Source organism: Hemitrygon akajei, chromosome 22, assembly GCF_048418815.1.
Source record: "Hemitrygon akajei chromosome 22, sHemAka1.3, whole genome shotgun sequence".
NCBI lineage: Eukaryota > Metazoa > Chordata > Chondrichthyes > Myliobatiformes > Dasyatidae > Hemitrygon > Hemitrygon akajei.
Genome location: NC_133145.1, coordinates 8,919,802 through 9,167,467, shown reverse-complemented (window position 1 = coordinate 9,167,467; position 247,666 = coordinate 8,919,802). Strand labels below are relative to the sequence as shown.

Genomic DNA, 247,666 nt, shown 5'->3' with positions numbered 1-247,666 from the left:
AACCTCACTCCCTTTCTTCCATGCTTCACCTTCTTGTCCCATCATCATCATACAATCTTCTTGTCATCCATTTGCCAGTCATCCCATCTCAACTGGATCCAGCACTTAACGCCATCTCTATTCTGGCCAACTCCCCTCTATCAGTCCTGATGGATGGTCTTGAAATGTGAATCAGGACTAGAAGGATTCACTCCATTTTTCGGCTAGAACCTACATGAAAAAGGGGTGCAAATGCTTCAACAGAATGCTTAGTGTGTTTTAAGTGTAGGGAATGGCTCACAGATGACTTGCTACCAACAACTATATTTGTTGTCCTTCACTAACATGTAGCAAGAAGGCCTTGGATTCTTATTTTACTATCAGTCAACCTACGTAACCTTTAACCCCTTCCCAGTCCTATCCGGGGCGGGGGGGAGGTAGTTGCAGTTCGAAACATTTGTCACTATTTCACAGAACTCCCTCCATTAATTAGAAATGTATGTACCTGATCACCACAGCTACTCCGTGTCATAAAATCTCTTACTTTGAGGTTTAATGTTTGATTTCCAGTGGAGGTTGTAATGTATTTTCCTGTAGGGGTGGCGTGCTGGAAGACTGCCATGGAATGCATTGCAGGGCAACAATGACAGCAGATAGAATTGTTCCCTCTCAGCTCCAGTGACCCAGGTCCAATCCTAACCTCCAATTCTGTCTATGTAGAGATTGCATATTCTCTCCACGGGATTTCTCTTGGTGATCTACTTTACTGCCCAAATCATGGGGACTGGCTGGCGTAAATTGAATAGCATGGGGTGAGTGGTCAAATCTGGGAGAATTGATGGGAATGTGGAATGAATAAAAATGGGACCAGTGTAACTTGGTAGATGATGACTGGTGCAGACTGATGCGCCATTTTTCATATTGCGACCATCTACCAAACCAGTGGTTGCATGCTGTTAACTGCAGATAGCACATGATCTTCAATAAGTCGGTAACCACTGCATCATGTGGAGGAAAGCTTTGGGAAGAATAATCCATGCTTACTTGACCTCCCTAATGTTCTGCACTTACCACACATTGTGGCCTAAATTGCTCTAAGATACATTTTTCATTCCTAACTTGGGCATTCCTAATTCTATACCAGATGTCCACTGGTTCCACAGGTGCTGGGGCATACAGCAACCACTGTGCCAACACTCTACAGCCAACTTGAGTGGGGCATAGGCTACCTGACAGCACAGTGAAGAATTCCTATTTCATCCTAAATTAGCAGCAGCAATAAATAGAATTTAATTGATAAAATGTATTATTTGCACTGGTTCATTAGATCTGACCTAAAAATGAGCTAATTATGGTAAAGAGATGGTCACTTTGAAGATCAAACTTGAAGGCAGAGTATGGGGTGAAAGAAAAATGGAGAACTGTGGGAGGAAAGCATTACATTGACCATGGAGAAGGTTAAAAGGTCAGTACAATCTTGTGGGCTGAAGGGCCTGTACTGTGCTTGTGATTGTATGGTGTTGCACACAGGATGTGGGTAATAGCTAAATTGAGTCATCACTAGTTGGAAGTGTTATTTTGAAACAACACTGTATACATTCCTGAGAAATCACAAGTTACTGCATTATATTCCTTAGTGTGATAACAGGGATTCTGTATTGTCCTCACCCTTCAAAATAAAGTAAGTTAACTAAAAATAAATTTGCATTTGTATAAATCCTCTGTTTATAGGAAATGATTCTTTTTATTTTGAAGTTCAGTTCCTGTAGAGAGGGGGAAGTACGAACCATTTGCAGAGGCAGCAATAAGATTGGAAAATGCAGTGAGGTTCAATCCAACAGCTCACCCGAAGGGGTGTAGAGTTTAAAGTAAATATGGGATGAACTTCCCTTTCACAACTTACCACCCTCCCACATTCTTGCACATCAGCCTGGGAGGACAGGCAGCGTGGCCTTGCCCAGCCCAGCCGTAGAATCTAAAGCCTGGAATCCAGTCTCTGAAGTGGTACCTACACCAGAACCCTCAAATGTAAAGGTAAGTGTCCCCTCCTAAACTATGGCAGACACCTCTAGTATAGGGGATATAATGAGTTTATTAAACCGCATGTGCACAGTGAGGAGGAACCCTGGAACCAAACCTACTGATTACTGATGACTCAAGTCACCCACATCCTGTGTTGTACCATGCAATCACAAGCTCTCCCCAACCCAATTTCCCCTGCTTTTTCTCCCCTTTCTTCTCCCTCTTCCTCCCCCTTTTCTTGTGCTCTCTCTCATATGATGTGTATGTATGTGTATATATATAATCTTAATAAGCCTATCTCTTCTCTCCCCCCCCCCCCACTTTTGCTGTGCTGTCACTTTATGTCTTCCTTGTAAAGTCACCTTTTCCACCCTGAGTGTGCACTTCCAACCTCATCCTGAGGCAATTACACACCAATCCCTCCTGTTCAACATATGGCCTTCACCTTCCACGTGATGGCATCAGCTGCAACTTTCCATCCTTGCAGGAGACAGGACAGAGCACTGGGGGAGGTGGAGGTGAAGGGATGTCTTTCGCCCTTCACTCGTCTCTGACCCATGGAGTTTCAGTCACAGTGGTGTGCAGGGAGTGAAGTTATTTATTTATTTATTGAGATAGTGTGGACAAGGCCCCTCTAGCCCTTTGAGCCATGCCGCACAGCAAACCACCGATTTAACCCTAGGGCCTAATTATTTACAATGACCAATTAACCTATCAATTGGTATGTCTGGATTGTGGGAGGAAACCCACGTGGGCAAGGGGAAAAGGTACATACTCCTTACAGGCAGTGTCAGGAATTGAACCCAGGTCACTTATATTGTAAAGTGTTGTGCTAACCACTATGCTACCATGCCACCCTGTGACGTGTTGAGGAAGCCAATGACACTGACTAGTTATAGTTGGCAACAGATCTCATACCAGTGGATTGCAAATGCTTGTTGTCCTGTTACACATCTCCTGGTGTGGTTCCTCAGTCTGGGAAGGAGTTTACTTTCCTTCTCAGGTGAGGTGCACCTTCTATCTGGCGGAGCTAATAGTCCATTGCTCATGTTACTGGTGACCATTTCCATACTTTGAGGCACAAGGTGAAGCAGCTCTTGTGCTGATTCGATAGAACAGATCTGAGAGATACCAAGTGTGTGGTGATCCCTTTCAGCACCAACACTAACAAAACCCTCTCAATGAAGCAGCTGGGAGCAATGAGTATTCCTCTCACATGTCACGTCAATCCCTAAATTACCATCATGGTCACACCTTGGAGACCATAAAACTTAGGAGCAGAATTAGAGTACTCAGTCTATCGAGTCCACTCCACCTGTCCATCAATGCTTTCAACCCCATTCTCCTGCCTTCACCCCTATCCCTGATGAACCAAGAACTATGAACCTCTGCTTTAAGTATACCCAATGACTTGGCCTCCGCAGCCACCCATGTCAATGAATTCCACAGATTCACCACCCTCTAGCTAAAGAAATTCATTCGTGTAGACATCCCTCTACTCTGAGGCTGTGCCCCCCAGTCCCAGACTCTCTCATGATAGGAAACATCTTCTCCACATTCACTCTGTCTAGGCCTTTCAATATTCAATAGGTTTCAATGAGATAACACCCCCCCACCCCATTCTTCTAAGCTCCAGTAAGTACAGACCCTGAGCCAACAAAAACTCCTCATAGATTAAGCCTTTCATTCCCAGAATTATTCTCGTGAATCTCCTCCAGATCTTCTCCAATGCCAGCACATCTTTTCTTAGATAAGGCTCCCCAAACTGTTCTCAATACTCTTAAGTTCAGTCTGGCAATGCCTTATAAAGCTTTGGCATTAGATCCTTGCTCTTATATTCTAGTCTTCACAAATTAATGGCAACATTGCATTTGTTGTCCTTATCACTAACTCAACCTGCAATTAGAGAATCCTGCACATGGATTCCAAGTCACTTTGCACCTCTGATTTTTGAATGTTCTCCCTGTTACAAATAGTTTATCCTTCTACCAAAGTGCATGATCATACACTGTATTCCATTTGCCACTTCTTTGCCCTTTCTCCTAATCTGTCTAGGTCTTTCTGCAGATTCCTTGCTTCCTCAACACTACCTGTCCTTCCACCTATCTTTGTGTCATCCGCAAACTTGGCCACAAAGCCAACAATTCCGCCAACCAAATTGTTAACATTTAATGTGAAAAAAAGTGGTCCCAATACTGACCACTGTGGAACACCACTTGTCATCAGCAGCCAACCAGAGCAGGCCCCCTTTATTCAGAAAGTTGTCGGAAGTGTGTGGACTACAGGAAATACTGGAAACATTCAGCAGTTGCAAGGTGATATTAACTTGTTTTGTCCTTTGCCCAAGACTGATATAATATCTCCAACCTGAAACATTAGCTCTATTGCTGTCTCCACAGATGCTGACTGATCTGTTGGCTCTTTCCTCTTATAACAGATTTCCAGGACTTGTAGTTTAAAAAAAAAATCATTGGAGGCAATCAGGATGTTAATCAGCCCAGAAGGCAATTAATATTCACTTTAAATTATAAAATGACCCTCCTAAATGGTGATTGGATCTAGTTTATTAACCTGCCTGTGAATTTTTCTAGCTATAAACCCACCCCAACTTCTCAGCTTTTTGCAGGTTTATTTTCCCAAGGCAACAAGAGGAACTGCTGCTGACTCCGCCAAATTCTGCCCTAACTCTAATCACACATTTGTAGATGATGCCACCATAGAGGGCTGGATCTCAGCAACAACAAGGTAAGTGTAGGAAAAAGGCAAAAATATAAGTTGTGTCAAGATACCAAGCTTTCCCTCAATGGAGAAGCTGGTCATTGGTGTCAGGAGGTAGGATTAGTACCAGTGGTGCTGAGCTTCAAATTCCCAGGTATAAAAATCACTCACAATCTATCCTGGTACAATGTGGACACTATTGCCAAATAAAAGCACATCAGTTCCTCTACTTCTTTATAAGTTTAAGAGAACTTTGTTATGTCCCCAATAACCCTCACTAATTTTTACAGATGCACTATCAAAACCATCTCTATCTGGATGCATCACAGCTTGGAATGGCAATTGCTGTGCTCCTGGCCGCAAGTTGTGGATACAGCTAAATCTGTCACGCAAACTAACCTCCAGTCCATGGGCTCTGTCTTCACTTCCCGATGACTCAGGAAAGTGTCCAACATAATTAAAGACCCCTCCATCCTTCCTCGCCCCTCTCCTGTCCAACAGAAGGTGCAAAAGCTTGAGAACATGAACCACCTAGCTCAGGGATGGCTTCTCACTGTAATCTCCTCTCTCACACTAATAGATGAACTATTTAATCTCCCAATCTACCTTGTTGTGGTCTTTGCAGCTTACAGCCTACTCTGCCCATTCTCTGTACCAGTAACACTATATTCTGCAATGCTTCCTTTTTAATACTGTGATGTACTTGCAAATGGCATTATCTGTCTGGATGGCTTTCAGACAAAGTTTTTTGCTGTATCTTGGTACATGTGACAGTAATAAACCAATACCAATATCACCAGAATGCAGCTCAGGATATGTTGGTGGAGAAGTTGTTGTGTCCCGCCTTGAGAATCACTGTGGTTTCTTTCGCTTCCTGAGCCCTGCTACAGTACTTCCTCTGTGTCTCTGCTTCTAGATGCTAATCACCGAGTCAGCACGTAGAGTTTGAATGCCGTCCAGCCATGTGTAAAGGTTGGGAGAACCATGCCTAGGCTCAGTTCAGCTGAGTGCCAGCGTGGTGGGAAGAGGTGTACCCGTGGGTCTGCAGGCTGACAACACAGGTGAGCTGGACATGACTCTATCTCCTCCGGCACTGATGAGGCAGCCAGGCGGGAGAGCAAGGGCTGGCTCTGCTGCTCTTCCCCTCTCACCCAGAGTCTGGGGGTGGGGGGGGGGGGGGTTGTTTAAGTGAAACCGAGTACACCGCCACCCTTCAGTGGCTGCGGTGTACAAAGGCAGAGACCACACAGAGACCGTCTGAGGTGCCAGTTCAAATTGTTTCTGGTTCTTGAGGGTTTTGTTGGGTTTGTTTCAGGGGTGGGGGATGAGGAGGACACTTTGCTCCAGGAGCTGTTTTAAGCACCAGGGCAGTACTAAGCACAGAAATTGGGCCCAGGATTACTCCCCCTCCTCCAATATATTCCCCTTTCCCTGTGCAGAGCTGTTAAAATCAGGAATCAGACTCCCCTCAAGCTGCTGGGCTCAAGAAGCTGGTCTTCTTCCAATCCCAATCAACTTCAGCCTCACCACAGTCTACAACAAATCCCTCCAGCTGGCCCAGGGATGACACCACCCTTTAACCTCTTCCTGATCACCCTGTGCCTTTGAAACACTGGCTCTTTATTCCCTTGGGAACATTTCTGACTTCAAAACAGCAAGGCTTGTGTTCTTCAGGGAGGGTTGGAGAATGAATCTGGAGGCAAATCAGTCAGTGTAGTACATGGGAAGGTTAGTCAGGAAGGTTCAATCATTAGGTATTAATATTGAAGTAGTAAAATGGATTCAACAGTGGCTGGATGGGAGATGCCAGAGAGTAGTGGTGGATAACTGTTTGTCGGGTTGGAGGCCGGTGACTAGTGGTGTGCCTCAGGGATCTGTACTGGGTCCAGTGTTGTTTGTCATATACGTTAATGATCTGGATGATGCAGTGGTAAATTGGATTAGTAAGTATGCAGATGATACTAAGATAGGTGGCATTGTAGATAATGAAGTAGGTTTGCAAAGCTTGTAGAGAGATTTAGGCCAGTTAGAAGAGTGGGCTGACAAATGGCAGATGAAGTTTAATGCTGATAAGTGTGAGGTGCTATATTTTGGTAGGACTAATCAAAATAGGACATACATGGTAAATGGTAGGGCATTGAGGAATGCAGTAGAACAGATTGATCTAGGAATAATGGTGCATAGTTCCCTGAAGGTGGAATCTCATGGATAGGGTGGTGATGAAATCTTTTGGTAAATTTTTGGTAAATGCCTTTATAAATCAGAGCATTGAGTATAGGAGTTGGGATGTAATGTTAAAATTGTATAAGGCATTGGTGAGGCCAAATTTGGAGTATTGTGTACAGTTCTGGTCAACGAATTATAGGAAAGATGTCAACAAAATACAGAGGAGATTTATTAGAATGTTACCTGGGTTTCAGCACCTAAGTTACAGAGAAAGGTTGAACAAGTTAGGTCTTTATTCTTTGGAGCGTAGAAGGTTGAGGGGGGACTTGATAGAGGTATTTAAAATTATGAGGGGGATAGATAGAGTTGACGTGGATAGACTTTTTCCATTGAGAGTAGGGGAGATTCAAACAAGAGGACATGATTTGAGAGTTAGGGGGCAAAAGTTTAAGGGTAACAAGAGGGGGAACTTCTTTACTCAGAGAGTGGTAGCTGTGAAACGAGCTAGTAGAAGTGGTAGAGGCAGGTTCGGTTTTGTCACTTTAAGTAAAATAGGATAGGTATATGAACAGGAAAGGAATGGAGGGTTATGGGCTGAGTGCAGGTCGGTGAGACCAGGTGACAGTAAGCGTTCAGCATGGACTAGAAGGGTTGAGATGGCCTGTTTCCATGCTGTAATTGTTATATGGTTATATGACATCAGAATCAGGCTTAATACCACCAGCATGTCGTGAAATTTGTTAACTTAGCAGCAGCAGTACAATGAAATACATGATAATATAGAAAAATAAATAAGTAAATCAATTTCAGTAAGTGTATAATGTATATTAAATAGTTAAATTAAAAAGTGCAAAAACAGAAATAATGGAAAAAGTAGTGAGGGAGTGTTATGGGTTCAAAGTCCATTTAGAAATTGGATGGCAGAGGAGAAGAAGCTGTTCCTGAATCACTGAGTGTGTGCCTTCAGGCTTCTGTATCTCCTACCTGATGGTAACAATGAGAAGAGGGCATGTCCTGGGTGATGGGAGTCCTTCATAATGGATGTGGCCTTTCTGAGGCACCACTCCTTGAAGATATCTTGGATACTATGGAGGCAAGTACCCATGATGGAGCTAACTAATTTTACAACTTTCTGTAGCTTCTTTCGGTCCTGTGCAGTAGCTGCCCCTCTTAGCAGACGGTGATAAGCCTGTCAGAATGCACTCCATGGCACATCTGTAGAGGTTCTTAATCCGAAGAAGGTACCTGAGCCTTATCAGGCAGATAGTTGTGGCTTCTAATTCAGCTTTTGTGTCTTGGTCCCAGTGGGGAATGTTACCTTTCAGGTGAAATGTTAAACAGTCTGCCCTCACAAATCTCAAAGAAGTGTTGAGTTCTTCCCTGTCACTTGGCATGGAGTTCTTGCTAAACTAGTCATCACTTGAGCAGATTGAGCAGATTCTTGCTAAACTAGTCATCACTTGAGCAGATATCTGATTGTCATCACACTGCTGTCTGTGGGAGTCCCCTGGTTCTGACCTGACAATAATGCCTACATTCCACAAGATGTTGAGCAGCAAGCAATAGCCTCAGTATTGGAAGGTATGAAATAAAACTCATTTCAGTGGCCAGATCAACCTGGCCTTGACAGGTCTGACTGTCAAATCCAATAAGCTGGAAATCCAATATATTGTTTAACATTGGAGGTATTCCAGTAAGCAACAAGGAAGTGGTTCTAGTGGATATAGAGAAGAGTTGTCTGTGGTGCTGTTAGAGTTGGATTTGTACTTCAGTAGTTCCCCCACATCGTTTTGGATATCTAAACAGTGAGGTCAAAGTCAAGTTTACTGTCACATGCACAAGCACAGGTGCAAAACAAAACTTACCTGTAGCAGTATCACAGTATCATCATTGTTCACAAGGAAAACAAGTCATTCACACTTTTTACAAGAAAGAAGACAATTTGAACAAAAAAGTCAATTTTAGTGCAAAATGATCAAAATGCTCATAATGTTTGCTAAAGTGAGGTGATTAACATTTTGCCATTTTGTTCAACAATTGAATGGTTGATGGAAAGTTGTTCTTGAACCTGGCGGTGTGGGACTTTAGGCTTCTGTACCTCCCTCTCGATGGTAGCTGTGAGAAGATGGCATGGTCCGGATAGTGGGGATCTCTGATGATGGACGATGATTTCTTGAGGAAGCACCTCGTGCATAGAACCAGTGATGGGAAGGAATATGCCTGTGATGTATTGGGCTGAGCCAGCTACTCTCTTCAGCTTGTTGCATTGGAGTTGCTGTACTGAACCATGCTGCACCGTTCAGGATACTTACAACAGGCCAAACCTCCTTAAACTCTCAAGAAAGTAAAGACTCTGGTGCACCTTTCTATGATTGTATACCGTATACATGCTGAGCTTTTGGGCTGTGAGTGTTTGGAAACAGTGGACTGTTAGTGCATCCAGAGAAAGGGCACAAACCGTGTCAAGAAAACAAAACACATCATATTTGCATTACTGACTGTTTTGTTTTGGAGATCTGTCAAGATTGGAATGGAGAATTTGCATTTAGTCCAACCAAAGGAAAGGTTTGTTTAGCTGGTTAGTGATTATTGGTTGAATTGCTTCCTGGTGATGGGGATTTGTGACTGAAGCAATATCACGAAGGGGGAACAGACATTACCAACACTAAGAACCACTTCTATTTCTGGAAAGCTTTTAGCAAGGCAAAACTTTGCCAAAGTACTAAACAGGAGCATTAACAAACATAGCCTGGTGTCTAACATTATAAAGAGGTCTCAGGACAAAAGGCCTGAAACTCTCATCAGCTGCATCTCATAAAGAGAAAACAGTGGGTGGGGAGGCAGAGGAAGTGTGTAATGAGAAATTTTCATACTCTATCAAGATGAGAAAACAAAAGGAAGTAAGGTGTGTTTCTCTATTTGTGGCAATGTGTATAGTGCATACAAACAGCACCACTGTTGAGACTGCAAATCAGCCACATTAAAGTTTGTACACTGACACCGCAGCCACTGGAAACAAACTCTCCAGCAGTTTGGGGGAAAGGTCACAAATCACACTACCTCCTTTCAGATGACATCCTGGCCTCATTTTGCTTCTGAAAGGAATCTGTGGCTGCCAAATGAAGAGCAATGCTGGGTGTGGCACTCCTCAGGAGGACTTTTGAGAGAAGTAAGACTTTTATTTTAATGGACATACCTTTGTAGATTAGAAAGGGTAGATAACCACAAATAGCACTTTAGATTATCAGTAATGTGGATGTAAGCAATTAATTATTATGTAGAATACTCCCGTTCACTTCAAGATTGGAACCTTTTCCCTGCCCTGCTCTGTGGTCAGTGAGCTGAAATGTTAAATCCTAATTTTTCATAGAAACTATCTGTCTGGTGATACATTTTCCATTTTTATTGCAGGGAGATTTAATGGCATGTTAGCTAGCTACTGGTGTAAGAAGCAGATAAGTATCTGGTTAAAATGGTACTAAAGGTTATTAAAAGGATATAAACATAAACACAGTGCTCTGAAGATCAAGACGGAGCACAGTGAATAAACTACAAATCAGGTTAGTCAAATGAACTTGTGTAGTGACACAAGAAGCACAGGAATGTGTTTGCAGGGGAAGGATCTGCAGCATGGTAGCGTAGTGGTTAGCACAACGCTTTACAGTACCAGTGACCTGCATTCATTTCTCGCCGTTGCCTGTAAGGAGTTTGTACGTTCTCCCCGTAACCATGTGGGTTTCCTCCGGTAGCTACCATTTCCTCCCACAGTACAAAGATGTACCAGTGGGCAGGTCAATTTCTCATTGTATATCGCTTTGTTATTTGGCTAGAATTAAATTGGGGGACTGCTGGGCAGTGTGACTCATAGGGCCAGAAGGTCCAATTCTGTGCTGTACCTCAATCAATAAATAAATATGCAGGAACTTCTTGGCTGAGTCCCCACAGGGATGGACCGGGGTGAGTACCCCACGGGAGAGGGACCAGGACGGGTTCGCCATGGGGGAGGGATCAGGGCAGGTACCCCACGGGGCAAGTATCCCACGGGTGAGGGACTGGGGCGGGTACGCCATGGGGGAGGGACCGGGGCAGGTACCCCACGGGAGAGGAAGTGGGGCGGGTACCCCACGGGGGAGGGATGGGGCAGGTACACCACGGTGGAGGGACTGGGGCGGGTACATTAATGTCCCATGGGGGACATTAAGAGTTGTGGATTCTTACATAGAAACATAGAAAACCTACAGCACAATACAGGCCCTTCAGCCCACAAAGTTGTGCCGAACATGTCCCGACCTTAGAAATTACCAGGTTTACCCATAGCCCTCTATTTTCCGAAGCTCCATGTACCTATCCAAAAGTCTGTTAAAAGACCCTATCATATCCGCCTCCACCACCATTGCTGGCAGCCCATTCCACGCACTCACCACTCTCTGAGTAAAAAAACTTACCCCTGATATCTCCTCTGTACCTACTCCCCAGCACCTTAAACTTGTGTCCTCTTGTGGCAACCATTTCAGCCCTGGGAAAAAGCCTCTGACTATCCACACAATCAATGCCTCTCATCATCTTGTACACCTCTATCAGGTCACCTCTCATCCTCCGTTGCTCCAAGGAGAAATGGCCAAGTTGACTCAACCTATTCTCATAAACCATGCTCCCGAATCCAGGCAACATCCTTGTAAATCTCCTCTGCACCCTTTCTATGGCTTCCACATCCTTCCTGTGGTGAAGCGACCAAAACTGAGCACAGTACTCCAAGTGGGGTCTGACCAGGGTACTATATAGCTGCAACATTACCTCTCGGCTCCTAAATTCAATACTACGATTGATGAAGGCCATACGCCTTCTTAACAACAGAGTCAACCTGTGCAGCAGCTTTGAGTGTCCTATGGACTCAGACCCCAAGATCCCTTTGATCCTCCACACTGCCAAGAGTCTTACCATTAATACTATATTCTGCCATAATATTTGACTTAACAAAATGAACTACTTCACACTTATCTGGGTTGAACTCCATCTGTTACTTCTCAGCCCAGTTTTACATCCTATCAATGTCCCACTGTAACCTCTGACAGCCCTCCACACTATCCATGACACCCCCAACCTTTGTGTCATCAGCAAACTTACTAACCATTCCCTCCACTTCCTCATCCAGGTCATTTATGAAAATCACAAAGAGTAAGGGTCCCAGAACAGATCCCTGAGGCATTCCACTGGTGACTAACCTCCATGCAGAATATGACCCGTCTACAACAACTCTTTGCCTTCTGTTGGGCAAGCTAGTTCAGGATCCACAAGGCAATGTCCCCTTTGATCCCGTACTCCTTACTTTGTCAGTAAGCCTTACATGGGGTACCTTATCAAATGCCCTGCTGAAATCCATATGCACTACATCTACTGCTCTTCCTTCCTTAATGTGTTTGGTCACGTCCTCAAAATATTCAATCAGGCTCGTAAGGCATGATCTGCCCTTGACAAAGCCATGCTGAGTATTCCTAATCATATTATACCTCTACAAATGTTCATAAATCCTGCCTCTAAGGATCTTCTCCATCAAGTTACCAACCACTGAGGTAAGACTCACTGGTCTATAATTTCCTGGGCTATCTCTATTCCCTTTCTTGAATAAAGGAACAACATTCGCAATCCTCCAATTCTCCGGAACCTCTCCTGTCCCCATTGATGATGCAAAGATCATAGCCAGAGGCTCAGCAATCTCCTCCCTCGTCTCCCACAGTAGCCTGGGGTAAATCTCATCCAGTCCCGGCGACTTATCCAACTTGATGCTTTCCAAAATCTCCAGCACATCCTCTTTCTTAATATCTATGTACAATGTACTGTGTATGTAATCAAAATGGCTTCTTTGGTTTGCTAGAATAGGAATGCTTTTATGTCTGATAAGTGTTTTTTTCATGCAGTTGTTTAGCTTTGGACTTGCTGATATGGGGATTGTATTCATTTGTTAACCAATGGGGAATGTTAGTTTGTCTTGTGGGGCTGGGAGCTTGGGGGGGTTTCGCGGTCTTTTGAGGGGAGGGGGGAAAGAGACGCCGAGGAAGGTGGACATGCACTGCACTGCTTGGTCGACCACCGGGGTGGTCCCAGGTGCGAGGACGTGGAGGTTGGAGGCAAGCGACGAGGGGTCGAATGGTTCGATGGTTGAGCTCCAACGATGTGCACTAAACTGACTGAACTTTGATAAGTTGGCGCCTTTTGCTTTATTTTATTTTCCTTCATATATACTGTATTGCATAGTACTCTTTTAGTTTTAGTAAAATCTTTAAAGTGTATTCCGTAATGGTATCTGGTGTGAGTTTGATATTGCGATCCCGTATCAAGAACAGCTTTTGCGTAAACTCCCTCTATCTGTAGACACACACTGGCACGGGGTCCTACCAGCCCATCCGGAATAGAGGCGTGGGCACCTGGTGGTCCTCTGGCTGATCTCTGGGAACGTGTTCCTCCAGAGGCTCCTGTCTGTTCCCTCACTCATCGGGATCTGGTAATACCCACTCCTTAAGTCCAGCACACTGAACCATTTTGCTCTACTCAGGCAGGCCAACGCGTCACATCCTCAACATCTGCTGGGTCATCTACATGCTCAAGCTTTTCAGTCCGCTGCAAGTCATCACTACTATCATCAAGATCCTTTTCCACAGTGAATACTGAAGTAAAGTATTCATTAAGCACTTCTGGTATTTCCTCCGGTTCCATACACACCTTCCCACTGTCACACGTTAGGTCCTATTCTTTCATGTCTTATCCTCTTGCTCTTCACATACTTATAGAATGCCTCAGGGCTTTCCCTAATCCCGCCTTCCAAGGCGTTTTCATGGTACCTTCTGGCTCTCCTTATTTTCTTCTTAATCTCCTTCCTGTTAGCCTTATTAACTTCTAGATCTCTAACATTACCTAGCTCTCTGAATCTTTGGTAAGCTTTCCTTTTCTTCTTGACTAGATTTATTACTGCCTTTGTACACCACGGTTCCTGTACCCTACCATAACTTCCCTGTCTCATTGGAACGTACCTTTGCAGAACTCCTCACGATATCCCCCGAACATTCACCACATTTCTTCCATACTTTTCCCTGAGAACATCTGTTTCCAATTTAAGCTTCCAATATCCTGCCTGATAGCCTCATAATTTCCCTTACTCCAACCAAATGCTTTTCTAACTTGTCTGTTCCTATCTTTCTCCAGTGCTATTGTAAAGGAGATAGAATTAGAGAACACAGAACATAGAATAGTACAGCACAGTACAGGCCCTGTGGCCCACAATGTTGTGCTGACCCTTAAACCCTGCCTCCCATATAAACCCCCACCTTAAATTCCTCCATATACCTATCTAGTAGTCTTTTAAACTTCATTAGTGTATCTGCCCCACCACTGACTCAGGCAATGCATTCCACGCACCAACCACTCTCTGAGTAAAAAAACCTTCCTCTAATATCCCCCTTGAACTTCCCACCCCTTACCTTAAAGCCACGTCCTCTTGTATTGAGCAGTGGTGCCCTAGGGAAGAGGCGCTGGCTGTCCATTCTATCTATTCCTCTTAAGATCTTGTATACCTCTATCACGTCTCCTCTCATCCTCCTTCTCTCCAAAGAGTAAATCCCTAGCTCCCTTAATCTCTGATCATAATGCATACTCTCTAAACCAGGCAGCATCCTGGTAAATCTCCTCTGTACCCTTTCCAATGCTTCCACATCCTTCCTATAGTGAGGCAACCAGAACTGGACACGGTACTCCAATGTGGCCTAACCAGAGTTTTATAGAGCTGCATCATTACCTCGCACTCTTAAACTCTATCCCTCGACTTATGAAAGCTAACACCCCATAAGCTTCCTTAACTACTCTATCTGCCTGTAAGGCAACTTTCAGGGATCTGTGGACATGTACCCCCAGATCCCTCTGCTCCTCCACACTACCAAGTATCCTGCCATTTACTTTGTACTCTGCCTTGGAGTTTGTCCTTCCAAAGTGTACCACCTAACACTTCTCCGGGTTAAACTCCATCTGCCACTTCTCAGCCCACTTCTGCATCCTATCAATGTCTTTCTGCAATCTTCAACAATCCTCTGCACTATCTACAACACCACCAACCTTTGTGTCGTCTGCAAACATGCCAACCCACCCTTCTACCCCCACATCCAGTTTGTTAATAAAAACCACGAAAAGTAGAGGTCCCAGAACTGATCCTTGTGGGACACCACTAGTCACAACCCTCCAATCCGAATGTACTCCCTCCAGCACGACCCTCTGCTTCCTGCAGGCAAGCCAATTCTGAATCCACCTGGCCAAACTTCCCTGGATCCCCTGCCTTCTGACTTTCTGAATAAGCCTACCTTGTGGAACATTGTCAAATGTATCACTATCTCCAATATGCTCTCCCACTGAGAGATCTGACACCTGACCGAGTTCATTTCCCAATACCAAATCAAGTACAGCCTCTCCTCTTGTAGGCTTATCTACATATTGTGTTAAGAAACCTTCCTGAACTCACCTAACAAACTCTACCCCATCTAAACCCCTCGCTCTAGGGAGATGCAATCGATATTTGGGAAATTCAAATCTCTCACCACGACAACTCTGTTATTATCACACCTTTCCAGGATCTGTTTCCCTATCTGCTCCTCAATATCCCTGTTACTATTGGGCGGCCTATAAAAAACACCCAGTAAAGTTATTGACCCCTTCCTGTTCCTAACCTCCACCCACAGAGACTCCGTAGACAATCCCTCCATGGCATCCACCTTTTCTGCAGCCGTGATACTATCTCTGATCAACAGTGCCATGCCCCCACCTCTTCTGCCTCCCTCCCTGTCCTATCTGAAACATCTAAAACCCGGCATTTGAAGTAACCATTCCTGACCCTGAGCCATCCAAGTCTCTGTAATGGCCACCACATCTTAACTCCAAGTACAGATCCACGCTCTAAGCTAACCTGCTTTGTTCACAACACTCCTTGTGTTAACTTCTCGGTGAATGGAAACAAAGCAAATTCCTTGTTAACTTTTCTCGTATGATTAGGGCACGATGAAGGGGAGATATCTGGATTACTGTGTGGCATTCTGGTTACTTCAGAATGCAGTTGTGTTGGAGAAAGTGCAGTTCACTGGGATATTGCCAAGTAGAGATTGGATAGGCTAGGGTTGTTTTCCCTGGAGTAGAGACTGAGAGGTGATGATAAAAGTGTAAAAGATCATGAGGGGCATGGATAGGGTTAATAGAATAATTTTCCCCTAGTAGGGGTATCAAAAACAAAAGGGCATATGTTAAGGTGAGGTTTAAAGGGGTCCGAGTACTGCGTTCTTTACAAAAGGAGTGGTTGATATCTGAAGTATGCTGGCAGTGGAGGGGGTGGGTTCATTTTAAGAGGCATTTAGAAAAATATTTAAATAAGGAAGGCAGAGGAAGATACAGACCTAATGTGGGTGTAGTGGGTAGAAAACTCAGCAAGCATGTGATAGGCATGTTTCTCTGTTGTAGAACTCTATGACTCTGTCCAAATTTTCACTGTTGTGTCATTAATGGTTGATTAAGTATTCTTGGTTGTTTAAATAATTTGTTATGGGTTTATATGTAAAAATACATTAAGTACATACGTCATCACATTACCACTTGATACGTGCGCATCTCGCTGAAAGTAAAGACAAAGTAGACCTGTATCCCCGGACTCTTGTGTCTTCCTTTGAATTAGTTTATTGTTTTGAAGTAACTCATACCGTTAATAGAGCGAGTGTAATGCTTGGAAGGATCCAGAGTTGAAGGGACCTCGTGTGGGTCACTGGAAATCTAACTGGGTATCACAGATGCAATGAGATAACATCCAGTAAATGGCAGCCAGTAATACCATGGAATCTTTTATTCCCACTGAGGGTGTAGACAAGCTCTCAGTGCAGTAATACATCAGAGAGATGGCAGCTTCACCCACATAGCAATAACTCAGTATTGCACTAGAGTGCTAACATAGACTATGGACCTGTCAATGATTCAGAAAGCTTGGAGATAGACTCATTGATTCCATAATGTCAAACACACGTCAACACAAATCCTACAGTGATCCTAGACAGGTACAGTGCAGAAAAGGCCCTTTGAACCTACATTGACTATCAGCTGTCCATTTACACCAAACCTTCATTCTCTCCACATTCCCATCAAGACCCCTCTCAATTCAAACACTGACCTACAGATTTGGGCTAATTTACAGTGGCCAATTAATCTACATATTGCACATGTTTGGGATGTGGCGGGAATCCTACACAGGATCCCATTGCTTTCTTGCCCCCCACCCCCACCCAGAACATGCACAGTCCTATCCACATTCCCAAAATCCTACCATCTATCTCTTCACTAGGGGTCAATTAACCCATCAGCTATCTCCCCAATGGAAAGCATCCTATCAGGATGCATCACAGCTTGTTATAGCAACTGCTCTGCACATAACCAGAAGAAACTGCAGAAAGTTGTGGACACAGCTCAACACATCACAGAGAGCCAGCCTTACCTCCATGGGCCCTGTCTCTCCTTTTCACTACCTCAGTAAAGCAGCCAGCATAATCACCCATCCAGGACATTCGGGAAGTAGATACAAAAGTTTGAAAGCATGTACATCACCAGGCTCAACTCACTGTTACAGGATTATTGAATGGACCCTAGTATGATAAGACGGACACTTGAGCTCACAATCTACCTTGTGACCTTGCACTGCACCTTCTCTGTAACACTTCATTCTGCAAGCTGTTATTGTTTCCCCTTACCCTACCTCAATGCACTGTAATGATTTCATCTGTATGTGTGGCATGCAAAACAAATTTTTTCATTCTGCCTCATTATATGTGACAATAATAAACCAATTTTAAACACGAGATTCTGCAGATGCTGGTAATCCAAAGCAACACACAACGAAGAACTTAGCAAGTCAGGTAGCATCTATGTAGGGGAATAAGCAGTCAACATTTTGGGCTGAGACTTTTCTTCAGGACTAATGAACCAGTTTATGAATTTTATCAATAGAATTGTGAAGTTACACCTTCTGACTCAGAGGGAAAAGCAGTCCCACTACCAGATTGTTTCTAATATTGTTACAGTAAAGTAAAGACAATTTAGTTTTTTGCAAGATTAGGCAAGAACTTTTGCCCAAGCATTATTTAGTTATTTCCAATGGACAAAGGGTTTGAAAATGAAAACAAACTGAAAGAGAGTGTGCTGGTATCTACCACACTCCATCAACATCTCAACAGGTGTAGTTGAATAATTTATGCTGTGTTTCTTCAGTAGATTCCCCCTGGCATGGAACAGTCAGCCAATGAGGATAATAAGTTGCCCATTGTGATGAGAGAAGAAAACAGGGGCAGGAGACGTAAGCTGCGAGCCAACACTGCCAGGAACATGCAGTTCTATTCACTGGAGCAGCTGCCTCTCGATTTTGTTCTCCCCACACGGAACAAGTTCAACAGTACCCACGAGAGAATCTCCATGGAGGTGCTGGGGAACTACACAGTTGAACAACTGAAAGCAAGGATTTGGGTGAAGGCTGGTGGGGTCAGCACCAACCCAGACTTCTACCAGAAGTTCAGCCCTGACCACTTCAGACTGCTGTACCAAAAGGAAGGACAGTGGTATGAGATATACGACAAACACCAGGTGATCCAGACACTGGATTGCATCAACTACTGGAAGACACTACAGAGAAACAATGGCAAGATCCACCTGGTAGAAAAGATAAAGGCTTCTGAGGAATCCTTGCAGTTGCAGAGTGACTTGAACTATCTGATCGGCTATGACGTTACAGATGTTAGCAACGTCCATGATGATGAGCTGGAATTTACCCGTCGGAAGCTGATCACACCTCAGCTGAGTGAAGTGTCCAGCAGGGATGCAATGCTGTACTCAATGGACCCTTGTATCACCTCAAAACCTTTGCCTGAACATCTGCTGAGCAAGATTTGTAACAATCACATTTTCATAATCATCCACAGAGGAACGATGAGCCTAACTATCAAAGTGTCCATTGATGAGACCCCACAGACCATCCTGAAGAACTTCTTCAAGAAAATGGCTAACAAGATGGGGCTGCTGGGGATCTCAGAATTCCAAAGTGAGGATGACTTTGTCCTCCGGGTTTGTGGCAGGGAGGATTACATTGTCGGTGACAATCCAATCAAGGACTTCTGCTGGATCAGAAGCTGTCTGAAGAACGGTGAAGAAATCCACTTTGTGCTGGTTCAGCCCCCTGACCCAAAGTTGGATGTGGTTCAGAAGGAAGAGTGGCCACTGGTGGATGATTGCACAGGGGTGACTGGGTCACATGAACAGCTGACCCTGGAAGGAAAAGATCATGACAAAGTCTTCACCATTTCCCTCTGGGACTGTGCCAGAAAGTTCAGAGTCAAGATTGTTGGAATTGACATCCCTGTTCTCCCAAGGAACACAGAACTGACGGTCTTTGTTGAGGCCAGCATACTGCATGGACAGCAGGTTCTTTCGCAGCAGAAGACGTCCACCAAAGCCTTCACAGAAGAGGTGCTGTGGAATACCTGGCTGGAGTTCGACATTAAGGTCAGAGACCTGCCCAAAGGAGCACGGCTGAACCTCCAGGTTTACTGTGGCAAAGCACCAGTGCAGAGTGCCAAGAGTGCCTTCCAGATGCAAGATGATAACACGGTGGAGAGCAAGAGCAAGAATCACGTGCTATACTACGTCAACCTCTTGGTGATCGACCATCGGTCTCTCCTCAGGCAAGGAGAGTACATGCTTCACATGTGGAAGATCCCCGACAAAGGTGAAGAGCAAGGAACCATCGAAGCTGACAAACTCACATCAGCAACCAATCCTGACAAGCAGACATCCATGGCCATCTGCATCCTGTTTGACAGGTACAATTACCCCATTGCACTGCCCCGAAGCCGTCACACCCCTGCATGTAAGCTGGAGAGGCCAGGCCAGGAAATGCACAGCCAGCTGCGTAAACAGTTTGAAGAGATCATCAGCACAGACCCCTTGAACCTACTGAGCTCTGAAGACAAAGAGTTACTTTGGCACTTTAAGAATGAGTGTATGAGGCAGCCCAAAGCCTACCCCAAGTTCCTCAGCTCTGTGAAGTGGGGACAGCAGGAGGTGGTGCTGAAAACACACCAGCTGCTGGAAGATCAGGATGTATGGGACAACAGTCCTTTGGACGTGGGACTCGCAATGCAGCTCCTGGACTGCCGATTTTCAGATGAGCAAGTTCGGACATTGGCTATTCGAAAGCTGGAGACCCTTGACAATAGTGGGGTGCTGTGTTATCTCCTACAGTTAGTCCAGGTAAAGTAATCCCCAATTACAGTTAGTCCAGGTACAGTAATCCCCAATTACACACCAGTGTACTGAAAGAGGAATTCAAACATGAGTGACCAGTGTAGCAATGTTTACTGCAGGCCAGATAGTCGAGGATTGATAAACCAGCCCTTGAAACAAAGCACATGTCAGGTAGGGTAGCTGAATTGTCCAAGGATTCTGGACACAGAAGCCAACTGAGATCCATTTCCCTTGTAATTCCCAGTGTTTGCAGAATGAGGACTCAGTCTGCAATGGGGCTTAACTTAGTAGCACCCTCCTGGAAGCTGTCTGGCTATTTTACTCAGAATGCAAATGCAGTACACAACAGGCCCATGGGCCGGTTAAGGCAGGGATACAGTTCAGGAGACGGATGGAGTAAAAGAGAGAGAAATTAAAGAAAATTAAAATGGATAGCTGCATCTAAAACAACCTTAGCTTGGGGATGAAGCTTCATGCTTCCAATCAAGTGGATCTGCCAAGTAGTGTCTCTAAAGGCAAAAGCAATAATATCGGCAAATGAATGTCTTTCAATGTTACAGCCCCAGTACAACAGTGTAACACTGATACACCCCAAACCCCTCACTGTAACACTGATATACCCCACACCCCGAAAAGTAACACTGAAACACCCCACTACCACAAAGTAACACTGATATACACCACACCACTCACTATAACACTGACACATCCCTCATCCATCACTGTAACATTGATACAACCTAGTCACCACTGTAACAGTGACACACCTCACCCCCTTCACTGTAACACAAATACACACCACACCCCTCACTGTAACATTGACACAACCCACACCCCTCACTGTGACACTGATACACCACTCAACCCTCACTGTAACACTGACACACCACACAACCCTCAGTGTAACACTGACACACTTCATACCCCTCACTGTAACACTGACACACCCCTCACTGTGAAACTGGCACACTTCATACCCCTCACTGTAACACTGACACACCCACACCCATCAGTGTAACACTGATTCACCCCATATCCCACACTGTTACACTGACACACTCAACACCACTCACAGTAACATTGATACACCCCACACCCTTCACTTTATTGCTGACAAACCCCACACCCCTCACTGTAACACGGACACACCCCACACCCCTCACTGTGACACTGATACACCTCAGACACTTCACTAAGACTGATACACCCCACACCTTGCACTGTAATTCTGATACACCCCACACCCTCATTGTAACATTAATACACCCCACACTGTTACTTTGATACACCCAAACCCCTCACTGTAACACTGATACACACCACACCCCTCACTGTAACACTGACACACCTCACATCCCTCACTGTAACACTGACACACCTCACATCCCTCACTGTAACATTAATACACCCCACACCCCTCACTGTAACACGGACACACCCCACACCGATCACTGTAAAACTGATACATCCCACACCCCTCACTGTGACACTGATACACCTCACACTCCTCACTGTGACACTGATACACCTCACACTCCTCACTGTGACACTGACACACCCCACACCCCTCACTATGACACTGATACACCTCACACTCCTCACTGTGACACTGATACATCCCACACCCCTCACTGTGACACTGATACATCCCACACCCCTCATTGTAACATTGATACACACCACACCCCTCACTGTAACATGGACACACCCCACACCCCTCACTGTAACACTGATACATCCCACACCCCTCACTGTGACACTGACACACCCCACACCCCTCACTGTGACACTGATACACCCCACACCCCTCACTGCGACACTGATACATCCCACACCCCTCACTGCGACACTGATACATCCCACACCCCTCACTGCGACACTGATACACCCCACACCCCTCACTGTAACACTGATACACCTCACACTCCTCACTGTAACATGGACACACCCCACACCGCTCACTGTAAAACTGATACATCCCACACCCCTCACTGTAACACTGATACACCTCACTGTAACACTGATACATCCCACACCCCTCACTGTGACACTGATACATCCCACACCCCTCACTGTAACACTGATACATCCCACACCCCTCACTGTAACACGGACACACCCCTCACTGTAACACGGACACACCCCTCACTGTAACACGGACACACCTCACACCCCTCACTGTAACACTGATACACCTCACACCGCTCGCTGTGACACTGACACACCCCACACCCCTCACTGTAACACTGATACACCTCACACTCCTCACTGTAACACGGACACACCCCACACCGCTCACTGTAACACAGACACTCCCCACACCCCTCACTGTGACACTGAATCACTCCATACCACTCATTGTAACATTGACTCACTCCATACCACTCACTGTAACACTGCCACACCCCACACCCTGCACTGTAAGATTAATATACCCCAGCACCTCTCAACGTAACACAGACCCACCTCAATCATCTTGACTTTCACTACATTGAAGTACATGGTTATTGTTGTTTAGTAACCCTAGCTGCATGGCATCTACTGACTCAAATGGTACTTTAATCTGATTTCAGGCAGTCAAGTTTGAGCCCTACCATGACAGTGCCCTTGCACGATTTCTCCTGAAAAGAGCATTAAGAGTGAGTATTTAATTGCTGATTGCCAATTTCAAAGAACGTTTTTCATTTTCTACTGCAGTTGTACAAGGCCTTGGTGAGACCACACCAAGAATATTGTGTGCAGTTTTGGTCCCCTAATCTGAGGAAAGACATTCTTGCCATAGAGGGAGTACAGAGAAGGTTCACCAGATTGAATCCTGGGATGGCAGGACTTTCGTATGAAGAAAGACTGGATCGACTAGACTTATACTCACTGGAATTTAGAAGATTGAGGGGGGATCTTATTGAAACATATAAAATTCTAAAGGGATTGAACAGGCTAGATGCAGGAAGATTGTTTCCGATGTTGGAAAAGTCCAGAACGAGGGATCACAGTTTAAGGATAAAGGGGAAGCCTTTTAGGACCGAGATGAGGAAAAACTTCTTCACACAGAGAGTGGTGAATCTGTGGAATTCTCTGCCACAGGGAACAGTTGAGGCCGGTTCATTGGCTATATTTAAGAGGAAGTTAGATATGGCCCTTGTGGCTAAAGGGATCAGGGGGTATGGAGAGAAAGCAGGTACAGGGTTCTGAGTTGGATGATCAGCCATGATCATACTGAATGGTGGTGCAGGCTCGAAGGGTCAAATGGCCTACTCCTGCACCTATTTTCTATGTTTCTATGTTTCTATTTTTATTCCTCCCAGAATTTAAAGGAAAAATCTCTTGCTCTATAGAGTAAACGGATCGGCCATTTTCTTTTCTGGTTTTTGAGAAGTGAAGTGGCTGGATCGATGCACTATCGCCAGCGGTTCGCAGTAATTCTGGAGGCATACCTGCGAGGCTGTGGTGCAGCCATGCTGAGAGACTTCAGGAAGCAGGTTCAGGTGATGGAAACCCTGCACAAAGTGACACTGGAGATAAAGAATGTCACTGCTGAGAAATATGACGTTTCACCTCAAGGTATGTTGACCATCTTTGGCTGCAAGTGATGATACAATAATTCTTCATGCAATCACTGCTACCTGTGATGGAGGTTAATTTCACACATAAAATCTATTTGTGTAACCATTCTTGGCACTGCTATTTGAAGAATATTCCTGTCTTTGGTGGGAGATATTGCTGTAGTGCCTCAGGGATCTGTTCTGGTACCCATACTCTTCATGATTTTTATAAATGACCTGGATAAGGAAGTGGAGGGATGGGTTAGTAAGTTTGCTGATGACACTAAGGTTGGAGGTGTTGTGGATAGTGTAGAGGGCTTGTCAGAGGTTACAGCAGGACATTGATAGGATGCAAAATTCATCTGAGAAGTGGGAGGTGGAGTTCAACCCTGATAAGTGTGAAGTGGTTCATTTTGGTAGGTCAAATATGATGGCAGAATATAGTATTAATAGTAAGATTCTTGGCAATGTGGAGGATCAGAGGGATCATGGGGTCTGAGTCCATAGGGCGCTCAAAGCAGTGATTAAGAAGGCGTATGGTGTATTGGCCTTCATCAATCGTGGAATTGAATTTAGGAGCCGAGGTAATGTTGCAGCTATATAGGAACCTGGTCAGACCCCACTCGGAGTACTGTGCTCAGTTCTGGTTGCCTCACTACAGGAAGGATGTGGAAGCCATAGAAAGGGTGCAGAGGAGATTTACAAGGATGTTGCCTGGATTAGGGAGCATGCCTTATGAGAATAGGTTGAGTGAACTCGGCCTTATTCTCCATCGCACCAAGGAAAAGAGAGGTGACCTGACAGAGGTGTATAAGATGATGAGAGGCATTGATCATGTGAATAATCAGAGGCTTTCTCCCAGGGCTGAAATGTTTGCCACAGGAGGACACAGGTTTAAGGTGCTGGGGAGTAGGTACAGAGGAGATGACGGGTAAATTTTTTTTACTCAGAGAGTGGTAAGTATGTGGAATGGTGGTGGAGGCGGATACGATAGGGTCTTTTAAGAGACTTTTGGATAGGTACATGGAGCTTCCAAGGTAGGGACATGTTTGGTACAACATTGTGGGCCGAAGGGCCTGTAATGCGCTATAGGTTTTTAATGTTTCTATGAGTTCTATTGTATTGAGAAGTTGATTAACTAGACACTGTTTGATGAGTAAACTGATCTGAAAGTTTAGACTGCCTCTCTAATGTCAATTGTGTTCTTGTATCAAAATGAAGATTTATCAGGTGGTTAGCCTGCAATGAATAGTGCAACTGGTTATACAATGAATTTTCCCCTTTTTGGAAAATGATTAAGTCCAGTCCAAACTAAGAGAACAATGGTGTCTTCCATCACTAGGTGTTTGAATTCTGGGAAATAAATTGAGCTCCCACAATTTCATATAGTGTTCCATTAAATTGACCTTGGAATAGATAGAAAGACTTACTTTAAAGGAAGAGGAAGTATGATCTAATTAGAATTCCCTGCCCAAGGAAGCAGTAGAGGTTACCTTATTAAATATATTTAAGGCAGAGTTAGATAGATTTTTGCATAATAGGGGAAAATAAGTTTTTGGGAAAAGGTAGGTAAGCAGGGTTGAGTTCACAGTGAGATCAGGCATGATTTTATTAAATAGCGGAGCAGGCAACAAGCCAGTTGGTCTACTCCTCCTGCTACTTCTTAAGTTCTGAGGTTTTTAAGGCCATCAAGTGTGTGTTTATTAAACACATCAGAAAATAAACATGGCAGAGCTGTAAACAAAGAACTGGGAAAATTAATTCAGAAAACAGAAAATGAACGAAGTAGTTTTCAGATCAGGCAGTATCTGTGGAAAGAGTAACAAGTAACAGTTCAGGTTCAAGACAGGAGACGATGCTGGTTGGATTATTCTTCCAAAGTGTGATCACAGCTGAGATGATCTGAATAACTTCTCTCAGCGTATGGACTGGGTATAAATTCATAAAGGAAAGGGAGAAACACAATGGATTGAATTCAGCACAAACCAACCACTAAAAATACCCCCAAATCGAAATATCTTTCAGTAGTTTGAAAGTCTTGTCCCTACATGCCTTTGGGTAACTGCAATATTGTTCAAATGTATGTAGGAAACTCACAGGCCAATTTGAACCCCATCAGCAATATAATCGTGACGAGATTATTTGTTTCATTAAGATGATTGAAGATGCTAACTTCCCACTTATAGACAATAGACAATAGGTGCAGAAGTAGACCATTCGGCCCTTCGAGCCTGCACCGCCATTCTGAGATCATGGCTGATCATCTACTATCAATACCCGGTTCCTGCCTTGTCCCCAAATCCCTTGATTCCCCTATCCATAAGATACCTATCTAGCTCCTTGAAAGCATCCAGAGAATTGGCCTCCACTGCCTTCTGAGGCAGTGCATTCCAGACCCCCACAACTCTCTGGGAGAAGAAGTTTTTCCTTAACTCTGTCCTAAATGACCTACCCCTTATTCTCAAACCATGCCCTCTGGTACTGGACTCTCCCAGCATCTGGAACATATTTCCTGCCTCTATCTTGTCCAATCCCTTAATAATCTTATAAGTTGCAATCAGATCCCCTCTCAATCTCCTTAGTTCCAGCATGTACAAGCCCATTCTCTCTAACCTCTCTGCGTAAGACAGTCCGGACATCCCAGGAATTAACCTCGCGAATCTACACTGCACTTCCTCTATAGCCAGGATGTCCTTCCTTAACCCTGGAGACCAAAACTGTACACTTCTTTTCAGGAGATCTTTAATAGCCATCTAAGAGTAGGTGGGTCCTCAGTTTAACTACTTTTGAAAGCATCCCATGGGGACAGAACTCCCAGGGTGCTGCACTGAAATATTGACTTGGAATGTCGTGGTCAAGCCACATGCTCAGGCAAGAGCGTAATTGCTCTGAGGCAGGAGTTGTGAAGTCAGAAATGCCTTCATAAATGCTGTACAGTACCTAACTGAACCCATTTTATTTGTAGCCATCCTGCAGTTAAGGCATAAGCTGGAGAAACTCCAATCCACCGATTTCCCTGAAGATTTCCGGATTCCGTATGATCCTGGCCTCCGTGCTGGTGCACTTGTGGTAGGTCACGCCTGTGGGAGATTAAACCTGAGGGAGGTCACACCCATGGTGGGTCACGCCCATGGGAGGTCTCAGCTGTAGTAAATCACACTTGTTATGGGGAAACTTTTCCCAGTTTCCTTAGACACGAAAATGCTTCTCATGTTGTCAAGAGTGTGTGTCAAGCTGAACTACAGAATGAACTTCACTCTGATGACAACTTTAATTGCTCGGTAGTCCTCACTGAAAAGACTGCGTAAAATTGTGGATCTGACACTTGACCCAACATCCTATTGCTATGAGTAACCAGCTTGAGAATCTGGTCATTACAAATTGTCTTGAATCCTCCAAATAGATGTCGGATGAGATCTTAAACAGAAGTGCCTGAACCATTTTTTCTCTGAATATCTAGGTCATGGTCACTCTCAGATTCCTAGGCTGCTGATCTCTGACGTGTCTCATGTTTTGCTGCACATTGCAGTGTTAGGAATATCTTCTCAACTCCACGCTCAAGGGAAGGCGACCTCATCTACTTTTCCATCAGAATCAAAATCGAATCAGATTTATTATTACTGAAGTATGTTGTTTTGCAGCAGCAGTACATTGCAATACATAAAGAACTTATTATAAGTTTCAATAATGTAAAATATAAATACAGTGCAAAAAAAGAGAAAAAAGTGAGTTGGTTCATAGGTTTGCTGTTTATTCTGAAATCTGATGGCCGAGAGGAAGAGGCTGTTCGTAAAGCATTGAGTATGGGTCTTCAGGCTCCTGTACCTCCTTCCTGATGGTAGTAATGAGAAGGGGGAACGTCCTGGATGGTGAGGATCCTTAACGATGGATGGCGTCTTCTTAATGCATCACCTATCCAAGGTGTCCTTGATGCTGGGGAGGCAGGTAGCCTTGATGAACTTAAACTCTCTGCAGCTTTCTTCGATCCAGTGCAAGGCCCCTCCAAACCAGACAGTGATGCAACCAGTCAGAATGCGCTCCACTGTAGATATTTGCTCGAGTCTGGTGGCATACCAAACACCTCATGAAATAGAGCTGCTGGTATGCCTTTTTTCATAATTGCAACAATACGTATGTTAGGCCAAGGTCGATCTTCAGAGATGTTGGCACCCTCGATCACTGTTCCCTATAAGCTGTGTGGGTGCGTGGCTGTGCAGACACTGAAACGCCCCTGCACACGTAGCCCTTGTTTCCTTTATATAATCTTAATATAAAGTGCCATGCAGTTTTCAGACTGTGAAGAAATTTCCTGTTCAGAGCAATCCAGCTGTAAAACAAAATTAGAGAGAACATTACCCAGGAACCTTATTTATTCTTTCCACTGCTGACCCCTCAATGAGGTCTCGCATGTATTCCCTTGATTTCCCCTTCCTGAACTGAACAATCACTTACTTGTTCCTCCCCTACCACACCCATCAGTATTACTCCTCAGAGGGTGTGCACTTTGCCCTCTGTCCCTGAGCTGTCTGTTCAATAGTTCAGTGGTTCCATTTAATATCAGAGAATGTATACAATATACAACAGAAATTCTCATTCTTATCCTTCAGACACCCACAAAAACAGAAGAGTGCCCCAAAGAATGAGTGACAATTAAAATGTTAGAACCCCGACCAGTCCCACGCACAAGCTGCAGCAAAGCAATGACCCTAGCCCTCCCCCATTTTCTTCAGCAGAAAAGCATCAGACCCTCCCCACCGAGCAAGCAATAGCAAAGCCCCCAAGAAAGACCATAATCTGTATACATCAAAAAATAATCGTTCACCTGACAATTCGATATACTGTACCATATTCATTATTCTCCCTCTCTCTCATAGAGTGGTCTTCCACAATGAGAAGGGAGACTAACAAGACAAATAAAGACACTGATTTACAGTGTTAAAGTTTTACTTATCACATTTTTTCCTGAAGTCTCTGACTCAAGAATCAGCAACAAGCTCTCCCCCACCAATGAGAGAAAGGGAGCGAGCATGTGATTCACTCAGTATAGAGACCTCCGACAGCTGATCTGCTGTTCCCGATGTCCCATTTACTCCTGCAATGCTTCAGTCAGTGGCACTGGCATAGAATCAGCTTGTTGCCAGAGCTGCAAAGCCTCAGGCATGTTTGTCTCCTAGGCCGTGTCCTTGGGACATTGAGAAACAGCTGGTGTTGAGTCCCGAGCATGGGTCTCATCGCCACAAAGAATCAACGTTTGAGTGTAGCTCTCAGTCAGGCTCTTCGACAGAACCACGTCCACATTAAAAAGGAAAAGAGAGATGTTAAAGGTAGAAATGAGCTGTTTCTTCAGATGAGCTCGAAGAAGAGGTTGCTGTCCAGTGTTACCCATTTCACACTGGTTTCTTTCATTCTAATAGCTCAGGGAATGTTAGCTTCCTGAGGGGGCTCAATCTGAAATATTGACTGTCCACTTCTCCCATAAATGCTGCTTGACCAGCTGGAGTTCCTCCGCCCTTTGAGTGTTGGTCCACATTCCAGCATCTGCAGTTTCTTTTGTCTCCAGGAACATGATAGCTGCTTGCATTTTAAACTCAAAGCTGTCAGCTTCATCGCTGGAAAGCATGTTTAAGTCAATAGGGTCATAGAATCATAGAAAAGTACAGCAGAGTCTATCAGCCCATCAAGTCAAGTTGCTTTTATTGTCATTTCAACTATAACTGCTGGTACAGTACACAGTAAAAACAAAACAACGTTCCTCCAGGACCATGGTGCTACATGAAATAACACAAAACTCAACTAGACTACCTGAAACAGACAGACAGACATACTTTATTGATCCCGAGGGAAATTGGGTTTCGTTACAGCCGCACCAACCGAGAATAGTGAAGAAATATAGCAATATAAAACCATAAATAATGAAATAATAATAAGTTAATCATGCCAAGTGGAAATAAGTCCAGGACCAGCCTATTGGCTCAGGGTGTCTGACACTCCGAGGGAGGAGTTGTAAAGTTTGATGGCCACAGGCAGGAATGACTTCTTATGTCGCCCAGTGTTAAGTCTTGGTGGAATGAGTGTCTGGCTGAATGTACTCCTGTGGCTAACCAGTACATTATGGAGTGGATGGGAGTCATTGTCCAAGATGACATGCAACTTGGACAGCATCCTCTTTTCAGACACCACCGTCAGAGAGTCCAGTTCCACCCCAACAACATCACTGGCCTTACGAATGAGTTTGTTGATTCTGTTGATGTCTGCTACCCTCAGCCTGCTGCCCCAGCACACAACAGCAAACATGATAGCACTGGCCACCACAGCCTCGTAGAACATCCTCAGCATCGTCCGGCAGATGTTAAAGGACCTCAGTCTCCTCAGGAAATAGAGATGGCTCTGACCCTTCTTGTAGACAGCCTCAGTGTTCTTTGACCAGTCCAGTTGATTGTCCATTTGTATCCCCAGGTATTTGTAATCCTCCACCATGTCCACACTGACCCCTTGGATGGAAACAAGGGTCACCGGTGCCTTAGCCCTCCTCAGGTCCACCACCAGCTCCTTAGTCTTTTTCACATTAAGCTGCAAATGATTCTGCTCGCACCATGTGACAAAGTTTCCCACCGTAGCCCTATACTCAGCCTCATCTCCCTTGCTGATGCATCCAACTATGGCAGAAACAACACAAAACTACACTAGACTACAAGAAACAACACAAAACTACATTAGACTTCAGACCTACACAGGACTACATAAAGTGCACAAAAACAGTGCGAGACAGTACAATAATTAATAAACAAGACAATAGGCACAGTAAAGGGCAAGTTACAATATAATAAATAATGTAAATGTAAACAATGGTTTAGCAGGAATTGAGAAAGAAATGATCAAAAATTGCAAAGGGAGTGGAGTGTGAGTATGTGTACACACATACGTACATACAGGTACAGAAGCCTGAAGCCACACACTCAGCAATTCAGGAACAGCTTTTTCCCCTTTTTGCAAGTTTTAAAAAAATCTATTCAATATATGTAATATTTACTTGTTTATTTATTATTATTATTGTTTTTATTTATTTTATGTGTGTGTATATGTGTATGTGTATATATATCTATATATAGATATATAGATATATATATATATCTATTCCTTTTTTCTCTGCTAGATTATGTATTCCATTGAACTGCTGCTGCTAAGTTAACAAATTTCATGTCACATACCGGTGATAATAAACCTGATTCTGATTCTTGCATGGAAGACCTATGGTTATACATGAGGTTGGAGCTGAAGGTCCCTACTTCCAGAAAAGGTCACCCAGTTAGTTGTCAGTTTACTGTAGGCTTGTATATGTTCACACTCAAAGGCTGAGCTCCGTGTTATGGCCGACTCCTTCTCTGAACATGTATTATTGGATGGGTCTTCTAGTAAACATCAGAAAGATGAAGATCCTCACCTTGCAGTACTACCCTCTGACAAACAATACCTATGACAAGAATTACGGGATCCAGCACTTCATGAAGACGGACTATTGTGGGAAAATTCAACTCAACTGTTTTGCCATCACAACCTTTGACCAACTAAAGAAAGATGGTTTGAAGATGTTGAGCTTGCCAGCAGGCTCATAGCTTGCCAAGCAGCAGTAATCTCTGCATCACACACAAAAAGCTGGAGGAACTCAGCAGGTCTGGTAGCATCTACAGAAAGGAGTATAGTCGACGTTTCGGGCTGAGACCCTTCATCAGGACTGTTCAAGATGCTGCCTGGTCTGCTGAGTTCCTCCAGCATTTTGTGTGTGTTGCTTGGATTTCCAACTTCTGCAGATTTTCTCTTGTTAACAGTAATCTCTGTCCTGCTGTATGCATTGGACTTATAGGTAACACAGTGTATGGACTTCAAAGAATGGAGAGAAATCACCAATAACCAGCCCTGCAAAACCCTCCAAATGTGAGAATTCTTCCAAATGCTCCAGGTGAACCATTGCCAGTCCCCTCTTCCAATACCAAACATCCCTGGTACCAAGGATCTAATTACACTCACCCAGCATCAGTGTCCAGGCGCTCTGCTCATGGGAAGAGATTTCAAAATTCCCTTGGTCAAAATGTAACATCCTCATTGGCCCATGAGAATTGCTGGCTCATGATTGCTCATAATGGAAAAGAGACCTCTTTGACAGAAGAGACTGCAGATGCTGGAATCTGCAACAACAAAGCATGTGCTGTGGGTCAGGCAATGTCTGTGGAAGGAAAGGAACCATAAATGTTTCAGGTCAAAATATTGCGTCTGGCCAACAGGAGAGACAGAGGTCAGGTACAAACAACAGCATCCTAATCTACTCACCTACCTGCCTCCTCAAGCACCCTGAGACCCATCCATGGCAGGATCTATGGATCCCACAGAGAACTCCTTAGTCATCTCGCCATCCACAGAACTGGAATGGAAGCAAGTCGTCATTGACCCCATAGCACTGTAAAGGGAAAGAAGAAGGAAGTGAGCCATTGAAAGATTTGCTTTTAATAATGATTTAGTCTTTCCCTATCTGAACACAGCCAGTCTCATTGATTATCAATATTATTCCAGTTTTTAATATCCAAAATCAATATTCAAAAGGAGCATAAAAGTACTTATCCATTCCTGTATAAATCTATGTAGGATGAGAACTTTGATCATCCCTTCATTAGCTGTGGTTGCCTACAGAATGATTTATCGCCAGTGAGGTACCTATGACAGTATAGTGGAGAAATACGCATCTGTTTTAATGGCATTATCAAGTGAGACACATGGTACAGCCACATCAATTGCAGTATACCTTGACCAATATCCAGAACAACAGAAATACAGAGTAAATTCCTGCCAGTGCTCAGAATGGGGGAAAAAAAATATTGTCTGATCTACAGGTGGACAAATGTAAAGTAATGCCGTCAAAGAAGAAGCCTTTGTGGCTGGAGTTCAAGTGTGCTGACCCTACGTCTATATCTAAGGACACCATTAGCATCCTCTTTAAACATGGAGATGACCTGCGTCAGGACATGCTGATCATACAGGTAATACTCACTGCAGTGTAGGCTCCACATTTGGACACCTGGTACTACAAATCAATACCCTTCATTGTACCACCTTCTAATACAATATCATGCACTATAATGGATTCAAGTTCACAGATACACATAAATCTCCTTTATAGCATACATTGTTACTTATCTCACATAGTATTATCTCACTCTCAGATGTAATACTTGATCCATGCTTTCTTCCACAAGACTTTGTCACAATCTCTGATACCCTGCACAGTAACATTCTGCTCTCTTTCACACCTCTTATTCTCTGCTACTCTGCTTTCTCTAACACTTCTGTATCTCACAACTCTCTTTGTGGCAGTACCCCAGTCCTGTCACTATAATATTTGGAAAGTCTTGTTGCTTTAACTTCCAATATGAGGATGCAGGAGTATACTCTTTTTAAAAAAAATAAATAAATAAAATAAATCTGAAGGGCGGAACGGGAATGAGATAGGTTTGGCAGTGAAGATTAAGGAGAATCTGAAGAGATTTTATAAATATATTAAGAGGCAAAGAGTAACTACAGAGACAATAGGATCTCTCTGGGATTCAAGTAGGCATATATGTGTGGAGCTGCAGGAGACGAGCAAGGTCCTAAATGAGTATTTCTCCTCTATTTTTACCATGAGTAAAGACTTTGGAATTTGAGATACTTGATGAGGATGTCTTGGTGATAGTCTGCATTACAGCAGAGGAGGTGCTGATTGTCTTAAATGTATGAAGCTTGATAGATATACAGGGGCTGATTAGGTACAGTATATCCAAGAACTGTGAGAAACAAGGGAAAATTTTCAGGAGTCCTAGCTAAGAAACATGTATCATCACTATCCACAGGTGAGGTGCCAGAGTAGTGGAGGGTGGCTATTTTTGCGCCTTTATTTAAGAAAGGCTCCAAATAAGAGCCTTATTATAGTCCAGTGAATCTAACATCTGTGGTAGGTAAGTTACTGGAGGAGTTTCTGACCTGGGAATCAGATGTACATACACTCGAGCACCTGGCAATTCACGTGCTCTCAGAATTTTATATGAGATCACCTTTATCTATACTCAGAGAATGCAGGCTGATTCTAGAACATAGAACATAGAAATCTACAACACATTACAGGCCCTTCAGTCCACAATGTTGTGCCAACCATGTAACCTACTCCAGAAAATACCTAGAATTACCCTACTGCACAGCCCTCTATTTTTCTAAGCTCCTTGTAACTATCAAAGAGTCTCTTAAAAGACCCTATTGTATCCACTGTTGCCAGCAGTGCATTCCACCCACCCACTACTCTTTGTGTGATTCTACCCAGTTTCTTCTTCAAAGGCACCTCTTCATTCCAGGAGTGAATGAAATAATTCTGATGAAGGACCCTGACCTGAAATGCTCACTGTTTCTCTTTCCACAGATGCTGCCTGACATTATGATTGTTTACAACAATGTTTTTATTTTTTTTAAATGATTACCGTTAATATGACCTGAAAATGTCTTGATTATTCTTTGCCAGTTTCCAATCCCCTTCTAATCTTCAGGCTGAGGAATGAGATTTATTCCTTTGCAAGGGGGGACATAGGGTCAGGAGAAGTAGAGTCTGTGTGGATAGAACTGAGGAACAGTAAGGGCAAAAGGACCCAAATGGGTGTTGTCTACAGGCCACCAAACAGTAGCATGGATATTGGGTGCAAGTTGAATAGGGAGTTAACATTGGCATGTGGCAAAGGTAGTGTCACAGTAGTTATGGGGGATTTCAACATGCAGGTGAACTGGGAGAATCAGGTTGGTGCTGGACCACAGGATAGGGAGTTTGTAGAGTGCCTACGGGATGCATTCTTGGACCAGCTTGTACGAGAGCCAACCAGGGACAAGACTATTCTGGATTTAGTGTTATGTAATGAACAGGATTTGATAAGCGATCTTGCAGTAAAGGAGCCATTAGGAGGTAGTGATCATAATATGATAAGTTTTTATCTGCAATTTGAGAAGGATAAGGGCAGCTCGGAGGAGTCAGTGTTGCAGTTGAACAGGGGAAACTATGGAGCCATGAGGACCAATGAGGAGCTCGCCAATGTTGACTGGACGGATAGCCTAGCAGAAAAGACAGTGGAACAGCAATGGCAGGTATTCTTGGGAATAATGCACAAGGTGCAAAATCAGTTCATCCCCCAGAGAAGGAAGGATTCAAAGGGGGGAAAGGGGCCACAGTGGTTGACAAAGGAAGTCAGAGATTGCATAGCATTAAAAAAAAGGAAGTATGACAGAGCTAAGGTGAGTGGGAGGACAGATGATTGGGAAGTTTTTAAGGAACAACAGAACTTAACTAAAAAGGCAATACGGGGAGAAAAAATGAGGTATGAACGCAAGCTAGCCAGGGATATAAAGGAAGATAGCAAAAGCTTTTTTAGGTATGTGAATAGAAAGAAGATAGTTAAGAACAATGTTGGGCCCTTGAAGAATGAATTGGGTGAAATTGTTATGGGAAACAGAGAAATGGCAGAAGAATTTAATGAGTACTTTAGATCTGTTTTCACTAAGGAAGACACAAGCAATCTCCCAGATGTATGGATGGGCCAAGGACATAGGGAAACAGAGGAAATGAAACAGATTGACATTAGGAAGGAAACGGTGATGAGAAGACTGATGGGACTGAAGGCTGACAAATCCCCAGGTCCAGATGGTCTGCATCCTAGGGTACTAAAGGAGGTGGCCCTGGAAATTGCGGATGCATTGGTAATCATTTTCCAATGTTCCTTAGATTCAGGATCAGTTCCTGAGGATTGGAGAATGGCTAATGTTATCCCACTTTTTAAGAAAGGAGGGAGGGAGAAAACAGAGAACTATCGACCTGTCAGCCTGACATCGGTGGTGGGGAAGATGCTAGAGTCCATTATTAAGGATGAAATAGTGGCATATCTAGATAGCAGTGATAAGATTGGGCCGAGCCAGCATGGATTTACCAAGGGTAAATCATGCTTGACTAATCTGTTGGAGTTTTTCGAGGATGTAACCAGGAAGTTAGACGGGGGAGATCCAGTGGATGTAGTGTACCTCGATTTTCAGAAGGCATTTGATAAGGTCCCACATAGAAGATTGGTGAGTAAAATCAAAGCTCAGGGCATCAGGGGGAAGGCATTGACATGGATAGAAAACTGGTTGGCAGATAGAAAGCAAAGGGTAGCGGTGAATGGGTGTTTCTCGGAATGGCAGGTGGTGACTAGTGGGGTGCCACAGGGCACAGCTGTTTACAATTTACGTCAACGATTTAGATGAAGGCATTGAGAATAACATCAGCAAATTTGCTGATGATATTAAGCTGGCTGGCAGTGTGACATGTGATGAGGATGTTAGGAGAATTCAGGGTGACTTGGATAGGCTGGGTGAGTGGGCAGATACTTGGCAGATGATGTTTAATGTGAATAAGTGTGAGGTTATCCACTTTGGGAGTAAGAACAGGAAGGCAGATTATTATCTGAACAGTGTAGAGTTAGGTAAGGGAGAAATACAAAGAGATCTCAGAGTCCTTGTTCATCAGTCACTGAAGGTGAATGAGCAAGTGCAGCAGGCAGTGAAGTAGGCTAATGGAATGTTGGCCTTTATTACAAAGGGAATTGAGTACAAGAGCAAGGAAATCCTCTTGCATTTGTACAGAGCCCTGGTGAGACCACACCTGGAGTATTGTGTACAGTTTTGGTCTCCAGGGTTAAGGAAGGACATCCTGGCTATAGAGGAAGTGCAGCGTAGATTCACAAGGTTAATTCCTGGGATGTCTGGACTGTCTTACGCAGAGAGGTTAGAGAGACTGGGCTTATACACGCTGGAATTAAGGAGATTGAGAGGGGATCTGATTGAAACATATAAGATTATTAAGGGATTGGACAAGATAGAGGCAGGAAATATGTTCCAGATGCTGGGAGAGTCCAATACCAGAGGGCATGGTTTGAGAATAAGGGGTAGGTCATTTAGGACAGAGTTAAGGAAAAACTTCTTCTCCCAGAGAGTTGTGGGGGTCTGGAATGCACTGCCTCAGAAGGTAGTGGAGACCAATTCTCTGGATGCTTTCGAGAAGGAGCTAGATAGGTATCTTATGGATAGAGGAATCAAGGGATATGGGGACAAGGCAGGAACTGGGTATTGATAGTAGATGATCAGCCATGATCTCAAAATGGCGGTGCAGGCTCGAAGGGCCGAATGGTCTACTTCTGCACCTATTGTCTATTGTCTAACTATCCCTTTTGGCAACAACTGAAGTTTTAGGTAGTTATTCTCCTGTTTCTGTAACGTTACAGTGGAGCAAAGGGAATTACAGAGGCATGTGAGAGGGGCTATCCAAAGTTAATTGGAAAGGGACACTAGCAGGGTTGATGGCAGAGCAACAGTGGTTGGAATTTCTGGGAGAAATTTGGAAGGCGCAGGTTAGATACACTCCAAAGATGAAGTATTCTAAAGGGAGGATGGGTAGTCAAAGATAGCATAAAAGCAAACGAGAGGACATATAATATTGCAAAAATAAGTGGAATGTTAGAGGATTGGTAAGCTTTTAAAGGCCAACAGAATGCAACAATAAAGCCATAAAGATGAAATATGAAGCCAAGCTCTCTAGTAATATAAAATAAGATAGCAAAAGTTTATCAGATATGAGAAAGAGTAAAAGGGAGGTGGAAGTGGATATGGGACCACTGGAAGATGACACTAGAGAAGTAGACATAGGGGACTAAGAAATGACAGACAAACTTAGTAAGTATTTTATGACCTGTCTTCATTGTGGAAGACACTAGCAGAATGCCAGAAATTTGAGAATGTCAGGGCAGAAGTGAGTGCAATTACAATTTCTAGGGAGAACATGCTTGAAAAACTGAAAGTTCTGACAGTAGATAAGACACCTGGACCAGATGTACTACACTCCAGGGTTCTAAAGGAGGTAGCTGAAGAGATTATGGAGGCTTTAGTAATAATCTTTCAAAAATCACTACATTCTAAAATGGATCAAGAAGAATAGAAAATTGCAAATGTCACTCCACTCCTTAAGTAGGGTGGGAGACAGAAGATAGGAAATTATAGGCCAGTTAACCTGACTTCAGTGGTTGGGAGGATTTTGGAGTCCATTATTAAGAATGTGGTTTCCGAGTATTTGGAGGCAGCTGACAAAATAGACCAAAGTCAGCATGGTTCTCTTAAGAGGAAATTTTACCTCACAAATCTATTGGAATTTGAGTAAATAACAAGTAGGGTAGACAAAGGAGTGTCAGTGGATGTTGTTTACTTGGATATCCAGAAAGCCTTTGACAAGGTGCCACACATGAAGCTGCTTAACGAGTCAAGAGTCCGTAGTGTTACAGGAACAATACTAGCATGGTTGAGGATTGGTTGATAATGGCAGGAGGCAAAAATTTGGATTATAGGGGCCTTTTCTGATTGGCTGCAGTGACTAGTGTTGTTTTTTTCACATTATACATAAACAATATGGATGATGAAATTGATGGCTTTGTGGCCAAGTTTGCAGATGCTATGAAGAAAGGTGGAGGGGCAGGTACTATTGAGGAAGCAGGGAGGCTACAGAAGGACCTTGATTAGGAGAAAGGGTAAAGTGGCAGATGGAATATACTGCAGTGAAGTGCATGATCATGCAGTTTGGTAGAAGGAATGAAGGGGTAGACTATGTTCTAAATAGAAAGAAAATTCAAACATAAGAGTTGCAAAGGGACTTGGGAGTCCTCGTGCAGGATTCCCTAAAGATCAACTTGCAGGTTGAGTTGATGGTAAGGAAAATGTAATATTAGCATTCATTTTGAGAAGACATGCAAGGATCTAATGCTGAGACTTTATAAGGCATAGGGAAGACCTCACCTGGAGTATAGTGAGCATTTTGAGCCCCTTATCTATAAAATGTGTGCTGGCATTGAAGAGGATCCAGTGGAGTTTCATGAGAATGATTCTGGGAATGGAAAGCTTATCGTATAAGGAACGATCGATGGCTCTGGCCTGTACTCACGAGAGTTTAGAAGAATGAGGGGGGATACCTCATTGAAACCTAGTGAAAATTGAAAGGCGTAGATGGCATGGGTGTGGAAAGGATATTTCCTATAGTGGGCGAGTCCAGGACCAGAGGGCACAGCCTCAGAGTACATGGATGTCACTTTAGTAGATATGAGGAGGAATTTCTTTAATCAAAGATAGTGAATTTGTAGAATTCATTGCTACAGACATCTGTGGAGGCCAAGTCATTAGAAATATTTTAAATGGAGGTTGATAGGTTCTTGATCAGTCAGGCCATCAAAGTTATAGAACAGAGTAGACTTAATGGGCTGAATGACCTGCTCTGATGCTTTATACGTTTATGGTCCACCCATAGCTTGACTACTTTCCCATGGAGTTTTTGTCCTTTAATGCAATGTTAAGCTTGTTGAGAATTCTAAATTATTTATTTAAATAAATGGGAAAAGGCATCTTGCCTGCACATTACTGTGATGGATAACCTAATAATGCAGAAAGATACAGAAGAGTTGATAACAATGATGTAGAATGTAGTTTAGAGACATGAAGCAGACACTCATATTTCATAATGGTATCATTATTTGTCTACAGATCCTTCTAATCATGGACTCCATCTGGGAAACGGAATCCTTGGATCTTTGTCTTTTGCCATATGGCTGTATTTCAACTGGAAACAAGATCGGTAAAAATCCAATCACAATGGTTACTTGCTGGTGTGTCTTCTGTCATTCAAGACAGCAAGGGTTGACAAATTAGAGTTCAAAGTAAACTTATTATCAAAGTACATATATGTCACCATATACAACCCTGAGATTCTTTTTCTTGCAGCCATTCACAGTAAGTACAAAAAACACAATAGAGTTGATGAAAGGCTATCCCCAAAAGGACAGACATACAATCTATGTTCAAAAGACAACAAACTGCAAATACAAAAGAAAAAAGAAATAATAATAATAAAGAAACATGCAATAATTAGAGAACATGAGATGAAGAGTCCTTGAAAGTGAGTTCATAAGTTGTGAAACAGTTCAGTGTGAAGTTGAGAAAAGTTATCTCCTCTGGTTCTAGACCCTGGTTGAAGGTTAATAACTCTTCCTGAACCTAGTGGTGTGGATCCTGAGGCTCCTGTACTACCTTCCTGACACCAGCAGTGAGAAGAGAGCATGGTCTGAATAGTCGTGTGCCCCCCCCCCCCCGCCCCACCCCTGTCCTTGATGATGGATCCTGTTTTCCTGCAAAAATATTCCATGTAGATGTGCTTAATGGTAGGGAGGGTTTTACCCTTGATGGACTGGACCATATCCACTACTTTTTGTAGGATATTTCATTCAAGGGTGTTGATGTTTCCATACCAGGCCGTGATGCAACCAGTCAATATACTCTCCACTGTACAGCTAAAGGAATTTATCAAAGTTTTAGATGTCATGCTGAATCTTCACAAATTTCTAAGAAAGTGGAGGTGCTGGTGTACTTTCTTCAAAATAGCATTTACAGTATGTGGCACATACATGCTGGACCCAGGCTGGCCCTCTGAAATGATAACACCGAGAAATTTAAAGTTGCTGACCTTCTCTACCTCTGATCCCCCTGATGAGGACCTCTGATTTCCTCCTGCTGAAGTCGATAATCTCCTTGGTCATGCTGACATTGTTTGTGAGGTTGTTGTTGTGGCACAACTCAGCCAGATTTGCAATCTCTCTCCTATATGCTGACTTATCGCCACTCTTGATTCACCTATGATAGTGGAGATGTCAGCAAACTTTGAATATAGTATTGAAGCTGTGCTTAGCTTCACAGTCAGAAGTGTAAAGTGAGCAGAGCAGGGGGCTAAGCACCCAGCATTGTGATGCACCTGTGCTGATGGAGATTGTGGAGGAGATGTGTTTGCCAATCGGAACTGACAAGGGCCTACATGTGAGGAAATTGAGAATCCAATTGCACAAGGAAGTATAGAGGCAAAGATTGAAGCTTATTGATTAGTTTTGAGGGGATGATAGTATTGAATGCAAAGTTGTAGTCAATAAAGAACTCCCTGATGTTCGCTGTCTAGATGTTCCAGGGTTAAGTGAGGAGCCAATGAAATGACATCTGCTGTTGACCTGTTGTGATGGTAGGCAAATAGGAGTGGATCCAAGTCACTTCTCAGGCAGAGTTTCATCACCAATCTCTCAAAGCACTTCATCACAGTGGATGGTAGTCATTGAGACAGGTTACCACATTCTTCTTAGGCACCAGTATAACTGAAGCCTGCTTGAAGTGAGTTGGTACCTCAGACTGCTGAAGCAAGAGGTTATAGATCTCAGTGAACAGTTGATCAGTACAGGTCTGATGAAGAGTGCAATCTGCACAGTCCCTGGCCTGCCACCTCTCAGAACAAGGGTCATAGTCATATTGAGTCAATCTGTGTTTCAGTCCTTGACTCTGTCCTGAGCTTAATGGTCTCTGTACAGAATCCATACCTTCTTCCTGTGACTGCATGGGTTCTCAAGATAACAGTTTAATTATTATTCAACCTTACATGAATACCCATGAATACAGCCAAAGGAAACAGCGTAACTCTGGGACCAAGGTGAAAGACACAGTACCAACAATCACACACAGCACAAGGCACATACAAGATAGCAAGCACATATATTGGTCAGTCACACGAAAAATATAGTCCAAGGCCCTGAGACCATGAATGCTGCAGCAGTCTGCAGTCGAACACAATACAGTTTGTCTTCTGCTCAGCAAGTACAGGGAGGAGCAGCTCTGAGTTCAGCTTGAACACCATACCAAGATTCAAGATGGCTTAGTATCATTTCCAGTACAAGTGTAAAGGAGAACAAAATAATTGTTACTCCAGATCTGATGCAGCATATTTAAAAAAAAAAAGGCTAAGATGAAAAAAATACAACAATAAAAAAAATGCACAAGATAGGTTAGACACATAAATTGATTATATATACAGAAGGTGACGCTAGATAGAGGAGTGTCTGTACGTAAGAGGAATCTGACAGAAAATGATAAAGCACTGGTGTTGGGTTCTGTGCTCTTTTTACCTCCCACTGACCTGCAGGTAAACTATTTGGCTATTGTAAGTTAACCCATAGTGTGAGTAACTGGGAAAAGAATTTGAAGGGAAGTGATGGGCATATGAGAGAGAATAACCACTGGACCATCATCAGTCTGGGCATGAGTATAAATGTTGAGAGGTCATCGTGCAGTTGTACAAGATGGTAGCGAAGCTGCACTTAGAGTATTGTGTTCAGTTTTGCTCGTTCTGCTGTAGGAAAGATGTTATGGAACAGATTAGTTATGTGCCATGTCGCATGACGTAGGCGATCATGGTCTTCACATGACCATGAAAGTTCTTGGCAAAACTTTTCTACACAATGATTTGCCATTGCCCCCTTCTGGGCGGTGTCTTTACAAGACAGGTGGCTCAGCCATTATCAGTACTCTTCAGAGATTGCCTGTCTGGCATCAGTGGTCCCTCAGCCAGGACGTGTGATATGCACCAGCTGCTGATAAGACCATCCACCACCTGCTGTTATGGCTTCAAGTGACCATGATTGGGGGAGCTAAGCAGGTACTACACCTTGCCCAAGGGTGACCTGCAGGCTAGCGGAGGGAAGGAGCACCTTATTCCTCCTTTGGTAGAAATGTATCTATACCCCACCACCAGATATGAAATAGGAAAGAACGCAAAATAAAAATCCCAATGATTCTGCCAGGTTTTGAGGGTCAGAGCCATAAGGAGAGGTAGACAGACTAGAACTCTCTTCCATGGAACATAGGAGCATATGAGACTGAGGAGATCATGTAGAAGTCTATAACGTCATGAGGGGCATAGATAGGGTGAATGTGCACAGTCTTTTTCCCAGGACTGGGAATCAAGAGCTAGAGGGTATAGCAATCACAAACAAGAGAAAATCTGCAGATGCTGGAAATCCGAGCAACACACAAAAATGCTAAAGGAACTCCTGCCAAAGGGTTTTAGCCGGAAATGTCAACTGTACTCTTTTCCTGGATGCTGCCTGGCCGGCTGAGTTCCTCCAGCACTTTGTGTATGTTGCTAAAGGGTATACATATATGGTGAGAGGAGAGAGAGTTATTCAGAAACTGAGGGGCAATGTTTTTTTCACAAAGGGTAATATCTATGTGTAATGAACCAGAGGAAGTCTTTGAGCCAAGTACAAGAACAACTTTTAAAAGATGGTTGTACGGTATGTAGATAGGAAATGTTTAGAGGGTTACAGGCCAAACACTGGCAAATGGCACTAGCTTGGATGAACATCTTTGTTGAATGGACCATTTGGCTGAAGGACCTGTTTCCATGCTTCTGACTATGACTACATGGAAGTAAGAGTGACAATGGGGTGGGATAGCTCTACTGGGAGTTGGCTAGAGCCAATGAGCTGAATGGTATTGATCCTGGACAGATAGAGTGAAAGATAGTGCCAAGCTGTGATGTCTGCCGGTGCATTGACTCAAACCTTTTAGGTTCATGAGGTGGTTTAGGGGACAGTAGGGATCGGGATTTGGGTTTAGGGAGTGTGATGAAGGGAAATTAAAGGTCAGGGCAGTAAGGTCTGGACAGGAGTTCAAATCCTGGTCTGAGTGCTCTGCAGTCGAATGTCAGTGACCCCAGAGGCCGGGTCAACATGTGCTAAGAATCCCCAGGACAGCAGGACTGAGTCAGTGAAACTTGGGTATGGGCACGAGTCACAAGGGCTGGTTGTCAGTGTCTAAGGTCCGTCAGAGTCTGGAAGTCAAGGCACAAAGTTCAAACCCATGGTTGGTGAGTTCTGAGGTCAATATCCAGACAGAGGTCAAAGATGAAGTTTAAAGTCCAGAGCATGGTAAGCCCCAATGTGGAAGATTTAAGTTTGAAGACCCAAGCCAATGAGTTCAGAGATAGAGGCTCGAAGGAGTCACGAAGTACTGGGTCACTGGGAACTGAGTTCTGTGCAAGTTGGGAAGGTTAGGCTCAAAGGTCAAATGTGCAATTGGCAAATCCTAGCACAAATTCCAAACTTGGAGGCCCAATGTCTGTGAGACTGAGGCCAAGGGCTAGAGGTGGCCTGTCCTGGGGTAGGAAGCCTGGTGTGTGTGAAAGTGTTGTTGTTGACTTGTTTTGTTGTTGCTGTTGCTTATGTGCTTTAGCTCAACAATATTACATTATGTGGTGACACTTGCAGGCTTTCCCTGGCACACTTTTGGGAGTATTGGTTGGAAATGCAAATGACACATTTCACTGTATATTCCGCTGTACATGTAATAGATAGATCTGAACACGAGTATGAACCTACAGGCAGGAATTGGCAAGTGTGACCAGTCAATAGAAAGTAGTAATATTTAATATTCCCAGTATTCACAATGATCTGAAAACAACCAAAGAAGGCTGCACTAGATACCAGCCTTTCAGTTTTGAAGGTACTGTATACTGACATCGAGAGAGTGAGTATATTGTCCACATTCAATGGTTAACCTATTGTGAATGCCCAAGCCACTAATAAAGCAGTTTTTTAGACTTTAGTTCTGTGCATGGCCACTGACCTGAAAATCATGTTGCACCTCCACAGGAATGATTCAGATTGTAAAAGATGCCACAACTATTGCCAAGATCCAGCAGAGTACAGTCGGTAACACAGGCGCATTCAAGGATGAAGTGTTGAATCACTGGCTGAAAGAAAAATGCCCGATTGAGGACAAGGTAAATTGGCTAAGTACTAGAGACTGAAGAGAGTTAGTACTCATGTAAGCATAACACAGCAAGTACAGATAAGTTCAGTAATTTTAGACCAGCCAATGTTTCACAATCTGTTCATGGATATTCACCAACTCACAGGTACAGGACAGCCTCTGGGATGTTGAAAAGTAATAAATTTTTAACTTACAAACTTTTGCCAGCTCACAACTACTGAGCGATATTATGCCCTAGGCTAGATCATAGGTGTAGTACACCCCCACATTGTGGGAGGTTACATTCCTGTTAAAACATCCATTGTCACAATTTTCTGTGAAATGAACCCTTGACAAGATGTGTTAAAATTTGTATTTCTTTTGCACTTTGTTTATTTAGTTATGGTTTTCTCACACAAATTCAATAAGAGTGAATTTTTATCACATCTCAAGTACTTTTAAAACATAGAACCATAGAAAACCTACAGCATAATACAGGCCCTTTGGCTCACAAAGCTGTGCTGAACATCTACTTACTTTAGAAATACCATAGCCCTCTATTTTTCTGAGCTCCATGTACCTGTCCTGGAGTTTCTTAAAAGACCCTATCGTATCTGCCTCCACCGCCGCCACCGGCAGCCCATTCCACACAGTCACCACTCTCTGCGTTTTAAAAAAAACTTACCCCTGACATCCCCTCTATACTTACTTGCAATTTTTGCTAATGATTTGTGAATTCTGTAAAGACAAATTTCCATTACCAAAATTCCCTTAGTGCAGGGGATCACTGTAATGGCCAAGCCAAAGGATTTAGTTCAAAATCAGAACTCAGAAACTGCTCATCTCCTGAAATTTTCACTCACAGGTCTCTAGCGTTTACAGAGAATGGTATGAAGAACAAAAAAAAAACATCCAGTGAGTGTGAGTGGTAGTTCTGTGGGTGAAATCACCTTGTTAATGAGAGAGATCAGAGGAGAATGGCCAGAATGATAGATAGATAGATAGATAGATAGATACTTTATTCATCCCCATGGGGAAATTCAACTTTTTTTCCAATGTCCCATACACTTGTTGTAGCAAAACTAATTACATACAATACTTAACTCAGTAAAAAATATGATATGCATCTAAATCACTATCTCAAAAAGCATTAATAATAGCTTTTAAAAAAAAGTTCTTAAGTCCTGGCGGTAGAATTGTAAAGCCTAATGGCATTGGGGAGTATTGACCTCTTCATCCTGTCTGAGGAGCATTGTATCGATAGTAATCTGTCGCTGAAACTGCTTCTCTGTCTCTGGATGGTGCTATGTAGAGGATGTTCAGAGTTATCCATAATTGACCGTAGCCTACTCAGCGCCCTTCGCTCAGCTACCGATGTTAAACTCTCCAGTACTTTGCCCACGACAGAGCCCGCCTTCCTTACCAGCTTATTAAGACGTGAGGCATCCCTCTTCTTAATGCTTCCTCCCCAACACGCCACCACAAAGAAGAGGGCGCTCTCCACAACTGACCTATAGAACATCTTCAGCATCTCACTACAGACATTGAATGACGCCAACCTTCTTAGGAAGTACAGTCGACTCTGTGCCTTCCTGCACAAGGCATCTGTGTTGGTGACAGTAACTAAAATAATCATACATTACAACAGTGACGTGTAGAAAAGCATCTGTGAATGCACAACACATTGATCCTTGAAGTGGATGGGCTACAGCAGCAGAGCATGAACATACACCCAATGGCCACTTTATTTGGAAGAGGATTCTATACACCATAACGTTCTCCTGTCTCCAACATCTCTCACTAACATTAACCAGCACATCACCATCTGTAACATTGGTGTGTCACATATCTATCCCACTGTCACACACTCCTATACACTCATTACAGCAATGATAACACTTAAAAGGATGTTCTCTTCACTGTTAGTCACTGATATTTCCTCCTAACTGTGCTAAAATCATGCCAACAAAGTAACAGGAAGGTACAGAGGAATGTCAAAGTAGAGAGGAAGTAACTCCGAAATACCTGGAAGAACATAAGAAATAGCAATGGGAATGAAATTCATTCACTAATGCTGGACAAGCAAGGCCTATAATGCACATTCACAACTGAAGTGGTAGCTGCAGGTCAATCAGACTGGATATGACCAGTGTTGAGGTCCGACGGTCAGCTAACTGTTAATTTTCTCATGTTGGCATGACAGTAAATATCATTGAATGGAATAAATTACTCAATAACATGTTCCCTGCTGGATGGGTAACAGTACAAACGTGCATTCTACTGGGATGTTGCTGGTTGAATGCACACTCTTCAGTTTGGTAGCTTGATTTATCACAGATATCTAAGTAATGATAGGTACAGAGGAGATGTCGGGGTAAGTTTTTTTTTCTCTATTAACGCAGAGAGTGGTGAGTGCATGGAATGGGTTGCTGGCAACGGTGGTGGAGGCGGATATGATAGGGTCTTTTAAGAGACTCCTGGATGACTACATGGAGCTTAGAAAAATAGAGGGCTATGGGTAAAGCCTAGGTAGGGACATGTTCGGCATAGCTTTATGGGCCGAAGGGCCTGTGTAGTGCTGTATGTTTTCTATGTTTCTGTGGTAAGAAGCAAACTCATGGAGGAACCCAGCAGGTCTGGCCATATCTTTAGAGGGAAATAGATACTGACTGGCACTATTCTTTGGCTGAATTGTGTTGGCTTTTTTATTCTTTGATGCAACTCTATTCCCTCTAAGGCCAACTGAATGATCTCTTCATTGCCTTGCAGTTCCAATCAGCTGTGGAAAGGTTTGTTTATTCATGCGCTGGGTACTGTGTTGCCACATATATCTTGGGTATCGGAGACAGGCACAATGACAACATCATGATTACAGAGTTGGGTGAGTGTACAATATCTAATTAAATTATTCAAATACAAGGATCTTGGATTGTCACACGGTCTTGGGAAGTTCTGATTCCAGTTTGTGCTTGAACTGTGTTAATTATAGAATGGTGCTAATTTTATAGTACAGGAGGAAGCCATTCTACTCAGCACAACCCTAACACTCTTTGAAACTGATCAGATTTGTCTCTTTCCCATACTTGTTTGCTATAACATGATTAAATATTCTTTTGCAAGAAAATTGAAAATAAATTTTCTTCCACACTGTGAAAGGCAGCACATTAAATACTTACTGCATAAAAAACAAACCTGTTCTCTCATCTGTAGACTTTTACAAGTCTGTGCCATTAGATTGTTCAACCCGACAGCTAGATATCCCCAAACCATCTGCAGCCATTGTTGAATGAACACATGTTGGACCACACAAAATGACTTTCCTATTTTCTTCCCCTCAGGAAATCTTTTCCACATTGATTTCGGTCACATTCTTGGAAACTATAAAAGCTTCCTGGGGATCAATAAGGAGAGGGTCCCTTTTGTACTGACCCCTGACTTTCTCTATGTGATGGGCACATCCGGCAAGAAGACAAGCCAACATTTTCAGAAGTTTCAGGTGAGTGAAGCCAAGTTGATGCTATTAGACAATAGGTACACCTGCAACTCAAGTTATTACTGATAACAAAGTGCTTGGTCAAAGAGCTATTTTTTTTTTTTTTTTTTTTTTTTTTGAAGCTTACCACCTTCATTTTAAAATTCTCGTATTTGAATTCCCCCTTCCTCATCTATGTAAACTTCCTGGAGTACGTTTGATTTTCATGTGTAACAGAATTATACTGGATGGAAACAGGCCCTTCAGCCCAACTCATCCATGCTGACCAAGATGCCAGTCCAAGCTAGTCCCATTTGCTAATATTTGCTCCAAACCTTTTCTATCCATGTACATGTCCAACTGAGTTTCAGTTTCTTATTCCACCTGTTTCAACCACTTCTTCTAGCACCTTATTTCACATGCACCCCATGTTAAAACAAAAGTTATCCCTCAAGTTCCTATTAAGTCTTTCCCCTTACCTTAAACATATGCCCTTTAGTTCTAGATTCTACAACCCTGAGAGAAGAAAACACATTTATATTCTCTATATCACCTCTGATTTTATACAACTCTATAAGATGAGCTCTCAGTCTCCTACACTCCAAGAAAAATGTCCTAGGGTGTCCAACTCAGTCCCTTGAATCCTGGCAAAATCCTTGTGAATTTTTCCTGCACTCTTAGTTAAACAGTTTCTTTCCTATAGCAGAGCTAGCAAAACTGAATACAATCTTCTAAGTGCAGCCATACCAGTGTCTTATCTTCCAACTACAATACTCCATGCCCTGACCAATGAAGGCCAAAATACCAAAAGCCTGTCTGCCATTTCTCCACTTTCAGTGTAACATGTATGTCACAGCTGATTAGGTAAGATAATCACAAACAAGAAAAAAATCTGAAGATGCTAGAAATCCAAAAAACATACACAAAAGGCTGTAGGAACTCAGCAGGCCAGGTAGCATTTATCGCAAAGGGTACATGTCGAAGGCTCTCGGCCTGAAATGTCAACTGTACTGTTTTCCATAAATGCTGCCTGGCCTGCTGTTTCTCCAGCATTTTGTGTGTGTGACTAGGTAACTTCATTTTTAACTTCCCTCACACTGAATATTGGTGAACCTAATTGCAGAGAAAAGTCATGCAAAATTAGAGGGAAAAAATCCAACAAGGCTTTACTGCATTCCTTAGCAGAGGGTCCAAAAAAACACTCAAAGTCAAAATCCCAAAAAAATTAACTATAATTTCAGAGATTCCTACAAACTTAGACAATTCTTCATGTACAGAAGATAATTCCAAGTGTAACACTCAGGCTCAATTAACTCAGGTTTGTCTAGGGAAAGCTGCCATCTGCCCCTCCAAACGGCATAATCATGTTTGTGTGGATGCTGTGTAATGCACTCCAGTACAAACCCACAATGTAAAATATCAGACTGTATACAATATGTGATTAAATGATTACACTTTATAACTCTTACTTTGGCTAAAGGGTTAACAGAGGAACAGAAATTAAAAGGAAAAGAAAAAGAAAAAGGTGCCACTTTTAATAAAATAGTTCGTGCACAAATAAATCGCTGGAGTTCTTGCAGCAGGTATTCCTCCACCAAACAATCTCCTCCAAACTCTTCGACCCTCGGACTGGGACCAACCACGTGCGCTTCCCACACGTCCTTCCTCTTTGCTTCTCCTCGCTGAATCTCCCACGCACCAACCCCGGTTCCCACACGTATAGGTAGAGTAGCATGACTTCCATTAGTTAGTTCCCTGTTATCAGTAGTTATAACCCAAACATTTCAGCTACAGAAAAACATTACCTCATTCATTAACATTACAGAGAAGCCATTTTATTATTAGCAGTTAATATTCTGAGAACCCTACACAAGAAGGAGCAAATAAACAAGGGACAAGGAACTTACATAGAGCTACAAACAAGGCACAAGTGATAACAACGAACTAATAATTAGCCTAATAGGTGGAGATCAGGAAGGGAGCCTTATCATCTCTACCTCTCTCTGATGGCCAGTTCGAGTTGTGACAGTGTAACTGAACTCCAAGGTTCCTCTGTTCTACAACATTCCTGAGGAGCCTACCATTTACTGTGAAAGTCCAACCTTGATTTACTTTCCAAAATGCAGCACCTTACACATTACTGGAGGAACTAGTTGAACATGTATTTCTGTGTCTCTTCTATATATGTAAAGCAATGTGAAAGCTCAATGTATGAGCCCAGATCCAGTACTGGCATTGCCTTCTGTACTTGAAGATGAAGTAGGCACAAAATATCATGATCATAGTGTCATATTGCATAGAGATTGGCCATTCAACCCATCACATTCATGAAATCAGGTGATATCCATCTCTATTAATCCCATCAAGCCTAACAAATATTTATTCATGACAAATCTTAATGAATTGTTTTGAGATCGGAAAAAGAATTAAAGCTTTAGGATTTGGATCTTTGCCTAATGCACAGACCATTGCAATCCAAAGTCTGTTGTGGTGCATTGGGACATATATCTGCTCAAGTGAACTCAGCATATTGGGACAAAATACTATACACGAAGTGGACCCAGGCAATGTAAAATATGCCAAATTATTTCTTCTTTAATGTGGTTTCAGGAAAAAAAAGATTTCTTATTTCTTTCTTTGCACAGGATATTTGTGTCAAGGCCTACCTTGCACTGCGCCACCACACCAATCTTCTGATTATACTCTTCTCCATGATGATGATGACGGGGATGCCACAGCTGACCAGCAAAGAAGATATTGCGTATATTCAAGAAACGCTGACTGTGGGCAAGAATGAGGAAGAGGCTATGAAGCACTTCTTGGACCAGATTGAGATCTGCCGAGACAAAGGATGGACAGTGCAGTTCAACTGGTTCCTCCACCTTGTGTTGGGGATCAAACAGGGGGTTGAGAAACACTCTGCATAATTTCTTAAACTGGGAAAATGGAGGAGGACACATACAGCAGAGTATACCCTCAGACTGAGAGGTGAACAGCTGCCTCATTGGAGTCCCACTAAATCCACTGCAGTCTAGATGCTCAGCTCAGGTTTGACCAAAATGTAACTTGTATAAGCATTAATGAAAACAGATCCATGGCAGGTGCCAATTCCACAGTGGCAAAGCTGCTGGAGATACTGCCTCACATCTCAAGTTTCCTGGCTTCAATGCTGACCTCTGGTGCTCTTGGGAATTTGCACTTGGTTGTTGTGCCTGTGTGGGTTTCCCCACTGCTCTGGTTTCTCTCCATAGCACAAAGACACATGGGCGAGCAGGTTAGTTGCCCCTAGTGTGTGGGTGAATCGAATAAATCAAGAGGAACTGATAAAGTGTAGGACTAGTATAAATGGGTGCTTGATCGTCAGCATGGATTCAATCAGCCAAAGATCCCATTTCCATGCTGTATCTCTCAATGACTATAACTAAAATGTACCTCGTATTTCAACTTCAGTAGTTCAATAGCTCACTTTAATATCAGAGAATGTATGCGATATACATCCTGTGATTCTTACTCTTCACAAACATCCACAAAAATAGAAGAGTACCCCAAAGAATGGGTGACAGTAAAAATGTTAGAACCCCAGCCCCCTCTCCCCCTTCCACACGCTAACAGCAACAAAGCATCATCACTCACTTTCCCTCTTCCCTACTTCAGCAAAAAGCATCAGCACTCTGTTACAGTCTTTGTACTCTACTTTGTACTTTGTACTCTACTCACACACTAGAGTCCAAATGATTCTGGCTCAGTCTTGAGTGGAATTGCACTGCATGCAGAAGCTAGGTTTAGAAGATCAGTCTGTTTGAACTAGACTAAACATTTGTAAATCTTCTTTAACCAGCTTCACCTGAAACCATCTCCAAACTTCCTTCACAACTCAATTGCTTTAAAATGCCAACCCTTTGTAAAATAAGCAACAACATGAAAAAGAGGTACCAAGAAGTACCTAAGAAATAGGTACCATGGAGATGCCTAAAATTCAGAAAATTAAACAGGGTTTATACTTATTTCCAGTAGCAGTACCAACATATTAGGATTATCCTGGAGATCTAGACATTGAAAATTAATATTTAGGACAGTGTGGCTCAGGGGAAAATCACAGGATTAAAAACAAATGTAATTCTCTTAAGAATTCCAGGGAACCTTAGCAAGCAGAGGTTCTTGTTTCAAAAACAATGTAGTCCAAATCTCTGTACTACTTCATAGGAGAACTGCATCAGGAAGGGTACTTTCGAAGTTCAAAGTACATTTATTATGAAAGTATATATAATTTATACAATCTTGAGATTCGTCTGCTTACAGGCAGCCACAAAGTAAGAAACTTGAAAGAACCCAATTTTTAAAAAAAAGACCAACGCCCAATGTGAAGAGAGAGAGAAAAAAATAAAACCACAAAATGTGCAAACAATAAAAGCAAGCAACAGCACACAGAACAAAATTGACCCAAAAGCCTGAGCAAGCCCATAGCCTCATCCTCAGTTCATCACACAGTGGGGCAAATTGCTTGGAGCAGAAACTTGCTTGGAACAAAACTTGGAGCAGACAGAGCAGTTACACAGCCTCAGCACCATGGAGAGAGGAGTAAACATCATGGAACAGTGAACAGAATCCACCCCACCCTTACCTCCGGTTCCAACACTCAGCCTTTTCAGTTTATCTGGGTCGGCGTTTAAATTCGAGCACCAAAATAGCATCAGGTGATGATAAATTCCAGTTGGATTTCTGGAATTATGGTAAGTGACCCATAAATGGGTTCAGGCGGAAAAAAATATTTTCTATTGAAAAAGTGTAAAAATTATATACTATTGAACTTCTTTAAATTCTTGTATCAATTAGAGAAATGCTGGAATTGAAACAAAGGAAACATTGACTGAGAGTTAATAAACATTTATGGAAGTATAGAAGTCATGTTTGTATTTATTTGTAGGGTTTCTGGCAAGGCCAACACACATGTTCCATTGAGAATGGGCCAATTTGTTTCACCCTTCAGGAGCATATCTAACCAAAGTCCAGAACCCTTGTTCCTACTGATGAGGGAATCCAGAACAGGGAATGCAATTAAAGGAGAGAAGAGATTTAGGATAGGGAGGGAGAGAGCGCAAGGGAGGCTGAGTTTGAAGCAGAGACATATCAAAATGTAAGAATGGGTTGAATAGCTTGTTAAAGGAATACAGAGAATAGAACAGCCATATATAATGAGCATGAATGGTCTTGGAGGTTAATGGGCTAGATGGGCTAGTTGGCTATATTGTGTTGTAATTTTGACACAGGCAGTCCTTAGATTACATAAGGACACTCTTCCTAAGAACTCTCTGTAAATCAGGAACATCCATTTTCTATAGGAACCAAAATTGCATTGCTCTGAATGCACTTGCTGTATATAATTCAAAGGTTCATTTATTATCAAAGTGTACAACACTGAAATTCTTCTTCTCCAGATAGCCATGAAAACAATAAGAAAGGCAGCACGATAATCAACCCCCAAATCTCTCCTCTCTGCACAAAAAGTGAATAAAAACAGAACAGGCAGATCGATGCACAAATCTCCCATCCCGACACAAAAAAAAAACAAGAGATCAGGCGTAAAATACAGAATATAAAAAAACATAAGGCTGAAATAAATCCACAGTCTAAGTTCACATCCAAAATGCAGAAAACCTAGTTAACATTCTCCCTGTCTGTAGCAGAGCGATCTCTCCAGCAATAAAAGGCAGTCTCCTCTCTGTGATAGCAAAGCGATCTCACTAGTAATAAAAAGGCAGTCTCCCCTCTCTGGCAGCAGAGTGATCCCTCAGCGATTTAAAAAAAAAAAGCAGGCACCCAATGTTTCAATCCCCCTTGTCACTTTAATCTGCGAACAATAGGTTTAATTGGTGAAATGGAGTCGAACATTGGCTTGTAGCCTTCTCGCCACAAGATTCCTGCACACTGCCTATGCCTCCAAGAATAATCTCCTCAGAGACTTCAGAGCACTGAAACACTCAAATGATCCTAAACTACAAATCACACACTCCAAGAGTTCCAGAATCACATTCCAGAATTCTTTGAATAATCCCCCTAACATTATCCTTAATTAGACTAATGGAATATAAACTGTATTCACCCTTTAATAGATGACATGAAATACGTTATTATTGGTATTACTAGTTTGAAAAATACTTTACAAAACTAGCGGATAACTTGCATCAGGTTGGATTTCCTTAGACTTGGTCCTTTATGACCACGGAGCCCCTGTATTGTGTAACCTCAACCATCCAGTTCCATCATTTTACTTTTTTGGATGTTGGTTTGCTCTCTCATGTTATATCTAAAGTCTATTTTCCTGACTGTATAGAATATCTAAATTGTCTTCTGACTGCCTCCCACCCCAATGTGTCAGTATGACCATTTCTTCTCAGTGATTGCCATTGTTAAGGATGGACCAGTCTTCCCTGAATCATTCTCTTCATACCCTTAAAGTAACGTCATCTTAGACTAAAACCCTGATAAACATTATACGGGGTCTTATTATGGAGGTTCAAGACATAATTGTGCAACAGTATAGTTAATCAATGACTCTGGCTAGGTGGAAATGGTTTCAAACTTTCTTCCTCAGGAAGCCCATGTACAGGTGCTCTACCACTGGAACTACAATGGAAGGAAGTAATTGAAACCCCCATAATCTACACTTGTTCTGCCTGCACTTCTATCATTTTCCATGGCAGAGCCAACAAACTGAGGCTGCAGATTGATGTAAAACATATCCAGGTACTAGTCAAATGAAGTGCAGGGGATTTCTTCCTGGCATCAATGAAAACATTTTTTCCACTTAAAGAATGTGAACTGATCATTGATTGTAGTTCTGTCTCTCGAACACTGCTGAATTCAGTTCAATGCTTGACTCTAATGACAGCCCCTATGCAATCCATTGTATTTTATTGCCGAGGGATTTGAGTCAGTATGACTGGAAGTGATGGTGTGAGGGACAGAAGTACATTGATGGCCAATTAAATCAGGAGCTTTTCACTGAGAACTTTGATTGTTGAAAATGTTCATCAGTAGATCAAGGCTAGGTTTAGAGGGGGTAGAGCAGGACTGGAGCCTGGGATTGGCTACACAGGCATGCAGACAGCAAAGAGATCTGTGAGGGGTACTTGCAGAGGTGAATGGGGTTGGGAGAGGGAACGCTGTTCAGATATATGGCCATCACATGAAGGACCGATGGATGCAGGCTTAAACTTCCATTCTGGGCCTGAGCTTGGGAGGGTGTCAAGACAGACTGAAGGGCCTAGGAGTAAGATTTGGGATTTAGGACCTAGGTTTGTTTGCTTTGGGAAAAAGATAAGACCATAAGGCCATAAGACATAGGAGCAGAATTAGCCAATCAAGCCATTGAGTCTACTCTGCCATTCCATTATGGCTGATTTACTATCCCTATCAACCCCTTTATTTTGCCTTCTCCTGTAAATATTGATGACTTTATGAATCAAGAATCTATCAATCTTTGTCCTGTCTGTGGCAATGAAATTCATATATTCACCACCGAATGGGTAAAGAAATTCTTCCTCACCTCTGTTCCAAAGGGATGTCACCATATTCTGAGGCTGTGCCTTCTAGTCCTAGCCTCCCCCATTATAAAAAAACATCCTCTCCACATCCACTTTCTCTGGACCTTTCAATATTCGATAGGGATAATGAGATCCCTTTTATTCTTCTAAACTCCAGCAAGCACAGACCCAGAGCCACCAAACACTCATCAAACATTAACCCTTTCATTCCTAGATCATTCTTGTGAACCTCCTCTGCACCCTCTTCAATGCCAGCAGATCCTTTCTTAGATAAGGAGCCCAAAACAGCTCACAGAACTCTGACATGAGGGAACTGGCGATAGAATTCAATGGCATGAGGAGGAAGGATAGTGTTAATAACCAAAGGCAAGTAAGGAACCAACTTTGCAGAGGTTTTAATTTACTCCATTGCTGGAAGGCCATGTTGTCCAGGTGTTCCAGCCAATGACACTTCTGGGACAACTTAACCCCCAAATAGGGCATTGCATGAGGAGTAATTATGTGATAACTCAAGTTCAAGTTTATTGTTGTCATAAGCATACCTGCACAGGGTATAAATATTATGAAAGTGAGCTTTTTGAAGCAACAGCATAGTACATCACAAAACGCCGACAACAGAAAGTTACATGCCTTGCACATCTACTTAAGAATGGGTTTGACCTGACATGTGAGTCATGTTTTGCAGCAAAAGTGAATCTCCTGGTAATGCCAAATTACAATTTTGGTAAAACCACCTGGAAATGTTGATTGTTGTGCCTCACTCTGGGTAAAGTCAACTTTTAATGGTAAAATGTGAAATTCTTCCAGAAAGGAGGGTTATCTATTGAGTATGCTGTGCACCATCTTTTCACATCCTTAATTCTGGAGGGCATAAAACAGATTCTGGCTGCAGCAGAAAACTGCTGGAGGAACTCAGTGGGTCAGGCAGCAGCAGTGGAGGCAAATGAATAGTTATTTTTTTAGGACTGAGAGTGTAGTGGGGAGTTAGTTAGTATTAGGAGGGGAGATGAAGAAGTGATGCAGGGCTAGCAGGTTCCTGCAACCCTCTCAGCCCTCATACAGGGTCTCAAAATGAAACTATCCTTTCAAACCTCCCTTTGCCTCCAGCAGTTTGTCCATTGGTACAGATTCCAGCACCTGCAGACTCCCTTGTGTCTACATTCTGGCTGCAATTTAATGATGCTCCTAAGCTTGTGCCCATTCTAAAGTGAGGCTGTGAGATTTGAAGCAACAATTTGATTCAAACTAACAAGTCCAATTACTTGTCAATGGAACCTACTTGTGCTTGTAGTGAGGGTGGTGGAATGGGATGGCAGGGAGGAGTGGGCAGAAGCAGTTGGTCAGTTAACACCCAGATCCATTTGATTCTCTTTCAGAAATTACTATTGAAATTGTTTTACCCTTCTTTTGGATGTAATATTCTATATGACAATAATCCACTTGTGGAAATAAAATTTTATTTTCACAAGTTCTTTTGTCAGAGGTATTATTAATATACTTCACTGATTACAAAAGTCCCCAACTGGATAATAATGTTCAAAGTTCCAAGTGAATTTATTATCAAAGTGCATATATGTCATCATATACAACCCTGCGATACACTTTCTTGCGGGCATACTCAACCAATCCAATAACCATAATAGGATCAGTGAAAGACCGCACCAACAGGGTAGACTACCAGTGTGCAAGAGGACAAAACAAACTGTGCAAATACAAAAAAAATAATAAATAAGCAATAAATATCAGGAACATGAGCTGAAGAGCCCTTGAAAGTACTTGTAAATCCAGAGGTTATGGAACAGTTCAGTGATGGGGCAAATGAAGCTGAGTGAAGTTATCCTCTCTGGTTCAGGGTTAATATCTGTTCCCGAACCTGATGGTGTGAGTCATGAGGGTCCTTTACCTTCTTCCTGAAGGTGGCAGTGAAAAGAGAGCATGTCCTGGGAGGTGGGGTCCATGATAATGGATTCTGCTTTTCTGTGACAGTGCTCCACGCAGATGTGCACAATGGTGGAGAGGGCTTTATCTATGACCATTATCCACTACTTTTTGTAAGATTTTCCATTCAGGGGCATTGATGTGATGCAGCCAGTCAATATACTCACCACCACACATCTATAGAAATTTGCCAAAGTTATAGATGTCTTGCCGAATCTTTGCAAACTCCTAAGGAAATAGAAGTGCTACCATGCTTTTTTCATAACTGCACTTACATGCTGGGCCCAGAACAGGTCCTCTGAAATGATAACACCAAGGAATTTAAAGTTGCTGACCCTTTTCCCTCTTTGATACCCTGATGAGGACTGGCTCAGGTACCTCTGGGTTCCTCTTCCTGAGGTCAATAATCAGCTCTTTGGTCTTGCTGACATTGAGTAACAGGTTGTTGCTGTAGCACCAGTCAGCCAGATTTTCAGTCTCCCTCCTATACGGTGTTTCGTCACCACCTTTGATTTGGCCTACAACAGTGGTGTTGTCAGCAAACTTGAATATGGGATTAGAACTGTGCTTAGCTATAGTCATAAGTGTAAAGCAAGTAGAGCAGAGGGCTAAGCACACAGCCTGTACCAATGCAGATCGTGGAGGAGTTGTCATTGCCAATCCATACTGACTGGGCCTGCAAGGGGACTAGTTGCACAAGGAGATATTGAGGCCAAGGTCTTGAAGTTTATTGATTAATGGTATTAGAATGACCGGAAGTTTTGGGCTAGACTATGTAGAATGGCTCGGTTCTCCTGATATGAGAGCTGCCAGTCTTCCCTTGGTCATATGTGGTGGTAAGATCAACAGATCCAAACTGTTTTTTAAGGACAGAAAAAATGTTTCCACAAGGGGAATGGGATCCTTTATTCCATGATCATCAGTCCTGTCCTATCAGATTTCAAAGTCTTCAGCCCTTTGTCACTTCCACCTATTATCTTCTGGTATCATACCCACCCCATCTGCTTATCAGCCTGGATGCATTTAGCAGCTTCCAGCTCTTGCCCCACCCTTCCTCTACCTTTTCATACTGGACCTCTCCCCCTATCCCTATCTCTATCTGTCCAGTCCACAGGAAGGATCTTGACCTGAAATGTAACTGTCCATTTCCCTTCATGCATGTTGCCTTACCTGTTGAGTTCCTCCAGTGCTTTTTTGTTGCTCCCACTTCCACAAGCTCTTTTGCCAATCACTCTGTCAATATATTCCAACACTGATTCCATTTCAAAAGTACCTAATTAGTTGATAATTAATCATGAAGATTTGATATTAGTGCCATGATGTTGTTTAACCCATTAAATTCTTTCAGCTTTGCCTCTAACTTCCACCTGAACTTAAATTCACTTGGTCTATTTCTGACACCTGACTTCCTTTTCTGTCTCTCTGTCTCCATCTCTGGAGACAAACTGTCAACCAATATCCTTTATAAACCTACTATTTCCCATAGTTATCTTGACTATACCTTTTCCCACACTATCTGCTGTAAAAATGCTGTTCCCTTTTCTCAGTTTGTTTCGTCTTCCATCGCATCTGTTCCCAGAATGAGACTTTCCTTTCCAGGACATCAGAGATGACCTGATTCTTCAAAGAACAGGGTTTCCCTTCCACAATTGATGCCACCCTCACCCACATCTCCTCCGTTTTCCGTACATCCGCACTCACCCCATCTTCCCGCTGACGTTAACAGTAAGAGTTCCTCTTGTCCTTACCTACCGCCCCATGATCCTCTGCAACTTCCCCCATCTCAACGGGATCTTACTACTGGACATTTTGTTACCTCCTCTGTCTGTATTCTGCAGCGATCATTCCCTTCATGATTCCCTTGTCTATTTGTCCCTCCATACTAATCTTCCGCCCGGCACTTATCCCTGCCAATGGCCAAAGTGCTACACCTGCCCTTTCACCTCCTCCCTCACCTCCATTCAGGGCTCCAAACAGTCCTTCCAGGCGAGGCAACACTTCACCCATGAATCTGTGGGGGTCATCTACTGCATCCGGTGCTTCTGATGTGGCCTCCTCTACATTGGTGAGACCTGATGTAGATTGGGGGACCACTTTGTTGAGTACCTTTGTTCCAAAGCAGGATTTCCCAGTGGCTACCTCTTTCAATCCCCATTCCCATTCTGACATGTTGGTCCATGGCCTCCTCTTATGCCAAGACGAGGCCACCCTAAGGGTGAAGGAGCAACACCTTATATTTTGTTATCTGGGTAACCTCCAACTTGATGGCATGAATATCTATTTCTCCTTCCAGTATTTTTTCTTCTCCTCTCCTATTCCTCGCTCTGGCCTCTTACCTCTGGGTAGCCTCCTGTTTCCCTTTTTCTTCTCCTATCAGATTCTTTCTTCTCCAGCCATTGACTTTTCCTACATACATACACCTATTACCCTCCTTCCCCTACCCCTTTTTATTCTGGCATCTTCCCCCTTCCTTCTCAGTCCTGAAGAAATGTCTTGGCCAGAAACCTCAACTGTTTATTCATTTTCATAGACGCTGAGTTCTCCCAGCATTTTATGCTGGTTGCTGTAAGTGCTCTCAGCAGTTTGTGTTTTGCTCCAGATTGTGGTTCTATGTCCACAAGTTGTTATTCCATTGCAGAAAGAGATAATGTTGGTGATGCTTAGCAGACCAGCCAGTAACTGTGGAGAAATAAAGTAACATTTCGTGAACACATAGATGCTGCCTGATTCACTGAGTGTTTTCAATTCTCTTTCAGTATTTATGGGCTTGATTTGAAAACAACTAAACTGCAACTACAATGACAGGCGTACGAGGGGTAGTAACGTCACCGTCGCCGTGGTAACATCGCGTCACATGCTGACTCGCAGAGTCTGATGCATAACTATTTGACCGGGCTCAGAGGGACGCATGCGTAATTGGCAACGAACGAGCGAAGGGGGGAAGCTGCCCCGGAAGTACTCACGTTGCCAGGGGAGGGTTAGTAACGGGGCCCACGCCACCTGCTGATTCAGGTAATGCAGTTACTGCGCTGCGGGGAGGGAGTGGGCTGAGAGAGAAGACCCGCTGTAATACTCCATCTGTCCTCGGCTTCATGTGCTGATGGACCGTCAACCTGCATTTAGGTAGCCACCTAACCAAACCCGCTCTGCTGCCGGTGAAGTGGTGTTGCAGCTGTACCGTGCACAGCAAGCTCCCATCAACGGCCCCTTGAGCAGAGAGCTTGGTGTTGATGACACAAGTGACTGCAATCTTCAGCAACACACAGTCTGGAGGAACTCGAGCAGTATGTGTGGGGGATGGGGAGTCATTGGAACAGGTTTAATGCAATGGACAGGAGGGGTGATGGAGACTGGCGGGGGGGAGGGGAGAGGTGGAGTTGGGGACAGGCAGGTGTCCATGATATGGAATCTATGGGGGGGGGGGAAGATAAAGGAACTAGATGAGGGAGTGGATGGTGCAGGGAAGGTAGTAGGTGGATGAAACCAGGAGGGTGAAAGGGGAATGAAAGTGGGTGGTGGGTGTCTCTTGTGGGTGTATGGGAAAGAGAACCAGAAGTGGATTAGAAGGAGAGCAAGTCTTATCTCAGCTCCAAGCACCAAGCCCAACCCCTCTTTATTGCCCTGTCTTGATGCAAAGTTCCAACCCCAAATGACTATAATTCCTTTCCCCCTCAAAGATGCTGCTCGATCCAGTGGGTTCCTTGGGTCAAAGTACTTACTAGTTGCTGGGGTGATGTTGGCTGAGTATCAATATCAGCCAGGAGAACTCGTCAATGGTCCATAATTTGGGATCATTTACCTGCTTTGGGATGCAGCCTTTCTTTTGTGGATGATTTGAAAAAGGATTCATCTGTGGTGAAACATGCCCTCACTGTGACATTGGTAGGGGTGGGGGCAGTAGCCATTTACTGCACACGTTTCTGGAGAAGAGCTTAACCAAATCCTTTTTTTTCTGGCTCATTGCTGTTCAGCCCAGCAGCAACTGCCAGAGACAAGACCCAAGCAATATGTGGAAGATAGAGATAGGGGATTATTGAAATGGTGAGTGTATTTGTACTGTAAAAGAACAAAATCAGCACAGACACCTGGTGCAGATAATGGACTGCTTTCATATAATGCTTTCTATGATTGCACCATCCAAATCTTCATTTTCATTGTAACATTCAAGATATTTTGCTTCAAGTTCTTCGTAGTTTCCAACTGGTTTGCGTGAAATTGTTTCATTTTCACTCCAGGCTACTTCTGACATCTCATGGGAGCATGCCTGAATGCTTAAAAATGCAGTGACCAAAACTGTTCTGAATTGTTTTGCTGCTTATTTCTCGACAGCTGTCAGTGACAAATATCACTACTTTTTGAATACAAACATGGGCAACTGCTGCAATTTAAAAGCTGTTTGCTGTAAGCATGATGTAGTGTCCAATGGCCATGCAAGTACAAGAGACTGAGGCTAGTTAGAAACCATTCAGCAACAGTTACCTGTCCCAATTAATCAGCATAGTAAACAAAGGGAATCCAGGCTATATCCTCAATTAGTTTTTGTTCTTTTAAGGATTGTCCTAAATAAGCTGCTGAGCTGAATAACCAATGCCTAATTAATGGGAACCCACTGTATTTCCAAGTAGCATTGAACTAAAGGGAAATACAGTCTTTCAGTCTGAATAATGTTGAGACATTAGAATATTTGTTACATTTCTGAAGATTGGATATTAAGTAATGTGGTGGCAAATAAAGCTTGGCTTCACACTCCTAAGATCATGTGATAAATATGAGTAGTTAGGGCAGTTGCAATATGTGACATAAATATATCAAGTGTGACATACTGTAACTGTTGCTGTTGCCATCTTTTTATCAACCTTTTTAAAAATAGTGTATTAAAACTATGTTTGAAGTTTAACAGCTAAATAAGGTAAACAAGGATTCTGTGGTTAAGTAAAGATAAAAATTGCTGGAGGTCCCTTAGCAAGCCAGGCAGCATATGTGTCAAGAGAAGCAGTGTACTGCAGGTCAACGACCCTTCAGATGAATGCTGTACCAGTGCAGGCTGGCAGTTTGTTCACAATAATTGATCTGAAGCATTGACTCTGTTACTCTCCAGAGATGCTGCCTGACCACCTGCATATCCGTGCTTTTTTCCCTCAGATATTCAGCATCTGCAGTTTTTTGACTTCTGAATTTACTCATGTTATTTCATGTATTTTATGTTTTACAATATCACCATCTCAAATATTTTTCTTTTGTTTTCCTTTGAACAGATGAGCTGGTAGATATCTTTCACGCCAATACAGTACAAGAATTGGATTTTTGGCAGGTCTCGTCTGTTTCAAGACTCCTTGCAATAAGAGCTGCTGATGTACCTATACAAGTTTGGTTTTGAAGTTAACCAGATATGGTAAGTGGGGGACTTGCTGTTCATTTTTATAGCTCAACATTTAATACCATCATTTCCACAATCCTGATTGAGAAATTACAGAACCTAGGCCTCTGTACCTCCCTCTGCAATTGGATCCTCGATTTCCTAACCGGAAGACCATAATTTGGTGGATTGGTGATATTATCTCCTCCTTGCTGATGATCAACACTGGCGCACCTCAGGAGTGTGTGCTTAGACCACTGCTCTACTTTCTGTATACTCGTGACTGTGTGACTAGGCATAGCTCAAATACCATCTATAAATTTGCTGATGATACAACCATTGTTGGTAGAATCTCAAATGGAGATGAGAGGGCATACAGGAGTGAGATAGTGGAGTGGTGTCACAGCAACATCCTTGCACAATGTCAGTAAGACGAAAATGCTGATTGTGGACTGTGGCACACACTCAGCGATTCAGGAACAGCTTCTTCCCCTCTGCCATCCGATTCCTGAAAGGACATTGAACTCGTGAACACTACCTCACTTTTTAATATATATTATTTGTTTTTTGTACGATTTTTAATCTATTCAGTATACTGTAATTGTTTATTTTTTTTTCTATATTATGTATTGAACTGCTGCTGTTAAGTTAACAAATTTCATGACACATGCTGGTGATAAAATACCTGATTTTGATTGTGTTTTGTGATGCTCATTCCATTTGGGTTGAAACAATAGCACTATCTTGAGAATGTGTTGCGAAATAGAATTGAAATATAAATTTTAGATTTCTTTTGGTGTTAGTTTTAATTTAAAAAAATGTTTTCATTCACATCACGTGGGCTTCATTGGAAGTAGAGCATTCATTGACCATGCCTAAGTGCCCTTGAGAAGGATGATGGCGATGGTGCCTTCTTAAACAACTGCAGTCTCTCCAATGGAGGCACTCCCACTATTTTGGTGGTAAGCAGTGTCAGGAAATGGAGTGGCAATACATTTCCAAGTAGAAGGAAATCTGCAGGTAGTTGTGTTTCCTCTCACCTTCTGTCCTTGCCCCTCTTTGTAGTAGAAAGGCTGAATTTTGGAGGTATTGGTAGGAATAGTTTCAATGACTAATTTTTATAGATTTACTAAACCTTTCTATATCAAGGGCCCAAAAACAGTGGCTATCTTCATCTTACAATTGAATAGCGGAAATGGGACCCGTTTTCGGGGTCTCATGACTGGCCGTTATTTGATATACCATGGACATGACCTAGAAGCTTCGCTTGCCTACAGAGCTCTGGGATATTTTGACTCTGGAGGCGGGTAGACAAGGTCGGTGCCTCTGTAGGGAATTGGTGCATCGTGGGAGATGGAAGATCGAAAGCAGCAAGCTGGCTGCTGGCTGTGTGCCCAGAGACCCAAGTTCTTTAGGCACAGAGCTTGGAAAAAGCGATGCAATGGACTTTTAACATTGCAAGTCAGCGAGTTGTGTGTTATGTCTCCCCTCTCGCAGTGAAATAGGTCACCTCTTTTTCCCATATTAGGGAGAGAGAGAGCCTGGGGTATGTTGAATTACCGGGTGAGCAAGTAGTCTTTGGGGTACTGCAAGACTGTGTCTTTATTGATGATTTGCTTCACACTTGAGTGCTTGATGGGGCGCACCAATGCTTTTTTTTGCTGGTAGGGGAGGGGGGGATTGTTTTGCTGCTGCTTACTCGTGGGGGGTAGCTGGGGAGGCATTGGGGTTCTAACATTTAACTATCATTCATTCTTTGGGGCACTCCTCTGTTTTCGTGGATGGTTGTGAAGAAAAAGCATTTTGGGATGTATATTGTAAACATTTCTCTGACATTAAATGTACCTTTGAAACCTTTGAATAGTTGAGGTATTCTATAGAGTCATACATTGACCAGACTAGGCCTTTGTACCTCCCTCTGCAACTGGATCCTCGACTTCCTCACTGGAGGACCACTATCTGTGCAGATCAGAAATAATTTCACCTCGCTGATAATCAACACTGGCACACTCAGGGATGTGTGCTTAACCCACTGCTCTACTCTTGACACACATGGCTGTGTGGCTAGGGCACAGCTCAGATGCCATCTATAAATTTGCTGACAACACAATTATTGTTGGCAGAATCTCAGATGGTGGCGAGAGGGCATGCAGAAGTGAGATATATCAGCTAGTTGAGTGTTGTCGCGGCAACAACCTGGCACTCAGTGTTGATAAGACCAAAAAACTGATGGTGGACTTCAGAAAGGGTAAGACGAGGGACGACACAGTGGATCAGAACTGGAAGAGTGAGCAGTTCCATAGAACATAGAATAGTACAGCACAGTACAGGCCCTTCGGCTCACAATGTTGTGCTTCCCTGCTTCCCTGCTTCCCACATAACCCCCCAGCTTAAATTCCTCCATATACCTGTCTAGTAGTTTCTTAAAGTTCACGAGTCTATCTGCCTCCACCACAGACTCTGGCAGTGCATTCCATGCACCAACCACTCTCTGAGTAAAAAACCTTTCTCTAATATCCCCCTTGAATTTCACACCCCTTACCTTAAAGCCATGTCCTCTTGTATTGAGCAGTGTTGCCCTGGGGAAGAGGTGCTGGCTGTCCACTTTATCTATTCCTCTTAAGATCTTGTATACCTCTATCATGTCTCCTCTCGTGCTCCTTCTCTCCAAAGAGTAAAGCCTTAGCTCCCTTAATCTCTGATCATAATCCATACTCTCTAAATCAGGCAGCATCCTGGTAAATCTCCTCTGTACCCTTTCCAATGCTTCCACATCCTTCCTATAATGAGGCGACCAGAACTGGACACAGTACTCCAAGTGTGGCCTAACCAGAGTTTTATAGAGCTGCATCATTACCTCGCGACTTTTAAACTCTATCTCTTGACTTATGAAAGCTAACTCCCCATAAGCTTTCTTAACTACCCTATCTACCTGTGAGGCAACTTTCAGGCATCTGTGGACATGTACCCCCAGATCCCTCTGCTCCTCCACACTACCAAGTATCCTGCTATTTACTTTGTACTCTGCCTTGGAGTTTGTCCTTCCAAAGTTACCACCTCACACTTCTCTGGGTTGAACTCCATCTGGTACTTCTCAGCCCACTTCTGCATCCTATCAATGTCTTTCTGCAATCTTTGACAATCCTCTACACTATCCACAACACCACCAACCTTTGCGTCATCTGCAAATTTGCCAACCCACCCTTCTACCCCCACATCCACGTTGCTAATAAAAATCACGAAAAGCAGAGGGCCCAGAATTGATCCTTGTTGGACACCACTAGTCACAACTCTCCAATCCAAATGTACTCTCTCCAGCATGACCCTCTGTTTTCTGCAGGCAAGCTGCCTTCTGACTTTCTGAATAAGCCTACCGTGTGGAACCTTGTCAAATGTCTCACTAAAATCCATGTAGATCACATCCACTGCACTACCCTTCATCTATATGCCTGGTCACTTCCCAAAGAACTCTATCAGCTTGTTAGACATGATCTGCCCTTCACAAAGCCATGCTGACTGTCCCTGATCAGACCATGATTCCGTAAATGCCCATAGATCCTATCTCTAAGAATTTTTTCCAACAGCTTTCCCACCACAGACGTAAGGCTCACTGGTCTATAATTACCCGGACTATCCCTACTACCTTCTTTGAATAAGGGGACAACATTCGCCTCCCTCAAATCCTCCGGTACCATTCCCGTAGACAACGAGGACATGAAAATCCTAACCAGAGGCTCAGCAATCTCTTCCTTCGCCTTGTGGAGCAGCCTGGGGAATATTCTGTCAGGCCCTGGGGACTCATCAGTCCTAATGTACTTTAACAACTCCAACACCTCCTCTCCCCTAATATCAACCTCACTCATATTGTCCTCACCATCATCAAATTCCCTCTCATTGGTGATTACCGAAGAGAAGTATTCATTGAGGACCTCGCTCACTTCCACAGCCTCCAGGCACACCTTCACACCGTTCTCTCTAATCGGTTCTACCTTCACTCCTGTCATCCTTTCGTTCTTCACATAATTGAAGAATGCCTTTTGGGGTTTTCCTTTACCCTACTCGCCAAGGCCTTCTCATGCCTCCTTCTTGCTCTCCTCAGCCCCTTCTTAAGCTCCTTTCTTGCTACCCTATATTCCTCAATAGACCCATCTGATCCTGCCTCTTAAACCTCATGTATGTTGCCTTCTTCCACCTGACTAGATTTTCCACCTCACTTGTCACCCATGGTTCCTTCACCCTACCATTCTTTATCTTCCTCACTGCGACAAATTTGTCCCTAACATCCTTCAAGAGATCCCTAAACATCAACCACATGTCCATAGTAAATTTCCCTGCAAAAACATCAGCCCGATTCACAGCCGCAAGTTCTTGCCTTATAGCCTCATAATTTGCCCTTCCCCAATTAAAAATTTTCCTGTCCTCTCTGATTCTATCCTTTTCCATAATAATGCTACAGGCCAGGGAGCAGTGATCACTGTCCCCCAGATGCTCACCCATTGAGAGATGAGTGATCAGTTCATTACCTAATACTAGATTTAGTATGACATTCCCCTTAGTTGGCTTGTCAACATACTGTGAAAGGAGTCCGTCCTGGACACACTTAACAAACTCTGCCCCGTCTAAACCATTGGAACTAATCAGGTGCCAATCAATATTAGAGAAGTTAAAGTCACCCATGATAACAACCGTGTTATTTTTGCACCTTTCCAAAATCTGTCACCCAATCTGCTCCTCGGTATCTCTGCTCCAACCAGGGGGCCTATAGAATACACCCAATAAAGTAACTGCTCCCTTCCTGTTCCTGACTTCCCACCCATACTGACTCAGAAGAAGATCCTGCTACATTACCCACCTTTTCTATAGCTGTAATAGTATCCCTGACCAGTAATGCCACCCCTCCTCCCCTTTTAAAACATTGAAATCCAGGAATATAGAGAATCCATTCCTGCCCTGGTGCCAGCCAAGTCTCTGTAATGGCCACTACATCATAATTTCAAGTATGTATCCAAGCTCTCAGTTCGTCACTTTTGTTCCTGATGCTTCTTTCATTTAAGTACACAAGTTCCTGGGTGACAATATCTCTGAGGATTTATCCTGGGCCTAACAAATTGATGCAGTTACAAAGAAGGCATGACAGCTGCTAAATTTCATTAGGAGTTTGAAGAGGTATGGTATGTCACCAAAGACGCTTGCAAATTTCTCTAGACCTACCGTGGAGAACATTCTAACTGGTTGCATCATCATCTGGTGTGGGGAAAGAAACTAGAAACTGGTGAATTCAGCTCATTTATGGGCACTGGTCTGTGTAGCATCCAGGACATCTTCAAGGAGCGATGCCTCAAAAAGGCGGCATCCATCATTAAGGGCCCTCATCACTCAGGACATGCCCCCTTCTCATTGCTGCCATCAGGGAGGAGTTACGGGATCCTGAAAGCACATACACAATGATTCAGGAACAACTTCTTCCCCTCTGCCATTGGATTTCTGAATGGACATTGAACCCATGAACACTACTTTAGTACTTTTTTTGGACTGCTTATTTAATTAAACTATTTTATTTATATATATTTCCTGTATTTCAGTGATTTTATTATTATGTATTGCATTGTACCACTGCCACATAACAGATTTCACAACATATGCCTGTAATATTAAGCCGGATACTAATTCTGATTCTGGTAAGGACGCAACAAGGATATGAGTAAGCATCCTGGGTTTTTGCAACAATCTTATAGTTACACATTCACTGTTCTATCTCAGATTAGTTTACTATAATGAACTTAAATTTGTCAGATGTATTGTGAGATTTGCGTTCAGAAAAAATATTTAAACAGGGTTATTAAGAGTTACAGAAACAAGGTGGTAGATCAGTTAACCCATTAGAACACTGGAAGAGGTTGTTACTTTTCTGGTCTTGGGCTAGTGTTAATGGAGGAGCTGAAGGCTTTGACTTACTTTGAATCATCACCTTAAATGGGAATGAGCAGTTTCTGTGAAGACTTATGCAGAACAGGAAAGAAATGCTGCAAAATTTAAAATGTATGTTGTGATTAATACCTTTGAAGTCAAGCCAAACATTGGTGAATTCACAATCATTTCGAAAGGCATTGATCATCCAGAGTGTAATAATAGGTGGATTAGAAGTTGATTAAAGAACACAGCTGCTCACCCAGCACTGAGAATTCTGTTTATCTGAAATGGGGTGAAAATATCCTAAATACTGTCTTGTCATTGGCAGTCAAGATGGCGTTTCACACCTTGAATAAGGTTGTGCTTTCCCTTCCTTAGTCTGAACTATGTACTCCATGTAGCCCTCCCACTCATTCACCAGCATTAGATAAGTAAGCTTGTAGTTCCGTGTTGTCATCCTGAATCTGCTAACAAACTTTCTTCACTATCCACAACTCACAAATATGCAAATTTACTAATCAATCCACCTAGATCTCTGTTGAAATCATTTACATATATCTTAAACAGCAGAGCTCCTAGCACTGATCCTTGTGGAACAGGGTGGGGTAGTACTTTGAATTACTGTAGTCTCAACAACAGACTGGGTCCGTGGTGATTCAGCCTATTGAGTTTCTTCTTCACCTCGTTATTAAAATGGTTAAGCATATTATTGATTTCAATCCACTTTGGTAAGGCTGGGTCTCTTGTTTGGAGCAATTAGAAGCTTTCATGAATACAATGCTCAATTTTGAGTTAGTCTAGCACAATAGTGGTGTCACACAACATGATGAAGAATGTCCCGTGTCAAGATGGGAATTAGCAATAGGCAATTTGTAAGTGCCATTTCTTACCACTTCAGGACATTTGCATCTGGTAGGTAAATGAAGATGAGGTGAAAGTAGGTTAATCCCTTTTGTTTTCTGTAGATTTCTGCAACCCCAAGTGACCTTAGAACGTTAATTCCTTTTAGAATTATAGCAATTATCGAAGAAATTACTTGGCAATTAATCTAAAAGAATGATTGATTTCTTTAAATAGTACTGGTAGGGAGTCCCTTCTGTCTCTGAACACATTCAATTGTTTAAGGTTAAAGGAAGCCTATACATTACATGCTACGGTCCACAATGGATATGTTGATATCAAGTAATCTGTCCAATTCTATATAATCCAGTAGATATCTATGATGCATTTTCAGTGACCTCATGACTGTATCTTACAGATTTTCATGCTTGTGTGCCATTGAAATGAATTTTGTGTAGTGTTATTTTGAAAGATTACTTAGTTTTAATTTTATATTTTAATTTTTTTGCTACAGGAGTTTTTCATAGTTTTTAAAGGTTTATACATTGAGAGTAAAATGTGAATAATTTGGTTTTTTTTTGTATTTCAGGTATCAAAACAGAAGAAAGGTTTTCGAGGTAAGCAACAATATGTCATCTAATTTTATTCACTTGCTTTAAAAGGGGAGAGCCATTGATGGCAGAAGCATTTACACATCATTGAACAAAAAAGTGCCTAATCTTTATTGGAGTGAATGCTGGGATTCCACTTGTAGCACTGATTCTGAACCATCAAAGAGGTGAAACTTTTCTCAGATGTAACATCAAGACCATTCGACATAGGAGCAGAATTAGGCCATTTAGCTAATTGAGTATACTCTGCCATTTGATCATGGCTGAATTATTTCCCCTCTCAATCTCATTCTGCTGCCTCTTGCTTTGCTACCCTTACCAATCAAGAATCTATCAGCCTCTGCTTTAAATATACTCAATGACACAGTTAGCTAATATATGCAGTTGGTAAAGGGAGGATGAGACAATCGTGGCTGACAAGGGAAGTCAAAGACAGGATAAAAGCAAAAGAAAAGGTATTATAATATAGCAAAAATAGTGGACATTAGAGGGTTAAGAAGCTTTTAAGAATCACCAGAAGGCAACAGAAAAGCAATAAAAAGAGAAGAGATGAAATATGAAGGGAAGCTAGGCGTTAATATAAAAAAGGATACAAGAAGTTTTTTCAGATATATAAAGAGTAAAAGAGAGACAAGTGGATATCAGAACATTGGAAAATGATGCTGGAGAGTTAGTAACATAACATAGAAACATAGAAATCTACAGCACGTTACAGGCCCTTCGGCCCACAGTGTTGTGCCGACCATGTAACTACTCTAGGAACTGCCTAGAATTTCCTTACCACATAGCCCTCTATTTTTCTAAGCTCCATGTACCTATCTAAGAGTCCCCTAAAAGACCTATTGTATCCGCCTCTACCACCTTTGCTGGCAGTGCATTCCATGCACCTACCTCTGTCTGTGTGAAAAACTGACATCCAGCATCCCCCTTGTACCTACTTTCAAGCAACTGGAAACTATGCCCCCTCATGTTAGCGATTTCATTCTTGGGAAGAAGCCTCTGGCCACACGATCAATGCCTCTCATCGTTTTATACACCTCTATCAAGTCACCTCTCATCCTTCGTCGCTCCAAGGAGAAAAGACCAAGTTCACTCAACCTATTCTCATAAGGCATGCTCTCCAATTCAGGCAACATTCTTGTAAGTCTCCTCTGCACTCTCTCTATAGTGTCCGGATGTGGTGAGGTGTAGTGAGGTGACCAGAACTGAACACAGTACTCCAAGTGGTGTGTAACTAAGGTCTTAGATAGACTTAACATTACCTCACGACTCTTGAACTCAATCCCACGGTTAATGAAGGCTAACACACCATACGCCTTCTTAACAACACTGTCAACCTGTGCAGCAGCTTTGACTGTCCTATGGACACGGACCCCAAGCATGTCGCTGATCCTCCACACTACCAAGAGTCTTACCATTAATATAATGTACAATGTCCTGTGTATGTTACTAAAAAGGGTTTCTTTGGTTTGTTACGAGTAGGAATGCTTCTTTGTCTGTTAAAAGTTTCTCTCGCAGTTGTTTCGCTTTAGAATGGCTGATATGGTAATTGTATTCATTTGTTAATCAATGGGAAATGTTATTGTGTTTTGTGAGGCTGGGAACTTGGGGGAAGGGTTGCGCGGGCTTGGGGTGTGAGGGGAGTCCGGAGGGAGACGCCGAGGAAGGAGGACGTGCGCTCGGATGACCACCGGGGAGTCCGAAGTGGAAGTCGGGAGGACGACCACCGAGGGGTCGAATGGTTCACTGGATGAGCTCCACCGAGTGCACTAAACTGACTGAACTTTGATAAGTTGGCGCCTTTTGTTTTTTTCTTGTATATATATATATATATAGTATTGCCTAATACTCTTTTAATCTTAGTAAACTCTTTAAAGTGTATTTCATACCGGTATTTGTTGTGAGTTTGATACTGTTGGCGGGCGCGAGGCATAAACGCGATTCTCACAGCACCTGCGTGTACGGGAGGTGGGTTGGTGTGTGGCTGGATCTCCTTTTCCCCTAGACATATACCAGCCTGTTGGGTAAGTGTTACATTTGTGGGGGCTCGTCCGGGATTGGATTGTCAGGGGGCTGTGGAATTGCGCAGGTAGTGAGCAGAAATGGAGAGAGATAAAATTGTTGGCTGGTGCGGATTTGAAGGTGTACCGGTACAGTACGCATGCGTAGTGAGCGGAGTGGATTTTCGAGTTTCGGGAGACGTGGTAGTGCGGGGGTTAAGTTTGGTGAAGGGTATGGGGCAGGTAGAATTGGTAGCTAGACGGTGTGGTAAAGAGATGGAGTCTAGCTGGGTGTTGATTAGTACGAGTGCTGACGTCAGGATGTTGGAACTGCTGGCTACGGTCAGTGTACTGGGGGAGGAGGGGCTGTGGGGGCTCCACACTCTCTCCGAGGATGAGGCTGAGGAGACATCGGAGGAGGAGCTAGAGCTAGAGGAAAACTCCGGAGAGGTGGCAGGCACTAGCAGAGGGAGGAGGGAGTCATGACTAGGCCCCGCTCCCCAGGTAGGGTGGAAGCCTCCGAGCTGGCAGCCGCACTTAACTCCCTGGTGGGAGTGGCCGAGAGGCCACGGCTGAAGCTGGGGGTGTTCTCCGGAGCCAAGCCTACTCCGGACGGGGAGGTGGACTATGAGACCTGGATCGAGCATACGTCCTTGATGTTAGAGGAGTGGCCAGGCTCGGAGGAGGAGAAGCGGCAGCGATTGGTGGGAAGTTTGAGGGGTTTAGCAGCCAAAACAGTTCAGGAGTTGAAAGCTGAAAAGTCTGGGGCCTCAGTGGAGGAATGTATAGAAGTTTTGGAGGGAGCGTTTGGGTTGTCAGGGGAACCCTGGCTGCTTTTAGCAGAGTTCCAACGCCTGGAACAATGGAGAGGGGAAAAGCTCTCCGAGTACATATTTAGGATGGAGGCGATGCTCTCGGGGCTGCGGTGCCGGGGGGTAGTGAAGGCGCCTGACGTGGCTAGCGTGAGGATGTCAGTTATTCAGTGGCTCTCTGGAGGAGGACAAGGTGGCGTGGACTATTCGGCAGGCTTATAGGAAAGGCCCCCCTCCATCGTTCGGGCAACTGATTAGAGAGGTGCGGGAGGAAGAGAGAGCGTTGGGGCGGAAAAGGCCTACGGGAGCGATCCTCAGCGATACAGAAAGTGGTGGCTGGGTGGAGGAATGACAACCCACTGAGGGGTAGAGAATCTCCTCTGGAGGGGAGGGACAGGGGAGGTACCCACTCTTAGGGGCGACCAGTGCCGTGGCTTGGGAGTGGGAGTCGTCCTGGGAGAGGAGGGGTGGGAGGCAGCGTGTGCTTTAACTGTGGGAAAGAGGGGCATTTCAGGCGGGACTGTGGGCGGCCGAGGGTGTGCTATAGCTGTGGAGAGGAGGGACACTTTAGGTGGGATTGTGAGAGACAAGGAGTTCCGCGGAGGACAAGCCCCCCACGACTAAGAAGGGGGAGGTGTCGGGAAACTTAGGAGAGGCTTAGTGAGGGAACGGACTGGAGCCTCTGGAGGAACACGTTCCCAGAGATCAGCCAGGGGACCACTGGGTGCCCACGCCTCTATTCCAGATGGGCTGGTAGGACCCCGTGCCAGTGTGGGTCTACGGATAGAGGGAGTTTACGCAAAAGCCGTTCTGGATACGGGATCGCAGGTGACCTTATTGTACCGGTCTTTCTACAACCAATATCTAAAGCATTTGCCCGTAACCCCATTTGACGCCCTGCAGATTTGGGATGTGAGCGAAGGTGACTACCAGTACGATGGGTACCTATCGGTGAGATTGGAGTTTTCAGAGGGCGATGTGGGAGTGTCCGAAGCTATTGAGACGTTGGTGTTGGTGTGTCCTGACCCAGTGGAAACTGGTGGTGCTGCCCTCCTAGTGGGGACTAATACCCCCGTTGTGCGACGGCTCCTGGGAGCTTGTAAGGAGAAAGCGGGGGAAGACTTTCTGGAGACCCTCTCGGTGCATCCAGTGTTTCGAGCAGTGTTCGAAGAAGGGGTTGCAACCCGGAGTGTAAACGCGGGACCGTGTGGTGTACGCAGGCGAGGCCCAAGGTGATCCGACCCGGGGAGGTAGCACTAGTGATGGGGACCCCCAGATTCCCAGGAGTGCCAACGGGCGAAGCCCTGTTAGTAGACGCCCCGGACGATCTTGAAGGGGAGACACGATTTCCGGCAGGGGCGCTGGTGAGGCCCGAAGTGCAGAGACCAGGGGTGGTACATGCGAGGCGTATAGCTATAAGTGTCAGGAACACCATGGCAAGAGAAATCACCTTTAAGAGGGGAATGCTGCTGGCACATCTGTTCCTGGTGACGGTAATGTCTAGCGCACCAGTGAGGACCCCTAACGGGGAGGGATCGGAGCATCGAAGGGAGCTGACCGCTGAAGTCTTTAACTTCGGGGATTCCCCTGTGTCGCCGGAGTGGAAACACAGGCTAGTGGAGAAGATGCTGAAGATGGAAGCTGTTTTTTCTCGGGGCGAGTTTGATGTTGGCTGCTCCAAAAACACTCGCCACACCATCCAGGTGACGGAGGACACCCCGTTCCGAGAGAGATCCCGGCGGCTGGCTCTGGCAGATGTTGAGGATGTGCGGCAGCACTTGTGCAAGTTGAAGGAGGCCGGAATCATAGCTGAGTCCCGAAGTCCTTATGCGTCCCCAATAGTGGTGGCACGGAAGAAGAATGGGCGAGTGCGCATGTGTGTTGACTACAGGACGTTGAATCGGCGAACTGCCCCTGATCAATATACTGTCCCAAGAGTCGAGGATGCGCTGGCCTGCCTGAGCGGTGCGAAGTGGTTCAGTGTGCTGGATTTAAGAAGTGGGTATTACCAGATCCTGATGAGTGCGGGCGATAAAGAGAAGACCGCTTTTATCTGCCCACTGGGGTTCTTTCAGTTCGAACGAATGCCCCAAGGCATATCGGGAGCCCCAGCCACCTTCCAGAGGCTCATGGAGAGAACTGTGGGGGATATGAATCTGTTAGAGGTGCTGGTGTACCTGGACGATTTGATAGTGTTTGGATCGACTTTGGAGGAACATGAGGAGAGGCTGTTGAAGGTGTTGGGTCGGCTTAATGAAGAAGGGTTGAAGCTTTCCCTGGACAAATGCCAGTTCTGCAAGTCGTTGGTTAGCTATGTTGGCCATATCATTTCGCGAGAGGGAGTGGCTACTGATCCAACCAAGATAGAGGTCGTGACCACCTGGCCGAGACCCCCGAAAGTGGGCGCTCTGCGCTCATTTTTGGGGTTCTGTGGGTATTACTGGCGATTTGTGAAAGGATACGCCAAAGTGTGTCACCCGTTGACTCAGCTGTTGTGTGGCTATCCCCCGGTGGGAAAGAAAAGGACGGGGGACCAGAGGCAGGACGCTGGAGGATACTGGAACCCGGCGGAACCTTTTGGCTCGAGATGGGATGATCAATGTGAAGAGGCATTCCGATCTTTGAAAAGGGCACTGACCCAGGCCCCGGTGTTGGCTTTTGCCGATCCTCAGAAGCCATATGTGCTGCACACGGATGCCAGTCAAGAGGGTCTCGGGGCTGTTCTGTACCAGGAGCATGGCAAAGCATTGAGGCCGGTAGCCTTTGTCAGCCGAAGCTTGTCGCCATCGGAGAGAAACTATCCCACTCACAAGTTGGAGTTCCTGGCGCTGAAGTGGGCGGTGGTGGACAAATTGGGCGATTACCTGTACGGAGCCAAGTTTGAGGTGCGAACGGATAACAATCCGCTCACTTATATTTTGACTTCGGCAAAGCTGGATGCCACAGGACATCGGTGGCTGGTGGCCTTGTCGGTATATGATTTCAGCCTGAGGTACCGGCCCGGAAGCAAGAATGTCGATGCGGATGCTTTGTCTCGTCGGGAGCCGGGGGAACAGGAGAGGGATGAGGAGTGGGAGAGTGTCCCTGCCCCTGGAGTGAAGGCGATGTGTCAGTTTGCTATCACCGTGAAGGCCGAGGGAAGAGGGAGGCTGGAACGAGCCGTGGACCATTTGGGGGGTTTTGACGACGCCATACCCCTAGCTTACTGTGACCTGACCGCACTGCGGACTAAACAGTTGCCGGAACTGAGTCTGGGGGAAGTGGCAGCTGCTCAGCAAAATGACCCAGGCATTGGCACAGTGTGGAGAGCGGTCGAGAGGGGGGATGGGGCATTGGCTGAGAAGGCGAAACACCCATTCGTACCCCTGTTGTTGAAGGAGTGGTCTTGGTTGAAGTTAAAGAACAAAATCTTGTACCGGGTAATGGCGCCTCCGGACCAACCCCACTGTTGGCAACTGGTCCTGTCGGAGGAGTATCGGCAGGCTGTACTCCAGGCCCTACATGATGATTCTGGACACTTGGGGGTGGAAAAGACCTATGGATTACTCAAAGACCGGTTCTACTGGCCCCGGATGAGGGGGGGAAGTCGAAGAATACTGTAGGGGCTGCAGTTGTTGCATCCGGAGGAAGACCCTGCCCGCGTTGGCGGCTCCACTGTCGCACTTGCAGAGTGCGGGACCTCTGGACCTGGTATGTATGGATTTTCTGTCGATTGAACCTGACACCAGCAACACCGCGAATGTCTTAGTCATCACCGATCATTACACTCGCTATGCTCAAGCATTTCCCACTAAGGATCAGAAGGCGACGACAGTGGCGAAGGTGTTATGGGAGAAGTATTTTGTTCATTACGGCCTTCCTAGGCGAATCCATAGCGATCAGGGGCGGGACTTTGAGAGCCGCCTTATCCATGAATTACTGACAATGCTTGGGGTTGAGAAATCCAGGACTACCCCGTATCACCCACAGGGAGATCTGCAGCCAGAGAGGTTCAACCGGACCCTGTTGGATATGCTCGGGACGCTGGAGATTGGGCAGAAAAGCAGGTGGAGTCGTCATATTGGACAATTGGTTCACTGTTACAATTGTACTCGCAATGATGCTACAGGATATTCGCCCTATTATCTGATGTTCGGGCGGGAAGCGAGGTTGCCCATTGACTTGTGTTTTGGGGGTGAAGTGGGTGAATTACCTGGGAAGTCCCATCTAAAGTATGTGTCCGACATGAAGAGGGAGTTACAGCGGGCGTACGAGTTGGCCGAGGCGGCGGCTACCAAACAAAATCAAAGGAATAAGATGCGGTATGATCGAAAGGTGAAGTTTGTTCAATTATTGTCGGGCGACCGGGTCCTTTTACGGAATTTGGGACTCCCTGGTAAGCACAAGTTGGCAGACCGATGGGCGGCCAGCCCCTATGTAATAGAGAGCCAGATGCCGAACCTGCCAGTTTACCAGGTGAAACCTGAGGATGGGAAAGGGCCTATCAAGGTACTCCATCGGAATCACCTGCTGCCGCTGGGTCAAGCGGTGCAGGTGGATACGGAGCCAGAGTGGGAGGTTACGCCCAGTACAAGGACTCTGCGAGGGCGCAGAGAAAGGGAAGAGACCGCTGCTGAAGAGCGGGGACGGGTCCTTCGCCCGGAAATGGCTACTGATTCGGAAGAGGACGACTCAGATGAGTGGCCCCTGTTCCCATTCGCTGGTGCTCCAGTACCCGGAGAGGAGGCTCCTGGCCCTTCCCATACTGAATTGGGTGAGAGGAGGGAAGGTCTTGAGGGTCAGATGGAGAGGCAGCCAACAGTGGTGGGAGAGAGGGTGGAGCCTGAGCGTGAGCCGGAGAGATCTCAGGTGAGGGAGGACCCCCGTGAGGAAGGGGGTGAGGGTCTGTCAGGAAGACCTGGGGTGTCCGAGACAGTGGGTTCGCAGGTGGAGAGGGAGCCCAGTGGGGCAGAAGGGGTATGGAGATCTCAGAGGATTAGGCGCCCCCCCCAGAGCGGTTGACATATGTGGTACCAGGAGAATCGAGTGTGATTTCTACTGCTCTGGGTAGTTATGTCACTGCTTTCTGCACCTGGGTTGGGTTTTGGGTGTTGCAAGAAGCTTTGGGGAACTCTAGTAATGCCATGAGGGCATGACATTTGCTGGTGGGGAGAGAATGTACAATGTCCTGTGTATGTTACTAAAAAGGGTTTCTTTGGTTTGTTACGAGTAGGAATGCTTCTTTGTCTGTTAAAAGTTTCTCTCGCTGTTGTTTCGCTTTAGAATGGCTGATATGGTAATTGTATTCATTTGTTAATCAATGGGAAATGTTATTGTGTTTTGTGAGGCTGGGAACTTGGGGGAGGGGTTGCCCGGGCTTGGGGTGTGAGGGGAGTCCGGAGGGAGACGCCGAGGAAGGAGGACGTGCGCTCGGACGACCACCGGGGAGTCCGAAGTGGAAGTCGGGAGGACGACCACCGAGGAGTCGAATGGTTCGCTGGATGAGCTCCACCGATGTGCACTAAACTGACTGAATTTTGATAAGTTGGCGCCTTTTGTTTTTTTCTTGTATATATATATAGTATTGCCTAATACTCTTTTAATCTTAGTAAACTCTTTAAAGTGTATTTCATACCGGTATTTGTTGTGGGTTTGATACTGTTGGCGGGCGCGAGGCATAAACGCGATTCTCACAGCACCTGCGTGTACGGGAGGTGGGTTGGTGTGTGGCTGGATCTCCTTTTCCCCTAGACATATACCAGCCTGTTGGGTAAGTGTTACAATTATATTCTGCCTGCAAATTTGACCTACCAAAATGAATCACTTCGCACTTATCTGGGTTGAACTATATCTACCACTTCTCAGCCCAGTTCTGCATCCTATCTATGTTGTGCTATAACCTCTGACAACACTCCAGACTATCCACAACACCCCCAACTTACTAACCACCCTCCTACTTCCTCATCCAAGTCATAATTAAAAATCACAAAGAGGAGAGGTCCCAGAACAGATCTCTGCGAACTCCACTGGTCACAGACCTCCATGCAGAATACAAACCATCTACAACCACCCTTTGCCTTCAGTGGGCAAGCCATGTAATGGACAAAGAAATGGCAGATGAACTTTTTAAGTATTTTGCACTAGTCCTCGCTCTGGAAGACACTAGAAAAATGCTAGAAATGTGAGAGTGTTGGGGGCAAAAGTGAATGTTGTTGCCATTACTAAAGAGAAGGTGCTTGGGAAGCTGAAAGGTCTGAAGGCGGATAAGTCACCTCGACCAGATGGACTATACCTCTGGATTCAGAAAGAGGTGGCTGCAGAGATTGTGGAGGCATTAGTAATGACCTTTCACGAATCTCTAGATTCTGGAATGGTTAAGGATGACTGGAAAATTGCAAATGTCACTTCACTCTTTAAGAAGGGAGGGAATAGAAGAAAGGAAATTGTAAGTCAGTTAGCCTGACTTCGGTGGTTGGGAAGATGCTGGAATCCATTGTTAAGGATGAGGTTTTGGAGTACTTAGAGGCACATATAACAAAATAGGCCAAAGTCAGTATGGCTTCCTTAAGAGGAAATCTTGCCTGACATCTGTTGGAATTCTTTGAGGAAATAACTGGCAGGATAGGAAAAAGAGAGTCAGTGGATACTGTTTATTTGGATTTTCAAAAGGCCTCTCAGGCTGCTTAATAAGATAAGAGCCATGATCTTACAGGAAAAATACTGGCATGGACAGTAGATTGCCTGACTGGCAAGAGGGGAAGAGTGGGAGTAAGGGGACATTTTCTAGTTGGCTGCCAGTGACCAATGGTGTGCCATGGGGGGGGGGGGGGTTGTTGGTTTGGGATGGGACCTCTTCTTTTATGTTATATGGCAGTGATTTGGATAAAGGAATTGGTGGCTTTGTGGCCAAGTTTGCAGACAATATGAAAATAGGTGGAGGAGCATGTAGTGTTGAGGAAGCAGGGTGTCTGCAGAGGGACATAGACAGATTAGGAGAACATGCAAAGAAGTGACAGATGGATTATAGTGTTGGGAAGTGCATGGTCATGCACTTTGGCAGAAGAAATAATGGCATGGACTATTTTTAAATGGGGAGAAAATTTTAAAAATCAGAGATGAAAAGGGACCTGGAAGCTCTTGTGCAGAATCCTCTAAGGTTAATTTGTAGTTTTAGTCAGTGGTGAGGAAGATAAATGTAATGTTAGCATTCATTTTGAGAGGAAAAAAAATATAAAAACAAGGATGTAATGCTATATCTTTATAAGGAATTGGTCAGACTGTACCTAGAGTATGGTGAGTAGTTTTGGGCCTCTTATCTAAGAAAAGATGTGATGACATTGGAGCGTGTCCAGAGGAATTTCATGAGAATGATTCTGGGAGTGAAAGGGTTAACATGGGAGAGATTGGTGGCTGTAGGCCTCTTCTTGCTGGAGCTTAGAAGAATGGGGTGGAGATCTCATTGAAACCCATCGAATATTGAAAGGCTCAGATAGTGGATATTGAGAGGATATTTCCCACAGTGGGGGAGTAAAGAACCAGAGGACGCAGACTCGGAATAGATGAACATCCATTTAGAACACAGATTGAGGAAAATTTTCTGTAGCCTGAGGGTGGTGAATCTGTGTGAATTCATTGCTACAGATGACTGTGCAGACCAAGTTATTGGGTATATTTAGAGCAGAGTATGATAGATGATAGGTTCTTGATTAGTAAGGGCAACAATGGTTACTGGTTTAATGTAGGAGAATGAGGTTGAGAGGGATAATAACTCAGCCATGATACAATAGTGGTGCAGACTCGATGAGCTGCATGACCCAATTCTGCTCCTATGCTTTAGTCTTATGATCAATAACTTGGCCTCTACAGCTGTCTGTGGCAATTAATTCCACGGATTCTCCACCCTCTGGCTAAATAGACAGAATGTTTTTGTATTCTGAGGCTATGCCCTCTGGTCTTACACTCTTCCACAAAAAGAAACATGTTCTCCTCGTCCTCATTAGGCCTTTCAATATTCAGTAGGTTTCAATGAGATCCAACACCCCACCCAATTCTTCTAAACTCCAGTGTGTACAGGTCCAAGCTATCAAGTGCTTCTCATGTTAATCCGTGAATGGGAATACCTTCTTGTCACTCTATTTAAACACATAATGATCTTGAACACCTATTGAAATCTTTTCTCAATCTTCTAATCTCAAGCTCTGAACTATGTCAGTAATGGTTTCCTGTCTCATTTCTTGGGTTTTCACCTGTTTCTGAAGGCTAGATGACTGGAACTAGACTCCAAACGCAAACTGCAACCTAACTAATATTTTGAGTTCCAACATAATTTCCCTACTTTATACTGTTACGTATTCAGGCAACAATAAATATATATGAGTTAGGCAAGGGTTTTTATAACAAATAACACGTTTATTAAACACTGAAAGCAAACCCCCCAAAAGTAAACAAACACTAACGTAACCGGAAAACAGCTGCTGTGCGGCAACTTCACAGTTCTTAAAGCGATGCAGCTCTAACAGTTCTTAAAGCGGTATTGAAAAAAAACAGTTCTTTAAAACGGTATGCCGAAAGTTAAAAATGCTCACAGTCCATTTAAAAGGAGAGACTTTTTAAGGCGATTTAAATTCTCTTCCACGTCGTTGTCCTTCGATCCCCGGCGTCGAACTCTTCCCACGTAGCATTTTTATGAAATCGTAATGGCTTAAAAGCACTGACCTTTTCTTCCACACTATTCTCAAATCCTTTCTGGTCAACCCAGGGATTAACAGCAAGAATAGTCAACGGAATCCTTCCGAATGAGGATCAAATAAGGTCGAAACCAATCCACCGTCGAAAATCGATTCTCCTCGATCTTTAACTTCCAAACTGTTATCTTCACTCTCCACAGTAAAGAAACTGCTGGCAATGACCTTTTAAACTTTAGGCATTAGATAAAACTTCATTTTTCAACTAAACTGCGTCATCACATTAAATCATGCAGTGGCATAAAGTCAACATGGCAAATCCAGCCACGAACTGCCCCTCCCCACAGGGTGGGGTCTTCCTTTTATACCCTGTAAAAAAAAACTGTCACATGACCTCTACTGGCGGGAAAATGACGTCACTCCACCATCACAAGACCATTACCTCAAGTCCAGTATAACTTCAACCCCAGTCACGTGACAAGGGTACCACTGTCACGTGTCACGAGTACGTAACACCTCCCTCCAAAAAAACATTTTTGGTCTGACAAGAACAAAAATTTTAACAATTACTTACAAGAAAAACAAAAGTATAAATTATATAACATACACAATATACAATACCATCATATAACATCTTACAACATACAATACAGTAGGAGTGTTACAATTAAAAAAAACCACTCCATTAAAAAAAATTACATTGTACATTCAACATCGAGATAGACAATCAGCAACCACATTATCTTTACCTTTAATATGAGTTATCACAATATTGTACTCTTGTAACATCAAACTCCAATTTAATAATCTTCTGTTTTTGTTTTTCATCTTACTCAGAAAAATTAACGGATTATGATCAGTGTAAACAATAAGTGGTTTTTGAGTTGTACCAACATATACCTCAAAATATTCTAAAGCTAAAACAAGAGATAACAATTCTTTCTCTATTGTTGAATAGTTTCTTTGATGCTTATTGAATTTCTTAGAAAAGTAAGCTACTGGATGATCAACCTCATCACCCTCATTCCTTTGCATCAATACTGCTCCCGCAGCCTCATCACTAGCATCTACAGCTAATGAAAAAGGGTTTTCAAAGTCAGGTGCCTTAAGCACAGGTTGTTGACATATCATTGTTTTCAATTTTTCAAATGCTTCTTGACAAGGCACTGTCCACACAAACCTCACATTCTTCTGCAAAAGATTAGTTAATGGAAGGGCAACATTAGCAAAATTCTTACAAAATTTTTGATAATATCCTACCATTCCCAAAAATCTTCTGAGAGTTTTTTTCCCCGTTGGAGTGGGAATCTCTAAAATTGCCTGAACTTTTGCCTGAACAGGAGCTACCTTACCTTGACCCACAACATAACCAAGGTAAGTCACAGTGGCATGTCCAAAGTCACTCTTAGCTAAATTAATAGTTAAGTTAGCTTTTGAAAGCCTTTCAAACAATTTCTCCACCGCAATAATGTGTGCTTCCCAAGTATCATTTCCTGTCACTAAATCATCAATATAAGCATCAGTATCTTTCAATCCCTGAATCACAGAGTTAATCATCCTCTGGAAAGTACCTGGGGCATTCTTCATCCCAAATGGAAGAACATTATACTCGTATAACCCAGATGGAGTTACAAATGCAGAAATCTCTGTACCTCTGTCCGTTAATGGAACACACCAATACCCTTTCAATAAATCAATCTTTGTAAGGAACTTTGCTTTTCCAACCTTATCTACACAATCATCTACTCTAGGAATTGGATATGCATCTGTTTTCGTTACAGCATTTACCTTCCTATAGTCCGTACAAAACCTAATACTACCATCTGGTTTTGGCACCATAACACATGGTGAACTCCAATTCGAGTTAGAATGTCTAATAATATCATTCTCTAACATGTATTCGATTTCTTTCTCAACAAGTTCACATTTTTCCATGTTCATCCTATATGGATGTTGTTTAATAGGTTTGGCATCTCCAACATCTACATCATGTGAAGCTATAGTAGTCCTTCTCGGAACATCTGGAAACAAATCCTTATACTTAAAAATCAATTCCTTCATCTGCTGTTTCTGCTCTAGCTGTAAATGTGCTAATTTCTCATCCATATTTTCCAGAATGGTTGAATTAGGTAACCTAACAGAAACAATGTTGGATTTAGAATGAATGTCAGATGAATCATCTGTCATGTTCCCAGTTAAATCAAACTCATTCTCACTAACCACAACAGTCACAGTATCAGATTGTTTCTCAAAATATGGTTTAATCATATTTACGTGGCAAAGTTGTGTTGACCTACGATCTGGAGTTTTTATTACGTAATCCACATCATTGATTCTAGACACAATTTCATAAGGACCATGAAATCTAGCTTGTAAAGGATTTGTCTGCACTGGGAAAAGAACCAACACCTTATCTCCAAGCTTAAACATCCTCATCCTAGCTTCTTTATCATACCAAGTTTTCATTTTCTCCTGAGCCAACTTTAAATTTTCCTTGGCTAAGCTACAAGCTTTATGTAACCTGTCCTTAAATTTCAAAACATAGTCCAACAAATTAGTGTGTACTTCCTTACTAATCCACTGTTCTTTCAATAAAGCTAAAGGTCCTCTAACTCTATGCCCAAACACAAGTTCAAATGGACTAAAACCTAAAGATTCCTGTACCGATTCCCTTACTGCAAATAAAAGTAAGTTTATACTCTCATCCCAGTCACTTTCATTTTCCACACAATATGTCCTAATCATATTCTTGAGGGTAGAATGAAACCTCTCCAAGGCACCTTGCGATTCTGGATGGTACGCAGACGAAGTGATTTGCTTAGCTCCCAATTTATAAACTATCTGTTGAAACAATCCAGACATAAAATTACTGCCTTGATCAGATTGTATTTCCTTAGGCAATCCAAAATAAGTAAAGAATTTTATAAGAGCCTTTGTCACAGTTTTAGCCTTTATATTCCTAAGTGGTACTGCCTCTGGAAACCTAGACGAAGTACACATGATAGTCAACAAATACTGATAACCAGTTTTTGTCTTTGGTAATGGACCAACACAATCTACAATAACTTTAGAAAACGGTTCACCGAATGCTGGAATAGGTTGTAATGGAGCTACTGGTGTAACCTGATTTGGTTTACCCACAATTTGACAAGTATGGCACGTTTTACAAAACATCGCCACATCTTTTCTTAGACCAGGCCAGTAAAAATGTTTTAAAATCTTGTCCACAGTTTTCCTTACTCCTTGATGTCCACCTAAAGGCACACTATGAGCTAAAGTCAAAATCTCATTCCGATAAACTTTAGGAACAACTACCTGGTAAACAACATTCCATTCCTCATTTGCAGGAATTGTAGGCGACCTCCACTTCCTCATCAACACTCCTTTTTCCAAGTAATATCCTACTGACACCTTCTCAATTTCACTACCTAGTAAAGCTTGTTCCCTTAATTTTATAATCTCAGGATCTCTATTCTGCTCTGCTATCATCTCCTTCCGAGCCAGAGATAAATCTTCATAGTCAGACTTACTCACAGAATCTTGTTCAAACAACAAAGGTAAGAAAGTCTCTGACACATCCTCAAAACTCGAATCCTGAGTTGAACAGTCATGAGTAACAACCTCATTCTGCACATCATTCTTTTTAGCCATAGCTCTAGTCACAACACAGGAAAAATCTGTGTTAGAATTCATCTCTGGTTCCTCTGACTCCATTGTCAAATGTACTTCAGGAAAAACTTGTCCACCTGCCAAGTCATTACCTAACAATAAAGAAATACCCTTCACAGGTAAGCTATGCTGTAATCCTACTTTAACAAATCCTGTAACTAACCCTGATTTTAAATTTACTTTATGTAAATGTACAGGCATAAAATCACTCCCAACACCTCTTACGTAATTTACCTCACCAGTATCACTCTCTTCATTAAACTTCAACACACTATCTAACATCAGTGATTGAGAAGCTCCAGTATCCCTAAGGATTTTTATTGGCACCAGAGCAGATCCTTCTTTCAAGGATACAAACCCTTCAGTTATAAAATGATCATATCCCTTTCTAACTTGGTCAGACTCTAACAAATCCTCATTTGTGTTTATCGAACCCTATAATTTTATAGGTGCTTCAGTATGTTGCACACAAGCATCTGGAACTGCTTCCTTCTCTTTCTTTTTCAATTTGAAACAGTTAGCTATTACATGGCCAAATTTCTTACAATAGTTACAAATAAGACCAAACTGTCTTTCCTTCACAGGTTTTCCTTCCTCCTTACCTTTCTCATTAACCTCTGATTTAATTTCTGATTTACCTTGAGTCTCCATATTATTTTTCCTCTTAAAAATTCTGTCCTGAGGAAATTTATTCTTATGGATTAAAACATACTCATCAGCTAATCTAGCACAGTCCTGCAATTTATCAGTATCCCTCTCATTTAAGTAGGTCCGTACTTCAACAGGAATGCTTCTTTTAAATTCCTCCATTAAAATCAGCTCTCTCAATGTATCATAGTCCTCATTTACATTTTTAGAAGAAACCCATCTCTCAAAACACATAGCTTTATCATAGGCAAATTCCACATAAGTCTTTTCTACAGACTTTTTCAAACTTCTGAATCTTTCTCTATAGGCTTCTGGGACTAATTCGTACACTTTGAGAATATGCGTTTTCACAATATCATAATCTAATGCTTGCGCAGCAGTTAAAGCTGTGTAAACTTGTTGTGCTTTGCCTTTAATTACACTCTGTAACAACACTGACCATTTATCTTTCGGCCAGTCTGACATCCGAGCAATAGTTTCAAAATGTTGAAAATATCTTTCCACTTCTGTTTCACTAAATGGAGGGACCAATTTAATTTCTTGACTAGCAACAAACGGTTTTTTAGAATCAGAAGACTGATTCTCAGACCTTAATTCCACCATTGCATATTCAAACTCTCTCTTTTTCTGTTCAGCTTCCAATTTACACCGCTCTAACATCATTTGTTCGATTTGCAACTGCATCTCCAGATTACTTATTGGAAACGACTCTAAAACCGAATCATCAAAAACACCCGAATCCACATAATGTGATGCGATTTTTCTCTGTATAACAGCTTTTGATGTAGTCTTCAAAATACCTTTAAGTTGCAATCTACAAGCTATCTCAGATACATCAGTTTTTTTCGCCTTCGCTAACAAATCCGCGGCTGGCGAATCCAGAAACTCATCAATATTCATCGTTGCCGAATACCACTCACAAGCCAATCAAACAAAAGAATCGAGTATTCCCCGTTTCCAAAACACCGATTCAAAAGTTAACAAGCATTTAAACTCAAACGATGCAATCCGGACGCAGCCCCCATATTTATGTTACGTATTCAGGCAACAATAAATATATATGAGTTAGGCAAGGGTTTTTATAACAAATAACACGTTTATTAAACACTGAAAACAAACCCCCCAAAAGTAAACAAACACTAACGTAACCGGAAAACAACTGCTGTGCGGCAACTTCACAGTTCTTAAAGCGATGCAGCTCTAACAGTTCTTAAAGCGGTATTGAAAAAAAACAGTTCTTTAAAACGATATGCCGAAAGTTAAAAATGCTCACAGTCCATTTAAAAGGAGAGACTTTTTAAGGCGATTTAAATTCTCTTCCACGTCATTGTCCTTCGATCCCCGGCGTCGAACTCTTCCCACGTAGAATTTTTATGAAACGTAATGGCTTAAAAGCACTGACCTTTTCTTCCACACTATTCTCAAATCCTTTCTGGTCAACCCAGGGATTAACAGCAAGAATAGTCAACGGAATCCTTCCGAATGAGGATCAAATAAGGTCGAAGCCAATCCACCGTCGAAAATCGATTCTCCTCGATCTTTAACTTCCAAACTGTTATCTTCACTCTCCACAGTAAAGAAACTGCTGGCAATGACCTTTTAAACTTTAGGCATTAGATAAAACTTAATTTTTCAACTAAACTGTGTCATCACATTAAATCACGCAGTGGCATGAAGTCAACATGGCAAATCCAGCCACGAACTGCCCCTCCCCACAGGGTGGGGTCTTCCTTTTATACCCTGTAAAAAAATACCTGTCACATGACCTCTACTGGCGGGAAAATGACGTCACTCCACCATCACAAGACCATTACCTCAAGTCCAGTATAACTTCAACCCCAGTCACGTGACAAGGGTACCACTGTCACGTGTCACGAGTACGTAACAATACTCTGTGCTTTTATGGATCCCTTGTGCCTTACTTCATTACAATTGAGTACAACATTGTGAAGGAGATATTTGCAGATTTAAATAGAAGGATCAGGAGAGCTGCTTTAATTAGATAATTCAGAGAAAGCAGACACAATGGGAAAATTATCTCTTTCTATACTGCACAAAATGCTGGAGGAACTCAGCGGGCCGTGCAGGATCTATGAAAAAGAGTAAACAGTTGATGAACTGGGCCAGGACTGGAAAAAAGGATGAGAAGTTGGAGCAAGAAGGTTAGGGGAGGGGAGGAAGAAGTACAAGGTGGTAGGTGATAGGTGAATCTGGGGGGGGGGGAGATTTGAAATAAAGAACTGAGACAATGATAGGTGAAAGAGATAAAAGGCTGGAGAAGGAGGAATCTGATGAGAGATGGTAGAAGACCATTGCGACATGTCAGTCCATGGCCTCCTCTACTCCCATGATGAGGCCACATTCAAGTTGGAGGAGCAACTCCTTATATTCCCTTTAGGTGGCCTCCAACCTAATGGCATTGAACATTGATTTCTCGAACTTCTGGTAATTGACCCCTCACCCTCTTCACCATTCCCCATTCCAGTTTCCCACTCTCATCTTATTTCCTTATCTGCCCATCACCTCCCTCTGGTGCTCCTCCCCCTTCTCTTTCTTCCATTAGATTCTCCCTTCTCCAGCCCTTTTTCTCTTTCACCTATCAGCTTCCCACCTCTTTACTTCACCCCTTTCCCTCTCCTGGTTTCACCTATCACCTACTACTTTGTACTTCATCCTTGACTCCCCGCACATTCTTGCTCTAACTTCTTTATCTTTTTTTCCCCAGTCCCGATGAAGAGTCTTGGGCCAAAATGTCCACTGTTTATTCTTTTCCATAGATGCTGCCTGGTCTGTTGAGTTCCTCCAGTATTTTGTGTGTGTGACCAGTATTTCTGCAGATTTTCTCGTCTTTCTGCACTGTGTAGTTATGCAGCTTTATTATAAAGCAAGCAAGTAGGGAAATGGTAAGATTAATGGTTCTACCATTGTACCTTTCTCTTTCAGAGTCAATTGATGACGTTCTGGATGACCTGCTTGGTGATGATGGTAACTCGATCCAAATGGTTCATTATTCGTGCATTATTTTCTTGCTTTATTCTTTATGTGGTTAAAAATAACTCATTTGCCTATCTGTGTAACAACAGGATTGTAGGGATATTTTGTATGACAGAGAGCTGACTGAAGAAAGTTTGTTTGTTTTAGTTGGGGAAATGAAAACCCAGTGCTTAATGCTGAGAGTTTTTGAAGAGTAACAACAGAGAAAGGATAAGTGAAACACTAATGGGGACATGATGCACATTGTATAGTTTCAGAAAAGAATAATTTGGGAAGAAGGTTCAGTATGAAGCCCTGGGAAAGAAAGAGGAGACAACACAGGACAGTGTGTCCCAACTTAAACATGCTAAGTGTGTAGAGGAGAAAAAAAAAGCAGCATGTAACTTGATCATCTTTTTCACAGCCATCAATTACCTTGCAAGTTTCTGAATTAAACTGAACTAAAACATACCTATAGAATTTCTGTTTGTCTGATAGCAATGTATGCACTTTCCTTATAAGGGCTTATTTTGCTTATCAAATGTCCAGAGTGTAGAAACAAGGTGTTAGAGACCAGATTCACAACCATACATCTTTACCTATCAGAAAGGACTAATGAACCTCTCATCTAGGTACTGGCTTTGCTGAAATGATCCAAAACCTATCCTGCACTTGTTCTTCATGACTCTGTATATTGCCAAAGTATTTCCTTTCCCTTAAAATAGGCTGCATCTGTATCTCAACTACATGTTGTGCCAAAACACTTAATGTACCAGTTCTGAACTTTGTCAAAACAAATGTTTCTTCACTGTTCTCCTCATTCTAAAGCCTAGAACTTGGATCTAACAGTGCAAAAAAAGTTTTATTTTCAGTGGTATGCAGTCTGAAAGATGGCATTGCACCTTTGACCACCCACACCCCTATTTACAATGCCACATTTTCAATCTCCTGGGAGTGCACATCTCACACAATGGAGTACCTGGTAAGTCTCTGAAATCTTGTGCCAACAAACTGGCGGGAGTATTCGAGGACATTTTCAACCTCTCACTGCCATGGGCAGAAGATCCCACTTGCTTCAAAAAGGCAACAATTATACCAGTGCCTATGAAGAATAATGTGAGCTGCCTTAATGACTATTGCCTAGTAGCACTCACATCTATAGTGATGAAATGCTTTGAGAGGTTGGTCATGACTAGACTGAACTCCTGCCTCAGCAAGGGCCTGGACCCACTGCCACCAGTGCCACAATAGGTCAACAGCAGATGCAATCTCAATGGCTCTTCACACAGCCTTAGACCACCTGGACAATACAAACATCTACGTCAGGATGCTGTTCATCAACAGTAGCTCAACATTTAACACCATCATTCCCACAATCCTGAATGAGAAGTTGCAGAACCTGGGCCTCTGTACCTCCCTCTGCAATTGGATCCTCGACTTCCTAACCAGAAGACCACAATCTGTGCAGATTGGTGATAATATCTCCCCCTCGCTGACGATGAACACTGGTGCACTGCAGGGGAGTGCTTAGCCCATTACTCTACTCTCTCTATACCTATGACTGGTGGCTAGGCATAGCTCAAATACCATCTATAAATTTGATGATGATACAACCATTGTTGGTAGAATCTCAGATGGAGACGAGAGGGCATACAGGACCAAGATATACCAACTAGTGGAGTGGTGTCACAGCAACAACTTTGCACTCAACAGCAATAAGACGAAAAAGCTGATTTTGGACTTCAGGAAAGGTAAGATGAAGGAACACATACCAATCCTCATAGAGGGATCAGAAGTGGAGAGAGTGAACAGTTTCAGCTTCCTGGGTGTCAAGATCTCTGAGGACCTAACCTGGTCCCAACGTATTGATGCGGCTACAAAGAAGGCAAGTAGTGTCTATACTTCATTAAGAGTTGGAAGAGATTTGGTATGTCAACAAATACACTCAAAAAACTTCTATAGATGTACTGTGTAGAGCATTCTGACAGGCTGCGTCACTGTCTGGTATGAGTGGGGGGAGGAGGCTACTGCACAGGACCGAAATAAGCTGTAGAGGGTCGTAAACTTAGTCGGCTTCATCTTGAGTATTAGCCTACAAGGTACTCAGGACATCTTCAAGAGCAGTGTCTCAAAAAGGAAGCGTCCATTATTAAGGACCCCCAAGCACCCAGGGCATGCCCTTTTCTCACTATTGCCATCAAGTAGGGGGTACAGAAGCCTGAAGGCACACACTCGGTGATTCAGGAATAGCTTCTTCTCCTCTGCCATCTGATTCCTAAATGGTCATTGATCCTGTGAACACTACCTCACTTTTTTAATATATATTATTTCTGTTTTTGTATAATTTTTAATCTATTCATTATATGTATAGTTATTTATTATTATTATTAATATTTTCTTCTATATAATGTATTGCATTGAACTGCAACTGCTAAGTTAACAAATTTCATGACACATGCTGGTGATAACAAACCTGATTCTAATTTTGATTCATGATCCCAGAACACATACTATACAATTGGGAAAGCTCACCAGCGTCTCTACTTTCTGAGGAGGCTGAAAAGAGCTGGACTATGTACATCTATACCATGGGTTCCCAACCTTTTTTATACCATGAACCCTTAACATTAACCGAGGGGTCCATGGACACCAGGTTAGGAATCCCAGATATGTACTCATGTCTTTTTACAAATGTGCAGTAGAGAGCATCCTAACATGCTGCATCACTGCATGGTATAGAAACTGCACTGCAGGCTCTACAATGGGTAGTCAAAACTGCCCAATGCATCACTGGAACGAGCCCACCTGCCATCAAAGGTACATACAGAAAGGTGCTAGAAAAGAGCCAGTAACATCATGAAGGATCCCACTCACCCTAATCATGGACTGTTTGTCCCACTGCCATCAGGGAGGAAGCTACGTAGTGTCCACATCAGGAGCACCAGACTCAAAAACAGTGACTTTTCCCAAGCAGTAAGGTGAGCAACACCTCCACTCCTGCAGGCAATGAGAGAATAAAATTTAAGTGTAAGCTGCATTATTAATTTAATTGAAGTGAGAAAGGATAATCTTCCAGTTGAGTTTAAAAAATAAATTTTGACTTTATATTGGTGATCACTTTACTGCTTACCATTGCTATCTCTGGGAACTTCCAACTAGTCTTGGAAACTTCTATAATTTCATCTTCATCTCCTGAGCTGTGATGGCAAAATTATTTAAAGTATTGCATTGAAGCAATGGTTTGAGAATGTATTGGCGTGCCAACTGTTTTAATTCTGTAACTTTGCTTTGCAGATAAAAAAATCACTTTCCCTACCATGCAATCAGGAAGCACCCCCAGGAGATCAGCTCCCGCATCATCCAGAAGTAACAAAAAGTATGGGTTAGCAGCCTGCTTGACTGAAGGAACAGTAGCCATGCTGTGTGAATATTTACTTTGTGCAAATAGAGCTTGAATTTGAAGGAGTTTGCAAACTTAATTTAGCTTTCAAGTTGCATTAAAATGTCCTGATCCATGACAATATTGTCAAATCCTGTTGTCCTTACAGTAGACTGTATGTTATAACTAAAACTGCAGGGGCTCTGTATATTTAGTGATTCATGCATAGGTGTTTTTCCCTTTCAGGTCATTGCTGGATGATGAGTTTTTTAATAAGTTAGCACAGGAGGCTGCCAAGGACAATGATGTGAGTGTGTGTCTTTCCTTAATACTGTTTAGTCCACACTTAATACAGGCTGAAATTCTCTAGTCTGGCACCTTTGGGACTTAATCGTGCTGGACAACAGAAAATCTGGACCACAGAAATTGCCACAATCAGATTCCTCTGAGGAGGAAAGCATTTCTTTTTATGCGAAGATATTCTCTGGCTCATTTAAAGGTTTCAAGAATTGTCTACATGTAATGTAATTTATTGTGATGAATATTCAGCTATGATTGTATTGAATGGGGGAATAGGTTTGAAAGGCCAAATGGCCCACTCCTGTTTTCTATGCTTCCATGCTGCTATAATCATAATACTGCATGAGCTCAGAAGTCAGAACCTGGTGACAAGGTAATGTGAAAGATTGAATTGTGTTTTGAGATCATTTTAGAAAAGTGTTATATTAATTATGTCTGATATATCTACAAGGCCATCCAGTTTTTGACTAATTTATGATAAATCCTAATTCAGCGTAAATTTTATTCCTTACATTGTTTTGTGCCTTAAGAATAATCTAGCCACTTAACTGACTTTGTGAGAATTCCAGACAGTCTGACTTCCCGTGCTCTTTAAGAAGTTGAAATGTGAAACCCGCCAGTATTTATTCCCCATCATTTTTTCTCTCCCTAACTGGTTTGATTACACCTGTGGAAACCTTTAATAGAAAGTTGCATTTACAAATTGGGAATAACTGGCTGAATTCTTGACTATATAGGATTAATTGGTTGAAGTTGTACTGAAGGGAACACTACTGTGCATTGTGTAAAGGACTTTGTTCTCTTTGTGCAGGAGTCTGAGATTTCAGAGGTTGATCACCAGGCCCTATTAGAAACAATGAAGGTAAGTTTATGTAATACAAGTTATAATGGTTGCCCCTTGCTCTCTTTTGTAGAACCTAATGAATAGATAGATTCAATACTTGCTTTATCCACATTAGATGAGGCCTAAGATTATAACTTAATCCCATAGATACTCCTCACTGCCATAATCACTCACTATTGCTTCCACTCTGAGTGACAATCTGATTTTGTCTTAAACAGGCCAGTTTTTGAACAGTAGGTAATCCAGAAACTGCACCAAGAACAGAAAATTCAAGAATGCAAATGAGTAAATGCAAATTGAAAAATTAGAATATTGCTTTCCTGTTAGACTAACACAGTCACCCAACCTTCACCTAACAAAATTCTATTGACAAAAATTGTACAAAATACATGTCCTAAAATTAGGCCCAGCCCACATCGCACTTCCCATTTGACACGTGTGGTAATATTCAGCAAGAGATTTGGCACCATCTACCACAAAGCAGATGTCTGATTAATACCCCTTCTACTACCCTAAGCATTAATTTCCTCCATTACTGGAGCATTGTGGCTACAGTGTGTATTGTTTTCAAAATTATATCACTGTTTTCAATAGGTTTCAATAGGTACATTTAATATCACAGAAATGTGTACAATATACATCCTAAAATCCTTCTTTGCAAACATCTACAAAAACAGGAGTGGTGCAAAGAATGAATGACAGTTAAATGTTAGAACCCCAGGTTTCCGGTGACTTCATCATTCAGAATGGCAGCCTAAAATAATAACTCCTCCGGAAAAATGCTTATTTCGCCCCGTTAATCCGCCAAATACTAGATTTCTAGAAAATAGCTGAATTGTTAAGAGGGGCAAGAATGGGGAAAACGAATGGAGATTAAAAAAAGCGTCACTGTGAAGCCAGTGGACGAGAGGGGTGCAACGAGCAGCTCTCCTTCACAAACACATGGCAGCGAGGCTGACGCTGGACCTTGTTCAGGCGAAGTGGCAAATTTAGTAAAAATTCTGGAAGAGATACGGGAATTCCAAAAAGACATAAAACAGCAACTAAATGATATCAAGTCAGAGCTCACCAATGTTATTCAAAATAGTGGTGGCAGAGAGACAAATTGAAAAGGTGGAAGATCACGTTCTAAATGTGGAACGGACAGTAAGACGATATAAGTGTTAAATCAACAAGAAAATAAATTACTCGACCAAGAAGGAAGATCACGCCGAAAGAATATCAGGATATATAATGTTCTGAAGGAGCGGTGGGGTTGTCTATGGCGGAGTTTGTAGAAAACTTGCTATGGGACACGCTGGAGCTTCCCCCGACCATGGCATTTGACATTGAGAGAGCACACTGCGCACTTGTCCCGAGGCCTTCTGGAGACAGGGAAAATAAGCTACAGTCAATAGTAATCGGGTTCCTTAGGTACAAAGTCAAGTCAAGTTTACTGATATAGCACATTTAAAAACAACCAAAGTGCTGTACAGATCAGAGCAGATAGCTAAAATCACAAATACAAGAAACACAGACATAACTAACAGGGCAAATAGCTTATAGGCACAAAAGAAACAACTCAAGGGCCTAGGCCCAAGCCAAAAATCCGCCACATCAGGAGGATTCAAACGCTAGTGAATAAAAGTAAGTTTTGAGCCTGGATTTAAGAGTTGATGGAGGGGGCAGATCTGATGGGGAGGGAAATGCTGTTCCGCAGTCTAGGGGCTACAATAGCAAAGGCACAGTCACCACTGAGCTTAAGTTTAGATCGCGGGACAGCCAGGAGCCCTAAGTCAGCCAACTCACACAAAATGCTGGTGGAACACAGCAGGCCAGGCAGCATCTATAAGGAGAAGCACTGTTGACGTTTCGGGCCGAGACCCTTCGTCAGGACTAACGGAAAGGAAAGAGAGTAAGAGATTTGAAAGTAGTGGGGGGAGGGGGAAATGCGAAGTGATAGGAGAAGACCGGAGGGGGTGGGATGAAGCTAAGAGCTGGAAAGGTGATTGGCAAAAGTGATACAGAGCTGGAGAAGGGAAAGGATCCTTACACGACTCCCTTGTCCACTCGTCCCCCCCCATCCCTTCCCACCGATCTCCCTCCTGGCACTTATCCTTGTAAGCAGAACAAGTGCTACACCTGCCCTTACACTTCCTCCCTCACCACCATTCAGGGTCCCAGACAGTCCTTCCAGGTGAGGCAACACGTCACCTGTGAGTCGGCTGGTGTGATATACTGTGTCCTGTGCTCCCGGTGTGGCCTTTTATATATTGGTGAGACCCGACGCAGACTGGGAGTCCGTTTCGCTGAACACCTACGCTCGGTCCACCAGAGAAAGCAGGATCTCCCAGTGGCCACACATTTTAATTCCATGTCCCATTCCCATTCTGATATGTCTATCCATGGCCTCCTCTACTGTCAAAATGAATCCAAACTCAGGTTGGAGGAACAACACTTTATATACTGACTGGGTAGCCTCCAACCTGATGGCATGAACATTGACTTCTCTAACTTCCGTTAATGCCCCTCCTCCCCTTCTTACCCCATCCCTGACATATTTAGTTGTTTGCCTGTTCTCCATCTCCCTCTGGTGTTCCCCCCCCACCTTCTTTCTCCCGAGGCCTCCTGTCTCATGATCCTTTCCCTTCTCCAGCTCTGTATCACTTTCACCAATCACCTTTCCAGCTCTTAGCTTCATCCCACCCCCTCCAGTCTTCTCCTATCATTTTGCATTTCCCCCTCCCCCCACTACTTTCAAATCTCTTACTATCTTTCCTTTCAGTTAGTCCTGACGAAGGGTCTTGGCCCAAAACGTCGACAGTTCTTCTCCTTATAGATGCTGCCTGGCCTGCTGTGTTCCACCAGCATTTTGTGCGTGTTGTTTGAATTTCCAGCATCTGCAGATTTCCTCGTGTTTGCCCCAAGTCAGCTGACCTGAGGGACCTGGAAGTAGAATAAGGGATTAGAGGATCTGTGAAATAAGGGGGGCCAGCCCATTTAGGCGTTTATAAACAAGCAGGAGAACCTTAAAATCAATTCTGAACCGTACTGGCAGCCAGTGGAGGGAGGCCAGGATAGGAGTAATATGGAAACATAAGGAAATCTGCAGATGCTGGAAATTCAAGCAACACTGTTGGGTCCACCTGGGTAGTCTCCAACCTGATGGCATGAATATTGATTTCTCTAACTTCCGTTAATGCCTCTCCTCCCCTTCTTACCCCATCCCTGATTTATTTTTCCCCCTCCCCCTTTTTTTTCTGCCCATCACTCTTTGCCTGTTCTCCATCTCCCTCTGGTGCTCCCCTCCCCCTTTCTTTCTCCCTAGGCTTCCTGTCCCATGATCCTTTCCCTTCTCCAGCTCTGTATCCCTTTTGGCAATCACCTTTCCAGCTTCCCAGTCTGCGTCGGGTCTCACCAGGAGCACCAGACGCAGTATACCACACCAGCTGACTCATAGGTGAAGTGTCGCCTCACCTAGAGGGACTGTCTGGGGCCCTGAATGGTGGTGAGGAAGGAAGTGTAAGGGCAGGTGTAGCACTTGTTCCGCTTACAAGGATAAGTGCCAGGAGGGAGATCAGTGGGAAGGGATGGGGAGGACGATTGGACAAGGGAGTCGCATAGGGAGCGATCCCTGCAGAAAGCAGAAGGGGGGGGGATGGAAAGGTGTGCTTGGTAGTGGGATCCCGTTGGAGGTGGCAGAAGTTACGGAGAGTTATATGTTGGACCTGGAGGCTGGTGGGATGGTAGGTGAGGACAAGGGGAACCCTATCCTGAGTGGGATGGTGGGCGGATGGGGTGAGGGCAGATGTGTGGGAAATGGGAGAGATACATTTGAGAGCAGAGTTGATGGTGGAAGAAGGGAAGCCCTTTTGTTTAAAAAAGGAAGACATCTCCTTTGTCCTGGAATGAAAAGCCTTATCCTGAGAGCAGATGCAGCGGAGCCGGAGGAATTGTGAGAAGGGGATCGCATTTTTGCAAGAGACAAGGTGGGAAGAGTAATAGTCTGTAGGAGAGTCTGTAAGCTTATAGTAGATATCAGTAGATAAGCCGTCTCCGGAGATGGAGACAAAAAGATCAAGAAAAGTGTGGGAGGTGTCAGAAATGGACCAGGTAAATTTGAGGGCAGGGTGAAAGTTGGAGGCAAAAACCATCAAGTCTGCTACGCATCTCTCCCATTTCCCGCACATCTGCCCTCATCCCATCCGCCCGCCACCCCACTCGGGATAGGGTTCCCCTTGTTCTCACCTACCACCCCACCAATCTTCCTAACTAACCTTCCATGTGAAACCTTGTTAAAGACCTTACTGAAGTTCATATAGACAATATCCACTGCTTTTCCCTTGTCAACTTTCCTAGTAACCTCTTCAAAAAATTCAGAATGATTTGTTAGTCACAAATCCATGTTGACTGTTCCTAATCAAACCCTGTCTATCGAGATAATTATATGTAACACTTACCCAACAGGCTGGTATATGTCTAGGGGAAAAGGAGATCCAGCCACTCACCAACCCCACCTCCCATACACGCAGGTGCTGTGAGAATCAAGTTTATGCCATGCGCACACACACCATATCAAACTCACACCAGCTACCGTTATGGAATACACTTTAAAGATTTTACTAAAACTAAAAGAGTACTGTACAATACAATATATATATGAAGGAAAAGAAAATAAAGTAAAAGGCGCCAACTTATCAAAGTTCAGTGCACATCGTTGGAGCTCAACCATCGAACCATTCGACCCCTCGTCACTTTCCTCCGACCTCCACATCCTTGCACCTGGGACCACCCTGGTGGTCGACCGAGCAGTGCAGCGCACATCCACCTTCCTCGGCGTCTTCTTCACGACTCCCCTGAAAAAACCACGAAAACCCCCAAGCTCCCAGCCTCACAAGACAATAACATTCCCCATCGGTCAACAAATGAATGTATCAGCAAGTCTAAAGCTAAACAACTGCGAGAGAAAGCACTTATCATACAAAGAAGCATTCCTACTCTTAACAAAACAAGCCATTTTGATTAACATACACAGTACATTATACATATATATACTATCTCTAAGAATATTTTCCATTAATTTACCCACCACTGACTTCTATCTTACAGGCCGTTAATTGCTAGGTTTACTCCTAGAACCCTTTTTAAACAATGTAATATTTTCTCTGACAAGCAATGCAACACCTCCCCCTCTTGCCCCTCCGATTCTATCACATCTGAAGCAATGAAATCCAGGAATAATTAGTTGCTAAACACACCCCTCCTGCAACCATGTTTCACTAATAGCTACAATATCATATTTCCAGGTATTAATCCACGCTCTAAGCTCACCCACCTTTCTTACAATTCTCCTAGCATTAAAATAAATGTATTTAAGAAATTCTCCACCTCTTACTCTCTGTTTATCCCTAACGGTGCAATCAACTTTAATAACTTTTTCTTCCTTCTCCCCGACATCTCCTATCCTCCCTCACACACTGTCTGCAAGCTTTCTCTGTTTGTGAACTAACCTCCTCTCTCCTAGTCTCTTCAATTTGTTTCCCACCCCCCAACCATTCTAGTTTTTTTTATATGTTGATTTTGACCTACAACCAAAGAATACTGTTTGGAAACTAAGTTCAAGTCTATTCAATTATCCCTATTTTATGGAACAAATTAAAAAAGAAATTGGTCTTTACTTAGAATTCAAAGATACTGGGGAGGTTTCATCTCCCATTCTATGGGATACTCTGAAGGCTGTCTTAAGAGGGAAAATTATAGCGATATCTTCATCTAAGAGAAAAAATAAGGAATAAAGCATTAGAGGAATTACAAACTAAGTTGAAGGAACTAGAAAAAAACAAATTGAGTTTGACACAGGATACATTAGAAGAAATTTAAAAATTAGGAATGAAATTAATAGTTTGGCTACACAAGAAATCAGGAAAAATCTAATGTTTCTGAAACAGAGACACCATAAAGTGGATCGAAATCTATGAAAATACTGGTGTGGAAACTGAAAAAAAAGATAGCACAAAATGCAATTCATAGAATTAAGGATCCAAGAACAAAGGTGATAAAAATAAACTAAGTGAAATTCAAGAAGCTTTTGAAGTGTTTTACAAAACTCTATATTCCAAAGTTCCAGGGGGAAGCATAACCCAAATTGACACCTTCCTGAATCCTCTAGAGTTACCCACTTTAAGCGAAGAACAAAATAGAATGATGACTGCTGACATAACTGAAGCTGAACTAAAAACTGCAATTAGTAGGCTTAAATTAAGCAAGTCATCAGGATCAGATGGATGTATGGCAAAGTGGTATAAAGAATTTAAAAATGAATTAATTTCTGTTTTACTCCTCACACTGAACTCTTAAAAAAAAGGCACAAATGCTACCCAGTTGGAAGGAAACGATAATCTCAGGTATACCGAAAGAAAGCAAGGATAAAATGGAATGCGGGTCATTTAGACCAATATCCGTTCTTAATGTAGATTATAGATTATTTACCTCCATCATGGCCAAACGATTAGAGGAGTTTCTACCCATACTGATACGTAATGATCAGACAGGTTTTATACGACAATGCCAGACACAAGACAATATACGAAGGACACTTCACATTATGGATCATGTACAAAAAAATAAAATTGAAGCTACAGTGATAAGTGTGGATGCTGAAAAGGCATTTGATTCAGTTAATTGGAATTTTCTTTACAGAGTTTTGCACTATATGACAACCCTACTGCTAGGATTAAAATCAATGGATATTTATTGAATAGTTTTACCCTAGAAAGGGGCACAAGACAGGGTTGTGCATGGTCACTGCTACTCCACATTATATCTGGAACCACTAGCTCAATACATCAGACAAAATGAAGATATCAGGGGAATTACTATTAAAGGGACAGAGCATAAATTGGCATGTTATGCAGATGGCATTTTGATCTATTTAGGCCAACCAGCATACTCTTTACCTAAATTGATGCAATCCTTTGAACAATATGATCAATTATCAGGATACAAGGTCAGTTACTTTCATATAACTATAGCCCATCAAGAGAAATTGAAAGTAGATATCCCTGGGCATGACAGAGTATTTCAAATATTTGGGCATCATTATGCCAAAAGATTTGGCAAAATTATCAGAATGCAATTATCCGCCTAGATATAAAAAAATTAAGGAAGATATAACAAGATGGAACCTAATTCCTTTTTTTAGTCTCAGTTCAAGTATAGAATCCATTAAAATAAATATATTGCCCACACTATTATATCTCTTTCAGACCCTACCAATACAGATTAACCAAAATCAGTTCATTGAATGGAACAAGATGTTATCAAGGTATATATGGCAAGGTAAAAGGCCTAGAGTTCATCTCAAAACTTTGCAATTAGCCAAGGAAAAGGGGGTATAGGGCCTACCTTCTCTTAGAGATTATTATTTTGCAGCACAGTTGAGAGCTGTGATATGCTGGTGCAACCCATCATTGGAATATCCAACTCAATGGAAAATCATTGAGGAGGGGATACTTTCCATCCCCATACAGGCAATTTTCGCTGATGGCAACCTACAAAGTTAGATAAATACTATTGATAACCCATGGGTGAAATGGACTCTTAAAATATGGAAAACTATTATAAAAGAATATAAACTAGAGGGAGATATTGCAATTCTTAAATGGTGTGCATGTGACTCAGAGTTTATGCCGAATATACTCGTTGCTAGATTTAAGGACTGAACAACTAAAGGAATAACAGTTTGCAACATAATGAAAGAAGGAACACTGTTCAGTTTTGAAATGCTTGAAGAGAAACACTTATTAGAAAAACAAGACTTTTATCAGTATTTGCAGATGCGACAGTATGTTAAGAGGAGGGTTAAAAATGTAACCAAGGCAAGTACATGCTTGATAGAGCTATTTAGAAAAGCATATAATTCAGATAGTGGTAGTAGGATCATTTCGAGCGTGTATAAGGGTTTGTCAAATCTTAAAACACTTCATACATTAAAACAAAATGGGAGAAGGAAGGAGGGATAATTATATCTGAGGAAGAATGGACAACAATATGGAGATATCAATGGAAGTGTACCAGTTCACAGAAATGGAGGGAGTTTGGATGGAAAAACTTGATAAGATATTTTATTACACCTTCTCAGGAATCCCATTATAGTAACCTCCCTGTTTGCTGGAGAAATTATGGAAATCAAAATGCAAACCATTACAGTATTTTCTGGGATTGCCCCGTTATCAAAGACTATTGGAGTGGGATACACAATGTCCTACAAGATATCTTTAAATGTGAAATACCCTTAGAGAGTAAGACCATATATTTTGGGTGTATACCTCAAGAATGGTTGAAAAGAGATAAATATTTAATGAATATAATATTTAATGTTAGTGGCTGGTAAAAAGACTCTTACTAGGAAATGGTTATCACAGGAGAGCCCAGCCTTAAACGCATGGATGGAAATTACAATGGACATTTACAAAATGGAGAAGATAACAGTATTTGTTAATCATAAGCTGGAACAATTTGATTCATACTGGGAAAAATGGTTTAACTACATAACACCTCATGGACCTGATTTTATTCTCACAAATCAATGAAGATGTTGTAAAAAAAAAATCACTCCCTGCTTGTACATAGTTTTCTCCTTTTGCTTGTTCTTTCTTTCCTATAAGTGTGTACCTCAGGTAAATATTATGTGGAGATTTGTGGCAAATATGAATACATATCTGAATATATGTACAGTATCTGAAATACATTTTATGGAAATGTTTGTTTGATGATGAACTTCAAGAAAAAATAAATTACAAAAAAAAAATCCCGAATCCCCTCCAGCTCCTCCTTCCCACATGTAAGCAGTAGCAAAACTATGAACCACCCCACCAACAAAAAAGTATCGGCACCCCCCCCCCCCCCCACCAAGCACTCAAGCATGCAGCAAAGCATCAATAAAGACACAGACTTGCAGTACCCCAAAGCCTACATGTTCACCCGGTAATTCAACATACCACAGGCTCCCTCTCTCCCTAATAAGGGAAAGAGAGATGTCCCCATTTCACAGCGAAGACGGAGACATAACAAAACAACTCACTGATTTATGGTGTTAAAAGTCTTTTGTGTAGCTTTTTCCGAGTTCTGTGCCCAAAGAACTCGGGTCTCTGGGCAGATAGCCAGCAGCCAGCTCACTGCTTATGATCTGTCTCCCATGGCTGTCTCAACAGGCAACAGTGCTAGTCTTCCAGGCCGTGTCCTTGGCATATCAAAAAGTGGCTGGGTGTGAGACTCCGAGAGTGGGTCCCCTTTCCGCAAAGAACCGAAGTCAGTGTGTAACTCCAGGTCAGGGTCTTCAAAAGATCGCTGAAAAGGGGCAAAAGAGTTATTTAAGATGGAACTAGAGCTGTTTCTGAACTTGCAAGCAAAGGAGTCGCTGTTAGGTGTCATCATCCTAAGCTCCGCCCTCCCAGCTATTCCAGCAGAACCTCTCAAACAGTGACTTCCACATGCTGACATTATCAGCTGTATGCTTCTCTCCATGATTCTTATTACCCTGGCATTGCTTTTCCTTAATTGTTACTGGGTTTATACCTTGGAACTCCAGACCTGACAGCTCTGTAGGAATAGTTTATTAGAAAAATTGCAGCAGTTTACAAAGGCAGCTCTACATTACTTTTCAGAGGACAGTTGGAGAAGGGATTAAGTACTGGCTTTAACCAGTGATACCCAGACCCTGAAAAATGAATACATTAAAAAATGAAAATAAATGACTGTCCAAGGCATTTAATCATGCACCATAACCCAGGAAAACCCCAAAAGCTCGCGTTAATAGGAGTGGAAGCGTGTACTTAGGAAATCGTCCACACTTTGATTTTCGGTAACATGAAACCCCATGAGTCAAAAAGTGGAAGTTGAAAAAATTATTTTATTTACTTTGCAACACATAAATCTCAAGGAAGTTAATTTAATTCCAAGTTTCAAATTTTTGGATAATGAATTGTGAATTCTGCAAGGGTGAATTTCTGTTATTTGAACCGCTGTGATGCAGGGATTGTCTGTACTCTGCTAGCCTGAGTGAGTACAACTCTAACAAAACTTGAAGCTCAACATCATCAGGAACTTGTTAGTTGACCCATTTGGTTGGGTACTCAATCGGCAATCCTGAACATTCACTTGCTTCACTAGTGGATGTATATTAGTCATCTGTGTTGCCACATTAATATTGCTTCTTATGCCTGAACCATCTATAAGTAGGAGTGCAACAGTTGCACTCTTCAAGTTGTACACTTTCTGCCCTGAAAACCTATCACCATTGCTGTGTCTAGTTCCTACTCAAAAATAAGAGATGGATTACAGCAGTTCAAGAAAGCTGCTGCTCAGTTTCAGAGGGCTTAAGTGCAAGTTTGCATTGAATTCAGAATCCTCTGCTGTGGCTTTTCCCCCATGTTCGTTTAAATTCCTTCCTCTTCTGACTTCTATTCCTGCGAATTTAGCTCTAATCTCAAAATTACAATGCCATCATTGTACTTCTCATTTCAAATATGCATCCCATTCCGTAATTCCATGGGCTCTTATCTTGTTTAGCAGCCTTATGTGTGGCACCTTGTCAAAGGCCTTCTGAAAATCCAAATACACAACATCCACTACATCTCCCTTGTCTAGCCTACTTGTGATTTCCTCAAAAAAATTGCACTAGGTTTTTCAGGTAGGATTTTCCTTTAAGGAAACCATACTGAGTTCTGCTTGTCTTATCATATGCCTCCAGGTACTCTGTAACCTCATCCTTGACAATCAACTCCAACAACTTCTCAACCACCGATGTCAAGCTAACAGGTCTATAATTTCCTTTTTGCTTCCTTGCCCCCTTTTTAAATAGTGGAGTGACATTTGCAATCTTCCATTCCTCCAGAACCAGAATCTATCAACTTTTGAAAGATCAATGCTAATGCCTCCACAATCTCCACTGCTACTTCCTTCAGAACACGAGGGTGTATTCCATCTGGTCCAGGAGATTTATCTACCCTTAGACTATTCAGCTTCCTGAGTACCTTCTCTATCAGTATCGATATTGGAACTCGCAGATTTTTTAAAATCTGCTTTTAAATAAGCTCTGCCATTTCTAAATATTAAGTACAATGCTGTTTTTGTTATCTGTAATTTATCTGTTAATTCAATTTTGTGTTAGCTGTTAACCATATTTCCTTATGCAAACCATTTTGTCCCATTGAATCCATGCCCATTTACAGAATACTCCTATTCCCTACTACTATTTCCCCATAGCTTATACTCCCATGTTATCATAATCTCCCACCTGGATATTATGCTTACTTACACCTTGGGATAACTTAGTGCAGCCAATTTTTAGACTAAGCTGCAATTCTTTACTTCCTTGGGACATGAGAGGAAACTGGAGCAAAACCCACACTGTTACAGGGTGAACACGCAACCTCCACACAGACAGCACTGGAGACCAAGACTGAACCTGAGTTGAATGTGGTGTGACGCAGCAGCCTTTTCAGTTGGATCACTCTGTCATCTCAACCTTACAGTGGATTTTCATTATTAGTCAGGATTTTCCCCTTACTATATCTCTATGAAGGAAGTTTAATTTTAAATATATCAGATTTGGAAACCATTTTGTAAGTGAAGCATTTTACAATAAGGGTTGGTAATTAGAGGTTACATGGTTGGTAGAAGAACCAGGAATTGGGAAAGAGGAGAAATAACAGTGTGAGTATTGTGATTTGGAATTTCATATATGGAAGGGTTTTTAAGGTAAATTTGAAAAGAAAATGGAAGTATTAGCAGGGCAGTGTGGAAAAGCCAGGGAATAGGTCCAATTCTATAGCTGTTTTAAATAATCTGTACAATCATGATGGACTTTTTAGCTGCAATATCCTGTCAAATATATGTGTGGTTTCTGAAATGAACTGAGTGGCATCTTGACAAGCTGGAAAAAATAATGCATTTCGAACAGTTTGCTGTTTCCTTTTAGAGAAAATGCAGCTGGCTATACAGTGAAGTTTTTGTCTTTATTTTTCTTTGGTATAAAGTTGACATGGGCAAGATCCCTTAGTGAGGCTATTAAATAACAACCACAAGGTGAGGGATTTGAGTTACGTCCAGGTCAGGCAAAGTAGGCAGCCTTCCCTTCCTTGGAGGATATTATTAAACTAGTTGAACTTGGGCAATTGAGACACAGGAGGCTACAGATACAGAAACCTGCAGCCAAAGAAAAATAAACTGCTGGAGAAACTCAGAGACTCAGGCAGCATCAATAGTGGGAAATGGACAATAGATATTTTGAGTTGAGACTGTTCATCCAGCCAGAAAGGCATTGACTTAAAATTTCAATTGTCTATTTCCCTGCATATGTAGGTGCTTTCTGATCCACTGAGTTCATCCAGCAGTTTGTTTTCTGATTTTAACTGGGCAGTTTCTATGATTATTGTTCTGTTGCCAGTGCTCACATTACAGGTTTCATATCTTGGTCCTGGTCTTTTTTGAACTACTGTCCTTGTACATAGATAATCCTCTACAAGAACAACTAGCCTCCATTATCCTTTCCTGTATTTTTAATATGTAGGATATTGATGACATGGATGCCGACCTCTTTGGGAAGAAGAATCGGCCCTCTGCTCCAACTCAACCTGCTGAATATCCTGCTGTCACAAAAGACTCCAAACCAGAATCTTCCAGAACTGTACATAGGCCTTCAGCAGTGAAAGGTAACTACAAGTAATAATGCAAGCTCCAGAAAAATGTGGGAAAGCTGAAGAGATGTAAACTATACCATGTAGAGGGAAAGGAACACTCATTTTGTGATTTACTTTTCATCTAGTCCATCTAAATCCGTCACAATCTTTGTTAACCTGATAATGTCGTCTGGCAACAGAATATTGTTCAATCATGAGACAGTTTGTTATAAAAAAAAATTGACTGATTTATGCAATGACTGCCAGAGGAAATTTGAAGATATAAGAGAGGAAAATTAAACCCATGACCTGAATATTAACAGGAACAATTTTTGTAGGCAGAGAAGGGAAGCTTTTGAAGAGAAATCAAAAGAAAGCTTCATTCAAAGGCTCAGCTTTCAAGGCTGCAGGACCTGCTGTCTGATCCACTATTCTGAGTGGCTGTTCACAGTTGGTATCTGGCCTACATCTGAATAAGTTCAACACTCTAGAATCTTTAGATTCTCTCCTGATGAGATTGTAGGTTAAGTTCAAGCTCAATTATCAAATGAAATGTCATATCTAAACATTGATACACTGTTCCCCTCATGCAGTCTCCTGTAACCGATTGGGGGACTACTTTCCCAAGCATCTTTTCTCCTTCTACTGTAAAGTGGCCAGTCATTTTAATTTCACTTCTCATTCTCACACTGACATGTCTGTCCAAGACTTTCTCTATTGCCAAATTGAGGCAGGATGCTGATTAGAGAAACAGTACTTCATATTCTACCTTGGTAACCTCCAATATGTCAGCATGAACACCCATTTCTCTAACTTCCAGTAACCACTCCTCCCTTTCCCTTCTTCCTTCTCTGTTTTCCTGATCCCACTGATTTCCATTATCCTATCTCTTTCTTCTCCCTACGCTCTCCATTTACCTGTCACCCACACACCACTCACCTGCTCCCCCTTGCTACTTTCTTCCCTTTATTACACAGTCCACTATATTCTCCTATCAGATTCTACTTTTGCCATTTCCACCTATCACCTCCCAGCTTCTTGCATCTTTCCCACTCTTCTCTCTTCCTCACCTGGATCCATACATCACCTGCCAGCTACTGTTCCACCCCTCATCTCCTTTTTATGCTGGCTATCTCCTCTCTTTCTTCGCAATCCTCGACCCAAAATGTAAACTGTCCATTTCTCTCCATAGATGCTGCCTGACCTGTTGAGATCCTCCAGCATTTTTGTGTGTTGCTCTAGTGGAGGTAATCTGCTAGCTTTGGAATAGAAATTGGACCATACAGGCTTCAGTTTGTTTGCTGTGATCACTTTGGCATTGATTGTTCAAAATGTTGAGGGTCGAGCATCAAAAAGACAAGGCAGACTGATGGACCAGATCAGCCATAAGGCAATAAGTGTTCAATTTTTTATTGATGTAGGACCACGTCAATAAGAAAGAAGGAGGGCTTCCAGTTCCTTGGTGATTGGAATGATGTAGATGCAGGGCATCAACAACTGTTATGGTTACTGGTTCACCAGATGAAATGTCAGTTATTTTAAAATCCAAAACCTTGTTGGAAGGAGATGGCACCAGCGAACAAAGTGACTAAAGGCAACATCCTTCAGACAGTTCATAAAACTCCTTTTGCTTCTTTTACTTTCAAATATGATTTTGCTGCTATTCAAACCTGTGATTTACATTTTGATGGTGTATTTTCGGGCTGATTGAGCGATCTGGTGCTTTGTTGTCTCTAAGGGAGTTTTGTGAGGTTTCGATTGTAGTGTGTGGCCTGAAGACGGTGCAAGCCCATGATCATCTCCATTTCTTGCCAATCTCACCAACTAAAGCATTGAGTAAGATTGAAATCATTGAGGTTGAGAGTGAAAGGCAAGTAGGTGTTCAGCACCAACTGCCAGCATTTGACCAGTCTCTCGCTGCTGTGTGGGAATGTGCCTGTGTGTTACCAGTCATTTTTGGTCTCGCTCAATGCTCCTGGAGGAAGATGCCTATCTGTGACCATTCTCTCTCTCTCTCCCCTCTCTCCCCCCTCCTTCGCTCGATAATGCTGGAGTCTTGGGTCTTTGGCAAGGTTTAATCAATGCGGTTTGTGGATTAGACTCTAGTTCACCATATGATGTGTTTCTGGGTGTTCCTTTTTTATTGCTATTTTGTACAATTTTGGGATGGACTGACTGCAGCCTGCAGACAATGAATGACACAGCGCTAAACTGAACTAAGTTGAACATTCCTGGACTGTTTCTATTACTTTATGGTTTGATGTTTTATATTCTATGTTTTTCATTAATTTTTTGCTGTTTGCATGATTTGTTCTTTTTTCTGCATGTTGGGTGTTTGATGTTTTTCTTTGAACAGGTTCAATGGTGTTTCTTTGTTTCGTGACTGTCTGTGGGAAGATGAATCTCAAGGTTGCATATTGCATACAAACTTTGATAAATAAATGTACTTTGAATCTTTTGAATCTAGGTGCTGCATGGTATATGGCTCTTGTGGGCAAAACAAAGGCAATAGATCCTTGAACTGGAAACCCTGTGAAGCATTACATATCTTTTTAAATATTATTTTTTAAAAATCTAAAAAGATTTTCATGTTAACTGTTTGCCCTACCCTTCAGATTTATCTGGTCAGGATGAAAATCATCACTGTGTTGCTACCACTTTCAGGCACCATTACAAGAAGTTTACATTTGATGGTGAGTCATTAAATGCATAGATTGATGACAAAGCTGGTATGTTCACACTGAAGCAAAAGCTAACTTTGTCTTCTGTCTAAAATTCCCCTCCATTTTTTGTGATTAATGAAGTTGCTTTAAGCTTCTTTTAAGCTGTCATTTTAGTGAACAATTATCATATTTAAGCATGATGCCAAAGGCATTGCTGTTTTGCTAATTACACCAAAGGTTAGAAGATTATAGAGTCATAGAGCACTACAGGACAGAAACAGGCCCTTGGCCAATCTAGCCTGTGCTGAACTGTTATTCTGTCTAGTTCCATTGACCCACACCTTGCATTTACCCTATTTATGTCCCCCATAATTTTGTATGCCTCCGTCAAATCTTCCTTCATACTCCAGGGAATAAAGTCATGTGAGATCATTTTCAAGGAATTATATATCTGTATTCCCTGATCCCTCTGTTCTCTGCTCTCTGTAAGCCATACCCTGGCTTGACCTCCCAAAGTGCAATACCGCATAATTGTCTGCTTTAAAATTATGAGGGGGATAGATAAAGTTGACGTGGATAGGCTTTTTCCATTGAGAGTAGGGGAGATTCAAACGAGGATGTGAGTTGAGAATTAAGAGGCAAAAGTTTAGGGGTAACATGAGGGGGAACTTCTTTACTCAGAAAGTGGTAGCTGTGTGGAACGAGCTTCCAGTAGAAGTGGTAGAGGTAGGTTCGATATTGTCATTTAAAAAAAAATTGGACAGGTATATGGACAGGAAAGGAATGAAGGGTTATGGGCTGAGTGCAGGTTGGTGGGACTAGGTGAGAGTAAGCGTTTGGCACGGACTAGAAGGGCCAAGATGGCCTGTTTCTGTGCTGTAATTGTTATATGGTTATATGGTTAAATTCCATCTGCCATTTTGCAGCCTATTCTAGCTGGTCTAAATCCTGCTGCAAGATAGCCTTCCTTCGCCCCCAATCTTGGTGCCCAATATGCCCCCAAACTTGCTGTCATCAGCAAATTGGCTGATCCAGTTTACCACATTATCATCCAAATCATTAATATAGCTGACCGACAACAATGGACAACTCCGATCCCTGCAGAACACCACAAATTACAGCTCTCCAGTCAAATAGGCAACTATCTATTACAATTTCTGGCATCTCACTAAGCCAATATTAAATACTACTTATGAGTTATAGAGAAATACAGCACAGAAACAGGCCCTTTGGCCCATTTAGTTCATGCCGAAACTGTTTAAACTACCTAGTCATGACAGCCTACTCTGGGACCATAGCCCTCCATATCCCTACCATCCACGCACCTATCCAAACTTCTCTTAAATGAAATCAAGCTTGCTTGGGGACCACTTTTGCTAGCAGCTCATTCCACACTCTCACTACCATCTGAGTGGAAAAGGTTTCCCCTCATGTACCCCTTAAACTTCTCAACTTTCACCCATAACTTCTGATTATAGTCTCACTCCACAGTGGAAAAAGCATGCTTGCATTTACCCTATCTGTAGCCCTCATAATTTTGTAAACCTCTATCAAATCTCCCCTCAATCTTATACATTCTAAAGAATTCCATCCTAACCTATTCAATTTTCCTTATAACTCAGGCCCTCTGTAATGCAATTCTTTTAGTGTAATGACTCTTCTTAGCACTATGTATGACCTGTTGTCTATGTATATGTATTGATTTGTTGTCTGCAGATGTGAATTGAACTGTTTTCTACTCATGCACATTGTTCATTCTCTCTCTCTCTCACCCTCTCTCTCTCTCTCCCTCTCTCGAACCCTCTCTCCCACACTCTCACTCCTACCCCCTCTCTCACACCCCGTCTCTCCCACATCCTCTCTCCCACCCTGTCTCACTCTCTCCCTCTCACTCTCTTTGTCTCTCACACTCACACACCAGTTAAAGCCATCTCACATGTGCGTGCTTTTACTTAATTGATATGTAGTTGCACAGGCACAATACCAGCAACATCCTTGTAAACACGAGGAAATCTGCAGATGCTGGAAATTCATGCAACACACATAAAATGCTGGTGGAATGCAGCAGGCCAGGCAGCATCTATAGGAAGAAGTACAGTCAATGTTTCGGGCCGAGACCCTTCATCAGGACTAACTGAAGGAAAAGATAGTAAGAGATTTGAAAGTGGTATTAGGGTTGTAATCCTTGTAAATTTTTTCTGCACTCTTTCAACCTTGTTTACATCTTTCCTTTAGGTAGGTGGCCAAAACTGCACACAATACAGTATTCCAAATGAGGCCTCACCATCTTATACAACTTCAACATAACATTCCATCTCAATATTTTCATTTCTGAAGGTCAATGTGTCCAAAGCTTTTTTTATGACCCTGTCTACCTGTGACACCACTTTCAATAAATTATGGGCTTATGTTCTGGATCCCTTTGTTCTACTGCACTCCTCAATGCCCCACCACTGTGTAAAACCTACCCTGGTTGATCCTACCGAAGTGTAACACCTCGCATGCGTGTGCACTGAATTCCATCTGCCATTTTTCTGTCCATTTTTAAAGCTGATGCAGATCTCTCTGCAAGCCATGATTGCCTTCCTTGCTGTCCACTGCACCCCTAATCTTGGTGTCACCTGCAAATTTGCCTATCCAGTTAACCACATTATCATCCAGATCATTGATATAGATGACAAACAACAAAGGACCCTAGTCACAATCCTCTAGTCAGAGAGGCAACCCTCTACTACCACTCTCTGACTTTTCCCACGAAGTTGATGTCTAATCCGATTTACTACCTCATCCTACGTCCCGAGAAACTGAACCTTCTTGACCAGCCTCCCATGCAGGACCTTGTCAAATGTCTTTCGTGGCTTTTCTTCATCAACTTTCCTGCTAACCTCCTTGAAAAACTCTTTAAGATTGGTTAGACACAACCATATTAATTACCTCCAATCGGGCCCTGAACATCCAAATACTTATTTATCCTGTCCTTTAGAATACCTTCCATTAATTTACCCACTACTGACATCAGCCTCACCAGCCTATAATTTCCCAGTTTATTCTTAGAGCCTTACTTGAACAATGGAACAACATTAGTCCATGGCACCTCACTTACGGCTAAAGACGTTTTAATACTTCTTCCAGGACTGTTGTAATTTCTGTACTAGCCTATCACAAGGTCTGAAGGGACACCTTGTCAGACCCTGGGGACTTATCCATCCTAATTTGCCTCAAGAAGCCCCTCATCTTCTGTATTCTGAATATGGTGCATGGCCCCTGTATTGTTTTACCTCAGTTCTATGGACTCTGTGTCCGTCTTCTGAACAAATACAGATGCAAAAAATCCGTTTACAATCTTTTCCATCTCTTTTGGCTCCATGCATAGTTGACCATGCTGATCTTCAAGTGGACCAATTTTGTCCCTTGCCATTCTTTTGCTTTTATGTATCTGTAGAAGCCCTTGGGATTCTCCTTCACCTTGTCTGCCAGAGCAACCTCATGTCTTCTTTCAGCCCTCCTGATTTTCCTCTTGTGTTCTCTTGCATTTCTTATGCTTGCCAAGCACTTCATTTGTTCAAAACTGCCGTTATTTGATATGTGTTTGCTTTTCTTAACCAGGGTGACAATATCCCTAGAAAACCAAGGTTCCCTAAACCTGTTAGCCTTGTTTTTTTTTATTTTAATAGAAACATACACAATCTGTACTCTCAAATTTTCTCTTTGAAGGCCTCCCACTTACCAAGAGCAACACACACAAAATGCTGGAGAAACTTAGAAGGTCAGGCATGATCTATGGAAGTGAGTAAATGGTTTGGACTGAAACCTTTATCATGTCAGAAAGGAAGGGGGAAGATGCCAAAATAAGAAGGTGGGGAAGAAGGACAAGTTAGAAGGTGATAGGTGAAGCCAAGTGGGTGGGGAAGGGGGAGGAAGTAAGAAGCTAAGAGGTGATAGATGGAGAAGGTAAAAAGTTGAAGAAGATGGAACCTGATAGAGAAGAGTGAACAATTAAGAAAAGGAAGGAGGGGGGCACCAGAGGAAGGTGATAGGCAGGTGAGGTGAAGAAGTAAGAAGGTGGGCAGAGTGGAGAAATGAAGAAGAGGGAAGTGTTAGGGGGAAAAAATCACTGGTGGGTGGAGAAATCAATGTTCATGCCTTTAGGTTGGAGACTACCAGACAGAATATAAGGTGTTGCTTCTTCAACCTGTGAGTGGCCTCGTTATGGCAGAAGAAGAGGCTATAGATCAGCATGTCGGAATGGGAATTGGGATTTGAATTGAAATAGTGAGCCATTGGGAAATGCTGCTTTGTGTGGATGGAGCAAAAGTGCTCGACAAAGCAGTCCCCAATCTATGTCGGGTCTCACCATTATAGAGGAGGCCACATCGAGAGCACTGGATGCAGTAGATGACTCCAACAGATTTGCAGGTGAGGTGTTGCTTCACCTGGAAGGACTGTTTGGGGCCCTGAATGATGGTGAGGGAGGATGTGAATGGGCTGGTGTAGCACTTCTGTCACTTGCAGGAATAAGTGCCAGAAGGGAAATCATTGGGAAGGGACAAAAGGATGAAGGAGTCATGGAGGGAGTGGGGAGGGTAAAGATGTGCTTGATAGTGGGGTCACATTGAAGGTGGCGAATGTTGCAGAGAATGATATGTTGGATGCCATGGCTCATGGGGTGCTAGGTGAGGGCAAGAGGAATTCAAATCCTGTTAAGGTGGCAGGAAGTTGGGGTGAGCACGGATGTTGGGGGAATGGAGGAGTTCTGCGTGAGGGTAGCATCAATTGTGGAAGGAAAACCTGTTCTTTGAAGGAGGAGGACATCTCTGATGTCCTGGAATAGAAAGCCTCATCCTTGCAACAGATGCGGCAGATATGAAGGAACTGAGAAAAGGGAAAGGCATTTTTACAGCAGACAGGTTGGGAAGAGCTCAATATAGTCACCTCTGTCTCCAGAAGCATGAGTTGGAGGCATCGGAGAGGAGAGGGTTGAAGTGTTTAGGAAAGGTAGGGTGGAGGATGATGGGGGCTCCGAGGACCCAAGAGGTGATGGGGGAGCCTGAGAGACCTGAAGCTGGGGAGAAGTTGTGGGAGAAGGGGAGCCTAAAGGTCTCAGCCTGCAGGTGGAGGCACCGAGGTCTGGGCTGGAGCTGGACCTCGAAGCTGCATAATTTGTGATATGAAGGCATCTGGGGTTTTTGGAACCGGCGTTGGTGATGGTAGGATCCGTGGTCTGGAGCTGTCCTGGGTTGTTGGAGCAAAAGTTATCAACAGTAATGTCTGCAGTCTGGATGCATTCAGGACCATCAGACCCAGAGTTGGATATGGCAGGATCTGCAGTCTAGAGGTAACTAATTAAATTGAAGTCCGAGCGGGAGGTGGCAGGAGCTGTGGTCTGGATGCATGTAGAGGTGTCAGAACTGGAGTTGGAGACTTACTTACCAAGTATTCTTTTGCCAGAAAATGATCTGTTGCAACCCACACTTGTCTGAACCTTTTGGATGTTATCAAAATTAGACTTTCTTCAATTTAGAATCTCAGTCTGAGGACTAGTCCTATCCTTCTCCATAAGTATCTTGGAACTAAAGGAATTATGAACACTAGATCTAAAGTGTTCGCCTGCGCACACTTCTGTCACTTGCCCTGTTTCATTCCTTAATATTGCACTTTGTTTTCTTGAGACCACTATATATTGATTAAGGAAAAATTCCAACAAATTTGATTCCATCCAGTTCTTCTACAGTATGGAAGTCCCAAGCAATATTTGGAAAGTTAAAATCATCTATTATCACAATTTTATATTTCTTGCCAGTTGTGTATCTCTCTACAGTTTTGTTCCTTTAAATCATGCTGACTGTTGGGAGCTCTGTAATATTACCCCATTTATACAGTCATTCCTTTCTTATTCTGCAGTTCCACCTATATAGCCTCAGCAGACAAGCCTGCAGTCTGTCCTTTCTGAGTACTGCTGTGACAATTTCCCTGTCGAGTGATGCAGCCTCTTCCCCTTTACTACCTTCTTCTCCATCATGTACAAAAGAATGGAACACCTGGAGTACTGTGCTCAGTTCTGGTCACCTCACTACAGTAAGGATGTGGAAACTATAGAAAGGGTGTAGAGGAGATTTAAAGTATGTTGCCTGGATTGAGGAGCATGCCATTCGAGAATAGGTTGAGTGAGCTTGTCCTTTTCTCCTTGGAGAGGTGGAGGATGAGAGGTGACTTGATAGAGATGTATAAGCTGATGAGAAGCATTGATCGTGTGGATAGTCAGAGGCTTTTTCCCAGGGCTGAAATGGCTAACACGAGAGCTTTAAGGTGGTTGGAAGTAGGTACAGAGGAGATGTCAGGGGTAAGTTTTTTAAGCAGAGAGTGGTGAGTGCATAGAATGGGCTGCCGGTGATGGTGGTGGAGGCGGATATGATAGGGTCTTTTAAGAGACTCCTGGATAGGTATATGGAGCTTAGAAAAATAAGGGCTATGGGCAACCCAAGGAAATTTCTAAAATAAGTACATGTTCGGCACAGCTATGTGGGCTGAAGGGCCTGTATTGCCCTGTAGGTTTTCTATGTTTCTGACTCCAGAACACTGAACCTTCTGTAACCAAGTCTCACTAATAGCTACAATATCATAATTCCGTGTGCTGATCCAAGCTCTAAGCTCATCTGCTTTACCTACAATACTCCCTGCAAATGAGAACATTAACTCCCACCATGCTCAACCTTTCAGGTCCTGTCTTGGTATGTAAGCTTAACATCTATCTTCCCCACAAACGCTCCACTCACTGCCCTGGCACTCTTGTTCCCATCCCACTGGAGTCGTTTAAACTCCCTCCTCCCCCACCCCCGACTCCCGGAGCAGTACTAGCAAACATTCCTGCAAGGATATTGGTACCCCTCTGATTCAGGTGCAACATGTCCCTTCATCTCACCTTCCATAGAAGAGAAATCAATGATTCAAAAATCTGAAGCACCCTGCACCATCTCCTTAACCATGTTTTAAACTGTATTACCTTATTTTTAGTTTCACTAGCATGTGGCATGGGTAACAACCTTGAGATCACCACCCTGGAGGCCCTGTCCTTTAATTTAGTACCTTTAACTCCCTGAACTCACTCTGCAGCACCACATTTACCCTTCTTGCCATTGATATTGGAGCTGACATGGACCACAACCATTGGCTGCTTACTGTCCCCCTTAAGAATGCTATGAACTCAGTCTAAGATTAACTCCAATCGATGCCTTGACCCTGGCACCTGGAAGGCAACATACCATCTGGGTACCTTGTTCTTGTCCACAAAACCTCACTACTGCTTGTATCTTTTCCCTTTCTCCTTTCTAAGTTACAGAGCCAAACTCAGTGCCAGAAACCAGACCACTGTGGCTTTCCTGTGCTAGGTCGTCCCCCAGTAGTATCCAAAATGATAGCCTGCACTGGCTGCCTTTGCCCCTTTCCCTTTCCTAGCAGTCACTGATTTACTTGTATCCTACACCTTGGGTGTAACTACCTCTCTGTATCTTTTGTCCATCAGCCCTTCTGTTTCCTGAATGAGCTGGAGGTCTCCCTGTCTTCTCACATCCTGCAAGAGGAGCACTCCTGTGTCCTGACTGATACTCCCACTGCTATAACTGTGGAATGAGAGAGAGAAAGATTGAGAGAAAGAAAGAGAAGGATAGAAAGGCAGAAAGAGAGGGAGAAAAAGAAACTTACCTTAGCCTCTGCCTCCTAAGTCAAAGCCTCAGTTCCCCACTCTAACTCTGCCTACTGGCACATGGCCACTCTGCGTAAACGTAACTTCTTTTTATTGGCCCATGCCAAGTGTCTAATAACCTGCATGATCTCCAGTTCCAAAGAAAATCTAGTACATTTCTGTTCCATAAGGAATTTGTTGCGCGATCTCAAACACTGTAGAAGTTCCTGAAAGGTCGGATGAATATTGATAAAATTGAGCTTTGATTGTTTTTAATTAATAACATCTAGGGGATGGCTTAGATCACACACAGTTGAGCTCTGAGTTAATATAAAGGTAGATACTACAATTTTTTATGAGGATACTGTGATCACATGTTCGGGCAAAACAGTGCCAGAGTGAATTGTATCAGGAAGTGCTTGTCCATTTTCCCAGTTGCATGGCTTCAATAGGAAGTGGTCACATACACACACTTCAAATGTGTCCAAAATAATGTTTCTTCTGGTAATTACTTATAAAGGATATGCATATCTTTTTCCTAATGTAGTTTCTATGCTTCTCCCTGTAAAGACTGATTTAACTTGAATTTGATGCTAGATCCATACATTACATCAGCGATATGAACACTGAAATGCTAACAGTTGTTCCTATGAGTTTCTGCTTACCTGAATCACCATGTTGCAAATGAAATCCATCAAAATGACTGAGGCTGTACCATACAATTCTGTCTTCTGTTTAATGGTTCCTGCATGAACTGTTAATGTCCTTGTCCTTTCTAGATGAAGACGATCCATTGGCAGGGATTCTTTCTGATGAAGAAGAGGAACCAAAGAAAAAAGCAGTATCAGAACAAAAACTGACCCTCTCGAACATAGATCTTCAAGCACACAAGAAGGAGGAGAAAGGTACTGGAAAAATATTTTGGCAGGAAGAAGTTATTTGGCACCCTGATTATAAAAAACCCCCAGAAAATTATGGATGACTATTTAAGACATTTCTTGATACTGCCATTACAGCACATATTTTCCAGCTCATCATAAACTTACACTAGATGATATTTATGCCTTATCTTTTCCCCATGAAGAGATAAGCTGTGCTTCCCTGGGTAACAAAAGATTATTCTGTCAACGGGTATCTCTATGTGTTCTAACTTATTTAACAGGGTGCAAACTTAGTTTATTATTTTACTTCTAATATGTTTGTGTGTTGAACTGGTAAATAATGCCTAATTTGCATCCCAAAACTGATCCTTCTTTTGATAACTCCGTCCAAGTTCTAGGATTTTTCAAAATACTGGTGAATATTGTTTCTATTATATCATCATTTTTATTTAATAAATGTTGAAAATGGCTAGACTTTATTCCGGGAACTTTTAATTGAAAGTGATTTGGAAAGCAGAAAACCACTGCCCAGGTTCCAAATGCACTGCTACCCATCTTGGCCCAAAACCTATTTGGTGTAACATAGCGACAAGTTGAAACCATTGGAAATTCTGGAAATCTGAAATAAAAACAAATGTCAGAAACCTTCAGCAGTCAGGCAGCATCTGTAGAGAGAAGTAGTGTTATTGTTTCAGCTTCATTAAGCCTTCACAAGAATTAACGAAAGGTCATTAGTTAAAGTTTTTACTTTAGTAAAAAGTTAATCTTTAGTAAAATGGCTCAAGGATCTTATAGAGGCAGAACCAGACAAATGAGACAAAAGCTAGTGATTTCAAGATTATAAAAGAGTGAGGATATGTCACTTTTAAAAAGAGATGGCAATCACCCTGATGGGTCTTCAAGGAAATGGAATTAAATATAAAGATTGCATTTAAGAGACATTTAGGCAGGCACTTGAACAGGCAGGACGTAGAGGAAATTGACCTAATGTGGGCAAATTGGATTAGTGTAGATGGGCAGAAAGATCAGCATGGGCTGAATAGCTCATTACTGTTCTTTAGGACTTAGTTTGCTATCCTTAGTTTTGAGACTTCTCCTGATAAAGGGGTGCACTGCATATCAATGGCTTGGTTTGCATAGTCAGTGATTAAAATAATTTAACAGTAATTAAATAGCTAAACATTTACAATAGCATCCTTTTATTTATTTCCAAGTTTTGTTTGACTGCCTTGACTTCTTGACCAACATCTTTCACATCTGTCAAATTTTGTACGTTTTCCTTCAGCTTTTATGAACTTTTATACTTCTAAGGTAATGAAACCTTTTATCTGAACTATCATATTAAGATGCAAATTTAAGTGTATATGGGAAGGGTCCCCGTAGCTGGAGAAGAGAAGGGACATGTTCTTGCCAATATTTACCACTCACCTAGCACCACCAAGAGCAAATTAAGTAGCTGATTGATCCTTCATTGTACAACATGGCATGTGCAAAATGTCTAGTAATTTGTCTAAATTTTAAAAGTTCTTCAGGACATTCTATTGTGCCATGTGAATACATTTTAATTTTCAGTTTAAATTTACTTTGTGGCTACATTGCTGTAAGTCTTCAGAGGTTACAATGGATGGTTGTTCCTTGTTATGGTTCTATGTTTACTGATTCTTAACTACAAATTACCACAGTATTGCAATGATGAAGAACTAATTTAAGAAATGCCCAGCACCACTTGTTGCTGGACCCAATTAATAAGATTAGTGCGTTTGGCAGGTTCAGTAATAGATTGCAGAATTCATCTGATGATGTAACATTGTGAATACTTTTCACAGTTCCCTCCAGCTCAGCATCTATTCCAGTTATGACTACTGCACAGAGGAAAGAAGAATTGTTCTTTGATGATGAAGGAGATGATCTTATGGATGCCCTTGGATTTGGAGACAGTTCAGAAACATCAAAGCAGTTGAAGAGAGTGGAAAAGTAAGTGTAGACACTTTAGTGTCTACTAACTACATACTTAGAACCACTGAGATCCTTCAACATCTCACAGTCAGTCTGTTATTACGGTCTCTTACTGTCTGCTTCCTTCATACGCACCAGAAGCTTAAAGAATGCACTTAAAATTTGCCAAAGCAGATACTCAACTGGTGAATTATTGTCTTCATAAACAATGAACATCTTAGAACTGTTGTAGTTGAGAGTTAAGGAAGAAAAGGAGGCTTTCTTTTCCAAGTTTTTTATATATTTTTCAGAATACCTAAAGTACTGTAAAACCAATTAAACATTTTTAAGTACAGTCTCTGGAATATTGGTAATACCACTATTGTAACACAGGTTCCCCCCGCTATCTGAAGGTAGAGTGTTCCCATGAAATGGTTCATAAGCTGGAATGTCGTAAAGTGAATAAGCAATTACTATTTATTAATATGGGAAAAATTTGAGAGCGTTCCCAGACCCAAAAAATAACCCGCAAAATTATGCCAAATAACACATAAAACCTAAAATAACAGTGATATACAGTAAAAGCAGGAATGATGTGATAAATACACAGCTTATATAAAGTAGAAATACTTTTCTGTAATCATTGCAGTACTGTCTAGCGTAGTGAAAATTACTACATAGTGTATAATCTCACTACATAGCGCTACTAGCGTAGCAGAAGCACTCTCTCTAGTAACCTTTAAGCTATGAAGCTGTCAAATCATACCAAATTACACATAAAAATACACAGCCTATATAAAATAGAAATACTTTTCTGCAATCATTGCAGCATTGTCAAGCGTAGCAAAAATCTCACTGCGTAGTGCTACTAGCATAGCAGAAGCACTCTCTCTAGTAACCTTTAAGCTATGAAGCTGTCAAATCATACCAAATTACACATAAAAATACACAGCCTATAAAAGTAGAAATAATGTACCATATGTACAGTGTAGTTTCACTTACTGGAATTGGGAAGATAGCAAGCACACTGATGATGGTGTGTTAGGCTGAATCGTTGGAGGTTGGGGTGCTCGGTAATTCTTTCCAATAAATTGCAGTTTCGTCACAGTTAAACACTTGCTTATATGAATAACCACCTTCTGTAATTATTTTCTGCAGTTCTGCTAGGAACTTTTCGGCAGCTTCAGTATCAGCCGAAGCACTTTCTCCAGTAAACGTTAAACTATGAAGCTGCCGAAAAGTTCCCAGCAGACTAAAAGAGTCCACTTTGCTACGAGTTACAAACAGTAACATCGGCAGCTTTCAAGATTCTTTCTCTCTGCGTGTAAATAGTGCGAATGGTGGATGCAGGCAAGTTCAATGCACGACAATGTCCTTACTTTGTTGATCACGATCGAAACGCTTAATTACGTCCAATTTTACGCTAAGTGTAACACCCTTACGGGCTCTCAGGCTTTTCCGATACCTTAGGACACATCTTGCTAATGGATGCACAAAATAAATCGAGATAAAACACAGATGCTCACAGACACGTGTTTAAGCTATGGCGCCTTGATGCTGCATGCAGTTCCGGGAGGAGCTTGGCTGCTCGGGGCGTGCACTGTCTTTTTTCGTAAAAGCGAAAACTCTTTGGTTAGCGAAAACCCGTAACTAATGTAGGTCTTTTGTAAAAGCGAAGTGTCGTAAAGCGAACAAAAGAGGAGGTGGTAGAGGCAAATAAAATTACCTTATTTAAAAGCCATTTGGGCAGATAGTTAGATAGGGAGAGAGTAAAGGGATAAGGACTTAATGTAGGCAAATGGGATTAATGCAGTGTACGAAGGCAATTATGGTCAGTGTGGATGAGGTGGGTTGATGAGGTTCCATTCCTGTGCTGTACAGTTCCATGATTCCCTGATATTATGGCACTCCCTGATTTCTGTATTGAAATTCCAGTCTATGTAACATACCCAAGTTTAGGAGGGGATGCATGAATCCACATTCTTTTGACTTGGATGATTCTGTACCCAGTAAGCAGACCAGTACAATAATCTATTGAATTTAATTTGACCTGTGTTCTTTAACTTCGCCTGTTTCTCTTTTGGCATTAGAGAGACACTACGTCCTGCTCGTTCGAAGCTGGATGAATTGTTAGGAAGAAGTACAGTCAAGAAGTTACTTGAGCAACCTTCAACTGGTGAAAGGAAAGAATTTAAACTAGATCCCAAATACAAAAAGACACAAGGTAATCCAGGACATGAAGTTTCTGTCTGTATGTCACATTCCAAATGTCAGATTTTCCTTTTAAAATGGAAGCCTCACTGGTGCAACATTATGTGTGGTTTAATAAAAATGGGAAATGCTGGAGACACTCAACAGGCCAGGTAGAATCTGTGGAAAGGCAATGAGAGCTAATGCTTCTTGTCTTTCCACAGATACTGCCTGACCTGCTGGCCATTTTGCAGCATTTTCTTTATCTTACTTCAATTTTCTGTTGTGTATGCTTTGTCCTGAGAGGCTTCTGAGTGGGATCAGGGGTGAAGAATGAAGCGATTGGGGGAAAAAAAAAGGAGAGTACGGATGTTTGGAGAATAGTTTCTACAAGGGGTGCAGTAATAAAGTTGCTAGTACTGCACACAGGTCCAGCAGCAATGAAAGAAGGGTGAGATATAAACAGGAACTGCTAAAATTATCAGCAGCTCAGTCAGCAAAACTGATTTAATTTCATGTCAATGACTCATCATCATTAACTATATTGAATCTTGCTCAGGTGGAGGGATGTTGCCCTGCCCACCCACGCTCAGTGGCTCAGGGACATCATGTCCAGTCTAAACCTTAAGAAGATCCATTATTCAATTCTCAACTCAGACATAAAGTTCCAAAAGGTGTGGGGACCCTTGCTTGAATATTTTCAGAATTCCCAGCCAAACTAAAGGTCCATCCTTTCTTCCTTTCCTCTGCACATAAATCCCTGACCTCCAGCATTTCCCAGTAAAATTCTACAGACCCAGGCTTGTAAATATACCAATGTAGCTCTGTGGGGACAAAGGTTCTGTTTAACCCTTTTTGCTAATGCAATGCTGGCTTGGAGATGGGGATTGGGAAGAGTGGGTCGGGGCAGGGAGGCAACTAAAGCATGATTGTATTATGGGTGCATCTCTTTCATAGATGTAAATTGTACATTTGATATATTTGTTATGAAGTGCACAAATCTTCTTTATGCTATGTTCTCTTTATTTAAAAACCAATAAAAATATTTGAAATAAAAAATAAAAGTCTGCTGATTCCCAAGGTTATCTTGATTATACCTCTTCCTATGTTATATTATATTATACCTATGTTATACCTATTATACCTATGTTTTCTAAAACTACTATTCCCTTTTCTCAGTTGCATCTGTTCTCAGGACAGGCTTTCCATTCCAGGACCTCCAAGATAATTTTCTTCTTCAAAGAATGGGGTTTTCTGCCTTCCACTATTAATGCTACCTTCACCTGCATCTCCTCCATTTCCTGAACACCCGCGCTCATCCCATCTTCTCGCTGCCTTAACAGTGATGGAGTCTCACTTGTTCTTATCTAACACCCATCAGCCTCCACAACCAACACATCATCTTCTGCCATCTCCAACGGGATCCTACCACTAAACATCTTTACCTCCACCTCGCCACTTTCCACAGGAATCGCTTCCTCTGCTATTCCCTTGTCCTTTCGTCCCTCCCCACTAATCTTCCCCCTGCCATTTACCCCTGCAAGCGGTCTAAGTACTACCCCTGCCCAAACACCTCTTCTTTCATATCCATCCAGGGCCGCAAGCAGTCTTTCCAAGTGAGGCACCTATGAATCTGCTGTGGTTGTTTATTGTGTCCAGTGCTCCTGATGCAGCCTCCTTTACATTAGTGAGACCTATCATAAATTGGGGGGGCTGCTTCGTCAAACATCTCCATTTCTTCCTCCACAAGTGGAACTTCCCAGTGGCCAAACATTTTAATTCTGATTCCCATTCCCGTTCCGATATGCCGGTCCATAGCCTCCTCTTGTGCCAAGATGAAGCCACCCTCGGGGTGGAGGAGCAACATCTATATTCCATCTGGGTAGCCTTCAACCTGATGGCATAAATATTGATTTCTGGTAAAACAATTTCTCACCTCGACCCTCTTCCCCACTCTGACCTTTTACCTCTTCTCACCTGCCTATCACCTCCCACTGTGTCCCCTCTTCCTTCCCTTTCCCCTATGGCTCACTCTCCTCTCCTATCAGATTCTTTCTTCTCCAGCCCTTGACCTTTCCCACCCACCTGGCTTCACCTATCAACTCCAGTTAGCCTCCTTCTGCTACCTCTACATTTTTATTCTGGCATCTTTCTCCTTCCTTCTCAGTCCTGACGAAGGATCGCAGCCTGAAGTGTTGACTGTTTATTCATGTCCATAGATGCTGCCTGACCTGAATTCTTCCAGCATTTTGTGTGTGTTCCCTTGGATTTCCAGCATCTGCAGACTTTCTAGTGTTATTGAATCTATATCTGCATTTGGTCAGGAAGTATATTCCCAAATTCTTACCACTCTTTAAAGGTTTTTTTCTTAAATCACTTATGGTAGTTGTGCAAGTTTCCTTCAACTTGTGCTTTATAATTTTATGTCCTGTATCAAAACTGCTCAAAATTTTAAACATCACCTCCAGATTTTGTCAGCTTTCTCTCTTGCGCCTTTGAGCGGAAATATAGAAGCAGTTTGTCAGTCTCCATAAAACACAATAAAAAATTTGGTTTTCAAATAGAATTATTTGGCACTGTGTGATAGAATTTCCAGGCATGTGTCTCCATTTGCAAAACCCAGGAGCACATTTGCTTTTCTTGACAGCTTTGTTAAGCTACTGTGCACCTTCAAAGATTTGCACATGGAATCACTGAGTGCCTATCAGGCCATTATTATTTTACTTTCTCCTGATTGTTCCTGCCACAATACATCCTACAATGTTTGCCTGCAATGAATTTTGCTTGACACATTTCCATCCAATCTACCAGACTGCCTATCTTAGTCTAACTGCTATCTTTCATGCTTGGTACACTTGCACGTTTTATATCAACTGCATGATTTTCAATCTGTCTTAATAATGCATCAAGAGCAGCTGTAATTGTTATACAGAACCTTTATATTAATGCAGGACCCCAGGCCCAGCTGCAGCTCTAGTTACTCTAATGGTGAAGCAGTGCGAAGCAATCCAAGGAAGTTATCTGGTTTCCTTGTAGTTCATTGACATTCCCCTGCTCCCTGAGTCCTTGACTGCAGATAAGTTTTCCTTCAGTCTAAAAAAATTAGCCACGCAGTATATTTGTCCTGGTGTAGTAAATTTTCTCCCAGGTTATTATTTCTAAAAGGTTAATATTCAAACTTGGTAGAACTTGCCATCACCTTTACTTTCTTATTTCAGCTGTGCAGATTTCTTCTTTAACACTGTTAGTAATGAGATGAAACATATTTGCCCTTTTGCAGCAGTTTGGGTGGTGGATGGGGCTTTTACAGCTCAGCACATGTACTGAAGTCAGGGCACATTGAGGTTGGATCCCAGCTTATCTGACTTCCCTCTCTATCTTTGGATGCAGAACAGGTTCCAGAAAAGGAGCTCAGTGTGCTAAATGAAGGAGCTGGATACATTCTGGATCTGGTCCCTTAGCTTTGTTCCAGCCATGCCTGGCCTATTTAGCATGGTCATTTGACTGGAGTAACCAACCTGCATAGAATATTAATTATTTGCCTTTTCCAAAAATTACCATGCATTAATTTTTAAAGCATTAGAACATTTTCAAATCATTTTATCTCTCTTTAGATGGTTCTGATTACCAAAGACATTTAGAAAGGGTTCAAAGGGCCTTTGATAGCATAAAACTCAGCTCTTAGTTTACCCAAATGGAGGCTAGTCACTGCTCACTGCTCTCTTTCTTCATGGTATAACTATGGTAATTAGGCCTGTAGTTTGTTTAAATCCACAAGGCTTCAAGATGTATAGTGTAGCTGCAGAATATGCTGGTACTGTGTGATGAAATCAAAGCGCACAATACATCTGGCTCTTGTTTTGAAGATGTAGGTCTGACCAACAGAAAAATCCTGTAAGCAGTTTATGAAATCACTTCTTTTACTTTTTTTTTAACTTCTTCTTTCAAATATGATTCTACTACAAAGCTGCGTGTAATTGGAGCCTGTGACTTGCATTTTGTTGGTGTGTTTTTGGGTTAATTGAGCAATCTGGCACTTTGCTGTATCTGAGGGAGTTTGGTGAGATTTGGAGCAGAATGTATGGCCTGGAGATGGAGCTTCAGCCCATAATCGAGTCCATTGCTTCTCTCCAGTTGAGGCATTGAGCATGGTTGAAGTCAACAAAGATGAGAGTGGAGGACAGTCTCTCTCTTGCTAGCAGCTGACAGAGGAAAATTCCGGAGTTTTAGGATCCATATTTTAAGGATTGATTGGCAAGACTGTGGTCTCATTTTTGGGGACTTTGAGGTTGATGTTGCACGTGATTCTGGATTCTGGTTACTTTTTTTGTTGCTTTTGAACGGTTTGATTGGGGTGATTGATTTGGACTGTGGCACTCTGGGGCTTGCAGTGTGTGTGGTGGGGCATGGCGCTGAACTAAACTGAATATTACTGGACTCCTGGTTTTATGTTTGGTATTTCATGTGTTCTTTGTACATTTTTTTTTGCCATTTATGCAATTTGTTCTTTTTTTTGCACGCTGGCTGTTTGAATGGGTTCCATGGTGTTTCTTTGTTTCTTGGCTGCCTGCAGGACGATGAATCTCGGTTCTATTCTGTATACATACTTTAATAATAAATGTCCTTTGAATCTTTGGTCTTTTCCAGGTATGTACGAAATTAGTGTTTTCCCTCACAGTGAGCTTCTGTTGAAACTATAGCTAATTGCTAAAGAATTATGTTTTTACAAGAAGCAAAAAAAATCTGAAACTAAATGCATTGGGGTTGATTATTGTGAGTTGCTTGCCTTTTGTTTCTGATTAGAAAAGGAGGACCACCTGGATGATTTTGCATTTGGTTCCTACCAGCCAACTGTGGCCACAACCCCAGAGGATCGTCAGACCAGGCGTCAGTCAGTGAGGTGCGTCATTCACTAGAGAGGATTATCTTTGTCCCTGTTGAATTATGCAGTATTAATTATCATCATTTTCCTTTGTGCCATTAAATAGAAGGTGAAGCAAGTCCAGATTAATTATTTCACAGTCTTTAAACCTGATTCAGACAGTGTAAAAACCATTCATTTTGAAATGAATAGGTTTTTGTCTAAAAGACTGATATCACAAGGGCTTTGAATTTTAAATCCTGGAAGTTATTATTGTAATCATATCTAAGCAATGTCTCATGTTTAACTTTATTCTTGATCTTTATTACTTAGTTATTGCTTTCCATCTTGTGAGGAGATTTTGATCAGCTACAGCATACATTAAAGGGACAGGTGGAGAAGGGTGGAGCATTTGAAGTGTAATAAGGGTGAAGTTGTAATAATAGTTTTGTTTTGCATTCGCCATGATCAATATGAATCATTTGTGTTTTCTTTCATTCTTAACTCTCTCTGTTTTCAGATTTAGCCCAGAGGGAGAAAGAAAATCCAAAATTGATCAGAAACCCAAAACAACCACACCGTCAGTAACCCCAATGCAAGCACAGGGAAATAAGGGAGCTGCTGACTGGCTGGGCCTGAAAGACGATGATGTTCCTGATTTGGATAATCAAACCTCAGCCAAGGAAGTGCAGAAAAGGTCAATGTTTTTCAAAGCTATGTCTGATTCCAATCTTTCAGCCAGCCATGACCAAAGTAAAAGGCCGCACTCAGCCGGGCGTCCCCCATCTGCACCAAAGCCAAATGAGAAGACGCCAGTCAGATCTTCACATTCCAACTCAAAGACTGACGAAGCTGATGTAGTGAAGGATGATTGGTTGAAGACGATACTATCTCAAAGGTCTCAGGCTTCAGAATCTCATCCTTTGACGTTGAGTGATGAAGTTGATAGAGTGGCAGGCATATGGTAAGAACGTGCTTGGATTAAGAAATCAAAGCTATCAACATTTAAAACTATTTGACTAGACACACTACTAGAGCAGGTTTTCCTGCTGTTTAGTAGTTCAGGTGTTCCTGGCTGCAACAGTGCTAGTAATGTGGAATGCATGTATCATCAGGCTGCCGTCAGAAAGGACTGACCTACAAAGGCAATCCAGTGGAGTAAGGTATAAAAAGAAAGTTAATGCTGAAATATTTAAAGATACTGATTTAGCAAGTATTTTAAGATGATTTAGATAGGCAAGAATTAAATGTGTTTAAAATGGATGAATGCAGAAATTAACACTGAGATGAGAAGAAAAATAGCCTCAGTAGGGAGAGCCTGAAATTTAGGAGCAATTTTGGAGAACAACCAAAGAGGGACCTGGTAGGGAACTAGTGAATAATGCTAAATACTTAATATAATGTGTGAATCTTCCGTGGAAGGAGTGTATAGAATGGATATCTTGTAAAAGTCTTAAAGTGGTGGGGAAACAGAGGGTAAAAAGTATATTAATGATAGTTAATTTTTTAAGAAGTGTTCCTCAGGCTTTAATTTTATTGTATTAAATGTCATAGGGAGGTTTTGAAGTTGTAGACTTCACAAGAAGAGAGACAAGTAGAAGCCATTAAGTAAATTCTTACTTCCAAGAACATGACTCTGATATCTTTCTGATCCATGTTTCCTGTCCCATTGAACTGATGAATTTATTTTGTTATAGCAAACAAAGTGGAATGCCAGATGCACATGGAGAGTCATCACTCGCTGTAGTAATAGAACCGACAGCTCTTAATGATCATGTAGATCCTCGGTATGTGAAACATTTGTTTGTCCCTTTATGTGTAGAAACAGCCATATAAGTAATCAAAATAAAACTTTGAAAATGATCTGTTCCTTTAACTCTGTATAAACCACACAGTTGTGTACATCCTATTACATAGTGCATGTACGTGCATTCAGGATATTTGTCTTCTCTATGCTTGGGTATGCATGTGCTGTATGCATTTTCCAAAGCTCTTTTCATCTTTACTTAACAGGTTGTCATTTTCAAAAGAGATTTCACAAAAGCAGGCTATTCCACCAGTTTTGTCTGATTCTTGGAAAGATTCCATCGTCAAAAACACAGACATGTCTGGTGAGTTGCTGTTAACATTACAATTGTGGTTTGAAGCACTGAAGAATTAGCTACATATATAGATGTTCCTGAATAAGCACTTCTTGTGCTTCAATTTATCCAGTAACGTCAAGAAAAATGAGGAAAGCTAACTGGAAAGCAATAAAACTGTAGATGCTGGAAATCTAAAAAAAAGGCTGAAATTTCTTGATATGCTCAGCAAGTCAGGCAGTATCCCATGGAGGGAGAAGCAAAATTAACATTTCATCTTACTTGCCTTTCACCAGAACTGAGAAACATTAGAAAATAGGCATGTTTTGAGTGGTAGAGAAGCAGAATAGTGGAGGGAGCAAAAAGTGTGTCTGTTGTAGTGAGCAGTCCAAAAGAAAATGAATGACATACTCAGTGGCCACTTTATTAGGTACCTCCTATATCTAATAAAGTGGCCATTGGCTGTATGTTTGTGATCTTCTGCTGCTGTAGTCCACCCACTTAAAAGTTTGATGTATTGTACATTTAGAGATGGTCTTCTGCCCACCACTGTTATAACATATGGTTGATTCCAGTCTGACCATTCTCTTCTGACCTCTCTCATTAACAAGGCATTTTTGCCTACAGAATGCAGCTTACTGGATGTTTTTCTTTGTTTTTTGTACTTTTCTCTGTAAACTCCCCTAGAAACTTGTGTGTGAAAATCCCAAGAGATCAGCAGGTTCTGAGATACTCTAACCACCCCTACTGGCACCAATAGTCAAAGTCACTTAGATCACATTTCTTCCCCATTCTGATGTTTGGTCTGAACCTCTTGACCATGTCTGCATTCTTTTGTGCATTGAGTTGCTGCCACATGATTAGCTGATTAGATATTTGTATTAACAAGCAGGTGTACAGGTGCTCCTCATAAAGTGGCCACTGAGTTAAAACTGGTAAATTGATGACTTGTTAATAACTTATCTGTCTGTAGAAATGGAAGCAGAAAGAGAAAAAGACTGGAACAGAGTGATACAGAATACAGCAGTTATTGGAAATCTAAAACTAAAGAGGATACTAGAAAGTCAGATATTTGGGGAGGGGGAAGAATAAAAACTTTAGAATATATTCAAGGTAGAGAATGACAGACACTTTAAAGTTGATGGGTATGATGAAAGAGCAGGATAGTAGTTCTGAGGCCAAGACTTGTTGGATGACTAAAGGGGCTCATAGAGCTCCTGCTTCTGGTTACAGAGTGCTTGCCTTACATAGAACCAGACAGCTTTGATACACAAGCAACACACACAAAATGCTGGTGGAACGCAGCAGGGCAGGCAGCATCTACAGGAAGAAGCACTGTCGATGTTTCTGGCTGAGACCCTTCGTTTGGACTAACTGAAAGAAAAGATAGTAAGAGATTTGAAAGTAGGAGGGGAAGCGGGAAATCCAAAATGATAGGAGAAGACAGGACAGGGTGGGGCGAAGCTAAGAGCTGGAAAGTGATTGGCAAAAGGGATACAGAGCTGGAGAAGGGAAAGGATCATGGGATGGGAGGCCTAGGGAGAAAGAAAGGGGGAGGGGAGCACCAGAGGGAGATGGAGAACAGGCAGAGTGATGGGCAGAGAGAGAAAAAAAGGGGAGGGGGGAAATAAATAAATCAGGGATGGGATAAGAAAGGAAGGAGGGGCATTAATGGACACCCCGCTCTGGTCTTCTGCCTGCTCTGGATCTCTTTATTGCTAATTGCCGACGGGACATCAACTGTCTCGACTTCATCATACTTTATTCCAATTCCAACCTCACTCCTTCCAAACGCTCTGCTCTCCACTCCATCCACACCAATCCCAACCTCACTATAAAACACACTGATAAGTGGGGTGCTGTTGTAGACTGGCGTACTGTGTTCTACCTTGCCGAGGCACAGCGACAACTCGCTGATACCTCCTCTTATTAACCCCTCGATCATGACCCCACTAAAGAGCACCAGGCCACTGTCTCCCACACCATCACCAACCTTATCAGCTCTGGGGATCTTCCATCCACTGCCACCAACCTCATAGTTCCCACATCCCGCACTTCCCGTTTCTACCTCCTACCCAAGATCCACAAATCTGCCTGTCCAAGTAGACCCATTGTCTCAGCTTGCTCCTGCCCCACCGAACTCATTTCTCCATACCTTGACACTGCTTTATCCCCCCTTGTTCAATCCCTTCCCACCTATGTTCGTGACACTTCTCATGCTTTGAATTTTTTCAATGATTTTAAGTTCCCTGGCCTCCACCGCCTTATTTTCATCATGGACGTCCAGTCCCTATATATGTCCATCCCTCACCAGGAGGGTCTCAAAGCTCTCTGCTTCTTTTTGGATTCCAGACCTAACCAGTTCCTCTCTACCACCACTCTCCTCCGTCTAGCGGAATTAGTTCTTACTCTCAATAATTTCTCCTTTGGCTCCTCCCACTTCCTCCCAGCTATGCCTGCCTTTTTGTTGGCTTTGTGGAACAGTCCATGTTCCAAGCCTATACGTGTATCCGTCCCCCTCTTTTCTTTTGCTACATTAACGACTGCATTGGCGCTGCCTCCTGCGCTCATGCTGAGCTCGTTGACTTCATTAACTTTGCCTCCAACTTTCACCCTGCCCTCAAATTTACCTGGTCCATTTCCAACACCTTCCTCCCCTTTCTTGATCTTTCTGTCTCCATATCTGGAGATGGCTTATCTACTGATATCTACTATAAGCCTACTGACTCTCACAGCTACCTGGACTATTCCTCTTCCCACCCTGTCTCTTGCAAAAATGCCATCCTCTTCTCGCAGTTCCTCCATCTTTGCCGCATCTGCTCTCAGGATGAGGCTTTTCATTCTAGGACGAAGGAGATGTCTTCCTTTTTTAAACGAAGACGCTTCCCTTCCTCCACCATCAACTCTGCTCTCAAACGCATCTCTCCCATTTCGCGCACATCTGCTCTCACTCCACCCGCCTGCCACCCCACTCGGGATAGGGTTCCCCTTGTCCTAACCTACCACCCCACCAGCCTCCAGGTCCAATGTATAATTCTCCGTAACTTCCGCCACCTCCAACGGGATCCCACTACCAAGCACACCTTTCCCTCCCCCCCCCCCCCCCTTCTGCTTTCTGCAGGGATCGCTCCCTACGCAACTCCCTTGTCCATTCGTTTCCCCCCCCCCATCCCTTCCCACCGATCTCCCTCCTGGCGCTTATCCTTGTAAGCGGAACAAATGCTACACCTGCCCTTACACTTCCTCCCTCACCACCATTCAGGACCCCAGACAGTCCTTCCAGGTGAGGTGACACTTCACTTGTGAGTCGGCTGGTGTGATATACTGCGTCCAGTGCTCCTGGTACGACCTTTTGTATATTGGTGAGACCCGATGCAGACTGGGAGACCATTTCGCTGAACACCTACGCTCTGTCGGCCAGAGGAAGCAGGGTCTCCCAGTGGCCACACATTTTAATTCCACGTCCCATTCTCATTTTGATGTCTATCCATGGCCTCATCGACTGTCAAGATGAAGCCACACTCAGGTTGGAGGAACAACACCTTATATTCTGTCTGGTTAGCCTCCAACCTGATGGCATGAACATTGATTTCTCTAACTTCCGTTAATGCCCCTCTTCCCCTTCTTACCCCATACCAGATTTAATTATTTCCCCCTGCCCTTTTTTTTCTCTGTCCATCACTCTTTGCCTGTTCTCCGCCTCCCCCTGGTGCTCCCCTCCCCCTTTCTTTCTCCCTACGCCTCCCGTCCCATGATCCTTTCCCTTCTCCAGCTCTGTATCCCTTTTGCCAATCACTTTTCCAGCTCTTAGCTTCACCCCACCCCCTCCTGTCTTCTCCTATCATTTTAGATTTCCCCCTCCCCTTCCTACTTTCAAATTTCTTACTATCTTTTCTTTCAGTTCTGACGAAGGGTCTCGGCCCGAAACGTTGACAGTGCTTCTTCCTGTAGATGCTGCCTGGCTTGCTGTGTTCCACCAGCATTTTGTGTGTGTTGCTTGAATTTCCAGCATCTGCAGATTTCCTCGCATTTGAGCTTTGGTACACAGTCTGGTTATGTGAAATAGTTGAATTCATTGTTGAATCTGGAAGGTTGTAGTATGTCCAGTAGAAAGTGAGATGCAGTTCTTTCCTGGGCTTCATTGGAAGTGTGTAAGTGGCCAAAGAAAGAGGTCATTGTGAGAATGGGATTGAGAATTCAAATATCAAGCAGCTAGAAGCTCAGGATTACCTTTGCTGCAAGCTTACTTCTCTAATGCAGAGGAGAATGAATGTAGCACACTGAATTTCAAGACTGCAGATGAATCGCTGCTTCATGTGGAAAGATGCTTTGGCTCTCCAAGTTCCAGGAAGATGGAGAAGTAACAAGGCAGGTGCAATGGACATCTGTCAAGAGAAGGAGTGTGGATGTTGGTGGGGATGGAAGAGTGACCCAGGAAGTTTGTAGAAGGAATGCTCCCTTCGACAGATGAGGGAGTTGGGATGATTTGTCTGGTGTTGACATCTTGCTGAAAGTGCTAGAAATTGCAGGTTAAGATCCACTGAATGCAGAAATTGATGGTGTAGAAGCTGAAGGCAAAGTGAACCTTATCCTTGCTCCAGAAAAGAGAGGAGGGCATGAGAGAAGCGTTGAATGGAGTCTATTCCCTCTGCCCCTCCACCCCGGACGGAGGCTTAAGATCCCTGTTAATCTTAGTGGAAGAGAAACCTTGTTTAAGGAAAAGGAAAGATTTATCAGAAGCATAGAAATGGTAAGTGTAACTGTCAGAGTAGTTGTCAGGAGAAGCTGAATAATGGAATGATATCCTTAAGAAAGCAGGGTGGCAGGAGATTTAGGTAAAATAGTTGTGACAGTGTGTAGACTTGTAATGGATATTGTTTGCTGCCTTACTCCCTGAAATAGAGATAGAGAAGTCAAGGAAGTGAATAAAAGAATCAGAGATGGACTATGTGAAATTTTAAGCAAGGTGCAAACATGCAAGTTCTACATGAGAGCAAGAAGCATCACACAAACCATCAATGTAGTGGAAAAGAATGAGAGAGGATACCTGGAACAGGACTAAACAAGGAGAGCTTCATGTATCTCATAAAGGAATAAGCATTGCTTAGACAACTACTGATTTTCATAACTAACCCTTTGATCTCGTGAAAATCAAGGAACCTATAAGAGTTGTTGAATGTATTACCAACTGCAACCTGATGAAGGAGAGTGGTGGTAGATAGGGTCTAGTTGTTAAAAGAAATGTTGCTCAGGTCATTCTGTCCAGAGTGAAGGTGCAAAAGGATTAGATGCCATGGTGATGTGAATTGTTAGGTTCTAGAAAGTCGAAACTTTCAGAGTGTCAGAGTGCATCATCAGTGTAAAAGATGCAAGTGAGAAGACATAGGAGAAGGGAAAAAGAAATGTGTTAAGATAGGAAGAAGTATATTATGTGGGATATGATCAGGTTGAAACAATGAGTCTACCAGAATAATCCTGCTTGTGGAGCTTACAAAAGAGGTAGAAGTGCTTTTTGTGTTTTTGAGGGATTCCTAGTTGGTGGCTGTGGAGAGTGGCTCATATGACCTTCTGGAAGACACTGACCTGATGTTTTGTTGTGGAGTCCTGTCCAGGAGGAATGAGGAGGTGTAATAAAGCACTAGAGTATCATCCTTGTCAATAAATCTGATTATAATGTTAGGTTTCATCCATTGTGGGTTCAGAGGGGTTCAGGTTAAAGTAAATATAAGTGGTGGAAAAGTTGAGGTGGTTGTAGTCATTAGCCCAGATTTCCTGTGTCTGCAGATGTTAAGCTTTCCCAACATTTTATTTCAGATTTCTAGAAATTGCTGTACTCTGTTTCCTTTTCAAGCATTCCTTGGCATCATTTCTCTCCTTTATTCTCCTTTTTGTTACACCTCCCACAGAAAGATGAGCTGCCATTAATAAGTCATTGCATTCTGCTTTTCTACCGTTTGTTCTCCATCCTGTAACATAGATTGCTTTTACTCTTTCCACACTTCCCTTTCCTAGAACTTGAAGTGCTTCTGTTCCTCACTTTTCCCAGTTTTGATGAAAGGTCAGTGACTTGAAACAGTTAATTGTGTTCTTTTATCCATAGAGGCTAACTGACCAACGCTTCTATTTCATGTCATTCTTGCTCATGCTGTGATCATAGCTGGGTATGGTAATCTAGTGTTAGCATTAATAAGAACTAGAAATCAGAGGTCAAAATGAATACTCCAGAATATGTGGTTTCAAATGTCAGTATGGCATTTTGATAATTTGAATTTTGTTTACACAATAGTATCTGGAGAAATCATGTGGAAAAGCTATTGTGAAGATGTCAGATTGTTTGGAAGTGCCAGTCAGTCACTATTGTCCTTTAGCGACTGTTACCTTCATGGCCATAACTTTGCTATTAACTTCCTCCTGACGAAGTTGTCAAGCTAGAGACTGGCAGCATATGTTGAATCTAGCAAGCGTAACTTCAGTCTCTAAAGTATTGAGATATACTGAGGATCTAACAAAGTACTATCAAGTAAAGTAATTAAGTAAGTGTAAGGAGCTGTGGAATAAATTCCATGGCACGCTGTCCTGATGTTTTTCTAAGTTCACTAGTTTTGTAATTAAATGGGGCTCACATACTTTCATTCTTGTATATCTACAGCATCTGTGCAAGATCCGCCAGAAGATAAACTACCTGCCATACAGGTATGAATTTGTTTTGTTCACTCCGCAGTTGCTGTCTGGACAACTGCTGTAATCATTTTATTTCTGCAGATTCCCAGGTTTGATAAAGCAAAACTCAGCAGCTGCTGTAAATCTGAAAAAAAAAACAATATTGTAAGTATTCAGAATTTCTGTGAGGACAGTGAACCCGTGAGCACTACCTCACTTGTTTCCCCTCTCTTTTTGCACTATGTATTTGTTTTTTATGTACAATATATACAGTGCCTTATAAAAGTATTTATCCCCAACTCCTTGTTCACCTAAAATAGTATTAAACATAGGTTTTGCTCAATTTAACTGAGAAATTTTATTTGTAAATAACATGCTCCTTCTTTCACGGTAGAACCCAAAAAACAGGAAAAACATTAAAGAACAAAAAACTAAAAGTTCAAAAACTGAAATGTCAGTAATTCTGAAGTATTCATCTCCTTTTGCTCAGTACTAATTGAACCACTTCTTGCAATTATTACAGCCAGTATTCTTTTTGGATAAGACTCTATTAGTTTTGCACAACATGATGGAGCAAGATTTCTCATCTTTCTTGCAAATTGCTTAAGCTGTGGCATGTTAGTTGGAGAGTGGCAGTGAACAGCAATCTTGAGGTCTTGCCAGAGATGTTTGATCGGATTAAGGGCAGGACTCTGACTGGGAAAGGACATCAGTTTTCTTCATTTGAGGCCATTCCATGACTTTTCTGGCAGTGTGCTTTGGGTCGTTGTCCTTTTGAAAGACGAACTTCCTCCTCATTTTCTGGCATAGGCTAGAAGGTTTCCAGGATCTCTCTACATTTAGCAGCATTCATCTTTCCATCAATCCTGACCATATTTTCAGCTCCCTGCTGCTGAAAAGCATTCGCATAGCATGACTTTACCTCCACTACACTTTACAGTAGGGATGGTGTTACCTGGCTGATATGCAGTAATAGATTTACGCCACATGTACCACTTAGTATTGAGGTCAAAAAGTTCCACTTTACTCACATCCAACCACAAGACCTTCTTCCATATCTTAACGGGATCTCCAAAGTGACACTTTGCAAAGTCTTTACGGGCAAGAGTATGCTTTCTTTTTTGCCACTCTTCCATAAATACCCTTCTTGTGCAAGGCATTAAAGATTGTGGAGCCATGAACATCTTCTCTACTTGCAGACGCTGACTTCTGCAGCTCACTCAGATTGACTTATTGGCATGACAGTAGCCTCTCTTACAAGTGCTATTCTTCTCCAGTGACTAAGTTTAGAGGGACGGCCTGACTTGGGCAGTGTGTCTGCGACTTCATATTTTTTCCACTTTTTCACCATGGACTGCACTGAGCTCTGAGTTATGCTCAGTACCTTTGAGATGGTCCCTTCCCCAGATCTGTGCTTCTTTATTATCATTTACCTGACTTGTCTTGAATGCTCTTTTGTTTTAGTTTTGGTTTGGTCTGTTGAAAATCTGTCATACTGTTGAAACTTACAAGAGAGAGGGGGGTATTCTGATGAATTGATCAAAAACAGGTGATCCTCCAATTTTCTACATCAACAAATTGAATGAGTTGGTAAAGTAATACGTATATTGTACCTTAGTAAGGTTACTATAGTAATGATAAAAGAGATGAATACCTTTTCAACATCGCAATTTTGGTTTTTAATTTTTAGTAAATTGTTGACAGGATTTGGAATTTTTCTTCTGATTTGACATGATGCTCAATGTTTTGTACATTAGCTCAAAGAAATCCTACTTCAATACATCTTAAATCTAGAAAATGAGACAGTAAACTGTAAAAATAGTTCTGGCTGAATACTTTGTCAAGGCATTGTATTTATTGTAATTTATACTGTTTTTATTATTATGTATTGCAATGTACTGCTGCCACAAAACAGCACATTTCACAACATGTGCTGCTAATTCTGATCAGGTGGCATGTGTGGAGAGATAAAAATACTTAAGTTTTGCTGATCGATGCTCTGAGTTCATCTGCCTTACTGCTTGGACTAAATACATTAAAATAAATACCTTGTGGCACATTGGACAGCCAACTCACCTATACCTTATCGTGCCCATATTTGCTCTGCCTATTGGACAGAATTAGTTAGATAGATAGATAGATAGATAGATACTTTATTCATCCCCATGGGGAAATTCAACTTTTTTTTTCCAATGTCCCATACACTTGTTGTAGCAAAACTAATTACATACAATACTTAACTCAGTAAAAAATATGATATGCATCTAAATCACTATCTCAAAAAGCATTAATAATAGCTTTTAAAAAGTTCTTAAGTCCTGGCGGTTGAATTGTAAAGCCTAATGGCATTGGGAAGTATTGACCTCTTCATCCTGTCTGAGGAGCATTGCATCGATAGTAACCTGTCGCTGAAACTGCTTCTCTGTCTCTGGATGGTGCTATGTAGAGGATGTTCAGAGTTTTCCATAATTGACCGTAGCCTACTCAGCGCCCTTCGCTCAGCTACCGATGTTAAACTCTCCAGTACTTTGCCCACGACAGAGCCTGCCTTCCTTACCAGCTTATTAAGACGTGAGGCGTCCCTCTTCTTAATGCTTCCTCCCCAACACGCCACCACAAAGAAGAGGGCGCTCTCCACAACTGACCTATAGAACATCTTCAGCATCTCACTACAGACATTGAATGACGCCAACCTTCTAAGGAAGTACAGTCGACTGTGTGCCTTCCTGCACAAGGCATCTGTGTTGGCAGTCCAGTCTAGCTTCTCGTCTAACTGTACTCCCAGATACTTGTAGGTCTTAACCTGCTCCACACATTCTCCATTAATGATCACTGGCTCCATATGAGGCCTAGATCTCCTAAAGTCCACCACCATCTCCTTGGTCCTCCTAAAGTCCACCACCATCTCCTTGGTCTTGGTGATATTGAGACGCAGGTAGTTTGAGTTGCACCATATCACAAAGTCCTGTATCAGTTTCCTATACTCCTCCTCCTGTCCATTCCTGACACACCCCACTATGGCCGTGTCATCAGCGAACTTCTGCACATGGCAGGACTCCGAGTTATATTGGAAGTCTGATGTGTACAGGGTGAACAGGACCGGAGAGAGTACGGTTCCCTGCGGCGCTCCTGTGCTGCTGACCACCGTGTCAGACCTACAGTCTCCCAACCGCACATACTGAGGTCTATCTGTCAAGTAGTCCACTATCCAATCCACCATGTGAGAGTCTACTCCCATCTCCGTTAGTTTGTGCCTTAAGATCTTGGGCTGGATGGTGTTAAAGGCACTAGAGAAGTCAAGGAATGTAATCCTCACAGCACAACTGACCCCATCTCGGTGAGAGAGTGATTTGTGCAGCAAATACGTGATAGCATCCTCCACTCCCACCTTCTCCTTATACGCAAACTGAAGAGGATCCTGGGCGTGCCTGGTTTGTGGCCTCAGATTCTGTATTATCAGCCGCTCCATGGTCTTCATCACGTGCGACGTCAAGGCAACAGGTCTGAAGTCATTCAACTCCTTTGGTTGTGGTTTCTTCGGTACCGGGACAATGCAGGATGTTTTCCACTGTCTGGGTACTCTTCTCTGCTCCAGGCCCATGTTGAAGATGCGCTGTAGTGGTTCTCCCAGCTCAGTCGCACAGGCCCTCAGTAATCGTGGGGAAACTCCATCCGGTCCAGCCGCCTTGCTGGTACAGATCTTCCTCAGTTGACCTTCCACCTGTGCAGCCGTAATCCTGGGCGTGGGCAAGGTCTCCTGTGAGTGGCTATTTTCCTGTGAGGGAAGTAAGCCTGGTGTGGATTTCCCTTCAATATTCAATTATGTCACCTGTTCAGCTATACATCTGCTTTGTACCCCATTCTCCTTGTAGTCAGTTTGATTATTTCTAGGGAGCAGTTGGATTTCAGTGTTTTAATGAGGTGTCTACAAGCTAAATCATTAAATCTTTGTTTTCCTCTTTTTCCACCACCTCCATCTTCCCCTTTCTCTTTTCCATTTTTTGTCATTTTTACTCTTTTGCTGTCCTTCACTCTCCCCTCTCCTCCTTTCTTATCATGTTTTTGCCCCCCAGGTATCACTGTCTACTGATCAACTGCAGCAGTTACTTCAACTCCAGGTGAGGACCCATCAATAATCTGAATTGCATGTAAAGTGGGCCCTGTTATCCCTGCATCTGAGTACACAAATGAAAAATAACAATGATATCCAAGGAGAAACTTTATACAAATAGTTTGTTCTCTTCAGTTTAACTTTTGGATTTGATGTGCTGCTTGATAGGGTGGGTGGAGGTGGTTTAACCTCAACATTATTGGGTGACAGGGTGGTACAGTTAGTAAAGGTTCTGCCTTGCAGCTCCAGCAGTCAGAGTGTAATCATGATCCCCATTGTTCCTGGGTGGAGTTTGTACTATCTTCTTGTGACAATGATGGTTTCCTCCATGTGCTCTAGTTTCCACCCACATCTCAAAGATGTTCAGGTTTGTATTTTAATGGCTGTGCAGTGTAGATGAGTGGTAGATCCTGGAAGGAACTGATGAATAAAATAGGGTTAATGTGGGTAAATGCAAATGAATGCTTGATGTATGCTGAATGCTTGTTTCCATACAGTATAACTCTATAGGCTATCTCCAGGTTATAAACTCTTCCTTACTGACACCACGACATATAAAGGAGCTCCCATAATGTTATTAAATCCAACGGTCTGATATATGTACAAACGTTTGTCCCTCTGAATAGCAGGACTAGTTTCCTCACACTCTACTGTTAGTATTTGTCCATTTGTATCTGTCACATGTACTTTTAATGCCACTCATTGCAACATTCAGTAGCATTTGTGTACTTACGGACTTACAGGAATCTGTAAAATCAGAATCTATTTGTTATCTGGGGTACAGCCTGTATTCTATAACTGGTTGGAATTGTATGAAAACGTTCAAATGTTCTTTTGATAGTTTTCTTTTGCACTTTTGCACTCCAACTTTTCCCATTGTTCTCTCCATCACACTTTTGCAATATCCCTATTGCTGTCATTGTTAGGTTGTCCCTGTGATGAGGTATTAGTGATATTGAAGGTTAGATTGCTTACAATATGAGATCCTATTCTCTTTTAAGGTGTTGATAGATAAGAATGTAATGCTGATACTTCAAAAGTATACCCTGAGCAAAAAGCTGAGCAAAATGCTCCAGCATGTATGAAATAGGTGAGAAGTTAGTAGAGCAGACTGATATTGAACATGGATGGATTAGTGCATTCAATACTCCTTTGTTAGAGCTTTTTATTTACTGCTAGTAGTTCAGCTTATGGATAAGATACAATATAGGATTTGGAATAAATTCCCATATATTATAAATTCCCATCTAAATTCATTTTGGTTAGGAATCAGACCATTTAACACTTAAACCTGCTCTCCCTATCACTTTGAGTGTGATTGATTCATACTACATTCCTGAACTCTTCCCAAATTCCTTGAAACCCCACATAAAAAGAAATGTATCAATCTCTAGAAGCTCTAACAAAGGAGTATTCAATGCACTAATCCATCCATGTTCAATATCAGTCTGCTCTACTAACTTCTCACCTATTTCATATTCAACAACCTTATCTCCATAGTAATTTGTGGTACAAATTCCACACGTTTACCACACTCTTAGAAGAAAGGATTTCTCATCTCAGTTCTAAACTTCTTACCCTATAACTTGAGAGTTGTGACTTCTTGTTCTGGATATTCTAGCCAGACTAATCTTCATATAATCAAGCCTACCATTCGAGGAATCAATCCACAGTTAGAGAAATTACATGGAAGTTAATATTTCTGCGAAGGAGATGTTTGAAAAGCTAACAGGAATTGAGCCCATAGAACGATTGAAACCAAGGACGAAAATTTTTAAATTACGGCTTTACTGAACCAGAAGCCATTGTAGATCAGTGTGCCCTGGTATCATTGGCCTGATCCTCCACTCTTTTGCTCTATAGAGATTCAGCAAGGAGGCAGCCCCTTTGGCCCATTGAGTTCATGCTGACCATTACAATTCATGCCATTTTAGTTGTCCCAAAATTCCCATCTTAATTCATTTTGATTCTCTTCTATACACAGAATTATAAGGAAATTAGTGTGCAGGTGATTGTTACAAAGAAGTTGGGATCATGGAAAGATTGAAATAAGGATGAGAACTTACAAATTAAGGTTGTCATTATGTCATTATGAGCTATATGAATGTTCATCCAGGTGCAGTGCAAACCTTTTTTTTGTGAAAAGATTGTGGGTGAAGTAATTTGTAGCCAGATATTATTTTCAAGTGGTAATTTAGTATAGGCACTTACATTGAGGTGTTTTTCAATAGGTTTCAATAGGTGCATTTAATGTCAGAGAAAAGTATACAATATACATCCTGAAGTTCTTTTTCTTCGCAGACATCCACAAAAACAGAGGAGTGTCGCAAAGAATGAATGACAGTTAAAACATTAGAACCCTAAACCCCTGCTCAACTCCCCCTCCCACGCACAAGTAGCAGCAAGGCACCAACCCCCCCCCCAACTCTCACAAGCAAAAAAGCATCAGCACACTCCACAGAGCACTCAAGCCTACAGCAAAGCATCAATAAAAATACAGACTTGCAGTGCCCCAAAAACTACTCATTCACCCGATAATTCAACGTACCACAGGCCGGCGCTCGCTCGCTCGCTCTCTCTCTCTCTCTCTCTCTCTCTCTCTCTCTCTCTCTCTCTCTCTCTCGCTCTCTCGCTCTCTCGCTCTCTCGCTCTCTCTCTCTCCCTCCCGCTCTCCCTCTCCCTCTCCCTCTCCCGCTCCCTCTCTCTCCCTCACTCTCCCTCTCCCTCCCTCTCTCTCCCTCTCTCCCTCTCTCCCTCTCCCTCTTCTCTCCCTCCCCCCCCAATAAGGGAAAAAGAGGTGCCTCCGTTTCACAGCAAGAGGGAGACATAACAAACAACTTGTTGGGCACACAAACCCAGCCCCTGAGAGCGGGTCCCATTCCCATAAAGAACCAAAGTCAGAGTGTAACTCCAGGTCAGGGTTTCAAAAGAACCTTGAAAAGGAGAAAAAAGCGATATTAAAGATAGAAATAAAACTGTTTCCGAAGATGCAAGCAAAAGAGTCGCCATTTAGTGCCATCTTAACTTTGCCCCGCCTTTAAGAATAGTTTTTTGGTGTATATTTAGGTTTTATGGTAAAAGGGTAGTACAGCAAGTATTATTTAAAAGTCATTCTTTGAAAATGTAGATTAACGTGCTACAGTTTAACTTCATGGAATATTGTCTTTCTCAGCTGCTTCAGTCAAAGTCTGAGAGACGAGGTTCAGATGTGGATAGGCCCGATGCTGTGGAACTGAAGAATAGACAGACAAACATGCAGAAGAAGCTGAAGAATGAGGAAACTGAACAGCAAGCAACCCTGAAGGCTGCTGAGATCAAAATCGTTGAGTTGGAGAGTAAGGTATCTGAGAGCCTCAGGGCAAGCATTGCAGGGAGTGACTTAGCAGATTCTGTACAGTGCATGGATGGGAAAAAAAAGAAGACGGCAAAAGGATATAAGCAGCCTGAATGGAGGATGTGAAGGATGGAGTTTATCATAGGGAAGTGTGACATATTCACATTGGACTGGGGGAAAATAAATTAGAATATTTTCTTAATGTAAACTAGGAGCTTTGGAGGACAGACAGACAGACATACTTTATTGATCCCGAGGGAAATTGGGTTTCATTGTTTCATGCAGGAGCAGAAGGAGTTAAGTTTTCAGATACACTTCAATGAACACTGGTACAAAAAAATACCAAAAGAGCTACATGGAGTGGTGGCCTATACTTTAAGAAGTCTAGAATGTAAAACTGACAAGCAATGCTTTTGTTGTGTAGAGCCTTGACCAGATCCCCTTTGGAGGATCCTTTCTGGGTACTGCACATCAGGAAAGAAATAGTGGCTCTTGAGGAGTTATGACACACATTCACATGTATTAATGTCAGCACAGATTACATTTATTTTTGAATTTAATTTATCTTAGATTTATGAATGATTTTTATTCTCTTTTGTTCAGAACATTGAAGGGTGGAGTAATTACAAGTTTGAAGAGATTGTGAGGGAACTTTGTTTCTTTCTTAAATCTAGAATTTAGGACTGTGGTGAAAATATTAACCCTTTGAAATCCTCCATCCTCCAAAGGCTGTGAATGTTTAATCACTGAGTATACGCAAGACTGAAACTGATAGATGTTTGGACACTGAAAGAATCAAGTGATAAAAGATTGGGTGGGAATATGTTTCCTTTACTGTAAAACCAACTGTGATTTTCCTGAAGTACAAATAATACAGAAGTCATTTGAGACTGAGGTTTTGACTGAGTATTCATGCATGAGAAATTGAAATTGAAATTTCAATTAATTTGCGTGAGTACAAAGTGATTTCTGTTCAACTACAAGTATAAAAGGTTCATGAGGAGAAACGCTGAAGACAGATTCTTGCCCAAATTCACAACAGAAATTGGCCAGACCTGTCTGTCTCTGTTATGATCATGAGTTAACCCTGTTACAAATTCTAAAACCAATACTTAACATACAGTGTACATAGTAAGCAGAAGCATATTTGAGTGTCACCAGGAAAAAAATAAAACAGGTCTAAATCTTTTACATGGAAAGTAGTGAAAGGGAGAGCTATTTCTCTTTCAATGTTTAGGTTTTTAACGAATTGTATTTTTTTTTGATAACATTGCAATAAAGACTTCTCATAAATTTCAATATGTGTCTACATAAGGTGAGAAAGCTGGAGCTGGAGCGAGAACAGCAAAGGAGTCTGTTGGAGAGCCTGCAGCAGCAACATAAGGATGATCTAGACCTGATAGAAGATGCACATAGGTGAGAAGGAAAATGCAGAGTAGGCAAAGCTTTATCCGGTTGAAGGCTCTGAGGCAAGGATCACAGTATTTATGGTAAAGAAACTCCAGATCAATAATGGGCAAAATATTCTGTTCATATATAAACTGGACGAGTTAGTCTTGTTTTTTTTTCTTTTGAATTGGACACGTTTAGGCGTACAGTATTGTATCTAATGTTTGTGAAAACTAGAAGGAGGGAGGCTATTGTAGTTCCCAAATTTTAATGTATCAAAATGAACATATATGCATAGAAATATGCTTCAAGGTACTATTAACATGTAATATTTGATTATTGGATAGGAAAGAATATATAAGAGAAACACATGACTTCAGGAAAAAGAGGAAGTGTCTTGCTGCTTGATTATTTTAATGAATCGCCAGATGTGATTGAGTGTAGCAATTAGGTGAACAAATCTGACATGAGAGTCTTTCTTTAAAGTTCAAAGCGTCTGATATATGTGACAGTACATGTGAAAAAACATTGCAAAAGGTGGAGAATGAAACCGGATATTCTAGTGCATACATTTTCAAAACTATACATATAATACTCTTAAGCTACATCTAATAAATAAGAAATGAAGATCATTGCTTTTAAGGCAAAATCCTTTTTATTTCAAGCCTCATGGTCAGGGCTTGGTTAGAATAATTTGCCCACTGTTGGACTGGTAATGCTCAGTCATTAGAAGGATGCCATTAGGATGACTTTCCAACTTAAAGCTTTTTGTTTTCAAAATTGGCTAAAATAGCTTGAATTTTACACTTTAAACAAAGTGGAGAGATCTGATCAAAGTTTATAAAAAGATGGGAGCAGATAATGTTCTGGTTGCATTCTGGATTACAATGGAATGACCTGGAGGACCAGTTATAACTAAGATATCAAGATATACTTTGTTTCCCAGAGCTTAGTGGGTTTCTAGAACATAGTGGATGCCGAGTCAGGGAATTGCTTCATGTGAGAGCTGGACTTGTTTTTCCGGCTGTGGTCGTCAGGATTAGGGTGATCTCCCGGACTAGTTTTAATCACTTAGAGAGGAATACTTAAGGGTTTTATTTCTGTTTTTTTCTTTTTCTCTCTCAAAGGCAACCAAGTAACTGCCATTTATTTAGTGAATTCATTGTATTAAACTGACAAGACATTTTATAATATATCAAACAACAAAACTGGATTTCGGAGTATGATCAAAAGCACAACCAACAAATTTATTCTAAGAAGCATCTTAAAGGCAGATTTATAGGTTGAGTCAAGAGAAAAATATTCCACAGCTTAGAGCCATGACATCTGAATGCATTGCTTCCAGTGCAGACCAAATGGATTTCAAAATAAGAACTATAATTTTAAAGGCCTTGAATGAAGTTTTCTGTATGCTGACTTCCAGGTCAGGCATAGCACAGGTTAGATATCATGTAAAAAATCCTTTGCATTGATCTGTATGACATAATAGGATGGCTGATACACATAAATAAGTATAGCACAATTTTTTCTTACTATGTTTGTGAACACTGATCTTGGAACATTGGTTGAAAAAAAAATTGATGGGTTTTTCCATGTTGAATTAAGGATACTTTTTCACTTTGTGAGCGCATGCATGTTAGAAATTGGATTCAGATTACCTAAACTTTTGATAATGCTATAGAAAATCTAGCTCTTGAAATTCATCTACTTGAAACTTTCTACATGTTACCTAGGTTGAACCTTGCTATTTAAAAGTAAAATGATTTTGAATAAATGATACTTGACCTGTTCAGCTCAGAAGAATCTACTATCAAGCCTGATCTTTTCCTTACCAAGTGGAAAACAACCCTCCTGTTCAGGGTGTGAATATTGCCTCATTTTTCCTGTTATTGAAAATCCAGGTGTTATAAGCTGGAGTGTAAGAGATTTGATTCACCATTTCTTCCCGTCTCCCTCCCTTCCAGGAATCGTTTGAAGATAATTGAGTTATCATATCAGCAACAGGTGGCTAGACTGCAAGATGAGAATCGGGAACTCTCTGAGCAGCACGTGGCACGGCAACAGTGCCTGGATCGAGAGAGATCAGAACTGGTTGCACAGTACCAGCGCAAACTGAGCGAATTTGAGGAAGAAAAAGCCAAGGAGAGGGAGCGGCTCAGAGAACTACAGCGGTGAGAGGAAGGCATTTAGTATGGACAAGCTGTTCTTGGTCTTGCCATTTTTAACAAATATGACTTTATCTTTTGCCAAGAACTTTCTCTTCCATTTCCAGAGGTCATTGATTCTTGACTGCATTGGATTAGGGTTTAAGTTACAATTTTTCTTGTAATTTAACTTTCTTTATGCTTGCTTATACATATGTTTGTATAATCACGTGTAGGTCTGGAAACGTATAGTGAGTTCAGAAGTAATTTGTAGTATAATTGGTGCTCTATAAGTTATAGTTTTGTTGTTTGTAGCCTGAGTCATGCAAACTGTCTCAGAGCTGTTCCTATCAAGAAATTCTCGTGTTGATTTAGATTGAGCTTATTTTCAGTGTAAGGTGTCCACGGCTTTATTCTTAGTCTTTTCTTTGTCTTCTTCCTTTCGTTCTTACTTAAGTCTCTTAAAAGACCCTATCGTATCTGCCTCCACCACCGTTGCAGGCAGCCCATTCCACGCACACCACTCTCTGCATAAAATAACTTAACCCTGACATCTCCTCTGTACCTACTCCCCAGCACCTTAAACCTGTGTCCTCTTGTGGCAGCCATTTCCGCCCTGGGAAAAAGCCTCTGCCTATCCACATGATCAATGCCTCTCATCGTCTTATACACCTCTATCAGGTCACCTCTCATCCTCCATTGCTCCAGGGAGAAAAGGTCGAATTCACTCAACCTGTTTTTATAAGGCATGCTCCCCAATCCAGGCAACATCCTTGTAAATCTCCTCTGCACCCTTTCTATGGTTTCCACATCCTTCCTGTAGTGAGGCGACCAGAACTGTGCACAGTACTCCAAGTGGGGTCTGGCCAGGGTCCTATATAGCTGCAACATTACCTATCGGCTCCTAAATTCAACTCCACGATTGATGAAGGTCAATACACCGTATGCCTTCTTAACCGCAGAGTCAACCTGCGCAGTCCTGTGGACTTGGACCCCAAGATCCCTCTGATCTTCCACACTGCCAAGAGTCTTACCATTAATACTATATTCTGCCATTATATTTGACCTACCAAAATGAACCACTTCACACTTATGTGGGTTAAACTCTATCTGCCACTTCTCTGCATCCTATCAATGTCCCACTGTAACCTCTGACAGCCCTCCACACTATCCAAAACACCCCCAATCTTTGTGTCATCAGCAAACTTACTAACCCATCCCTCCACTTCTTCATCCAGGTCATTTATAAAAATCATGAAAAGTAAGGGTCCTAGAACAGATTCCTGAGTCACACCACTGGTCACTGACCTCCATGCAGAATATGACCCGTCTACAACCACTCTTTGCCTTCTGTGGGCAAGCCAGTTCTGGATCCACAAAGCAATATTCCCTTGGATCCCACGCCTCCTTACTTTCTCAATAAGCCTTGCATGGGGTATCTTATCAAATGCATTACTGAAATCCATATACACTACATCTACTGCTCTTCCTTCATCACATTCTCAAAAAATTCAATCAGGCTCGTAGGGCATGACCTGCCCTTTACAAAGCCATGCTGACTATTCCTAATCATATTATACCTCTCCAAATGTTCATCAATCCTGCCTCTCAGGATCTTCTCCATCAACTTACCAACCACTGAAGTAAGAATCACCGGTCTATAAATTCCTGAGCTATCTCTACTCCCTTTCTTGAATAAGGGAACAACATCCGCAACCCTCCAATCCTCCGGAACCTCTCCCATCCCCATTGATGATGCAAAGATCATTGCCAGAGGCTCAGCAATCTCCTCCCTCGCCTCCCATGGTAGCCTGGGGTACATCTCATCCAGTCCCGATGACTTATCCAACTTGATGCTTTCCAAAAGCTCCAGCACATCCTCTTTCTTAATGCTCAAGCTTTTCAGTCCGCTGCAAGTCATCACTATAATCACTAAGATCCTTTGCCATAGTGAATACTGAAGTAAAGTATTCACTAAGTACTTCTGCTGTTTCCTCCAGTTCCGTACATACTTTTCCGACTGTCACACTTGATAGGTGCTATTCTTTCATGTCTTATCCTCTTGCTCTTCACATACTCGTAGAATGCCTTGGAGTTTTCCTTAATCCTGCCCACCAAAGCCTTCTCATGGCCCCTTCTGGCTCTCCTAATTTCCTTCTTAAGCTCCTTCCTGTTATAATCTTCTAGATCTCTAACATTACCTAGCTCTCTGAACCTTTTGTAAGCTTTTCGTCTTATTTCGACTATATTTATTGCAGCCTTTGTACACTACGGTTCCTGTACCCTACCATAACTTCCCTTTCTCATTAGAACGTACCTATGCAGAACACCACACAAATATCCCCTGAACATTTGCCACATTTCTTCCGTACCTTTCCCTGAGAACATCTGTTCCCAGTTGAAGCTTCCAAGTTCCTGCCTGATAGCCTCATAATTCCCCTTACTTCAATTAAACTCTTTTCTAACTATCGTCAGTGTTCTGTGTTTTATGTTCTAATTGTTAGGAGCCATTTGACAGTAGCGCATCGCAACTGTTTCTATCTTCCTCCATCACATGCATGTACATTCATCGGAAGTTATCTAGCTTTTAGTTACAATTAGTCATCTTCAGAGAAATGAAGATTGAACGAGATCTAGTGGGACATAAAGACAGCTTTAGGTGTCTTATAACAGTAAAATGGGCATGATAAATATAAAACCAAAATAATTTTACTTATGAACTTGACACTTGCCTGCCTCTAATTTGCAGACAGTCAATTGCAGAAATGCAAAGACAACATGAAGAGCAGTTACAGCACATACAGCAACTGAAGGAGCAGGAGATCGATGCTGTCACCAGTGCATCCTCACATACAAGGTATAATCTGTGTAATTAATGTACAACTTGGTGCAGCTCCAGGTGCCAGTAGTAGTCATGTGATGAGGGCAACAAAGGGCAGATTTTTCTCTAATAATTCTCAAATTATGCCTTTTGCCCATCTTTAAATTGAATGTTTTCATCTTTGTTTGTAAAATGCATTCAAAGTAAGAACTGAAGAATATGCTGTAATATTTGCCTTGAATAATGAGACAGTAAATTCAAAACAAAGGATTCTTTAGGGAAAAATGATAACAATATGATAAAAGTTCACAGTGAGTTGTGATGGAGTTGTCTGTGAACTTGAATCTGGCATTGGAGCTGTGCTTAGCTTCACAGTCGTAAGTATAAAGTGAGTAGAGCAGGGGGCTATCAGAGTCAGACTCAGGTTTATTACCACTGGCATGTGTTGTGAAATCTGTTAACTTAGCAGCAGCAGTTCAATGCAATACAGAATATAGAAGAAGAAGAAGAAAATAAATAAATAATTTACAGAGTCTGTATATTGACTAGATTAAAAATTGTGCAAAAAGATATAATATATATTTTAAAAAGTGAGGTAGTGTTCACAGGTTCAATGTCCATTTCGGAGTCGGATGACAGAGGAGAAGAAGCTGTTCCTGATTTGCTGAGTGTGTGCCTTCAGGCTTCAGCCTTTCCGAGACACTGCTCCTTGAAGATGTCCTGGGTACTGTGTAGGCTGGTAACCAAGATGAAGCTGACTAAATTTACAATCCTCTGTAGCTTCTTCCAGTCCCGTTCAGTAGCCCTCCCCCCCCCTCCAATACCAGATAGTAATGTGGGCTGTCAAAATGCTTTCCATGGTACATCTACCAAAGTTTTTGAGTGTTTTTGTTGACATTTCAAATCTCTTCAAACTCCTTATGAAGTATAGTCACTGTCTTGGCTACGAGTCCTTTTACAGAGAGGAGGTGCAGTGGCTAACGGACTGGTGCAGAGCCAACAACCTGTCTCTTAATGTGAACAAAACAAAAGAGATGGTTGCTGACTTCAGGAGGGCACGGAGCGACCACTCCCCACTGAACATCGACAGCTCCTCGGTAGAGATCGTAAAGAGCACCAAATTTCTTGGTGTTCACCTGACGGAGAATTTCACCTGGTCCCTCAACACCAGCTCCATAGCAAAGAAAGCCCAGCAGCGTCTCTACTTTCTGCGAAGGCTGAGGAAAGTCCATCTCCCAACCCCCATCCTCATCACATTCTACAGGGGTTGTATTGAGAGCATCCTGAGCAGCTGCATCACTGCCTGGTTCGGAAATTGCACCATTTCGGATCGCAAGACCCTGCAACGGATAGTGAGGTCAGCTGAGAAGGTAATCAGAGTCTCTCTTCCTGCCATCATGGACATTTACACTACACGCTGCATCCACAAAGGAAACAGCATTATGAAGGACCCCATGCACCCCTCATACAATCTCTTCTCCCTCCTGCCGCCTGGGAAAAGGCTCCAAAGCATTCGGGCTCTCATGACCAGACTATGTAACAATTTCTTCCCCCAAGTTATCGGACTCCTCAATACCCGAAGCCTGAACTGACACCTTGCCCTACTGTCCTGTTTATTATTTGTTGTAATACCTGTACTGTTTTTGTGCACTTTATGCAGTCCAGTGTAGGTCTGTAGTCTAGTGTAGCTTTCTCTGTGTTGTTTTTTTTTTATTACGTAGTTCAGTCTAGTTTTTTGTACTGTGTCATGAAAAATGTCTCATTTTTACTATGCACTGTACCAGCAGTTATGGTCGAAATGACAATAAAAGTTGACTTGACGACTTAACTTATAGCTGTATCGATATGTTGGGTCTAGGTTAGATCCTCAGAGATCTTGACACCCAGGAACTTGAAACTGCTCACTCTCTCCACTTTTGATCCCTCTATAAGGACTGGTATGTGTTCCTTCGTCTTACACTTCAGTCTGCTGCGACGCCACTCCACTAGTTGGTATATGTTGCTCCTTTACGCCCTCTCATTTCCATCTGAGATTCTACCAACAATGGTTGTATCATCAGCAAATTTATAGATGGTATTTGAGCTATGCCTAGCCATAGTCATGGATATATAGAGAGTAGGGCAGTGGGCTAAGCACACACCCCCCAAGGTGCACCAGTGTTGATCATCAGCAAGGAGGAGATACTATCACCAATCCACGCAGATTGTGGTCTTCTGGATGGGAAGACGAGGATCCAACTGCAGAGGGGGGTACGGAGGCCCAGGTTCCTGGAACTTCTCAATCAGGATTGTGGGAATGATGGTGTTAAATGTTGAGCTATAGTTTTTTAAAAACATCTCTTTATTGTTTTTACGGAATAACAAGAAAAAAACCCAATATATATCATTCATAAGTTGAAAATATAACAACGTTGAAGAAAAAAAAATTGGAAAACAAAAGAGAAAAAATATAATCAAAAAAAAGATGCAGCCATCCCACCGTGAAGAAAAAAAGCAGTCAATTCAGTTCATTACTTTCATCATCTTCAACGTTATTCTCCAGGAACTTGTAGAAAATGTTCCATATTTCTCGAAATTTGTCAAGTTTGCTTTTTGTAATGTAGCTTATCTTTTCCAGAGCAAGATAAGAAGTCATTCCTTTCAACCATTGTGAGAGTCCACTGGTTGATGGTTTCTTCCATGAATAGGCTATGCAGTGTTTAGCTTCCAAAAAACAAATATTAAGCAGAGACCTTACATTTTTGGAGGTTACAAAGTCATTTGGATAAATATTTAGAATACATAATTTAGGATTGAGGGGCACCTTTTTCCCAATAATCTGACTAATCAAATCCAGCACCTTCTTCCAGAAACAGATTATCCGGGGGCACTCCCACATACAATGAAACAAAGACCCCTTTTGATGGTTACATTTAATGCAAGTGTCTGGAATGTTGGGGTTAAAATGATGCAATCTGACTGGAGTAATGTACTGTCTGGTTATCCTTTTATATTGTAATAATTTAGAATGAGTGTTCACTGATTGGGTTTGAGCTAAGGAACAAGCTTCTGACCATTCTTTTTGAGATAGATTGTCATTCAAATCAATTCTCCATGCTTGAGGTATGTTGTATGATGACTCTTTGCATTTGCTTGCAAATAAATTGTATAGTACAGAAACATGTCCCCCAGCTTCAGATAAGTTCGGAGTGATGTCTTCTAGGGTAGACAAAGGAGGGAATTTCAAGCTGTTGCCATGCCTGAACGTAATAAAACTTCGCAACTGAAGGTATTTAAAAAAGTGTTTTGTTGGAATTCCATATGTGGCCTTGAGTTCTTCAAATGACATAAATGTATCGCCCTTATAAAGATCAGACACCTTTACTATGCCTGGGGTCGACCAAGTTTTAAAACCAGGGTCTGCTCTGCCGGGCCTAAAGCCATCATTACCAAAGATGGGGGTAAACTGGGATAACTGTGATGTCTCTCCCAAATATGCAACAGCATCATGCCAGATCATCATTGTATTTTTTAAAAAAGGATTTTTAGTTTGTTTAATCAGTTTTTTCTTATCTGCTGAATACAAATAAAGATCTAGAGGGATATTGATCGACTGGGATTCCATTGAGACCCAAGTAGGGGAGTGATCCTTAACAAAGTAGAACATTCTTGCTCTAATTTGGACCGCCCGAAAATACCATATAAGATTTGGTAGCTGTAGGCCGCCTCTATCATACGGCAAATATAATAGGGAAAGCCTGAGTCTTGGACATCTATTATTCCAGATAAAGTTAGAAAAAACTTTCTTTAATAAATAAAAGAAAGATGATGGAGGAGAAAGTGAGATAGATTGAAAAAGGTACAAGAACTTCGGTAAAATTGACATTTTTAGAATATTTATGCGTCGAATCAGAGATATAGGCAATTTTGACCATCTGTTTATAAGTTGAATAACTGAGTCTGTGAGAGGATTATAATTAGTTGGGATAATTTCATCAATAGTAGGAGTGATTTTAACACCCAAATAAGTAAAACCCTGTACTGACACCATGAATGGAGTTTGAAATGAGGGATTGAGTCTCTCATCTTTATCCATGAACAATATTACAGATTTATTGTTGTTTATTTTGTAGCCTGCAAAAGTACCAAAGTACTTATCAGGTCAGTTAAGGCAGGTAATGTTTGTTTCAAGTTAGAACAAAACAAAATTACGTCATCCGCATACAGGGCTATGCGATGTTCTATATCTCCTATAGTTATTCCTCCTATTGTAGCCTCTTTTCGAATTGCCATAGCAAGCAGCTCAATGGCCAGGATAAACAGAAGGGGAGATAGGGGATAGCCCTGTCTTGTTCCCCTTTGGAGTTTGAAAGGTGCCATGTTGAGCTATAGTTGATGAACTATAGGCTATGCACACAGACTTGTGGTGCACCAATGCTGAAGGGAATTGTGGAGGAGATGTTGTTGCTAAACCGAACTGACTGGGATTTGCAGGTGAAGAAATTTAGGATTCAGTTGTACGAGGAGGTATTGAGGCCAAAGTCCTGGAGCTTATTGATTAGTTTTGAGGGGATGATGGTATTGAATGCCGAAAGCAAAATCATGTTTATGAAAGGAAATTATGTGTTATAAGTGTATTCAAAGCTGCCTTAGGAAGACTGCAGCAGAGTTACTAAGGAGGAAATGTGGATGAGGTAAATTTAAATCTCCAAAAAGACATTTAATAGGATTCCATATAAAACATTGTTTTGGAAGGTAAGGATTCATGAGGTTGGTAGTAAGTGCATAACCATGGAAATTGACATAACAGGCTGTAATTAGCCCCAAGGATTAGTACGCAGACATCAGATATTTACAAGCTATATTTATAACTTTGGACGAAGGCACTGATTGTAATTACCCAAGTTTACTAAAGATACAGGGTAAATAGTAATAATAGTTGTGAGGGGGATGAAGAGAGGATGCAAATAACACTCTGGATTTCCAGATGAGACACTAGATTGCAGCAAGACTTTAAAGCCTTTAGGAGTGTGGAGTTTGTGGTTGGTAGCAAAAGAAAAGGTACCAGGAACAACATTGAAGAGAATTGCACAGAAAAATCAAGTGACTGATAAAGAATAGAATTTTATTCTGATATTTGGTGCTCCAAGACACTGCTGCAGGGACATCTCTGGTGTTCCATAGCTGTGATGATAAGAAGCTAGTTGACCAACCTTTCATTTAAAAGAATTGCAATAGATAGAAAGAACACAGCATCATTTTAAATTAACATTCATCGTCATTGGATAGTGGACTACTTGACAGATAGACCTCAGTATGTGCGGTTGGGAGACTGTAGGTCTGACACGGTGGTCAGCAGCACAGGAGCGCCGCAGGGAACCGTACTCTCTCCGGTCCTGTTCACCCTGTACACATCAGACTTCCAATATAACTCGGAGTCCTGCCATGTGCAGAAGTTCGCTGATGACACGGCCATAGTGGGGTGTGTCAGGAATGGACAGGAGGAGGAGTATAGGAAACTGATACAGGACTTTGTGATATGGTGCAACTCAAACTACCTGCGTCTCAATATCACCAAGACCAAGGAGATGGTGGTGGACTTTAGGAGGACCAAGGAGATGGTGGTGGACTTTAGGAGATCTAGGCCTCATATGGAGCCAGTGATCATTAATGGAGAATGTGTGGAGCAGGTTAAGACCTACAAGTATCTGGGAGTACAGTTAGACGAGAAGCTAGACTGGACTGCCAACACAGATGCCTTGTGCAGGAAGGCACACAGTCGACTGTACTTCCTTAGAAGGTTGGCGTCATTCAATGTCTGTAGTGAGATGCTGAAGATGTTCTATAGGTCATTTGTGGAGAGCGCCCTCTTCTTTGTGGTGGCGTGTTGGGGAGGAAGCATTAAGAAGAGGGACGCCTCACGTCTTAATAAGCTGGTAAGGAAGGCAGGCTCTGTCGTGGGCAAAGTACTGGAGAGTTTAACATCGGTAGCTGAGCGAAGGGCGCTGAGTAGGCTACGGTCAATTATGGAAAACTCTGAACATCCTCTACATAGCACCATCCAGAGACAGAGAAGCAGTTTCAGCGACAGGTTACTATCGATGCAATGCTCCTCAGACAGGATGAAGAGGTCAATACTCCCCAATGCCATTAGGCTTTACAATTCAACCGCCAGGACTTAAGAACTTTTTAAAAGCTATTGTTAATGCTTTTTGAGATAGTGATTTAGATGCATATCATATTTTTTACTGAGTTAAGTATTGTATGTAGTTAGTTTGCTACAACAAGTGTATGGGACATTGGAAAAAAAAGTTGAATTTTCCCATGGGGATGAATAAAGTATCTATCTATCTATCTATTATTACTGCACAATGCATGCAAGCTAACAACCTTATGAGCAGTTGGCACTAAGTGAGCAGTGAGCTCCATTATACTCAGTTAAGTGTAAATCCTAGTCGTCATACACAAAATGTTGGAGGAACTCAGCAGTCAGACAGCATCTATGGAAATGAATAAGCAGTGAGTTTTGGGCCATGACCCTTCCTTAGAATTCATTTGGTTTGGAGTTGTATCAGGAATGCTGTAACATTCTGGGCAGTAAGCTCACAATTTCACTTAGACTCTATCCTCATATGATGGAGGCAACATTTTGACATAAAGAGAAGTAAAAATGTGGCAATGCTCTTGGAAGAGTGTGTCCATTGACACTTCATTTATCATACTATTATTGAAAAGCAGAAGAAAAGAACTTCATAAAATCTCAGCATTCCAATGCCATCCTGCATACACTGATTCACTCTGTTGTACGCACAAAGGAGAAGGTGGTTGCAGGTGCTTGCTTGCTGTGCTAGAATTGCTGAACTCCAATTGTCTTGAAATTATAATGTGAAGCAGCAATTAAAAAGGAAGCAACGTGCTACATAAAGATTTAGAACCAACCCTGGAATAATATGTTTTCATCTATAGCCTGTATTGCTGGCATACTATTAAAATGTTTATGAAGGAGAAGATTTTACTGTTTACATTTGGAATAAATTAACTTCTGTAAAGCTGAAGGTTGAGAGGAAAGCTCCTCTGATAGGCTTGATGATTCTCCTTTGTAATTTTTTAAGGAGGCAAGACATTTTTTAAAATTACTTTCTATATTGGACCATAAGGGAATCATCTTAATACTTAGCAATGCTCAGGGGCCAAATGTTTAGTCTCTTCCCTTATAAATTAGAATCAAAATCAGGTTTAATATCACTGACATATGTTGTGAAGTCTATTGTTACGCAGCAGCAGTACATTGCAATACATTATAATAAAACTAGAAATTACAATAAGAAATAGATTTTTAAAAATTAACTTAAATAGTAGTGCAAAAAGTAGTCCCTTTGTACTGGTCCTCCATACCAGATAGTGATACAACCAGTTAATGCCCCCCTGTAGAAACGTGCAAGAATCATACCTTGTCGTCTTAAACTCCTGATGAAATAGAACCGCTATAGTGCCTTCTTTGAAATTGCATCAGTATGGTGGACCAAGGACAGATCTTCACAGATGCTGACACCCAGGAACTTGAAACTGCTCACCCTTTCCACTGCTGATTCCCTGATGACGATTGATATGTGTTCTTTCAACTTTTTACTGATGTTGAATGAAAGGTTGTTGTTGTGAATTGTTTTATTGAGGTAATCAATCTGTTGTGCATATCAGCGTTAGTGCAGTCTGATCCTGTTCCTACCAAATCACCAATCTTGTTTGATGGTGATCAGGTTTCTTGGTTGTATTTTCTTTTCTGCACCCAGTGCTCTGCAACCACTGCTGCACCATAGTGATCAGCAAAATCACTATCACAGATTAAATTTAACTGTCTTCAGCTTTTCAATCTAAATTAATTTCTCGTCATTACATCAGGAGTGAGGTCCTCATGGACATCATATGTATTTCCAGTTTCTGCTGTACACAAAGAGATCATGTATGTAATCAAGAAGGAAGTTTCTGGAATTTAATGGTGGTTTATATTGAGAGCATAGATAATCAGTGAGTTAATTGCAATGGGAATCTAATAAAGGGCATCACATTATTTATATGTGGAATGACAAATATGCAGATCATACAAATGTGTATGACAATGGAAAGGTTTGATTATTGAATAATATTTAGGAGGGAATTCAATGGTGGAATATAATTGAATAATATGAATGGTTTAAAATGTATCATGATAGATTTGATTATAATCTGTAATTTAAGAAGTATTATAAATCGAAAAGTTTGGTAATTTTTAAAGTGTCGATTTAGTATATCCTTGACTTGAGCTTTAATTCTTTGTCCTTCTTGTCCTTTAGATCACTCAATGGTATCATTGAGCAGATGGAAATTTTCTCTGGGAAGCTGAATGATCTTTCCTATAAAGTGGAAAGCACACATCAGAGCACGGCCCATGAGATGGAGATCAATGCACGGTTACGAGATGAGCAGCAGCGAGGTACATGTACATTGGGGAGTGACTATTTATTAATAAGTAAGATTGAATTCTCAAAACTTTACATCTGTGTAGATACTTCTGGCCCCTTTTCTAATCTAATGATCTTTACAGCTATCAATGAGTCGTTATTGATGTAATATAGGCATTATTGCACTCGATTTGTGGACTAGAGGTAAATATTGGCCAGGTATTTGTTGTTCACTTTCAAACAGCTCTGAAATATTCTATATCCATTTAACATGGAAATGACTGAAGTAAAACTGACTGAAACAGGGGAAAAAGGGAGGGAAGTACTGACAAGAAATGTCCTTGAAGATATTGGATAAGTATCTAGGTACAGTGCTGATGCTTACTCCCCCCCCCCCCCCCATACAAAAAGCTTCTGTTTCAACTAAGTCTAGGTTCATGGAAATTTTGATCATTAACAGCTGTGCATACCTTTTGTAATTAGCTACAAATTAGTAAAAGCGATTGATATTTATAACTGTTTATAGAATTCAATGCACAACTTTCAAAACATTGAGGAATGTTTTTCCAAGGGTGCTCACAAAGCAGAGAAATGTCCCACTTGCATGCTGTGACTACATCAACTGTTCTGTTAATGTGCAATAAATTTCAAAAACAGCTTAAATTGAAAGAAGCTTCAATCAACAGTCATCAACCAACTTCACTTCAGTATTTCACGTGCCCTCACTGTTTATAAATATTTCTAACCAATTTTTGGTTCAATCTTCCATGGATTGTTGAAGTTTTACTGCAAATGGAGATCCTTTCATTAAAATCAATTTCTTTACCATTATCAATGTGGTGTTCTCAAGAATGCCAAGATAACATGTTGAAAGAGCTTTACTTTCTAAATGCATTCCAGATGTTAAATTCATTACAGTAGGAAAACTCTTTCAGTCTACTCATCAGAAAATGCATTCAATTATTTTTTTCTAATACTGGTTATGAAAATGAGAAGATCTGCGGATGCTGGAAATCCAAGCAGCACACACAAAATGCTGGAGGATCTCAGCAGGCCAGACAGCACCTATAGAAAAGAGTACAGTCAACTTTTGGGTGATAGGGTGCATATAACTATAGTTTCTAGTCCTACAGAGCTGAATCCAAAATAACATTCCACATAATGATAAACACTTCTTTCATTTAGAACAACAGTACTAGAGACAAGTCAGTCCTGTGTTAGTGAGGATTATGTTACCTGGGAATCTTTTGATTTTTTTTGTTATCTTTTTCAGCTCAGCAGGATAGACTGTTGCACCAGCAGAGAGACCTAGAGGAAGAGAGGGCACGTCTACAAGATGTTATAATTAAGATGGAGATCAGGCTGAATGAACAAACACGACTTCTTGAAAAGGTGTGTTAGATAATTGTTGTAATCTGTGATACGTTACAATGCCTGAAATGTTAATGTATTCCTGATTGTGTTTCTGATTGGAATTGGATTAAATATTTTTCAGACATTCCACTTCATTCCAAATTTTACCCACTTCTTGTTTCTTCATTAAAGGATTATTATTATTATTATCATCTTCACATTGCCATTAAATCATAGGATTGACTGGAGAGTCAGAGACAAGTTTGCTTCAGATAAGTATTCAGATACAATTGTAACTTTAAAGAAAGCAGGAAAAATAAACTTTGGAGAAAATCTGAAAACTTGATTTACTGATGAAAAGAATCTATCGAGTTTAAGATCAAGAATTGAATAAAGAAATGAATGAAAAAGACAAGAATAACTGAAATGGCTCAATATCAGGAATGTAGTAATTTGGGAACTTGTGGAGTTGTATCCAGTTGCCAGATGTGCAAGAGACTGGTGGTATGGAGATGTGGTTGAGGCATTGAGGAAGAAATAATTTACATTGTAATAATTCTAAGTTTTACAATGCTGCAAAGTTGTGCCTGATAATAACCCCACAAACACTCAATTGTCAACGATTAGGTTGGTTGTCTTAGACTGCAGATATGCTCAGTAATTCCTGTACTATATACTTGATTATACTTTAATTAAATTTCATCTATAATTTGATCTGTTAAAACATTCATGTACCTTCATTGTATGACTCCTGTAACACTTAGGGCTAGTGGCTTGTGTTTGTCTAGGGGAAAATCCATCCACCTGCCAAACCATGTCTCCCATTTACGTAGATGTTGTATAATGCACACTGGTACAAGCTTGCACATACAATATCAGACAGCATACAATGTACGTTTTACAGATTACACTTTATAAATCTTAGTGGAACTAGGTAATTAATAATGATACAAAATAAAAAGAAAGAACAGGGCGCCAAAACTTATCAGAGTTCAATCAGTTCATGCACAACCATTGGAGCTCAATCATCAAAGCCTTCTGTCCACCATTCGATCTTCTCCGACCTCCTTGACCTGCCGTCTGGGACCAACTTCGGTGGTCGACCAGAGCATGTCCAGCACATCCTTCCTCTTCGGTTCTCCTCCCGATAAACCCGAGCACTCACTCCAGGTTTCCACACACACACACACACACACACACACACACACACATAGAATAATATTGCTTACATTGGTTATTTCTTCCGTTATCAATAATTATAACCCAAACATTTCAACTAAACAGAGCATTACCTCATCAGTTACATACAAAGAAGCCATTTCATTATAACGCTACAGAGAAGCCATTTTATATATGCAGTTAACAGTTAACATTACAGTAAATAAGCTGAGAACTTTACATTCTCCTGCCACCGAATTAAGTCATGCTCTCATGACGTTCAGATAATTCACCAACCCCTCCTGCAGAACACACAGCCCAATCCATGTGCAGAAAGCAGTGGTATAACTCCTCAAAACAGGGGAGATCACACCCTGTTCCCCAGGTGCTACATAGGCCAACCTATCTGGGGGGTGCCTACTTCTCTGAGACCCTCTTCTAACTCCTCCACCTTGGACAAGACGGGAGGCTCATGGGAACTACAAGGCAAACCCTCCTGTGAGCGGTCACCCAAGCCCCTCTGCACCTCAGAACCCACTATCTCTCACTCGGGTCCCACATCCTCCTCTCTAGCACTCAGTGTTACCTTCAACTTCTCATCACTAACCCCCTTTACCCTGTCTAACCCAGTGGGGAAAGGGCCACGGGTCTCCTCCTCCATCACAGGGGCATCAGTGAACGGCAGCATGTACTAGTCTTCTGAGTCATCATCCTCTGAGTCAGTATCCCTCACAGGGACTGGGCCTGGGCCCCAATCTCCCGGGGTGGGCTCTTCCTCCACCCTGCATGGACGCAGAGTCCTGGTACTAGGCGCAGCCGGCATCTCGGGTTCCCGCTGTACCTGTACATCTCGCCCCAGGGGCAACAGGTGATTCCAACAGAGAATCTTGACAGGCCCCCTCCCATGCTCGGGCCTCACCCGGAGAACTGGTAGATTTGGCATCTGACTCTCTACTACATAGGGCGTGCCCGCCCAGCGATCAGCCAGCTTGTGTTTCCCAGGTAGTCCCAAATTCCTTATGAGGACTCGCTCTCCTGGCAGGAGTTGGGAGAACTTCACCTTCTGGTCTTACCTCTTCTTATTTCCCCAATTCTGCTTGGCGGCTGCCTCCCCAGCCAACTCATAAGTTCTTTGTATTTCTTTCTTCATATCAGATACATACTTCAAGTAGGGCTTCGGCAATACTTCACCCGCATCTGTCCAAAACAGAGCTCAATGAGCAACCTTGCCTCGCGCCCAAACATCAAATAATAGGGCAAGTATCCAGTAGCTTCATTGCATGTACAGTTGTAACAGTGAACCAGATGCCCAATATGTTGACTCCATCGGCTCTTTTTGCTATCTCCAGATTTCCAAGCATGTCTAACAGCGTCCGATTAAACCTCTCCGGCTGGGGATCGCCCTACGGATGATAGGGCATAGTCCTTGATTTCTCAACCCCAACATACCCAGTAGCTCGTAGATGAGCTTACTCTCAAAGTCTCGCCCCTGGTCACTATGTATCCGCCGGGGAAGGCCATAATGCACAAAATACTTCTCCCATAGCACTTTTGCCACTGTAGTCACCCTTTGATCCTTGGTAGGGAACACTGGAGCATACCTGGTGTAGTGGTCTGTGATGACTAAGACATTCACCGTATTGCTGGCACCAGGTTCTATGGCCAGGAAATCCATACACACCAGGTCCAACTTGCTTTGCAACGGAGCAGCCTGCACAGGCAGTGTCTTCCGGTGTATGCAGCGAATGCAGGACTTGCAATACTCTTCCACCTCCGACTTCATTCAGGGACAGTAAAACCAGTCTTTGAGCAATCCATAGGTCTTCTCTACCCCCAAATGTCCAGAATCATTATGCAGGGACTTTCGATACTTCTCAGGCAGGACCAACTGCCAGCACCGAGGTCGGTCCAGGGGTAAATTTACCTGATATAAAACTTGTTTCCTCAACTTCAACCGAGGCCATTCCCTCAATAACGGAGGCACTGAATCATGCTTCGTCTTGTCCGCCCACGCCACGTCCCCCTTTTCCACCGCGCATCAAACAGTGCCAATGTCCAGGTCATCTCGCTGAGCAGCTGCTACTGACCCCGGACTTAGTTCCAGCAACTGCTTAGTCTTCAGTGCAGTCAGGTCACAGTAAACTGGGGGTAGGGCATCATCAGAAGCCCCCAATGGATCCACTGCTCGCTCCAGCCTCTCCTTTTCCTCCGCCTTCATGGTGATAGCAAACTGACGCATGGCTTTCACCTCTGGGGCAGGAACACTCTCTCACTCCTCGTCTGTCTCCTGTACCTCATGCTCCTGTCATGACAAAGCATCCACATTGACATTCCTGCTCCTCGGCTGGTACTTCAGGCTGAAATCATATACCGACAATGCCGCCAACCACCAATGGCCTGTAGCATCCAGTTTCGCCGAAGTCTGGATATAAGTGGGTTGTTGTCCGTCCTCACCTCAAACTTGGCTCCGTAGAGATAGTCACTCAGCTTATCCACCACTGCCCACTTAAACGCCAGGAACTCCAACTTATGGGTGGGATAGTTTCTCTCGGAGGGCGACAAACTCTGGCTGACAAACGCGACAGGTCTCAACCCGGTGCCCTGATCTTGATACAAGACGGCCCCTAATCTCTGCCAGCTGGCGTCAGTGTGTAGTACATAGGGTAATCGGAGGTCCGCAAAGGCCAGCACTGGTGCCTGGATCATCATCTCTTTCAGTGATTTAAAAGCCTCCTCACATTTTGCATCCCACCTCTGTCCAAAGGGCTCCGATGGGTTGAGATATTCTCCAACCTCCCGTTTCCCTTTCCCTTTCTTCCCCAAGGGAGGGTAACCACGCAGAAGCTGGTTCAAGGGGTGACTCACTTTGGTGTAGCCCTTCACGAATCTCCGATAATAACCACAGAACCCCAAGAACGAGCGCAGAGCGCTCACAGTCCGGGGCCTCAGCCACGTAGTCACCGCTTCTATCTTAGCCGGGTCTGTAGCTACTCCATCCTGCAATATTATGTGCCCAACATAGCTAACAGACGTCTTGCAGAACTGGCACTTGTCCAGGGAGAGTTTTAATCCTTCCTCCTTCAGTCAACTTGGCACCTTCAGTAGCCTCGCTTCGTGTTCTTCCAAGGTGGCTCCAAGCACTACCAAATCATCCAAATACACCAACACTTCAAGCAAATTCATATCCCCCACCGTCTTCTCCATGACCCTCTAGAAGGTGGCAGGGACTCCCGATATCCCCGGGGCATCCTTTCGATCTGGAAAAACCCAAGAAGGGCATATAAATGCCGTCTTCTCTTTGTCAACCTCACTCATCGGGATCTGGTAATATCCACTCCTCAAGCCTAGCACACTAAACAACTTCACCACACTCAGACAGGCCAACGTAACTTCGATCCTTGGGACTGTATGCTGGTCAGGGACAGTGCACCGGTTCAAGGTCCTATAGTCCACACACATGCGTACTTTTCCGTTCTTCTTCTGGGCCACTACTATTGGGGAAGCACAGGGGCTTCGGGACTCAGTGATGATTCTAGCTTCCTTCAGCTTGCACAAGTGCTGCTGCACGTCTTCCACATCTGCAGAGGTCAGTCGCCATGACCTCTCTCTAAATGGGGTGTCCTCAGTCACTCGGATGGTATGGCGAGTGCTCTTGGAGCAACCCACATCAATCTCGTCAAGAGAAAAAACATCTTCCAGCTTCGATATCTTCTCCACCAGCCTGCGTTTCCACTTTGGCAGCATAGGAGAGTCCCCAAAGTTAAAGGCGTCAGTGGTCAGCTTTCCTCTTGTTTTCCAATCCTTCCCCCCCTAGTGGGCTTCACGGGCGTTTAGACATTACCGTCACCGGGAACAAATGCAGCAGCGGCATCCCTCTCTTAAAGGTGATTTCTTTTTTCGTAGTGTTCCTGACACTCACAGCTATCCGCCTCGCCTGTACCATCGAGGGCCTCTGCACTTCGGTCCTCACCAGCACCCCAGCTGGAAATTGTGTCTCCCCCTCAAGGTCTTCCACTAAAAGGGCCTCGCAATCCTGGAAATCTGGGAGTTCCCATCACTCTCGCTACTTCCCCAGGCCTTATTATCACAGGCTTCGACTGGGTGCACCACGCTGTCCCTGGTTTACATTCCGTCTCCGGCCCAGGGCGGCGCCACACTTCCTCAAAAGCAGCATGAAACGCTGGGTGCATGGCCCGGGTCTCCAAACAGTTCTCACTCGCCCTCTCCTGGCAGGCCCCCATGAGCCTCCGCACCACAGGGGTGTTGGTCCCCACCAGAATTGAAGCACCCCCCTCCTCAACCGGGTCCAGACAAACCAGCACTAATGTCTCCAAAACTTAGGACACTCCCACATCGGCTTCTGAAAACTCTAGTTTCACTGACAAATACCCGTCATACGGATAATCCCTAGCACTGACGCCCCAAATCTCCAGTGCATGGAATTGGGTCAATGGCAAATGCTTTAAGTACTGGTTGTAAAACGAGCAGTATAGTAGCATGACCTGCAACCTGGTGTCAAGTATGGCTTTAGCATAGATTCCCTCTATCTGTAGCAACTCGCTAGAGCAGGGTCCCACTAATCCTTCCGAATTCAAGTCTTTTGATTTCGGGGGTTCCTTGGTACATTGCTGGGAACATGTTCTCCTAGAGACACCAGGCCGTTCCCTCACTAGGTTTCCTCTAAGTTTCCCGACACCTGTCCCTTCTTGGATACCTGGGGACTTGCCCTCCTAGAGGCTTCCGTCTGCTCACATTCCCGCCGGAAGTGGCCCTCCTCCCCGCAGTTATAGCACACCCCCTGCAGTCTCTCCAGAAGTGCCCCTCTTTCCCACAGTTATAGCACACGCTACCAGCTCTTCTCACAGACCTCCCGCCACTCGCAGCATCCTGTGCTGTATGTCCTCTGGGGGGGCAAAGCCCTCCCTTCTGACCCCTCAGTCCTCAACTCGGCCACCACCTCCTTTATCAGTTGCCAGGTGGAGCCGGCTCCTCTCCTGTCCCCACTGGGGGCTACAACTGAGGATCTCATCCTGCTGACAGAGTCCTCCCGCGGCCTGAACGCGCGCTCATCCCCCCCTCACATCTCTGATCAATTGAATGAATGTCGGAGGAGGGCGCATTTTATAAGACTGCTGGAGACTCCAAGCAATTATGTCCTTGACCTGGGCACCTGATCCATCCTCGACTGATCCACCTGTTCAGTCTGAATGATCCCCAAGTGCTGCAGCCCACTAAGCCGTCTCTCTAGCCGAAAAAGGTACGCAGAGAGCTTCTCACCCTCCTCCTGACACATGTTTTGAAACTCCCTGAGGAGCTCCCAGGAGCTCCCGGTCAACCCAAAAGCACTTTCGAAGGCCTCCATATCGTCCTTAAGAGTGGCCAAAGGCCAGTTAACCTTCACGCCTCGCACTACCCCAGCTGCCACTCCTGGCAAACTTTCAACCAATCTCTGTCACTTTTCCTCATCCAAGCACTGCCACTCACTTAACAACTATGACATTTGCTCTACTTATGTCTCATAATCCTCTTCATCCTCGGGAGTGGGCGTTATCCCCGAGAAAACTCTTATCTTCCGGCTATCCTCTTATCCTCTGTCCTTCTCGCTAAGGAGGTAAGTGCAGAGGCCAACTCAGAACTCTTGCCTTTCACTGGGGAATGGGAACAGACCAACTTTTCCAAATCTGACCACTCCTTCCCTTCATCCTTCAGCACCGAAAGAATCTGTTCCCTAAGATCTCCTCCCTCCTCTGCAGGCAACCCTGCTCGCTGAGCTTTGGCCCCTCCCTCCCTGACACTCTGCAGGTGCCATAGCCCCGCCTCCCCAGGGATGTCAATCTCCTCTGGCAACTCCGCCCCGTTATGTCCTCACTTGTCTGCACTAGCACCATATCTGTACCTGCCTCCGAAGTAACACTTCATCCGGTACGCTAGTCTCCACCACCCTCAACACACACGCATTCCTCTCTGCCACCTTCGCAGCTGCACACCAATGCTGAAAAGCAGCTGCCACCATCCCAACTGTGATTTATTTAAGCAGAGTGGTCACACAGCATCCACAGAATTCTATCTGGGACGATCCCCCACAAATGTAACACTTAGGGCTAGCAGCTTGTGTTTGTCTAGGGGAAAATCCACCCACCTGCCAAACCGTGTCTCCTGTTTGTGTAGATGCTGTGTAATGCACACTGGTACAAGCTCACACCTACAATATCAGACAGCACACAATGTATGTTTTACAGATTACACTTTATAAATCTTACTGGAACTAGGTAATTAATAGTGATACAATATAAAAAAGAAAAGGGTGCCAAAACTTACCAGAGTTCAATCAGTTCATGCACAACCGTTGGAGCTCAATTATCGAAGCCTTCTGCCCACCATTTGATCTTCTCCGACCTCCTCGACCCACTGCCTGGGACCAACCTCGGTGGTCAACCAGAGCGCATCCAGCACATCCTTCCTTTTCAGTTCTCCTGCCAAAAATCCTGCACACTATCTCCAGGTTCCCACACATACAGATAGAATAATATCGCTTCCATTGGTTAGTTCCTCTGTTATCAATAATTATAACTCAAACATTTCAACTAAACAGAGCATTACTTCATCAGTTACATACAAAGAAGCCATTTCATTATAACACTACAGAGAAGCCATTTTATATATGCAGTTAACAGTTAACATTACAGTAAATAATCTGAGAACCTTACACTCCTGTTTGTATTCTCCAGATGGCATCCAGAGTAACTGTTAACCTGTGAACCAGGAAAGTACATGTGTGGCCATGTCACCTTACTGTGTTAACATTCTTTGGTTGTGGGAGAAGAAAAGTAATTTTTTTACACTGATCTTGAAGACGCATGTTCTCTCAAGCTGCGTACTGTTGATGCCAGGTTTTTTGGCCTGGACCAGGACATTGTGTTTTTATTTGCCAGTAAAGTGGACTGGGAATTCAGCAGGGTCAATGAGTATTTTTAAAGTGGAGGTTAATAGGTTCTTGATTAGTCAGTGTAGCAAAGGTTACGTGGAAAAGGCAGGAGGATGGGGTTGTGAGGGGATAATAAATCAGCCATGATCGAATGGCGGAGCAGACTCAATGGGCCGTGCCCTAATGCTGCTTCTACGAGGGGTGATTGATAAGTTCATGGCCTAAGGTAGAAGGAGTCAATTTTAGAAAACCTAGCACATTTATTTTTTCCTACATTTACACACTTAGTCCAGTGGTCTGGAGCATATGGATCCCTTCTTTGTAGGCGTCTTGGACCTCCAGGAGTGGTCCACAGCAGGGGTGACTGATAAGTTTGTGGCCTAAGGTAGAAGGAGATGAGTTATTAACTTCAAACTTTCTGCATTATCACTCAAAGAGTTGAACTGCACATGCATGTAACGAGAGCTGTATAACTCATCTCCATCCACTTCAAGGTTCAATGTGTTGTACGTTCAGAGATACCCTTATGCACACCACTATCACTTTTCTGTCGGCTTGAACCAGTCTGGCTATTTCCTTCTGATTTCTCAAAGTGTATTCACCTACAGAACTGCCACTCACTGGATGTTTTGTTTTTTTGCAATATTGTCTGTAAACTCTAGAGACTGTTGTGCATGAAAATCCTTGTACATCAGCAGTTTCTGAGACACTCAAACTTCCCTATCTGACACCAACAATCTCTCCATGGTCAAAGTTACTTAAATCACATTTATTCCTCATTCCGATGTTTGGCCTGAACAACAGCTGAACCATTTGACCATGTCTGCATGCTTTTAATCATTGAATTGCTGCCACATGATTGGCTGATTAGAAATTTGCAAGTGTAGCTAATAAAGTGGCCACTGACTGTACATGTCTCTGTTTTGCATTTCTCTGCAGGAGCGGTGGAGGGCATCAGCAGAGCAAAGCAAAGTGGAATCACTGCAGCGATCCCTGGAGGAAGAACGTAAACTCATGAATCAACACTTCAGTATTGAGAGGGAGGAGCTGGAGAGGGCAAAGGTAGAGACACAAGCTGCTTAGAGCAGAAAACATCTTTAACTTTATGTAACACACACAAAAAACTAGAGGAACTCAGCAGGCCAGGCAGCATCTGTGGAAAAGAGTAAACAGTTAACATTTTGGGCCAAGACACATCATCAGGTCTGGAAAGAAAGATGAGAAGTTAAAGTAAGAAGGTGTGGGGAGGGGAGGAGGAAGTACAAAGTGGCCGGTGATGGTGAAGTAGAGAGCTGGAAGTTGATTGCTGAAAGAGATATAAAGGGCTGGAAGAGGAGGAACTTGAAAGGAGAGCATAGAAGACCATGGATGAAAGGGAGGGAGGAGGAGAACCAAAGGGAGGTGATGGGCAGATAAGGAGTTAAGGTGAGAGAGGGGAACAGGAATGGGGAGTGGTGAAGGTGGGTAATTACCAGAAGTTTGAGAAATTGATGTTCATGTCATCAGGTTAGAGACTACCCAGACAGAATATTGGTGTTGCTCCTCCAACCTGAGTGTGGTCTCATCGTATCAATAGAGGAGGCCACAGATTGAAATGTCAGACTGGGAATTAGAGGTAGAATTGAATTGGGTGGCTACCGGGAGATCCCGCTTTAGGTGCTCAGTGAAGTGGTCTTCCAATTTACGTCACATCTCACCGATTTACAGGAGGCAATACCAGAAGCACCGGATACAGTAGATAACACTCAGAGACTTTCAGGTGAAGTGTCGCCTCAATTGGAAGGACTGTTTGGGACCCTGAATTTAGTGAAGTAGTTGTTACTAGTGTTTAGGTTTATGTGACTGATTGCTTGGTAAAGTGACATTACTAGTGGAATACACCTCACCTTCTGCAGATGGTTCCCACTGCCTCTTGGATTCTTAGTTGAACTGTTTGATCTGTTCTGAAGCTAGCCCACTTCATTTGACAGTATTGACACAAAGCATGGAGGATGTTGTCAGTGCAAAGACAGGACGTTGTTTCCTTGAAGCAGTTTATTTATCACTGCTAAAGAAAATGTCACACGTAGACATACCTGTAACGGCAGATTTGTGAGAATGAGGCCTTATGGTTTTTCCCTTATATTGTTCTTTCATGAATGAAACAAACTGCTGACTGAATTTTTTAATGTGAAGTCACAGAGCTGCAACTCTACAAGAGTATATTGTATTCTTACTGCTTCAATTTAGTATTCAACCTGGCGAAATTCTGGTCAAGATGGTGCCTGTGTACAATGCTCCTTCAGAAGAAATCATTTGGATGGATCATGAAACCATATATTTCACTTCTTTTATGTCTGTCATGTTTGTTTTTTGTCTTGAATCTGATTCTGGAACTGCTAGAGTAGTGGTCACCAACCTTTTTAAGCCCAAGGGCCCCTACCTCGGCCTTAGTGAAAGGCGAGATCGACCTCAGATCGATTAGTTACAGGCATGCGCACCAGGGCGGAAAAGACCGGAAGTAAAATCCCGCAACCTGGAAGTAGAAATAATATATAAACATCAGGGGTATCCACCCACTTTTGCACCGCGGACCGGTTTAATATTGACAATATTCTTGCAGACTAGCCGAGGTGGGGGGGGGGGGTGGTGTGTGTGTTAAACACGATGGGAATACAGCGATACTCAAAGAGGGTTCCTTACGTCCAGTCTAATCCGCAATTTAGTTTTCGCAGCTCTCGGCACTTAGCTTCTGTCCCGCTTGCTCACGTTTTTTCCCGCTGAAAACCATCTCTCAACAGTATTTGTGTATTTTTCATTTTTCTCGGGATCTATTGGGAAAGTCTCAAAGACTGACCAGTCGATCGCAATTGACGGGTTGGCGACCACTATGCTAGAGCCTATGGTTTGCAGTTTGGAGATCGTTTGGGTGTTTCCATGCTCTGCAGTCTCAGAGGATTCCAGGTGGCAGAGGCAGCATGTCCAAACCTTGTGGCGAGAAGACTATGGGACGCTGCGGGGCACAAGCTGATGTTCAACTCCATTTTGCTGATTAAAGCTTCCATTATTTGCCAGTTGAAGTGACACAGAAGATTGAAACGTCAAGGTAAATGCAGAAGGTGAGTCGCCAGCAACCTACCTTTTGATTGCCAGTGGAATCGCTCTGCTGCCAGAGAGGGGAAACTGCCTTTTGATCGCTAGTGAGATCACTCTGCTGCCGGAGAGGGGAGAATGCCTTTTGATCAGTGGAGGATCACCCTGCTACCAGAGAGGGGACACTGCCTTTTGATCACTCTGCTGCTGGAGAGAGGGAAACTGCCTTTTGATCGCTGGTGATCACTCTACTGCTGGAGAAGGGAGAGGCTGCTGCTGTACCCAGAGAATTTATCCATATGTGCTGCGTTTTGGATATGGATATGGACTTGAATGGACGTTTTATCTATCTTATATCTATAGATATTTATCTATCTATCTATCATTCTGTGTTTTTTGCCTGATCTTTCTTGTTTTTTTGCATGCGGGTGAGGGTGATTTGGTTGCTGTGGCTATTCCGGTTTTGTTATTTTTTTTGTACGGGGAGGAGGGATGTGGGGGTTGCTAATCGTGCTGCCGTTCTTTTCTTTCCTGGTTTTCTGACTATCTGGAAAAGAAGAATTTCATAGTGTATATTTTGATAATAAATGAACCTTTGAATTATCAGAGCTAACACGAGGAAATCTGCAGATGCTGGAAATTCAAACAACACACACAAAATGCTTGTGAAACACAGCATTCCACCAGCATTTTGTGTGTGTTCTTTGAATTATCATTTCAGATTCATCCTATCAGCAGGAGGTTTGATCTAATGCTTTCATGGCATTTAGTGTCAGTGGTGAAGACCTAGAGGGACATTCTGATTCTGCTGTAGATCCTTATGCTGTCATCTGTAGGTCTACCAGACCTGTATCTGTGATGGAAGAAGTATATGATTCCTTGCCTCATCAGTGAGACAGTTCTTCTAATCTAAGCATAAAATCTTGGTTTAGTATGGCAACAGCTCTGCTCATGACTGCAAGAAACTGCAGAGAATTGTGGACACAGCTCAGCACATCACAGAAACCAGTCTCCCGTCAATGTACTTGGTCTGCAATTCTTGCTGTATCTGCAAGGCAGTCAGCACAAATCAAAAGCTTCACCCACCCCAAACATTTTCTCCTTCCCTCTCCTTGCCTGAAAGTACATACCACCAGGCTTAAGGACAGCTTCTGTGCCAGTGTTATTAAGACTATGGAACTGTCTCTACGACAATAAGATGGACTCTTGATCTCACAATCTAACTTGGTTGCAATCTATCTTGCTTCTTTCTGTTTATCTGCACTGCAGTTTCTCTGCAGCTTTTCTGCATTATTCTGCATCTGCTTTTGATTTACCGTGTACTACCTTAATGCACTACAGGCAGTCCCCGGGTTACGTACGAGTTTTGTTCCTGAGTCCATCTTTAAGTCGGATTTGTACTTAAGTCGGAACAAGTACATCCGGTATTATTTAGCGTCAGTCAAACGTTTGTCTTAGTATATATTTTAACTTTCTATGCATATAAAACACCTAAGAAACATATGTATTCCAATAATTAAACCACTGCATTGCTTAGTAATAATTGTAGCTTTCATTGGGGCAGGGCCTTTCACATGTTCCATTAAAATTGTTCCAATCGTTGACCGACTGTAGCTTAACGCTTTTCTAATGACCGATGGCGTTTCACCTCTTTCCAAACGCTTTATTATTTCCACTTTATTTTCATTTGCAATCGCTTCCCGTCAATGGAACAGAAACGCTGTGGGTGGTGGGTCCCGAGCTCTGCCGGCTCCGGAGGTCCTAAGGACCACCGCACTGAATTTACTGGGTCCTAAGAACCACCGCATTGAGACAGGCTAAATGGGACAAGTGGGGGCTGTGCTGGGTTTGGGTATTTGATCCTCCACAATATTCTGCGTGGGAATTTAAACTGGAGGTGGCAGTGTTTTTTTTTACGAGGTCGAATTGTGAGCTCAACATCAACCTGGCACAGATGGTATGGGAGTCACTGGATCGACATCAAACCCGGCACGGAAGCGGTCTGTCACTAAATCGAACTCAGGAATCTCCGTTCTCCAGGCCGGCGCTGATCTCACTGCACCATGAGCCGACCGGAATGGAGGGGGGCGGGGTCAGGGTGAATCTTACTAAGAAAAATTTAAGCCAAATACAAAGTTAAATACTCAACACAGTGTCAACAGCAATGACTTAAAATGGCAGACGGCGTCGCGATCTGACTTAAAATGGCGGACAGCGTTCTCCTTCCTCAGTTCATAAGTACGAGTTGTCCATAAGTCAGACGTTCGTAACTCGGGGACTAACTGTATGTAATGAATATATCTGTAAGAACAGCATGCAAGAGAAGCTTTTCACTGTACCTCAGTATATGTAACAATTATCAACCAATCCAGTCTAGATGTAGAGAAGAATTAGTTTCTAGGGTTGCATCTGAACCTAGGTACCTAGTTGATACTGGTTGGTTTGACCAGAATTTTTAAATTGTGTTGTGTTGTACTGGATTAACACAACTGAATGACTGGTCAGGATATTTCACAAAGCAGTTAGATGCCAATCCCACTACTGTTGGTCTTATAGTCACAGAAAAGCCAAACCACGTAAAGGTTGCAGATTTCTTTTCCCTGACAGACATCTCGTGAACCAACTGGGATTGTACAGCAATCTGGTAGTTTCACGATTGTTATCACTGATACTATTTTTTATTCTTAACTAATTAAATTTAAATTTGGATTTGAATTAATATTTCTGGATCATTGTTTTAGGCTGCCAAATTATTCTCACAGTAATTTAGCTACAATGCTCTTGTTTGCATAAGATACCTTACTATCTGCTCTACTGAGTGTTTCCAGCTTTCACTCCTCTTCTCACCTTTCCCATCCAGGAGAAGATACAAAAGCCTGAAAGCACATACCAGCAGGCTCAAGGACCGCTTCCACCTTACTGTTATCAGACTCTTTAATGGACCTCTTGTACAATAGGATGGACTCTTGGCCTCACAATCTACCTCTTTATGATCTTGCACCTTATCGTTTACCTGCACTATGCTCTTTTGGTAGCTTTTACACTTCAGTGTGTATTGTTATTGTTTTCCTTATTCTAGTTTAATGTACTGTGTAATGATTTGATTGTATAAACTATGCAAGATAAGCTTTTCACTCATCTTTGTAATGTGACAATAATAAACCAATACCAATACTCTGCAGTTATTTCAGATTTTCAGCATCTGCAGATTTTAAAATAATTTCATTTGCTCTTAGGTCACCTAAACCGGTGGTCCCCAATCAGTGGGCGACAAAGCATGTGCTACCGGGCCGCGGCCCAGTGGTTTTGGACCGCTGACCTAAACAGTAGGTGAAATGCTGGGCTGGTTTAAGATGGTTTCAGTGGAAAAACATGGAAGTCTTCTTGCAGCTCACTAGATGTTTCCAAGGGATTGTCTGCAGCTCTGATTGTGAGACAGTGGGTGGGAAAGGGGGCTTACTCCATGTTATAATGCATGCTTCAATCTGTCAGAGTGCCTTGCTGGAGGAGCAGCAGTCAATGATGCAGCGCTGTGCCGAGGAACGTCGAAGACTGGCTGGTGAATGGGCAGAGTTTCACACACAACAGAAACTGAACAGTGGGCGGATAGAACGAGATACCAATCGTTCCTTACAGCTCAATGCACAGCAAGAAGGAGCAATCTTCAGCCTGGCAAAAGTAAGTGAGCAGCACTTTTCTCTAATAAAGTGGTAAGCTCTCTGTTCAGTCCTAGGATGCAGGAATGTTTGTACGTAGGTATGTTTTTCTATCAATGTGGATATTAATACAGAAACTGGAGATTTGGACCTAGGTATGTATAAATACAGGGATTTAATGTACTTTATAGGCAGTTTAGGCTTTACTTTGTTTGGTACTGTACCATGGAAACGAATTTAGCCTATTCAGAATGATCAGCTTGGGTGAGGTATGTGTGCAGACATTCAGCAGGAAGTATTAAAGGCATTTGATCTTCCTGTGAACTTTTGGCCATCCAAGACTGTAGTGGAGATGAATATCACCAGGTCACTCTACCTGAACAATCGCTTAATCTATCTAAGTCCCGTACTGAGATACGATAATACAATGACAGAGTTATGAACCAAGAGCTACAGTTCAGATCAGTGATCCAGAACATCAGTGCAAATCTCATCATGGTAATTGGAAATGCAAATTCAAGTAACTAAAGAAAGCTGATTCAGTAATTGTAACCATGAAACCGCTGGATGGTTGAAAACTGTATCTGGTTCACTAATATTCTTTGTGGAAAGAAATTTTCTGGCTTTATACTTTCTACATTCCATGGTTTGAGATTCACCAAGCTGATTGACTCATACCTATCTCCTCAGTTCAGGTCAATTAAGGATGGACAACAATTGTTGCCCTTGTCAAAGGTGTCCACATCTAGTGAATAAACAGTTCACTGAATTGCTCAAGACCCAGGCCACTAGGTGGAGAGATATTGTGGTATCTAAAGTAATCAAGAACTGTTGATGGCTTCAAGTCTGAGCTGGCTTTGATTTATCCAGGACTTCCATGTATTATCAGAGGAGTTGATTTCTTGGATATCAGTTACTTCAGTGGTTAGCCTCATTTAGGCCCAAGCATTTGTTGTAGGGTCATGACAAGTTTATTTGCTTCAAAATTAAGACCAGCTGCTTTCCTGCATCACCACCATCAAAAAGTTCCTTTAATATGCTAGTACTGGAAAAAGAAAGTTAATTAGACAACTAAATACTTAGTTCATATAATTTGGTAACATAGAAAGCATATTTTTTGTTATTTTAATTTCTGGTGACTTATTTACAGAATTGCCATTCTTCGTATACTGTTGAAAATTAGGTAATGAATTTGTGTGAACTTTATCTAGTTTTTGCTGTTAGCTTAAACTACACAGAATGGAGGATATAAGCCAGAGATACTCATTAATGTATCAACCTATACACAAAACAAATAATATTACAAAATATTGAATAGCAACGCCATAAAAATGAGTAAAGTCAGACTCTACGCTTCCAGTGGTTACAGGGGAAGGTGCCACCAACTTCCTGCTCCTCCCTGTTTCATTATTCCATTCATTTCCGCCTAGTCTATGATTACTAGAGATACAATACCTGTGCTTTTACCTCCTGCACCACCTAGTTCTGTCCAGATGAAACAGTTGTCTCCACTGCTTACTTTGCTGAAGACACCAAATAAAGCTTGGAGGACCATTTTGCAAAATGCCTTTTTTAAGTAATTCAGAGCTTCCAGTTTAATTTTGCTCTTCACTCCCATTTTGTTCTCTGTCTCTTTGATCTTCCATGTTTTTCCATTTAAACTCAATGTAACTAAGAAATAGCACAATCTTCAGACTAGGTGTGCTGTATTCAGCTTTGAGTTTACTAATATGAAATAGTGAATAGCTATTCCCTTGCATATCTCCTGTATTGTTTCTTTATTTGTCGCCACTCACTTTGCCTTTATCATTGTCCCCTCTGACAGTTACTCTCTCCTTTGGTTCTGTAACAGACCTTCATTATTGTTAATTCCTCACCACACCCCCCCCCCCCCCCCCACCTTTCCAAACTTCTCTGCACCTTAAAATCACGTTAACCAATCACGGCTTTGATGATGGGTTTGTTGACCTGAAACGTTATCTTCATTTCTTTCCTCGCAAGATGTTGTCTGATCTGGTAAATATTTCTCTATCACAATTGGCCAAATTTCTCATTTTAACATTTCATTGAAGCTGCTCCACCTCCTAAAGATAATGAATGCAAAGAGGCATAGCAAGTAAAGACATTCAAATAGATATTTCTCATTGAATATTTTGATTGGTTTGACCATTTGTATATTTTAAATACAAAAATCTTATTGTTTTATTAGGATTTTGTCTTTAGCTAGCAGCTTCATAGTTAAGTACTAGTTACTTTAAGAATGTTTCAAGGTTGTTTCAAAAGTCAGTATCTGTTGTTTAGACCATAAGTCCATAAGATATAGGAGCAGAATTAAGTCATTTGGCCCATCAACTCTGCTCCACTATTTGATCATGGCTGATTACCCTTCAACAATCAGTCTTCCAAACCAGCATGGACAGCTTCACTCTACAACACTGAAATGATCACTGAACATTACCTGTGAATTCACTTTCAAGGACTCTACAACTCATGTTCTCAGATTGATTTATCTATCTATCTATCTAATTTATTTATATTGCTTGTTTCTTTTGTATTCGTACAATCTGTCAGTCTGTGTGTGTAGATTTTCATTGATTCTATTGAACTTTATTTCCCCTCTCAATTCCATTCTCCTGCCTTTTTCCCACAATCTTTGATGCCCTTACTAATCAAGAACCTATTAGACTCTGCTTTAAATATGACGGCCTCCACAAATGTCTGTGGCAATGAGTTCCGCAGGTTCACCATCCCCAGGCTAAAGAAATTTCTCCTCATCTCTTCTAAAGGGATGTACTTCTGTTCTGAGGCTGTGCCCTTTAGTTCTAGACTCTCCCACTATTGGAAACATCTTCTGCAGGGTCACTCTATCTAGTCCTTTCAATATTCGCTAGGTTTCAATGAGATCCTAACTCATTCTCCTAAACAGCCAGACAGACAGACATACTTTATTGATCCTGAGGGAAATTGGGTTTCGTTACAGTCGCACCAACCAAGAATAGTGTAGAAATATAGCAATATAAAACCAGAAATAATTAAATAATAATAAGTAAATTATGCCAAGTGGAAATAAGTCCAGGACCAGCCTATTGGCTCAGAGTGTCTGACACTCCAAGGGAGGAGTTGTAAACTTCATTGAGTACAGGCCCAGAGACTTCAGGTGAACTTCATATGTTGCCCTTTCATCGTGGGATCATTCTCATAAACCTCCTCCAGACTCTCGAATGCAAGCATGTCCTTTCTTAGATGTAGGGCCCAAACTGCTTACAATACTCCAAATATGGTCTGATCAATGCCTTGTAATGCCTCAGCATTACATCCTTATTTTATATTCTAGACCTTTAGAAATGAATGTTAACATTGCATTTCCCTTCCTTACTACCAACTCAACCTTCAAGTTAACCTTTAAGGAATCCTGTACCTTTGCACCTCTGATTTCTGAACTTGCTTCCCATACTCCTTTATTCCTTCTATCAAATTGCATGACCATACACTTCCCTACGTTGTATTCCATCTGTCACTTCTTTACCCATACTCCTAATCTGTCTAAGTTCTTCTGTAGACTTCCCACCTCCTCAATACTACTTACTCCCCCCTCTATTTTTGTATCATCCACAAAATTGATCACAGAGCCAACAATTCCATCATTCAAATCATTACCATATAATGTGAAAAGTAGTGCATCCAACACTGACCCCTGTGGCAACCACCAGCACCCAACTTGAAAAGTCCCATCTTTGCCTTCTGCCAATCAGCCAATCTTTCTTATAGTACCGTAGGCTCTTAACTGGTTTAACAGCCTCATGTGTGGCATTTTGTCAAGAGTCTTCTGAAAATCCAACTAAACAACATCCACTGATTCTCCTTTGTCTATCCTCCCCTTTATTTCCCCAAAGAATTCCAATAGATTTGTTGAACAAGATTTTCCCTTAATAATATCAGCACTTCAATCTATTTTATCATCTACCTCTAAGTACCCCGAAACCTCATCCTTAATATTTGTAACTGACCTTGTCCCTGTAGGAACATGCTGAATTGAAGTTAAAAGCCATTCAAATGAAATCAAAGGAGGAAAAGCTAGCTGAGGAACGAGAGCTGCTGAATCAAGAGCGTCATGAACTACAGCTGGAAAAGGAGAAGATTAACGCTATGGCAATTCGCATCAAGCAGAGGGCTGAAGAGGTGGACAACATGAGTAAGGTGTGCAAATCCTAGTTTTATTAAATTCATTTCAAAACTCAAATTACTACCAAGAACAAAGTTTACAATATAGTTTAGGAATTAAATTCAATTTATTTCTTGAGAAACAGAAGGAGCAGGGATAACTTTAATACCATTTTAAAGAGACAAATTTTGAATCTGTAGGTCTGCCACTGAAGTAATCCTCAGTCTTTGACCAAATGAGACATAATAGGATAGAAAAGAAAGGCAGTTAACAGCCTATCTTTTGATCTGATATGTGTGCATTGAAATTAGACATTAGGCATTTTGTAGTGGTTAGCACAATGCTATTTCAGCTTGGGGCGTCAGTTCGAAGTTCAATCCTGGCATCCTCAGGAGTTTGTACGTCCTCTCCTTGGGGTCTGTAGGTTTCCTCCAGGTGCTTTGGTTTCCTCGCATGGTCTAAAGACGTACTGGTTATTAGGTTAATTGGTCATTGTAAATTATCCCGTGATTATGCTAGGGTTGAATTGGTGGGATGCTAGCAGACTGGCTTAAAGGACTGGAAGGGCCTGTTCTGTGTTATATCTCTGAATAAAAATAGTTACCATAGATGTCGGATTATAAGCCGCTACTTTTTTCCCACATTTTGAACAGCTTTGAACTCTGCGGCCTTTAATACGGTGCGGCTAATGCATGATTTTTTTCATGCCGCCAAAAACATTTTGCCTCGTAACAGTAGACCAATAAAATTGATGAGTAGTTCACAGAGGTCCAATGAAATTGTACGATAAATCAAGCGCACTTTCACAATTAAATTATTGTAAATCAGTCATTTGTACTCACCCTCATCAACATGGAAAACACTCGAAGAAAAGCATTGTGCTGCCTTTATGGCAGTTATTTAGTTTATAATATTTTCGCTTAGTAATTCATTTTCTAGTTAAAGTTAGAAGTGTTTTAACTATATTTGTTTTCTGTACTACATCGCGGGATGCTATGACGTCACACCCGGTTTCGCCGCGTCTTGTGGGAAAAATGCCAGTTTGCGATAAACGGGAAGGAGGGGGGGCGAGCGGCATTACGCGAGCGGCATTGGATCTGAGCGAACGCTGCTTTTAAGTTAAAGGCGATCAATAACTTTTCCTGGTAGGCTGCAGTATATATATTTTTTACCAGTCGTTAGGAGATATTGGAATGTTGTTCAGTAAAAAAGTATACGCAACGTATATTTAAAAGTAGCCGCGTTACAGGCACGGTTCGAAAAAAAGCATTTGCAATATGTATTTGTTTATGTTACCATATGGATTTAATTAAAAGTTAAAAAATCCTCACGTGTAATATCTTTCTGTGTAAATATCTCATATTACAACGTGGGACACCTGCGGCCGAAAATCCGGTGCGGCCTAAAATCCGGTGCGGCCTGTACAAGTAAAAAATCGATTTTCTTTCTAAAATTAGAGCCAGCGGCTTTTAATCAGGTGCGCTCTGTAGTCCGGAATCTACGGTAAATGGATGCTGCATATTATGCTAATGCCATATTGGAAATCACAAAAAAATCTTGAAATTGGAACACCCTTGCTTTAAGAAGTAATTGCTTTAGTTATTTAATGCAGACATTGGAACAAAAGTTTATGATGTTTGTAAACAACTCACAATAAAATGATTATGTCATGCCTAGAAAATTTGATATTTTGTTTAAAATGTTGTATTTTCCATCTTCTATATGTAAGACACAGGCTGGTATGTTATGATTCCTTTCCAGAGTGTTACATGGCATCTGATGTGTTTTACAGATGAAAGCTACTTTGCCTAATGGGCAACTACTGCGCAAGTCAACCTTTTAAAGAAATTTCTGCCTTGAAACTAAGGGATAATTCACTGGGAGGGGATGGGGTGGTGGGAAGAAAATCATGGAAGATGGATAAGTGAAGAGCACATGAGTGCCTGAGCAGTTAATTCTGACTGTGGAGCAGGCAAAGTGGTGCCTTGTAATCTTGGGTGACCCCAAGCCAAACAATCAATGGTAGGTACTAGGTCTACAGGTGGAGAGATCTGTAAACTACACTTAGTTCACAGGAGCCTCAGTCTTTACAAAGGCCTGCAAGCGCCAGTCTTTTTTTAACCTAATAAAAAGCTTCATGGGAATAGAACAACATAGAACAATACAGCACAGTACAGGCCCTTTGGCCCACAATTTTGTGCCCACAATATTTCTGAAAGTAAGGACCATCACCAAGGGAAGAACACTTAATCCAAATTATTTTATTTTCATTGTGACATGCTCAGAATCAGGTGTAATATCACTGGCCTATGTCCAGAAGTACGTTGTTTTGCGTCAGCATTGCAATGTATAATATTAAAAATATTAATATAATTATTAAAAATAAATAGAATAAGAAGTATACATAAAAATCAATTAAATAAGTAGTGCCAAAAAGGGAAAAAAAGAAGTGAGTTTTCTGCCATTCAGCAATTTGATGGCAGAGGGGAAGAAACTGTTCCTGAAATGTTTGGTATGTATCTTCAGGCCACTTTCTTGATGATAGCAATGAGAAGAGGGTATGTCCTGGATGATGGGGTACTATAATAATAGATGCAGTCTTCTTGTAGGATCACTTTTTGAAGGTGTCCTGGATGCTGAAAGGCTAGTTCCCTTGATGGAACTGGGTGAGTTTACAACTTTCTGCAGCTTTTCTGATCCTGTGTAGTGGCCCTTTCATACCAGATTGTGATGCAATTTCTACACATTACAGTTGTAGAAAATAGTGAGTCTTTAGTAATATATCAAGTCTGCTGAAGTTCCTAATGAAACATAATCGCTGTCGTGCCTTCTTTGTAATTGTATCAATATGTTGGGCTTCAGAAATATTGACATCCAGGGACTTGACACTGCTCATCTTTTCCACTACTGATCCCTCAGTGAGGAATTGAATGGCTTCATTTCTTACATCCTTCACATGCATGAGGAGTAAAAATCTTTAAATTACATCTCTGTCTAAATGTACAATGTGCAATCATAGTAATTTATAATAAATAGAACAGTCAATGTAACATAGAAATACTCAAATCAGCTTGAGTTAATGAGTATGATGGCCTAGTGAGCCTGTTGGTCCTGGCTTTTATGCTGTGGTACCCTTTCCTGGATGGTAACAGCTGGAATAGATTGTGGTTGGGGTGACTCGGGTCCCCAATGATCCTTTGGGCCCTATTTTCACACCTATCTTTGTAAATGTCTTGAACCATCGGAAGTTCACAACTACAGATGTGCTGGGCTGTCCACACCACTCTCTGCAGAATCCTGCGATTAAGGGAGGTACAGTTTCCATACCAGGCAGTGATGCAGCCAGTCAGGATGCTCTCAATTGTGCCACTGTAGAAAAGTCTTAGGATTTGGGGGTTAAACACACATTCAAGAGGTTGCCAATGCCTATTATCAGCAAGGTGGAGATGTTATTTCCAACCTACACTGACTGTGGTCTCCCGGTGAAGAAGTCAAGGATGCATTTGCAGAGTGAGAACAGAGGCTTAAGTTTTGGAGCTTGTTGATTAGAACTGAGGATATGATTGTGTTGAATTCTAAGCTGTAATCAATTAACAACATCTTAATGTAGGTGTTGCTATTGTCCAGGTGATCCAAAGCTGAGTGAAGGAAGTAATGGTTTGCTAACCCTGCCAGAGCTTAGGTGCATCTAATTCTGTCAGAATTGTTTTTTCATTCTAAAATAGCCTTCTGTAGATTGTACCTGGACGCCTTGTATAATCCTGGATCACCAGTCTTGAATACCACAGATCTAGCCTTCAGCAGACTATGAATCTCCTGGTTTTTCCACGACTTTTGACTTGGGTACATCTGGTATATTCTTGAAGGCACATACTCATCCACACAGTCTTGATGAAGTCGGTGACAACATGGCGTATTCATCTGAAATGAATTCCTAAATATTGTCCAGTCAGTCCTATTAGTGCTCCTCTAACTCCCTTCATCATACCTTCTTGGACCACACCACTGGTGTTGTGGTCTTTAGTCTCTGTGTATATGCTGGAGTAGAAGTACAGCCAGGTGTTTAGACTTTCACCTAGAAAGTTCATAGACTTCTTCAAGCTGGCCTGGTTGAAATCCCCTGCAACTATACAGAAGGCATCAGGGTTCTGTTTTGGTTCTGCTGATCATGGTGCTCACGCTGATGTTGGCCTGAGGTGGAACAAACATCAGTACTTCAATGTTGGCTGAAAACTTCCTCAGCAGATAAAATGGATGACATTTGACTGTTAGATGTTCCAGGTTGGAAGAGCAGGGTTAAGACAGAACCACCATGTCTGTGCACCATGAATTAATCATAAATCATACTCCACCTCCTCAATCTTTAAAAGCTCAATCTCATGAGCTGCCCTATCTTTGCTGCATTTGAAGTGATGGTGATGAGCCATTTTTCCGTAGAGCAAAGTACACAGCAGTCTCTGATATCCCTCTGATACTTCAATCTTGCTCAGAAATCTTCAGTTTTATTTTTCAGAGATAGTACATTCATGAGCAGGATCGTTGGGAGTGGGGGTCTAAAGCCTCTGTGTTTCAATCATACTTGTAGACTGGCTTGTCTTCCACACTTCCATTTCCTTAAAGGGGAATTGAACTCATGAACCAAGTCTGCAGTCTGGGTTCTGCTGATCTTGAATATTGATAGATTTTTTAATTGCCTTAAAATAATGTTGCTTACCAAGGTAGCCATGGCTGTGAATATGGTTGTCAGCTGTAGTAGCCCTATTTGATGATTCCCATTGGAGATGCATGCAAGAAGTTACCAATTATTGATGCCATCTTGTTCTTATTCTATTCTGAGCTGTTTACAAACCACGTGATTTTTTTTGATCCAATTTCTGTCATTAATTAATTAAAACAGATATTGATATGTCATGATAAGGAAATATGACGGGCAAAAATGAAGCCTTTGTTAAGGTGAATGATGCCTGGGTCCAATTTCCCAACACTTCAACACAGGCAAATCTTGTTACTGTTATGCTAGTGGTTGTATACAAATTTAGCAACCTGGAATCAACTATCAAATAAGTTATGCCTAGCTGACAAGGGAAAAAACAGCCAAGGAATCAGCAACCATTTTCCCCATTTATTCAAGGGTTTGTGGAATAATATAAATGAAAATTTATACACCAGATTTATTATTGAAACCCCCTGGTTTCCTTGGCTACATAAGTCTAGGGAAGAAACCCTCCAGCCCTGCCAAACTCGTGAGATTGAGGTACAAACTCCTGTTTGTGTGGATGCTATGTAACTTGCTACCCTGTTACAAATTAGTGCTACCAAATAACAGACAGTACACTGCATACGATTAAAAGATTATATTCATGAATCTTAATTCGACTAAAGGGCTAGTAAAGGAAAGAACAAAAAAAAGTAAAGGGCCCATTTTAATTAAACAGTCAAATGTGCACAAATTGGAGCTCAAAGTTTCTCCATAGTCACCGATCCTCAACTGATCTCGCCCCTGGCTTTGTCGAATCATGGTCCCACTCTGGGTGGAATCCTACGACCTCTTCTGTCCTGCGTCTTCCCTCTTCATCTCCTTCGAACAAAAGCCCCAAGCCCAACCTTAGTGTCCCTCACCAGAGAAACCTCCCCTTAACCCCACCATCCTAACTGGATGGCAGACATTTCTCCTCATCTCTTATCTTCAACAATAACCCAAACAAGCTGAAAACAGAACAGACTACTCTTACAGAACTGCCAAAATTAAATACATACAGCTTAACAGTAAAAATATGAACCAGGGCATTACACTCTTCCCCACCCCCCCCACCAAAATAGTCATGTCCTCATGACTTTGAAATAATTTGTCTTCTCGTATTAATAACACCGCTTTCAAAAGAAATTCGTGATGTCAGCACCTCCAATCCATTTGTAAAGGGTAGTGACATATCTCAGTAGGGGGATAGTCGTAGCACTTTGTTCCCCTGGTGCTACGTAGGCTATTAGGCTATCTGGGGGGGTCCTCCTAATTCTTGGAAACCTCCTTATCCCATCGTCTATTCTTCAGTTTCAGACATTCCTTGTCTACTTCTGGTCTATAGGGCGAGGTCTCCCCCAAATCCTTTTGCCAATTGGCTGAGCTCAGCTTCATCCCCAGTTACTTTAGAGTCCAGCCTCCCCTTCATGGTCCAGCTGCAAGCCTGCCTGAGCACTGCTAATTCCCCCCCACCCCCATTTCACCTGCCTCAGCATGAGAAAGGTTGGGAATCTCTTCCTCAGTTATTGGGGAGTTAAAGGCAGCATATACCACACCCCTATTTCCTCATCTTCCAAGTCCGTATCCCATTCAGGGGTGGGTGCCAGTTTAATCCTTCCTGCTGCTGGTTTTTCAGTCTTCCCACATTGCCGCAGAGTTCTTTTACTAGGTGTAAGGCCCAGGTCAGACTCTGGGTCAAAACATGCCTTTTGTCCCAGAGGTAGAAGGTGGTTCTGATGGGGAATTTTGACAGGCCCATTCATATTACCTAGAAAACTGATATGTTTGGCACCTGACTCTCCACTACATAGGGCATAGCCGCCCAGTGGACAGCCGACTTACGCTTCCCAGGTAGTCCCAAATTCTTTATGAGGACTTGGTCTCCAGGCCTGAGTTCGGAGAACCAAACCTTTTGATCATACTTCCTCTTATTTCCTTGATTCTGCTTGGCAGCCGCAACCTCAGCTAATTCATAAGCCATTTTCAGCGCCCTTCTCATATCAGACACGTACTTCAGATAAGTCTTTGGTCGTAGATCTTGTTTGCCAGTCCCAAAACAGAGGTCGACAGGCAACCAACCTCGCCTTGCGTCCAAACAACAGATAATATGGCGAGTACCCAGTAGCTTCATTTTGTGTATATATGTAGCAGTGGACCAGATGTCCAATATGTTGACTCCTCCACTTATTCCTTTTGCTGATCTCCAAGGTTCCGAGCATGTCTAGCAAGGTCCAATTTAACCTCTTGGGCTGGGGATCACCTTGCGGGTGATAAGGCATAGTCCTCGACTTCTCGACTCCAAGCATGCTTAGTAACTCATGTATGAGCCTACTTGCAAAATCTTGTCCCTGATCACTATGTATCCAGCTGGGGAGCCGATAATAAATGAAATACTTCTCTCATAACACTTTGGCCACTGTGGACACCCTCCAGTCCTTGGAAGGGAAGGCTTGTGCATATCTGGTGTAGTGATCTGTAATGACCAAGATATTCACCATGTCGTTGACATGTGGCTCTATTGACAGGAAATCCATGCCCACTAGGTCAAGTGGCTCCATACTCCGCAAGTGGGATAATGGGCAGTATCTTCTTCCGTATACATCAACTGCACAACTTGCAGTACTCTTCGATCTGTGGCATCATCTGGGATCTCTGAGCAGTCCATAAATCTTGTCAACCCCCAAATGGCCACAATCATCATGAAGTGACTTCAACACAATCCTCCGATACTTCTTAGGCAGAACCAGCTGAGAACACTGAGGCCGGTCCAGAGGCGACATGATCTGGTTCCTCAACTCCAATCTGGGCCATTTCCTCAGTAATCAAGACACCACAGCGTGTTTTGTCCTGTCCACTTGGGCCATGTCTCATTTTTTGACCACTGACCAAACAGTGCCGATGCCCAGGTTACCTCGCTAAGCAACTGCCATTTCCCAAGGACTCAATTTCGGCAACTGGTTTGTCTTCAGAGCAGTCAGGTTGCAGTAAGCTTGTGGAATGGCACCATCAGAAGCTCCCAATTGATCTACCGCTCGATCCTGTCCTTGCCTTCCCTCTGCCTTCACCGTGATGGAAAACTGACACATGGTTTTCACTCCTGGGGCAGGAACACTCTCCGTCCCCTTGCAGCCTGTCATGTGATGTCAGGACAATGCATCGGCATTAATGTTCCTACTTCCCAGCTGATAATTCAGGCTGAAATCATAGGCAGACAGCGCTGACAACCACCAATGGCCTGCAGCGTTCAATTTTGCCAAGGTCAAGATATAAGTTAGGAGATTGTTGTCCGTCTTCACCTCAAACTTGGCACCATAGAAGAAATCACTTATTTTATCCACCACAGCTCATTTCAATATCAGGAATTCCAACTTGTGTGTGGGATAGTTTTTCTCAGAGGGTGACAGACACTGGCTGACAACTGCAACAGGTCTCAACTCTGTGCTCTGATCTTGAGAAAGGCCATCCTCTAAGCCCTCTCTGCTGGCATCCGTCTGCAGTACATACAGCAATCGGGGGTCTGCAAAAGCCAGCAGAGTCACTTTTGTCAGCAGCTCCTTCAGTGACTAAAAGGCCTCTTCGCATTTCACATTCCATCTTGCTCCAAAAGGCTCTGAAGGGTTAAGATGACCTTTCCTCTCCTCTCCTTTTGTTCTCCTCCCTTTCTTCCCCAAGGGAGGGTAACCGCACAGAAGCTAATTTAAAGGGTGACTCACTTTCATGTAGCCCTACACAAACCTCCAATATTACCCACAGAACCCAAGGAACAAGCACAAAGCGCTCACAGTCTTGGGCCTTGACGATGTGGTCACCGCCTCTATCTTAGACAGATACTCAGCTATCTATCCCATGAGACTGTACCCAACATAGTTGACAGACATCTTGCAGAACTGGCATTTGTCCACGGAAAGCTTTCAGCTTTCAGGCAGCCCAGCACCTTCAGTAGCCTTGCTTCATGTTCCTCCAAGGTGGAACCTAAAACTGTGAGATCATCCAGATACACCAATACCTCAAGTAAGTTCATATCCCTCACCATTTTCTCCATGACTGCTGGAAAGTCACAGGGGCTTCCTATGTGCCCTGGGGTATCCTTTCGAACTGGAAGAATCCCAGTGGACATATAAGTGCTGTCTTCTTTTTGTCAGCCTCACTCATAGGGATCTGGTAATACGCACTCCTCAAGTTCAGTACACTGAACCACTTCGCACCATTCAGACAGGCTAGCATGTCTTTGATCCTCGGATCCGTATACTGGTCAGGGACAGTACGCCTGTTCAGAGTCCTATAGTCCACACACATCCGTACCTTCCCATTCTCATCTTCTTGTCCTCTACTATTGGGGACGCATCGGGGCTCTGGATCCCAGCTTCCTTCAGCTTCCACAAATGCTCAGTCGATCTCACCCCTGGCTTCTTCGAATCACTGTCCCACTCTGGATTGAATCCTATGACCTCTTCTGTCCTGCGTCTTCCCTCTTCATCTCCCTCGAATAAACCCCCAAGCCCAACCTTAGTATCCCTCACCAGAGAAACCTCCCCTTAATTCGACCATCCTAATTGGATGGCAGACATTTCTCCTCATCTCTTATCTTCAACAATAACTCAAACATAAGCTGAAAACAGAACAGACTGCTCTTACAGAACTGCTAAATGAAATACATAACAGCATAACAGTAAAAATATGAACTAGGGCATTACATACTCTTTTTGTTCTATCACCATCTCTCTCTATCCCAGATCTGCTTGGTCCGTATCCACTTAACAGAATTTTTTTAATAAAATTATCACTTTTTTGATGACTTGTTAAATATCTCCAGTAAATAAAGTAGTATCCAGCTGCATATGCACCTTCTTGGGAAATTTTAAAATGTAAAATGGTGTTTATTTATAGCTATGTTAACATTTATACTTATATTTGTCACAATATGTTCAATTTTTTATTGTTCATTTTAAAACACAAGCTGCTATATTTCAAGAACACAGATCACTATCATCTTAAGGACAGTCAGAGGTGGGCAATAATTATCGGCCCCACCAATAACACCAACACACCACTTCATATCCAGAACTCTGTGGGTTCAATCTGGAGTCTTTGATAACTTAGGACAGTTAGCCTTTCACTTTGCTGGGAATTCCCACTCACACACCTTAGACAGCCTTCCTGGCCACATGTTCCAATTGGTGTGACTTAGGTGTTGCACATGAACTACTTGTCCAAGGAGTTTTTGATCATTTCCTGGAATAATTACCAGGTGAATGCATTCTATTAAGTGAGTTAAAAATGTAAAGTGGCTGTCTTCAATCTTTTCCTCTGCAGCTTGCCTCTCAGAAGTTTGAGGAAGGGGAACAAGCTTTTATGGAAGCCAGACGGGTAGAGTCTGAGCACCAGGCACGACTGCATGCTATCCAACGGAAAATGGAGAGACTTCAGCAGCAAGAACAGCAGATACACCAGGTATGAGAGTGGCAAGGGTTGAGGGGAAAAGCAAGGAACATTTACACTTCTTACTGTTGGGTCAGGCGGGGGTGGCTTTGACAAGCACTACAGCTGGATGGGGAGGAGAGAAGACAGTCTTGGCATGTGATGATCATGCTGACCCATCTCCATGTACTGTGCATGGGCCTGTGTAAAAAGGAGAGGAAAATAACAGGCACCTTTTCATGGATAGGCTGGAGGGGAGACTCGACTGTTTCCACTTAATACTATAATGGAACTGTGACAACGTTTGTAAAGAGGGAGTGTTGTTTCAATCTAAGTGCTTAATAGATAGGAGTGGGGGATACTGTTGAAAATAATATGGGAAGAGAAATAGATGGATCAAGTTGCATCTCTTTTGACTAAACTCAATTTGATTTTCAGGAACGTTTAAGTCTAGCCCAACAACGATATCAACCACGCAAATTCACAACAGAAATTCCCATCAATACACTGGTGTCACCTATCAGGAACCAAATGGTACCCATGGTAGACCATTCTTGTAAGTGCTTCATTGAAACTACAATCTCCCATTGATTGGTACATGCAGTGCACTTTTTGTTAGTTGTATTCCTCAGCTTGTAGCGCTCAATGCAGAGGGGTGTGTAATACCTACAGTAAAGGGTGTATTGTGTGTGGAGATAATGCAGTGTGAAGGTGTGGAGTGGGGTTGACTGTGGCACCTACACTATGAGTCCATCAGCTTTGAAAAAACAATGTTTAAGAGTACACATTAAAATACCACACTGCTTCTCAGTAAAATCAGGCTACATTTCTTTTTCAAAGATGCTGCCTGAACAGTTGAGTATTTCCAGCATTGAACAATCTACTGGAGGAACTCAGCAGGTTGAGCAGCATCTGTGGGGATATGGGATGTGGGGATGCGGGGGTGGGAGGGCAAGAGGAATTGTCAGCATTTCAGGTTTATTTCCAGCATTCTGTTTTTAAACAGCTGACACCACAGCAGCTCTTTCTATAACACTAAAGTACATTTCAAGTTCTGGAGCTCTAGCAAACCTGCAGCTGTAGCAATGAGAGCGTACACTGAGTCAGGCTGGATTCCCCATGTTAAAAATGATCAGGGATTGGATCTTCCCATACCCCTCACTGCAAATCTATAGGTCATTTCAGACCCATGACTCCCAAATGTTTCAATACTAGTAGTTTCTATTCATTTGGGTTGTGGTAAATCACTTAATTTTCCCTTTGACATTGATAGAAGCTTTTGGCAGTAAGATTCCAGGTAAACATGGCAAGGTGTCACCAGCACAAATCCCAAAGTTGAGGATGTGATTTCAGGCTGTTTGCCTCTCCTCCATACATAAGGAATATATGAGGTTCTGACATTTTTGAAATTTTTCTCCAACTTCAAGTGATTTTTGGAATAATACTATTTGTGTCCTTCATTGCAAGTTGCAAAAGCCAAAGGTAAATGTTGAGTCCTGCTCATTTCTCTTTCAGATCTTTCTCCAATGCGTGAGAATGCTCTTCGGGGTACACCTGGGAATTCTGGATCAGATCGATATACTGAGAAAATTGTAGGATCTGAGGCTTCAGAATTGGGGGCCAAACTTGCTGTTTTCAGACTTGCTGGTGAGAAGGTGAGGTCTTTTGATCTTTGTTAATAAAAGCTGAAGCAGGAATGGGCCATTCATCCCCTCCTGTCTGTTTTCGCATTCATTAAAAGCATGGTGAATGGTTTATCTCTGCAGTAGTCCTGCACCAAAACCATATTCCCTCAATTCCCTTAATATTTTAAAATCTATTGACCTCAGTCTTGAATATACTCAGTGACTAAACCTCCATGGAGATGTTGTAGAGAATTCCAAACAACCAATATCTGCTGAGTGAAACTATTTTCACTGTAAGTCCTGAATGGTGAACTCCTTGATGTGAAACTATGATCCCCAATAGACAATAGGTGCAGGAGTAGGCCATTCGGCCCTTCAAGCCAGCACCGCCATTCACCGTGATCATGGCTGATCATCCACAATCAGTACCCCGTTCCTGCCTTCTTCCCACATCCCTTGACTCCGCTATCTTTAAGAGCTCTATCTAACTCTTTCTTGATGTTGTGGCCGTTACAGAGACTTGGATGGCTCAGGGGCAGGAATGGTTACTTCGAGTTCCAGGCTTTAAATGTTTCAGAAAGGACAGGGAGGGAGACTGAAGAGGTGGGGGCGTGGCACTGCTGATCAGAGATGGTGTCACATAGAAACATAGAAAATCTACAGCACAAACCTGTGCTGAACATGTCCTTACCTTTGAAATTACCTAGGGTTACCCATAGCCCTCTATTTTTCTGAGCTCCATGATGTACCTGTCCAGGAGTCTCTTAAAAGACCGTATCGTATCCGCTTCCACCATCTTGTCCGGTCCCGGTGATTTGTCCAACTTGATGCTTTCTAAAAGCTCCAGCACATCCTCTTTCTTAATATCTATATGCTCAAGCTTTTCTGTCACAGCTGCAGAAAAGGAGGAAGTCATGGAGGGACTGACTAGTGAGTCTTTGTGGGTGGAAGTTAGAATCAGGAAGGGGTCAATAACTCTACTGGGTGTTTTTTATAGGCTGCCTATAAGAGGACATCGAGGAGCAGATAGGGAGACAGATTCTGGAAAGGTGTAATAATAACAGGGTTGTCATCGTGGGAGATTTCAATTTTCCAAATATTGATTGGAACAAGGGGTTTAGATGGGGTGGAGTTTGTTAGGTGTGTCCAGGAAGGTTTCTGGACACAATATGAATATGAGCCTGCAAGAATAGAGGCTGTACTTGATCTAGTAGTCGGAAATGAACCAGGTCAGGTGTCAGGACTCTCAGTGGGAGAGCATTTTGGAGATAGTGTTAAGTTAAGTTAGGAAAGTGTTTAATTGGAGTAAGTGGAAACATGAAATTATCAGGCAGGAACTTGGAAGCATAAACTGGGAACAGATGTTCTCAGGGAAATGTACAGCAGAAATGTGGCAAATGTTCAGGGGATATTTGCATGGTGTTCTGCATAGAACATTCCAATGAGACAGGGTAAGGATGGTAGGGTACAGGAACCATGGTGTACAAAAGCTGTTGAAAATCTAGTCAAGAAGAAAAGAAAAGCTTATGAAAGGTTGAAAAAAACTAGGTAATGATAGAGATCTAGTAAAGACTGCAGGGAGTTTGGAAGGAAGCTGAGAAGCAGGACTGCAAAGGTAGTAAACTCGGGGTGACTGCCTGTGCCACGTGACAGTGCAAATAGGAATAGGATGAGGTGGAGGATAAATGCGTGGCTGTGGGATTGGAGCAGGGGGCAGGGATTCAGATTTCTGAATCATTGGGACCTCTTTTCGGGCAGGTGTGATCTGTACAAAAAGGATGGGTTGCACTTGAATCCCAGGGGGATCAATATCCTGGCAAGGAGGTTTGCTAAGGCTACTGGGGAGAGTTTAAAGTAGAATTGTTGGGGGTTGGGAACCAATCTGAAGAGACTGGGGAAGAGGAGGTTAGTTTACAAATAGAGAAAGCTTATCGACAGTGCAAGAGGGAGGATAGGCAGGTGATAGAGAAGGGATGCGCTCAGACCAACGGTTTGAGATGTATCTATTTTAATGCAAGGAGTGTTTTGAACAAAGCGGATGAGCTTAGAGCATGGATCAGTATTTGGAGATATGATGTGGTGGCCATTACAGAGACTTGGATGGCTCAGGGACAGGAATGGTTACTTCAAGTGCTGGGTTTTAGATGTTTCAGAAAGGACAGGGAGGGAGGCAAAAGAGGTAGGGGCGTGGCACTGTTGATCAGAGATAGTGTCACGGCTGCAGGAAAGGTGGACGCCATAGAGGGATTATCTACGGAGTCTCTGTGGGTGGAGGTTAGGAACAGGAAGGGGTCAATAACTTTACTGGGTGTTTTTTATAGGCCGCCCAATAGTAACAGGGATATCGAGGAGCAGATAGGGCAACAGATCCTGGAAAAGTGTAGTAATAATAAAGTTGTTGTGATGGGAGATTTTAATTTCCCAAGTATTGATTGGCATCTCCCTAGAGTAGTGGTCACCAACCTTTTTAAGCCCAAGATCCCCTACCTCGGCCTTAATGAAAGGCAAGATCGACCTACTAAATCATTTAGAGAAAAAACAGCTCAGATTGTACTTCCAACTTGAGGCCCTTTATTTGGGCTAATTGTATTTTAATTACATAAAATGCTTTTGTCAAACTTTCAAATTAATTTAACCAAGAAAACACTGTAACTGACATATCAAACAGGCCATAGTGGCATCAAGCACATCCAATAACGCCTTGAATAAGTGGTGCTGAAGTGCTTTTGCTTTAATCAAGTTTATCAGTTTGACCACCAGGGTCATTACATGAGAAAAGTCCACAACCTTCCCAGACGAGGCCTGCTGATGAATCACACAGTGATAATCCAGTAAGTCGGGAAAATCAGGGTGATTACGGCACAGTGCTATAAAACCAACGCAAACACCGCGCATCGCTGGGGCCCCATCAGTAGTAATTGCCATCAGTTTATGAATGGGGATGTCATTTTCATGGACATTTTTTTTAAAACTCTTTGTAAATATCCTCACCTTTTGTTCTCTCCTTTAAGTGCAATAGAGTGAGGAAGTCCTCCTTTTTTGTAAAATCTTGGAAAGCCATTCTGACAAATACAACAAGTTGAGCTGTTTGCATTACATCCAGGGATTCATCAAACTGTTGTGAAAAATATTCACTGAGTGACAAGTCCTTTAACACTTGTCAATCCACGTCCTCTGAGCAGCATGTTTGCTGGGCCTTCAACCCCGATTTCAGCTCCTGAACTTTACTGGTATTGGTAAACTGTTACTGAGACACTAGTGTAAGTTTCAGGGGTACACAAACTAATGACACCACTGTTCTTGTTTCCCATTTCTGGTACATTTGGGGAATGTTGGAATTTAAAGGGGGAGAAGGGTTGTAATGTGAGCATTATAAAGATAAGTTAATACCAATTAGGATCGTGGTAATATAGCAATACTCCCGCTACAGAAACTGTTTGTAAAGAGAAATTGTTTCCAGGGTTGTGGGGTTTTCCTTCCCGTCTTTTCTGCGCATTAGTGAAAACTTCTGTATGCGAATATCGTTTTACCGTACTAGATAAAGTTGTTCCTTTTGGGCACGAAGTTGTCAAGAGGTCCTTTTCAAAGTAGAAGTTACTACATATTTGCATCAAAAGGTTTATCAGGCATCTCTCAGTGGAAGAGCATTTTGGAGATAGTGATCATAATTCTATATCCTTTACAATAGCATTGGAGAGAGATAGGAACAGACAAGTTAGAAAAGTGTTAAAATGGAGTAAGGGGAATTATGAGGCTATCAGGCAGGAAATTGGAGGCTTAAATTGGAAACAGATGATCTCAGGGAAAAATACGGAAGAAATGTGGCAAATATTCAGGGGATATTTGTGTGGAGTTCTGTATAGGTACGTTCCAATGAGACAGGGAAGTTATGGTTGGGTACAGGAACTGTGGTGCACAAAGACTGTAATAAATCTAGTCAAGAAGAAAAGAAAAGCTTACTAAAGGTTCAGGGAGCTAGGTAATGTTAGAGATCTAGAAGATTACAAGGCTAATAGAAAGGAGCTTAAGGAGATAATTAGGAGAGCCAGAAGGGGCAATGAGAAGGCCTTGGTGGGCAGGATTATAGACCTGGCAATTATAGACCTGTCAGTTTGACATCAGTGGTGGGTAAATTAATGGAAAGTATTCTTAGAGATAGTATTTATAATTATCTGGATAGACAGGATCTGATTAGGAGTAGCCAGCATGGATTTGTGCGTGGAAGGTCATGTTTGACAAACCTTATTGAATTTTTTGAAGTAGTTACGAGGAATGTTGACGAGGGTAAGGCAGTGGATGTAGTCTATATGGACTTCAGCAAGGCCTTTGACAAAGTTCCACATGGAAGGTTAGTTAAGAAGGTTCAGTCGTTAGGTATTAATGCTGGAGTAATAAAATGGATTCAACAGTGGCTAGATGGGAGATGCCAGAGAGTAGTGGTGGATAATTGTTTATCGGGATTGAGGCCGGTGACTAGCGGGGTGCTTCAGGGATCTGTTTTGGGCCCAATGTTGTTTGTAATATACATAAATGATCTGGATGATGGGGTGGTAAATTGGATTAGTAAGTATGCTGATGATACTAAGGTAGGAGGTGTTGTGGATAATGAGGTGGGTTTTCAAAGCTTGCAGGGAGATTTATGCCGGTTAGAAGAATGGGCTGAACGTTGGCAGATGGAGTTTAATGCTGAGAAGTGTGAGGTTCTACATTTTGGCAGGAATAATCCAAATAGAACATACAGGGTAAATGGTAGGGCATTGAGGAATGCAGTGGAACAGAGAGATCTAGGAATAACAGTGCATAGTTCCCTGAAGGTGGAGTCTCATGTAGATAGGGTGGTGAAGAAGGCTTTTGGAACGCTGGCCTTTATAAATCAGAGCATTGAGTACAGAAGTTGGGATGTAATGTTAAAATTGTACAAGGCATTGGTAAGGCCAAATTTGGAATATTGTGTACAGTTCTGGTCACCGAATTATAGGAAAGATATCAATAAATTAGAGAGAGTGCAGAGACGATTTACTAGGATGTTACCTGGGTTTCAGCACTTAAGTTACAGAGAAAGGTTAAACAAGTTAGGTCTCTATTCATTGGAGCGTAGAAGGTTGAGGGGGGATTTGATCGAGGTATTTAAAATGTTGAGAGGGATAGATAGAGTTGATGTAAATAGGCTGTTTCCATTGAGAGTAGGGGAGATTCAAACGAGAGGACATGATTTGAGAGTTAGGGGGCAAAAGTTTAAGGGAAACACGAGGGGGTATTTCTTTACTCAGAGAGTGATAGCTGTGTGGAATGAGCTTCCTGTAGAAGTAGTAGAGGCCAGTTCAGTTGTGTCATTTAAGGTAAAATTGGATAGGTATATGGACAGGAAAGGAGTGGAGGGTTATGGGCTGAGTGCGGGTAGGTGGGACTAGGTGAGATTAAGAGTTCGGCACGGACTAGGAGGACCGGAATGGCCTGTTTCCGTGCTGTGATTGTTATATGGTTATTGTTATATGGTTATATGATTAAGGAAAACCCCAAGGCATTCTACAAGTATGTGAAGAGCACGGGGATAAGACATGAAAGAATAGGGCCTATCAAATGTGACAGTGGGAAAGTGTGTATGGCAGGGGTCACCAACCTTTTTTGCACCGCGTACTGGTTTAATATTGACACTATTCTTGTAGACCGGCCGACGAGGGTGGGGAAGGGGATGTTAATCACGACCGGAATATAGGTGATAAGTCACTTATAAGTGGCTAATACACTCAAATTTGTTTCTAAAAGGGTTTATCTAATGAATCCAGTCCAGTGTAGTCTGTAGTCTAGTGTAGCTTTCTCTGTGTTGTGTTTTTTTATTACGTAGTTCGGTCTAGTTTTTTGTACTGTGTCATATAACACCATGGTCCTGAAAAACGTTTTTACTATGCACTGTACCAGCAGTTATGGTCATAATGACAAAAAAAGTTGACTTGACTTGAATTCAATATTAAACACACCGCATATTTTCCTCACGTGAATATAGTGGTAAGTCAATTATAAGTTACTTATAGGTCAATAGCATCATAAAATTTTAAGTAACGTTTGGATATTAAACACACAGCACAAATTTTCCTCGTATGAGTATATAAAATCATTGCAACACACCAATTTCGCTGAATCAGTGGGAGCCCTGGGCTTGTTTCCCTTCAACAAGATGGTCCCATCGAGGGGTGATGGGAGACAGCGATACTCAAAGGGGGTTCCTTATGTCCAGTCTATTCTGCAATTTAGTTTTCATTGCATTCATTGCAGAAAACCCCGCTTCACAGAGATATGATGTTGGAAATGGAAGCAATGTTTTTAGTGCTTTTGTGGCTATCTCAGCCTTGACTTTGATCCAGAATACCGGCAGAGATGTTATGTCAAACATACTTTTCAGCCCACTGTCATTTGCAAGCTGGAGGAGTTGATCTTCTTCCCGTGCTGACATGGATGATTCATTGGGGACATTCACAAATGGATCACGGACCCATTCCTTTATACGCCTTGGGTCATTTGCGGTAGGGAAGTAACACTCAACTTCTGTCAACAGCGAAGATAGGTGATCATCAGCTGTGAGAAGGATGGTGCAACCTCAGTCTCTCCCAAAATCCCAGCTAATATTGCGATCATGTCAAATGTGCCCCTGTCCACTCGCCGTCCCCACAGTTCCAGTTTGGCTTTGAAAGCAGCACTTCATCTGCCAACTTGAAGACAGTTGTCATTCTCCCCTGAAGTGACAAATTGAGTTCATTGAGCAGGTTGAAGATATCCCACATATAAGTGAGTTTTGCTATCCACTCCTCATCACTTAAGTGTGCTGCCAGTGGTGACTTTTTTCCTGAAAGAAATCTCTAGCGGCTCTCTTAACTCAAAAACCCTGGCCAGGGCTCTCCCCCTCAATAGCCACCTGACTTCAGTGTGTAAGAGAAGGCGTTTGTGCTTTGCATCCATTTCCTCGCAAAGCTGCTCAAACTGACGTGAGTTAAGGGCTTTTGCTTTGCTGTGATTGATAACTTCATCAATGTCACTCATACGCTGTTAAGATCAGGTGACATTTTTGGCTAGCCAGCATTTCCCTGTGTATGACACAGTGTGTAGACTGGCATTCAGGAGTAACCTCTTTGACTCGGGTAGTGAAACCAGACAGCCGTCCAGTCATAGCTGTAGCCCTGTCTGTGCATATTCCAACACAGAATGACCAGTCCAGTTTACCTGACATTTAGTCATTCAAAGACTTGAATAGTTCTGTCCCAGTTGTGTTAGTTGGCAGCGGCAGTGCACACAACATATCCTCATGCACATAATCTTGAAATATATATCGCACATAAACCAGCAGTATTGCCTTGTTGTCGACATTGTTAGACTTGTCGACCTGGATGGCATACCATGGTGACTCGTTAAGCCGTTCCAACAGCTGTGCTTTGATGTCCTCCGCTATGTCATCGATTCTCCTTGAAACACTGGTAGCTGAAAGAGAAACCTGTGCCATCTTGTTAGCTGCAGCTTCTCCCAACAGTTCACGGCACATGTCCTTGGCAGCAAATAGAATCAATTTTTCACAAATGATGAAAGGCTTCTTAGCCTTAGCAATACGGCTAGCCACTAAGTACGATGCTCTCAGAGCAGCAGCATTTGTGGAGGTGGTGGCTCTCAGCACTTGCTTCTGACCCGTTTTTTCCGCTCAAAGATCTCAACGGGTTTGTCTTTAAGTGCAGGGTGCTTGGACTCAAGGCACCGAAGAAGTTTTGAGGGCTTCATTGCCTTATTAGACGGCTTGTCTCCACATATCACACGTAGGGGGCTTGGAGCGTGCGAGTCACTGGTCGCATTAAAGCCATATTTTATGTACGACTCGTCGCATTTTCTATTGAAGGAAGCTTTATTTTTTTTTGCAGTCTCAACCTCAACTGTCAAGCGTTATCATCATCATTAGGCCTGTTATGTCCCCTACCACCTCTTCCAAAAAAACTCTCAAGCGACATTTGTTTTTTATTCATCAAGTAGTTGTAGGTTAATGACCAACTGATGACCTCACGTGCGTTCACGTTCAACAGTGGGCGTGATGGGGAATGAGGAAAGGTGCAGCTGACTCATATCGCTTCATACCGCCAAATCATAACGTTTCCTCGCAGCCCGTTAGCACCTGCTTTGCGGCCCGGTGGGTGGGGACCACTGGTGTATGGAACTGGAGGAGAAAGAAGAGGTACTTAATTAATACTTTATTTCAGTATTCACTATGGAAAAGGATCTTGGTGATAGTAGTGATGACTTTCAGCAGACTGAAAAGCTTGAGCATGCAGATATTAAGAAAGAGGATGTGTTGGAGCTTTTGGAAAGCATCAAGTTGGATAAGTCACCGGGACCAGATGAGGTGTACCCCAGGCTACTGTGGGAGGCGAGGGAGGAAATTGCTGAGCCTCTGGCAATGATCTTTGCATCATCAATGGGGACGGGAGAGGTTCCGGAGGATTGGAGGGTTGCAAATGTTGTTCCCTTATTCAAGAAAGGGAGTAGAGATAGCCCAGGAAATTATAGACCAGTGAGTCTTACCTCAGTGGTTAGTAAGTTGATGGAGAAGATCCTGAGAGGCAGGATTTATGAACATTTGGAGAGGTATAATATGATTAGGAGTAGTCAGCATGGCTTTGTCAAGGGCAGGTCATGCCTTATGAGCCTGATTGCATTTTTTGAGGGTATTCACTACGGAAAAGAATCTTGGCGATTGTAGGGATGACTTACAGTGGACTGAAAAGCTTGAGCATATAGCCCTCCTGCTTCAAATTATCCACCATTGTCCCTGTACCAAAAAAGACCTGAACGACTGGTGTCACCTCAATAATAAGCAAATGCTTTGAGAGACAGGTCAAGAATTAAATCTGCAGCTTACTACCACCCAAACTGGATCCCTACAATTCCCCTACCAACACAACCAATCGACAGACGATGCAATAGCTACTGCTCTGCATACCATCCTTACACATCTGGAGAAGAAGGATGCTTATGTGAGAATCCTGTTCTTGGACTACAATCAGCATTCAACACCATAATTCCATCCAGGCTCGACAAGAAGCTCAAAGACCTTGGCCTTGACCTTGCCTTGTGTAGCTGGAGCCTCAACTTCCTGTCAGATCACTGACAGGTGATAAGAGTGGGCTCCCTCACCTCCACACCTCTGACTCTCAATACGGGAGCCTCTCAGGGCTATGTACTGAATCCCCTCCTCTACTCCTTATATACCCGTGAATGTGTCTCCACCCACAGCCAATGACACTACATTGATTGAATCTCAAACAATAACAAGGTCCTACAGGGAAAAAGTCATCTCTCTGACATAGTGGTGTCAAGAAAACAACCTCACCCTCAATGTCACAAAAACAAAGGAGCTGGTTGTGGATTACAGGAGGAACCCCTTTTGACATCAATGGATCTGGGGTTGAGAGGGTAAACAGCTTTAGGTTCCTTGGCATCCACATCACTGAGAACCTCACGTGGTCTGTACACAACAGCTGTGTGTTGCAAAAGGCACAACAGAGCCTCTTTCACCTCAGACATTTGAGGAAGTTTTGTATAGGCCCCCAAATTCTAAGAACTTTCTACAGGGGCACAATTGAGAGCATCCTGACTAGGTGCATCACTGCCTGGTATGGGAAATGTACCTCCCTTAATCACATGATTCTGCAGAGAGTGATGCAGACAGCCCAGCGCATCTGTAGTTGTGAACTTCCCATGATTCAGGACATTTACAAAGACAGGTGTGTAAAAAGGACCCAAAGGATCTTTCAGGACCCAAGTCACCTTAATCACAATCTATTCCAGCTGCTACCAACCGGAAAATGGTACCGTTGCATAAAATCCAGGACCAACAGGCTCCACCAGGCCATAAGACTGATTAACTCACGCTGATTTGAGTGTATTTCTATGTAACATTGACTGTTCTATTTATTATAAATTACTATGATTGCACATTTAGACAGAGACTTAACATAAAGATTTTTTACTCCTCATGTATGTGAAGGATGTAAGAATTAAAGTCAATTCAATTCATTAAGAAAGAGGATGTGCTGGACCTTTTGGAAAGCATCAAGTTGGATAAGTCACCGGGACCAGATGAGATATACCCAAAGCTACTGTGGGAGGCAAGGGAGGAGATTGCTGAGCCTCTGGCAATGACCTTTGCATCGTGAATAGGGATGGGAGAGGTTCCGGAGGATTGGAGGGTTTTAGATGATGATCAGTTATTCATGAAAGGGAGTAGAGGGAGCCCAGGAAATTATAGACCAGTAGGTCTTAATTCAGTAGTTGGTAAGTTGATGGAGAAGGTCCTGAGAAGCAGGATTTATGAACATTTGGAGAGGCATAATATGATTAGGAATAGTCAGCATGGCTTTGTGAAAGGCAAGTCGTGCCTTACGAGCCTGATTGAATTTTTTGAGGATGTGACTAAACACATTGATGAAGGTAGAGTAGTAGATATAGTGTACGTGGATTTCAGCAAGGCATTTGAAAAGGTACCCCATGCAAGGCTTATTGAGAAAGTAAAGAGGCATGGGATCCAAGGGGACATTGCTTTGTGGATCCAGAACTGGCTTGCCCACAGAAGGCAAAGAGTGGTTATAGGAGGGTCATATTCTGCATGGAGGTCCATCACCAGTGGGGTGCCTCAGGGATCTGTTCTGGGAGACCTGCTCTTTATAATTTTTATAAATGACCTGGATGAGGAAGTGGAGGGTTGGGTTAGTAAGTTTGCTGATGACACATGGGTTGGGGGTGTTGTGGATAGTGTGGAGGGCTGTCAGAGGTTACAGTGGGACATTGATAGGATGCAAAACCGGGCTGAGAAGTGGCAGATAGAGTTTAACCCACATAAGTGTGAAGTGGTTCATTTTTGGTAGGTCAAATGTGATGACAGAATATAGTATTAAAGGTAAGACTCTTGGCAGTGTGGAGGATCAGAGGGATCTTGGGGTCCGAGTCCATAGGACACCCAAAGCTGCTGTGCAGGTTGACTGTGTGGTTAAGAAGGCATACAGTGTATTGGCCTTCATGAACCGTGGGATTAAGTTCAAGAGCTGAGAGGTGATGTTACACAACATAGGACCCTGGTCAGATCCCATTTGGTGTATTTCCCTCAGTCACCTCAGTACAGGAAGGATGTGGAAACCATCGAAAGGGTACAGAGGAGATTTAGAAGGAAGTTGCTTGGATTGGGGAGCATGCCTTATGAGAGTAGCTTGAGTGAACTTGGCCTTTTCTCCTTGGAGCGACAGAGGATAAGAGCTGACTGATAGAGGTGTACAAGAAGAGGTGTACATGATGATAAGAGGCATTGATCATGTGGATAGTCAGAGGCTTTTTCCCAAGGTTGAAATGGCTAGCATGAGAGGGCACAGTTTTAAGGTGCTTGGAAGTAGGTACAGAGGTGATGTCAGGGTTAAGTTTTTTTACGCAGAGAGTGGTGAGTGTGTGGAATGGGCTGCCAGCAACGGTGGTGGAGACAGATACGATAGGGTCTTTTAAGAGACTCCTGGACAGGTACATGGAGCTTAGAAAAACAGAGGGCTATGGGTAACCCTTGGTAATTTCTAAAGTAGGTACATGTTCGGCACAGTTTTGTGATATGAAGGGCCTGTATTGTGCTGTAGGTTTTCTATGTTCTATGTTTCTAGCTGTGAATAGAATTAGCACATCCTGAAATCATATTGTCTATATCAGTCTGATACACAATTAGCTTAATAGTGCCCCTTCAGTGACTTGTCTTGTTCTCTCCTTCTACAGGATCGTGATTTTCTTGAAGATGAACAGTTCTTCCTGGAGACGCTGAAGAAAGCTCAATATAATGTATTTAGCCAAACAGCATAAAAACTGCATGATGCTGGTCCTCCCTTGGCATTTTTTTTCACATTTGTTATGTGTGTAAGCTGTATGTAGTAATTGTGCAAATTTTTAATCTAGTACTTTTTAAATATTTATTATTTTTGTAGGAAAGCAAGTCAGGTACATCAAAATATCAGTTTGTGAATGAATATGTACCTGATTGTTCCCGTGGTAATAATTTCTAACTCATCTGCTGGCTCGGATGTAACTAATTTTTTGACACAAGTTTAGACTGTCTGTGAAAATCAAGCAACTCCTGCCTAGTCCCTCAAATGTAAATCACATTGTGTGGGCAGTTGACAGACCTGACATGGCAATGTTTGAAGCTACCAGATTTGTAACGGAACTTTTACAGTAGTTACGAACCAAAAATCCTATGCAGACAGGGACTTTAAGGATGGTCTGAGTTTTCTGAAATATGCACTTTTAAATCATAATTAAAAAATTAACTTGCTCACAGCCCATACCTAGTTCTATTCCCTTAATCATTTCATTTTCTTGATAAGTTGATTACTTTCCTGGGAAGGACTATATGGTTTGACTTGATACTAGAATTAGACAGTCAGGTGGCAATCTGTGTTAAGTATAGAGAAGCTTATAGAAGGGAAGCTTAGTCTTAACTTTTGAACATTAATGTACATCGGATTTCAAATTTCAGAATGGTCTTTTTAATCCTGTCAGCAGATCAATCCATGATCAAAAGTATTAAAAAGTCTCATTCTCTTGAAATTGTGGCTCCAACCCAAAAGAGCCCTGCTACTTTCTGGAATACTCACTTCATGGAAAACAAACTATCTAGTTCATCTATTTTTACTGTAAGGATTCTTGATAGTTTTCTAGAGATTAGTTAATGTACATTATGAGAAGTTCTCTACAAAATTAATTAAATGCAGCACATTTTATTTATATTTTTGAAATTAAAACAAAGTGCTGGAAGTGGAACTGACTGTCTTACCTATTTCCAACAGCATCTGCCAGTTTTGGATAAATGTATATTGAGATAAAATATGCAGATTCAGATCAGACCATTCCCTGCCAGTCTGGCTCACTACTCTCGCTACTATGATGTGATTCTATCATAGTGATGTGCTTGTATGAATGCATGTGCCCTCTCTTCTTGGTTTTAGTCTCAAATGGATGAACATTGGTTTAACATTGTTACATTTACAGCAAGGTAGTTTAAGGCCTGGGTCAAGTTTAAATTCTTTTCCCTCCTGAGCAACCTCACAGATTGACTCAAACTATGATAGCACACTAACAATTTATCTATTCTAATCTTTAATGGTTTTACTGTTCCTAATCTACAAGGGAATCTAGCTGATCTCCCACTGTGCAGTGCCATGAGAAGATTGAAAGGTTTCAGACCATTCATATGTAAAGGCTTCAACTGATATTTTAAAAACAGAACTATAAATTTTATTACATAAATTAGATCAATGTGAATTATAAAATCATAGAAACATGTAAAAACAAGAGAAATAACCTAAAGTACACAAATAACAGTATATAAAAAATAAACAAACACTTTAAAATCATGTTAGATAGTAGTCATGGGCAGCCTGGAGCAAACACTCATTAAATTTCTCGGGTCCAAGAAAGTGAGTTAGAGAACCTTTTCTCTCCAGCACAAATATGATGCCAAAAAAATGCATTCTTGATGTCAAAATTCTCCAAAGTAACCACCTCCAGGAGAACCCATTCATTAGGTTTCTTTTTAATACAAACTCCATGCAGGGAGCCTCTTGTCCTCAAATCTGGTTACACCCACCCAACTACCAAATTTTTCGTTACAGAAAATGACATCAGGTATCCATGTTCATTGTTTCTGTCAACAAAAGCCAACTGTTTTTAAATGCCATTCAACCTAACTAAGAAGCCGTATTACAAAGTAGTTCCAATTGTCTCATGCCTATTAGTTCTTGATTCTTCAGTGCTAGACATTTTCTGAAGATGTGGCCAGTACTTGCTGCCGTTGTCCATTGCAGGCTTTCATAACAGAAATACATTTTAGGATCAATGTTGTTTACTGTGGTAAGCAAATACAGTGGATTCTGGTTAATCAGGGCAGCTGCTTATTTGAAACAACTCTTACAGAACAAAAAGTAATTGAGAAACTAGCCAGAATTCCCTTTGTTTATTTAGGACACTATGCCAGTTAACTGGGGCAGAAGACTGTAGCCGCACAGTTTCTAACTAGTGTCAGATGCATACTCTTGTGTAGCTGTTAGACACTACACCATGCTTAGTGCAAAGTTTTTAACTGTCAGTGGCATGTGCTTGTGTTCAAAAACAGTGACTTTTATCACTGAAAGTTGGTGAGAAGTAAGCAGTAAGACAATTTAGAACTGTTTTGCTCGCTGCAGTTTCAAGCATTCAGGCCAGAAACGGCCGGGAGTGTAAATGAAAGTTACTTCAACAAGTTAGGAACTACAAAGAATTGGAAGGTACTAACATCATCTTGAATGTTAAAATGGAAATGAAGATTTGGAGGATGCAATTGTTAATAGCATTTTATGAAGGTAGTCCACTATCTTACATTAAGTGTCTGCACTGATTTTGTTTATTTACAGTGTCAGGCTAAAGAATGTGGCAGATGAATTTCTCCATCGATAATTGTTAGGAACTAATACAGTTTATAGCACTGTAGCAGTATTGATAGTGCTATAATTTGTTCTGTATTTCATTTGAATACATAGATTGTTCCTCAGTTAGATGGTAGTTCGTCTTTTTTGTACCTTTTTACCTATTTCCATGAAACCTCAGCTAAATGAGGCAGCCGCTTAATTGCGCCAAAATGTCCCACTAAACTCCATTGTAATTGTATATGTGTGCACAGGTGCAATGAGAATCTTACTTGCAGCAGTGGCACAGGCACATAGCATCAGATAAGTAGCATTCACGTGAAAAACAAATTTTACACAATTTTTACAAAAAAAATGAGAACAATAATAGTCCATTAGTGCAAAGTGGTCACAGTGTTGCCATCTGAGGTAGTAACTAGCATTTTGCTGGTGGGTTCAAGAACTGAATGGTTGAAGGGAGCTAGTGGTTTTGAACCTGGTGGTGTGGGACTTCAGGCTTCTGTACTTCCTGTACAATGTAGCAGCAAGAAGTTGGCACGGACCAGACAAGTTCTCTGCCTTGCCGGTCATCATATTTAAATGTATTTATTTCTATTTTTGCCTATTATTTGAATACCTTCAGCTGCCCAGGCAGTACCTCTTTGTGGGGGGAAAAAAGCAAGGCTCCTGAAGCCATATCTGCCATCCATTAGGCTGATGTCTGAGGTGCACAACGTTTATGCACTGTATCCCTCCATGAGCAAATATCTGCCACTTCTGAATGATCTCAGTGTCTGAGTCTTTGCATTCTGGAGCGGAGTTTGCCACCCAGTGGCGAGGAATTCATCTGCACAGTCTTTTTGATGTGATCCAAGTTCAAAGTAAATTTATTATTGAAGTACATATGTCACCATGTCAGCCCTCTCCAAGATTCATTTTCTTGCAGGCATTCTCTAATCCAGAATAGAATAATAACCATAATAAAATCAATGAAAGACTGCACTAATTTGGTGTTCAATGTGCAAAAGACAACAAACTAAATACAAAATAATTTTTAAAAAGTAAGTATCAAGAACGTTAGATGAAGAGTCCTTGAAACTTAGTCCATAGGTTGTGGGAACATTTCAATGTTGGGACAAGCGAAGTTTTTTGAGAGACTTTTTCCACTGAGGTTGGGTGGAACAACTACCAGAGGTGATGAGCTAAGGGTGTAATGTGAAAAGTTTAAAGGGAACATCAGGGGAAACTTCTTCACTCAGAGTGGTGAGAGTGTGGAATGAGCTGCCAGACCGAGTAGTGCATGAGAGCTCTATTTCGACGTTTAAGAGAAGTTTGGATAGGTACATTGATGGGATGGGTATGATGGGATATGGTCACGATGCAGGTCGACGGAAGTAGCCAGTTTAAATGGTTCGGCATAGGTGAGCTGAAGGGCCTGTTTCTGTGCTGTACTATGACTTGAAGTTGAGTGAAGTTATCTATGGGCTATTCCTAAGGACACGCACACACATACAAAACAAAGAGGCAGACATCAAGTCGCAGTCATACATTCAGCCCAACTGGTCTATGCTAAGCGAGGTGCCTATCTAAACAAGCCCCATTTCCCCACATTTGGCCCATATGCCTATGATCTCCTCCTATCCTACTTCACCATCTTTCCTTTTCCGGTACACTAGTAGATGATCAGCTCAGTGAAAGATGCTCTTTGGTCTGCCCAAAATCTGTTGGTCTCCAGCACAGTGAGATGTCTGTAAGCTAATGCTGCAGACAGGTATATTCCAGGTTGCAGGAGTACGTACTGAGGGACACACTGAAGCTCAGAGCAGCCAACGCAAGGGCTCTGTGGAGAGTTACAGTCCAGATTTCTCTCATTTTGGGACTGAGGGGATGAGTCTGCTGCAGAAACCCTTCAAACAACAGAAGGATGGTAATGGTGCAATCCCAGCCGCTCCTCACCCTTCCCACCCACACCATAACCAGCCCTTCCTTGGTTCCACTGTCTACTTTAATCAAATTTAGAGTTATGTGTCATATTAAAATTCTTTTGCTAACACAGCTTCTGCTGTCACTAATGTATCTTCCTGTTTTTGCTTTGTGCTAGTGGCAGCTCACACTCATCAGGGAAGTGCATTATGCCATCTACTGTAACGGAGTGTGACAGGAGCCATAACAGGGATCAGATTCTGCCTCCCAAACCTGTTTTAATTAAAAAGTTCACCAGGGCCTTACATGACTTGGTCATCCCTGCTTCAGGTGCCAGAATATCCTGCAGCCTAGGCACCCCAGATCTACCCTATAATTGCCTGAACAGCTTCCTATGTTCTAATGAATATCTGTAGCTCACCATGATCACGTTCTACTGTCTCTGATACCTTACAAAAGTCACACCACCCATTCTCATGTTTACCAACAAGTGCCAAAGTAGTGTGCAAACCCTTGTGTCCCAACCTCAATCTTGCCAACTACACATCTTCCCTCCTACCCAAAAGGCGCCTTCTGTGAACTGATGGAACCAATTTGTAATACCACCTCCCTGTCCCACTCCTATCCCACAAATTCTGCCATTTCCCAGCCAATCCAAGATTTGGCTTCATACTTTCCTATATTGACTAGAAATGTCTATGTCTGACTTACTAAGTGCCTGTTTTGCTCTATCATCTGCCCTTTCATTACCCAATACACCTACATGGCAGGTATCAACAAAACTGCACTACTATTCCCATACTCTCCAGAACATGCAGGTCAACAGATCAACATGTTGTTCAACAGATCAGCTCTCCTTCAACACTTCAATTCCAAACTCCGCAGTACCAAAGCAGAGTCTGAGCAAATCATAACCCTGTTTGGCTTAACTTGTTCAACCCATTGCAAACTAATCATAAAGGCCATAAATTCTGCTGTATAGACAGACAACCCATCTGCCAGCCTTTTCCCCACCTTAACATTAAACCAGGGGATAAATATCCCTGAGCCCACCCAGTTATTAACTGGATCTTTGGAACCATCTGTAAAGATGAGCAAAAAGAAGAAAAAATGCTTCTGCTGTAGATAATGTCTCACCACCCACAGGACTCTGCCTCTCCCCCAGTAATGACAAATCTATTCCCACATTTGGAAATTTCCAAGGTCAGGCCACTGTTGGGGCTAATTTACAAATCCCCAAAACTAAATTCCCGTACCTACACCCCAAATATCTGCCCAAAACATTTACCAATTCTGTTAGTATATTCCCAACAATGCATTAAAATTGAATACGTCTAATGCCCCCCCCCCCCCGCATTCTACTAATGAAGTCCAGTATGCAAGGCTGAATTTTTCCCTCTGCGGGTCAAGTGGCATCTCGCCTAGTTCAACCCTTAATACATCTCATGGTGTGGTCCAGAATGCTCCATGACAGATTCTAAGTGCCCTGGCCTGTAGAACATCCAACTGGTATAAAACTGAACGAACTGCCTTCCCATAAATCATACAACCATAATCCAGACAAGAGCACATTAAAGTGTGATAAATTGTCAATAGCACACTCCTAGAAGCTCCCCAGCTAGACACCACAAAACTTTAATGACAAACTTATACTTAGCCTCCGAAAACATCTCAAAGTCAGTCGTGCATCCAGCCATGACCTCAATTATTTAACCACGGGAACCCTAGACAGTGATCACCCATAGAGAGTAAGGTGAATATGTATATCCAACCCATGTTGCCAAGTAAAAACCATATATTTTGACAGAATCAAATAAAATTTTAAACCCAGTCCAAAGACCATTCTTCCATTGCTGATTCCACTGTTTGCACAGACCTTACCACATAGGTAGTATTATGATGTGTTTTCCAGAGCCTCATCATCAGCATACAAAGCCAGGCCCAATACCATCAAAAATATTGTACTAATGACACTACCCGGGGGGGGGGGGGGGATACACAATCCGCCGAAAACTCTGAAGACACTTCTCCCACCCACACTAAACCATTGGCCAATCAAAACCCAGTTGTATAGCCTGCCACCAATACCAAGCTTACTTAGTTTAATCAAAAGCCCCTCCCTCCATAGCTTTTCATAAGCTTTGTTGATGTCCAGAAACACTGCAACTACTGACTCTTTTACTGTAAAAGCTTTCCAAATATCATTTCCCAGTCATACAAGGGCATCATATGTCACGAAACCTACACTAGTAGCGACAAAGTAATTCTCTCTTCTTCAAAACAAACGTTGTCCCAATTACTATCATTTTGTCCATTACACAGTGAAGAGGTGAGAGCAACAGGCCTGTAGCTACTTGTTCGGTCAAATTCTTCTCAGGTTTAACAATAGGCAACACCACAGCCCTTTTCCAGTCTCCTAGGAACATTCCTTGCTTCCAGACCTTATTATAAAGCTCAAGCAATTTCTTTAGGGCTGTCTCAGGCAGATACTGGAGCACATGATATCCTGTCCTGGGGCTGTAGTACTTACATTATTGTCAGCAGGTTTCAGTACAGCCAACTGTTACATATCACGTGGGTATCTTGTGACTGTCACATGACCATGATGCAATTGAGTATCTGGTGAGCACTCCATCTTGTGATGGTGGAGTGATGTATTTTCCCGCCAGTGTGAGGTCATGAGATGGCCTGTTTTCAACAGGTATAAAACAGGGAAAGCCTGCTGTGATGCAGGAGTTTTTGATGGGACATCATTTAAGTCATCTGTTACTCCGTTATGCTGCATATTTGGTTTCATGACGCAGTTTTGGTTTAACGTGGAGTTTTAATTCTTACTGTAAGGTACATTGTCATTGTGCCAGCAGTTTTGAAAATCACTGCCAATTATGTTTGATGTATTTTTGATTTAATTTTAAAGTCTAAGTATTGGAGAGTGAAGATTTATCGAGGTACGGAAACCTGAAGGATTGAGTAAAGTTGGTGTCATTGGCGGTAAAACAGGATCGACCTTATTGGATCTTCGTTCTGGAGATAGTAACCTGCATCCGAGATTACCCCTGCTGTAAGAGCAGAAAGGGTTGGGTTATTCATCAAGGGAAAGGTCAGTTCCTTCAAGCCGTATTTATTTCCTTCATCGTGAATCCTTCAGGCAAGGCATATTTCGGCTGGGATCAGCAGAACATCACGTCGTCGAGGAATTCGTTACTTCAGGAAAGTCTTTCCTAATTGACTATATAAATCATTTGGACTTTCGCATCTATCGCTTTAAGAACTGTTTGAGTTGCTGTTTAGCAGTTAACTTCCAGTTAAGTTAGTCGTTTGTTTATTTTTCATTTTTATTGAGCAGTTTAAATAAATGTTTATTTGTTTATGAAAAACCTGTCTCAATTCCATATTCATTGTTGCTGTATCATAACAATTGGGGGCTCGGCCTGGATATGTTCCGTTTTTGAGTTTAAGTGCTTGCTTAATTATCAGTGATTTGGAAAAGGGTAATTCCCAATTCTTTTGTTTGATTGGCTTGTGGGTGGTATTCGGCAACAATGAATATCAACAACTTTCTGGCATCGCCAGACCCGGAGTTATTAGCGAAGGTGAAAAAGAGTGTATCTAAGATTGCGAGCAGTTTGGAACTTAAAGGTATTTCGAAAGCTACATCAAAGCCTGTAATTCAGAGAGAAATCGCATCACACTATGCAGAGTTGGGTGAAGCGGTGTTAGGTATGTTTCCAAGAAGTAACCTGGAAATGCAGTTACAAATCGAACAAATGAAGTTAGAGCAATGTAAAGCGTTAGAAACGCTTAGAATAGAAGCTGAGTTAAAACAGAAACAATTGGAAGTGAACTTGGAACAAAGTTGGTTAGAAGCTGCAAATAAACAGAGGGAATTTGAACTTGTGATGGCGAAATAGGACCCTGGTCAGACTCCACTTGGAGTACTGTGCTCAGTTCTGGTCGCCTCACTACAGGAAGGATGTGGAAACCATAGAAAGGGTGCAGAGGAGATTTACAAGGATGTTGCCTGGATTGGGGAGCATGCCTTATGAGAATAGGTTGAGTTAACTTGTCCTTTTCTCCTTAGAGCGACGGAGGATGAAAGGTGACCTGATAGAGGTGTATAAGATGATGAGAGGCATTGATCGTGTGGATAGTCAGAGGCTTTTTCCCAGGGCTGAAATGGTTACCACAAGAGGACACAGGTTTAAGGTGCTGGGGAGTAGGTACAAAGAAGATGTCAGGGGTAAGTTTTTTACTCAGGGAGTGGTGAGTGTGTGGAATGGGCTGCCGGCAATGGTAGTGGAGATGGATACAATAGGATCTTTTAAGAGATTTTTGGATAGGTACATGGAGCTTAGAAAAGTAGAGGGCTCTAGGTAAGCCTAGTAATTTCTAAGGTAGGGACATGTTCGGCACAACTTTGTGGGCCGAAGGGGCTGTATTGTGCTGTAGGTTTTCCATGTTTCTATGAAATTAAGGCTTGAAAATCAGTCCTCTGGTTCTCGGCAACAGTTTGTTGCTAGTCGAGAAGTTATTTTAGCTCCTCCATTTAATGAAACAGAAGTGAATAAATATTTCCAACGTTTCAAAACTGTTGCTCAGACTTCAGAGTGGCTGAAAGAGAAATGGCCAGTGATGTTACAGAGTGTAATTAAAGGCAAGGCACAACAAGTTTATACAGCTTTAACTGCTGAACAAGCACTTGGTTATGATAGTGTGAAGCAGCATATACTGAGAGCGTATGAACTGGTTCTAGTAGCTTATAGAAAAAGATTCCAAAATTTGAAGAAGTCCGTAGAAAAAACTTACGTGGAATTTGCCTACAATAAAGCTGTGTGTTTTGAGAGATGGGTTTCCTCTAAAAATGTGAATGGGGAATATAATAAATTGAAAAAGTTGATCTTAATGGAGGAATTTAAAAGGAGCATCCCTGTTGAAGTAAGAACATACTTAAATGGAAGGGACACTGCTACATTGCAGGACTCTGCTAAATTAACAGATGAGTATGCCTTAATCCATTAGAATTCCATCAGGGTAGAACTTTTAAAAGGGAAAAATAGCACAGAGAGTCAAGGTAAACCAGAAATTAAATCAGAAGTTAGTGAGAAAGGTAAGGATGAAAGAAAACATGTGAAGGAAAGACAGTTTGGTCTCATTTGTAATTATTGTAAGAAACCTGGTCACGTAATAGCTAACTATTTCTCAATGAAAAAGAAGATGGAAGCAGTCACAGATGCCTGTGTGCAACATATTGAAACACCTGTAAATCCATAGGGTTTGATAAACACACATAAAGCTTTGTCAGAGTCTGACCAAGTTAAGAGGGGATATGATCATTTTATAACTGAAGGATTTGTATCCTTGAAAGAGGGATCCACTACGGTGCCAATAAAAATCCTATGGGATACTGGAGCTTCTCAATCACTGATGTTAGACAGTGTGTTAAAGTTTAGTGATGAGTCTGACACTGGTGAGGTAAACTATATATGAGGTGTTGGGAGTGCCCGTTATGCCTGTACATTTGAATAGAGTAAATTTAAGGTCAGGGTTAGTTACAGGACCGGTTAAAGTAGGACTACAACCCAGCTTACCTGTGAATGACATTTCTCTATTGTTGGGGAATGACTTAGCAAATGGACGAGTTTTTCCTGAAGTGTATTTGAAAATAAAGTCAGAGGAACCACAGATGGATTCTAACACAGATTCCTCCCATGTTGTAACGCGAGCTATGGCTAAAATGCTTGATGTGCAGGATGAGGTTGTTACCCATGACTGTTCAACTCGGGATTCAAATTTTGAGGATGTGTCAGAAACTTTCTTACCTTCATTGTTTGATCAAGATTCTTGGAGTAAGTCTGACCATGAGTATTTGTCTCTGACTCAGAAGGAGATGATAGCAGAGCAGAGTAGACCCTGAGTATCGAATTAAAGGAACAAGCTCTCCTGAATAGTGAAATTGATAAGGTGCCAGTAGGATATTATTTTGAGAAAGGAGTGTTGATGAGGAAGTGGAGATCACCTACAATTCCTGCAAGCGATGAATGGAAGGTTGTTCACCAGGTAGTTGTTCCTAAAGTTTATCGAAATGAGATTTTAACTTTAGCTCATAGTGTGCCCTTGGGTGGACATCAAGGAGTGAAGAAAAATGTGAACAAGGTTTTTGAAGATATTTACTGGCCTGGTTTGAGAAAAGATGTGATGACATTTTGCAGAACGTGTCATACTTGCAAAATTGTGGGTAAACCTAATCAAGTTACTCCTGTGGCCCCACTGCAACCTATTCCCGCATTTGGTGAACCGTTTTCTAAAATTATTATAGATTGTGTAGGCTCATTGCCAAAAACTAAAAGGCAATTCCACTTAGGAATATAACAGCTAAAACTGTAACAAAGGCTCATAAAATTCTTTACTTATTTTGGGTTGCCTAAGGAAATACAATCTGATCAAGGTAGTAATTTTATGTCTGGATTGTTTCAACAGATAGTTTATAAACTGGGAGCTAAGCAGATTACCTCATCTGCATACCATCCAGAATTGCAAGGAGCCTTGGAGAGGTTTCATTCTACCCTCAGGACTATGATTAGTACGTATTGTGTAGAAAATGAAAGTGATTGGGATGAGGGCATATACTTACTTCTATTTGCAGTACAAGAGTCAGTACAGGCATCAATAAGTTTTAGTCCATTTAAACGTATTTGGGCAGAGTTAGAGGACCTTTGGCCTTATTAAAAGAACAATGGATTAATAAAGAGGTACACACTAATTTGCTGGATTATGTTTTAAAATTTAAGGATAGATTACATAAAGCTTGTAGGAGAATTACATAAAGCCAGGGAAAATTTTAAATCGGCCCAGGAGAAAATGAAAACCTGGTATGATAAAGAAGCTAAAATGAGGGCATTTAAGCCTGGAGATAAGGTGTTGGTTCTTTTCCTGGTGCAAACGAATCCTTTACAAGCTAGATTTCATTGTCCTTATGAAATTATGTCTAAAGTTAATGATGTGGATTATGTGATATAAACACCAGATCGAAGAAGGCCAACCCATATAAATATGATAAAAGCATATTATGAGAAACAGTCTGCTACTATGACTGTTGTGGTCAATAATAATGAGTCTGATCTCACTAGGAACTTAATGGATAATTCATCTGAAACTCATTCTAAATCCAATATTATTTCTGCCAGATTACCAAACTCAACAATTCTGGAAAATATTGACGAGAAATTAGCTCATTTACAGCCAGAGCAGAAGCAGCAGATGAAGCAAATAAGTCTTAAATATAGGGATTTATTTCCAGACGTTCCTAGAAGAACCACAGTAGCTTCACGTGATGTAAATGTTGGAGATGTCTGTATTGATGATTTAGTTACAGGAAATGATACTTGGAAAGTATCTGTGTGTATTTTACTGCTGTGGAGAAACTATTTGAAAGGCTTTCAAAAGCTAACTTAACTATTAATTTAGCTAAAAGTGAATTTGGTCATGCCACTGAGACTTACCTTGATTATGTTGTAGGTCCGGGCTTGAGTAAGGAAAATGGTTAAGGAAATAAATCAAACTCCAGTTTAGCAACAAAGGTTTAATGTTACGTGAGTATAATATTTTGACAACTCATATTAAAGGCAAAGATAATGTGATTGCTGATTGTTTATCTAGATGTTGAATGTACAATGTAATTTTCATATGGAGTGATATTGTTGTTGTTGTTCGTCCTTCGGAGTTGAAGACGACCACGACTTCTGTCAGGTGGAGGGTTTGTGACTGTGGGTCCAGAGGTGACTGGTGAGGCCAATCCGGGCCCTGAAAGCTCGCCCACATGTGGGACACATGAGGGTAGGTGCTGCAGTGGAAGTGGAGGTAGTTCGAGCCTTGCACGTGGCGCGTTTCCTCTGAGCCTCTGTGGTGCGTCTGATTTCTGCTGCATACGCTCCTTTAGTGGTCCTGCTCCACCAGGTTGGGTGGTCCAGAGCAAGCGATTCCCAACAACTGGGATTGATGTTGAGGTCTTTGAAGGACACTTTGAGACAGTCTTTGAAACGTTTCTTCTGCCCTCCAACTGAGCGCTTGCCCTGGCTCAGCTCTCCATACAGCAGCTGTTTTGGTAGTCGACTGTCAGACATCCTGACGACATGTCCAGCCCATCTGGCTTGGGCTGTAGATGCTGTAGATGCTAGCCCACTCCAGTGATAGCTAGCACCCACAGCAGATTGATATTAACATTTGTAACCCTCCTACTGTATAGTAATTTGTAAGGTGCTATATGATAATACTGTGTATATTGTACATGTTGTAGATTTTATTCATTTGTTTTTTTTTTGTAAATAGTTAATTGTTAAAATTTTGCTCTTGACAGATCAAAATTTTTTTTGGAGGGAGGTGTTACATACCACATAGGTATCTTGTGACTGTCACATGATCATGATGTAATTGAGTATCTGGTGAGTGCAACGTAATGGTTTTGTGATGGTGAAGTGATGTATTTTCCCGCCAGTGTGAGGTCACATGATGTAATTTTCCTGCCTGTGTGAGGTCATGTGATGGCCTGTTTTCAACAGGTATAAAACAGGGAAAGCCTGCTGTGATGCAGGAGTTTTTGTTGGGACATCGTTTAAGTCGTCTTTTACTCCGTTATGCTGCGTATTTGATTTCATGACGCAGTTTTGTTTTAAAGTGGAGTTTTAATTCTTACTGTAAGGTACATTATCATTGTGCCGGCAGTTTTGAAAATCACTGCCAGTTATGTTTGATGTATCTTTGATTTAATTTTAAAGTTTAAGTATTGGAGAGTGAAGATTTATCGAGGTAGAGAAACCCAAAGGATCGAGTAAAGTTGGTGTCGTTGGCGGTAAAACAGGATCGACCTTATTGGATCTTCGTTCCGGAAATAGTAACCTGAATCCGAGATAGCCCCTGCTGTAAGAGCAGGAAGGGTTGGGCGCAGCGTTATTCATCAAGGGAAAGGTCAGTTCCTTCAAGCCGTTTTTATTTCCTTCATCGTGAATCCTTTGGGTAAGGCATATTTTGGCTGGGATCAGCAGTAACGTCATGTTGTCGAGGAATTCGTAACTTCAGGAAAGTCTCTCCTAATTGACTGTTAAATCATTTGGACTTTCGCATTTATCGCTTTAAGAACTGTGTTTGCATTTATTGCTTTAAGAACTGTTCGAGTTGCTGTTTAGCAGTTAACTTCCGGTTAAGTTAGTCGTTTGTTTATTTTTCATTTTTATTGAGCAGAGTTCAAATAAATGTTTATTTGTTGATGAAAAACCTGTCTCAATTCCATATTCATTGTTGCCGTATCATAACACAACATAAAATTCTCATCCATGGCACTCTCAAACATCTCGTTTCTCACATATCTTACCATTCTCCTTCAAAATACACTGTCCTCTCTTAACATACTCATCCCTGAAATTGTCTAGTCTCTTTGCAAATGAGTTTCTCAGACATTTCGCCTTTTCTTTGTCCATTGTAGTCAAATTTCCATGCTCCACTAATACTAGAAGCTGACTATAACATCTGACAATGTTCATTTTCTTCAGCATTCTCCACTCCACTGTCCTGCCAGTTTCCCTTCCAGTCGATAAGCAAAGCCTCTCCAAATCATCCATTTACCATTGCTAATCGGTTCAATTTAATGTTAGAGAAATGTATACAATATACATACTGAAATTCTTTGCAAATGTCCATGAAAACAGAGGAGTTCCCCAAAGAATGAATGACAGTTAAATGTTAGGACCCCAAAGCCCCCCCCCCAGCTCCCCCCTCTCACGCATAAGCAGCAGTAAAGCAACAAGCCCCCTCCCCACCAACAAAAAAGCATCTGCACCTTCCACCGAACCCTCAAGCATGCAGCAAAGCATCAATAAAGACACAGACTTGCAGTACCCCAAAAACTACTCGTTCATCCATTATTAGAGATACCACAGGCTCTCTCTCCTTAATAAGGGAAAAAGAGGTGTCCCCGTTTCACAGTGAGGGGAGACTTAAGAAAACAACTTGCCGATTTATGCTGTTAAATGTCTGTTGTATCACTTTTTCTGAGTATGCCCGAAGATCTTGGGTCTCTGGGGACACAGCCAACAGCCAATCCTCTATGTACTCCCACAACACACCAGTTTTTTGCGGTGTCACTGACCTTGAGTCTGCCACCTCCAGAGCAACAAAATTCCTGAACCCTGAAGGTGCACTAGTCTTCTAGACCGTGTCCTTGGCATAATCGAAAAACAGCCGGTCATGAAGCTCCAAGAGCGGGTCCCATTCCCACAAAGAACCAAAGTCAACGTGTAATTCTAGGTCAGGGTCTTCAAAAGAACCCTGAAAGGAAAAGAAATATTAAAGATAGAAATAGAGCTGCTTCCAGAGACGCAAACAAAGAAGTCGCCATCAGGCACCATCATCCCAAGTTCCCTCTTTGCTATCACTCTTTTCTTCAGAATTCTTCATGCATTTCAAAACCTAAAAAGCCCATCTCCAGTCTCTGATAGGCTCTGTACATTCTTGTGTCCACCAAGGAACACATTTCTTACCATCTCTCCTGGACAGTGTTATGAGTGATGAACAGACCTGATGGAAATGGGGTGCAGAGTTAACCATTCCCCCCCCCCCCACCGAGAACTATGAACTATTGCTGTTGCTATGCTGCTACTGAGAAAGAGAGATGAAGCCCAGGCAAGAACATCTGCTACAGATAAGAGGGAGAGAGAGACTGTTGATTTATTGTATTTTGACTCTTCCTGGATTATTTACCTTTCACTACAAGGACTTAACTTTGCTCATTAACATTCCTCAGGAGACAGCAGGAGTGGCCTGATTTGATGGACACAGTCATTCAGAGTTGATGGATAGCTGAGACCCCATTAGTAGGGATAAAAGACAGGTCTGGAGAAACACCCTTCAGACACACCAGTGGACACTGACTGAGTGTTGTGAACCCACAGAAAGGTGGGGGTTTCGGAGACCAAATCAGGAGATCGGTCAATAAAGCTCACAGTGTGACAGCAGGGGTGGTGGGGACATGTGTGTGTGTCCACTCATGCCAGAGTGACGAGTCCACCATAGAAGAACGGTCCAGCTGAAGGATGGAGGGGTCATAACTGAATGGCCACAATGACACGACGGGTTAAGAAAGCCACAGAAGGTTTGCCTGCTGCAGCTGCCTAATCTCTTGCTCTCTCTCTCTCTCTCCCTCTCCAACAATTACAACACAACAACCATAACTACCTCAGCATGTATGAACTGAATTGAACTTTATACTCTTCTATGACAATTCATTTACCCCTAGACATCGATAGAGCTTGTTTATTATTGCTGATTATTATTCTTACACTTTTAGGATTATTACTGCTAACTGGTTTTATATGTATATTTGCATTTTTGATACTGTATTGTGTAGTTTACTAATAAACATCTTTAGTTTTGGTACCACCAGACTCCAATGGATTCTTCTTTCTCTGCTGGTCTGACACCCAGTTACGGGGTACATAACAAATTGGGGGCTCATCTGGGATTTGATTACCAAATTGGGGGGCCAGTGAATCGGGATAGAAGTCCCTTATCTGATCTGGGTGTGTAGATAAACAGACGGGAAACCAGCAGAGATGGAAACTGATAAATTTTTAAAAGAACCAACTACGGGGGCATTAAAGGATGCCAGAAAGTTGGAATTGGTGAGTGTTGCGAGACGATTGAATCTCTCAGTGGTGAAACCAGCGATGAGAAAGTTGGAAATACAGAGAGCAATAGCTGAGTATTATGTATCCCAAGGTGTGTTCCCATCGGGGGCATTGGAACTGTTCCCTGAGAGGAAACCAGTCGAGGGTTAGCTTCAGTTACAGATAGAAAAATTAAGGTTGGCTGAGGAGGAAAAGAAGAGGGAGCATGAGCTTCAAGTAAGGAAGCTGGAGCTGGAGGCCGAGAAGGAACGGGAAGAGAGGCAGTTTGCGCTGGAAATGGAGAGGTTAAAGGCATCGCAGGGAAGAGACTGGGCAGCAGACCCAAATGAGGGGTTCAAGATTGGTCAGGAGATCCAGTTGGTACCTCCATTCGAGGAGATGGATGTCAATAAGTTCTTCCTCCATTTTGAGAAAGTGGCTGTGAATCAGAACTGGCCTAAGGGGAAATGGGCTGTTCTGTTATAGAGCGTACTTAGGGGGAAGGCTCAGCAAGCGTATTCGGCATTGTCTATGGATGAGTCTAAGAATTATGAGGAAGTAAAAAGGGCTGTATTGAGGAGTTACGAGTTGGTGCCAGAGGCATACTGGCAGAAGTTCCGGAACTTGAGAAAGCCATGGAACCACACGTATTTAGAGTTTGCCCGTGAGATGCAAATGTATTGTGAGCATTGGTGCACCTCAAAAGGGGTCGTTGGAGATTATGATAAACTGTTGCAGTTAATACTGATGGAGCAGTTCAAAGGTTGTATCCCTGAAGGTATGAAGACGTATTTGGACGAGAAGGAGACAGAGACTCTGTCTGCGACTGCCAAATTAGCAGACGAGTATGCCTTAACCCACAAGACAAAGTTTTCCTCAAATAAGAGCTACCAAAGAGGCAGTAGAGACGGCAGAGAAAGCCCACCGGCTAAGGCAGAGAATAAGCCAGGAACTAGTGGAAAAGGCCAGGGGGAGGAAAAGCAGGCTGGCAGGAAGGTTCCCAACTTTACATGTTATAATTGTGGGAAAGCTGGCCATATAGCAACTAAGTGTTTTGCTCCGAAGAAGGAGACAGGAAAAGGGAAAACAGCAATCCCGACTGGTTGCATTGAGCCGGTCAACAGATCGATGAGGAAGGCAAAGTTAGATAGAGCCCAAGAGGGGCGTGAGAAGTTTATCTCGGAAGGGACAGTGTCTGTGAAGGAGAGTGAAACCCCAGTTCCAGTGCGGATCTGGAGAGATACTGGGGCTGGACAGTCATTGATTTTAAGGAAGGTGTTAGATTTTGGTTCTGAGACTGAGGAGGTTGTGTTAAGAGGTATTGGAAAAGGGACCGAGGCCGTACCTTTACACAGGATATTTCTGAAATGTGACCTGGTATCTGGACCAGTCGAAATAGGGGTGAGGTCGAAACTAACGATGGACGGCGTGGATGTCCTACTTGGTAACGATCTGGCAGGTGGTGACGTGTATTCAGCAGTGAAATTAACGAGTACGCCTATAAGTACTGAGGACCCGCCCATAGATTCCAAGATTTATCCCGCATGCGCAATAACTCGCAGCATGTCTCGAAAGGCGGCTGAGACAGGAACCAGTTTAAATGAGTCCAGTGTTGATTTAGCGGAGACATTTTTACCGACCTTGTATAAAAAGGGGTTACCGGATGAGGAGGAAAAGGATAGTGGGGTTAAGGAGAGTAAAGGAGAGGAGGTAGATCTACCGTTAGCAAGGAGGGACTTTATAAAGGAACAGAGTCGTGATGAGGAGCTTGTGGCATTGAAAGAATCAGCTCTTTCTGAAGCAGAGATTGGTAAGGAACCAGGGGGATACTACCTGAAGGAGGGAGTGTTAATGAGAAAGTGGAGGCCGACCACAGTGCCAGTCAATGAGGACTGGGCAGTGGTACACCAGGTGGTGGTTCCGAAGGTCTATCGGGATGAAATTTTGAACCTGGCTCATAAGGTACCCCTAGGTGGACATTTGGGAGTAAGGAAGACAGTAGATAGGGTTATGAAAGATTTTTATTGGCCAAATATGAGGAAGGATATTATTAACTATTGTAAAAGGTTCCATACTTCTCAGGTGGTAGGAAAGCCAAATCAGGTTATTCCTAAGGCACCCCTCAGACCAATACCCACCTTTGAAGAGCCTTTTTCCCGAATCATCGTGGATTTTGTGGGTCCTTTGCCTAGAACTGCGAGCGGGCAGCAGTATGTCATGACCATGATGTGTGCTGCTACTCGATTCCCAGAGGCTGTGCCCCTGGGGAACATTAGGACTCCTGCGGTAGTAAAGGCACTCATTAAATTTTTCACCACGGTAGGGTTACCTAGAGAGATACAGTCAGATCAGGGGAGTACCTTCACGTCCCGTGCATTTCAGCAAATGTTGACACAGATGGGAGTTAAACAAATTCTAGCCTCTGCATACCACCCGGAATCTTAAGGAGCATTGGAAAGATTCCACGCTACTTTAAAGACCATGATTAAAACTTACTGTCAGGAAAACACTCGAGACTGGGATGATGCATTACCACTTCTGTTATTTGCAGTGAGGGACACGGTTCAGGAATCTCTGGGGTTCAGTCCATTTGAGCTTGTTTTTGGTCACAGGCCCAGAGGACCCTTAACCTTACTCAAAGAAAAATGGTCTAGTCCGAATGTGCAAGTCAATGTGATTGACTATGTTTTGAGAAAGGCTCCATAAGGTTTGCGAGCTTGCAAAGCAAAATCTTAAAGACTCCCAGACTAAAATGAAACAATGGTATGATAAATAAGCCAGAGAGCAAGAATTTCAAGTGGGCGATAAGGTTTTGGTCCTGTTCCCTGTAGTTACTAACCCCCTACAGGTGAGATTTCAAGGGCTGTACAAAGTGATCAAGAAAATAGACTCTCTGAATTATGTGCTCGAAACTCCTGACAGACGAAAGCCAAGCCAGTTGGTTCACGTTAACATGCTAAAGGGTTATCATGACGCGACCCCCACGGTGGTCGGTGCTGTCACGAAGAAACAGCAGATACAGACGATGGTTGATAAGGAGGGGCCCGAATGTTTTGAAAAGTTAAGCATAGTACCCACCAGATTAGAGAACTCTGTTATTTTGGCCAACTTTGCTGATAAAGTCAGTCATTTGGAACCTGGACAAAGAGAGCAGCTGACACAGCTAATTAACCGGCATGCAAATTTATGCCCAGATGTTCCCATGAGGTGCAAAGTAACAGAGCATGATGTTATTGTTACCTCAGCCCAGCCTATTAAACAATCCCCTTATCGGATGAATTTGGAAAAGAGCAAGCTAGTGGAAAAAGAAATTGAACATATGCTAGCTGCTGGTATTATTCATGAATCTTCCTCTGCATGGGCATCTCCATGTGTGGTTGTACCGAAGCCGGACGGTAGTATAAGATTCTGTACAGATTACAGAAAGGTGAATGCCATCACACAAACAGATGCTTACCCTATCCCCAGGGTGGAAGATTGTATTGATTAAGTGGGTAAAGCGAGATGCATCAACAAGATTGACCTGCTAAAGGGATACTGGTGTGTTCCTTTAACTGACAGGGCTCGAGAAATTTCAGCCTTTGTCACACCATCAGGGTTCTATGAATACAATGTGTTGCCGTTTGGAATGAAAAACGCTCCAGGGACATTTCAGAGAATGATTGATGCCGTGATTAAAGGGTTAACAAACACAAAGGCTTACATTGATGATGTGGTGGTTTGGAGTGATACATAGGACGAGCACCTTGAGGCTGTGGAGAAACTGTTTAAACGAATGTCTGCAGCCCATCTCACAGTGAACCTCGCAAAGAGTGAGTTTGGCCATGCCATGATCATGTACCTGGGGTATGTGGTAAGACAGGGGCAATTAGCTCCTGTGCAAGCTAAAGTACAGGCTATTTCCAAGGTTCCTGTCCCAACAAATAAGAGGGCATTGAGAAGGTTTTTGGGCATGGTGGGGTACTATCGAAAATTTTGTAAGAACTTTGCAGATATTGCCCTCCCGCTTACAAAGCTCCTACAGAAGGAGGAAAAATTTGAGTGGAGCAGTCCTTGTCAGGAAGCTTTTGAGAAGTTGAAAACCATACTGTGCCACCACCTTGTGTTAAAAGCACCTGATCTCTCGAAACCTTTCTCCCTGGCGACTGATGCAAGTGATGAGGCTGCAGGGGCAGTCCTATTGCAGAAAGCTAGGGATGGAGTGGAACACCCAGTGGTGTATTTCTCTCAAAAGTTCAATGTGCATCAAAGAAATTACTCCACGGTGGAAAAAGAATTGTTGTCACTTATCTTGGCGATACAGCATTTTGAGGTCTACATTTGTTCGGCACGGAGACCATTAATTGTTTATACTGATCACAACTCCTTGGTATTCTTGGCTAACATGAAAAATAAAAATAGGAGGTTATTAAGTTGGAGTCTGTTGTTACAGGAATTCGATATTAAAATACAACATGTAAAGGGGAGTGATAATGTAATTGCTGATTGTTTATCCAGATGTTAATTTGAAAGTGTATCTGTATTATTCTTGTAGTTAAGACCACTTCTGTATTTTGTTAAACTCTGTAATTCTGTAATATGCTTTATTAGTTAATTTTCACCCTGGTGAAAATTCCCGGAAGAATGGGGGTGTTATGAGTGATGAACAGACCTGATGGAAATGGGGTGCAGAGTTAACCATTTCTCCCCCCCACCCCAAGAACTATGAACTATTGCTGTTGCTATGCTGCTATTGAGAGAGAGAGATAAAGCCCAGGCAAGAACATCTGCTACAGATAAGAGGGAGAGAGAGACTGTTGATTTATTGTATTTTGACTCTTCCTGGATTATTTACCTTTCACTACAAGGACTTAACTTTGCTCGTTAACATTCCTCAGGAGACAGCAGGAGTGGCCTGATTTGATGGACACAGTCATTCAGAGTTGATGGATAGCTGAGACCCCATTAGTAGGGATAAAAGACAAGTCTGGAGAGACACCCTTCAGACACACCAGTGGACACTGACTGAGTGTTGTGAACCCACAGAAAGGTGGGGGTTTCGGAGACCAAATCAGGAGATCGGTCAATAAAGCTCACAGTGTGACAGCAGGGCCAGTGGGGACGTGTGTGTGTCCACTCATGCCAGAGTGACGAGTCCACCATAGAAGAACGGTCTAGCTGAAGGACGGAGGGGTCATAACTGAATGGCCACAATGACACGATGGGTTATGAAAGCCACAGAAGGTTTGCCTGCTGCAGCTGACTAATCTCTCACTCTCTCACCAACGATTACAACACAACAACCATAACTACCTCAGCATGTATGAACTGAACTGAACTTTATACTCTTCTATGACAATTCATTTACCCCTAGACATCGATAGAGCTTGTTTATTATTGCTTATTATTATTCTTACACTTTTAGGTTTATTACTGCTAACTGGTTTTATATGTATATTTGCATTTTTGATACTGTTTTGTGTAGTTTACTAATAAACACCTTTAGTTTTGGTACCACCAGACTCCAACAGATTCTTCTTTCTCTGCTGGTCTGACACCCAGTTACGGGGTATGTAACAAAAGGATTGGCTTGATGGGCTGCCCAACACTATCTAGAAATTATATTCTAATGGTCTTCATCTCTGGCATCACCTAGAGATAATTGATCAAATGATTTTTCACACTCAGTGGAAAATCTTCCCCAGTTTGCCCTTGCCCTCTGAAAGCGTGAATCCAAACTTTCTGCCTGGTCCCACTGACCTGCACCTGGTCCATATCCCTCCATACATCTCTCATCCATGTACCTGTCCAAGTTTTTCTTAAATGTTAAAAGTGATCCCGCATTTACCACTTCATCTGGCAGCTCATTCCACACTCCCACCACTCTCTGTATGAAGAAGCCCCCCCCCAATGTTCCCTTTAAACTTTTCCCCCTTCACCCTTAACCCATGTCCTCTGTTTTTTTTCTCCCCTAACCTCTGTGGAAAAAGCCTGCTTGCATTCACTCTGTCTATACCCATCATAATTTTATATACCTCTATCAAATCTCCCCTCATTCTTCTATGCTCTAGGGCATATATGTCAAACTCAAGGCCCGTGGGCCAAATCTGGCCCGCGGTGGAATTATCTTTGGCCCGCGAGATAATATCTAATTACTATTAAAGCTGGTCCCAGTAATTGAAGCGCCTATGGCGTATGATATGGCTAATGCTGAGTTTATTAGGTTTTCAGGGTTTTTAATGTTTATTCGGCAGTCTTGCTCGGCTGTCTTCTTCATAAGAAACGGAATTTGTAAAGTGAAACACTTTGTAGTTATAGCAGAGACTGAGACACATGAGAGCAGGCTGAAAAAATGAAGGCAACGAAAGCTGCGTTCGCACGCGTCTGACTGAATATGCATGAAGCTGCATTTTGCTCAATCCGGCCCGTGACCTAAAATGAGTTTGACACCCCTGCTCTAGGGAATAAAGTCCTAACCTATTCAACCTTTCTCTGTAACTCAGTTTCCTTGTAAACCTTCTCTGCACTCTTTCAACCTTATTAATATCCTTCCCGTAAGTTTGTGACCAAAACTGCACACAATACTCCAAATTCAGCCTCACCAATGCCTTATACAACCTCCTCATAACATTCCAACTCTTATACTCAATACTTTGATTTATAAAGGCCAATGTACCAAAAGTTCTCTTTCTGACCCTATCTACCCGTGATGCCACTTTTAGGGTATTTTGTATCTGTATTCCCAGATCCCTCTGTTCTACTGCACTCCTCAGTGCCCTACCATTCACCTTGTATGTTCTACCTCGGCTTGTCTTTCCAAAGTGCAATACCTCACACTTGTCTCCAACTCCATCTGCCATTTTTCAGCCCATTTTTCCAGCTGGTCCAAATCCCTCTGCAAGCTTTGAAAACCTTCCTCACTGTCCATGACATCTCCAATCTTTGTATCATCAGCAAATTTGCTGATCCAATTTACCACATTGTCATCCAGCTCATTGATATAGATGCCAAATAACAATGGACCCAGCACTGATCCCTGTGGCACACCATTAGTCACAGGCCACCACTCAGAGAAGGAATCCTCCACTACCACTCTCTGGCTTCTCCCATTGAGCCAATGTCTAATCCAATTTACTACCTCACCATGTATACCTAGTGACTGAATCTTCCTAACTAACCTCCCATGCGGGACCTCGTCAAAGGCCTTACTGAAGTCCATGTAGACAACATCCACTGCCTTCCCTTCATCCACTTTCCTTGTAACCTCCTCGAAAAACTCTAATAGATTTGTTAAACATGACCTACCATGCACAAAGCCATGTTGACTCTCCCTAATAAGTCCCTGTCTATCCAAATACTTGTAGATCTTATCTCTTAGTACTCCTTCCAATAATTTACCTACTACTGACGTCAAACTTATTCGTGTCTCTGCTCCTGCTCTAATCCGCCTCTCACTTGTTTCTCATTATTACATGTTTTGCTGCCACTTGTGTCTCATTGTGCTCCACCTATCATCTGCCTCTCAGCTCCTAAACTCAATCCCACATTTGACGAAGACCAATGCTTTCTTAACCACAGAGTCAACCTGGACTCAGACCCTTGGATCCCATGCCTCCTTGCTTTCTCAATAAGCCTTGCACGGGGTACCTTGTCAAATGCCTTGCTGAAATCCATATACATCTACTGCTCTACCTTCAACATGTTTAGTCACATCCTCAAAAAATTTAATCAGGCTCGTAAGGCACGACCTGCCTTTGACAAAGCTATGCTGACATCCTAATCATATTATGCCTCTCCAAATGTTCATAAATCCTGCCTCTCAGGATCTTCTCCATCTCAGAGGTCAATGGCACAATCATATGGACGACGAGGTGGCAGGGAAGTGGCCTAGGACTTGCTGAATACAGCCTTGACGTCCATATATTCAGGAGGGATGGCACTGAGGTCCAGAAATTCCTCGAGGGGATCTGGGCTTGGAGACAAGGGGAGCTGAGCATGGAGGAGGCTGTGGGAGTGACAGATTGGCCTCCAGCCTACAATCTTGCAACTAAGCCAGTCAACGTGGGGGTTGTGTTTAACTAACTAGGGATGGCCCTGGACAATGGGAGCTTGAGGAGAGTCAATAACATAAAGGTTTAACTGTCATGATGGTTGCCGGATAAACTAAGTCTCACCGGGGTCGTGACATGTGTGATATTTGCCAGTCTCCGACCATTCAAGGCATTGGCCATTAATGGTGACTGGAGAGCAGACACAGGTAATCCCCACTGGGCAGCCAAGCCGGCATCAATAAAGCACCCCTCCACACCAGAATCGACCAAGACGGAGACTGCTTGCCATTGGATGCCCCACTCCAGAGAAGCAGGTATGAGAGTGGTGTCGAGGGGGTCCAGACAGAGGTCACACTCACCAGTACTCCTCGTCCTACTGGTGAGCACTGGCTTTTACTGGGCAGGTGGAGATGAAGTGGCCTGGCTGGCAGGAGTGGGTGCTGATTGTCCTTTGTCATTCAGTCAGTGTCAGGCAGGTATGGTCACATGCATAGCCACGGGCTCTGGAACAGGAATTGTAGATGGGGGCAAACAGCAGGGCAATGTAGACTGACGAGGAGCTTGGAACTCACCCAGTGCCCCCAGGGACCCTCTGGAACCCCTCCCTCTGTGGTGCTGCTAAAGGCGAACATCAATATGGATGGCCAAATCCACCAGGGCTTCAAAGGTGGCAGGAAGGTCCTGGATAACCAGTTCATCTTTGATTACTTCAGAGAGGCCATTCAGGAAGGTGTCATACTGTGCCTCCGAGTTCCAGCTGCTGGAGGTGGCTAGGGCCCGGAACTCTACGACGTAATCTGACACAGATCTGCGCCCCAGGTGCATATGCAGTACTTCATGGGCAGCCTCTCTCCCATGTTTGGAGCGATCAAACACTTTTTTCATCTCCTCAGAAAATAACTGAAAATTACTGCAGAAAGGGGAGCCTGCCTCCCAGATGGCTGTTCCCCATTCTCTCGCCAACCAGACAGTTGGGTGATGACATAGGCCACCTTGGCTCGATCAGTCGGAAATATTGTTGGTTGTAATTCAAAAAATGAGGGTGCACTGGGAAAGGTAAGAGCAGCAGGTACTGGGCTCATCTGAGTACTTTTCTGAAGGAGGCAGACGGGGCTGTTGGATGGGAGGTGTGAGCGAGAACGTGGAGGGCAGGGCAGAAAATTCAGTCACAGATTGTCAATGGGCACTCTGGGACAGCTGGAGTGACTGAGTCTGGGCCACAAGATCACATTGGCAGAAAGCAACCCCACTGCCCTGCACAAGGAGTCCAGCTGGTTCTGGTGTCTCCCCAGCATCACTCCCTGTTATTCCAGGACTGCTCTCAGACAAACAGGGTCTGTTGGATCCATCCTGGCCAGATTGCACTGTCAGGGCACTGAAGCAGGGACCCAATCACAGACCAAGTACTGTGTGCACTGTGATATTTATTGATTAGCAAATCCAGAGGAGCAACAAGCCAGCGTCAAAGTTCAGGCAGAGATCAAAAATTCCAAAGAAATCCAAAAACCAGAATCAGGAAACAGGCAGAGTCAATACTTAGACGGAAAGAGTACAGATACATATGCTAAAAAGGCTCAGGAAAACTCTCTGGCACAATCTAGTAACAAACAGGTGAAAACACAGGACTGAAATACACTGAGCAATTTACAGAGAGGCAGATGATAGGTGGAGCACAATGAGACACAGGTGGCAGCAAAACAGGTAATAATGAGAAACAGGTGAGAGGCGGAGTACTCAGTAATACAGGTCCCGGAGCAGAGACAGGAGCACGAAAACAAACAAGGGTACATGGCAATACAAAACCACAGACTGACAGCTAGCGGGAAGCACACAAAAAGACAGAGTTCAACTGGAGGTACTGACACGCCAGCGGCCTATTCCCCAGTTGCCATCCACCACCAGCCCATTCCCTCTACTGTCATTCCCCAAATCTTCTCTCTGAAGTACTTCATGTACCTGTTCTGCAGTAATTCGCACTAAACCCAAATACCTTGATGCTGCATCCACCACTATTCCGAGTCTATTAGATTTATTTCCTCCCTTTACTGTTGGATTGACCACAGCACATAGAAACACATAACACACATAGCACATAGATGTCCCCACTGAACATCGACGGCTCCTCGGTACAGATCGTAAAGAGCACCAAATTTCTTGGTGTTCACCTGACGGAGAATCTCACCTGGTCCCTCAACACCAGCTCCATAGCAAAGAAAACCCAGCAGCGTCTCTACTTTCTGCAAAGGCTGAGGAAAGTCCATCTCCCACCCCCCATCCTCATCACATTCTACAGGGGTTGTATTGAGATCATCCTGAGCAGCTGCATCACTGCCTGGTTCGGAAATTGCACCATCTCGGATCGCAAGACCCTGCAACGTATAGTGAGGTCAGCTGAGAAGATCATCAGGGTCTCTCTTCCCACCATCACGGACATTTACACTACACGCTGCATCTGCAAAGGAAACAGCATTATGAAGGACCCCATGCACCCCTCATACAATCTCTTACTCCTGCCGTCTGGGAAAAGACTCAGAAGCATTCGGGCTCTCACAGCCAGACTATGTAACAGTTTCTTCTCCCAAGCTATCAGACTCCTCAATACCCGAAGCCTGGACTGACACCTTGCCCTATTGTCCTGTTTATTATTTATTGTAATGCCTGCACTGTTTTTGTGCACTTTATGTAGTCCTGTGTAGGTCTGTAGTCTAGTGTAGTTTTCTCTGTGTTTTTTTTTTACGTAGTTCAGTCTAGTTTTTGTACTGTGTCATGTAACACCATGGTCCTGAAAAATGTTGTCTCATTTTTACTATGTACTGTACCAGCAGTTATGGTGGAAATGACAATAAAAAGTGACTTGACTTGATAAGCAGCACTATCAGCATCCGCATAGTTGCAGCAACTTCACAACTCCCATATTCACCTCCACATTTTGTGCATCGCAATCTCCCCTGCAAGAACAAGTCCCACTCGTTGGCATTTAAAAACACCGCGACGGTGGAGGGTAACTGGCCGAGTAACGGATGCAATGTTACTCCCATCCAGAGCCTTCATCTTCAGTAATTTCTCCTGTTGTTTTAAATCAACACCCTACCTTTGCTGAGATTTAATGCTGATTTTACTTTACCAATATCCTTCTCAATAGCATTTGTCAATCCAACGGGGTGAAGATTTTTGTCACAATTAGATACCAAAGTAATTATCATCGATAGCATCTTCAAAATCCCTTCACATCCGAATCCGTTCCCCTCCCCCGACTCATTTTCCTTTTATTTCTTGCCAAAATCCATTCCATACCATCGTTTAACTCCCCATCTAAATTTCAGGCCATATGCTCTCTTCAATCACATTACAGGGACTCGCTCCGTAACTCTTGCCATCGGCGACTACAATACCCAGAACACCCTCCGAGCCCACGCATGCGTAGTCCACCCGAGCCGGCGTCTAGTTGCTGTTCCGGTTTACGTTAAGGGGACGAGCTTTGGTGCCTGTCGGGATACTGGAGGAGACCCTTGGGATGTTGTAGGAAGTCTGATGCCGCGGGGCCGACGGGTTTTGGCGGACCAGTGAAAAGAAAATGGCGGCGTTGGTGAGGCTATGTCCGGGATTGCAGAGTGGTTTATTTCATTTCCCGGAGGTTGTGAAACCAGTCAGGATGGTGACAAATACAGGTTAGTAAGATGACGGGCTGCAGCATCCTCGTTGAGTCGAACTCTAAATGAACAGCGGCGTCGTCTGGGGTCACCATGGGAACCTGATGACCGTCCTCACTTACTTAACCCGGCCCCGACGACTAGATACTGTAAACTGTGATGCTGTCGCCCGAGGAGAGAGCGTTGTGAGGAGTCTCGGCCTGTACTGAGGCAGAGCTAACTGGTTCGAAACAAGTTCTGATCGAAGGCTCTTTCTGTAGAAATGGTGTCTGACCTGCTGACTTTCAGTTTATATTTAGACTATACCCTTGTATTCTGCTAGCATGTATTCGGGACGACGGCTGTGCATTTCTGGTTAACTTTTTTGTAACCCTTAGATTGAATTACTTTTGTTCCAAAGAAAATTATGTCAACCATCCCAATTTCCCCATATCTATAAATCTCCTTTAATCCTTTAGTCCTGGCAACATCCTTAAAAATTTCCTTTGCATCCTTTAGCAAAAGTGTTTTGCTGTACTTTGTACAGCAGAGTACCAGAACAATGCACAGTAATCTAGCAGTTTTATACATCTCTTTGACTAATAAGGGCATGTCTTCAGTTTGCCATTTTACCATCGTACCTGTTCCATTTTCTTCAGGATGTTGTGGACATCTTTTCCACGATTTATCTTCATTTATATTTTGTAGCATCTCACCACTTATTATGCCTAGTTTGCTTTTCCTAAGAGTGTGAGTGCTACCACATGCAGCACTGAATTTGCTGCTTCCATTCTATGTAATAAGTCTATTATTGACTATTGTACTAGACTTTTGGATAGGTACATGGAGCTTAGAAGAATAGAGGGCTATAGGTAAGCCTAGTAACTTCTATGGTAGGGACATGTTCAGCACAATTTTGTGGGCCGAAGGGCCTGTATTTTGCTGTAGGTTTTCGATATTGTCTTGCGATCTAGAAGTTTGTTTTTCACTATCAACCATGTTGTCTTAAGCAAATTCCTTAAAATAACTTGTATCTTTGATCTTTACTGATCACCTTCCCTATCTCTGCTTGGTCGAAACTACAATAATGGTATTTTGCTACATTATGCTGAGTGAACCCAAATTATTCCAGTATATCTTGCTGTGTCTTCATATCCTTTAGCCGTACTACTTAAACGTGCAGCTCCACTCGGGCCAATGCCCAATGAGGATATTGATGTAACAGACCTGGAGTCTCTGGAGAAATACCGCAGCTATTCACGGTATCTGCAGGTGGCAGAGGAAAAAAGGAAGGAACCCACCTGGTGGCGGACTTTTCAACAACACATACAAAAGCCTAGTAAGTTGTATAAGGGGGAAAATGTATCATGTTAACAATAACCACAAGTGTTTATAACTGAACAATGAAATTCATGACATATGTTGATGATATTAAACCTGAAACCTAATCTTGAAGATGTTGATGGGATGTTGTGGAACCGTGACCTTTCTTCTCTCAGGTCACTGACTTGGGTATATCTGGCCTGCTTGTTGTGACTGTTGTACATAGATCACTTGGATTTGTATAAGGTCATTTAATCAAAATGTGCGGTTTGCTGCTTAATTGGCAACATACTTGGAATATAATTAGTCTGTTGTAAAAAAGCAGAACTTGTTCATCAGAAACAGTTATTAAGCATTGGTTACTGTGTATTACATTGGTGGATTATTTAAATAGTATCTGGTTTGTGCTTTGTTTTGTACTTGGAAATGCCCTATAGGGCAGTGCAGGAGGTGCTTTACTCTAAGTATCTCACCTAAATTATTAGCTGGTCGACATTTACCAGCCATCTTTGTGCATGCATTCTAGTTCTTTTTTTTTTTTCAGTTTCACACAATCATTGTTGTCCCTCTCATTTGTGGGGATCAGAATTTATTCACTGTGATATCCCCAATTATTTCAGATTATGCATAAATTACCCTGATTTTTAAATTTTTGATATGTATTTTATTGACAACTTATCTTTCTTTGCATGCTCTTGAATTTAATACTTTAAATACACTACAGCTGCTTGTAAAAATAGATTTCCTCTCAAGCAGCAGAGGGATTTGCTCCTGTGTTTCAGGATTTTCCATTGCATTTCTTATAGCTCCAGAGAAAATTGATATCGGTCTCCCTCATTTTAGAGGATCTCGGAAAAAGGAATTGAAGGAGCGTAAACGCATTCTCAGGGCAAATCGTAACAACAGTGATCTTGAGAGAGCATCACGGCACAGAACATGTAAGTCAGTATTGAGAAGTAAAAGACTAAAAGACAATATTGACCAAGCAAAGCAACCCTATTTGTAGTCCTCAGTCTGGATTTATAACTTGCTTTGATTCAACTAGATGGTGGTTGTGTGCATTTGGCTAAGTTGCCTCTGCAAGTTTGATTTATGTCTGCACAAATAGGATTATTCTGGCTGTGATACTGTATACTAGTAAACTAAAGCTAGAACAAAGGGAGCATAAAGCACTATTGGGTCTCCACAACTACCTCTTCTTCAAGGGTCCTCCTGGGTTGTAAGAGATGGTAACTGGCTCTTTTCATTTTACTCTCAATTTGAATCCTTATTCAGGGCTCCCTGCTCCTTCCATTAAGATTGAAATGAATATTAGTCAGCTTCAGGTGTTTCTGGTTGCCTACCACATCTTCCAGTCCTGTAACACCTCTCCAGTTTATCTCCCTTCTCCACTTCTGCTTTTTAAGTTCATCACTGTGAAACCTTTGGATCCTATTCCCATTGCACTGATGACCACCCATCTTTGTCTTCATGTGGCCACCAATCTGTGTGGTGCCATGAAAACCACCAAGTCCTGTCTTTTTTTCAACTAACTTCAGCTCCTCCTGCACTCTGTATTCCATTCGGGATCCATTTAATTGCAGAATCAGCAGATATAAATCATGAGGGGATAATGGCGAATGTGTGCAGGCTTTGAATGGTGGTTGATGAATATGCAGAAAGTCTATGGATGTCCAAAAGACATTATAAAATATCTCCTAGGAAACCATTATTAAACATAACATTCAAGGAATGAAGCAAAACTAATGTTGTTGTTAGGAACTTAATTGTTGGCAGGAAAATAGGGGTAGATTTAACAGGGCAGAACAATATTTGGCAAGGTTGATTAGTAGTGCCCTATAATTATTGGCCTACTGTATTTATTAATGATGTGATCAGACAGTTTAGTTTATAGTTTTTGGTAAGTTTAGTTACAATGCAATCCTGTGTCAACTCAGGACACAGATGGAATTAAGAAATGACAGAGATAATAATGTGTTAAATGAGTTGGAAAATTGAATTTAATAGGTTGTATGGGATCATTCAATATAATAGCAAAAGAGCTGATGAAAAGCTGAATACAGTGGAGGTACAGAGAGCCTTATGGGTCCACAGACTATTAAAATATGATTTCATGGTGCAGAAAATTAAAGCCATGATGTAACAGATTTACTGTGATCTTATTGAATGGCAGAGCAACCTTGATTATCCTAAACTGTTCCTAAATTAAGCTGAGTTCTCTGTTCTTGCAGTATTGATTCCACTGGATGAAGTGAATGCTGATTGGGAGAAAATAAACGGCCCTTATCATCTAAGGAACATTGGCGAACATTATGCAGTTTTTAGAGACCTGTTCAATGGTGCAACCTTCGTTCCACGTGTGATGCTACGTGTTCACTATGACTGTCAGGACTATTCCATGCCAGTGTATTTTGGAAACGTCGTCACTCCCACAGAGGTATGACTGGCCAAGTTCAGTTGACTATTTAACTCACATACACTCCATAAATAACTAATGTACATCATGAGAATATTGAATGGTTACTATTCCCTACTAATTGTATTTTTAATTCAATTAATTTTACCTTGGCCATTAGTTACTTGAACACTGAGTGCAAAATTAATTTCTGTATTTAAAGAAGGATTTACAAATCTGTGCAATTGATTCATTCCTAGGATGTAGATTCTGTTTGAACATCTGTTATCATTAGAAGAATAATAAGCAATCTCAGTAAAATTTACAAGATTCTGAAAATGACTGAGAGTAGTTGTTGTTCCTTACTAGGAAATTTAGAAGCTGGGAGCAGAGTCTTTGGATAAAAAGACTAAATGAATATTCTTTACTTTGATCAGGGAGTTCCTCTATCCATGCTGTTTCAATAGTACCATTTGTACAGTACATTTTTTGAGTTATGGAATAGCATTACATTCATTTGTGCAGATTGTGCTGATTCTACATCCTACCAATTTTTCTTTGTCTTTCCCAGGCTACAAATTTTCCCAAGGTATCATTTGAAGCAGAAGAGGGTTCCCTATGGACGTTGCTGTTTACCAATCCAGGTCTGCATTTTTCTCGAATTGGAGTGGAACTGAAACTCAAAAGCCATCAAAACATAACTGCAATGCTATATAGGAAAAAGATAATCTCTTCAAGTTCATTTCATTTACAGTAATTCTAGTTTCTCTCTCTGGCCATTGCTGTTCCAAAGGCACCAGTAGCAGTGTAGTAATTCAGTTTGATAATGTCCAGCAGGAACTGTAACTTTCTTCTGCTTGGGCACTTGGAGTCAAATCCTTGGAAGATGTTTAAGATTTTGCAGGGTCCCAAAGAACTCTAATCATGGTGTTATAAAATTACCAGTACTTTACACAATACCAGGCAGTGTTGAATCTGTAACCAGCAGTGCCAGCATATCTAAGTGTACATAACTTTTTGCTACAAACCAGTTTTGATTATTAGTTTTAAAAACTGGTTTATAAACTGAAGCTCAGAATGTTCTCTCCCAATACAATTCAAGATTTTAACAATTACATCATAGTTTGGAAAAGTTTTTTGCTGTATTTTTTCTGGCTCACTTATTGTGGGGGTTCCAAACCTGGGGTCCACGACCCCTCAGTTAATGGTAAGGGTCCATGGCATAAAAAAAGTTGGGAACCCCAGCCTTGTTGTGATATCTTCTCAAGGATGTCATCATGTTTTATTGGCTTAAATTGGTTTCAAATACTTGCAGAGAGTAGGTGTTTGCTGGGAGTTTGAGAGACAGAGATGAAGAGATTGTGGATTTGAGGGAAGGGAGCATGGAGTTGAAGTTAAATGGCTGGGAGAGTACAGATGTTGGGAGTTGAAGAAGTGGAATAGAGTGAATGGAGTGCTGGGAGAGTGTTTTATTTGGAGGAGGAAGGAACTGAGGACAGACAGAAAAGGGACTGGAATTGAGACAGTGTGGCTATGGAAGTGCAAATTGGGGCAATTCACCAGGACCCTGGGACTAGTTTTAATCAGTTCCACTTTGTCTTGCTGTTCCTTCCATATCATGTCTTTTGTAGTGCACTGAAACTAATACTGGCTTGGTCACCAATATCCAGCTATAAGGTGAGGAACAATGAAACCCAGAGCTACCTATCAGCTTTCCCCCTGCTGGTCCATGGTCTGTACTTCTCTCCCTGGGCTCTTAACTTCCCACCTCTCCCTCACTACAATGTATTACCTAAAACAATGATACTATCTATTTATTATGAACTTCAATGTAACCAAGTTATTAGAGGGGTAAAAGAGACTGGGGATGTGCAAGAGATCAAATGGATATGGGCTTGGAGGACAAAGAAATGCAAGCCCATGGATGGATCAGCTCATGAGAATTTTAAAGTAGGTCATTTCATATCATAAAAGCCACACATTTTGGACCTTTCAAGAAGATTATTCTGATTAATTTGTTTAATTTTCACAATTAAGCACATTATTATTTAAATTGTGCCACCCTCTTTTGGTTGTTTTGTATTTCAGATGGACACCTGAGAGACAATGAATCGGAATACATCCACTGGCTTGTGTGAGTATTGTCAATGGGAGCTAAATGTTGCTCTCCATGTCTAATATCATTTTACTCAGTAACAAGAAATAACTTCCATCTGATCTGCTTAATAATCTTTACCATTTGGAGTACTAGGTGCTACAGAAATATATTAATACTAAAATATCAAGTTATGACACACAATACCTAAACTCATTAAATTTGGATGCTGTTGATTGAAGTAGACTTCCTATTATTTATTATTATCATATCCAGCTTTTCTCTGTACATGAGATCATCCAAAACTTTGCAGACTATATCCTAACTGAAGTCCTGGTGTTAGATCATCTGTGCTTTGGTTGACCTATGCTGTCTCCTGGTTGAAAAACATCTCTGTTTTAAAGTTCCCATTTTCATTTCCAAGTACATCAGTGGTTTTGGCCTTCCCTATCTCTGCAATTTCCTTCATCCATCCAGGAAACATACTTTTTCAGTTCTGGCTTCCATAGCATCCCCAATTTAATTAATCCGGAAGACACATCTTCAGTTGCCAAGATGTCAGGCACCACCATGACTTCCCTTACTTTTGACTGTCACTTCTGACAAGTTTCCTTAAAGTCAGTCCCCGACCAAGTTTTTACTTATCTGTCCTTTCCTCCATCAAAAAAAAACTGCTCTCCATAACGGTAAACTTGAAACTATCATGTTATTGTTTAAAAAAAAATCTATCTGCTAGATCAATTTGTTCAAGGAATGAATTCTGCTGTCTTTATGTAATCTTGCTTGTGGGTATCTGCAGGATTACCAATGGGGATGATTTGGGAGCAATCAGGTATGGATATTACTGGGAATGTTGCCATTTCCAGTGATATCCACATACATAATTAATAAAAATACACATTACAACTTTCCAGGCTTTATATTTGCCTCTCCTGAGTGAAAGCATTAATCTTTTTGTCAGCAGACATCCTTGCTGTGCCTATACACCCTTTACTACTAATACGTATTTTCAAATTTCTGTCTCTTGCAATATTTTACTTTCAACTAGAATTTTATGTGTGACGTTTTAATATTTAGACCAGGGGTGTCAAACTCATTTTAGGTCACGGGCCGGATTGAGAAAAATGCGACTTCATGCGGGCCGGATCAGTTGTGCACGCGTGAGTGCTCCCACAGCTTTCGTTGCCTTCATTTTTTCAACCTGCTCTCATGTGTCTCAGTCTGCTAAATCTAAAATTGTTTCACTTTACGAATTTCATTTTTTGTGAAGCAGATTGCCTAGCAAGCATTCTTTTTATGATTGGTATTAACTTACAGTCGTAGGTTACAAGAAAGAAGGCAACGAGAAAGAAACGATGCTATTTCGGCTAAGATTGTTTTGGGAGCCATACCTTTTCCATTAATAAACCGTTTGAAATCAAGCATTAGCAAACACAAATGTAGACCTAACGGAACAGATTGTAAATGTAAGCTACACAACTGCACCTAATTTTTATTATCCTGCTTCCTGCAATCAAACTTAGACAATGAACACAGTTAGCCTCTAATTTTTATTGAAGTGATCACATTTACAATGATAGAATAGTCGAAATATGAATCACGATATTATGACACTCAGTATTTCATAATGCATTGTGCTTACATGTCGCAGTGCATCCAAGAGTGTCACTCATTTTTTAACTTGCTGGTTCCAGACACCTGACATCTCTTGGCTTTAACCAGCCTGTCAACATTAGGGACCAATTTCTGGTCCGTTGTGATTTTCATTTAAATGTTTGTGTGTCAGCTGCGAGCGCAGTTTATCCTCGGATGAAGATAGCCAGCTGTGCAGTGTCCGTCATATCAGCACTTTCATCCACAGCAAGCGAGTATGCAATAAAGTCTTTGCTTCTTTCAATCAACTGTGTTCTTAAATCAGTGGCTGTCTCACAAACGCGATCACCAACCGTATTTCTACTCAGGCTTACATTAGCCAACATCTGCTTTTTGTCTGGACACACAACGTCACACACCTTCATCATGCAGCTCTTCAGAAACTCTCCCTCGGTAAATGGCCAGGCTGATTTGGCTATCTTCTCTGCCACAATAAAACTTGCTTTCACAGCAGCTTCACTTTGTGATTTTGCTCTGGTAAAAAACGTCTGCTGAGATGTCAGATTCTTCTTTAACTCTTCTACTTTCTGTAGCTTCTGCTCTGCGTTCAGGTTCTTCAGCTTATCCTGATGTTTTGTCTCGTAGTGCCGTCTGAGATTAAATTCCTTAATTATAGCCACATTAGCTCCACAAATAAGACACACGGGTTTACCGGCAATGTCAGTAAACATATACTCAGCAACCCAATGGTTTTGAAAGACTCTTTTTTCAGAATCAACTTTTCTCTTTGCCATTGTTAGGGGTTAGCTTTGACTTCAGAATAGCGTTGTATACAGCAACAGACGCTTGATGCGGGAATGTTCCCGGGTAGCCTATTGGCAGTTGTTGCGCTGCATTATGGGATCTGTAGTTTGTGTGTTATCAGCGCTTCATATCGCCGGGCCATTAATAATTAAAATAATAGATCCATCTAAAATGATCTCGCGGGCTGGATATAATTGTACGCCGGGCCGGATATGGCCTGCGGGCCTTGTGTTTGACACCTATGATTTAGACATAAATGTAAGATACATTATCTAGATGAAATTAAAAAATGCCCAGGGGTTGACTAAGGAGAGTTGTAAATTGTAGGAAGGTAGAGGTGATTTGGTGAGTTGAGCAGAAAAGTGGAAAATAATCCAAAGAATATAATATTATCCAAAGAAGGGGAGTTAATCCCCTGAGGGGGTGCAACAAGGGTTGCAGACGTAAAGTAAATGGCAGGTAAACTGTGTGGGAAGAAACGAGAGACTTTGGAGTATACTGTATATCCATAGCATCTTAAATATAGCATGGCAGGTCTCAGGATATAGAAAACTTGTGAGATTGGAGTAGACAGCCAGTATCTTTTTCCCAGGATTGAAATGTCTAATACCAGGGGCATGTATATAAGGTGAGAGGGGGCAAGCTTAAAGGAGATGTGCAGGGCAAGTTTTTAATCACAGGTGGCTAGAATGCACTGCCTGGATTGGTGGTGGAGGCAAATATGATGGGTTCATTCAAGGGCTTTTAGATAGGTACATGAATGTGCAGGAATTGGAAGGATATTGACATTTGAATTGCAGAAGGAATTAGTTGGGTCCAAAGGCCTGTTCCTATGCTGTACCATGTTATGTTCTATTCTGTCCTTTATTAGATTGGCACAAAGTAAAGGAGCAGGGTGATTATGGTCAAGTTGTATACAGTAATAAATAGACTATAGTTTGAGAATTGCATACAGTTCTAGTTAACACTTCACATGAAAGTGTGAAGGCGCTGAGGAGATTTACAAGAATATTGTAAGGACTGTACAAGTTATAGCCCAGTGGAAAGATTTACAAGTTCCGTTTGTTTTCTGTGGAGCAGTGGAAGCTGAGATGAGTCGTAATTGAATTGTTTCAGAATTATTGGGTGTGTAAATAAGAAGACTCTACTTTCCTTAGCAGATGGTGTAGATTTAGGTTAAATGCTAAAAAAGTTGGGTGAACTTGGATGTGTAGCTCAGGACCTATCATCGAGACAGACCTAACACTTGAAAGCGTGATTTGATTGTATAGTTGTTTTTAATCAGCACAGGTACAATGGTTGAGTGGCCTCATTCAGTGTCATAAATTTTCTATGATTTTGGTGTTTGTGTAGTTCCTTTGTCATCTCCTTGGATTTATCAATTATTTCCTTGCTTTACCCCAACCCTTCTGGTTTGGTTTTATCTGCTGACTGGCATTTAGTTAGTGTGTTAGCATGAATGAAAGTTGATTCCTCGAGTACTCAACTGAGTACTTCTTTCTGACATCACTCCCCTAAAAATGTACTCAGTGATAGTTAAGCATTTACTGAAATCCCATCTGTTCCAAATGTATGTGTTAAGTTTTTAATGTGCATTATTGTGTCTGTTCTGTAAATGGTGAAATAAGCAAATTAAGGAATTTGGATCCGTTTATTTCATTATATTTTTGTTATGCAGTGGTAATATTCCTGGGAATGCGGTTTCAGAAGGAGAGGACATCTGCCACTATTTCCCTCCTTTTCCTGCTAAAGGCACAGGATATCATCGATGCATCTTCATTCTCTTTAAACAAGATAAAGCAATTAATTTCAAAGATGACTCCAGGCCAAACCCTTGGTAAGGTTAAATAAACAGCTCCAAATGTAATCTCAGTGCTTAAGGACTGGACTTGAGTCAGCACAGTGCAAAGAGAATACACTTACCACGATGTCTGCCGTTGTCTCTTGAGCTCTTGGTGATACTTTCAGTATTAAGTATTGCACTATATCTGCCAAAATAAATGGAAATAGAATTTGGCTACCTAGTTTTAACATCATGAAGCTCTCTCACTTCTGTATTTACCCATTTAGTGCCTCTGATCACTACCTCATTACTTTTCTATTGCCTGTTTTTTGCATTACTTATTTAACTATTTAATATATACTTTAATTCAGTTTTGTTCCTATATTTTTATGTATTGCATTGTACTGCTGCCGCAAAGAACAAATTTTACAACATATGGTATGAATACTGATGCTGATTCTGATTAAAACTGAATTAAGTTGAATCTTAGATATTGTAGATAAATTAGATTCATAGACAACAAACCCTTCAACCCAGCTCATCCATGCTGGTCAGGATGCCTAACTACTTTATTCCAATTTGGTCCATATCCCTCTAAACCTTTCCTATCTATGTACCTGTCCAAATGACTTTTAAGCATTGCAATTGTATCTGCCTTCTTATCTGTTCTAGCACCTCCTTTCATATATCCACCACCCTCTGTGTGGACAAAATTCTCTTAGATCTCCTTTAAATCCTTCCCCTCTCACCTTAAATCTTCCCCTTTTGTTTAACACTCCTCCAGGGAAAAATGGTGTAACTATTCACCTTAGGGTTGAGAGGGATAATAGATTAGCCATGATGGACTGGTGGAGCAGACTTGATGGGCTGAGTGGCCTAATTCTGCTCCAATGTCTTGTGATCTCTCTTGTACAATGTCTGACAATCTTTGAGATTGTGTGTGTGTATACGTGTGTCACCTTGTGAATGTGTTCTGTTCTTAATTGCTTATAATCCCCCTCTTTGTGACTGGTCTGTTTGATATTAGATGTCTGCATTCCTGAGTAAGCCATGGAATAGTTTTCCTCTGATAATGTGCATTTCTTATACACTTCTTATGTATTCATAGTTTCAGCCTGAAAATGCGAACCTTTAAAACATTTGACTTCTACAAGAAACATCAGGATCTGATGACTCCAGCTGGGATGGCTTTCTTCCAGAGTCGCTGGGATGAGTCTGTAACGCATACTTTCCACAACGTTCTCAGTAAGTCCCTGTACATTCTCCCATATTGTGTGCTAAAGGTGTGTGGTTAAAAAAAAGGTTGTAGAACTGGGTGACCTCTCTAGAACAGTACTGAAGCCAGTGAAAGATACCCTTAATTTTCCTCTTGCTTTGTATTTGGGACCTATCAGGATATTTAGACCCTGTGTAGAAATCACTTCTTTTTGCCACTGACGAATAATGTGTGGTGGAAAAACAATACACTCCATCTTTGTGGAGCTGCCACAAAAGAACAAATAATAATAAACCTGATTCTTTGATGGCCCCTTCCCCCAAGTGCACCCTTAGAATGACACTTGCTATCTGATGCAGCTTAAATTGGAAACTGATTATGTGCTCCTGATGTTTGACACTCCAACATAGAGGCCATCCATAGGGGTAAATGTATATGGATGTTGCATTCCCCGGAGAATGGTGGAGAAACTATTTGATGCAATATGACTTCCTGGGCTAAGTTTATTCATTTCTAACATTCCTCATATATGCAACACACACAAAATGCTGGTGGAATGCAGCAGGCCAGGCAGCATCGATAGGAAGAAGCACAGCCGACATTTCGGGCCGAGACCCTTCATCCTCTCCTAATTTCCTTCTTAAGCTCCTTCCTAGTTGCCTTATAATTTTCTAGGTCTCTAACATTACCGAGCTCTCTGAACCTTTTGTAAGCTTTTCTTCTTGACTAGATTTATTACAGCCTTTGTACACCATGGTTCCTGTACCCTACCATAACTTCCCTGTCTCATTGGAACGTACCTGTACAGAACTCTACACAAATATCCCCTGAATATTTGCTATATTTCTTCCGTACTTTTCCCTGAGAACATCTGTTTCCAATTTAAGCCTCATAATTCCCCTTACTCCAATTAAACGCTTTTCTAGCTTGTCTGTTCCTATCTCTCTCCAATGCTATTGTAAAGGAGATAGAATTATGATCACTATCTCCAAAATGCTCTCCACTGAGAGACACTTGACCAGGTTCATTTCCCAATACCAAATCAAGTACAGCCTCTCCTCTTGTAGGCTTATCTACATACTGTGTTAAGAAACCTTCCTGAACATACCTAACAAACTCCTCCCCATCTAAACCCCTTGCTCTAGGGAGATGCCAATTGATATTTGGGAAGTTAAAATCTCCCATCACGACAACTCTTATTATTACACCTTTCCAGGATCTGTTTCTCTATCTGTACCTCGATATCCCTTTTACTATTTGGCGGCCTGTAAAAAACACCCAGTAAAGTTATTGACCCCTTCCTGTTCCTAACCTCCACCCACAGAGACTCCGTAGACAATTCATCCATGGCATCCACCTTTTCTGCAGCCGTGACACTATCTCTGATCAACAATGCCATGCCCCCAACCTCTTTTGCCTCCCTCCCTGTCCTTTCTGAAACATCTAAAACCCGGCACTTGAAGTAACCAATCCTGTCCCTGAGCCATCCAAGTCTCTGTAATGGCCACCACATCATATCTCCAAGTACTGATCCATGCTCTAAGCTCATCTGCTTTGTTCACAACACTCCTTGCATTAAAATAGACACTTCTCTAGCCTTCGGTCTGAGAGTGTCCCTTCTCTTGTCACTAGCCTATCCTCCCTCTTGTCACTAGCCTATCCTCCCTCTCGCACTGTCTACAAGCTTTCTCTATTTGTGAGCTAACCTCCTCTTCCCCAGTCTCTTCAGATTGGTTCCCACCCCCAACAATTCTAGTTTAAACTCTCCCTAGTTGCCTTAGCAAACCTCCCCACCAGGATATTGGTCCCCCTGGGATTCAAGTGCAACCCATCCTTTTTGTACAGGTCACACCTGCCCCAAAAGAGGTCCCAATGATCCAGAAATCAGAATCCCTGCTCCCTGCTCCAATCCCGCAACCACATATTTATCCTCCACCTCATTCTATTCCTATTCTCACTTTCACGTGGCACAGGCAGTAATCCCGAGATAACTCAGGGGTTGACAGCATACTGATACTCAAGGCTGTCCAGTTTTTATAGTAATTTATAGAAGTACTGGTGGAGTTTGGGCTGTAATTTGCAATATACTATAATGAAAGAAGAAATTGAACCTCTTGGTGGCCACTTTAGGAATGGAGGAAATAGTGCAGTCCTATCTCAATACAGAGGACTGCGGGTCAGACTGTCAAGGGAAAGAATTTATTATGTATTTGAATTCTATGAGAAACAAGAAACAGAATTGAAAATATCAGTGATTCCAGTGCTGGAAAAAGGGATGGAAGAAATCAAGTTAAGAGAAGGAGAGAATGATCAATAATTTCCTTGTATTTGGCAGATATGAAGGAGCCAATATTTGAATATGACTTTCCTCCAGCTTACCATCCAGCTCAGAGAAAGTACCCACATGGTAAGCCACTCCGGTACTTGGACCGATACAGAGACAGCCAAGAGCCCACCTATGGCATCTACTGATCCATCAGCAGCTTCCCACAGAGGTCCAACATTTTCCACTACAACTGTGGATGACTACCCAAGACTGCTCCATCATGGCAATTTCACATGGCCATCTACAAGAACAAATTCTCTGTTCATGCAACCAAAATAAATATTTTTATAATATGTTGGTGTAGTTAAAGATTTGAAATGTGCACAAACTGTTTACTTACTGCGCTTGCACCAAGAAACTATTTACTTTGAATGGAATGGCTGACGACTTCTGAAAGTGGATAGTTTTAAAAGGGACCATATAACAATTACAGCACAGGAACAGGCCATCTCGGTGCTTCTAGTCTATGCCGACGCTTACACACAGCCCAGAACCCTCCATTCCTTTCCTGTCCATATACATATCCAATTTTACTTTAAATGACAATACTGAACCTGCTTCTACCACTTCTACTGGAAACTCATTCCACACAGCTACCACTCTCTGAGTAAAGAAATTCCCCCTCATGTTACCCTTAAACTTTTGCCTCCTAACTCTCAAATCATGTCCTCTTGTTTGAATCTCCCCTACTCTCAATGGAAAAAGTCTATCCACGTCAACTCTATCTATCCCCCTCATAATTTTAAATACCTCTATCAAGTCCCCCCTCAACCTTCTATGCTCCAAAGAATAAAGACCTAACCTTTCCCTGTAACTTCAGTGCTGAAACCCAGGTAACATTCTAGTAAATCTTCTCTGTACTCTCTCTATATTGTTGATATCTTTCCTATAATTCGGTAACCAGAACTGTACACAATACTCCAAATTTGGCCTTACCAATGCCTTGTACAATTTTAACATTACATCCCAACTCCTATACTCAATGCTCTGATTTATAAAGGCCAACATACCAAACAAAAGCTTTCTTCACCACCCTATCCACATGAGATTCCATCTTCAGGGAACTATGTACCATTATTCCTAGATCACTCTGTTCTACTGCATTCTTCAATGCCCTACCATTTACCATATATGTCCTATTTGGATTATTCCTACCAAAATGTAGCACCTCACACTTATCAACATTAAACTCCATCTGCCATCGTTCAGCCCACAATTCTAACTGGCCTAAATCTCTCTGCAAGCTTTGAAAACCTACTTCATTATCCACAACGCCTCCTACCTTAGTATCATCTGCATACTTACTAATCCAATTTACCACCCCATCATCCAGATCATTAATGTATATGACAGACAACATTGGACCCAATACAGATCCCTGAGGCACACCACTAGTCACCGACCTCCAACCTGACAAACGGTTATTCACCACTACTCTCTGGCATCTCCCATCTAGCCACTGTTGAATCCATTTTACTACTTCAATATTAATACCTAACGATTGAACCTTCCTAACTAACCTTCCGTGCGGAACCTTGTCAAAGGCCTTACTGAAGTCCACATAGACAACATCCACTGCTTTACCCTCGTCAACTTTCCTAGTTAGCTGTTCAAAAAATTCAATATTTGTCAAACATGACCTTCCATGCACAAATCCATGCTGACTATTCCTAATCAGACCTTGTCTATCCAGATAATTATATATACCATCTCTAAGAATACTTTCCATTAATTTACCCACCACTGACGTCAAACTGACAAGCCTATAATTGCTAGGTTTACTCTTAGAACCCTTTTTAAACAACAGAACTACATGAGCAATACACATCCCCGTTTCTAATGACATTTGAAATATTTCTGTCAGAGCCCCTGCTATTTCTACACCAACTTCCCTCAAGGTCCTGGGGAATATCCTGTCAGGATCCAGAAATTTATCCACTTTTATATTCCTTACAAGCGCCAGTACTTCCTCTTTAATTGTCATAGTTTCCATAACCTCCCTACATGTTTCCCTTACCTTACACAATTCAATATCCTTCTCTTTAGTGAATACTGAAGAAAAGAAATTGTTCAAAATCTCCCCCATCTCTTTCGGCTCCACACATAGCTGTCCACTCTGATTCTCTAAGGGGCCAATCTTATCCCTCACTATCCTTTTGCTATTAATGTAACTGTAGAAACCCTTCGGATTTATTTTCACTTTACTTGCCAAAGCAACCTCATCTTCTTTTAGCTTTTCTAATTTCTTTCTTAAGATTCTTTTTACATTCTTTATATTCCTCGAGCAATTCATTATTCCAACTATATACTACTACATATTCATTGCCTCTGATGAAAATTACAATAACCTAAGATGGTTTGTTTCTAAGATTATTGATCAATTGTACTGGAAAGTTTAAGTTCTGGAGGCTCTTATATATACAGCATGGAAACAGGTCCTCCAACCCAAGTTGTCCACCTTGACCAAGGTACTTTTCTGAGCTCATCTGACTTGCTTGCATTTGGCCCATATCCCTCTAAACCTTTTCTCCCCATGTACCTGTCAAAATGTCTCTTAAATGTTGTAATTGTACCAACCTTTACCACTTTCCAAATTCCAAATATCCAACACCCTCTGTGTGGAAAAACTTGACTCTCAGGTCTCTTAAATCTTTCCCCTCTCACCTTAAACCTGTGCCCTTTAGTTTCCTTAGCAGTGAGATTAGACATTTACAAGGATGCAGTTAAACTTCAAATCCAAGTTCCCATTGATCTGCAATGGCCCACTACTCACAGTTGCAAGTTTGATTTTATGTAGAAATCTAAATTACCATCTGTTGGAGCTGAATGGAAATTGTTAACAAGACCTTTGTTTGTTTTTCATTCCTAATTACCCTGGAACCAAGAGGCTGATAGTATATTATTTTAGCATGATGTGTCTGCAATCTCTTCAGCATTGAGATTAACCAAGGCAATGGTAAAGAACCAGAATCAGCTTATTATCACTAATATGTGCCGTGAGGTTTGTCTTTTTGTGGCAACAGTGCAGTGCGAAACCAACAAGTTACTATAAATAGTGCAGAAGATGAATAATGAGGTGGTGTTCATGGACCGTTCAGTGATCCGATGGCGGAACGGAATAAGCTGTTCTTAACACAACTGAAAGCTGAAGTAGGCCATTTATTCCCCCAAGATCCTTCTGCTATGTCATGAAATTATGGATGATCTCTGGCTCCATACCCCTGCCTTTTCTATGTATTAACCTTGCTTCTTTGTGGAGGCAGTAACATGAATTATCTGGTGATGTTTCATGCATTAAGAATGAAGCAAAGTACTTAAGTGTATGGAGATAGGTCATATTTTTCTTGTACAGAGCTTCAGTTTCTCCTCCCCACCATGGCCCTTTTGGTCAGTTATAACTATAACAGTTTATTCCACATTCAGCTACTGTAATGACTTTATTCATTTACCTGCAAGGTGTGTGTTTTGAAGACAATACTGCCATTCCCTCATCCATCCAAGAACAAAAGAAAGTAAGAGCAGGAGTAGGTCACCACACCCAGCCCCTCGATTCTGTCCCGCCTTTCAGAGTGATCATAACCGATCTGTGCTGTCCTTAACTCCTCTGCCGCTTCACCATAACCCTTAATTCCTGGATCTTTCAAATACTTACCTCCACCTTAAATACATCAAATGATCTGACCTCTGCCACCTTCTGAGGCAATAATTACAGAGATTACAGAAGAAATGTCTAAACACCTCAAAGTTATAAATAACTGGCTCCTTATTGTGTAGCAATATTTTCTTTTTGTGACTCTCCCACCAGAGGAAACAACTTGACCTGAATGGTTCTTCCTGCTGTGACACTGATTTGTTCTGAATAAATGCTGTCATTACATTTTGGAAAATATTTTAAACAGCTTGCTGACATGTCCCTACTTTCATTAAGATATTTTGCTCTCTTTTTGTATGACTGCCAAATCTAATGGAGTATATTGGTTACTTTTAAAGTGCTGTGGCATGGCATAATTTCCATTTGTTCATACTGATTCCATAAAATCCTATTCCTCTCTTGTCACCCCCTCTGGTTATAATCTTGCCCTACTGATTAGAGAAAATTCTTTTTGAAGTCAAGACCTTCAGTAATCTTAATTCTGCTATTTTCCCTTGTCACAAGAATTTAGGTGCAGCAGAATATAATTAGTGTCTTGATATTTGGGTTGATATTAATGCCCTTCTCTCTTCCTTTGGGGATTTACCACTTCCTTTGATCTATGTAGTAGTTCCTGCTTATTTTTGAAATGGCTTATTAGTTAATTTCAAAAGGCTTTGCAAGCAGGCTTTGAAAGACATTGCTCTCTTTAACCAGCATTTCAACCCCTCTGTTTTTTCTCATCAATTAGTCATATTGAGAAAGGAGATTTGTGAGTCCAGGCCTCAGTATGCATATTGGGGAGGCAATTTTGTTGCAATGGGGCATATGGTATATAGTTCCCCCTGGGGGGGGGGGGGAGGAGGAGGAGCACTCTTCTCTAGATCAGTACATTTAATAGCCTGACAAAGTACAACCTAATCATGGAGAATATTGTTTGCCACTTTCATGTGCAAGATGTGAAGTCCATCCATTGCAAGTTTTTGCTTGATTGTGGCTAAGCAAGTGGTAAATAAAGAATCTGAAGATGCAGGAAGAAGAGGCTAGTGACAAGGAGGATGGGGGAAATAAGCAATGGGTGTTTATATCTGTGATCAAGGAAGGAAAGAGCATGTGATCGAGTTGGGCTGGAGACCAGCTGAAGGCAACTGCCAGTATTGAGTGTGATGGTCTCACCATATTTTGTAAATTTGTGGAGAGCAGGAAGTGGAACAAGTTGAATAGTTCCATCAAAGCCATCAGATTATCGGCCAAATTCACTTTCAGACACCGCCCATTTCATCATTGGTGCCATACCTGTAGTCTCAATCACACCAGGGCATTAATAGAAATATTTATCAAAACATTTATCAAAAAAATATTTCTGACTATTTAGAGTGATCTACTGAGTAAGGGGCTGAATTAAATATAAGTTCATTCTAAGTTACAATATAGTTGGCTTTCGAAGCTGAACATTTTATTCTGTCCTATTGTTGGATGATACAAATCACAGTTCAAAGAGGACCCAGAAATGTTCTGTTTATCG

At 42.3% G+C, this 247,666-nt stretch overlaps 3 protein-coding genes across 15 annotated transcripts; all 3 read left to right on the top strand.

Moving 5' to 3' along the window:
- Nucleotides 1-1,846: 1,846 nt before the first annotated feature.
- On the top strand, nucleotides 1,847-52,757 carry pik3cg (phosphatidylinositol-4,5-bisphosphate 3-kinase, catalytic subunit gamma). Of its 4 annotated transcripts, none has more exons than XM_073026665.1 (13): nucleotides 1,847-2,013; nucleotides 4,618-4,746; nucleotides 5,636-5,780; nucleotides 18,163-20,190; nucleotides 22,758-22,823; nucleotides 23,520-23,745; nucleotides 26,692-26,795; nucleotides 32,609-32,755; nucleotides 39,336-39,426; nucleotides 44,312-44,442; nucleotides 47,181-47,292; nucleotides 47,750-47,907; nucleotides 50,529-52,757. In XM_073026665.1, the coding sequence occupies exons 4-13, from the start codon at nucleotides 18,175-18,177 to the stop codon at nucleotides 50,808-50,810; spliced, it is 3,333 nt and encodes a 1,110-aa protein (XP_072882766.1). In that variant the 5' UTR covers nucleotides 1,847-2,013; nucleotides 4,618-4,746; nucleotides 5,636-5,780; nucleotides 18,163-18,174; the 3' UTR covers nucleotides 50,811-52,757. The 4 variants fall into 4 exon arrangements, with proteins under 4 accessions (XP_072882766.1, XP_072882762.1, XP_072882765.1 ...); XM_073026661.1 differs by having other exon boundaries at nucleotides 18,160-20,190; XM_073026664.1 differs by lacking the exon at nucleotides 4,618-4,746 and having other exon boundaries at nucleotides 18,160-20,190.
- Nucleotides 52,758-60,283: 7,526 nt separating this feature from the next.
- LOC140714956 (fas-binding factor 1 homolog) lies at nucleotides 60,284-217,087 on the top strand. Of its 9 annotated transcripts, none has more exons than XR_012096038.1 (32): nucleotides 60,284-60,377; nucleotides 62,621-62,757; nucleotides 70,061-70,088; nucleotides 88,818-88,859; nucleotides 92,142-92,223; nucleotides 92,473-92,533; nucleotides 93,338-93,388; nucleotides 105,921-106,062; nucleotides 108,645-108,722; nucleotides 117,150-117,275; nucleotides 119,078-119,225; nucleotides 121,277-121,410; nucleotides 126,180-126,276; nucleotides 126,758-127,201; nucleotides 127,935-128,024; nucleotides 128,251-128,348; nucleotides 134,968-135,011; nucleotides 139,052-139,096; nucleotides 142,262-142,429; nucleotides 143,739-143,839; nucleotides 145,777-145,983; nucleotides 148,706-148,813; nucleotides 157,087-157,226; nucleotides 158,468-158,586; nucleotides 167,570-167,692; nucleotides 173,195-173,380; nucleotides 177,379-177,555; nucleotides 187,572-187,709; nucleotides 188,115-188,232; nucleotides 189,192-189,331; nucleotides 201,080-214,623; nucleotides 216,455-217,087. XR_012096038.1 is itself a non-coding variant. In XM_073026648.1 (31 exons), exons 2-31 carry the CDS (start codon nucleotides 62,755-62,757, stop codon nucleotides 201,161-201,163), a joined length of 3,522 nt encoding a protein of 1,173 aa, XP_072882749.1. In that variant the 5' UTR covers nucleotides 60,284-60,377; nucleotides 62,621-62,754; the 3' UTR covers nucleotides 201,164-214,929. The 9 variants fall into 9 exon arrangements, 7 of the variants coding, with proteins under 7 accessions (XP_072882749.1, XP_072882753.1, XP_072882752.1 ...); XR_012096037.1 differs by lacking the exon at nucleotides 216,455-217,087 and having other exon boundaries at nucleotides 201,080-212,242; nucleotides 213,178-214,929; XM_073026648.1 differs by lacking the exon at nucleotides 216,455-217,087 and having other exon boundaries at nucleotides 201,080-214,929.
- Nucleotides 217,088-228,812: 11,725 nt separating this feature from the next.
- mrpl38 (mitochondrial ribosomal protein L38) lies at nucleotides 228,813-242,803 on the top strand. Of its 2 annotated transcripts, XM_073026659.1 has the most exons (9): nucleotides 228,816-229,014; nucleotides 230,138-230,314; nucleotides 231,105-231,236; nucleotides 232,530-232,735; nucleotides 233,265-233,337; nucleotides 234,782-234,827; nucleotides 238,864-239,022; nucleotides 240,077-240,213; nucleotides 242,520-242,803. In XM_073026659.1, the coding sequence occupies exons 1-9, from the start codon at nucleotides 228,921-228,923 to the stop codon at nucleotides 242,654-242,656; spliced, it is 1,161 nt and encodes a 386-aa protein (XP_072882760.1). In that variant the 5' UTR covers nucleotides 228,816-228,920; the 3' UTR covers nucleotides 242,657-242,803. The 2 variants fall into 2 exon arrangements, with proteins under 2 accessions (XP_072882761.1, XP_072882760.1); XM_073026660.1 differs by lacking the exon at nucleotides 238,864-239,022 and having other exon boundaries at nucleotides 228,813-229,014.
- Nucleotides 242,804-247,666: the final 4,863 nt, after the last annotated feature.

Coding starts and splice junctions, on each gene's coding strand:
- pik3cg (XM_073026664.1), top strand. CDS start 18,175: ATGGAACAGTCAGCCAATGAGGATAATAAGTTGCCCATTGTGATGAGA. Junction 32,756..39,335: donor AGGACATGCTGATCATACAG/GTAATACTCACT, acceptor ATTTGTCTACAG/ATCCTTCTAATCATGGACTC. Junction 44,443..47,180: donor AATGCCCGATTGAGGACAAG/GTAAATTGGCTA, acceptor ATTGCCTTGCAG/TTCCAATCAGCTGTGGAAAG.
- LOC140714956 (XM_073026648.1), top strand. Junction 143,840..145,776: donor CTGATAGAAGATGCACATAG/GTGAGAAGGAAA, acceptor CCTCCCTTCCAG/GAATCGTTTGAAGATAATTG. Junction 177,556..187,571: donor AGGTGGACAACATGAGTAAG/GTGTGCAAATCC, acceptor TTTCCTCTGCAG/CTTGCCTCTCAGAAGTTTGA.
- mrpl38 (XM_073026659.1), top strand. CDS start 228,921: ATGGCGGCGTTGGTGAGGCTATGTCCGGGATTGCAGAGTGGTTTATTT. Junction 230,315..231,104: donor ACAACACATACAAAAGCCTA/GTAAGTTGTATA, acceptor CATTTCTTATAG/CTCCAGAGAAAATTGATATC. Junction 232,736..233,264: donor ACGTCGTCACTCCCACAGAG/GTATGACTGGCC, acceptor TGTCTTTCCCAG/GCTACAAATTTTCCCAAGGT.